The sequence below is a fragment of the Canis lupus genome, chromosome 6 (assembly GCF_048164855.1).
Source record: "Canis lupus baileyi chromosome 6, mCanLup2.hap1, whole genome shotgun sequence".
In the NCBI taxonomy this organism is placed as follows: Eukaryota; Metazoa; Chordata; class Mammalia; order Carnivora; family Canidae; genus Canis; species Canis lupus.
The window spans coordinates 70,594,358-70,803,510 of NC_132843.1; the positions used below are offsets into that span (position 1 = coordinate 70,594,358).

Consider the following 209,153-nt stretch of genomic DNA (forward strand, 5'->3'; position numbering starts at 1 on the left):
TGATGGGGCCGGCTGACAGTAACAGGACCAAGCAAGTGTCACAGAGCAAGTGACAGTGAATGCCAGAGGACTTGGATCTCAGCTGAAGGACAGTATTCCAGTTACTGAACTTTCAGCAAGTGGGCCTTTTGGGCAGTATGAACTTCTTCGCAAAGGTCTCCCTTGTGTGAAAAATGAACTTTTTCCCAGTCATCCTCTTGAACTATCAGAAAAAAATTTCCAGCTCAACCAAGATAAAATGAATTTTTCTACACTAAGAAACATCCAGGGTCTGTTTGCTCCACTAAAATTACAAATAGAATTCAAGGCAGTGCAGCAGGTCCAGCGTCTTCCATTTCTTCCAAACTCAAACATTTCACTGGATATTTTGAGGGGTAATGATGAGACTATTGGATTTGAAGATCTTCTTAATGACCCGTCACAAAGTGAGCTAATGAGGGATCCCTGGGTGGCTCAGCGGTTTAGCACCTGCCTTCAGCCCAGGGTGTGATCCTGGGGTCCTGGAATCGAGTCCCACATCCGGCTCCCTGCGTGGAGCCTGCTTCTCCCTCTGCCTGTGTCTCTGCCTCTCTCTTTCTCTCTCTGTCTGTATCTCATGAATAAATAAATAAAATCTTTAAAAAAAAGTGAACTAATGAGAGAACTACAGTTGATGGTGGAATATAAACTCCGTTTATTATAATCTGTTGTGCTGTTTGTGAAAATAGAGGGGCTGCATGTTGTTTATAGTCATCCTTTTACTATAATTTGATGTATACAACATTAAAAGTACTGACACATAAGAATTTTTGCCTAAATAGTATTTGTGATCATTTGAAATGATTTGGTCTTTGGTTTGTGGTCATGTGACAATTGAAACACTAAAGGGAGATGATTTTAAAAGTCCCAATTTATAGGAGAACAATAGCCTTCCAAATGTCTTTCAGAAATTTTTGTTAATGAATATTTTAAAAGTGTACAGGTTTCAATTCAGCCTGTTTTCTGGGTATTCCATAAATTTAATTTTGATTACCATTATCAGCATTTGAGTCTACAGCCTTCATAGTAGCATCTCAGAATAAACATCTGTAATTGATTTCAGTGGTAACACATCAAATTAAGTACAGAGTAGGGTATCTATATTTTACCTTGTTTCAGTATAGCCTGTTGATCCTTACAAGAAAAATACTGGATTTATTGATGCTATTTTAGAAAGGTAGCTATTTGATTCTTTCAGTTTGAAAAGCATAATTAAGTTCAAAGGTTTTGATTTTGGCTTTGTCTTTAAAATGAAAAAACAACCAGCACATGTTGATTACACTGTTGTACTGCATAGATTTATATATCACAAGATGATTACATTGAAAAAAAAATTAGAATATTCATGTACACACACTATGTATCCCTGTACAAATTCCATAATTATTTAAAAATAAATCTTCACTATAGTTAAAAAAAATAAAGTCCTATGTTATCAATAGTCATCACCAAGTAAAGAGATTATGGTTGGTAACATTAATTATTTATTTATTAAATACTAATAGTTTTAATTATCAATAATAATTATTATCACTGTTATTTTCTAATTTTCTATAATAAATGGGTTTCATTTTTATGGTAACACAAGAATTCCTTTTTTTTTTAAATTTAATTTATGATAGTCATAGAGAGAGAGAGAGGCAGAGACACAGGCAGAAGGAGAAGCAGGCTCCATGCACCGGGAGCCCGACGCGGGACTCGATGGGGTCTCCAGGATCGCGCCCTGGGCCAAAGGCAGGCACCAAACCGCTGCGCCACCCAGGGATCCCAACACAAGAATTCCTAAAACAATTTCTTCTGGTCTTCTGTGACTTAAAAAAATTATAGTTTGATTTTTTTTAAAGATCTATTTATTTATTCATGACAGACACAGAGAGAAAGAGGCAGAGACATAGGCAGAGGGAGAAGTAGGCTCCCCACAGGGAGCCCAAGGTGGGACTTGATCCTGGATCCTGGGATCATGCCCTGAGCTGAAGGCCGATGCTCAACTGCTGAACCACCTAGGTGTCCCTAGTGTGATTTTTGATAAAGACTGGAATTGTCTATGTATGAAAATGTGAGATATGAAATTTCACAGCTACTTTTATGTAGATAAGTTGTCTGAATTTCTTACCTTAAAAATAACATAGGGTATTATCTAGACTTTTTTTTTTTTTTTAAGTCCTGTCATATTAACAGTCTACTGAAACTATCACCTGGCTTAAAGAAACAAAAGTTCAAAACTCAGTCAAGTGTCATCCATAAGACAAATCAGATTTTTAAAAATACATTTTTCAGTTGTTTGGTAGTACATGTCCCACAGCTGGTGTATATATAGAAATCATTTCAGAGCATGAGTTTATCAGTATTCTAAATTATTTATTCTTCTATTCTGCTCAGCAAATTGGCAGTTTGCTTAATATACTACTTTTGGTGAATTTGGTCATTTTAGATAGAATTTTAACAATGTTCACCATGTGAGCTAGAATATTAATAAAGGAGAGGCACTTTGCCTGCAAGCCAAGAAAGAGATGTAAAGTAACAACAGCACAGTCCTGGTCTGAATCACGACATGAAGCCACCCAATGGTTTATCAGATATGTGCATTATGATACCGAGCTATACACCATCATAGGACACATGATATAGGGCAATGCAAAGGGCAATCACTTCCAGATGGAATGATAAAAAAAATCTCCATAGAGGGAGCATTTGAGCCACATTGAGAGCATAGGTGGGATTTTGGTTGACCAAGGACATCTTAGGCAGAGGGAAAGTCATGGGCAGAAGGGTGGAGGCAGAGGCCAACTTATTAGAGAACAGTGAGGCATTGATATAGTTGGATTAATTAAATCAGAAGTACATCATATGGGCTTTAGATGCCAGGTAAAGGTTTAGGACTGCATTTTTTTTTTTTTTTTTTTTTAGAAAATGAGAAGTCATTGGAGGTTTTTGACCTAAGTATGTATCTAATTGCTGTGGCACTGTGCCAGATGGAGATACACAAGAATTATCCAGAGATATATTCCTGACTTCTCTACTCAGACACATCACCAGGGTCACTACATATGTAAGAACAAAAACAGGAACACGAAACAAAAATAAGAGAAAAAAAAACAAGTTTGAATAATTGGTAAAGAGTCTCAACTACAAGTTTTAAAAAATGCAATTTGGGAGGAAGAAAAGTATTTAATTTGACCCTAAATTTTAATGGAACTCAGGGAAATGCAGTCAAGACCACAAAATAACAATTTCCACCTATTAGACAAGTAAAAATTAAGACATCTGACAATAATTAATAGAACAATTAGACAAAAATCATCAAGGATATAGAAGTCAACAGCACCATCAACCAACCCAACCAAATAGATATATGTAGAACACCCCCCCAACAATAGCAGAAACATATTTATTTAAGTGCTCATGAACTATACAGCAAGATGAGCCATGAAACCAACCTCAACAAATTAAAAAAGAATTCAAATCATACAGAATGTATTTTTTGACGACATAGAATCAAACTAGAAATCAATAACAGAGCAATAACAAGAAAATCTTGAAATAGGTGGACTAAATACGATTTTAAACAACCCATGGATCAAATAGGAAATTTCAAGGGAAATTTTAAAAAGTACCTGACCCAAATGAAATGCAAATAGGACATATCAAAATTTGCATGACACAGCTAAAGCAGTGCTAAGAGGGAAATTTATAGCATGAAATCTTTCAAACTTTCACCTTAAGAACCTAGAAGAAGAGAAAAATAAGCCAAAAGCAAGAAGATAGAAGGAAATAATAAAAATCAATGAAATTAAAAACAAAATTATAGAGAAAACCACTGAAACAAAGAACTGATTCTTTGAAAAAATCGATAAAATTGACAAACCTCTAGCAAGACTGACAAAGAAAAAAAAGAAGAGGTGCCTGGTGGCCCAGTGATTGAATGTCTGCCTTTGGCTCAGGTCATAATCCTGGGGTCCTGGAATCAAGTTCTGTGCCAGGCTCCCTGCCAGGAGCCTGCTTCTCCCTCTGCCTATGTCTCTGCCTCTCTCTCTGTATCTCTCATGAATAAATAAATAAATATACAGAGAGAGAGAGAGAGAGAGAGAGAGGCAGAGACATAGGCAGAGGGAGAAGCAGGCCCCATGCAGGAAGCCCAATGTGGGACTCCATCCTGGGACTCTGGGATCATACCCTGAGCCAAAGGCAGACGCTCAACTGCTGAGCCATCCAGGCGCCCCAATAAATAAAATCTTAAAAAAAAAAGGCACAGGTAAAAAAAAACAAAAAACAAAAAAAAAAAGGCACAGGTGACCAATATCAGGAATTAAACAGGGAATATCACTAGACAAACTCCAGACATCAAAAGAATAATAAAGGAATACCATGAGCAATTATACACACATAGACTTGACAACTGAGATGAAGTGGACCAATTTCTAGAAAAACATGAACTACAACAACTCATCCAATAAGAAACAGACTATTTTAATAGCCTTAGAACTACTAAAGAAGTTTACTATAATTTTAAATCCCCCACAAAGAAATCTCCAGATTCCAATGGTTTCACTGGAGAATTCTAAATGTTTAAAGCAGAATTAACACTACTTTTATACAATCTCTTCCAGGAAACAGAAGATGGGACATTTCTCATTTCATTTTGTGAAACTGGTATTATCCTGATACCAAAACCAGACGAAATCAGTACTTTGTGAACATAGGCTGAAAAAATTAACAAAATAGTAGCAAATAGAATTTAGCAATATATAAAAAAGCATTCTACACCATTACCAAATAGAGTTGATTCCAGAGGTACAAATCAGCTTCAATATTTGAAAATTAATCAATACAACCTACTTCACAGACTAAAAAGAAAAATCACACATATCAATTAATGTGGAAAAACTGTTTGACAAAATTCAACAATGATTCATGATAAAAACTCCCAGGAAAATAGGAATAACAGGGAATTTCCTCAATTTGATAAAAAACATCTATGAAAAAAACTACAGCTACCATTATACTTAGTGGTGAAAGACTGAATGCGTTCCCCTATAAGATCTGGAACAAGGTAAGAAAGTTTGCTCTTATTCAACATAGTGCTGAATATTTAATCAGTGTAGTAGGCAAGAAAGTAAAATAAAAAGTATACAGATCAAAAAGGAAGAAATGAAACTGTCCATATTTGCAGATGACATGATTGTTTACATAGAAAATCCCAAGGAATCTACAAGAAATTCCTAAAACTGATAGGTGAGTTCAGCAAGTTCACAGGACACAGAATAAACCTACAAAAATCAAATGAACACATGGGCACCAAAATTTAAAATACAATACCACTTATAATAACTCAAAAAGAGAAATATTTAGGGATTAATCTGACACATATAGGACTTGTATGCTAAGCTACAAAATGCTGATGAAAGAAATAAAAAAATCTAAATACATGGGGAGACATACTGTGCTTATGGATTAGAAGACTCAATCTAGTAAAGATGCCATTTCTTCCCAAATTTATAAATAAGCTTAAGGCAATTCCTATAAAAATTCCAGAAAGACTTTTTTTTTTGTAGATATACACAAGATTATCCTAAAATTTATAAGGAACAACAAACAACAAACAAACAAACAAGCTAGAATAGCTGAAACCATCTTGAAAAAGAGGAAGAAACTGCCAGGAATCAGTCTATCAAATGTTAAGATATTATATAGCTTTAGTAATCAAGACTGTGTAGTATTGGCAGATATACACATATATATTGTGATATATATATCACAATAAAGAACCCAGAAATAGATCCACACAAATATGCTCAGCTGATTTTTGACAGTGATACAAAAGGAATTCAGTGGAGGAAAGACAGCCTTTTCAATAAGTGGTGCTGGAGCAATCCGATATCCATGGACTTAAAAAAATAAAAGACCCTAACTAAGACTCACACCTTACAGAGGAATTAACATGGATCACATGCTTAAGTATAAAATGCAATGCAAAAACTATGAAACATTTAGAAAAAGAAATAAGAGAGAACTATAGGATCCAAGGCTAGTCAAAGAGTTCTTAGACTTAATATCAAAAGCATGATCAATAGAAAGAGAAATTGGTAAGTTGGACTTCACTAAAATTAAAATTTTATTCTGCAAAGACCATGTTAAAAGAATAGGAAGACAGATTACAAAGTAGGAGAAGATGTTTGCAAACCATGCATCTGATGAAGGACTAGTATCCAGAATATATAAAGAGCTCTTACGACTTAACAGCAAAACAACAAACAACAACCTAAGTACAAAATGAACAAAAGAGATAAAGAGCTATTTTACTGAAGGGCACATACAGATGGCAAACACATGAAAAGATATTCAACATCATTAGCCATTAGGAAAATGCATATTTAAGTCACAGTGAGCTATTACTACTCACCAACAAAATGGCTAAAATAAAAAATAATGACAACATGAAATGCTAGAGAGCATGCCAGAAAGGATATCACTCTTACATCACTGGTGGGAATTTAAAATGATTCAGCTCCTCTGGAAAGCACTTTGACAGTTTCTTGAAAAACTAAACATTCAACCACATGCAACATTCAATCGCATACCTAGGCATTTTCCCAGGGAAATGAAGACTTACGTTCACACAAATTCCTATACACAAATGTTTATAACGCCTTTATTCATAATAGCCCAAAACTGGAAACAACCCAGATGCCCTTCAATGGTGAACGATTAAATGAACTGTGGTACAGCCATACCATAGAATACTACTCACCAAAACAACAACAAAAATGAACTACTGATACAGGCAACAACCTGGATGAATCTCCAGAGAACTATGCTGAGTGCAGAAAAGTCAATCTCAAAAGATTATATATTGTATGATTACATTTATACAACATTCTTGAAATGACAAAATTCTAGAAATGCAGAACAGATTGGTGGTTGCCAGGGATTAAGAATGGAGTGAACCAAGTATGAGCCAGTGGTGGTTGTGACTACAGCTGGTATTGCCAGCACTCATGATCTTTGTGGTGATAGAAATGTTCTATATCTTGACTGCATCAGTATTAGTATCGGATATGGTACCGTATCATAAGATATTACCACTGGGGGGAACTGGGTAAAGGGTACATGGGATCTCACTGGAAGCAAATCTAAAATAACTCCAAATAAAACGCTTAATTAAAAAAAAAAACAGCAAAATGATAAACCCAAAATTTAGGATAGTGAAGGGGGAAGGGAGAGAAGAGGGAGAGACATAAAAGTGAATGAAAAAGATGGTCAGTGTATGGTTCTTGGATTAGGTGGTGGATTTTCAAAAAATTTATTTATTTATTTATTTATTTATTTATTTATTTATTTATTATTTATGAGAGAAAGACAGAGACAGAGAGCTTGAGTGGGAGCCAGGGGAGAGGCAGAGGGAGAAACAGACTCCCCACTGAGCAGGGAGCCCAATATGGGGCTCGATCCCAGGACCCTGAGATCATGACCTGAACTGAAGTCAGATGCTTGACTGACTGAGCCACCAGGCACCCCTAAGTCGTGGATTTAGAGATATTTGCTATATTATTGATAAGTTTAAAAAATAATAAATAATGAAAAGAGTCCATTGATGAATCAGTGATGACAGAGTAGAAGGAACCAAGAATAAAGGTTAATCCAGTTTTGTGTATTTGAGGTCCAGAAGGGAATTGACAAACTTCTTTTGAGAAACACACTTTGGGCTGCTTTCTTACACAAACCTAAGGCTCTTCGAACCCTAAACAAGCCAAGAGCATGGGTGATTGTTAAGAGAGAAATGAGATTTCTTGGAACAACCCTAGTCCTTCATCTTGAAGGTCTGGGGGATATCAATACTATTGTTCTAGTGAAATCTACCACATAGTCAGTGAGAGTCATTCATAGCTTATTCATTCAGCAGATATGGGACTAGCACTCTGAACCCAGCTCTGTGCTAGACACGACAAGAAGTTAGAGCTTCCCCCAAGGAAATTACAAATTAGTTGTAGATAGTGGTAGATTGTAAAGGGAATGAGTGAAATTATTTTGAAAAGTGAGTCACAAATGTCTCATTCGTTGCTTTAAAGAGAATAATGAGCAACCTCTTCAGATACTAGGCTATTATAATTCTCATGCTATGTTATAATTTAGGGCTGCTCTCGATACTAGCATTATACAACTGGTAAAACACTTTTATTGGATGACTTTCCACAGGAAACAAAATTGGAGGGGAAAAAAGAAAACGCAAACACTTAATTTTTGGTGAAGTGTGCTACCATGGTGCTTACGTAAGTCATTAAGCACACTCCCATCTACTTTGATGGTATGTAGTGGACCTTCTCTGAGGGCAACTCTTCTAACCCAAATGCAACTCACCCCAATGTGGGTATTCATTATATATTAACCAATTAAAATTTTAGTAGGTGCATGAACTACTTGAGTTTGAATGCCCATTCTGCCACTTTTATGAATGACTGGGGTCATTCAGTGATTACTCTCAATTTATCCATAATGTTTGAGTCTCCCCTTTTTTCAATGGGAGTGTATCCATGTGTTTGTTATGTAAATTTAAACATTTGAACTTCATAAGGGAGTTAAGGGGCTCCTGGGTAGCTCAGTGGTTGAGCATCTACCTTCTGCTCAGGTCATGATCCCTGAGTCCTGAGGTGAAGTCCTGCATCAGGCTCCCTGAGGGGAGCCTGCCTCTCTCTGTCTCTCATGAATAAATAAATAAAATCTTAAAAAAAAGAGAAGTAGAATAAAAAGATATTCGGTTAATTCTGGTTGTCAAAGGAAGTATTTATGGAGGGAGAGATGCTTAAATTATACCATGGACGAGGAGTAGATGTTCAGCCAACTGAGTTAGGAGTGGGAAGGGCTTACATTTGGAAAAAAGAAAATGAAAGCAGAAAGACAAAAGCCACAGAGAGTGGAGGGCACTTGGCAGGGTCTGGAAGATCCCAAGCTGTCCTACTGCATGAGCACAAGGGGTGATACGGCTTAAGAAACAAGAGAAGGTCAGAGAGATGGAGGGAGCCATGGAAGCCAAGAAGAGTAGTGCTGATGACAAGAAGGGTAGCGCTTCATCCTGATGACAAAGGACATCCTGGTGACAAGGAAAGGTTTTAGATATAAGAGTCATGTGGCAAACTTGCATTTTTAGGTGGGCTGGAGGCCCATGAGAGCAGGAGAAGGAAAGTCTATTACAGGGCTGTTCTATGGTCCAGGTGAAAGAGGATGTGTGGGAGGGGGAAATGAAAGGAGGGAGGAATTCCAGAGAAGTTTGGAGATAGAAGCAGAGATGGATTTACTCTGAAGCCCGTGAAGTGTGAGTCCATCACATAGACCTTTCCAAGGGATCGCAGCATTATGTTCACTCAGTCACATATTTTCATAAAATTAGTAAAAGAAAGATATTTTAACTGCAGTTAATTAAGACTGTGGTTTCTCTCCACCCCAACTTTCTCTCTGGCATAGTTCCTCTCCCATCAGATGGCCCTGGGACGACTGTGTACATTTTTTGAGAGACAGCGAAGGGGAACTGGGTTGGTATACATTTAGTTTCAGAGTAGAGTCATTATTGGTAGGAGACTGATGTAGGAATGGCTTCCAGGATACTCTTAATACCCACCATGCCAACTCACCTGCCATGCAAAGGTGCAGGGCAGCATTTGTTGTGATGTGAATGTGTCCTATGGTGCTGGCATCAGAAGTAAGCAGGCAGTGGATGGTTGAAATATACTCAGCCCAAGCTAGTTGGTGGCCAAGCCTTCTAATTATTAGCTCTATAACAATGGAAGATTCTGTGCTCATGGACCCTTAGTCAAAAAGTAAGTCGTTGGGGCACCTCAGTGGGTGGCTCAGTTGGTGAAGCACCTGCCTTAGGCTCAGGTCAGGATCTCAGGGTCCTGGATTGAGCTCCGGCTGGAACTCTCTGCTCAGTGGAGAGTCTGCTTCTCCCTCTCCCTCTGCCCTTCCCCCTGCTCATGTTCTCTCTCTCTCTCTCTCTCTGTCAAATAAATAAATTATTTTTTTAAAAAAGGAAGTCCTCATTGTTCAGGATATACCAGATGATGCAGCTGACACAATTATATATATATATAAACCTATTTTTTTTTTAGGGGAAGAGGGACAGAGGGAGAGAGAGAGAATCTTAAGCAGTGGAGCCTGACATGGGCTCAATCTCATAACTCTGAGATCATGACCTGAACTGAAATCAAGAATCGGATGCTTAGCCAACTGAGCCACCCAGGTGCCCCTATGCATAATAAACGTTTCGATGCAATAGAATTGACCAGATCTCCTGTATTTTGAGTATGTGAGCCGCAAATATACCACGCTGTAGAGTCACGTGATTTGTGTATCTCAGCTATCAATAACATAGTATCAAAGAAAAGATTGAATGATCTTTCTATTCTCTCTATGAAAATAACTTCCAAAAGCATTGTTATATATTGTTTTTTTAAAGACTTTATTTATTCATGACAGACACACAGAGAGAGAGGCAGAGACACAGGCAGAGGGAGAAGCAGGCTCCATGCAGGGAGCCTGATGTGGGACTTGATCCCAGGTCTCCAGGATCACACCCCACGTCAAAGACGGCACTAAATCGCTGGGCCACTGGGGCTGCCCTTGTTATATATTGTTATAAGAAGAGGTGGTCAAAGAGCACACAGCCAAAAAATATATATATAATAGAGTATATGGAGCGTGTAAGCCATCAATGAGAGACTCAGAATGGGAGAAACAGGGCCAAGGATGGAGGATGGAGCTCAGGGTAGCACTGGCTAGGAGGCCGGCAGAGCTGCAGAGATGAGAGAGAGAGAGAGAGAGAGAGAGAGAGAGAGAGGATGATGAACCAGTAACTTAAAATTCCCAGCCTCTATTCCAGAATCTTCTAGAGTCACTCACTGGCATCCCACATAAGTACCTCCTCCTTTTCCTCCCTTTTCCCTCCTTTTTCTTCTTTGGCTTTTTCCTTTACCCTCTCTCTTTTTTTTCAGTGCCAATTCTACACATAGGAGTAAGAGGGTAATAGCCTAACACAGTGTGATTTTTAAATCACATTCCCCAAATCTCTTCCCACTTATAGAGTTAGGGAGTCTACAATTTCACTAGTTGATATTTGTCCTTGGTGTGAACGCATCATCAATACTTTTTCCTTTTGAAATACCTTCAGTAGAGATAGTATGAACACCCAGGTTAGCTGGATGTCTTTGTCTTTCCTCTCTGAGAAGTGAGGGAGAGAAAAGCCTGAGGGGTGAGAATTTGCCTGGAGGAAATGTCCTGATGTGTTTTGGACTGGGCTGCAAAGTCCAGTGTCCTCTTCGGCTACATGCCTCTTGGGGGAATCTGAGGCCCCAGGGAACAGATAGCCCCTTCTAGAAGGGGCTATGGAAGGGAAGTTGCTAAAAATAACACTTGACATGTTCTTTGGGGCAGGTCCTCATCTTATATTTATCTGTTCCTGTTTTTCTTTTTCTTCTTTACCAGGAGTCCAACAAGTGACCTGAGAAACAAGTTCAGTCTTCTTGACCCTGAACCACAGTCCACTTAAAAATGTTCCCTAATTAGTAGGACTTTCATACACTGCGAGACTTTTAATGGTAAGGCCCTTTTGCAATACAAGTGGAATACCTTGAAAATAGGTATATTCCTTTGGTAGCAAGTCTAGGAATTAAACCTAAGGCCATAATGAGAGGTGCAAAACTATGTGAGTACAATGATTGATGTGGACTGTATCGTGTCCCTCCTCAAATTCATATGTTGAAGCCCTAACCCCAAATGTGACTATAGTTGGAGATTGGGTCTTCAAGAGGGTAGTTAAGGTTAAATGAGGTCATAAGGGTGGGTCCCCCATCTAATAAGACTGTGGCCTTATAAAAAGAGGAAAAGAGAGACTATCTCTCTTCTTCTCTCCCCTCTATGGGAGGACACAGTGAGAAACCAGCCATCCACAAGCCAGGAAGAGTCTTCACCAGAAACTCAAATGAGTACCTGTTCTTGGACTTTCCAGCCTCTAGAACTGTGAGAAATACATTTCTGTTGTTTAAATCACCCAGTCTGTGGTATTTTGTTGTGGCAGCCCTGGCTGACTAAGACAATGATATTTATAACAATGTTGTTTACCCATAAGGAAAAATTGAAAACAGCAAAGTAGTAGATATGTAGATCAGCTGTGGTATATCTCTACAATGGAGTGTTATGTCTGTTTAAAAGGATGATGTAGGGGATCCTTGGGTGGCTCAGCTGTTTAGTGCCTGCCTTTAGCCCAGGGCGTGATGCTGGAGTACCTGGATGGAGTCCCACATCGGGCTCCCTGCATGGAGCCTGCTTCTCCCTCTGCCAGTGTATCTGCCTCTCTCTCTGTGTGTGTCTCTCATGAATAAATAAATAAAATCTTTTTTTAAAAAAGGATGATGTAGATGCATATTTATTGTCATGGAAAGAGGTTTATGATGTTCTCGAGTGGAAAAGCAGGTTGGAGTATGGTTTTATGCATGTAAACACATATATGTGTATACTTACATTTAAAAATGTGGGAAAATAATATACATGTATTAGTGTTCTACAGAGAAAAGGAATAAGATATACACAGAGAGATACAGAAGAGGGGATTTATTATAGGAATTAGTTCAGATGTTTATGGAGTCTGAGAAGTCCTATAATCTGCCATCTTGAAGCTGGAGAATCAGGAAAGCTGGTGGTAAAATTCAGTCAGAGTCCAAAGGCCTGAGAATCAGGGTTTGAGGGTGGCATGGGGAGCTGCTGGTATAAGTAGTTCCAGAGGTGGAAGGACCGAAATTGAAGAGCTCAGGGGCTCAGAAGCTCAGATGCTCAGATGTCCAATGGCAGGAGAAGATGGGTGGATGTCTCAGCTCAAAGAGAGAATTCACCCTTTTGTTCCATTTGGGATTGTCTTCAATGGATTGGACAATCCTCATACTGGTGAAGCAGGATCTTCTTTACTCATTCTACTGAATCAAATGCTAATCTCTTCCAGAAACACCCCAAAATAATGTTTTACCAGCTACCTGGGTGTCCCTTTGCCCAGTAAGGTTGACATATAAAATTGACTATCACAATATGCCAAAATATTAATAGTCATCTCTGTATGGGTGCATGGATAATGGGAAGTCTTTCTTTTTTTATGCTTTTCAGTCAACTCCAGATTTTATTATCATGTATCATTATCAAGAATCATAAAAGTATCAAAGGTTATAAAGTCAGCTAGCTATTAGCCAGCTACATGCTAACCTTTACTACAATGTCACTGGCTGTTGCACAACAGGGCTGACATTAGGAAAGAAATTTTCTCATTCCCAAAAAATGTACAATAAATCATCAATTAAAAAAATGACAAACACCAAAACCAGCAGAAAAATGCCGTATTATTATCTGTCTTGCTGACATACCTCTACAATACTTTTTTTCTTACAATTTTAAGCTGTATACTCTTTGTTCTCCTCTTAAGACAATGCTTCTGTAACATAGTGTTTTTGTAACTGGAGTAGAAAGATAATTCAGTCTTTCCATGTGAATGAAAATTTGACTTAAAAATATTTAGATAACTTCCTTTACGAAGCATTATTAGTAATGTCATTTTTTAGAATTATCACATTTGGATGAACCTCTAAGTTTTGTAATGTGTAAGTTATAATATTTCAAAGGGCACTTCCTTTGTTTTCCACTGATTCATCCTAAATGTTCTTAGAACTGATGACACCCATCAAGCAATCATTACCGATGTCCTTACAGTAGGGATACATTATACTTGTCAATGTCAGTATTTCCCATAAGAACAGCAAGAATTGTGTTTTCCCATCATGGGCATGGTCCACTCTACTTAATTACTGCATTATCAGGTCATATAAGAGTCTGTTCATTGCTTCCATCTGACACTTATCTTTTCTTCTGATGTCTTTGCTTCTAGTATAATCTGACATTTGTTTTTACAGTTTGCTTTTTCATATCAGAAAATTTTCTATTGATTTTAATTGCTTATCTTTATCCTGTTTTCCACACTTCATTAATTTTATATATTTTTCTTTCAGTTCTTTAATATATAAATACATTCAGAAATGATAAAGGATGGTGCCCTGCACATATGGACAGATCAGGAGTCTGTATTTTCTTTTATTGAAAATACTCCAGAACACATTTCCAAATAGCAACTAAAATGGTATAATCAAGCTTTATAAAATATGCCACCTAGCAAAGAAAAAAACCCCTGAGGGTATATTTATAATTGTGTAGGCTGTATTGTGGATTTCATTCCTGGCAGGAGAGATACTATTTTGACTGGACATACACAAGAACTCGATTCCCTGCTTACAATTTTGCATGTATGATGATCTGAAGAATTTTCAGTTTTGCTTCTGGGGCTATATATTTCACACTTTTCTCCACCACCTTCCACATTGGTTTGGTGCTAGGCAGTGTGAAAATGTTCATTTCTCAGTACGAAGAACCTTCTCAGGTGAGTTAGCATGAGGGTCAGTAGGGATATTCCTGGCAGCCATACAGCTAGCAATAATATGATTCTACACAGAAGCTACTGCAAACCACGTACATTTGGTTTACATACATACATATTCTGTGTGTCCCAATATAGAAGTACAGCTCTGATGAACCCTCCTTGGCAAAGTCCCCCACATGACCACAGCGAGTTCAACACCACCAAACATGAAGGCAATGAGAGGAGGTTGGGGTGAAAAAAGACAGTGGTACTAACCATTTGTCGTTAAAATATCCTACTTTTGCAAATTTTACTATAGCCTATCACCATATGAACACTTTGCTGAGACCCCTTCTGGGTCTTGAAAGAGGCCTGCCCAAGTGAAGAATTTTAAAGCCTACACATATTGACTTCCTGGCAAATGCTCTCAGCATCTTCCAAGCTCTCATCCCTGCTCTCCTGGATTATGGCCATCGCTTCTTGCTTCTTCCTTACTCTTTTTGGACTGTCTAAAAACACCCTGCCCAAAGGGATCCCATAAAAAGTTAGATCATGTCGCACCTCTGCTCAAAAGCCCAATGTTTTTTCATCTCACTTCGAGGAAAAGCCTACCTCTTTGCCTTTCTGACCTCACCTCTTGGTACACAGCCCTTCCTCACTGCACTTCAGCCTCCTATCGTTTTTGGAATGGTCAGGCACACTCCCAAGGGGCTCTTGCATTCGCTGTGTGTGCCGCCTGGACCACCCCACCCAGATAGTCACATGGCCCCCTCTTTTACCTGCTTCAGAGAGCCTTGCTTGGCCTCCCTTCACTATTCCAGGTTTCTCATCCCTCCTTTATATTTCTCCATAGAACATACCACCGTCTAAATACTATATTTTCTCCCTGACTACTACATTTTGCTGATTGTTTGTCTCCCTTCTCTAGAATGTGAGCTCCCTAAGGTGTGGATCTTTGCTTTGTCCACTGCCTGACACAGGTGACTGACTTCTGGTAAACACAGGGGTCTCTGCCTTAACCTTTCCTTCCTCTAGCGTCACCCGAAGCCCACAGGACCCCTTCTGGAGAAAAAGCAGGGAAAACAGAGTTACTGGAAAGCCAGTTTCCCTAAAAGAAAGTAAGTAGTGACCTAGTTTTCTAGCATTTGAGCAATTTGGCTTCTTTCTTTTTTTTCTTAAATATTTATTTATTTATTTATTTATTTATTTATTTATTTATTTATTTATTTATTTATTCATGAGCTACCTAGAGGCAGAGACATAGGCAGAGGGCTCCTGCAAGGAGCCCAATGTGGGACTCCATCCTGGACCCCAGGATCATGCCCCAAGCCAAAAGCAGATGCTCAACCATAGAGCCATCTAGGCATCCTGAGCAACTCGTTTTTATAAAGAACTGTCATCGTGTGAAGTGAATCACCAGAGGATTTGATCACTGAGCTCTAGCTCTCTGGCACCCTCTCCTCTGTCCCGAAAGATGTAATTCGGGGTCACTGTGATAGTCATAGGAAATTGCCAAACCATGTAATTTCTTCTCCCAGTTCAAGGGAAAAACTATGAATAAAAAAGAAAGGCAAAAGAAGAAAAGGAGACACTCAAAATGTCTGTTCTTGTTTATCTTTCCTTCATTTTCATTGTTTTTTTTTCCTCTCTCTCTTTCTTGACCTAGAATAAAACGAACCAAAAAATATTCCAGAAAAGCAAGAAAATAGGCTGGTCAAAGAGGTGTTGGCATTCTGGTGTGGCAAATGAGCTTAGTCAGGGAAGGCAATAGTTAGTGCTTGTACATATAAAATCTTTTACGATGTTAATATAGCAAAATATTTTCCAAAAAGTTAAAAAGAAAAAAAAAAAGGAAAAGGAAAATTACTTAAAATCCCACCACCACAGCAGAAAAGCTAGCATTTTGGTATATTCTCTTCCAGTTTTTTCTCTTATGCACACACTCTGTTATTGTGGTTAAAAAAAAAAGAAGAAAAGAAAAAGAAAAAACCTACAGCATGGAATTTACTATTTTAGACATTTTTAAGTGTAAAGTACAGCATAGTGTTACACACACCTCTTTTTATACGTGTTATACTTGCACTTTTTGTAACCTGATTTTTTTCTCACTTTGCCTTATATCCAATAAATCTTCCAAATGGCAATTTTTTTGCGTGCCTGTCATTTTGAAGATGCATACTGTTCCACCCCATGACTAAAACATATTTTAGTCAGTCATTCCCCTATAATTGGACATTTATGTTGCTTACCATTTTTTACTCTTAAAAATAACTATTATGAGCTTTCAGTACATATAGTATTTTTCTCTTTTACTATTTACAATGAGCCTCCTGTGATGATTTTCTAGAACTTTTTTTTCAAAGATTTTATTTATTTATTCATGAGAGACACATACACACACACAGAGAAAGAGAGAGAGAGAGAGACAGGCAGAGGGAGAAGCAGGCTCCATGCAGGGAGCCCGACATGGGACTCGATCCCGGGTCTCCAGGATCACACCCTGGGCTGAAGGCAGTGCTAAACCACTGGGCCACCAGGGCTGCCTGATTTTCTAGAACTTTTCTAAGGAAAATGCAGTCAAAGGTGATGATTATTTCATGGTTCTTAAAAATGACAATAAATTTGCTTTCCAATAAATTTGTGCCAATTTACAATACCAATGAAATACGAAAGCAGCGATTTCATCATACTCTCACCAATATTTGATACTTTTTATTTTGCTAATTTAGTATTTTAACATATTTTTTATTCTAATATATGTTTTTTCCTATATCTATTTTCCCTGATATTTCCTCTGTTGGGAAATGCCAGGTCATGTCCCTTGTGCAATTTATACTTTTGAGACACAGAGAGAGCCAGAGACACAGGCAGCGGGAGAAGCAGGCTCCCAAAGGGGAGCCTGATGCAGGACTCAATCCCAGGACACCGGGATCAACTAAGCCAAAGGCAGACACTCAACCACTGAGCCACCCTTTCTTTTTCCTTTTTACGGACTATATATATGATAGAGATTTTAACCCTTTATCACAGTTATTGAGAATATTTTTTCCCATGTCTTTGTAATTTCTGGGCATGCTCTCATCTAAAGCACTTTAACATTCTTGTATAGTTCAGATTTTTCCAAGGGTTATCTCCTGTCATATGTTGTGGTAGAAAAGTCTCTCCATGATGTATTATCCCAGGGCTTTAATAAAGAATTTAATTCTGTTTTATCTCCCTGATTTTGTTTTCTGCATCTAATTATTTAATCTGTTCATTTTGATATGTGACAGTAGGTCAAACTGATTTGTTCCTTAAATGCTCACTAGTTAACCAAGCCTCCTCCTTTAGATATGTTTGAAGAGACCCCTGGATAACCTAAGAGAGAAGGCCTATGCCTATATGAAGAGTTCTGCTGGGTCCAGGCTCTGTGGGGAGTGAGAAGGTACAGCCCCAGGGGACTTAGGGTGTGGTGTGGCTCCGTGGGAACAGCCCAGCGGCAATACCCAGAAGGCACGATGGGACTGCACCTAAATGTCCGCTGTGCTTTCACCTCACCCTTTCCCTTCCTAAACAACACTGGGGTATGAAAGCACTTCTGAAAATTCAAGACCACTTGACCCAGAAGTTTTCCTATCTTGCTAGAGTTCTTATGTTTCCAGGAATTGAGGGCTCTCCGTCGACCTACTGCAATGATTGTACTGCGCACGTGTGTGTGTGTGTGTGTGTGTGTGTGTGTGCGCGCGCGCGCAGCGCTGTACTAGGACCATTGCGTGTACCTCTGTGGTTTGCAAAAGTAATCGCTCCGGGGCAACCGTGAGCGATGTAGCGTGATGCAAAGGATAAACAGGAGATGAGAAGAGAACTGTAGGCGGATAACCGAATGTAGAGGTGGCTCCGCTGTGTGGCTGGCCCTGATGCTATGCGGGTAAGCACTGTCCCCATAAGGGGTCGCGCCCATCTCAGTCCTCCCGCTGCCTTGCACTCAGCCCTGGGCTCCGTAGGTTGGGCAGCCCCTGATCGCACAGACAAGATCGTCCGCTTATTTTGCTGCTCCCGGCCAGGCGATCAAGTGCACCCAAAGCTGTCGCCAGGGTCCTGAATCCTGGCGGAGGGCCAAGTGCACTGGACTGAGACTCCGGAGCGCCCCCCGCCGCCGCCCCCCGCTGCCGCCCCAGCGCCTGAAGACGGGGGCGACCACAGTCGGAAGGCACGTCTGACCTCCTGGTGCTGGTTCCCACTCGCCCTTCTAGGTTCGCGGTTATCTTTCTTTCCCGGGGCTCACAGTGTGCAGACCACAAACCCGAAACCGCTGGTTTTTGTCTCTGCTGGGACCAAGTACTTCGTGTCTTGGCACCGTCAGGCAAGCTGGAGGGGGGCCCGCCAGTGCCTCTGCCCTGTCCCCAGGCTGACGTCAAGGCTCGCATCTCACCTTGTAGGCAGAGCACCTGCCACTTTAACCTTGAAAAGGCATCTGAGGTTCAGAGCCCCGAACCCGCTACTGGGACGTCCGCGGGGGCAGATTCGCTCTCAGGACAGCCTCCTCCTCCCCCCGCCCGCCCCCACGGAGGGAGTTCACCCCGGGGCCGCCCCGCCTCGCTTTCTCCCACCGCAGGCGCCCCCCGCCCCCCCGCCCCCCGGCCCCCCGGCCCCCCGGTGCCGCGGCTCTGGGGGGGGGTGCAGCGGCCCGGCCCTGGCCTGCCCCTCGCGGGCCGGGACGGACGGGGAGTGGAGCCTGCGTGACCGACCGCCGCGAAGACTGTCCCGGGAGACCGTGACCCCGGAGCCAGGGAGAGGCGGGGCGGGTGCGCAGGAAGACGTCGAGGTGGGTCCGGGAAACGCCGCCCCCTCCAGGCCGCCCACCTGGGTTTCTCAGCCCGAGTTCCCCGAGGGCTGCGACCCCCCGGCCGCCCGAGCGTCGTCTCCCGTGGCGGGGGCTTCGCGTTCCCTCCCGGGTTTCGGAGCCACCACGTGACTTCCACGAAGCGCGGGGGGCGGGGGGAGCCGCGGCCTGGGTGGGATCTGGGACCCCGAGGTGCGCGGGAGGGCGGGGAGCGGAGGAAACGGGGCGGGGGCGAGAGAGGGAGGGGCGGGCCGGCCGGGGTGGGGAAACCCGCGTGGCGCGGCGGCGGCGGCGGCGGCGGCGGCTGGGGGAGAGCGGGAAGCGCGCGGGCGGGGCGGGGCGGGGCGGGGCGCGGAGGCGGCAGGTGCGGGGGCGCGGGGATGCGGGCGCCCGGGGAGCGCCGGTAGGCAGCGCCCGCGTGCAGGGCGCGGCGGGCCCGCGGCCGCTCCTCCGCGAGGCTGCGCGGCGGGCGGGCGGGCCGGGCCGGAGGAGCGCCCGGCATGTCGCAAGTGCTCCCGGCGGCCGGCAGCGTCCTGCAGAGGAGCGTCGCGGCGCCCGGGAGCCAGCCGCAGCCGCAGCCGCAGCCGCAGGTAGTGGAGCCGGGGCTCGGGAGGCCCGCGGGGAGCGGGGAGCGGGGCGCGGGGCGCCGAGGGCACGCGGACGTGGGGCTGGGGTTCCGGGGTGCGGCGCGGCGGGGACCGGAGACCGCAGGGGGGGGCGCGGGGAGGGTCCCCAGCTCGCTCACGGGGCCCGCGGCGTCCGGACGGCGGCCCGGCTGCTGCGCCCCGGGAGGCGGGGAGGCGGGAGGGCGCAGACGGTCCACGCTTCCCCGCACGTGGGACCCGCGCTGCCCCGCCGTCGCCATCCCTGCGCGGCGCCCGCTGCCCCCGCCCCCCGCCGGCGCGCGTGGCCCTCCCTGGGCACCGGGGTGCGCGCAGGGGACGTTCGCGCCAAGGGGCAGCTCGTGTCCCTGCACTCCAGCATCTACCGTCCGAATGGGGAACCCGGGGCCCGTCGGCCTCAGGGTGCAGGGTGGGGGCCCTGAGTAGAGCGAAACCCCTCGGCCCACTTCAGCCCCGGTGGACCCTCGGCGGCACGTGCAGCTGCGTGCTCCGGAAACAGGCGAGCTGGCCCGCGGGGATGGCCAGCGGAGCACTTCCCATCCGGCTCATTATGCGCCCCCCCTTTCCATTTCGATGCCTGGCACATCGTGTCATCAGGTGACGCTAGAGAGTCACACATTTCTGAGTTTGGACCTCGGTTACTTTAGCACACACAGGCTGAGTGGCTCTGGGCATTTTGCTTGGCTTCTTTGAGTCTCAGTTTCCCCACCGGTTAAATGAATATAATAATAACCTCTCATGGTTTTTTTTTTTTTTTTTTATGGGGACTGATGAAGATATGCTTAATAATTTATGACTGTCTTAACACTTTGCTTCCCGCTTTTTGTTTTGCTTAAATGTTACTGCTGGGTTATCAGGTTGTGGCCACATGGATTGGTGGTAAATCCAGTTTTGAGTGTCCACTCTCAGAGGGCAGGATGTAGGTTGTTTTCTTGTGTCCTATGACTTTTTGATTGTGAACGAAGAGGCATGATTTGGTGACAAGCACTATGGGAGACTCAAAAACTAGCAACCTCTACAGAGGTTACTAAGGGCATACTCTGTCCTGGGAGCTTTAGGATAAAAATCTTATTTTATCCTATGCTAGTCCTAAGCATTAGGCCGTTAGAATGATTGCTGCAGAGATGACTGATCAGTTGTTCAGGGCATGCATCTCCAGTCCTAAACCAGTGCCTGGCACATGGCAGGTACTCAGCTAATACTTCTTGAAAGAATGAATGACTCGCATTTACAATAAATGAGAAAGTTGAGCATTCGGAAAAATTAACCCATTTCCCCCTGGCTATACTGACAGTAAGAGAAAAAACTGGGGGCTATGTATTTCTAAAGCTAAAGTTCTGTGCTGTACATCACATTTTATCCCTATGGTGTTCTGGTTATGTTAACCAAGACTTCTTTGCCTTTAAAAAACTACATTTTAACACCTTGTGCCAGTCCCTTAAGCATTACTTCCAGACCACATCCATTTGCTGTATTATTTTTATATATGTTATTTATTTGTCTCCTTCTATAGACTTACGTTCCTCCACATACTGAAAATTCCTTACCCATCAGAACTTGGGGAGAAGATATGTGCCTCTTCTATTTGGAATACAACACCAGGGATCCCTGGGTGGCGCAGCGCTTTGGCGCCTACCTTTGGCCCAGGGCGCGATCTTGGAGACCTGGGATCAAATCCCACGTCGAGCTCCCGGTGCATGGAGCCTGCTTCTCCCTCTGCCTGTCTCTGCCTCTCTCTCTCTCTCTCTCTGTGACTATTATAAGTAAATAAAAATTTAAAAAAAAGAATACAAGACCAGATAAAATAACTGAAATTACTCATTATTTCATATTATTAATATTTGCTTTCCATTAATATTAATACTTAAGTAGCTTTCCTGTATTTGTATCTTACTAACCTCTTGGTATTTATTTATTTATTTATTTATTTATTTATTTTTAAAGATTTTATTTATTTATTCATGAGAGAAGCAGAGATACAGGCAGAGGGAGAAGCAGGCTCCCCGCGGGAAGCCCGATGTCAGACTCGATCTCAGGACCCGGGATCACACCCTGAGCCAAAGGCAGACGTTCAACCACTGAGTCACCCAGGCATCCCGACCTCTTGCCTCTTAAACTATCTCTTTAAAACAGGATACCCCCTCCTCACCCCTTTGGTACCTTCTCACAGGATTCTGGAAAACAAATACTCTACTTCTCCATGTTTTTCTATGACTGAAATGTTTTTACCTTGGTAGGTACATTTTTTTTTTTAGCCTGCCTGTTTCAGAACACTTGAAAGATTCAACTAGGCTTGGTTAAATCTCATATAAAGCTGAGAGCTTTCAAGACACCTCATCAGTTTGCTTTCTGATTCACTCTGACCCGTGAAACAAAATGTCCATCATGCATTGTTCAAATGAGGTGGTGTTTAAGATCATTGGATGTGTTGGTAGAGTTGTGTGTTTGCAGTTAGTTATAAGCGTAATATTTGCACGCGGCATCAAAAGTACCTGTTTGTGTGTGGTGGCATAAGTCCTGGCACACAGCAAGTTCCAGATAGCACATGCCTTCTGCCTTCCTTGTTCTCAGATGGACGTTGACACCGCACCTCTTCCAGGCACACACCCTGTGGGGTAGAGGTTTATGAACGTTGGTTTGGAGTCCAACAGACCTGAGTTCCACTTCCCATTTACCCACTTACAAGCTGTGATACCTGGGCAAGTTCCTTACCCTCTCTGAGTTTCTTATCCTCATCTTTTAAATGGCAGTCACACCACACATTTCTGAGGGTGCTCATGGGTATTAACACGTAAGGCCAGCCCAACACGTGGGGAGTGCTCCTGAACTGCTGTCCCTCCCATGAAGAAACAAGCGCTGGCCCTGATTGCAAATAAAATAGTGAAGCCAAGCGATGCTGAGGAAAGAGGGCAGAAGAGGGTCAAGGAAGGGGCCAGACAATGCACCTAACCAGACGTTTCCCCCAGAGTCCCGAGGATGATGATCGGAAGGTCCGAAGGAGAGAAAAAAACAGAGTTGCTGCTCAGAGAAGTCGGAAGAAGCAGACCCAGAAGGCTGACAAACTCCACGAGGTGAGCCTGTGGTTGGGGCAGAGCCACATGAGGGCCCCCCCGGAGAGGAGCCATCCTCCGCTCTCGCACCGTGGTGGCGGCCCCAAGGTCATGTCCTGGTCGCCACCAATTTGGACACTCACATCTCATTTCACTGTGTCCTTCCAGCCCAGTGTTGGGATTCTTCACTCACTGACATCTTTCTCCCTCATCCAGTGGTTGTTTCTCACTCTCAAGTTCCTTTTGTAAGTCAAAACAGAATAAAACAAAACCTCCTCTCCATCTCAATTCTTTTTCAAGCTACTGCCCCATTGATTTTCTTTCCTTCCTCCCTTTCCAACTCCTTCAAGAGATCCTGCTGTTTCCACTGGCCTCAGTGCCGTTTACTCCCCGGTCCTCTCTGCTGGCCTCTCTGCTGCCCTTCCCCACCCATGCACGTATGCATGCACCCATACCCACGAACACACACGTGCACCCACGTACACACACACCTATGCATGCAACCCACATGTACATGTACATACCCCCCACATACACGTGTGTGCACATGGCACACAGCCATGCACACATCCACATGTACACTCACATACCCACACATGCACATGTGCACAGCCATGCACATACACCCACACACGTACACGTGCAGGCACACACATGCACACACACGTACATGACCATACGTGAGTACACATGTGCGCACACACACCCCCTTCCTATGGAAGCTGCTCCTGCAGAGGTCGCTAGTGCCCTGGCACTGTCTGGTCCAGGGGCTTCTTTCTAGGCTCATCAGCCATCACATCACTTTGCTGAAACATTCGACACCACTGACCCTCCCCTTCCTGAGACGTTCTTTCAAGGTCTTCAGCTTCTAAAAGACCACATTTCTCGCTTGTCCCTTTTAACCAACACACCAAACTTCTCAGTTTCTTTTGCTACCTTCTTCCTCTGTCAGTTTTCTGCAATGTTGGTGTTGACCAGGCATTCAGACTCTGCCCTTTAGCCTTTCCACCCTGGAAGATTTGATCTATGAACCTGTTCTCTCAGCATTAGCTCCCCACATTGATTACTCCATGCAAGACCTCCATTCCGGGGCCTTCACCCCATATCTCCAGCGTCTGCTTAGATGTTGCCAAATGGGTCTGCTGCAGGCTGCTTGGATGCAGCATGGTGGTGATATGTGTTTCTTCTGAGACTCTTTCTTCTGTCTTCACACTGAGTTAATGGAGCTCGCCCCCTTTCTCATCACCCACATCAGGAACCTGGGATTTATCCTAAACTCTTCCAATTTCTTCTACCCTTATGCATAATCCCACAAAATCTCAAAGCCAGGACATGGGAACTGCTTCATATCAGGAACTGGCCTCAGAGGCGCCCAAGGATCTGTGCCAAGAATGAGCGACAGTTCTGAACTCTCATCTTTACACAGGATGGGTGCAAGTAATTGAGGACTTAAGTTTAGCACTTCCCTGCTTGCTGTCTTGGCATAGCTTGTCTCAGCTTGTTCTGGGGGTGTTGACAGCATAGCAGGCACTGAGGTATTACAAGGGGGAACAACAATCTCTGAAAACCCTTTCCTAATAAACTGAGAACTGGTTTAGGATGCACATTGATCCACTGATAGAAATTCAACAGTGGGCATAATTCATAAACATCAGCCTCTTTCCTTGGAAGTAGGGAGACTGGGCCCTAAAAAAGAGATAAGTGATGCACTACACTTAATTTCAGTAATTCACACAAATACTGTGGTGATGGCCAGAGAAGGTCCTTCCCAGCCTGTATTGGTCCGGTAAACTTTCCCTAGAAGAGTTGGAATGTCCTTTGCTTCCTTTCTTCCTTCTCCTTGATCCTGAAGCAGTCCGGGTTTTAGCCTCATGTTACTAAAAAATCCCAGAGGGCACTTGTGGCTCAGTTAGCACTTGGCCCTGCGTTCAGACCCCGTCTGCCCTTCCCCTCAGGAAGCTTCTCATCGAAGCCAGGTGCATTAATATAAGAAAACACTAGGGGACACTCAGTTGTAAGTCCGAAGTGATTATGTGTGTAGTGGTGGCTAAATGACATAGATAACACACATGTGTTATCCATAACACACACGTGTTCCTTCCATGGAGTGAGGGCGAGTAGATTCATTCCACTAATATTTGTTAGCACCACTGTAGGCAGGGCCTTGCTGCTGGATCACAAAGAGAGGGAGTAAGCTCTCATTCCTATTATTGGAAGCATAAGAGTTTTTGAGGCAAGTATATGGTCTCCTATGAACTCTAATGAATTCTGACCAATTTGGTGGCTTAAAACAATGCAGGTTTATTATCTTACAATTTTGGAAGTCAGTTGTCTGGAATGGGTCTCATGGGGCTAAAATCAGGGTGTCAGGAGGGCTGCATTCCTTTCAGAGGCTCCGGAGAATAATCAGTTTCCTTGCCTTTTCTGGCTTCTAGAGGCTTCTGTGTTCCCTGGCGTGTGGTCCCCTTTCCATCTTCAAAGCCAGCACTGGCTAGTTAAGCCTTTGTCAAGCTGCACTACTCTGACATTGTTCCATTGTCACATCTCCTTTGACTCTTGACTTCTTCTTTCACTTTTTTTTTTAAAAAGATTTTATTTATTCATTCATGAGAGACACACAGAGAGAGGCAGAGGGAGAAGCAAGCTCCATACAGGGAGCCCTATGTGGGACTCTATCCCGGGACTCCGGGATCATGCCCTGAGCCCAAGCAGACCCCCAACCACTGGACCACCCAGCTGTCTTCTTTCACTTGTAAGGACCCTTGTGATTACATTGGGTTCATCCACATGATCCAGGATAATCTCCCCACGTTCAGATTCTTAACTTAATCACATCTGCAAGTTTTTTTGTTTGTTTGTTTTTGCCACATAAGGTAGCATATTCACAGGTTCCAGAGGTTGGATGTAGACATCTTTGGGAAGCCCTTACTCTGCCTACATAAGAAGGTAGCAGAAATACTACAGTGTCAAAAAAAGATGAGTTTCTCTCAGTATCTGTCATTGTTGGATTTGATACCCAAATGAGCCAGATGCCTGGGGAAGTTAGGGGTAGCACCACATTTACTCCTGCCTCATTCCTCTTAGAACTGTGGTAGGGGACCCTTCTGTAGGGTTCCTAGCTTCTCTTGGGGTCCATACACTGTGTCACATGACCAATTATGCCAGGTGCTCTTTTGGGAAATGGGGCTAATTGATCTGAAACCCAGTCCCTCCATGGGAGAACATTCCCTTCTCTGCCTCGATGGAGCCAGAAGAGTATATCAAGTTTACCCACCACTGACCGATCACCTTGTCAAGGCCAATCTTTTTTTTTTTTTTTTTTTTGTCAAGGCCAATCTTGAAGAAACACAGCTTCAAGGAGGCCAGGACAGTGACTCCATCCATATATAGACCCCAAAGCTGTAGTCCACACTTTTCCGGTCACTAGCTACATACTAGTGTTATTGGTCACATGGAGGTGTGGGGGCGCAGGTGGCTGGTTCAGGAAAATGGAAATGCAGCCCAGTCCTACTGTAGAAGGGGAATGTCCTCTCTGGACCCAAGGGTAGCACATGAATAATAGCTCTGCTGTTTTTTGTTTCATTTTGTTTTGTTTTAAATATTTTTTTATTTATTCATGAGAGACACAGAGAGAGGCAGAGGGAGAAGCAGTCTCCTCGCAGGGAGCCTGATGTGGGACTCGATCCCGGATCCTGGGATCACACCCTGAGTGGAAGGCAGATGCTCAACTGCTGAGCCACCCAGGCGTCCCAATAGCTCTGCTGTTAATTCCTCATCTCTTTCCAGGGAGGGCATCACAGTAATGGGGATCTATGTTCTGCAGGGTTAACGTAGGAAAAAAAGTAAATATAGTTTAAAAAAAAAAGTATTTTTTTTAAACTTTGAAAAAAAATCTACGTATTGAGGGTGGAGTGTCAGGTTTAAAAATGTGAATAGTTTTACTGTGCTCCAGTGAGTGACCCTAGCATGCTGCTCTGGGTCCTTGGAGAAAAGCCCTTCAGGCCCCCTCGGGTTCCAGGCCACATCAAGGATGGGGAAAGTGAGAGCCACACACAGGTCTCAGATACCTCCTCAAAGCTGGGTTCAGGCCCGCTCTCTAGGAGACACTAACAGGTGCAGAAAGCTTCCTCCCAGTAGCCATGGCTGCCTGCCAGTCCCTGGGGAGATTAGCCTATGAAAAGGGCTTTAGGGCTGCCTGGGTGGCTCAGCGGTTTAGCGCCCCCTTCAGCCCAGGGTGTGATCCTGGAGTCCCGGGATCGAGTCCCACGTCGGACTCCCTGTGTGGAGCCTGCTTCTCCCTCTGCCTATGTCTCTGCCTCTCTCTCTCTCTCTCTCTCTCTCTCATGAATAAATAAATAAAATCTTTTAAAAAAGAGAAAAAGCAAAGGGCTTTACTCAGCCCATGGTCTGTCCCATCCTGTGGAGCAGCTGTTGCTGCATATCTCAGAGTAACTCCAGGTCTCTATTTGTCTTTCTCGAGTACCACAGAGGGGACTATTTAGGGCTTGTTTAGAATTCCCACCATTCTGTCCTGCCCACCTCGTCCATTCACCTTGAGCCTCTCCTACCTCTCCCACCCTGAGAAACCTCCTCCAGTCCCAGCTCCTAGAAGCTTCTGGGCCACCCTCACCCTCCTCCCAATTCTCCATCTCGGTTGTTGGGGGCGGGGAGGGACAGTCCGGCACTGGGCAGGCCGTGCCCGAGAGGTTGGGGCCACTCTTCGGTGTGAGTTTTCCCCTCGGGGAGGTGATTGCTGGAAGCCCGACCGTGGTGCCGAGAAGCTGTTCCTAATGTGCGTCTGTGTACCTCAGCGCTCACTGTGGCTTTTCAAATCATCCTGTCAAGGCGCCTACACCTCTTATGGGGATTTCAGCCCCTATTCATCTCTGAACACTAGGCACACGCCTGAGTCCACATCCACAAATAGGGACCCGAGTGAACAGTCCAGCTTTCTACAAGAGGCTGAAAGGTGTCTCAGAAGTGGGTCAGACAGGTTCGAGCCGGGCACCCCAAGGTGTAAGACTGAGAAAGAACGTTGAGTCAGAAAAGGAAGGCAGCGATGCCATCCTCAGGAACCCTAAATGTCACCAACTGACGGATTTCTTGGGCAGTTTGGTTGTGGTCTGTGTTGTCACAGTTTCTTCAGATGTTACATATTCTAAGAGAACGCTTCATTCGTGTCGTCCTCCCTTGGTTCAGAAACTGATGATGACACCCAATTTCTAGAGCCCTCCCGGATGACACAATTTTTCTGCTGGGAAGGACAGCAGCTTCGGGCTTGGGAAGAGGCTTATTGTAAAATCCTGAGCGCCGACAGCCCTTTGCTGCTGGTAACCACCACGGGGAAATTTGGGGCCAGGCACTGCCAAGTGAAAGCAGAATTGCTTCCTTGGTCAGGGGTTGCCATTGACCTTGAAATCAGGTTCCAAGTCTGCATGACCTTGGAAAAGTCACCGCGCCGCTCAGAGTTTCACTTTCTTCTCTTGTGAAAGGGGTCTGTGTGTGGCTGTGCCCTCCTGATGGCCTTTCCCGCCCCCTCATTTCCTTTCTGCCTTTGCTTTCATCTCTGGTCCCTGGTACCCACATCAGCTTGTGTGCAGATGTGTCATCCTGGATCCTGGATACCCCCAGACAGCCCCTTATTCCCCAATCAGCCTCTTAGACACCCAAGCCAGGCTTTCTTAGCTTCGGCACTATTGACATTTGGGGCCAGATAATTCCTTGTTTGGGGAGAGGGCCGTCCTGTGCTGTGTAGGATGTTGAGCAGCCTCCCTGGCCTCTACCCACTCAATGCAGTAGGATCGACAGTTGTGACAACCTAGCTGTCCCTGGACAGTGCACATGTCCCCTGGGGACTGCCAGATTTGCTCCAGATGAGAATCGCCCAGACAGCTTAATTTCTGAGGCCAAACTGGGCTATGCAATGATTTTACCACCACCAGGTCTCTGCGGGTGACCATGTCCTGGCTAATGCCAGGGGAGGCAGCAAACCTCCAAACCTCATGGGGCCAAAGATGTGAAAATCAGCAAGATTTGAGCTAAACTGATCATATCTTTGGAAAAAAACAACAACAACAACAAAGGGCCTCATGTTCTTACTTATTTTTCTTGGGTGTCAAGCCCAGGTACCTGTGTCCCCTCAGCTCCATTCCATCTGCCCCAGCGCCTCCTTTTGTTTTTGTTGAGCTGTTCTCACCTGAAGATCTTGACTACTTCTCTGGTTTTTATTCCCTCAGCTCAATGAAAGTCCTTTAGCAGGTTTATGAGTAAAAGTCCAATCCCAGAAGAGAAAGTCCCTGCAGAGAAGGCAGATGAGGGGCCTGTTGGGCTGGGGCTCGGGGGAAGCAGTGGTCCCTCAGGAAGACTTTAAGCAGCGTGGCCCCTCATGGCTTCCAGAGATAAAGCTCCGAAGCTCACAGCATCCTGCCACAAAATTCAATAAATCCAGAAGGGCAGTTTGAAATATTTTGCCACAAAAAGAGACTTTCCTGTTTTTTTGGAATCTAGTTAAAATGTTAGCTCATTGGAACCATTGGTATCTATTCTCCATTTTATTTGGAGGTGAAGAACATTTCCAGCTGCGTGTATGTGTGCGTACACGCACATGCATGTGTGTACACGTGCCCCACAGAGCTGCAGCCTGTCACCCCCCTGCTGCATGCAGGCTTCCCGAGATGACTATCCGTGTCTTCCCATCTGCACTCTCCCTCGCCCACGGAGGGCTTGTTGCTGCGCCGTAGATGGAATTTGGCCTTCAGAACTAGAGCTTGTCTGAGACCAGAGGAGAGTGTGAGGAGTTGGGGCTGGCAGGAGAGCTGAAGGCAGAATGGGGCCTGTGCGCTAGTGAAGCCAGACTGACCCTGGACAGCCTGCAGGGAAAAGGGGTGCGGCTTGCTGCCTTGGAGAGTATTCCAGACCACCCTGAGGGCCCACCTGGGGAAGACTCAGATGGCCTCTGTGTGCAGTCCCTCTGGTGCCTAGAGCTGGGGAGGGAAGGAAGTGGGTGAGAGAAGGAGCCAGAGGAGTCACTGGGCAGTGGCCCAATAGGTAGCTACAGGAAAGGGTAGCAGAGGCTCCTAGCTGCTATACATTTCTGATCTTTGGGGCGTGCTCTTACTTAGTATGAGTAAGATTGAATATAATACATGATTGAATAGAACACATAATGAGGGATGCAGTTTCATTAGGTGCTGTGGCCAGGGAAGCCGTCCTGGAGGTGATGGGCTTGAGTTGGGCTCACACAGAAAAGGAGGAAGGTGTAGTCCAGTGGAGCAGGACAGCATTTGCAAAGAGGCAGAGTTGAGAATTTGTGTGTGCCATAGAGGCCTGTAAAAAAAATCAGACTTTTAAAAGTTATTTATTAAAATTTACTAGCAAGAGACAAGATGTGATGGATAATAGTAAGATTGGGTCCCCACCTCAGGAAATGCACGGTAAACAAAATTGCAGCAAGATTTAAATAAGATTGTCAGGCTTGAGATGATCTCTCTTGGCATGCCCTAGAGCTCTGCCATTGGTCAAGTGTTGTAGAACTTACCAGTGACTTGGAGGAACAAAAGGGAAGACCTACTTATCAAGTTAATGGGCAGCTTATAGCTGTGTAGTATCACGATCCATGAGCTGCGTAGTGTCATGATCCATGAGCTGACACATTAAGATTCAGAAAGATTTTGCTAGGCTGGAAGGGTGGACAGGGTGAAAGTCAAGAGAAATGGATGTAGAACCTACCCTTCATCTCTAGAACATCAGTCATCGTCCAAATTTAGACGAGAGAAGCAGCAGAAGCAGACAGAGCTTGCACTTCTCTGCAAGCTTAGGGAGAATCCCCAGAGTGTGGTGGCTGCAGACTGGGGTCCAACCCTGGAGCAGGCCACCTCCATGCATACCCCTGGCATGAACAAGCCGTCCCCAGAATCATGCACTGCATTCTGGGAATGACCCTTTTTCAGAGATCCTGGCAGACTAGAGTGTGGCTCAGGATGACCTCCAGGAGGGCAGGAGGGCCAAAAGTCCCAAAACCCAAGGAACTCAGGAGACCTGAGACAGTTGAGCTCAGAGCATACCTAAGGGGAAGTGGTATGTGGCTGTCTCCTAATATTTCAAGAACTAAGAACTACGATGTTGAAGAAGTATTGAATTTACTCTGTGTGGTTCCCTAAGGTGGAACCAAGCCCAATAGGTGGGTTTGAAGGAGAGAGAGAGAGATTTTGTATCAGTGCAAAGAGCAGCTTTCTAATAGAGCCGCCCAGAAATGGCAGGGACTGTCCTTTGAAGAAGAAAGTGCCCAGCACAGGTTGGATGTCTGGTTTCTGCATTGTGTGGGTTGGGCTGAGGGGGTCTCTCTGAGCCCCTCCAGGTCTACGCCTCTGCAGACTCTGATATAGTAGAGACTTCAAGGATGAGCGTTGGGGCGAAGCCAAGGCAAGGGATATTTTCATCCATTTACTCATGCAGTCGGCAAACCTGTATTAGGTTCTGGGCACTGTTCTGGGTGCTGAGGCCACAGCAGTGACCCCAACGGAGATCGGAGATCGTCAGAAAGCAGCTCAGCAGCTGGGGGAGGGGAGGGGAGTTGCGCAGGAACTTTCAGGAGTGACACAGTTCTCTTGACCAACGTTAACATTTGCCCAAACTCACTGAATTACACCCTTAAGACAGGTGTATTTTGCTTGCTGAAAATCATATCTTCATAAAGTCGATTCAAAAAGCAAAGCCTGCCCTCCCTCTCATCGTGGTGGGAGGAGAGAAATGATAAGCAAGGGAACAAACGAGCAGGGGTGGTGGCAGGGGGCGCAGTTGGCGGGAAGGCTGACCTGGGGAGGAGGTGGGCACGCCGGGAGGGAATGTGGTTGCAGAAGGCACCCCACTCCTTCTGTGTCCCTGTCCAGGAGTATGAGTGCCTGGAGCAAGAGAACACCGTGCTGCGGAGAGAGATTGGGAAGCTGACGGAGGAGCTGAAGCACCTGAGCGAGGCGCTGAAGGAGCACGAGAAGACGTGCCCACTGCTGCTGTGCCCCATGAACTTTATGCCGGTGCCACGGCCGGACCCTGTGGCCGGCTGCCTGCCCCGGTGAAGCCCAAGCACCGTCCTCCTCTGCCGAGGGAGGTAGCCTTGGTCTTTTTCACACCTGGGAGGAGGAGGGCTCCCTCCGTGGCTGGGTCCAGGGGGACCTGCGGCCGGGTCACCGCCTCGGAGCTCCTGGCTGTGTCCCCAGCAGACGCCTTGCAGGGCCCTGAGTGGATCCGGGCAGGGAGGCCACCCTCAGGAGTCACCTCCGCCCACTTTGGCAGCTAGTAGGTTCCAGTTGTGCAGAATTATCTCCTCTAGAATTTGGATAATAAAGATGGTTATGATCTCTCCTTTTGCCAAGTTCTTGGAATTTAAAAATACAATATATCTCCTGGTCCCAGAGGAGGGCACCTTCTATCTCTTAAGGCTGTTTGGTGGCCCTGGGTCTTGCTTTCCCTTCCTGGTCATCTTCCCCATGGCTGTAACTGTGCTCAGTGCAGGGGGCACCTTTGGGGGTGCCAAAGCCGGTGGGACTTCTTGACACCCCCGCTGGGTCAGCAAGGGATGGTCATGCTGGGCATGACTCGTGCTTGTCTTCTGCTTTGGGTAGCCTTCCATCTTGGTCAGCACCCCCACCCATGCTGGACCGTCATAGAAAATGTTCTATCCCAGGCTGGTTTTCCTGTCTGCTCTCCTGGATCACCTCCCCATTCCATTCCAAGTGGCACAGGATCAGAAGACAGTTTTACTTTAGATTAGTCTGAATCACAATGCAATGGGGGAAATCTGTCCCCTAGTTTAAAAAAACAAATATTTTGGCAGATGAGGAGAGCAATTTCCTTTCAAAAGTCCCGTCTAACTATTATTTCAGGAAAAGCAGAACCAAGACAAATTGAAGGTGGCCCCAGCGAGAAAAGCAAAATGGTAGAGGACTCCCCATCCTCTTCCAATTCTCTTTTTCCGTGGACCAAGGGACTTGTGGAGGGCGGAGCCATGTCATCATAAAGGGCACAAGAAATGGGAACAAAGGAAAATGCTTGGTTGTAAATGTAGATGGTTGAAAAAGAAGAAAGTGAGACAAGAAAGAGAACACAGCCCCTCCCAGGGGTGACCAACTTGCTGACTTCATACAAATATTCATATCGGCTACGCCTCATGGGCCTTCCTTTGCTAGGCGAGGAAGTATCTCTTTCCCCCCAGACCTCTTTTTACACAGGCTGAAGGCTGCAAGATTTCCCTGGTCAGAGGCATTGGAAGTCTGCCGTTAAAGACCTGGGCTGCTGCCCCCTGGCAAAACCAGGCTGAAGCTTCCTGAATACACCTATTTCAGGAATGATGGCATTTCTTAGTAAGAGAGACTTTAGAAATCATCCAGCCTGATCCATTCACTTTTGCAGGCGAGGGGCTCAGATGCAATGAGGGAAAGGCCTTGCCCAAGGTCCCCCCATGAGCAAGGAGCAGAACCAGGTTGGAACCCCAGATGGTCCTACATGACTCCTGATCCGCTGCAGAGGTGATGGAGTCAGGCTACAGTCAGGACCTGGGGTCTAAACGTGGCATGACCTTGCGTCAACACCTCACAGGGCTGGCCAGGACTGCCACGGTCCAGGCGATGAGCCTGTTCATGAGGGGCAGACTCAGAGCCAAGGTCCCAGGGGCCGAAGCGGCTGTGAGTTGGAACACACAGAGTGTGTGCCTTGTACCCGCAGACGGTTTGAAGCTGCCAGTCTTTCAACTCCAGCACTTTCTGTCCCTGCAGGGAACACCTGAGGTTCTGACAGGATCTGAGCCTGAGCCTACAACAGTACTTCGGTGCTCTCCCGGCTTGCACATTCCTTCAGCCCAGCGGTACTGACCCCCCGATCCACTCTGACCCCTTCTGGCACTGCTGTTTCGCTGGCTGCCCCCCACTCTCCTGCTAACCCTGGGGTGTCTATGCCTGCTGGCCTCCCTGGCCTGAATCCCCTGGCTCCCAATAACACAATATGATAATTCAGAGACCCGTCTCCTTCCATTGAGTTGCTCTGTGCTCCCAAGGCCTTGGGGTCCTCTACTCTGGTTGGGAGACTCAGGACAAGGGGCCCAGGGAGGACGGTGGGGAGCAGTTCTATCTCAGAAGTGACAGTGTCTCGTTTCCGCCCACAGTCTGTGGCCAGACCTCAGTCACACGGCCTCACTGAGCTATAAGGGACACTGGGGATTGAAATTGAGCCATGTCCTCAGAGAGCTGAAACTGTCCCCCCCCTCGCTGAAACTGCCCCCTTGCAGGTCACCAATAAGCTCTGGGTGCCAAATGTAGTGGACATATCTCAGGTCTTATCTTCCTTTCGTTCCCTAAATTAAGATGCTAGCTTCTGCATTCCTTTCTGTCTCTCTACCTGCTGCTTCACAGTATAAAGGGACTCCTCTTCTTGGGGCCTCCATCTCCATCTGTCCCTAAACTGGTAATTCCCTAAACCGATAATACGCAGAACGAGGGCAGGTATATCCAGCTGCCCTGCCCCATGTCTCGGAGAGAACATTGTACGAACATCTCCCACTCAACACGTTGTTCACAGCTGTACTCGTGATCTCGTCTTCCCTTCAAAGACGCTTCTCAATCTGTTTTTACCTGTTCAACAGAGGACTCTGTTACCCACCTGGCATGATAGTTGAAACCTCTGTGTCCCCAGGGCAATTCACCAAGCCCGCCATTTGTGCCTCCTAAATACCCCCAGATCCAGTCACTTTGCTCCGATGTGCTAATTGCTTTACCTGCTAACAAGGCCTGGATTCACACCAGCTGCTAAACACAGGGGGCTTCCTCCCTGAGTTGCGTATTCACTGAGGTGGAGCTGCCCCCACTTTTGATGTCAGAGCAGTAAGTTTGGAGTCAAGGAGCCCAAACTAGGGAACCCCAGGGTCATGAGCCATGGTGCTGGGGGGTCCCCTCCAGGATAACTGACTATTGTGACAAGAGTTCTGAAAACCAGACGTTCACTGAGCTTGGCTGCTAAGTATGTCCTTATCAACCTCCCTGTACCATCAGGGGTGTCTCAGCTCCCCAGCTCCTACCCTGAAGAAGCAAAATTTCTGTATGAACTTGAGCAACTATTGTATTATTCCAGGAGGGACAAGGGAAGTAGATAAGTTGCTGGGGATTAGATTTACTTGGTTGTCTTCCCCCTGCTGCTGTGTGCACGACCTAGCACCCCACGTCTGAATGGAGTCACCATTACCGAGTGACTCTTTGTTGGGCTGAGGGGGATGGGAGAGAGGCTGAGAAAGGCCCTTCAGCATAGAAAGTGTCAGAGGGAGGAAACCCTTCCTTCACACCCACGCGGCCACACCACTTCCTGTCCGCAATCCCTCCCTGTGTTGCACCAGCCCAGCCTGGGGTTTCCATCACTGAATCAGGCCCCAGTTTTGGCCCCAAACCTTGGTTGAAGTGATGACACTAACGGACAGGAAAGCAAGAGACCCAAAAGCCCCTCTCTTCTTTCCCATCAATGCTAGGGTTTCCACAGTCCGGGTGTACTTACCAGCGCTGTGAGTTCTGTCCCGGCAGAAGGGAGAAGAAAAGGGGAGGCCCTGCATCTCACTGACACATCTTCCCTCCTGCGATATCCAGGAAGTCCTGGCAGGGTCATCTGTGTCACAGCAAGAAGGCTCGTAAACAAAAGCCAGGGAACAGGAAGAAGGATGAATGGAGAAGAGGAAGGGGAGAGGCAGGAAGGGCAGGAGAAAAAGAGGGAGAGGGAAAGAAGGAAGGAGGAATGGGAGACGGGGTGGGGATCCTGAGCTCTGAACCTAAAGCATCCCTGCTGCTGAGTCCCTAGGGGGGACGTGCCTCTGGAAGCCCCCTCAGTAATGGCATGTAACCCGAAGGCTGAGAGTGGAGCTGGCCAAGGTCGAAGTATCTGCAAACTACCCCATACTTGGAGCCAAGGGAACTTTCCTGGATGATGCATTTGGAAAATGACCTTCCCGATGAGATTGCCCCCACTTATCTATCTTGGAACAAAGGAGATGGACGTGTTCACTTCTGCTGCCATGGGCGTCATCACCGTTAGCGTGACCCACACTGAAAGTCTGTATTTAGCAGGTGCCGATGCACTCGGTGTGGCACGCTTGAAGAACTCGTGTCCTAAATCTGGAGCTGTGTTCAGGGTACAGCCTGGCCCTGGAGGCAGCTCACCTGCTCTTTTGGGTGTTCTAGCGTGACCTTTTTGGGTCCAATATGTTCAAGAAGATCAGAAATGTCATCGTAGATCAGACCAAAAGCCGCTGGCCTAGAATTCCGACCACAATGCTGAGGAAAGTGCGAGGGACAGTCCAGTGTTTGCATTCTAAGACACCACCCTGAAAGGCCAGAGATGTAACTGGAACTTCCCTGATTTTCCTTAATAACCTACTACATATCTATCCATCCATTATCAAGACCCTTCTCGAACGGGTTTCTCAGTTGCCTTGTGCGGGGCATCGGCTTCTGTTCTGCCCTGAAACCACCCTCTGCTCTGTCTGAATCTGCTGTCCCTCATTCCTGGACAGAACAAGTGAGCTTGCCCAGGGCCTGGAAAGCAGCACTGTTTCCCGAGCATCTCGACATCCATGGAGCTTCCTTGGAGTCTTTCCTCCAGACCAACAGCAAGGCAAAAAAAAAAAAAAAAAAAAGTACCCTCCCAAATGTCACAAACCCACAGAAGGCTCAATTTGCCAGGCAGTACTTTCTGAAATTGAGAAAATAAGAGAGTTGGAGAAACACCAGTGGGGGCCTGCATCCTGAGGTAAGAGAATGGAAAGAACCAGTGAATGTACCTTGCAGTAGTTCTTGAACTATTGCAGTGAATTTGCTAATTATTAATGTTACCTTAACTTTACTAGTAATTAATTACTCACTCTAATAATCAATTTATTATACCAAACCAATACATTTATTTATAGAATTAATAAAATACTTATTCAAGAATAAAACTATTAATGATTAGTTGTTACTAATTTATGAATTAGCTATTGTTTAAACGATCAGTAGTTAAGTGTCCATTGTGTGTGCGCGCGTGGGGGGGTTGCTTTACCAGGACTAGCAAGGGACAGACACCTCCCAAGACACACACACACACACACACACACACACACACACCCCTTAGAGGACCGCCTTATCACATAACTTCTGAAGTCTCACCTTTAGACCTGTTTCAGTTTGAGGAGAGGAGACCTAGTAATTTTCTCCATCTGGTCTGAACAGGGAACACTCTTGCTTAAACCGTAAACAACCAAAGGACAGGGATCGTGTTATTTATCCATATATCCCTGGTTGCTTAACGCGGTGCCTAGCACATGGTAGGTACTAAAAATATCCGTCCGAGTGACTGATAGAATGAATGGCCAGTCCTTCTCTCTTGTCCTCATTCTATTTAAGCCCTCACCCCCACTCCACACCCCCATCATTTAGTATTACTTCATTTGTGATGTGAATTTCTCAGGGTTATTTCCCCATTTAAGGGCATGGACCTAACCTACTTCCTTTGTTCCTATAATTCTTCATCTGGTTCAGTTTGCCTGTTTTAAATTAGGGATTCCTGTAAGTCAGCAGTGAAGTTGCTTCATAAAGATCTTGTAACAATAATGTTGAAAGCACAATAGGTTGATGACGATAGAGGTGGAGGTGTGGGGCTGAAAACACAGGAAAACAAGCCTCTTGGTTAGTTTTTTCAATTTTATTTAAACACTGAAAATAGTTACTGTATTATTATTTGTTCTACAACACTATTATTTAAGTCTTTAATGTTTGCGTAGGCGTACTTGGCTTATCATGTATACACACAGAGGAGGTGGACGCACGAATCCCCACTGGCTCTGGCCCGGAGGGGGAAAAAGAAAGAACTTGAACTCATCGGTCATGTGGGGGAAAAGTTCAAGGGAAAACTATGTATTGTCTAGAGGACATTCCTCAGGTTATCTAATTCTAGTCTTCCACTGCCTGAGCCATTTTACAACTGTAAATTATAGCTAATTGGTAACAGTGCAAAATAATTCTCGTCTCTAGACATGCAAATTATGTCCTGTTCATAGAGGTCAATTTACTTTTCTCCCTCCCTCCTCCTTGAAAAACCAGTTTGCTTCCATTGGCACATTCACTTCAATATCCCAAATCGATAAATATGCCTGCTCTTTGGATTCTCTTTTGAACTGGTGATATAACTGCTCAGCCTCCCCATTGACTAATGACCTTTATGATCTTATTTAATCCTTAATAAGTAAACATTTTATCACCTGTTCATTTCATATCTGAACCAGAGCCATGACTTTGCCCTTTTTGAACTTTATTTTTAAACAGGGCCGAACGACCCTTAGTGTTGTTGCACGATGTTCACGCCATATGGACAGAGTCGGAGAAAGCCAGGCAGTGTATTGATCGACATGGAATGATATCTCCAAGGAGCAGAGCCTCTAGGGTCATGTCTCCTGTTTTTGCTGTCCTTGGCTCTATTATCCTGAATCAGGTTCTCCAATTTGCTGTTCTTCCTCCTTATTTTTAACTCTAACTCCCGAGCATCCTTTACATCACACGCTAAATGTCATTTTCTCCAGCAATCTTCTGTGATCTGACAAAGTTGATTAAGCACTCTTACTAAGGTGCTTTCCTGGACTCTGGATGTGAGTCACAGCACGCATCCCATTCCATGGTTATTGCTTGTTGAAATCAAAGAATACGCAAATGAATGGATCCTGATGTGAGAGATTCCACAGCATCTTGTTCTGTTCTGTTATCTAACTTCGGTGAGAAAGCTTCTGGGTCCCAAAGAGAATCTTTGTGGAAACATTTTCCTGTCTCCTCTTTCAGTGGACACATCCCCTTGTTCTCTTTACTGTGCATTTTCACACGCTTGAAGACCTTACAGACACCTTCCCCACCTTTTCTTTTTCATGTTGCCTTCTTTTCTTCCCCTCCTTTTCATTTATTTATTTATTTATTTATTTATTTATTTATTTATAATTTTTAAAAAAGATTTTATTAATTTATTCATGAGAGACAGAGAGAGCGAGAGGCACAGACACAGGCAGAGGGAGAAGCAGGCTCCATGCAGGGAGCCCGATGGGGGACTCGATCCCGGGACTCTGGGATCATGACCTGAGCCAAAGGTGGCGCTAAACCGCTGAGCCACCTGGGCTGCCCCCCTCTGTCCTCTTTAATAAACCACAGAGCCCACAAAACTACCCCCATAACTGAATGTGTATAAATGCTTAGAAGGCGACAAGACCTCAGTACATTGCACCTCGGGCTGTTCTCCAGCAAGCTGGGACATTTTGTGGCACAACAGAGGAGCAGGCTTCTCCTTGCGGCCACTCTTGGAGTGAACCTGAACCTGGGGCCCCGGGCTGCACAGATCTTCCCACCTCCAAAAGAAAATGATGAGTCATCTGCCCCCCCCCACCCCCCCGCCCCTAGGAACTAGGAAAGTAAAAGCTTTAGAAGCGCGCTAAGGGCCCCAGATGGAGGCTGAGCAAATCTGTGCACTCACCCAGACCTCTTCTTTATATTAATAAGGAGAAAGATGATGAGGCATTTCACTAACCTGCAGACCCCTTTCGCAGGCCGGCCGCAGGCTCTGCAGCGCACTTCCATCTCACCCCCCCCCCCCCAGCACACTGCCCCCCCCAGGGGCCTCGAACAAATGTGGTTGGTGGTCAGCGAACATTCTTGGCCTTCCAGCCTCTTGGGTGAGAAAATATGGAATCCTGTGTCTTTAAGAACTGAAACCATGTAGAAACAGGATTTGATACCCTGTAGGAGACAGGAGACTTCCCTTTTGCTGTTCAAGTTTCATCTTCAGTTATCAGGAACCGAGCGGGGGGCACAGGACCTGGAGCCTGGCGGCGCGGGTCCGCGGAGCTGCTGCTTTCTGGAGATGAATACACTCTTCTTTCTTTTTGAATGTACCTCATCACAGTGAAAAATACGTTTAAGAAAGTCCCTGGTTGACTCTGCACGTCCCAGGGCTTCGCTGGAAGAGAGGAGCACCCCTGGGGCCCAGCGGGTGCCAGATCCCCTGGCGCTGCCCGGGGTGGCACTCGGTGCCCAGCGGGCAGTGGGGACCCGGTGCCAGCCCCGGGTTGCAGGGCCCAGGGACCCGACTGGAAGGCTTCGAAAGCCCCCTGGTCCCACCTACCCCTTCTCTCAGGGCGAGGCAGCCCAGGCCAGGACGGCCGCGGTGTGGCCCTGAGGTGTGCCCCCCGGGACCTTCGGGGTGTGGCAGCAGGTGGCAGGTCCGGGCTGTCAGGGATCCCAGTCTCTTGTCTTGACTGCCTGTGGTGCGGTTTCTTTTCTGTTCTTCCACAGAGTTCCACAAGCTGCTGCCTCCCTCAGGCTCTGCTCGGGGGATGCGCTTATGCTGGTGCATCTCATGTGCCCCCTAAACCTATACACCTGATCCAGCCTCCACCCTCCTCTGCCCCTCGGTGTCTGCAGGCGGATCCCTCCTTCCTGCACCCCCCGCATGGCTTAGCTTCCAACTGGCTCACCCAGGGGAGGCACTGGTATGACACTGGGGTGTGAACGCAGGGAGAGGTTGGCAGGGCTGTTTCTTGCTCGTCCCTCCTGATTCGGAGCCTTGGTTCTGGCAGCGGCAGCTTCCTCTGTGACTCTAGCATCTTCTGCACAGCCCTGTCCCCCCCGGGCCTCAGTAGTGCCATCCTTTCCCTCTGCCTCCTCAGGCCTAGATGCAGTAACGGCTTGAAATCCTTTGGTGCCTCCACGTGTCTCGTTGCCCCCCCCCCCCCCAGCCTGAAATCCTCCCCACATCTCTGTCAATTGTCCCTTCATTAAAGTCTCTTCGGAAGAACCGTCAGGGTGGAATCCTGGAACCTGACGGATCTGCTGGTGCAATTTGTTCCAGCATCCTAAGCCAAGGCGCTAACGAAGTCCATGCTAACTAACGCTACCCCCTTCACAGCCCAACCAAGGAGAAAGTTGCTTTGTTCTTGCTCAGAGTCTAAGACTCGGCCTGTGGCGTGGAGGCAAAGCTAAAGGGCTGGCTGAAGTCGGCCCGTCTCTGGGCACTGCCTGCTGGTACTGTCAGTGTGACGGACTCCTGAGCTCTCTGTGGGACGTGCACCCACATTCTCTCCACCTCTCTCACCTCCAGTCCCATATATAAACCTAGTTTGCGTTTTGTTTCTCAAGGCCCGGAAAATGAAGCTATTATCTGCTCAGCTTCCTTTGCTAGAAACTACAGAGTCACCTGGACTCCTCCCACCAAGTCTGGTGGTCCCTAAATCCATCCCTCTGTTCTCACTCAGTCCCCATAGATGCCACTTCGTCTGGACTAGTCATTCTCAACCAAGATCAACTGGGGGGTTTTTGCAAAATGCAGATGCTTTAATTCTCCTTCCCTCTGTTTCTTAAGGAGATAGAGGAATTTTCAACCAGGGTAGGATGTATCTTGCTACTATCCAAATCCCATATTCACTGAGTTCCACTGCTTTTGAGCTTTATTATCTCCTACTGGGAATACTTCCTTCCTTGGTCTTCTGCCTCTAGTCTCTTTCACACACCAATGGAATTATCTGCCCCAAAGCCAAATCTGAGCAGTTGCTTCTCTTGTTTAAAAAGCTTCAGTGGCTACAATGATCAAAACCAACCTATCTGGCCAAACAAAGCCTTTGGCCATCTGGTTTTAACCTATCCTTCTAGCTTCATACCTGGAGGTATAGAGAGAATAAAGCAGATGGTAGGAGGAGCCACGAGAAGAGGGACACAGACAGGAGACCACAATAAAGATTTAGGGGCTGTGGCTGCTGACGCCAGGAGAGGAGCCTCAGATCCAGGACTACCCTCCAAGCTCAGAATCTACAAGGAGTCTCTAAGGATTTCTATGAGACTTTATCTTCTGGGCAAGTCTTTCATTTAACTAAATGTGATGCATTTCAATTCCTTATGATCAGGAAAACCTAAGTAGATCAATGCCTCCCATGAATGTCTCCAACTGATAAGTACTTAGTCACCTTTCAACTAGCTCCATTTATTCATGAGAGAGAAAGAGAGAGAGAGAGAGAATGAGGGGCAGAGACACAGGCAGAGAGGGAAGTAGGCTCCATGCAGGCAGCCCGATGTGGGACTTGATCCCGGGACTCCAAGGATCATGCTCTGAGCCGAAGGAGCCACCCAGGCGTCCTCAACTAGCATTTCAAATAGTGTCTCGCTCGAGGAGCTTCTGAGTTACCTGATAGGCACTATTCTTCCTCCCTCTCTGCTGTCTCTGTTACAGCATTGGCTTTGTTTTATTCTATTTTAGATTCATTGTATGATCTTAAAAATTCCATATAAATTTACAATCACCGGGATCCTTGGGTGGCTCAGCGGTTTAGCGCCGGCCTTCCGCCCAGGGCGTGATGCTGGAGTCCCACATCGGGCTCCCTGCATGGAGCCTGCTTCTCCCTCTGCTTCTGTCTCTCTCTCTCTCTCTCTCTGTGTCTCTCATGAATAAATAAATAAAATCTTTAAAAAAAATTTACAATCACCTCATCAATGTCTGAAAACCACAGCTGTGTTCAAATAGGATTACACTGCATCTATGGATCCAATTGGGGAGATTTAGCATCTTAGTAATATTGAGTATTCCAATCCATGAATATGATATATCTATTCATTTATTTAAGCATTCTTTAATTTCTCTCAGCTTATATATAATGTTTTAAAACATATTCTGTGTTTTATAATATTCAACATAGACGTTTTGCACATGGTTCATTAAATTTCCCCCTAAGTATTACATGCTTTCTGATGTTTTTATAAATAGGATTTATAAGATTATACTTTCCCAATCATCTGTTTTGCTGGTGTACTCGTTTTTGTATATTGATCTTGTATCCTTTTACCTTGCTAAATTCACTTATTAAGTCCAATTGGATTGGTTTTCTTGTTTGTTTTTAATATTCTTAGGGTTTTCTACATAGACAATCATGTTGCCTGTAAATAGAGAAAGTTTTACTTTTTCCTTTCCAAATTTTGTGCCTTTTAATTCTTCTTGTTTTATACATTGACTAAGGACTTCAGCACAATATTTAATAGTTGTGTTAAAAGCAGTCATCTCTTCACCGTTCCCTATGTTAAGGGAAAGCGTTCAGTCTTTCACCATTAAGTATGTTGCTAGCTATAGGGTTTTTTTGTTTTTATTTTTTGTTTCAGAATTACCCTTTATCAAGTTGAGAAGTTCACTTCTATTTTTAGTCTACTGAGAGTTTTTAGCCATGAGAGAATATTGAATTTTTTCAAATGATTTTTTCTGCATCTATTGAGACGATGGTTCGATTTTAAAAAATCTTTTATTCTGTTAATATGGTCAATTACATTGGTTTATTTTTGAATGTCGAATCAAACTTTCATTCCTGTGATACACCCCATTTGGTCATGGTACATTACTCTTTTGGTATATTGCTGGATTCAATTTGCCAACATTTTGTTAAAGATGTTTGCAACTATGTTCATGAGAAATAGTGGTCTGTGATGTTTTTCTTGAACTATTTTTGTCAGATTTTGGTAGAAAGATTTATTTTTAATATTAAAATTAAATTTTTAATCAAACATATGCATAATTTGTTTAAAAAATCAACTTGCGCTAGAAGGCTTAGGGCATAATTAGAGTTAGTTTCAAGTACATATTTAGCAGAAAAGCCCAAACATCTGTGCTTAAACAAGATACATATTTTTCCATGTAAAAGCTGTCTGAGGGGAAGGGAGTCAAGCTGGTATGGCCATTGTGTCATCAAAGACCCAGGCTCTTTTTCCTTTTCTGATTATCCTTAAGGTCACTTCATATTCCAGGATGGCTGCTGGAGTTCCATTCATCAGGTCCATATTCAAGGCCAACAACAAGAGAAAGGGGAAGAAAAGAAACTAGGTATCTGCCTCTCACTTTTACAGAGACTTTCCAAAATACCATTTTAATTATGTTTTGTTGACAATAATTTCATCATATGGTCATATCTAATCGCAAGGAGGGTTAGGAGGTATAGTCTTTTAGCTGGGTACATTGCTGAGGGTTTGGTTACTAAGGAAGAAGGGGAGGATGGATACAATCAATGTGCTGAGCAAAAGAAAAGCCAGGACACAAAAAGAGCACATACTATATGATTTCCTTAATGTGAAACTCTAGAAAAGCCAAATGTAATTCATAGTGACAGAAAAACACATCATTGATTGTGGAACTGATCCCAGGATTGAATGGGTTGGGGTTCAAGGAAACTTTTTGGGATGCTGGAAATGTTCCATAACTTGATTGTAGTGATGGTTATGTGGGTATATAAATTTGTCAAAATTCATCCAAATGTGCACTTATAAATTATATTTATTATATTATAACAAATTATAACTCCACTTTGTTGTTGATTTTTCTAAGTACGGAAAATCCCAGCACTATGATAAAACTGCTCTCAAATTTTGTTCATCTCCTTATCTTCATGTGATTGAAATCAGAATGCACATAATGACTTTGAATCTTGCCCTTTTCACTTAACATTATGTCATAAAATTTTCCATGTTAATCTTCATAATCACCGTTTTAAATGACTCTATAATTCTTTGGGAGTTGAAAGTGTAATATGTGCATATATATAATATAGATATTATATATACACAGAAAAATATATGTACACACACAGAGAAATTCAGGAATACCAAATGGTGTGCAGTAAAAACGAAGTCTTCTTTCTCCACTCTGACCTTCAGGCACCTAGAAACAGCCAACAATCCAGTTTCTAATATGTACATCCAGAAATACTCTATGCATAACGACATATCTGTGAGCATATGTCTCCTTTTAGATACAAATAAGACAATACTAGATACCTGCTTTTTCATGTAATACATCTTGGATACCATCTCACACACTGGGACAGACCTCATTCTTTTTAACCACTGCATAATATTCCAAGGATGGATGTCTATAATTTACTGAACCAATATTGATAAACCCTGAGGGTCTGCCTAGTCTTTTTTTTCTGTTACACATACCACAAGATGTAGTGTTAAGGTTTTGACTCAGCTACCGAGTTAGAGTAGAGAAGAGTTCCAAAGGAATTGATAGACTACATGTAAAATTTATCACAGAGGTACATAAAGCTGGTGAAAGGACCGTTGACGTCTCTCAACTGCGCCAAGGATTCAAGGGTGGAGAGACAGGAGACTGTGAAGGGCTTTGTGAGCGCTGCCACCATCCCCTACAGTTAAGAAAGAGAAATTCAACGGGGAGCTCAAAGTGCTCAGTACATGTCCCTGCAGTCTGGGGCACTCAGGAAGCCCGGCGCCTGCCTCTGGCTGGTTAACTGCTTCCTGTGCAGCAGTTGGCATGGGTGGTCTTAGGTCAGTGCCAGCCCTGATCTGCCCTTGTCTTTCTTTGCTCTGTCAGCTGGAAGCTCAGAAGCCCCGGGCTTATCTCCTCATCCATGGAACACGGCCTTTTCTCTCATATTCTCTCTTAGGGTGAGTCAGGAGCAGACACTCCAGGAGCTATGAATTGGGGCTTGGCCCAGCTCTCAGCCTGGCTTTGCCTTTGACTGATCCCTAGCTCCTAACCTCCCACCCTCACCCCCACTGCCAGCCCCTCCACCGCCCAAGGGCTGGGCTGAAATAGAGACCTTGTGGATCACTGTGCTCATCCCGAAGGAGCTTCTCTTTTCCATTCCTACTGCTTGTGCCAAAGACAAGTGCTTCCCCTCACAGGGGTGCACACCACCACCACCACCCCACCCCCGCAACCCCCTGCCCCCTAGGAGAATCTGCTTTCTGGGCTTCCTCCCCTCCCTGCACCTCCCCACCTACATGCCAAGGTCATGGTGTGCACTCCCTGCCAGGTGCTCTGTCCTTCCATGCCTCAGGTTGTTCTCTCTCTGCTCCCCTCATCCTCAACAGAGCCCAGAACTGGCTGCCTCCAGAACACGGCACGTGCTCAGAGATGACCGGCTTCTGGTAGCATTTGGAGCAAAGCGAAACTCCCCAAGGAAGGTCACTGCCCGTAAAGATAATACCCAACCTGGCTTCAGTGTGCCCTGGAAGAAACGGGATCCTGACCCAGGAGGGCCACAGAGTCTGTGTTTCTCACAAGTTCCCAGGTGATGCCAATGCTGCCGGTCTGTGGACAAAACTGAGTGGCAAGGGCTTAATACCTTCCAAAGCCCCTGTGGTTTTTTAAAAAATCGTTCTTTCGGGTCATCTCATTAATTCAGAATTGTTGAGGTAGGGAGCGTAGTCTGAGTTTTTAGAAGGTAAATTATTTAAGTATTGCAAAGTACAAGGGCTTTTGCTTCTTCCAAATGGATGTATTTTCACTGAGTGGAGCTACAGAGGGTTAACTAAGAGGATCCCGTGGATCTGCTCCACCGAAGAGGAAAACACTGAGAATCATGAGTGTGTTTTCCTGCTGGACCACAGGGCCTTTGAACAGCTTGGAAATGCCTGAGTCTCTCTCATGGGCGGACTGATTATATATTCCCCTGGTCCTCACTGGGTGTGCTCCCTATATGCATGGAATACGTGCACAAATAATTGAATTTGTTTGCTTAGGAATTCGTTTCCTCTGGGATGGTAGAAAAGGGAACTTTGGTGCTATATTGTCACAGTCTTCACCATCCAGATTCATGACGCCTGAGACTCATCCTCATCCTGAGACTGAAGCCAGACCCGGCACCCGTTTCCTTCTCGTGCCCCTGCATGCCCAGGGGATCACTCGCAGGGAGGGGAGTGTGTTTTCCTGAACCAGGCTGAGCAGTCATTTTGCTGCCCAGCAATGACAGCTGGTAACAGCCCATTTATTATCACCTCTCCCTGCCCACGCCAGGTGCAGGTGGGGGTGCAGGAGGGTTGGCAGGGTAGTGAAGAGGCCACTCTTAGAAGCTGCTGAGTAAATTGCTCCATGGTTTCTCCCTGAGTCATCAGGGCAGGGATGAGCTTGGAGGAGTGAGGTTGACCTGCCAGTATTTGAGTTCTCTCTGGGTGTGAGCACACAGAGACGCAGATGGCTCTGGCAGTCACCTCACCAGCCGCCCTCTCATTTGCATAATGGTTTACATGGCTGGGTCTTGGACACTCACCTGTAGGTATGTTTTGGGGGTGTTTGCATAAATACATGCTTTGTGCGTGTCTAGGCAAGCGAGGAGATTTGGGGAGGGATAAAGGATCAGAAAACTAGGTTTTTGACTGTTTCCTTAATTCTGCATTTCTACCAGAGATGCCAGCTGCTGATGCAAGCAGAGCCATGAAGTTGGAACATCTGACTAGAGCTCACCTTGCGAAGAACTTCATTGGGGGTCCTTGGCGTTGGAGAAGGGGTGCATAAAGAGAACTGGTGAATAGGACCCTGGCTTTGAGGAACTGAAGCAAAGGAAGATCCCAAGAATGCTCATGGAGGAACTTCTGTACACGTGGGTTTAGGTGGCACAACAGTGGTGACCACGTGGGGAGCAGAGGTACCATGGCCTGGTAGGAGGAAGGGGGGAGCTGGCTGTGCCCTCTGGGGAGTCTCTCAACCTGCCAAAGGTCTCAATGTCCCCTGTATAGTGAGACTAATAATACCTACCTGCTCGGCTGCTTTGAGGATGAAAGGAGATCGTGAATGCGAAAGTCTAGAACAGCACCTGGCTCTAAATGGCAATGTTCACGATCCTTATTAGTGTTAGTAAGATTGAACTAGTGATCAGCGATGATGCCGTCTCACATATTCAACCTGCCAGCTGCTTTTTCCACTGTGAGGAAGGCCTGCGCTGCGTTCCTGCAGCCCCTCAAACCTTGGGGTTTCCTTTGGGATCTACATTATCAATTAATGCTGGACAGAGCACAAGGTGCCACCTGCAGCTACCAAACAGATGGACCAGAATGAGGCCGAGAGACCTCCTTGAGGGTAAAACCTGGGATCTCAGCCTCAGTAACAGCCCCAGCCAGCAAGCTATAACATGTTGGCAGATCCAGAGGCCAGAGGGTGAGTGTGTAAAAACACAGGGCCAAACTGGATTCCAATCTTGTGCTATCCTCAGTTGTATGTCCGTGACAAGTTATTTGATCTCTCCGTGCCTCTGTTTCTTGATCTGCCAAATGGGGTTAATAGCAATATGCCCCACGTAGGGTTGTGAGAATCAGTGACCCAATGCACATGAGATGCTTGCAACAGTGCCTGGCACAGAGTACACATGGTGTAAATGGTAGCTATTAGTATTTAGTAGAGGTCCTTGGGTGTGAAAGCCTGGGTTTTGTCACTTACTGATAGTTTGTGAGGAGTGACTGGCGTGTGTAGGGTAGTATAGGGAGGGGGTTGTGGCTGGAGGACTACGGACAGCCAGGTGAGTGGGCAAGAGAGAGGACAAGCCTGTGAAAGGTCTGTGGGTCTCCGGGGAAGGGGAGGATAAGGATGGTGGGCAAGAGAGAGAAGGACAAGCCTAACCAAAGTCAATCATTTCCTCTCACTCATTTTCTACAAGCATCCATCGGGAGCTCAGGGCACTGCCCAGGGGGACATCTCCTTATTCTGCAGATAGAGAATGGCTGTGTCTACATGACCCTTTGGGGAACCATGTCTGCCAGGTGCAGCCTCTCCTTCCTAACCCCTCAGCCAGCCCCTCCACTTGGGCATTAGTGCCTGAACCTTACCATGGTGACGTCTGACTTTTCCTACCACGATTTCCCTTCTTTCCATTTCCTTCTTTACTTAAAAAAATCTTGCAGTGGGGCTCCTGGGTGGCTCAGTCTGTTAGGCATCCAACTCTTGATTTTGGCTTAGGTCATGATCTCGGGGTTGTGAGATCAAGCCTCCTGTTGGGCTCCTTGCTGGGCATGGAACCTGCTTAAGATTCTCTCTGTACCCCCCCCCTCTGCTCTGCCCCACTCCAATCCTGCTGTGTCGTATCCATTTTTGTAAGTCATCTTAAGTTGTTCTTGGAATAAATAAACCAGTTTCTAGAATTCTTACTTACGTTTCTTTAAGTTTTTATGGAATGTAAATCTATCTAGTTATCTACTATCTATCTATCTATTTATCTATCAATATTCAGGTTAAAGCAGGGAGAAAGACCTCAAGCCAGTTCTGGGCATCTTTACCAAGCACCAGCTTTGAGGAGCCTTGTTTGTAAACTACCAGTCTGCTCCATGGAAACCTGCAAAGCTTAATATGTCACTTTGATGCAAGAAGAAGGAAGTGAGATGGTTTCTTATGACCTTTAGGACAATTTGCTAATTACTAGTGGACACCAACTGCTAGAGAATGAATAGGAGTTAATAACCAACAGGAAAGAACTATGAACAAAAACAAAAGTCCTGTTTATCCTTCTGTCATTATATAAGATAATCATTTATGAGTTTAAGTAACAATTAGGACTTAAGTGCTATTTAAGTACTACTATGGAGTTTAATAATTAAATCTGAGTCCTGGATGTGAAATGTATAAGAGAGGGATGCCTGGTGGCTCAGTGGTTGAGCACCTGGCTTTGGCTCAGGTGGTGATCCCAGGGTACCAGGATCAGGTCCCGCATCAGGCTTCCTGCAGGGAGCCTCCTTCTCCCTGTATGTCTCTGCCTCTTTCTCTGTCTCTCATGAATAAATAAATAAAATCATTTTTTAAAAAAGAGAGAAATGTAGAAGAAAAACGTTCAAAGTGGTTTTGGAACTGAATTTTAACTGATGATCAACACAAGCTATCTCCTGCCTCAGTTTCCCCAAGTGAAATCCCTGTTCTCATAAATGCTTCCACTTCCCTATTTCTTCCTTTCACATTTACACACAAGTGGGGGTTGGGAGGGACAGAGGGAGAGGGAGAAACCCACTCCCCACTGAGCAGGGAGCCCGTTGTGGGGCTCAATCTCAGGACCCTGAGATCATGACCTGAGCCAAAGGCAGACGCTGGACTGACTGAGCCACCCAGATGCCCCAAGACAGACATATTAATATGACGTATTAAAACATTTTCTTCAGATCTAAAAATTCACATTTTTCTTCTGAGTTTAACAGAGATTAAAACATGTTTCTAAGTCCCCCTAAGGGGGGGCCCTTGGCACTGTGCTTCGAATATCAGGTTACCACTTCCTGGTTCTGTGGACTTGGGCAATTCACTTACCTCTTTTGGGTTTCGTTTTGTTATTTGTAGATTGGGGATGATAATAACGACCCAATCTGCAAGATTAAATGTTAGCTATCACTTATTTTGTACGGCACAGTCAAGAACAGAGAAACAAAAGGATAAAAATGTAAATTTCTTTTTTTGCTCTGATCCAACTTCAAATCTAGTTTTTCATTTTCTTCTTGGCAAAAACAGACTTCCTATTTCAAAGGAAAAGCGCTACAAAAACAAATGAAACCAAACCAAAAGCTCTTTCCGAAACATCCAAGGACTCTTACCAAACACCAACTTGATGAGTTCACAGTAATGAATCAGAGACACACGGTTTAGATTTCCCTCTCAAAGGCCCAAGAGGAAAACAGGAAGGCGAGGACCTCAGAGGGCAGCTGGCCGTGCCAGCCCCACTCTGCCAGCCGAGCCAGGGATCAGGACGTCCGGAGAGCCCCTCAGACACCCCCTTCCCCACTGGGCCTTAACTCACATTTTCCCCAGGGAGTAGGTGCCAGCAAGTGGCCCCGACCAGAAACCAGATTTCTATAACCGGGGTGCCCCGACCTCAGGATTTGGTTATTGCTTAATCCTTGACCTCCCATCCATTCATTCCTAGCTGCAGGTAGGATTTCTAAGAAAGATGTGGGGGTGAAGGTGGCAGATTGGCGCTGTGTGGGTGATGTTTTCTAGGAACCTCAGCTAGCTTCCTGAGAGATGTCATGCACTGGAACGTTCCCAGGGGCTGGCAGGGGAACTTTGGAATGAGTCAAGTGAGGACCTGAACCAGGAAAGGATGGGTTATGGCCCTAAAACCACACCCTTCTCTCATTTTGTCAAACTGCGTCCGTTTTAATTACAGCTTCAGCAGCACACACTCCTCCCCACCCCACACCAGAAAGCCTTCCTAGATGAACCAGAAACCCTTTCTCCCCTCAGATTACTAACCACCCCCCGCCCCACACCTCCAACACTTCATTTGCATATGTGGTTAGCCTTTTGTTGACAAGGAGTGATCTCTGAGCGGCTTCAGCTGGGCCCTGATGGAATCTAATGAGTCGGATGGTAGCTTCCTTAAAGATCTTGGTGGAGATCTCACAGCCAGTTTATCAGGCAGTCCGTCAACACACGTGGAGTGCTTCTGCATTGCTAGCAAAACCTTTTTTTTTTTTTTTTTCGGTCAAGGATTGGTTTGTGCAAGACAGAGAGATAGTGAGGGAACACCCAGCGCTTAGAAATGTAGAAGTCAGGAAAGACAGAAATAGAAACCCCAAAGAACTCCAGACACAAACGTCTGCAAACTGACCTGGTCACCTGTGTGACTGTGCGCGGCGAGGCGAGAGTTGCACACTTCCCCGGGCCAAGGCTCTGGAACCAGGGTCCTCCCTGGGCCCGTGCAGGGCTTTCTACGGGCCACATGGTCTCTCCAACCCTGAGTGGAAATCGAACAAGCTTTGGAGCTGCCCTGGCCCACTCTAGACATCCCTCCAGCCCTGGGGAGCAGGAAAGTAAAAGGCTGTAGCTTGTGTCACTCAAAACTGGGCACCACAGCACAGAAGGGGGGGCACTGAGCAATTGTGATGGCAGGTGTCTGCGAGCACCGGCCACCTGGAGAAGACAGGATGGAGGAAGAATCATAGCTGGAGGCTGTGGTCTGTGGTGACCAGGGCGACCCAATTTAGTTACTGTGTACCATGCAGGGGCCAGTGCTGGGTCTTCTGAGCTTAGAGGTCTATCAGCCAGCCCCCTGGGGGCCATAAGGCAGCCCAAATGAAGTCAGCCCCAAACACAAGGCTGCCTGGACTGAATGCCAAGTGTCTGGCCTACCCTGCTAACAACGACAAGCCAGTGAGTATTAGTGGAAAAGAAATAATGGTAACATTTATTGAGCACTTACTACATGTCAAAGCACTATGCTCCGTGGCTTACATGTATTTAATTTTCCCGACAATCCACTATATTATTCCCTACGAGAAAAGCTGGCCTCCGGAGATTAAAGAACTCTCTGGGTGGTACACAATTTTTAAGGGCAGATCCAGGATTCGAACTCAGAATTCTGGGGAAGCATGTGCACAAACCTACCTGTGCCTGTTTTTCTTAAGCGATGGAAAAAAGACTTTGGGCCCGAAGGGACAGCAGGCCAGGACTCCGACTCCCCTTGTAATTTATTTTTGATATAAAGGAAAAAACTGCCATGGCTAAGTTTTAAAGTTGGAGCGTGCTTTAGGGGGAGGGAGATCATTTATTCATGGCAAAAAAAAAGAAAAAAGAAAAAAGGTAAAAAAACCAAGCAACCCTTTCTTGGTATTAGAGTTGCCACCCGTGTTCTGTTAGCTTTGGGGTACAGCCCGGCCCCTCGCTCAGTTCGCACGGTCCCCAGGGCTCGCGGTGGCCAGTGCAAGGCCCCATCGGTCCCCATGCAACGCTAGTGCGGCGTTCCCGGCTTGCAAAGTGCTCATTCTTGAGGCCGAGTTGTGCAATATTTAAAATCCTCAAGTTGGCAAAGGGGCGGAGAGGGGAGGGCAGGGGCCGGCCGGGCGGGGCCCCCGAGTGCCCTGAACCACAGCGCCATCTCGTGGCCGCGGACCGGGCGCTCTTGGGCTCCTCCGGCTGGGGCGCCCGGGGCTCTGCACCCTCCCGCTGGCTTTCTCCTGGGCAGGGAGCCCGCGGGGAGGAGGGCCAGGGTGCCACGGCTAGGGGATTGCCTGTTTCTGAGGACTCCGAGAACTGCCTTCTCCCAATGAAAGCCTGATGGAAGGAATGATCCTTAGAGCCGGGCCCCTTGATGGTGAGCTTTTGTCCCTGGGCCTCTCTAGATCTCCATTCTCTCCTCCTTTAAAGGGCATGACATCGCTGGGTGGAGATCAAATTACAGATCTTCTAGGGCAAGCAGCAGGAGTTCCGTGCGTCATTGACGGTGTCATCAGCAACAAGTCTGCCGCTGAAACTCCTGATCTGGGATGGCAGAGCTCTGGGCACATTGCAAACTAGCAGTGGCGCCTTCTGAATGCCAGCTCAATAGGAGGACAGCCCTAGCACTAATCTTTGTCTGTTTTCATTAAAGGTGACAGTCTGGCTGGTCTTGCACACCATGTAAAAGCATCTGGTTATCCTATTCATCAGCCCCGGAGAACATTCCCTCTTCACCAGTTACTCCTGCCCCTCACACCTGCTCGTAGGACACCCTCTGGGAACAAAACTCTCCCGCTTCTGGGAGGCACTGTAGTAGTGAGAGCAAAGAGCAATAGTGTGGGCCTGGAGCAAGGCATTGACTTCACTAAAGCCCGCTTCTCATCTGTAAGTCAGAGATAGTAATTGCCACCTCCTAAGGCATTTTAGAATTAAATGAGATACTCATGTACAATATTTAGGACAGTGGATTTAGCATGCACTGGCATCAGCAGAGAACTTACCAAAATACTAGTTACTGGGCCCCACCCAGAGTTTCTGAATCAGTATGCCTGGGGTGAGCCTCGAAGAATTTGCATTTCTAAATTGCAAGGAGATGTTGGTACAATCTGCCCAGGGAACTAACTTTGAAAAGGACTAATTCAGCACACACTAGACTCGCAATTAATGCTCCTTGTCACTCCCCAATCACTCAAGTACAAATTAAAAGGCAGAATGAGAAAATATGGGGGAATATTAACCCAAATCCAACTAGGTAAAAGCTGCAAAGTCAACATCTAGTTGGAAATAAGAACAGTTCCATTTGACAAATGTTAATTGAATGTTTTCTCTCCGTTTCTTTTGTACACGTTGTTGGGCAGTGCTTCACTCACACCCCCCATCTCATTCGATGCCCACTGTAGTCTTCTGAAGTGTGTGATGATCACAGGGAAGGGGGTCTCACAGAGGTTGAGTGACTTGCTCAAGGCCACAGAGCTCTGGAGGCAAGCCACAGACTCGGCTGGAGTTAGCTGACCATGATTGGGGCCCTTTCAAGCTGCCTCTCAGACACCTGAGCATGCTTGGAGAGGCTGGGTTGGCCCATGTGCTCACCTTGTTTTGGGGTCAAGTGGTCTTCCCTTGCCAGGCTCTTTGGCTCTGCCTCTCCTTTCGCCCATGGGACACTGGGTCCTTCCAGAGCATGAGTATGGCCTGACCTCTGGCTGTTTGCTATGGGCCCCAGGCCCCAGCAAGAGGAGGAGACCCTCGGGGTTTCAGGTAGAAGCAGGAGGCCTATCCTTGGCATCCAGACCCTACCCAGGCCCTGTAGGTCTCAGAAGGAGCCTTCTCTTTCCCATCCTGGCATCTGAGAGGTCGCAGAGACCCAGTCTTAGCAACATGTCAGTGAGCCACCTTGAAGCCTAAAAGGAGCTGCTGCCCTTTACGACTCAGCCTGGGTGGGGAGAGGGGTGAGCACTAACTGCCTGGACTCTGGGACACCATGGTTCCCTCTTCTAGGCTCCAGATCCATTTGAGTTTTCATGGTTGAAAAAAAGAACATGGCCTTTGGAACAAAAGACTTGATTTGAACCAATCCTGGGTCTCTACCAAAATACCTGTGCAGGCTTCAAGAAGTCTGTTAACTTCTTTGCCCATGTTTATTTCCTCATCTTCCTCCCTGAGCTGCTGTGTGACCTGAATGACGGCTCTGTGTTCAGAATGCTGGCAGATCTAATGAGCTATTTTTTTCCCCCTTGACATCCACCCACCACCTATGGTGATCCTGCCCCTGAGGGTACACAGGTGGTGAGCCCAAGTGCCCACCTGCTGGGAGCTTCCACCCCACTGCCTTGCCCAAACAGGACAATAGCCAGAAGGTCTGAGCCTGGATCTGGCTAGGAGTGTTGGGTACCAGAAACGAGGCCACTGGTCCAAGGATGGGCATCCAGTGTATGACCTCCACAGCAGGCTGACTAAAATCTACTCCATGCCAGCTGGGCCGGAGTCCAAGCTAATGGTTTTCAGAGCTTTTCCTTGGAAGTGTGGAGAGCCATGTGACTCACCACGGTGCCAGCCAAGGAGACTGGAGGCTCCTCCATCCAGCAGTCTCTTCCCTTGACACCTTTCATTTCATGTTTGTTCATTCATTCATTTATCCCACAAACACTTGCCAGGAGCCCCAGGTGTGCTGGGAACACAGATCTGGGTGAGGAAGGCAGACTCAAAGCAGGAAGGACTGAGGTGGGTACTCCCATTCATCTCCATCTCTACTTGCAGGCCATGAACGAGACTGAAGATAGGTAGGAATTTTGTTCCAGGTTCCTAAGGTTCACGTCTTTTCACATGGGGTCACAGGGAAGGACTGATGAAGGAGAAGTTTCTGAAGGCGAATGGTTTGTTTTTGGCTCCTGCAGAGATGTGCATGAGGAAGGAGGAGGCATTGATGGCCGTACCCGGGGGGAAAAGAGCCATGGGGTCGGCTTCAAGGGAAAGGGGATCAATTTGGTTTCAGTTCAAGTGTTTTCTTGAGTATCTTTTCTTTTAGGAGATGAAAAGGGAGTCAAAAAGCCTAGCGTGGAGATGTGAGTGGATAAAAGCGAGACTTGAGAGAGGGCGAATGCTTCTGCGGCCCCAATGCCCTCAAGTCCTCCTTCCCTGTTTCTCTGTCTCCAACATCTCCCCTTCTTCACTGGCCATCCTCTCAGCTCTTTTGTCTCCATCCCAGACTATCACTGAAGTTCTCCAGGGAGTAACCAAAAACTATAGTGACCCCCAGACCTGCTCCCCTCACCTCTGCATCTGCTGTCCAGATTCACAACTAGAAAAGAACTCCCAGTTCGAAAAAAATAGAAATTGGGGACTTGAGGCGGAAAGTAGAAGGTATGAGGGGCCTCCTTCATGCTCAGGTAAGGGTGACTCCACGCCATGGTTAGTGAGCTGTTGGTGGCACATGGACACCAACTCTAGACCCCACTATGATCCTGCTGCTGAAGGGGGAAGTTGCTCTTAGGAGTCTGATTAAAGGCTAACTTACAGATAGTAATAGCTAAGTGACTAGTCTAAGGGTATTCAATAAAGATTAGTTCTCCCGTCCATTTCCTTCTCCAAATTTCCTTGGAGGTCCCAGATACTCCTCAGACCCTTCTTGTCATTCCCATGGCCATGGACCAGCTTCTGACCTCTTGCTCAAGTGCCAAAGCCTCGAGGTGGTTAGGAGCTTTGGAGTAAGAAAACTGGGTTCTTATTAACTGTGGAAACTTGGCAAGTACTTAGCTTCTCAGAGCCCTAATATTCTCATCTGTAAAATGGGGATAATAATAGCATCTGCCCATTGGGGGGCTGTGAGGAATAAATGAGATAATGCATGCAAAGGGCTTAACACGGTGCCTGGTAGAGGGTATGTTCTCAATGTGTTTTGGCCAATAATAATTGCAGTAATATCTCCACTTGGGTGACCAACCAGCACCTAATACTCACTGGTTCTTCCCCACATACCAGTTCCCTGGCCTCACTTTTTAGCTTCTTTTCATAGTGTTACATTCCCCCATCATATCCTTGGGGACCTGGCCACTTGGATTCTACTTTGTTCCTTTCTTTTTCTTTTTCTTTTTTTTCGCTTTGTTCTTTTCTCATGATTTTTCTACCATCCCTTCATGCCCACACTCAGCCTTTCGCTATGTCTTCCCTGGGGTCCCTGACATCAGTTCCCTCATTCTGTCCCTCCACACATGGCCACCAGATTTAGTGTTTGGATTATGCCACTCTCTGCCTCAAGAATCTCTAGTGACTCCTTCGTGGCTGCACTGTTGTAACTTCCACTCCTTACCCTGATGGCTCAGGTCCTCCGCTATGGCCTGACATACCTGCCATCCTCCTCCCAGCCCTCCCCCTCCCCCAATGTTTCCCCTAGGAAGGATGCAACTGTCCCCACTGCCCTCTTGCTCGCCTGTGTGTGCCCTGTCAGCAGGACAGTCTTACTTACAGAGACTATCCTGTATAACGAAAGGAGTCTTCTGATGCTACCCTCAACACTCCAATATATCTGGTATATACCACTTGTTTTAGGTCTCCCAAGGGATGGATTTAATAGAATGTGTATATATATATATATAATATACACGTATATATAATATACACGTACGTATATAATATATGCACGTGTTCCAGACCAAAGACCATCTGTGGTAGAACCAGGAAGAGCTGGTACTGCAGATGAAATCTGAAGGCAGTTGGCTGGAGAATTCTCTCTTGCTCAGAAGTTGGTCTTTTTATTCTCGTTAGGACTTCAGCTGGCCACCCACATTATGAAGGGCAATCTGCTCTACTCAATGTCCACCAATTTAAATGTCCTTCTCATCTAAAAACACCTAGAACAAGCCCAGTCAAGTTGACACATGGAACTAACCATCACATCCTTCCCATCCCTCTCGATGTCTACCCTCTTGATAGGATCATAAAAATTCACTCACCTTGAGGAGTATTATGGAGCATTTTGTCTCCTAGGAATATTTCCATTGTATCTCTAATGGTAGAATTTTAGCACCAATTTCCCAGGCAAAGGAAGCACGATTTGGGGTAGCAGTTGGGGGAGAGGGGTCTTTCTGAAGAAATCACAGCACACCGGCATCTCTGCCAGCTAGCTGCTTTCCTTGGCTGATATCCCCACTAGGTCCGGTTCACTCTTTTGCAGCTTTGCGGATGCGAAAGTTAATTTCTAGCTTCTCCTCAAGCTATCTTTGGCCCTAGCACAGTGGCAAGAAAAATTGTGAAGTAGAGCAAAATACAGGGCATGAAACCAACAAAAACTACAAAAAGCACTCATCTGTGAGAGGAAGAGGACTCTGATGCCAGGCGTAGGGAAACTGGAGATCTCAGGCTCAAGAGGCTGGGAAGTGGAGCTCAGGGTAAAAGTGTGTGTGCATGTTGGGGGGTGGTGTGGACAAGGGCAGGGTTGCCTGTGTGTATGTGTGAGTGAGCCCTGCCAGAAAGACCTGGAAACACATCTCATCCTTCTTCAGGCTCTGGTGTCTCAGGTGTTTCTGGCCACAGACCTGCCTAAGCCCAGCCCACTCTGCTCTTCTTTTTTGCCCCTTTGCCCAACAACACTTAGACACTAGGATTCAGGCTCTGTCCCTATAGTTGCCCACCAGTGCCCTGCTGTGGGTTCTCAGTCTTCAGGGTGTTGGGGAATCTGCCATGGGGTAAAACTAAAGAGGTCCAGGTTCTCCTTCTGGTTCTGCCTCTGCATCTGCTTCAGCTTCTTCTGTTACATAGTGATTCAAAGCTAACTGATCTCACAGATCTCATTTAGCCTCAATAACGTGTGATTAATTATTTGGGAAAACAGTGAAATTCAGTGAATCAGCGTATATGAATGTTTCAGCTGCAAATAATGCAACACTTGGAATAAAGAATTAAATGACAGGCTGATTCATTATAGCAAACCCACAAGACCAGACACGAAGGTAGTTCTGGGATTGGTGTGGTGCCTCTAGAAGGTCATGAAGGACTCTCACTCTTCTCTCTTCTCTGCCTTTTTCGTGACTGCTGTGGTGTCCCCTCATTGAGGCGAGATGGCTGCCGGGGCTCCAACCTTCCCTTCTCCTGTAGCAGCTTCTCAAGGAGGAAAAATGGGGGAGGGGCACAATCAGCTTCCATCTAGCAGCTTCCTTTTGGGTCTCTGGCCAGAACTGAGTTACAGGTCACTGGACAAGAGGATGGGACTGGACAATCATGATCCATTCACTTGGACCAGCTGGAAGTACAAACAAATGAAACGTATGGTTCCAATAGCAAGAAAGGGGTGGAGCAGCTGTTGGGTAGGATAATGCCTGCCACAACTGAGGGAGTGATTTCAGGAGCAAGATCCAGAAACAGTGTCTGGTTGTTGTAACCAGAAAGGGAATTTATTGGAAAGAGGTATGGGACGAGTCTGCAGGAAAGAAGCAGGAAGCACAACAAATGCTTTGTAGCCAGAATGGCCTGGTACAGACCCCTCCTCACTGTGAAAGAGTTCTCTTGCCTCTGCACGTTGTGTCACTTGTTCAACACTGAAGTCTTGGCACACATATTGTACTGAATCAGGCTGATACCTGGACACCTGGGTGCAAAGACAAGGAGTGCCTGGCCTTTTTAGTCTCTAAAGTAGCCACCTACCGAGACCTTACACGCTGGGAGATTCTCCTCCAGTAGGAAAGAAATGTCGGTTGGTGTCCCGCCAACACAAAACCAGACAATCCAGCTAATATCTAAGAATTTGAAAAGCCTCTATTAAGTCTGCAGCTTGAGAGGTACAGTACTCGGGAAGGCAGTGGTTGAGCTTATTTACGTCCACTAGAATTAATTACCAGGAAGCAAAGTAATGCTTATATGCCTCCTATCATTTTGCAAGTCTTATAACTGTTGGGTAAGTTTCACTTAATTACAACACTAATACCTATTTGTGTCAGCCAAGTTGGCAGTGTGGTTAGCTATTCACACCTTCAAGGAATTAGAAGAATATGGTTAAAAACAAATAACAAATAGTGGAAGGAACATTATCTGTGAGGAAGCTGGACTGGGGAGAGGGATCATACCTGCAGCTGCTTCTCCCTTGGGTCTTCTCTAATGGGCCACCCAGGGAGCATACCGATGGGAGCAAAGGTTCCATATGGGCACCAATTATACCTGGTTGAATCGCTTAGGCTGAGAAAAGCAAGTGGTCTTGGATTTAGCAAGTTCTATTATATTGAGGCACAACTTCTGGTCATCCACATGACCTCCAGTTAAAAGGAGTCAAACACAAGTTCATGCAGCATCAATCCCACCATCCCTGAACACAGGGATCCAGGTCTGGGATGGAAGGAAGGTTGGAACAAGAGAGCTCCCAGCCAGTGAGTGATGTGGATGTGTGTACTCACCTGTGGACACGTAGCACAAACACATACATGTGAACAATGCCCCCAACCAGGGCTGACTCCTGCCGTGTTCATTGATGTGAAATTGGATCCTGATGCTGCACAACTGAGCCTTGAAAGCTCTGGGCAGGCTGCTCCTGGCTCCAGAGACAGCAAAGCCACAGGGTATGTCAAAGTGATGGCCTGGATTTTAATTGGTACAAAGTGACCTCTTTGCTGGAGGCTTCAGGGTAGGATTCATCCTTACTCTTAGTAAAGAGGTTCATCAAGTTAAGGCATGTCAAACATCCTTTCCTACATTTAGGCAATTTAGACATTTTAAATACTTCAGCCCTTTCTCTTGGTTCACACTCAACATTGGCAAAGAAACTCAACAATGGTGGTTATCACATTATCTAAAATGAAACATTCTCTTATTGGTTGAACTTCCAACTTGAGAACTTGAGTATTCAAATACAATCACTGTACATTTTTAATCAATTTTTGTTTTTGTTGTTGGGTACAGTATACTTCATTGATGATACATGACAAGGTAGGGCTCCCCATGTCCCTCCCCTTCTTCAGGGGATCTGGGATGAGACCATAGAGGTTGGGAGAGTCTCAGTGTGTTGGAGGATGAATTGGAGCAAGGACTTCCCAGCAGCTGAGGGCCTTTCTCTTCCTCTTTCTCTCACTGGGGCTGCCTGTTGCTCCTTGGAGGCCATGTGGACCCAGTTGCTATAGCCAAATTCATTGTCATACCAGGAAATGAGCTTGACAAAATTGCCATTGAAGGCAATGCCAGACACAGTATCAAAGGTGGGAGGGTGGATATCACTGTTAAAGTCACAGGAGACAACCTGGTCTTCAGTGTAGATTAGAATACTCTTGAGGGGGTATGCCTACTTCATCACCTTCTTGATGTCATCATATTTGGCAGCTTTCTCCAGGTGGCAGGAGACTGACATGTTGGAGATGGAGACACAGAAGGCTGTGCCAGTGAGCTTCCCATTCAGCTCAGGGATGATTTTGCCTACAGCCTTGGTGGTGCCAGTAGAAGCAGGGATGATGTTCTGGGCAGCCCCTTGGCCATCACACCACAGCTCCCCAGAGGGGGGCCATCCATGGTCTTCTGGGTGGCAACGATCGCATGGACTTCTGGGTGGCAACGATCGCATGGACTTCTGGGTGGCAACGATCGCATGGATCATGATTCCCTCCATGATGCTGAAGTTGTCATGAATGACCTTGGCCAGAGGAGCCAAGCAGTTGGTGGTACAAGAGGTATTGCCAACAATCTTGAGGGAGTTGTCATATTTCTCATGGTTTACACGCATCACAAACAGGGAGGCATCAACAAAAGGGGCAGAGATGATGACCCCTGTGGCCCCACCCTTCAAGTGAGCCCCAGCTTTCTCCATAGTGAAGACCCCAGTGGACTCCACAACATACTCAGCATCAGCATCACCTCATTTTGGGATTTTGCTCCTAGGAGATGTAGAAGGGCTTTCCACATATGACAAGTTTCCTGTTCTCAATCTTGACCGTGCTGTTGAATTTGCTGTGGGTAGAATCATACTAGAACATGTAGACCATGTCACTGAGGTCAATGAAAGGTCATTGATGGTGACAATATCTACTTTGCCAGAGTTAAAAGCAGCCCTGATGACCAGGTGCCCAATATGGTCAAACCCATTTACTCTGACCTTCACCGTCGTGTCTCCAGGACATGGCTGGCACTGCACCAGAAAATGTCCAATGGGGAGGAGCAGAAAGCCAAACCATCTTTTTTTTTTTTTTTCAGATGTACCTTCCTTTTTTTTTAATTTGTTTTTTATCGGTGTTCAATTTGCCAACATATAGAATAGCACTCAGTGCTCATCAAGTGCCCCCCTCAGTACCCGTCACCCACTCACCCCCACCCCCCACCCACCTCCCTTTCTACCACCCCTTGTTCGCCAAACCATCTTTAAAACCACTTCTTCCCTCAGATTTTCAGGCCTCTAAATAGCCTCCTGAGGGACCATCCCCGAGTCTCCCACCAGGAGCTCTGGGAGAGGTGCTCAGACCTCCAGGCCTGAGGCAGCTCTGAACTTTGGGCACAACCAGAGAGTGAGAGAAAGGGAGCCCGCCCTCCTGCCATCTGGATTCCTCTGTGACACAGTCTCCAGCTGAAGCTCCCCGACTGCCCGCATACCTCACACTCAGCCAATTTGTCTGTGAGCGCAGGCTTACAAGCAATGAGCACTAAATCAAGGCAGTTTTCCTGAATCAGGAAAATGATGAGCACATTCTGAACCTTGACAGGCTTTTCTCCATTTCTGGAGATCTATTAAAAATAGATCTGGAGATGATTCTTTGCAGCTGAATTCCACAGGCACGATATTCCCTTTCCACAGTAGAGATGTAAGGAAAACAGCTGACTGGAAAGGCCTTTTCTTGATGTCATTAATTGTCCTCCAGGCCCAATGTCAGGATCTCAACTACTAAGTGACAGGCGCCAGTGTTTGGGCAGGGCCAGCCCTGGGCAACAGCACAGAAGGCCCCTTCCATTCTCTTCTCCGTTCATTCTCTCAGCGTCCCCACTCAACTTACCCTCTGGTCTTTCCCACTGCACGGCACAATGGGGCGTAGCCCCAGTTTGGCTCATCTTTATCTGCCCCCGGGCTGAGTGCAAACAAGGATTGCTGAGCCCTGCCCCTGGAGAGGGATTCAGAAGCCTGCGGTCAGGACTGGGAAACTGTATTCTTAACTATTCTCTTGGTGATTCTGAAGAGCAGCCCAGTTTAAGAAACACTGGCATAGTGCAACCAGCAAGGCCTTTGGAATCAGACAACGCTGGGTTCAAATCTAACTTTTGCCGCTGTGGTCAGGGACCATTACTAAGCTTCTCTGAATCTCTATTTGCCCATCTGTAAAATATGAAACTTGAGTAAAATAAAGTATTTTAGATGAAAATTGTCTCAGATTGAAAATTTATATTCTTCTTCTTCCCAAGTATAAAAATCAGACTTTCCCCAAACAGCTCATTAAGCGAGAGGGAGAATCAAGGATAAGAATCACATTGCTAAAAAGAATAGGATGGGGGCACCTGGGTGGCTCAGTTAGTTAAGAGTCTGACTCTTGATTTCGGTTCAGGTCACGATCTCAGGGTTGTGAAATTGAACCCTGTGTCAGGCTCTGTGCTCAGTTTGGAGACTGCTTATCCCTCTTCCTCCTCCAGCTTGCTCTCTCCTTCTCTCTTGAATAAATTAAAAAAAAAATCTTTTCTCAAAATAAAAAGAATAGGACCCTACCTGCCTCCCACCCTATCGTCCACCTCCACCCTATCTTATCTGGGAGATCAAAAGGCAGAGGCTGTGACTTCAAGGCTCTCAAGCCTGATGCTGGGACCCTATGTGAACTTGGAAAATCTTGGGTGGAAGCCCTGGCTGGATGGGCAGGCAGCAGGGTTCTGACATCTGGCAGTGCTTGTTGGTGGGACAAGGTTCACCGACTCCAAGTGTCCCAGGAGCATTGGTCCACGTGAGTGTTGGTGGCTAGCTGCTACTCTGCTAGAGAGGTTGATTGATTATATACATTTCTTCTTGCCGTGATCATAGTGTGGTTGGTCCTTGTTCACTGACTCAACTCTCATTGGCTGGGATAGGGATGACAGGATTCGGTGGTGAGCTGCAAATCATGATGATGGCTTTTGCATGCTTTCATAGGACCATGACTGTACTCCATGTCCTCCAAATCCATAACTCTACAACCATGAAATGAAGCCTCAGGGGTGGAGGAAGAACCTTTCTTGGCATGAATGATAAAAAAGGTTTCTCCAGACATATAGCAACAAAAGTAGTTTTGTGTATGCTCAGAAGATAGTATGTAGTCAACAAATATTTGTGGATTGCTTCCTTGATTTTATGTTTTTGTTTACTCAATTTCTTCTAAAATCTTTAGGATTCTAGTTTTTGGTTGTGGGAGAAGCACGGAGGGAGAGAGGGGAGCTGTGAGATCAGACAATATTTTGTAGCTCCACTTTTATACTTCCGCTGTATTGTGTAGCAATATAGCTTAACGAGAGAGGATGGTCTTTGGAGTTTGATGACTTGGTTTCAGATCTTGCCTTCACCATATGGTTAGTCTGGATAAGCTAAAATCTCAGTGGATTAAACAGTGAAGTTATGTGCATCCAAGTCAAAGTCCAGGGCAGGTGGCAAAGGGCAGGGTGAAGGGTGATCCGCTCCATGGAGTCATTCAGGGACCAAGTTCTTTCCATCTTAATCATGTGGCTTTGTGGTGCCCTGGGTTGTCCAGATAGTGATGGGAAAGCAGATGAAGGACCTTCTGCAAGATTTTGATGGGCCAGGCCTGGAAATGGCAAAAATAATCCCTGTCTCTATTTCATTGGCCAGAACTCAGTCACATGGCCAGTCTATAATAATAGGAATGCTGGGAAATGTAGGTGAACACCTGCCTAGAAAGAAAAGGAGAATATGGATACTAATGAGCAGTAGAAGGTTCTGTCAAGAGCTCTTGAACTGGAAAAAAGAACCAGAAGAAAATGACTGCCAGGACAACACCAGACATTTTTGTTAATATAGGAAAAAATACTCTGATGAAACTTAGTAGACTCTGGGAAATATTTTGGAAAAATCTTCCCTTTTCTTGAAATATTTAAGAAAAGGCCAGCTACTCCCTTTTGAGGTTAGTCAGAACATCTCAGTTTAGGGTCCGAAGAATGGGCTGTTGCTTCTGGGGCCACCTTCTTCTCTGTCCTTTCTCAGAGTGGTCCTTTCCTCTCTCCTCCGGGAAATGAGGTGCCTAAGGCTTCATGCCTGGATTGACCTCAGGAGCTATCCTCTGAGATGTTCTTTATATGAAATCCAGAGTTCCTAACTCTCCCTGGCCAGGTTCCAGAACATTCTGTTTACTTGACCAGCCATATCCAATGAGGAACAAGTAGAAGGTCAATATAGGAAATGCAAAGGGGGAGAAGAGAATAGTGTAGTGTTGTCATGGGAAGTGGGGTATAAATAAAACGCACATTTCCAAAAATGCCATAATGTCCTGGATGCTCTGCTCTCCAAGATGAACACCGTAGGGTGGTTTTGGCAGGGCATGGAGCTGAACCAGAGCTTAGCGCCAAGAGAGGAGAAAGGGGGAAGGCTTGGTGGCCAGATGCTTTCTCTTCCTCTGACTTTTGCTGGGTCACTTAGAAATGACACAGAAATCCAGACCGTGTTCCTTCCTCTGAATGACTTCCAGCTATGTCCCTCCCCAACCCCCAACTGGAGGCCACTCTATTTTTAAATTTCTCTTGGGAAGTAGATTCCAAAATTTCTGTGAGTCTTCCCGTCAGGGAAGCCTCTGATTTCCAGTAAACTCAGGGTCGCATAATTTTCTATATTCATTTGCATTCAGTTTACATAAAATTAGCATGCTTTGGAGTTTGGGACTCTGAGTCAAAGAAACCCAGAGCATTAATGCAAATGATCTTCAGCTTTTGTGCCCCACTGAGAGAAGCAAGAGTGGCAACCCTGACTTCTGGCAAGAGGTCCTGTCATCCACTTGACCTGCAGATCCTCATGCTGGGCTCACTGAGAACTCCGTCGGTGGGGTTGGGGGGGGCCTCTGTTTTCTGGACACTGAAGCTTCATTCTTAATGTGGTGGAGCCTGAGAGAGGGACTTTGAGTCATCATGACTCAGATGTGAGGGGTTAGATGGGACAGGAGCTAGTGAGGAGGGGCCCTCAGATCTAAGGAAAGGTCAGAAGGGAGCGGCGAAGCTGGGGGTAGAGATGGAAGGAAGGGAGATTTAGGGAGACTGAGAGAGACCACTGGGAGAAAGGGAGAGAGGGGAAATGTAAGAGGGAGCGAGAATGGGTGGGTAAACACTGTGTGGCTAGTTAGAAGGGAGAGTGGACAGTTGTTATCCAGGAGTGTTGTTTTTTTTTTTAAGATATTATTTATTCATTCATGAGAGATGCAGAAAGTGAGGCAGAGACACAGGCAGAGGGAGAAGCAGGCTCCCTGCGGAGAGCCTAACGTGGGACTCGATCCCAAGATCACAACCTGAGCCGAAGGCAGATGCTCAACCACTGAGCCACCCAGGCGACCCTTGCTATCTAGGAAGTTAATGGTCAAAGTCAGCGAGTGTGTGGCCCTGCAGATTCCCTGAGGGTCATTTCTTTCCTCTCTGTTAGACGAGGCCTTCTTGTTGGGCCCAGAAAGGTGGGTCTGCTCAGGGTCTGCCCAGGGATGGTCTGAGGTGTCACAGCATGAAAGCGCCAATGACAGATTTTATAGTGGTTCTGGGTAAGACAGATGTCAGCAGGTTGGAACTAGAAGACACAAACCACTTTGCCCACGTATGCAGCTCCTTCCTCCAGTGGCCAAGACACCCTGGGCCTGAATGAAAGGTGCTTCTGTCGCAGAGGAGTGGAGGGAAATGGAGGGACCCTCAGGGCCAGGGCCAGGGGGGTACCTGGCATGGTGGCCAGTGTTCTAAGCCACGGAGCTCACTGACTGACCCTGGCCGTGGGCTGGCCGCTCACCACGGTGCGGAGTCAGATACCTTCTGAGGCCACGACCTCCACCGAGTCAGCTCATGAGGGGGGCAGGAGGGCAGAGACCCCTTGGGATTTAATCCTGGCGCCACCCCTGCCGGCCTTGGGCAAGTGATTTGAACTCGTCCATGCCTCATAGCTCCTTCATCTGTAAAATGGGAATAGTTATGCTGACTTTGTAGAGCCGAACACAATAGCCCTTGTAGAGTTTTTAGAACTGTGGCTGCCAAGAGAGGAAGCCCTCAGCAGATACTACTGTCATTATACGTGGCAGCCCCAACCAAATAAGATGCAGGGAAGAGACTGCAGCCCACACGGGGTGGGCTCCCAGTTTCTTGGCCCTGTGCCCGGGGTGGCAGCTGCTTGTAGGCTTTGAGCTCCAGCTGATGCAGCCACAGCAGCAGGCCGCGTGGATGAGGGCCAGGCGCCGGCTCTGGCCAACCACAAGCTGGGAAATGACACTGGCAGTGATGTGGTTTCCCTTTTCGCCTCTCTCTCCAGGAGGGGCAAAGGAATGAGAATTGCTCATGAAGGAAGAGAAATTGCTCCTTTATTTGTCAGGAAGGTACAGACGAGCTGGAGAAAGAGACCCCAGCAAGAAGAAAGGCGTGAGACCTTGCGTGACTTGTTTGTACCGTACCACTGGCAGTCAGGGGCCTTGGGGAGGGTCTGCTGGTCTGGCCTCTGTGGGCAAGGCAGGCTGAGCATCATTAGCGGTGTCTCTCCTCATCCTGGGCCTCCTGTCAGTCAGCTAGGCTAAGGGCTGCAGGAAGGATGGGATGGAAGGCCATAGGGAAGGATGGAATCCTCTAGACATACTGTGCCTGGAGGCAAGAATGATTGGTGGACCCTTTCTTGTCAACACAGACACAGCCTGCCTCCAGGACTCTCACACTTGGTGCACGGTGACTTCCCTGACAGCACACCCATGTCACACTCTCAGCTTATCCCCCATTTGCACAGCTGCTATCCTGTGGCCGAAGCGCCAAGCTGGTGGATTACAAGGAGTTCTGAGAGTCTTCTTAACAGGCTACTCTCCATGTCCTTACTACCGAGATCCCAAAGCAACAGGCCAACCCCTTGTGTTTTCTTCTCCCTTGGAATCCAGCCTGATGCTATGGGATGTCTGGTAGCCCCACTTGATCTGCCCTCTGGGCCCTCACCTCCCCCCAAGTGAAGTTGACCTAACAACATTTCTGTCTCTCGGGCCTGGCCAGAGAGTTGTGTCTTCTTGCCTTATGTCATGTCAGATTTATCCTTAGCCTGCCTTTCATCATCATCAGCTTAAGTTAAAGTCACTACCCCTGGATGCCCAGAAAAGCTCCACACCGGTTGTTAGTTGTTAGTCAAGTTTAGAGGATTCTTGAATTTCCGCATCAGAAAGGAACAACCGTGTCCAGGTGCAGTCAGTTGGCTTTCAGGGTGACTGGTTGTGCTAATCCTGACATGTTATAACCACAAGACCCCCATCCATCTCTGAAGGCTGGGACCTGGGCCAGGCCTGGGCCAGGCCTCTCTGGCAACAGAGGCCTGCCAGCGTTAGTTTCGCTCCTTGACTTAGAGGCCAAAAGGACATTGTAATGGTGAGGCAATGCATGTGAAACAGAAACAAATGGCTTTAGTTCCAGGAAGTCAGAAATGGAAGGAAAAGTTGTTGATCTTCTTTGAGACTCACTGTTAGCTAGGTTTTGTGCTGCGCTAGCGAGAACTCTGCTGCTTACTTGAAGGAGGACCCTGGGAAAGCCCCCTCTCCTTGCTAGGCTTTAACTTCCTCATATGTAAAGCACATCTGGGATTAGTCAAGATCCTTTTGGGCCTGTCATACTGTGGTTCTAGGTGTCCCAATACTCTATTCCCTGGGGGTCAAAGAACTTGAAGATATGTGGGGAGGGATGGGGAAAAGAGGAGGAAGAAATGTCCAGTGGGAGTCCTTGTGTGTTTAGTGACCTGAAAGGCGGAGGGAAAGAAGGGAGTAAGAAAATAAAGTAAAAAGAGGGAGGAACACACGAGAGGGATTTAAGGAGAGGAAAAGTATGAAAGATGGAGTGGCCACAATTACTTCAGGGCTCCTCAGGTACGTCCTGGCCAGGCTGACTTTGTGAGCATGGGGTTGTTGAGGGGCACATTGCAGTTCCCGAAGAAGGCCACAATACTATTACCACCCCCATGCCCTTATACAATGTGGTCTTGTCATTTCCCTACTTAAGAAGCAGAGCTTAATTTTTCTCCCTTTAAATCTGGGCTGCCCCTATGACTCACTTATAACCAATAGAGTGTGGTAGCAGTTACGCTGGGTGCCTTCTGAGGTTCAGTCAGAAGCAGCTTCCACTAGGTTTAGGTTGAGATATTTGCTCTGAGGGAAGCCAGTCTGACTCCCTGTGACCATCATGCAGAAGGCCACATGGAGGCGTCCCACCTTATGGCCATTTCCCTCAAGGTACTACACGTATGAATGAAGATCTCTTTGACTCCCTGGACCAGACTACTGATCCACCTCATTCAATAACCAAGAGGAACAGAAGAAACTGCTCCCAGTCGAGCCCTGCCCAAATTCCTGATGTGGAAGAATCTATGAGATAATCATTTTTTAGGTCACAAAGTTTTGGGGTAGTTTGTTATAAAGCAAAAGGATGGCAGGAGAGGCTTATAAAAAGATAAGCTTCCTTAAAATGAGAAACCGTTAAAAAATGTATGAACAAGACTTTTAAGATCACAGAGATGTGTGAGATTTCAAAACTAATTTGGAAGGCAACTTCTAACTTTGCCCATTCGGGACACTATAACAAAATTACCATTTTCTATAGGTCACCATATTATGTTTTAAAAAAGTATATTTTTATGAGAAAGGGATAAAAGGCACTTCATCAACCAGATGGGTTAGAAGGAAAGAGATGAGCAACATCAAATATTGGCAAGGATGTGGGACAAGCAGAGCTCTCATGCATTCCTGGTGGGAGTGTGTAATGGCACAGTCACTGAGGGATATCATTTAAAACTGAACATATGCATATATTCAATTCCAATTCTAAGTATATGCCTGACAGAAATTTGTGTATATTTTTACCAAAAGATCTGCACATGGATGTTCATAGCAGCACTATTCTTATTAGCCAAAAAACTGGAAATAACCCAAACGCCCACCAACAGCTGAATGAATAAATAAATTGTGGTATATTTATGTCATGAAACACTATATAGCAGCGAGAATGAATGAATTATTGTCAGAAAAATCACAGACAAATCTCATGACTATTATGTGGAGGGAAAGAAATCAGAGTCAATACAATGTGATTCCACTTACCTAAAGTGGAAAAATAAGCAAAATTAATCTATGACGTCAGAAGTTAGGATAATGGTTACCCTGGGTGGCAGAGAACATGAGGGGGGGCTTTTCCAATGTTCTGATTCATCACTGGTGCTAGCTATGTGGGGGTTTTCTGTATGTATGTTATATTTCACACTAAAATGTTAAAAACAGGAGCTTCCTGACATGCTCTCAAAGCACAGGATGGGTCTTTAAAAAACTAATTTAGCTTTTTAAAAAGCGTATGAAAAACTTTCTAATTTCTCTTTCCTTAAACCATTGTGAATTGCATTATGGCAAGGTGCTGGGGCTATGACAATGTCCATGGGAGAAAGAAACAGGGGTGACATGGTCAGTAGCAACTGACCAGTAACAGGCCAGCCCTCCTAGGAAGGTGCTTCTCAGTGGCTCTTTGCTGCCAGCTGTATTGTGTGCACACATGGGCATATCTAGAAAGATCTTTCCCAATCTTTTGCAGCTCGTGGCACATGTAGAAAATAGCAACATTGGGACAGCATCCTGGGGTGTCAGATGGGGCTCCCGGAAGGCAAAGCAGACTGGCTGGGTCCTCGAGGCGCCCCCAGGATAAGTGGTATCACTACTTCAGCACACTTTATGGGAAACACCCACTTAGTGTGGGAAGACATGAACCTCCATAGCACATGTAAAGTTCTCTTGCTCTTCTGCTCCAGGAAAATCCAACTCTACATACCCCTCACCACTGGATTAAAGGTCCCATTTGCAGTAATGAAGATCATGGGGTTCAGGGATTTGTGCAGCATCCCCAGTCTCTCCTCTATGCCGTGGTGTCATCCCCCTTCCAGACTCATTTCCCATCACCTCCATCTGTCCCCCACCTTATCCCCTAAACACATGACATCCTGGGTACACTGTACTAGTCTGTCATCTAGAAATATCTCCCAACACCCCGAAACTCCCAAGTCCTTTTCTTTATCCATCTCCCTGCTTGTATCTTCCCTTCTCCATGATGTCTCTTTCTGTACACTGCCCAAGGCCACCACCACACTTTGATTTGTGTTACTGATGTGTGTGTGTGTGTGTGTGTGTGTGTACATGAATGTCTTCCTATCTCGCCTCGAGATTGTTCCTCGAATGACTTCTAGGCTGCAGAGGGACCCAGACGTTAACTCCCCCTACCCCTATTCTTGATGGTCACTCATTGTCCCCTTGAGTTGGAAGCCCCAACTTTCCAGGACACTGGTCTTGTGGCCTCTCCACAGTCTGCCACTCCCCTGCCAGAGGCTTGGAGCCAAGCTGCCTGGATGGGATACATTACTCAGGCCCTTCCCCCACCAGCTCACACCTCTGGGATTGGCATTAGGCTAATTGTGGTGTGACAAAGGGAAGGGGTGACTGCCACTCAGCCTCAGTCCTGGCTCCCATCCCTCAAGCGATAGCCTGCAGTACCAGGATGTGGCCACAAGGGGCTCTATCGGGCGAGTCATCTGCGCAGAGAAGGAGGGCTCCGTGGGAAAGGAGCCGCTCAGGGAGTCTCTCCTCTCCTCTCCTCTCCAGTTCCCTTTGGCTCCCTTATCCTGATGTTTTACCCCTTAGCCACCTAGAAGCTGTTTTATATCTTAACACACTCATCCCTGCTTTCCCATGAGCCTCTCTACTTGCCATCCCCTTTACTGACCACCAGTCCCCAAGGGGGCAGGACACTTCTCCTTTGGTCAGTTCCACCTCCTTTAGATGAGTGCTGAACCTACAAATGAGCTCCCTGTCTTTCAAGATGTGGGATGGAAAACTGTCCTGTTCCATCTTTTCAGCATCTCCTGGCTCTGCCCCCTTCTGTGGGGAACACTGCCGCTCAGGATCAGGTTTCCTCATGTCTGGCCAGGATTAATGCCATGGCTTGCTGGGGGATCCCCTGTCTCCAGACAGCCCCCTGCCCATCAGCTGCCCACCCTGGAGCCAGAGAGAACTTATTCCCATCAGGCGCTGGCTTTCAATGGCTCCCCAAGTCCAGGACATTCACACAGGGCCCCAGGTACCCGAAGATCCAGCTGCCTGATTCTGTGGCCTCATGGCCCTCTTCTCCCCTTGCGCTCCAACCAGCAATACTGAAATACCTGTAATTGCTCAACACATCGTGCTATTTCAAGTCTTTGTACTTTGCACACATTCTTTTCTGTTACCTGCACCTCCTCCACCCTTTACCCTTGGCTCCCATACTTCCTCCACCAGCAGAGCCCTGTTCATCCTTAAAACTGCCCATTCCTCTGTGAGCCCTTCCCTGACCCAAGATTCCTTCCCATGCCCCGGAACCCCTCCTCTGAACAGATCCCGTGCCCTGAACAGGCGTATCTCCTTGTATCTGTCCCTCAGAGTTGTGATAATTACCCAAGCCCTTCCAGTTTTTTTCCATCCACCCTGTAGCTCCCCGTGGGACACGGAGCTGGCACTCAGTAGGTGATACGTGAAAGGAGTCGCCCCATCCTTCCCCGCACCATCACCTCCACCTGGGCCAAGTCCCTTAAATGCTCTGAACTCCCATTTGCTGATCGGCAAAGTGGAGACCTGTGAGAATCAGAAGGGGCCACATACATTAAAGAACTTTAACCGGCTAAGTGCTATTAAGCAGAGAAATGCTATGCAGATGTCTTTATTTCCAGACTAGTGTTTACCTGCACTTGCCTGTGTGGAAATCAGAAGATCAAAGGAATGTGATGTGATCTTTTTCTAACTTCCCCACCTTGAGTCCAGGGAAAAGCTGGTTAAGAGTAAACCATTAATTTTGTCTCCCTGCAGCTCCTAGTCTTCTCTGAAACTCTGGGTTAATGATTCTGAACTTGTTTTCCTCCAAGGGCCAATCCGTATCGTATCTAATCTTTGGCATGTTCTATTCTTTAAGAATAACTTGACTCACTCCAATAGTTCTCCATCCTGGGGTTGCAAACTTTGTTTTGCCAGAAGTAGTCATGGATGTATATGGGTCTCTGTCTTCCTTCCTCACCAGTGCCCTATCCCATGGCCACCATTCCCTTTACCAATAGAAGCCACACACTGAAGGTCCAAGCAACACGGATGCTGTGACTTCATGTGAGGTTTAAGGATTTGTTTTCTGAACCCCAGAAACTTTTTTTACATGGTTTCTCCATACCAAAGTTTAATTAGTGTCTGTGGGAGGATTATAGGGAGATTCCAGACTGGTCCCTGGAATCCCAGGCAGGAGGTCTGTTTATGTCTGTAGTGCAGGTCACACAGAGGCTAGGGATAGAAGACTCTGAGCCAGATGCTGCTTAAGGGTGGTCTGGACACTCTCGAGATAAGGCCAGCTGAGGGCTGTGAGCTCACTGAATTCAAAAACCAGCTCACAGCGGCTCACTGTCAGGAGTTTCCCAGCTCCCATCCCTCCTTGCCTTTAATCCAGTACATTTGATGCAGAGTTTTGGAACATAGGGGTGGGAATGCTTTGCATAAAGAAGCAGATCACTGTTCTGCAAAGGTTCTACTGTGTGGGGCCAAGAACAAGTTAACTTTTCTGAGCCTCAGTGTTTGTATCTGTAAAATAGAGATATTAAACAAAGGAGTTAAATTCCATTTATTGTAGGTATAGATCCATTTATTGTAGGTAGGTATAGATCCATTTATTGTAGGTATAGATGATTAAGAACCCAGAACCCAATTTAAAGGAAAAGGCATTGGTTAAGGTGTGTCCAAAGCAGTAACTTCATCATAACTGCCACAGCAAGTCTAAGGGCCATTCTGCCGTAATGTGAAAGCACTATGACACACATCTCCTGTGTGTACCTTGTGACCCTGTCTTGCCTTTCCACCCTGGAGAAAACCATTGTCCCGAGTTTTGTGTTTACTATTCCTTTGTTTTTGTCACAGTTATTTGACAAAGTCATTTCAAGTGTTCTATAACATACATTATACATGTCAATATACATTGACATAGAGATTGACTATAGAATATTATAGAACAGTTCAAATAACTTTGTCAATGTATAGTCAATCTCTCTATTCACATTCTAGTGTATTATCAATTGTGCTGATGGTAGTTTGGACCACTTGCAGTGTTTTGAAACATTCTATAAGCGTCTTAAAACAGGCGTCTCTCCAAGGTATATATACCAAGGAAAGAACTTGCTAAGTCTGTTTGAGAATCCTCCCTGTTTTGATTGCCAAGAAATGCTGCTGTACCCCTCTTCAACGCAAGAAATGCTGCTCTATCCCTCTTCCCTCCATTGACTAACCTGCTCTTACTTGGTCTGCGGACCTCCCAGACCTGGGTTTATAAAAACAGAGAAATGGTGGAGGTAGAGCTTTCCAGGCCATTGATGGACTCTCAACCGTGGCCCTGAGGACCAAGCCACACAGGCCTTGGGGGCAAGATGAAGCACCCCTTTGGCTCTGAGCATGGGTGTGAGGTGGGGGCTGCCCTCGACTAGACCCTGGGGTCTCGGGTGGCAGCCCGGCTGACCTCACACAGAGCCCACTGTGAGGTCACTAACTGGACTGCAGGACCTCACAGAACCCGCTGTGAGGTCACTATTGGGCTGCAGGACTTCGAGATTCAGACAGAACGCAGCATGCCATTCTCAGATGCTATGTTGGTTTTGTTTTTTTTTTTTTAATTTTTTTAATTTCAACTGCAGGGAGGAAAGCTGGAATGGGGTCTCCGGGGTGGGGTATTCCCCCGAGCCCCGCTGCTCTGTGCAGCTGCCGAAAGCTCTGGGTCCTACGAATGGGCTCCGAAGGTCACTGTCTCCAGGATGCCGTGTGTCCCGCTCCCCGCGCCCGCCAGCTGGCCGCTCTCCGCGGCCTCGAGGATGGCCTCCATGCCGCCCCCCTCCGCGGTCTTGGCCAGCGCGTCCACGCCTCGGCGGCGCGCGGAGGCCACGGTGCGCGTCGCGAGGTTGGCCCTGACGTTCCTCAGGAACACGCCGATCCTGCTGAGCCTCTTGCGGGCGGAGCCCGAGCTGGCGGTGGACGCGCTGCGCCCCGACCTGTGCGAGGTCCGGGACTCCGTGGCCGCGGGGGCGTGGCCGCCCGAGGGCTGCGCGCGCCGGGCGTCCCCGGGGCTGCGGCGGCCCCGCTCCTGGTCCTCGCGCGCGGCCCTGCGGCCGGCGGAGGCCCGGCTGGAGGCTTTCCGGGGGCCCTTGTCCCCCGAGGCCTTGTGGCGGCTGTCGGCGGCCCTGCGGCGGCGCGACCCGCGGCGGGCCCGCTCCTTCTCGCGGCGCTCCCTCCGCTCCCTGCGGCGCCCGCGGCCCCTCCCCGCCGGCTCCGCCGCGCCGCCCGCCCTGCGCGCCTGGGTGAGCCGGGCCGCCGCCGCGTCCTGCGCCGCCTCTCCCGCCGCCCCGGCGAACGCCAGGGCCTTGCTGGGCTCCGGGGAGAGGCTGGTGGACGAGTCCGAAGGAAACCCCGGGGTCTTGGCGGCACCTGCCACGGCCGCTGCCGCGCTCTTGGGGGACGCGCTGGGGGCGCCCCCAGGCTTGGTGATGGCCACGCCCAGTGCACCTGCCGCGGTGCCGGCCGCGATCGCCGCCGCGAACCCCGCCGCTGTCCCCGCCGCCGCCGCCGCCGCCGTTGCACCTGCCGCCGACCCCAGGGCGAGCTCTGCAGCGTGCGTGCTCCGGGAGGGTTTGTGGGCGTCCCGAGGGGGCCCCTCCCCGCCAGCAAAAGCGGCAGAGGTGGCCCCGGCCACCTCGGAGACCACGTGGAGGCTCCGGATGCTGACCTGGTCCTGATCCCCTTTCCCTTGGAAATCGGCCCCTGCCGCGCTCCTCCCGTCCTCTTCCTCAAACTCGGGCATGCACAGCATGTCCCCCGCCGGGATGGCGTAGGTGCTGCTGTTACTGTCCACCGGTGGCCGCAGGAGGTAGATGAGCTTTTCCCAGTGGGCGAAGAGGTCTTCCCGCCCGTGCAGAGGCGGGCTCAGCTGCAGGTAGCACGAGCGGCCCGTGGCGAACTTGAGGCGCAGCTGCTGTTTCTCACGGTCGTGAATGGAGATCCTCACGAACTTCAGGGGAAGGAGCCTGGTGAGCTCCAAGGCCTTTGCAGCCTTGCGGCCTTTGCCCTTGGCGGCCTGGCCGCGCCCGTGCTCCTCGCAGCCCGCGGCCGGCCGGGCCAGCAGCATGACGTCCGGGAGCGGCAGGATCGGGCTGGTGGATGCGATGCCCACCGTCACCATTCTCACCCGGTTGTGCACGTCGATGACTTCTCCCCTCTTGGTAATCTGGATAAAGTCGCTTTCAAAAATAGGCGCATACTTGAATATGTCGTATTCTCCCTTGTGCAGTTGTCGCTGCAGCTTCCCCATGGTGGTGTTGAACATGCCCACTCCCGAGCCGCTCTGGGCCGTGTGGTAGGGGAGCAGGGACTCGGTGTTCATGACTGCCTCGTGTGACAAGCAGTGATGGCAAGGGCCGGGGGGCCCTGGATCTTCTGTTCCTCAGCCTCCTCGGCACAGGCTGCAGCAGCGCTCCTGTGCCCCACGCGTGGCCCTCCGGCAGGTGTCTCCACCCCACCCCACCCCACAGGCCCTCCCTTTGCCTCAGAGCCTCCCAGAGGGATGGCAGAGGTCGGGGTGGGGGCTCTGAGGACTGCAGAGGGGATGCTGTAGGGTGCCTGGACCTCAGACTGAATCTCTGCAAGGGTGTAGAGATGGATGGTGGGCTTTTCCACCTCACCTCTGCCCCGGATTTTTTATCTTCCTGAGAGACTGCAGTGACCACTCTCTTGGCCTAAACCCCAGCGCAGCCATATTTATCCTCTGCTGCCCTTTGTGACCTGTCACTGTCACATACCCCTTTGTTCCCATCCCCCAGACACCCCCTCGGGGCAGGGCCACCATTGTCCCCACAAACGCCCCACTACCCCCACAGAGGACAGGTCCACCCTGCCAGGGACTCAGGTGGGTATCAAAATAAAAACTTCAAAAACTTCAAATGGAAACATATTGTGTGGGGACCTTTTTTTTTCCTACCTCAAATTCAAAAGATTCAGCAACTGGACAAAATCGGTAGGAATGTAAGATGATGTGCTACATTTGAACCATGGTTTCATTTTATCCACAAACCTAGACTTGGCAGCCTTGGCCCTTTGCCTGCCCTTTCATAAAAGCACAGTAAACACTGTAAACACAGTAAACACAGCCATTGAGAATGACATTTAAAACTGCATCGCTGGGCGGCACGGGTGGTTCAGCAGTTGAGCGCCTGCCTTTGGCCCAGGGCGTGATCCTGGAGGCCCGGGATCGAGTCCTGCGTCGGTCTCCTGGCATGGAGCCTGCTTCTCCCTCTGCCTGTGTCTCTGCCTCTCTCTCTCTCTCTCTCTGTCTCTCATGAATAAAAAAATAAACTCTTAAAAAATAAAACTGCATCGCTTCAGTACCACGCTATGTTCCACACATGACCAACACACGACCATGAGAATCCATTGAGTTTGGTACTGTTGTTACCGCCCCGTTTCACAGGTGAAGACATGGAGGTGGTATCATTGGCCTGACTCCACAGAACAAATAGCCTGGGTGCTGAACTTCGTTATTCTCTCTCAAGACCCTCGGTTTTCTTCCCTTCTTCCCTAGTGAAATGAAGTAGGGGGCTGAGATGTCATCTTCAATTCCAAGAGCCTGGAAAACATCTTCCTGCAGCAACTTCCCTACCATGCGGAAGTGGTTTGGAAGCAATAACACCTATGGGGGGTGTGTACCATTAGACCTCCTGCTTATTGCCACTCCCACAGAGCTAGCCACAGAATGTGTGATTTCTAAATTGCTACTGGAAGCCCTGAGAAGGGGGTGCCTGGGTGGCTCAGTAGGTTAAACGCCTGCCTTCAGCTCAGGTGTCTGCCTTCAGCTCAAGTCATAATCTTGGGAGTCCTAGGATCGAGTCCCATGTCAGACTCCCTGCTCAGCGGGGGGAGGGAGGGGTGTCTGCTGCTTCCTCTGCCCCCCCCCACTTGTGCTCTCTCAATGTTTTTATTTTTTAAAGATTTTATTTTTATTTACTAGAGAGAGAGAGAGGCAGAGACACAGGCAGAGGGAGAAGTCGGCTCCATGCAGGGAGCCCGACGTGGGACTCGATCCCGGGTCTCCAGGATCACGCCCTGGGCCAAAGGCGAAGCTAAACCGCTAAGCCACCGGGGCTGCCCTATTTGTTTTGTTTTGTTTTGTAAATTTTTTTTATTTATTTATGATAGTCACAGAGAGAGGGAGAGAAAGAGAGACAGGCAGAGGGAGAAGCAGGCTCCATGCACCGGGAGCCCGATGTGGGACTCGATCCCGGGTCTCCAGAATCGCGCCCTGGGCCAAAGGCAGGCGCCAAACCGCTGCGCCACCCAGGGATCCCTGTCCCTATTTGTTTTTAAAAAGAAAGTTCTGAGAAAGATACCTGCTCCCAACTCCTATCTCCCAGTTTGATGTTATGCCTGACATCCTACATTAGAGATTTATTCCTTGAAAAGAAAGGCTATCTTTCTGTTAAAATACACATACCTGGTCATCAACACGTGAATGGATAAGGAAAATGTGGTCTGTCCATACAGTGGGATGTTTTTCAGCTGTGAAAAGGAAATGAGGTTACTGGTACCTGCTACAACATCGATGGATCCTGAGAACATGATGCTAAGTGAAAGAAGCCAAACACAAAAGGCCACATACCATATGATTCCAGGCATATGAAATATGCAGAGGAGGCAAATCCAAAGACAGATTAGTGGTTGCCTGGGGCTGGAGGGAGGGGACAGTAGGGAGTGATGCTTAATAGATACAGGATTTACTTTGTGGGGGATGAAGATTCTGGAGCTATATAGTGGGGATGGTCACAGCATTGTGAATGTGTTGAATTTTATACTCTCTAGAATGGGTATAACAGTAGATTTTATGGTGTGTTATTTCCTCTCTCTCTCACACACACAAATATCCACTCCTGCTCAGAATCCTTTAGAAAGGTCAGTGGTGTGTGACATAGAGCAAGCAACTCAGCTTTCCGTTTCCTCATCTGTAAAATGGGGATAACAGTTGCTGTGAGGATTCGATGAGATAATGCATGTGAAGTGTTGAGCATATTGTCTAACTCAATAAATAGTGGTCCTTATTAGCATTCATCCCCCACTGGCCCTTGAAGCCTCCGTGTGAATTCCTTCCTAAGAGCAGTTTTTGAGAGGACAAGTGGGGAAGCGTCTGGGGTTAGAGCCACTACGGGAACACAGAAGGGATGCTCAATGGGCAAAACTGGCCTCCTCTGAGGTTCTACCTCAGGCTGATCCATGACAACACAGAGAAACTGAACACAACCAGAGCATGGGATGGCTTACCATGGGTTTGGGGTTCTTCAAAGTCCATGGGGGAGAAATTAGGATCAAGATGGAAAATAGCATTTTAGCTCTTGGCAGAAAGTGAAAGTTTGAATTCCAAAGTCCCCCCCCCCCCCCCCCGGGGCCAGAACCCTTTAAAACTCTTTATTCTGAAGGAGGTGTCAGGCCAGATGTCAAGGAGAGGCAAGGGGACAAGGGTGAGGTGAGGACAAGAGACAGGGTGGGCTCCTCGTGCCAGGCCAGTGTGACATCACCACCCAGCAGGGGGCAGCCTGGTGGAAAGACACTGTCAAGCCAGGTGTCTGGCTCTGATGGAGGTCCCACCTGAGCTTAAACCCTCAGCCCCTCCCAACCTGCCCTCTTCATCCAATGTGAAACAAGAGGAACTAAACAGTTGGATGGTAAACATTCATCCTTTTAAATTTTTTTTATTTTTATTTTTTTTAAGATTTATTTATCCACTTATGATAGAGAGAGAGAGAGAGGCAGAGACACAGGCAGAGGAAAAAAACAGGCTCCATGCCGGGAGCCTGATGCGGGACTCGATCCCGGGACTCCAGGATCGCGCCCTGGGCCAAAGGCAGGCGCTAAACCGCTGAGCCACCCAGGGATCCCCCTCATCCTTTTTCAAATTAAAAGTATCAAAACATTAACTTGGCCCCAGAAGACAAAACTTTTTAAAGCACTCGGTAAACGGAGCTTTCAGTTCCACTAACCATATACAGTGTATTTTTGGGATCAAGTTTTTTGGCCATAGCCACCACCACTCTTGCCAATTCATTGTTGTCTGCGGCCACTCACAAACTGTCTTGAGTTTTCTAACAGCTGATTGGTGGCATCTACACCTACAACTAGAGGGTAAAATGCAAGGAATTTGCCCCCCTTCCCTTAAAAAAAAATAGATGAGCTCCTGAAAGCTGTGGCGAATGGCACTTCCACCAGATGGCTCTTTACAGATTGGGAAGTATCCCTAATGCGCAAATAAAGCCACAACACGAGGACACTTGTGTCACAGGTGATAGTTTAAAGGAAACATACTTGAGTTCGAGGGAGCAGGCTCCCCATTCAGGTACGTGAATCTTACCATTTAACGAAGCTAATATATCTCTGAAGAACGACATTAGTAGGAGAGTAGCCAGTTGTTATTTCCTGTGAGGGATACCTGTGTGCACGGGCGAAGAGTAAGGGGGCTTCGTTCCATTCTAGACCTAAGGAATCATATGCCCTCGAGATTCCAGAAAATCAGGTGGGATACCTTTCTTTGTATCGTCACACCTATCCCGTCTCTTCCTCCCTCTGTTCTTTCCTCATATTTGAAAGACATACCTGCAACAATCAGACACATGTGTGGACATAATTGATGTAATTGAGCAAATAAGAGGTGCTCCGTGGCAAAATGTACGGTGTCAAGGTGAACATCAGGTCTACGTTTTCAGCGTCTGTACATTCCGAGAAACACAGTCAAGGTATTTAGCAATTGGGATTTTATTTTATTTTTATTTTTTTTTAAGATTTTATTTATTCATGAGAGACACGGAGAGAGAGAGGTAGAGACACAGGCAGAAGGAGAAGCAGGCTCCATGCAGGGAGCCCCATGTGGGACTCGATCCCAGGACTCCAGGATTACGCCCTGGGCTAAAGGCGGCGCCAAACCACTGAGCCACCGGGCTGCCCTGCAATTGGGATTTTATATCAAACCTCTATCTTGACACCAAACGGCCTAAAGGTTATACTTGGTTGGCGCCGTGTTCCAGGGTTTGTCAATGAGAAACAGCATCATCCAATGCCACAGACTGAGGAACAGGGTTGAAAGTCAACGATCTCACCTGGTGGCCCCCCAAAGAGCAAAGGGATGACACTTGGGAGAATTTTTAAGCTAAACGCCCCTCCCCATCAATGGAGAGGGAGGGGATGGAGAATGACTAGATTTCAATGAGCAACTGATTTAAAAAGAACAGAAACCAGTACAACACTTAAGTTTACCATGTCTTGGTTCCAATATTTATTGTACTGACAGGTTAGGAATACTAGGATAAATAAGTAATATATTCTCTTACAGAAAATTGTAATGACACTATTAAGTAGGATTAAACACTCTGAGGATTTCACAGAAACATCAGAATTTAAACAGACAGTAGCCAGAGTCCTATGGCCAGTGTGAATGACCTCTCACAGCAATAAATGCTCTGGGCCAGATTTCTACAAACATCCGCCTGACAAACAATGCCATTAACATCCAATAATGCTAAAGCCTAGGCTTCACCTGGCTTCAAACTTGTCTCCACTGAATGTGGTTTGCAACTGCAAGAAAAGGAAAATGGAATATTCTTTGGCTCTGCTGGCCTAGAAATAACTCCTGACCTAAGTCACTGAGTGGAGAGTCCTAGACCTTTGGAAGTTGGACTTTCTGCTTTCTTCCTGTGACATTATAACTGAGTTTGTGACAGAGGACCTGCAGTCATGCCCATGAACTCTGCGTTAATGCCTGGGTGCCACGGGAAAGGCAGCTTTCTCTGTTGACACAAAACCGCACTGCTCGCCAGCAGAATTCTGTTCTCCCGGAGCTGATGAGCTCTTCTGGCCACCTCAACGTTTTGTAAGACACTGCATATGGTGATAGCCCCCTCAAACTCTCAGCAGCCAGATCTGAGGAAAATCACACCGGTGTTGTGCAAAACAAACATCAGAAGAGCACAATGCCTAGCTTTGACACAAATGCCTTGCACACAGTAATTCCTGTACATAACAGCATGTTTGCTAGAAAGCACAACCCTGGCCATTGTACAACTTCACTAAATGCCATTCTCACTCTGTGTCCCCGAGGAGTGACAGTGGTAGTGGCGGCGCAGGACGTGGCCCCACACCACCCACCCAAGGTACAGACACTTCTTGAGCATGAGTCCTAATGGTGAGAGTCCTGGTTTCTGTAGAATCCAGGCAAAAGATGGGCAAGACCCTAACCAGGGGCCACCTACAGCATCCAAGAATAGCCAGTAAGTTAAGGCCTAAATCTTGGCATTGAGACAAAAGATGCCCTTGCCCTGGTCCAAAGTCCACTCTGGTGCAGAGAGGAAAGGCCCAGCTGAGTCATCAAGGGCTCTCCCGCCTCGATGGTCCTTCACTGCCAGGATGCGAGAGGTGCACAGGAAGTCAGATCTCCAATGGCTTCAGGGTTTGGGATGTAGTAGGTTTCGATGAGGACTCCCCAGTTGCCCCCATACCACAACTGCTTAGCTTTGCAATGTTCCTTCTTTTATCTGTTGGATAAAAAGGTTTCTCTCATCTTCTGGAGTCCGCCCATTCTGAGCCCGGACAATACACGTGGGCCGATGAAGGTTGAGCATGTATATCAAATGCTGCTTCTCGTTCTTGAGCTCCTCGATTTGGGCCTTCAGTTCGGCGTTCACACTCTCCAGCTTCTCCGACTCCTGGGGGACAAGCAACAGAATTATTAGCCAAGAAGCCATGGTTCCAGTGAAGAGGGGCTGGCCTTGGGGCGGCGGTGGCCACACATCTTCGGGAGTTCATCAAGCTGGGGATGGCCTGCGGAGGGGAGTGCCGTGGGCTCGCTGGTCCAGCAACCCCGCAAAGCTGGGACAACAGCATGAGGTCTGGGAGAACCCAGACCCTGGAGAGAAGCTTTTGAACTTGGAGGCTTCTAGAGATGCCCTTGAGTTTCCACTGAAGGTTGAGGGTGGGTTGTGACTCTCATGGTAAGGAGGCTGCTGCAGAACCGACAGCTCACCGATCTCCTTTGTGTGAGTCCAACAGCCCCCGTGCAGCTCTCCCGAGCCCCCGAGAGCCTTGAGGGCTGGGGAGAAATGCAGACTCATGGTATTCAGGCTCTCGTGAGTCACCAACTTCAGTGAGAGGTTCACCTCCCCAGAAAAAATGTACATGGCAACACACACAAAAGGTCTCAATTTTCACCACCTCTCTTGAAGCAATCAACAGAATCCTTGGGGACCTGGAGGACCTGGGCAGAGACTCAGCGCTGGCTTGTCCACACCTGGGGGAAGGGGACACAGCCATAGGACTGTGCTACGGCCCGCCCCACCTGCCCAGAGATGCTGTGCCCATCTGTACCTCTCCCCTCAGAAGGGGAATTAGCTGAACACAGCCACGAGCTCAGACTATGGGAAGAGCCCAGGACAAGGGAGGCAGAGTTACCAACACACAAGAGGGCCAAGAAAAAGAGTATAACCACTGCTTGCAGTTTAAGGAAATAACTTGTTTGAAGAGATTAATTAAAGGCTTTTCATACTGAGCCAAGTGAGAACTGGCTGCTTCCTTTTCTCGGTAAAAACGGGTGAGTGAAGCTTCTTTAACTGGGCTGACATATCCTGCAGCCTGGAAGCTGCTGGACGTGTATGGACGAGCCAAGACTGCTGGGAATCTGGGCAGCAGACAATCTGTGGTTTTTAATTCACACACCTGCTGCTTCTACAACCAGAGTTCCCTTCGATGGTGCTAACAGCTTTGTTACCTCCTCATTCAGCAACTGGCCTTTCTGTTACCAGCTACACATCCTTCTTGGGAGACTTCTAGGCAGGGCGCTTTTGGACTCTCCTTGTGATGGGAACATGAGGTTGGCAGGGGCAGGCATGAGCAAGAGGAGGGGGCCAGAAGGGGAAGACTCTCTCTCTCCTTCCTTCCTTCCTTCCTTCCTTCCTTCCTTCCTTCCTTCCTTCCTTCCTTCCTTCCTTCCTTCCTTTCTTCTTTCCTTTTCTTTTTCTTTCTTCCTTCCTTTTCTTTCTTTAAAAGATGTACTTATTTATTTTAGAGAGCCAGAGAGAGTGAGTGGGGGCAGGGGCAGAGGGAGAGAATCCACAACCAGACTCCCCATTCAGCGTAGACCCCACTGCAGGGCTCGATCTCACGACCCAGGAGCTCATGATCTGAGCTGAAACCCAGTCAGCCGCTTCACCGACTGCAGCACCCAGGTGCCCCGGGCAGACTCACTTTCTGCAGGCACTCTGTCTTCTCCTTTTTCTTGTTGCGGCACTTGGCAGCTGCAATCTTATTTCTTTCCCGCCGCCTCTTTTTCCTTTCATCTTCTTCAGGGGCTACCTATAAAATTCAAGAGACCACACACTTAATGGGAGGCAAGAATTACAACCCGCCTTCAACGCACTGCCTTTCGTTGCAGCAAAAACTGGCAAACCAGGACAGCCCCCCTGCGAGGAGGGCTGAAGAAGTCAGGTCCCAGCCTCTTACCTTAATCCCCTCCACACAGCCACAGGAACGAATAAAAAAACAAAATCGAAGAACTACCAGTTAAAGTTACATTGGCAATATTAGTCAGTTAAAATTCAGTTTATTTAAAAAGTGCATTTAGATCTTGAAATGAGTTGTATATCCAAAATGATAATTGTCTATAACACTTGTCAATCGCTTAGGGCAGAAAATAGATTCTGTTTGGTAGATATGTCCTTTCTCCTGGATCCAGGAATGACCTCAGGAACATCACCTAGCCACCCCTTCCCTCCTGCCTCTTCTTTGATTTGAGACCCAAGGGCACCCCCATCCACCTCCACCTTCACCCAGAGCATAAAAGCACCTCTTTCATGAATTCAAAAGAAGCCCGTGGAGCCCTTGGAAAAGAAGAACCCAAGCGCATTCCCCAAACAAAGTGGCATTATCAGCCTATGGGCTTGGTGCCACCTGTGGGTGGTGAACATGAACCAACCATTGATTCATCCAGCAAACAAATACTGACCTTTCCTCTGTGCCCTACCCTGAGTCAGCCACGGGGGTCCTCAGAGAACAAAACCCTGTCCTGCTTTAGGATCTGGTCTTCTACAGAAGTTGGCTCTGATCCTGACTTTGTCTCATGACGGATGGGAAACCTATGAAGTTCAGCTGCTGGGCTTGGCTTCGAGGCCACAGGCATGGGCTTGAGTGGGTGTGGTGATGGTCTAGGCCGCTATTGTCACTCACTGCTCTGGATAGCAGGAAAGGACAGGGAGGCCACACCTCAAACCAAAGAAATCCTGGGACACAGTAATCCCCTCAGACCTGTCTTATTACTAGTACTTTGGATCAATGACAGTGACTTAGCTTGCAGTGAGATGAGAGGCCTCATAGTTTAGAGAAACAAAGTCCGAGGGGAAAGCAGGGCAAGGGGCAGTTCCACCTTTCACATCCTGGATCCCAGAACCCCACAGGCAGAGACATTTGAGTTAAACTAAACTGGCTCTGAATCCCAGCTTCACCACCTATTAGCTGAGGGAACTTAGGCAAGTTACCATACTCTTCTGAGCCTGTTTCCCTCACTTGTAAAATGGGATCAATAGTCTTATCTATCAATAAGGTTATAAGGAAGGTCAAATTAAGTCAGATATATGTAAGATTAAAATGCTCTGCAGTGTTTGGCTTATAGCCAGTGCTATATGTAAGCCTCAGTGACTATCATTATTAACCCCACCATCGATACCTTCATCAAGTACTCGGTAATTATAATACTTCCTGTGCAACCCTACAGATACTTTGGGATAGATGGGAGAGGATTCAGGGTTTTTCTCACATGAGGAAGTACTTGAAAGTAGAGCAAATCTCAGAATCATACACTGTCAGAGATGGAAAAGGCTTTCAAAAACCATTCAGTTTAATCCCCTCACCGTACGATGTAGAAAGAAGGCACAGAGTGGCCAGGAGCAGTGCATCAAGGGAGGCCCAAGAATCACTACCCCCTGGTCACCAGACCAGTAGGCTACAAAGTCTGGGTGTAAACCCAGGCCTTTGGCTCCTTGTCTTGTGTCTTCTCCGGGACATACTACCTCACTCCACCTGTTGCCTTCTTCCCAGAGGTGACAGGGACCCGGTGGAACAGACTCCAACTGCCCAAACGTACAGGATGCGTATGGGTTTCATAGGCTCAGAATTTTATTTTAAGATGAGAATTGCAGCAAACCAAGGGGACTTGAATAATTAAAAAGGTCAGTTGGTGCATTCTCTTCCCAATAGGAGAACTTATTTGTGAAAGTGACCTAAGATCAGAAGGTCACTTAGTAAACACGCAATCAGTGGATGAGTTGGGTGGCTCTAAAGAGTTTTTCCAAGGAGCAGGAAATATTTTGGATGTCCTCTGCCCTGGACATCTGCTTTTTCCTATGAAGAACCCTCCAAATACCCTTGCAAAATTCTTTTCTTTCTTCTGTGGGGATCCTACTACTTCTCATGACATGAGATTATCTTGAGATAACTCAAGATGTTTGAAGAATTAAAAAAAAAAATTCCTTGTGTGTCCCATGGCCCACCTAGCACTGTGCAGTATTAGAGAAGGCAATGATGACCTCCCAAGGTTAACTGGAGCTCAGGCAATGCCTCCAATGATGCCGTCTGGATACAGCGTCATATGGTAGTCCTGGCTACCAGTCATCAAATGTCGACCATCAGCTAGACCCCTAGCAAATGCCATCTTGTTTAACCCTTAGATCAGTCCCATGCAGGAGTCACTATTATCCCCACCCCCTTTTATAGAATCATAAAGATTCATAACCAACTTCCTTTTAAACTCAGTTCTTTTTTGGCCAGTTCCACTTACCCTTGACCAAAGACAGTGATCGTGGCAATTAAGTAAGCATGATACACTCTCATCTTTTATCCACGAGGGGAAGGCCCACAGAGTAGCCAAGACCTCCACTCTGAGGTCCTCCAGCCACCACTGCATCCCCAGCAGGCACCTCTCAAGACTGTCGCCACATATGTGACTCCAGGTGTCTCATAAAAGGTTGCTCGATGGGGAAGAATGCAAATGGCAGAGATAGAAGTGAACCTGGAGCAGAAGCTGCTACCAGGGTGGTGAGCATGGCTGGCTGGTCCCTGCTCCACAGTCTGGCGGCCCAGGTCCCAGCAGTGATGAACACAGTCACTACACTCTGTGCAGCCCCACGCCGGAGCATGCCTGGCATGGTGGGTAGATGATGAATAAGCCCTGGAAGAACGGGCACCTCGGAGAGGACCTACCTCAGTTTTCGTGACTGTCATCTCAAGGGGCCTGCCGCTGACGGTGACCGACTCCAGTGCAGAGGACATCCGGTGACAGAGGTGCTTGTTCTGGATGGCGAACCTCAGCTCTTCCTTGACAAAGGGTGTCAGGTTAGCAAAATCCTCAAACACCAGTGACCCAGGAGGGGACAGGCAGGGGACGATGGCCGACGCACTGACTTCCGAGGCAGAGACCTGGCCTGGGTGTTGAAGCATCATTTTGCTGAAAGAAATATCGAGACCCAAACTACTTCAGGGATTTAGGGGTACGGGATCAAGTCTCCCCACACCTGCGGCCTCCAACACCAGAGCTGTACCCCCAGAGGAAGGTCGTGAAAGCCTTCAGGCTTCTGTTTTATTTTCATTTCATGCCATCCTCATCTTGGGTAAAACAGGTTCTTAAGATACACAGCTCAGTGATGTAGATAAAATGCCTACTTGAGGGCAGCCCTGGTGGCGCAGCGGTTTAGTGCCGCCTGCAGCCCAGGGCGTGATCCTGGAGACCCTGGATCGAGTCCCACATCAGGCTCTCTGCATGGAGCCTGCTTCTCCCTCTGCCTGTGTCTCTGCCTCTCTCTCTCTGCATATCTATGAATGAATAAATAAAAATCTTTAAAAAAAATGCCTACTTGAAGTTTACCAGAGGTGGCATTTCAGGCTATTCTGAGTTCAAGAAGCTGTAAGTTTTGGCTGGTGTGCATATATGCAAATGCAGCCTCAAACAGTCCTGAAAGAGGAAGAGCTTTTAAAGGAAAAAAAAAAAAAAAAAAAAAAACCCAGTGAGACTCTTACGTAACCCCATTTTCAGTCTCTATTTTGCAAAGAAACTTGGAAGGTATCTGAAATCAGGTTGAATGTGTTATCAGCAAACAGAAGAAAAAGTGAGGACTTGGGGACCCTCGGAGTTGTGCAAGGAGTTGAGGAAGTAATGCATGAACGTGCCCTGGAAAACATAAGGCAACTGGGAAGCCTCCCAGGGATCCCTCCAACCCCGCTGGCTCTGTGGGGTCATGGTGGCAGGGTGGCTCATCACTCTCTGTGACCTTAAACACTTCTGAATAGAGCATCCTGGCCTCTTAACTGACTCCCCCTTAAGATCTGAAATACACCGAGGGAGGCAAGAATTCCAGGCCAACCAATACCACTACTGACTCTTCAAAGAAATCTGGGAAACGCATGTAATTCTCTTCCCAAAGCCCTGTGTTGTGAGCCAGAACTGGTGTCCCTCCAGCAATTTAATCGTATCATCTTAGGACGGAGGGAGGATACTTCTCGGCAGGTGATGAACTCTGGAGAAACCAGCCTTCTAAAGCCCGAGGCTTAAGATTCTCCCGTGCATTCATGTTTTCCCTCCCTTAACCAATTTGATTAAAAAACCCAGTAGTTCAGGGATGGAATTCAGAGCTACCACTGGGCTGGCCTTTGTTTGGGGGCCTGGATGGCTCTCCTGTAAAAGGGTAGTTTGAATTCCACTGCAGTGGAGTACAGTCCTGTTTCAGCCCCAGTTAAGTTTATTAATGAGCTCTCGGGGCTTGGGGTCTGCTGTTTGGGACTGGTTTCTTTCCTTCTTAAAGTCCGCAGTCCCGATGAAAGAAACTGAAGAATGTCAGTGGTATGGAATGTTTTTTATGAAAAGCATTGGGTGGGCTCACTTGGGGGATGGAAATGGGTGGTAAAAATGCTAAAAGCCTTTCGGAAAGGAGAGCAGCTGTATCTGTAGAGATTTGAGCTTTCTCTGCATTCTGCTAAAGCTTAATTTCTTCAGATACTTTCTAGTTACTCCTTTACTGATTCTCTTAAGGTCTGATTCAGCCCAGACTCAGGCTGTGTCCCTACAGGGAAAATGAAGTTAAATCTTCAGACAACTTTTCTGAAAGTCGAGAGCTGCCAACATTCCCCCTCACTGAAGAACAAAAAAATCTGTGTGGGGATTTTTCTGAGTTGGCTTTCCACATTGATCTTAAAATTGCCCAGACTTGCTACAAAGAACCTGCATTTTGCTTTTGCTTCATTATCTTCAATCAGAAACCATGTCATATCTTTGGCAGTTTCATCATTTTCAAGAAAGTGAAACTTTACTCATGTATTTCTTTAACTGGAAATTCAACTCCCAGATTTTATTTCCTAGTAGTTACAACAACGCTGTGTTTTCACTTTTAATTTTCAACTCTTCACACTAAGTGCTGCTCGTAAAACATCTCACGGTATAGGAAGCCAATACTGATCTTTCACTAACTTCCTATCTTGGTCTTTATCCCAGCCTACCTGAAAACTGTTGGTGTAAGGCTGGGGCTTCATGAACAGGCCTATGATCACTACCACTCACAAGCTGAGACCCCACTGACAAGCCACTCATACCTTCTGGGCCTCAGTCTCCTCATCTGTAAAATGAGACCAATATCACCCCGGCACCATCACAGAGCAGTCAAGAAGACCAAACAAGAGTCACGCAGGTGGATTTACACACCCACTGGATAGCCATTATTACTGTGATTCCACTTTCCCCATTTCAGGAAGAACTCCAAGTGTTGTTGTCAAAGCAAGTTAGCTTCATTAGTTAGTTCCAGGAATTAACTGGAACCCTAATGAAATTCAGGTCATAGTTTCCTTTGCACTTTGATTGACCCAGAGCTCCCAACACACCAGGTCAGTTCTACCCCACTATTTATTTGCTGGCAAAAGCTTGTTTCTACTGCTCTTATGTACTTAAGAAATAGCCAGTGCTCACACATGAAACCATTTCTGGTTTCTCTGTTGTCCTGGTTATGTACTTCCTCCTCTCCAGGCAGGGTAACACTTAGAATCATTGACCCTGTTCCATGCCCAGCCCACTGAAAAGAGAAGAAATCATGGGCTCTATGGAATGGGATATAATGCCTGATATTAGAGGCAACGGAGGTCAGATCTTCATCTTGCAATTGAGTAACATGAGATCCAGGAAGATAATGACTTGGCCATAAAGCAGGTGACTGGCTCAGCTCTCACCAAGCTGTTGACCACTCACCCACTGCTCATTCTGCTTCACCACCAACAGAGATCCAACACCAAGAGGACTAACCAATAAGGCAAATGGAGAATAGAGCCACTGGCCAGGTAGATGAAGGGTCAGTAGTCTTAGTAAACTGGTATCCACCACAGAGGAGGCGTTGACAGGACTGGCGCAGGGAGGGAACACAGAAGAAAGAGAACAATGGAGCAAACGGGCCAAGAGGGGTGAGGTTAGAACAGGAAGGATGGGAAGGTTCCAACAGTTGCCATGGGTTCTGGATGCTGTATCTTAACCACACTGTTAGCCTGGAGTGTTACCTGTCACTTTGTCTCTGAATTCATCCAAACGATAACAACCACAAACCCCTCTGCCACTCCAGTCTTTTCCAGGATATCCTCAAGGCAAGAGTCTCTATGCTGTAGAATTATTCTACACCCAATACTAAATACAAAACAAGAAAGGCAGTCATAGCAATCTCCCCTTCATTTAAAGATGAGGAGGCCTCCAACAGATGGGACTGTCACCCACACCGAAATAGATGCATTGGGAGACCTCCTGAACTCTCTAGCACATCCCCCCCTAAATTGCTAAATCAAGGGTTTAGCAATACCTTTAATTGTAAGGATGCATATGTGACCTCGGTAATAGAATCAGGGAAAAGTAAATGGTTCGGAGGAAAGAAGATAAGTAGATGAAATGAAAATGTGGTGTAAGGCAGCAGAGAAGGAGAACCATTGGAACCAATGTAAAGAAGTTTAGGAAGGGAAGACATGCTCCATTGAGAGGTCCCTCCCCCTCATCCCCTCCAAAACCGGTCAGGGTCATTAGAGACCCTCAGTCAAGTCATTCAAGTCTTCTCACCGGCCCCCTTTCTTTTGGTTACACCACCCTGGAATCTGAAAAACTTCTGCCAGAGAGGACCTTACGGGTTGTCTGTCCCAACCATGACTTGGGGCTTCCAAACAGGCAGAGAGGGAGCCAGCACTTCTCCCAGCTGGGGACACTGAGGCTCAAAGACACGAAGTGCAGTATCAGCTCTCAGGGTCCCGGCGCTAGACCACAAGGGCATTCTCTCAATTATCTGCGCTGGCTTCGCACCCTGGCTTCCTCCAGGTGGGTCTCCGTGGGCGAAACGCAGAGCGACCCGCGGGCCCGCCGGGGCAGAGCCACGGGCGCAAGGCGTGGAGAGCCCCGGGACAGGGAGCTCCCGCGCAGGGGCTGGACGCCAGCCGGGCCGGGAGATCTCCCCGCCTTCCGCCCCGGGACAGCGACGCGAGCGCTCGCCACCTCGGAACTTAATCCCAAGGAACTTTCGCTCCGGGCTCCGGCGCGGTCGCGCGGCCCGCGCTCCAGGGCGCGCAGGGCGACCCCCAGCGGCCGCGCCCGCGCCCCCGGCGGCTCGCCCGGCCCCCTTCCATTCATTCGGGCGGGCTCCCGGGGCGGCCGGCCTCGGTGCCCCTCCGCGGGCCCCGGCACCACGCGGAGGACGAGCGGGCCAGCGCGCCGGGGAGCCTCCGCCGCCCGGGCGCACCACCTCCCCGCGCCCGCCCGGCCCGGGGTAAGCAAGCGCCGAGCGCGGGGAGGAGCGGGAGCCCGACCTCTCGGGCACCGCGAACCTTTCGCGCCCCAAGTCAAAAGAGAAAGTTCTCTGCGAGAAACTTCCCGCGGCGCCGAGGAGCAGCAGCCTCGGCGGGGAGAAGCTCCGGCAGCCGGAGGCGGAGCGCGCGGGTCGGGCACGGGCGCCGGGGTCGCGGGCCCGGCGGTTAGAGGGGCGCAGGGGGGGTGAAAGCGGGCCCCCGTCGCGGCGCTCACCTCCCGTCTCCACTCGGGGCGGCCAGGGTCCGGAGGGCGGGCGGGGTCGGGGCGGGGTCGGGCTGTCTGTCTGCGGGGCGGGCCCCGGGGACTCACGGCCGGCGCGCGGGCAGGCGGGTCGGCTCGGGCTCGGGCTCGGGCTCGGGCTCGGGCGGCGGCGGCGGCGGCGGCGGCGCCAGGACAGCGCTGGGCACTGCGCGCCTCGCTGCGTGCGACTGTGGCTCCGAGGGCGTTGCATCACCCCTTTTATAGCCCTCGGCTGGCGGCGGGCCAGTTTACTCCGGGTTACGAGTCCGGCTGACGTAATGCTATTAATAGCTTCCCCCGGGAACCAGCCGAACTAGGCTGGGCCGGGGGGAGGGCGGGGGAGGGGCCACCGGGGGAAGGGAGGAGGGGACCCCGGTGATGCAAGCGCGGGGAGGAGCCGGCCGGGCCGCGCTCCCCCGGCGTCCTGCGCCGGGACACGCAGCCGCCCGCCCTCTCTCTCCATATCAGGCCCGGAGCCGGCCGGGCGGGCCGCCAGATGTGCGTACTCGCCGCTGCGTGTTCCAGGCATGAGCCAATGGTGCCCAAGCCAGCGGCATGACTGCACTGCGCTGGCATCTCTCCCTCCGCTAGGCTGGGGGATGGGGGCAGACGCGGGGCGGGGCCTGGCCGCGGCCCAGTCTAGGTGAGGCTGGGAAGCGGGCACGACCTTCCTCTAAAATGCGTGGTCATTTTCTGGAGCCTCAGGAAAATACCCCTTCCCCGGCCGCACGCCGCCTTCCCAAGTGGGGGGTGGGGGTGGGGGTGGGGGAACAGGGAGGGTCCGGAGCGCTGGTGCGCGCGGTGGGAGAGGTGCCCAGACGCCCCCTGCGTGAGCCCACGCGGTTACCCGCCGGGGGTGACCTGCGCGGCTCGGCCCGCTTGGAGTCGGCGGGTTGACCCGACCGCGCGGGGCAGCGCTCGCGGGCACCGGGCGCCCCCACCCGCAGCGCCTGCGCCCCCCGCACGGGCGCACACGCGGCACCGCCTCCGGGCCGGCGGGGAGCGGGCCTCCCGGGCCGGGGCCAGGGCCAGGACCGCGCCGATTAGGGTTTTTTTACAACCGCGAAGCATTTGAAATGGACGGGCACTTTCTCAGCGAAACGCACGCAGCGCGGAAAGACGAGAGAGCTGGAAACCCAGAGGCGACTTGGGCGCCACGAGTGGGGCCGGGGCCGCGGACGGACCAGAGGGGGCTTTGATCTGCGGGGGCGGGGGGTGTCTCCACCCTCTTAGGCTAAGTTAAGGAGGAAACCCATCTTCGCCTTTCACGTGTTTTTTGTTGTTGTTTGCTTGCTTTTGGGTTTTTTTTGTTTTTTTGTTTTTTTGGGTTTTTTTTGCGCCCAGAGCGGAATTGGCCGGGACGGGACGGCGGGGAGTGGGGGCGCACTGACCGCAGCCGAAATGAGGCCCAGTTTCAAAAATTCCTCCGACACTCAAGCCCGGCTGTCGGGAAAGGGGGGGTCCTGTGGCCCCAGATACTAGCTTGGAGCTTCAGCAGAACTGGATTTGAACCCTAAAACCGATTTCCGGGTTCCGATTCCTCGACCCCAGCTGTCTCGGCTTCGAAAGTGGCAAAACCAGGGATCTGCTCAGCTGCCCAAGGACGAACATAACGTGGACGGGGGAGGGTGGCTCGCGAAGTTTCGAACCTGCCGGGGAGGAGGAGGGACCGGCGCGCGCCCCTAGCGTGTTGGGGGCACGGTCGGGGGCAGAAACCTCTGCTTCCACCTGCCTCTTGCGAGAGGCGATCGAAGGTCATGGTTTGGTGATTGGAGGCAAGAGCTAGACGTGCCCGGGAGCCCGGGCCTCGCCGGCAGCCCCACACCCGCACCTGCACCCCCTAACCTGTTAGGGTCCGCGGTAATGGAGGGGTCGCCCCCTCCTCCCACACCGCCCCTACCCCCGCTTACACACAGAGCCCTGCACACCCGGGGGATATCTGTCCGCTTCCGCAGCCCCTCCGATGCCTGGGGCAGACAGCCTCAGAGCTGCAGGTGAAACTGCAGGTCCCCACGCCCGTGTTCGTGTCCCCCAACCCCGAACCTCATTCAGACCACCCCCTCGCCAAGCTTCGCACGTGACAACGTGGAAGGCAGCCTCGGAAGTCCCCCCACCCTCCGGCCCGCAGCCCCTCGGGGAGCCCAGGGGTTTCACCCGAGATCCTCCAGGAGGTAGCCCCGGACCTGACCGAGTTTCCAGCTGCGCCGCGCGGGAAGCGTGGGGAGGTTGTTTTTGCTTTACTTTTCGCCCAGGTAACGGCTCTCCGGGCCGCACCCTCCGGCCCCACGCCCACTCCGCCGCGCACCCAGCCCCACACTCCCGCAGCCCTCCCTCCTGCAGACGCGCGGGCAGGTAAGCCCCGGGCGTGTCGGCACAACCCCGAGGACGCTGCAGGACCGGGAGGAAGAACGTTCGTAAATTCAAATGAAAATTATTTGGCATCTACCGGATGCCTCTTTACATCTATCGCCTTGGAATAAATTGCACGATCCTAAAGTGAAACAAGGAGATGGAGGAGAACATGTGAAAAAAAAAAAACGACCCCCCCTTTTTTTCTTTCCGTGGAATGCTGGCAGAAATCTTAAACCGGTTTACATTTTAATACACCCAAGCCAGATTTGTGGTTTAGTCCTGTCCTTGCGGGGGAATTCAATTTAGGGCGTAGGGTAAACAAACAGCCAGACCAGCCTCCACGAAACAATGCAAGAGAAGGGTAATTACGACACAGGAGTCCACAGCCCCCAGCCGTTTCTTTTTATTACCATCGTGCCTCCCGTCCCTTTTCTAGTGGTCTTGTTTCATTCGAGTAAGTCTTGGTTTTCAATCTCCAAGTCACATCTGGATAGAAAATGCTGTTCACAGAAGTGTGAGCCTCGCACTCTCTGCCTCTCTGTCCCACTGAAACTCTAAAAGTGATAAGAATCTTGACAGAGAAGTAAGTCCGTCCCTGGTGAATGAAACTCTTATCCAAGGAAAACAAAACCCGCCGCTGCCTGCCTCCCTGCCCCCAGCCCCCAGGAGGGCTGTGAAATGCCTGCCCAGCTGGAGGGAGACTGGGAGAGATCCGTGCAAGAGAAGAGCCTCCGTGCAAGAGAAGAGCCTCGAGGTGTGTGCGGTGCTGGAGGAGTGATCAATATCTCAGTCCTGTGTGTCCTCATTTCACCCTGACTTGAGTTAATGCCACCAATGTCTAGCGTGCACCTTGTGTCCCATCGAGCAGAGGGGGCTAGAAAAGCTCCCCAGACCAAAATGCTCTTTTACCCAAAGGCAAAGCATACCTCCCCTCCCTGCTGAGAAAGGAAGCTGGGGCTGGGGTTTGGGGAAGGGATGGGGGTGGGAAGGGGTGTTTAATCCTCAGTGGAAGAGGGTTAAGCAGAAACTTGAATACTGCTGAGGTGCCACCCTGGAGACCCACCGAGGGAATCCACATTCGGACCAGCCGTAGTGTGTTTTGCTGAGATAAGAATTGGAAACTTCATGCCGGGGCATGTGCGAAAGGAAGGGGAAAAAGTTAAAAGGAGAGGGGACTGAACTAGGCAGCTAAAAACAGCCCACTCGTGGCAACGGAATCCAAACACCAAAACATTGCAGGGAGCCAAAAAAAAAAAAAAAAAGTTCAAGGGATATTTAAAGGTTTTAGCAGATTCTTAGTCCAGGGAACAGTCCCTTCCTATTCCACCCCCACCCCCCACCCCGCCCCAGCATTATTCTTCTTCAAACCCCAAGATTGCATTTGCTTACAGAGCTCAGGGCAGGTAAGTCAAACCCAAAATCAGGGAAGCAGCGGGGCGCTGGCCTGGCAGCCCTAATCTGGCTCCACCCACTTCCTCACCACGAAAGGGCGGATTTTTCTTCTCTGCTCTGCTTCCCAAAGTGCACACATTCCATAAAGTCAGTTAGAATGTGGGGATTACTCATTTAAGATCCTCCAAAATGGGCCTTTCAGAAAAACCGGGGAAGCATCACATACGGAACTCTGAAGTGGGGAAGGTGGTGTGTTGATGCTGGGTTGAGCACCAAGCAGCTGGGTTACCTTGGAGGAGTCATTGCTCTCTCTCTCTCTCTCTCTCTCTCTCTCTCTCTCTCTCTCTCTCTCTCGGCTCAGCTGGAAGATGGCATCAATAACGGCACCTAACACATGAACTTGTCGGGAGGATTCACTGAGCGTGGGGCACCCAGCCAGTCCTCAGTTGTGGTATCATTAATTATGAGTCAAGAAGAGCTTTCTAGGGTAAACCCCTGAATCTGTCCTGGAGCCCATCCTGTCCCTTTAGTCAGTAGCAACAGCCGTGGACGAAGTGGAGCTATATCCAGAAATGACCATTCTTCAAGGGAGCGAGGATAAGACTCTGTGCAGAAAACAGTGAGAGGGAATCCCCCTTCTCCACCCACACAGCTCTGGTACGCACCCGCCACTCTCCTCAGTGCAGGGTGCTGCTCCAAGCTCCCAGTGGTCCCGTGCAAAGTGCCCTGGGCTGGGAGCAGAGGGTTTGGGTTCTGGTCTGTTTCTGCCTTTAAGCAAGCTACTCCCTCTCTAAGGCCCCACCTTCTCTGAAGTGAGGCGCCCTGGGCTGATGAGCTCTGAGGGTCTCAAACAGACACCTGCTGTGAAGCCATCCTGCAAGCCCCTGGCGACCTCTCCTGAGAGCTGGAGGGAGAGAAGTGGGAGAGCTGGAGGGAGAGAAGTGGCGAGAGAAGACATTAAATAGCACAAGGACAGGCCCATTTTGGTAAACACTTTTCCTCTCCAAAAACTAGAGTTAAGAAATGTTGTCCAACTTGATTCTCAAACAGCCCTTGGTCCTGACAATGGATCTCTCTCTCACTCTCTCAGCCTTTCCAAGGAATTTTACCAATGGACTTTGGTGCCTTGCTAGAAAGGAGGGGGTGTGAGAGCACTTCAGGTGGGGATTACATCTTTGGGGACATCTTTGTACATAGTCCATCTTCTACTGCCATAGACACCCACCCTGGAATATGTGACCAAAGCCCAGGTAACAGCTATTGCCATTTAAGAGTGGGGAGCCTAGAGCCCTGGGTGTCCAAGATGAGGTTCCAGCTGCTATGTGACAGCAGGACTCAGGAGACCTGGGACCCATTCAGAGGTATCCTTCTAGCAAACTCAGTGACTTAGTGCAGGTCATAAACACTTCACCTGTGTTCCAGTCTGTAAAACAGAACTATTTTTTTTAAAAACAGAACTATTTAACATGGACTTCCCAAAGGGGTGTGTAAGAATCAATGAGATAACAGATATGAGAGTGACCTGAAAATAATTAAGTAGGAGAGCCTCCCTTCCTTCCTTCCTTCCTTCCTTCCTTCCTTCCTTCCTGCCTGCCTGCCTGCCTTCCTTCCTTCCTTCCTTCCTTCCTTCCTTCCTCCCTTCCTCCCTCCCTCCCTCCCTCCCTTCCTTCCTTTTTCTTTCTTTCCTTCTTTCTATCACCATTGTAAACCATTATATGTATAACCATCATAACATTTGAGAAATGAGCAAGAGAAGAAAAGTACCCATAGTCTCACACTATTAACATTTTGGTGTGTTTCCTTCAGTTATTTCTTCATGCATATGATTTTTAAGAGCATATGACTGAAATTGCATACAACTTTGAAATTTGCTCTTTTGCTTATTACTGTGAATTGTATGTGGTCTTTATTACCATAATTTTTTCTTAAAATTAAAAGTTGTTCATTTTATTGTGAAATGTAGTATACATACATATGATTATATAGAACATATATACCCTTTAAAAATTTTTTTTATTTATTCATGAGAGACACACAGAGAGAGGCAGAGACATAGGCAGAAGGAGAAGCAGGCTCCCTGCAGGGAGCCCAATGCTGGAGTCGATCCCAGGACCCCAGGATCACGACATGAGCCAAAGGCAGACACCCAACCACTGAGTCACCCAGGTGCCCCTAAACCTGTTTTAATAATAAAACTTCAAGAACTTACCACATGAAGATCCCCCATGTGACAACTCCGGATCATACCTACCTCTCTCTACCTCCCAGAGATAATGACTGTCCTCACTTTTATTACTGTAAATTTTCACAGTCATGGATGTAGTATGATTTACTTAGCCATTTCCCTACTTCTAGCAGTTAGGGTATTTTCAATATTTTGCTAGAGTGCTATTACAAATTTAAGTCTTTATTATGGGAGCAAGGGCATTGAATTCCATCATTTACCCCCACTGCTTACATGGAGTTCAGAAAGGGGTCTTGATTTCTTTTTTTTTTTAAGATTTTATTTATTCATTCATTAGAGAGAGAGAGAGAGAGAGGCAGAGACACAGGCAGAGGGAGAAGCAGGCTCCATGCAGGAGCCCGATGTGGGACTCGATCCGGGGACTCCAGGATCACACCCTGGGCCAAAGGCAGGTGCGCTAAACCACTGAGCCACCCAGGGATCTCTGGGGGTCTTGATTTCTATCTTCAAGGGCCACACAGGGCATAGTGGGAGCTGGAAGGATCCTCAGTAATTGTGACCACCTGTGGATTTTCCTGGCTTCCTAACATCCAAACAAACAAACGAGCCCTGCAGGTACTTTCCCCTGTGGAACATTTGCTTTCATCCTTCCGCTCTCTACCTACCCATTCCCCTTTATTTTCTATTTGTCCACCTTAGACCAGGAAATCCAGTGTGTGGCATGGGTGGATGAGTGGTAACAGAGGCAGAACAGCTGGAGCGATGCTTCTACCTTGCTTCCTGGGCAATTGGCTCACTGTGGCTTAACTAGCACGTCAGCTCTGGTATCTATCTCTGTGCCAGCTTAGTGGCAACGGTGGCATGGGTGATACTAGGGAGGTGGCCACAAGAGCAGGTTCCTGGAGTCGGGTGGTGCTAATTCTCCAAAGTAGAAGACATCAGAGCCAAAGAGACCCTGGAAGTCATCTACTTCCATCAAACTGGTCATGACCATGCACATGGGTGCACCATTGTGCACCAGAGCCAGGGGGTAAACAGAAGAGATCTTGCTGGAGTGTCTGTCTTAATAAGTGCTTTCTTATTTTGAGGCACCTGGATGGCTCAGTCAGTTAAGCATCAGACTCTTGCTTTCAGCTCAGGTGATGATCTCGGAGTCATGAGATCCAGCCCTGTATGGAGCTCCATGCTCAGCAGGGAGTCTGCTTGAGAGTCTCTCCCTCTCCCTCTGTCCCACCTCCACTTTCTCTCTCTCTCTCTCTCTCTCTCTCTCAAAAAAAAAAAAATCTTTAAAAAAATAAGTACTTCATTTTTTTATATTAAACAAATATGGATATGTAGAGTTTAAATATAAGTCACATAAGAATGTTTAAGGAAAGGGAGAAGATATCAAGTACATTTTGGGCATGGGATGGGCCATGGAAAGTTCCATTCCTAGGACCCAGCAGTGGGGGGTGGGATTATGGGATTAGTGAGCTCTCTTCTGCCTTTAAGTGTAATATAATATCAGCAAATGCGGTTATGTAGCACTCACTGTGTTCCGGACTGTGAGCTAAGCCCTTTAGGTGTACTTACTGCTATTAATCCTCAGAACAACCCTATGATGTAAGTACTGCGAACGTCTCCATTTTAGAGATGAGGGCACTGAGGCACAGAAAGGGTAAGTCATTGCCCCCGTGGGTGCTTACCCATGACAACTACCGCCTCTCAGCCACCGTTCATGGGAAATCTTGGGAAGCTCAGTGTCCTCACTTGATATTGGGGAGATGATGCTAAGAGAGGAAGAGCAGCTCTACATGGTCTCAGGATCATCAATTCTTACACTGAAACTTAGCAGCCAGGTTTCTGAGCCCCCTTTCTGCCCTCCGTCCTGGGAGATGCCCTCCTTGCCAAGACTGGAGCCAAGGTGAAGGAAGCTGATTGTGGAAGCCACACACAACATTTCGGGGGGCATCCATGCACAGCATCCCTGGAGCTGAAAAGGTGAGCAGCAGAGGGGTAGGAGCCAGAGATGGCTGGAAAGAACCTTGGGCAGGCCCTCAGAACTAGGTTCAAATCTCCACGCCACCACCTCCTACTTGGCTTTGGGTGGGTCCTGAAACCTCAGTTTGCCCTGTAAAAGGAGGACAATATTGATTGTACAGAGTAATACCCAAGGATTAAAGAACCGCCTCAAGGCTTCCACATAGGAGGGATTCAATAAATGTCACCTTCTTCCTTTCTCCCACTTAAACCCCGGAAGTTAACAAGTCACAAAGAACTCAGATGCATAAGAAATGTCTAGACTCCAAAGGGAAGTTCTAGCTCTCAGACTGATTTTAAAACAGATTAAAGGGGCACCTTTAATGGCTCAGTGGTTGAGCGTCTGACTTCGTCTCGGGTCGTGATCCCGGGGTCCTGGGATCGAGTCACGCACTGGGCTCCTTGCTCAGCAAGGGAACTTATTTCTCCCACTATATTTAGTAATTACTATTTACTGAGCACATACTACATGCCAGACAATGGTAAGCACTTTTTAAAATACCAAGTATCTTATTTCATCCTTATAATAACCCTGTGAGGTAGGTATCATGATTTCAGTTTTACAGATGAGGAAACCAAAGCTCAGAAATGTTAAGAAAATTGCTCATAGGCACTTGATTCAAACACTGGCTTCCTTGAAAACTTCTCTTAAGCTATATCATCCTCCAAATCTTCGAGAGCTTATTTTTCTCTACCCTTGCTTCCCATGTTGAAAACGGCCACCGTTCCTTTACCAAAGTCTTGTCGAACGCATGGAACTTTCTAGAGTTGACCTTACTCAAAGTCCCAGAAGATTCTCACTTGACAAATGCCACATCCCTGTGCCCTCTGTGATACTATCCCATCTGCCAAATTTGCAATTATTCCATAATTTGCTTTAACCACAAACATAAGCCCTGCTATTGACTGAGTAAACTGAGTAGGGCTTTTTGGACTTTTATTCTGTTTCCCAAAATATGATGAACTGAAATCATCTGATGATGAACTCGTACTTGAAACTGGAGTGGCTGAGGGCATAGTGAGTCACTCCGGTGAGTTTATACCCATCTGTCAATTCTTCAAATGTGTCCTCTTGCCAGATCCTGCTCTCAGCAATATGTGTAGACACCTTGGGGTTGCAAGGGTAAGAGCATTCCTTACCCTTGAGGAGTTTTAAATCTTGTTTAGGTGGCCAATTAACCTGCATGAAACAGTATCCGGCAATAGCAGGTGCCGTTTATATGTTATATGAAAATATATGAATATATGTATATTCATATATTCATATATATGTTATTCTGCAAGCATTTAATGAGCACCTAGTGTGCGCTAGGTACTGGGTTGGGAGCTACAGATACACGGTGAAGCTTCCCTGCCCCGCAAGTGCTCAGAGCTCATGGGGAGACAGACTTTGACAACAGGTAGTTACAGGCTGATATAAGTGGGGCAGGACGGCTCTGCCCCGGGGAGCTGGCAAAGGCTGATGGGTGAAGTGACTTTTGAGTTGGATGCCGAAGACTGAGCATTTTCTGGGCAGAGGAGGAGGGAAGGCGTTCCAGGCATAAAGAGAAGCATATGCAGAAGCTCTGGGTGCCAGGAAGTTGGGGGCTGTGCCCTGCTCGCCTCTAGGCTTATTCCTAGCTCCATGCACCGGTCTGGCACATGCTGGCCCCACCATAACTATGCATGCAATGAGTGCAAATAGAGAATTGTGAAAACCTGTAGCATGTTTGAAGAAGGGTGAGGCAGCTGCTGAGCAGGGGTGTGTGGGAGGAGAGGGCAAGTTGGGGGAGAGGCAAGAGAGGACAACTATAATAGGTCTTGAAGATTGTAATAATCATTTTGGATTGTGTCCTAGGGACACAATCATTTTGGATTGTGTCCTAGAGGAGTCCCCTGTCTCAGGTGTTATAGAGCAGAGAGCTGGGTGCAGGTAGGGAGGGGGCTGATTGGTATTATAGGTACTAGGGGCAGGGAAAAGGCTAGTGGGTTCATCTGGGGACAGGTTTTAGCAGTAGGATGTCTAAGAAGAGAGGCCCCAGCATCAGCATGTTGGAGACATCAAAATGACAAAAAGACTTGAGGGAGAGAAGGACAAAGGGTGGCCAAGCTGGGCTCTAGGGCTCAATGTGGGGGTTAATGTAACCTCTTCTGGATTATTGGCAACTTACTGTTAATTACCAAGTGCCATGAAATCTGCCCCCACTGGTTCCACAGCTTTCATCTGTGTTTTCCCTCAGGCTTTTGCCAGTGATACTGACATCAATTCAACAATAGGAAAACGAAGGACCCAATTTAAAAAAATGGGAGAAAGACCTTAGCAGCCACCTCACCAGAGAAGCTCTACAGATAGCAAATAAGTATATGAGAAGATGTTCCATGTCATATGTTATCGGGGAAATGCAAATTAAACCAATGAGGTACAATTATATAGGTATTAGAATGGCCAAAACCCGGAACACTGACAACACCAAATACTGGTGAAGATGTGGGTCAAGAGGATTTCTCATTCATTGTTGGTAGGGAAGCAAAATGTTACAGCCACTTGGGAAGATGGTTTGGTGGTTTCTAATAAAACTAAACGTACTCTTACCATACAATCCAGCAATCCCACTCCTTGGTGTTTACCCAAAGAAGTTGAAAACCTGTCTACACAAAAACCTGCCTATGGATAGCCACCCCCCACCCTTAAAGCATATTCATAGTTGCCAAAACTTGAAAGTGACCAAGCTGTCCTTTGGTAGGTGAATGGATAAAAACTGTGATACATCCGACAATGGAATATTATTCAGCACTGAAAAGAAATGAGCTATCAAGCCATTAGAAACCATTGGGGACCTTAAACACATATTACGGAGGGACGCCTGGATGGCTCAGTGGTTGAGCCACTGCCTTTGGCTCAGATCGTGATCCCAGCGTCTGGGGATCAAGTCCCGCATCAGGTTCCCTGTGGGGAGCCTGCTTCTCCCTCTGCCCATGTTTCTGCCTCTCTCTGTGTCTCTCAAGAATAAATAAATAAAATTAAAAATAAATAAACACATATTACTAAGAGAAAGAAGCCAATCTGAAAAGACCGCATACTATATGACTCTAACTATATGACACTCTGGAAAAGGCAAAACTATGGAGGCAGTAAAAAGATCAGTAGTGGCTAGGGGTTGAGTGTGTGTGTGTGTGTGTAGGAAGTTGGGGGAATGGATAGGCAGAGGATTTTTAGGGCAGTGAAATACCGTATGTGATACTGTGGTGAAGGATACATGTCATTATACAATTGTCCAAATCCATAAACTGTACGACACCAAGAGTGAACCCTAGTGTAAACTGTGGACATTGGGTGATTATGATGTGTCAGTGTGAGTTCCTCAATTATAACAAATGTACCACTCTGATAGGGAATGTTGGCAATGAGAGAGGCCGTGCATGTGTGGGCCAAGGGGCCTATGGGACATCTGTGTATCTTCCTCTCAACTTTGTTGTGAATCTAAAATTGCTTTAAAAAATTAAGTCTTAATACTACAAAAATAATAATGTTGAGACCAGCTAGCTTTCTGATAAAGTGGTTAATTAGCAGTGGAGTCAGGAACCAGGAGAAGTCAGTGAACCCTAGCCAGCCATAATTGAGAATTGACAAAATAGATGCTGATTTAAGTAAGAGCCTACTTTTTTGAATGCTATGTCCCTGTTTAAAAAGATGCTTACAAAGAGCTTATAACCTAGGGAATGCTGGGGATAATATAAGCTTAACAAGGCCAGACACATGTATTGTAAAATATATGCCAGTCACAACTTAATAAAAACTATAAACAATAAAATACATGAATAGAGAAAAAATAGATTGCCATAAAATAATGGAAGTGCTTTATTCGGGTTGGAAATACGAATAGGTAATTTTCCCCCCTTTATATATATATCTGAATTATTTAACTTTCTGATAATGGAGTATGTTAATTCTTAAAAGATAAAAGCATACATTTTATATTATAATGAAGGTAACAACTAGTGTCATCCCATGTCTTTCAAAGGGTATAGTTTCCTACTTTTTCCTAGTCCTGCCACTGAAAGACAAGGACTGAGATTCCATCCACATCAAATCCTGGCTTAATTAAGTGTATCAAGCACTTACTGAATACCTATCATGTGCCAGGGACTGAGATGGGTTACAGGAAAAAATAAAGTAGTAGGTGGGAAACGGAATGACTTATTACTTATCACTTCCCAATAAACTCAAATTGTTTTTGTCCTGCTACCCCTAGTATTCACTGACATCAACAAAACAAAAGGAAATCCAAAGGGTTTTCATCTCAAATTGGAACGTTGGGTAAGTGGAAACGGCATCAATTTTAGATTCAGGTCCTGGTTCTGTACTAACTGAATAACCTTGGGTCCTCTTCTGACGGTCAGATTCTTTCTGTGTTAAACAAGGAATTGTGCTAATAGGATGGCTCTGGGAGGTGACAAGAGTCCCAGCTCTGATATTTGCTGACCTGGGACATTGAAAATGGAGATAGTAAGACTTATCTTGGAGGTCTGATAAGGAGATGTGGTAGTCATTTCTTTCTTTCTTTCTTTCTTTCTTTCTTTCTTTCTTTCTTTCTTTCTTTCTTCTTTTTTTCTCTATAAATGGGAGTTTCTAATATGATAAATTCTGAAACCTTCTTACAGTTCTTCAATCTATAATTTTAAGCTGTGCCTATAGTCAATAATGATGATAAAGATGATAATCATGATAGGGATGTTACACTTGAAGAGCCTCTTTGCTCCTGTTGTCATTCTCTATTGACCAAGGGTTCTACAGAAGAGAAACACACTTAGTCACAAAGATGTGAGTCACCAAGGAAGCCACACGTTGTCTCTGCCTGTCTTACACGTACCCGCCTGGACATACCATCCCCTTCCCTCAATTTCCAGCACATAGTCTTAGTATCTGCATTCTGATCTGGAAAGTGGTCACAGCCATCCAGGATTGCTGAGAGGAATAAATTTATTCACTTGTTCGTCAACTATTCATTGAGTGCCTGCCACATGCCAGGTGTTGTTCAAGTGCTAGGGATACAAGAATGAACAAGGCAGACAAAGTCTCCGTACTCAGCACTGAGCAAACACCTGAACATTACTTTCACCTCTTATGTTTCTTTTAAATTGAAATAAGTCTCAAAAAGATTTTCAATTCAGAAGAGCCAGTGTTACCTCGTTAGCATTTTTTCAAGTAATCCGGGAGCAAAATATTGGCCATTACCAGCTCATCAGCCATGTGCTGGAGGGAAGCCCCCCCTCCCTTTCATGCAGGCCTTGGAAAGGGGACGCTGTTCTTTCCTGCTCACATGTAAAGCCTTAGTGTTAACGTTCACATTCCCCACAGCACACTTCTGCATGGGTTCTGTAACATGTCCTGACATGTAGAACCAAAGGAAACACAAAATGAAAATGAAACAGTGTTCCACCTGAGTCACCGTCTGTGTTTCTCTTTTATCACCAAAGCAATGAACTCCCACACAATTGAGGCTTGTTCTATTTAGGTTTGAAAACGTCATCTTTGTAATTACAGCACACTATGATTGTTATAAACAGTCAGAAAACACGTTCTTAGAAACATCTCTCTGATTCATAAATATTTGGGTGGTGAAGTCACAGAGGTGGAATGCAAACCTTGTTAACATGCTGATGATAAAGATCAGTAGATGCTAATACTACATGGTGAAAAGTTAGCTTTTCTCTGCGGTAGAAAAACAAGCAGGAAAGTGGGGCCAGTTCCTTTATAATGATCGCTTGCAATAATGTAAGGTTTTACAACTGAATACCTTTTCTAGTGTAATTCACTTGAAATGAGCACTGGGTGTTATACCATATGCTGGTAAATTGAATTTAGATAAAAGAAAGCATTGGGGAAAAGTATTTATTAATTTGTTAAAGAAATAGTTATTGAGTGCCAGCCTTGGGGCTTGACACCCACTTATCCTTCTCTGTCCTGGTCTCTTCAGCTCAACTGGGGCCACTCCCCAGCTGCCCGTTAAGCCCCAACCACCTGAGACCCTACTGGTTTCAAGTTCCCCATCCGCCTGGTGGTTGCCTATACTTATCCTTCTTCCTGGAACCTCCTTCTGCACCTTTCTATCCGTTAGCCCTTCCCACTGGGAAAATTCCTATTTTAGCTTTAAAAATTCAGTTCCAAAGTCACTTCTTCGTGTGTATAATGTAACATCAGTCACATCCAGGATATGTATGGAATTTGTCATTTAAATGAAAATGTAGGGACACCTGGGTGGCTCAGTGGTTGAACATCTGCCTTTGGCTCAGGTCATGGTCCTGGGACCTGGGACCGAGTCCTGTATCGGGCTCCCCTCCAGGAGCCTGCTTCTCCCTCTGCCGATGTCTCTGCCTCTCTGTCTCTCATGAATGAATAAATTATTTAAAAAAAATGTGGATCCCCTTGTTCCCAAATTATTAAACATTTCACACTGCTGACAGCAGAACAGTAAACCAAGTGTGGGACCTTTAAAGAGCAGGACCTCATAGACCAAAGGCTCATGAAGCTAGCCCTGGTCTCACCTTTTCTATGTTCCCATAATTTTTAGTTAGCATTGTTTCTTCTTAGCCGGTTAACATCTCTCCACCCAACTTAAGAACCTGTTGACCAGTTTTCCTTTGTGAAAGCCATTCCACTCATGCTCCTGGTCCAGGAGCACACCATGTTGGGGGGGCCCACCGTGACTGAGGATTTAATCAGGGCCCATGAGCCTCCAGGAGCTTTTTTGGTTGGGGCTGCTGGAGACAGGCTCACTGGTTTTCCTGCTGGACTGTGAGCCAGGGGCTGCTGGGCTTGCCACATGGAGCCAGAGATACAGGACAGAGCCGAGAGGCAAGGGGCATCAAGGTGGGCCTGCAGCCACTTTTACCATGCAGCCTTCAGTTACTGGAGCCAGTAAATTTCCCCCTTTTAGCTTATGCCATTTTGAACTGGGTTTTTTGATGCTTGCAAATAAGAGCCATAGGGGATACATTATATACAAATTTTTTGTCTACATGTTCCCCCACTAGTTTATGACCTTATCAGGAGCAAGCAGCTTATTTTTCTTATCTTACCACCCCTAGTGCTTGGGATAGTATTAAAATGCCCTTTCATTTTCTAAATACACAGAATGGTTGTGATAGTAGATGGTAAAATAACACTTGACAACCTCACCTCCGTTATTCTGATTTTTTTGTTGGAAAATTTAACGGGTCTGTAACATGGAGATGTCTGCGAGGCCCTGCTACACTTCTATTTGGTTCTATCCATGCTAAGTCTGAAAGACCAGGCAATAGATTAACAGGCTGCTTTTGGCAACACTCTCTTCTTTCTCCCGAGGTAGGGGCCTGTGAGGGACCCAATAGCTTTGGCCAACAAAGCACATTTGCACCTATTAGTCTCATGCATCTCACACAGCCCTATAAAGGGATCAGGACAGGGTGAGTTTTCCCCATTTTACAGGCTAGAAGTTGAGAGAACAGTCTGAGCAGTTTCGTCAGGATCTAGGGCAATGCTGTCCAGTATGAGAGCCAGCCCACCACATGTGGCCATTGAGCACTTGAATGTGGCTAATCCGAAGTAAGATGTGTGGTGAGTATAACATACCAACTGGATTTCACAGACTTGGTACACACACAAAAAAAGTAAAATTGCACATTAATAATTTTTACATTATTTACATGTTAAAATGCTATTTTGAATACATTGGATTAAATAAAATAAATTATTAAAATGAATGTCACTTGCTTAATTTTACTTTTATTAATGTGGCTACTAGAAAACTGAAAATTGTATGCACTGCTCGCGTTTGTGGCTCGTATTTTATTTCTATTGGATAACTGATCCAGCATCCAGCATCCTGGCTCGTGCTCTGTTTCTATCTATAGACTCAAGCTCTCCTCTTCCCTCCTGCCACCCTCACCTCAGGCACTCCTGCCCCACTGTCTCTGCTCTGTCTTTTCCCTCCTTGTTGCTCCATCTTTCCTCCCTAATAAAGCACACACAGACACAGACTGACTTTTTAAGTCTGGCACTTGTTGGCCTCTGCTAATTTATAAGGATGCAAAATAAGCACAACGTCAACTCTGAACTTTGGGAAATGGTCAGGGCCTTTCTAGTTCCTATTCTCTAAATACGTACTTTTTAAACACAACTTATCTGTATTTCATTTTAAAAGAAAAATAACAAACCCAAGCTGGGAAGTTACAATAAAACATACTCTAGTCCTTGTTTTGTTAAACTCATGAAGCTTGTAGGCCGCCTAGGATGTGTCTTAGCCTCGTGTGTCATGTCCCCAGGCCCCATCTGCAAAGTCTGCTCTTCAGCCTCACCAAGCTCCAAACTTAGAGGAAACAGAATTCAGCTCCTACACTTACTCTTACTCTCTGAGAAAGCTTTGCTTTTAGGACAAGCATTCAAGGCAGGCGGGAGAGGGTCCTGTTAGGTAGATCTGTGTGGCTCTGGGAGGGTTCCCATTTGCAAGCAAGTCAAGGACTAACTGGAAATAGAGAGCTGTCTTGGATGAAACCTGAGAGCTCAAGAATCCTAAGAGTGGCTATTCAGCATCAGAGATTGAGCAGGGACGGTGGGGAGTTTTGAAGATCTACAGAACAAAGAGAGGACAGATGTAGGGCTGAGCATGGCAACTGGTATAGATACATACACAGAGCTATACAGACACATGTGTGCTTAAGATCACTTACAAAGACTTAAGGACACTTATCTTAAAATGCCACATTATCAACAGGTGGATCTGGCTGACAGCCCTTGAACCCATCGATCCATCTTAATATCCCCAGAAGTGGGACCACCAGACACCAGGGTCCTCTCTTGCTGTGGTGTAGTGGGATTATTGCTGTGATGATTACTTACAAAGTCCTTATGAGTCTTAAAAAGGAAGGAACTTCTGATACATGTGACAATGTGTGGATGAACCTTACAGACGTTATGCGAAGTGCAACAAGCCAGACACAAAAGGACAAGTGTTAGACAATTCTGTTAGACAATTCCACTTGTACCAGGTATTTAAAATAGGTAAATTCATTTATTTATTTATTTAAATTTATTTATTTATTTATGATAGTCACACACACACAGAGAGAGAGAGAGAGGCAGAGACATAGGCAGAGGGAGAAGCAGGCTCCATGCACCGGGAGCCCGACGTGGGATTCAATCCCGTGTCTCCAGGATCGCGCCCTGGGCCAAAGGCAGGTGCTAAACCGCTGCGCCACCCAGGGATCCCAGAATAGGTAAATTTATAGGGACAAACAGTACAATAGAAGTTACCAGGGGTCATGGTGAGGGGAGAATGAGGATTTAGTGTTTAATGGGTATAGAGTTTCACTTTACGATGCTGATAATGTTCTGGAGAGGGATTGTGGCGACAATTGCGCAATAATGTGAATGTACATTATGCCACTGAATTATATACTTAAAATGAGAAAATGGTTAATTTTAGGTTATGTGTACTTTACCACAATTTTTAAAAAGTACTTCTCTGTTAGAGACATAACCTGAGATAGATGCCTGTGCTTTGCTTTAAAATACTTCTACCTCCTTCTCCTGTAAAAAGGGGTGTGGAAGGCTAGATAAGATTGGCAAAATATCCATCATTGTTAAAACTGGGGGATGGGTATATGAGAATTGATATGTGCATGTTTGAAAATTTCCATAAGTAGAAGGTTTTAAATGACAGCAAAATGTTTGACTCTCAAGGGTAAATGAATTCAGTAGAAATCTATTGGCAAACATAATGAAGTCCAGCCGATTGGAAGGGCACATGCAATGGACTGCATGCCAGGCTACGAAGAGCCTCTTCTACATTCCACCCGAGTAATCCATACACCATTAGAGTGTAAAGACTGCTTGCTTTTTCAAAACTCAGTTACAACATTTTCCTGACCTCTGCCCTTACTGCAACACCTGTCTTTCTCAACCAGTTTGATGAGTTTTTGAATTATATTTTTCCTGCAAGTATAAGCCAAGATAACACTTTAGATTTTCCTTGCAGTAGGGTCCTGGGGACAATAATTGACTGCTGAGCAATAGGATGGCTCTTTATTGAGTTCCAGGCTGCTGGAAATACTTGCAAGGAGTCCTGTCTGCTAAGGAGAGTGAGGAAGCTGCAGTGGGGGAGGCTCCTTCAGAGAAGGCAGGTCTTGAATTCATTGCCTTAAGACAGTGGAAGAAAGCATCCCAGGCAGAGGAATCGGTTATGCAAAGGCACTGGAGCACAAAGGAGTGTCTCCTGCTGCAGGGACATGGAAGGGAAGAGGAGGCTGGAAAAGCTAGCTGGGCTCAAATTGTGCTTTTATATGTCTTGCTATGAATTTCATTCTTTTAACAAATTAAGAACCTACTAAGAGGCACATTCTTTGCAAAGATGGACACTGCCCCTTTCCCTCCAGACTTTCTAAAAAGTTTGACCAAGAGGAGAAATGATGAAGGGAAATGCATTATCCATGCACAATGTGGGACATGTAGCTGTAGGACCCAAAGTTATTTGAATCAAATCCTCCTTTAAACCCAGCTTTGCAGAAATGGGTGGGACTAGGGCAAGTAAGAGAGACCTGCTTAGGTAATAAAAGAAGATTCCAGATGATAAATTGGGCTTGATACAAGAAACCAGGTCCATCACAAAGAGATATTTCCCACTTCTGTGCAGACTGTCCTCATTATCTGAGTGGTTGGCTCACTTACGTCGTAGCCAACATTAAGAGCAATGAAAATACATTATCTACTCCTCTCATGTTGCCCGTATCCAATGCTAACTTTGTAAGTATCTCAACAGGACAGCCATTAAGCTTATGTTACCATTTAAAGAAGTGCCTGGAAAATGTGCAGTTTTTGAAGAAATAATCATACGGATTGCCATTGCAAAATGGACGTCTGTATTCCGGCTCCTGTATTCACATTGAATTCAACTTTTAAAAATGTGTGCATTTCCTTCTTTTCCACTTGAAAAATTGAAGTAATATATAACAAAACTTTTAAAACTTCAGTTGTTTGGGAGAAATCCCACAGTGCTCACTCCACACTGACGCCACTTTCTAGAGACCACTGCTTTTGCCCACCTCTTTAAAAAATTGTTTTAAACAATATACATATTATATTTATTTATTGGTTTTATTTATTTATTTGTTTGAGAGAGAGAGAGAGAGAGAGCACAGAAGGGGGGAGGGGCAGAGGGAGAAGCTGACTCCCCACTGAGCGAGGAGCTCTACTGGGGGCTCGATCCCAGGACCCCGGGACCACGAACCAAGCCAAAAGGTTGGGTGCTCAACTGCCTTTGGCTTGGACTGTGGTCCTGGGGTCCTGGGATTGAGCCCTCCTCAGGCTCCCCACAGGGAGCCTGCTTCTCCCTCTGCCTGTGTCTCTGCCTCTCTCTGTCTCTCATGAATAAATAAAATCTTAAATAAAATTTGAAAACAATTTCTTGGTCAGCTTAGGACACTGTCTCTTGACTCACTTCCATTAAATATGAGGATTTAGCTTCCTACTTCCTTGCTCCCAGCTCTGATTTATGTTAGTTATTCTTTTGGTTCCCTCTGTACACATATATGACATACTTAATCCACCTTTTCTTCTTTTATCAATGCAGCACATTTCAACTCCCCACTGTTAGCTGAGGATATTAGCATCATTCCCTTCCATCTGCCTCTCTCCTTACTTCCCATTATCTGCTATTGTACTCTTACTTTTACATCAAGAAACCTCTATACCAGCTCTCTCACCAAAGTTAAGTCTTCCTTGCTTTGTGGGTGGTTTGATTTTAAGAATGAAAAGTGAACAGACAGGGTCTGTATTATTATGACCATGTAAATTTGGATTACTGTGATGCCCAGGAGCATGCTAGGACCATATTTCCTTCTCTGCCAGATCAAGTCATCACCTCTCTGTCACTTACAGAACAGGCCTAGTAAAGCCAATCACACAGATTCCCTCTTGGGCTCAAAGTGATGCTATATCTTAGTTGGCTTTCAACTGGGGCAATAATTTTCTTTTTCAAAATGTAACGGTGTCTACATAGTCACAGAAAAAAAAAATCACATACCCGTATTACCTATATTTTTGAAAAGGAAATTATTGACCAAATATGAAGACAACTAAATTGTGGCATTATTTTGAGCAGTTGAGGGAAGGGATTACGAAGATGGGGGAGGAAGAGAGCTAAATCCAAAATGTCCAAAGTGAGAAGTCAGTAGATAATATCCAAAAATGGAAAAATCAGGAAATTAACAAGTATAACCATATTATTTATAAATATAGAAGCAAAAGCAGCTCAAAGAATGGAAAGCAATTGCCTTTGGCAAATGGAAATCAAGGATGGGGTGGCCTTGGCTGGGAGACAGTTGTATATTTCATTACAGAGTCCCGCAGAATAGTTGGACTTTGTGCATGTATTGCTTTGATACAAATAAAAATTAAATTTAAAAATATAGTAACTGCTCTCTCATCCCACTCCTCAAATGATTGCTGCCCACCCAATCTAATAGCTGAAAGCAAGGCACCAAAAAGAGAGGGGATTGGGGCTGTTTGTGTGAGGCGAGCCTTGTGCCTGGTGGTGATGCCTGAGGGGCATGAGATGTGGTTCTTCATTGGAGGACCATGAGGGTAGCAAGCCTAAGTCCTTTCTCTGATTTCCCTCTGGTCGGGGCTGGCTGTAGCACACCTGGTTGGGGACTGTCTGTGAGCAGAGTGGGAAGTGTGCTGAGCACCCCAAAATTCAGAACGTGCAACCTCACTTAACCCCCCCCATTAACATCCAAGTCCACATCCTTCCTATAGTCTTCACATCCTGAGCCTCTCCAGTTTTAATTTCTCCTTAGAAGAAGCTTCTCAACGTGGGAGGAGTAGTCAGTCACCTGGCTACAGGTGGTAGGGGCAGTCGCGGGTCACCCTCTTGATAAAGATTTGTAAGTCTCCCTGATTTCAGCCTCGTCCCTCACCCTCACCTCTTGCAGTTACTGCTGCCTTCAGATGCTAAGCCTGGCAGGGGTCTGTAGAGAGACCCCCATCCCTTCTGGCTGGCACTTCACTTGGACTCTTCCGTTTTCCTAAAGTAATCACATGTGCCCCATCCCATCCCTGCACCCCATCTTCCAGAATTCTGTTGACATCTCTTGTCTACTGTTCTCAATCCCCCTGTCCTTTCAAGTTAACTCGCGTTTTTATCCCTTTGGTGTTATTTTCAGGAGGCTTATGGGGAGAAAGAGTGGGACTATACACGTATTTTTAATGAGTGAGTGAATGAATAAATGAATGAATGGTTAATTCTCCATTTTAACTGAAGTGGCAACTGACTTTAAAACAGAAAGTCTGGATTTTATTTACCATTTCCTGCCCTTTCTTGTGGGTTCATATCCTGAGGTATTTCCCTGTTAGTGAGACTTTGTCCCTTTGGCCAATACTGCTTCCCTGAGCCCCCAGCCTGTGGGCTTCTAAACATGTGGGTTGATCACAAGAGGCCGAGGCGAGTGACTGTGGTATGTGTCACGTAACCCACCCCCGTGGCAGTGACCCCATTTTCTACAAAGTCCCACTGCAAGTCAGTTGTTTGGAATGCAAAACATATTTTCCTACAGAAACAATATAAGAAAGGACTATTTTAGTTCCTAGGCCAGCTTTTAAGGGTCTATTTAAAGCCTATATATATATATATATATATATATATATATATATATATATATGATATATTCTTTATTTACTAATATACTCATCCTTTATATTTATTGAATACCAATTGAGCATTATATTATCATGAGTCTATCAAAAAATTTTTAAAAATACATCATTTGGCTCAATTTTTAGCTTCTATTGTTTTTAACTTCCAAATGGTCATCTCTTTTCCAAACATAACCCCCTTCTTCCCTCCTTCCCCCAACTCACCAGCCTCACCTTAGAGACAAGCAAAACTTATGTCAGAGTCAGTGAAAATGTTCCTTTGTCAGAGACAGAAAGTTCCTGATGATGCTAGAAGGGAGAAGCACCCAGAGGACTCCTCTGCCCAGTGACGGGATCTGCCTAGGAAGCCACTCAGTGCGTTCTCCAGGACACTGTGAGAATTGGAAATTAGCTCCTTATCAATATCTTTGGGATTACTAAGGCTGCAGCACTGACTTGAACAAAAAAGCACTCTTTAAGACTTAACACCAATAACCATTGGCTCTCTTTGGCCTTCCCACTGCAGCACTTCATGTGTTTATTTTCTTGTACGCTGGGCTGCTTCTGGCTCCCAGAGAACAATGCTCTCACTATGAGGAGAGGGGACAACTGCCTTGCAGCGGACATTTGAAACTCTTACCAAATTAAGTTCCTTGGCACTTTCTCCAAGGTTATTCTGGGCAAGAGTCTCATCCAAGATGGCAAACACATACTGATAACAATCATTTGTTCATTCATTCTTTCATTCATCGAGTCTTACTGAAGGCTAACTATGTGCCCGACACCATGCTTAGGGCTGGGGGTGCCTTCCTGAAGTTACCTTCATACCATCAACCCTGCACTTGGTTGATGAGGAAGTAGAGAGGAAGAAAGTACCATGGCCCAAGAGCAGTGTTCCTTCCCTCTGACCTTCCCCTTGCCCCAAATAAAATTCCAGCTTGGTAGAGAAGGGAGAAGCAGGAGAGGTAGCAATAGGGGAGCTGGCTGTGTGCATCTCCTCTCTGCCATCAAAAAGCCCTGGGGTCAAAGATAAAAGAAGTTCCATGGAAAACTGGAGAAGCTCAGAGCAGAGGAGACTTATGCCCTGCTTCCACAGGAAACTCCCAGAGAACCCTGTGCTGTGAGAGTAGAAGAGGTGTGGGTGAGGGAGGCATCCAGGTCCTTGGCCTGGGGGCAGCCTCACAGCGTGGTGCAGAAAGAGTAGCTGAGACTCTCTGTCCACAGGTGGGACCCAGGAGAGGTGAAGGAGGCCAGACACCCCATCAGGTTTGGGAAAAGGAGGATGCAGAGGGCTTTGGAGGCCCCAGCAGGACCCGGGTCATGGTCAACATGAAAGCCAGGAGGATAGATTTCAATGATCAAAGGCTAAGGGGACTTGAGAAAGAGATTAAAGCGCAGAATGCTAAACCTAAATTGACAATCTGAGATGACTCCAGAGTCATTAATCTGGCTGAGTTTATCAGAAGAAGGTAAGATTATGTTTCCTCTGACAAAGCAATGAAAAATTACAAAATATAATTTATTACATTTTACCCATATGTGACTTATGAATTTGTTTTCCCTTCACAAACAAATAAATTTTAAAATGACACACTTCATAAAATCTCTGGAGAAAAAAACAGGTGATGACATAGAGGCTGAGAGGGAGGATTCACGTGGGAAGAGGTGGTTTGAGGAGGGCCCTTTGAACAGGTCTATCCTCAGGGCACCTGGGTGGTTCAGTGGTGGAGCGTCTGCCTTTGGCTCAGGTTGTGATCCAGGGGTCCTGGGATCAAGTCCCACATCGGGCTCCCTGAGGGGAGCCTGCTTCTCCCTCTGCCTATGTCTCTGCCTCTCTCTGTCTCTCATGAATAAATAAATAAATAAAATCTTAAAAAAAAATAAACAGGTCTATCTTCCAGCTGAAGCCTGTAGGATGAGAAGGAGCCAGACATGCCAACGGGGCTCTAGGCAGAGGGAATAGCATGAGCCAAGGTCCTGAGGCTGGAGAGAGCTGGGCTCTCCGAGGAACTGCAGGAATTTCAGTGTGACAGAGCATAGTGAGCAAGGGAGGACACCAAAGTGAGCTTGCAGAGGTAGATGGACAAGCAGATCCAGCAGGGCCTTTGGGTCCTTCAGGAGTTAACAGCCCTAAAGCTGCTATAATGCAGAAGTCCTTCTTCCACCCCTGGCCCCCTGACTTCATAATAAACCCTCCTCTTCTTCACACTGTGCTTGTGGTTCTGACTCACTATACAAGGCCTATCTCCCTTGTGCCTTTGGAAGCCTCAGTGGTCCTCAGAACAGACCTTCCCTCGTAGGGTTTCTCCTCACTTCCTCCTCTTGGTATTGGCAGGTTGGAAGGGGGCATATTAGACGATTAAGGGCTTAACAAAGAGTAGATCTTTGGTTCTCCTTCCTGGGCGCTCTCATGCAGGAGGTTCGGGTGGGGCCTGCATTCTGCATGACTAACAAGCTCCCACAGGAGTGATACAGGTGGTCTGAGGGCACAGTCTGAGAGACTCCAGGTGAAAGAGGGAGGCCATATTTAGGCAGGAGGGAGAAAGAGTGGGGCAACTTAGTGACGAATTTTGAGACCAGTGTGGTGTGACAGTTAATTTTCTATCAAGCGAACTGCATCATCAGGTGACCAGATATTTGGTCAACCATTATTCTAGGTGTTTGTAGATGAGTTTAGCTTTTAAATCAGTAGACTGAATAAAGCAGATTACTCTCCATAATATGGGCGTTATCTAATCAGTTGAAGGCTTGAAGAAAACAAAAGGGCTGACCTTCTGTCCAGTAAGAGGGAACTTGTTTTTGAGCTGGGACACAATTTTCTTCCTGCCCTCAGACTTGAACTGAAGCATTGGCCCTTCCTGGGTCTCAAGCCTGCCAGTCTTTTGACTGGAACTCCACTGCCAGTTCTCCTGGGTCTCTGGCTTGCTGACTGCAGATCTTAGGACTTGCCAGCCTCCATACTCATGGAGGCAATTCTATTATCTATCAATCTATCCATCTAATCTCCTATTGGTTCTGTTTCTCTGGAGAAGCCTGACTAATATAGGTAATAATAACTGCTTTTTTTTTTTTTCTTTTCAGGATGCTCAGAACTTTTTAGTATGGTGGGGAATACTGTCTGATGGTGAAAGTTGTTTATAGACATTGGTATATGAAATGAGAAAGTGCCATGTGACGTGGGCCTTTTGGGGAGACTTTAAAAAATAATTGTAGCTCCTATTTATGAGTGCTCTCGGGTGACATTTTATCTCTTCCCCCTTGTAAATATTTATGTGATGTTCGCTTTCCTGTACGTATACTCTCCATGAGGGCAGAAATACTCTGTTTTGATCACCACTGTACCTGTGAGAGAGAGCCTGGCACACAGTAGGTGCTTGGTAAACACTTGTGGAAGAGTCGGTAGATTCATAGCTATTCCTCACCACAAGACCACATGGTAGGTACTGCAATTCCCATCTTTAAAAAAGCAAACTGAAGCTCAGCTTGAAAGCTATTGTTCTCTGATTACAATGCCTCACTCCCTTCCTTCCGTGTCTGCCTTGCTCTGGGCCCCAGGAGGCTGAGCTCCACAGACACATAAACTTGGAGTCTTGGCCAGGGAAAGAGAGGTCAAGGTTAGGACCTCTGTTCCAGGAGTCGTGCTGAGTCAGTGCCTGTGTTCCTCCAGGGCCATGGCTCCTATCAGCCCGCCTCCCTTTCATGGCTCCAGCTTTCAGCAGGATCCAATAAAATATTCCTCCCCTTGCCCTTCAGGCCTGGCGCGGTAATGACTTCCTGCTCTCACCAGTTTCTCCATACTTCACCATCCCTTCTCGCCAAATCTCTTAATGCTGCCCAAGGCTCAGTTAATATCTCTTTATTAAACACTCCTCCAGGGGGATCCCTGGGTGGCTCAGTGGTTTGGCGCCTGCCTTTGGCCCAAGGCATGATCCTGGAGTCCTAGGTTCGAGTCCCACATCGGGCTCCTTGCATGGAGCCTGCTTCTCCCTCTGCCTGTGTCCCTGCCTCTCTCTCTCTTTCTGTGAGTCTCATGAATAAATGAATAAAATCTTTAAAAAAAATAAAAAATAAACTCTTCTCCGTTAAATCACTTGTGTATACCATCTTTTTCCTGCTGGGATCCTGACTGACAAAGAGAAATTAGGTAACAAAATCATGCAGCTAAAAGGTGGTAGAGGCAGAGTTCAAACCCCGGTATGTCTATCTCTGAAGCCCATTTTCGTTTTGTTATACATCATAACCTCTACTCTTCTCTTGCAAATTGGTTAGGAATCAAGCTACCCCGTTACATCCTATAATTTCTTTTAGAACATTCTATAACCCTAGCTTTCTTTCTTTTTTTTTTTAAAGATTTTATTTATTTACTCATGAGAGACACAGAGAGAGAGAGAGAGGCAGGGATCCAGGCAGAGGGAGAAGCAGGCTCCATGCAGGGAGCCTGATGCGGGACTCGATCCTGGGACTCCAGGATCACACCCTGGGCCGAAGGCAGGCACTAAACCACTGAGCCACCAGGGATCCCCAACCCTAGCTTTCTTTAGCATCTCCTTCCTCCTAGAGAAGAAGGTTGGTAGCATGGAAATAGGGCTTGGCCCTCTGTAGCCCCAGACACCTAAATTTAAATCCAGGCTCTGTACTAGTTATGTGTCTCTGCACTAGTTATGTGTCTCTGGCTTGACTTCTCTGAGCTTCTGTCTTCTGGTTGTAAAATGGAGCCACGCTCCAGCAGAGGAGTAAATAAATCAAGGTTATTTGTATCATGAGCTCGGTAAAGTTGGTGTTTCCTCCTGGTTCTCCTAAGTTCTTAAGTCTCATAGCTATGCCTGAATGAATATCTGATCACTCAGTCTCTTTTTTAGTTAAAAAAGTGTTGCTCAACTCTGTGCCAGGAAAGATGTCAGAAGTTTTGACTAAAAACATGTGGGCATGTTGCAGAAGAAGGCTTCCAGAGTCTTCGGTTCAAAAGACAGATCTTTTCTCCTACACTTTCTTTCAGGCATTTGGTTTTACTGACTCTCTTGTGACATGGTAGAAGGTGAATCTCATGACCAGCGTGTTTTTTCTCCAGCGCTGACTGTGACTAAAATAGGCATTATGGGGAGAGCCCACATAACCCTCCCCTTGCAGAAGTTCTAGAGGCCATGCTGTTTTAGGACGGTGCAATGGGTTTGAGGGACCTTGGCTGGTGAACCTAGTTTCTTCATAAGCCTCACAATATGTAAGTGAAAATGCATTAAGGAAAGCTCACTAATACAGAAATTATGGAGTATGAGGCAGAGGCTGACCAGGTTCTTCTAGAGGATGGTGCAAAATGAGGGTTTAAGGAAGTGAGGTATCTAAGGCTGCCAGATGAAGTACAGGATGCCTGGATAAATTTGAATTTTAGATAAACAATGAATAAATTTTTTAGTATAAGTATGTCCCATGCAACATCCGGGATATACTTATACTAAAAATTCTTTGTTTTTGTCTCGAGTTCCCATTTCCTTGAGCATTGTATATTTTTATTTGCTAAATCTGGAAGTCACATAGGTGGTGGGCAGAGAGATGTTTCACTAGGCTCAAAAAATTGTTTTCAGGCTCTCCTAACATATTTTAGAAGCTCTCTTTTACTCGGAAACTAATGACCAATGGGCTTTTTATAAATTGATTTTTTTTTATATCCATTAAAAGAAGACTCTAACATTCTATTAGTTGAGTTCTAATGTCTATGTTCTTTACAAGAATAAAATTGCATTTCCAAGAATATGTAGCTATATCTTTTATCCAGAGACCATGTATTTAGCAATGTCAAATTTTAAATCACTCCTAAGCTTTTATTGTGTACATGTGTGAGATATTTCACATGTATGTATCAAATATTCCTCAGGATACCGAGTAATTGTTTTATGCTTCTAATTTATATGGTGTGCTTTTTTATACCATTGGCCATATTTTGTTTATGCTGTTTATTTCTCTTAAACCAATAATAATTAAACCATAAAGTGTAATATTTATAGCACAGCAAATGTCTGTGAAACCACAAATACTTTTTGCATTTAAAATTCCATAAAGCATGCTTCCAAGGGTTAAAAAACAGCAATGCAAAACTCCATGACCCCCATCAGAGATTGCATTGGCTTCTGTTGGCATCACTGTTACTCAGGCATGTAATAATCCAAAAGTTAAATTATGTTCAGGTCAAAAGTTTTGTCTTCCCATCTCCAGGAAAAGTAGTGACACTTTTTAAAGTATTACTATAGTTCTAAGTGTTCTAGACAATCTCATAATTCTCTCAGAAAATTGGAATAGTGCAAATATAAGATAATTACTGGCTTGTAATATGTTTGTCCCTATTAGTGAAAGTAAAGAACAATGATCATATATATGTACATACTAAACTGGAAATTGGGCAAGAGTAGTGAAAAAAGAGGATCCTCCTTCCAACAGAACTCAAAATCTGTAGAGGGGAGGGATGCAGGTAACTGTATCCATCAGGATAGCTTAAGTTATGCTATTGTAACAAACAATTCTAAAAATCTCAGTGCCTTTAAAACCATGAATTTGTTTCTCATTCATGCCATATATGCATCACCAGCCAGCCAGGGATCTCTGTTAGTCTCACTACAGAACCCGGTCTGGTAGAGCAGTCACCATTTAACCAAGGCATGTTCATTCATAGAAGAGAAATTCTAGGTTTAGGATGATTTGGTGACTTAGCTAGGTAAGAGGCAGAACCATTCCGAAGTCTTGGCCTTTGAACTCTTACACCTGTATCTCTTCCCTCTTACAGACGCAAGTTATCATCTCGATTAGGCTGACCATCTTGGGGGGGAACTGTGAGTCAACAAAGCTGTAGGTTCAACGTCAAAGATGTATTTCTTCCACTTGTGACATGTTAGCCATCCTCTATTCATTCAGTTTACTATGTGTTAGCACTATTTTATGCACTGGTTATACAGTGATGACCAAAATATATAGAATCCCTCTCCTTATGGAGCCTATGATTTTATGCTGAGGGAGGTACATGGAATTGAGATTCCCAAACTTGGGAAGAGAGGCTGAGAAACTGCTCTGCAGAGTTGTATTGCCTGGGCTCCAGCTGCTAGAAGTCGCAGGCCTAGGGGAGTAGGAGACTCAGTCTGCTGTTCGGGAATGAGTCAATGACTGGATCTGCTGTGTCCCTGTCATCACTGGGCAGCAGTAACCCTGAAATGACACCAGAAACACTGGTTTGGGGTTGGAAGTTGGAAGGCTGGCTGGGACAACTTTAGAAGAACAGTGGGAGAAAAGAAAGGAGTGAGCACAGAGTGAGAAAGAGAAAGAAAACAAAACCCAAACCAACATGACTTCCATCGTGTTGAGTCTGAAGGGACACCTGCGTGGCTCAGTGGTTGTGTCTTCCTTTGGCTCAAGTCATGATCTTCGGGTCCTGGGATTGAGTTCCACATTGGGCTCCCCACAGGGAGCCTGCTTCTCTCTCTGCCTATGTCTCTGCCTCTCTCTCTGTGTCTCTCATGAATAAATAAATAAAATCTTCTAAAAAAATGAAACGAGCATGCAAACCCTAATTCTAAAATGCATGAAAAAATCGAATACTAGGGATCCCTGGGTGGCACAGCGGTTTGGCTCCTGCCTTTGGCCCGGGGCACAATCCTGGAGACACGGGATCAAGTCCCGCGTCGGGCTCCCTGCATGGGGCCTGCTTCTCCCTCTGCCTGTGTCTCTGCCTCTCTCTCTCTCTCTCTCTCTCTCTCTCTGTGACTATCATGAATAAATAAATAAAATCTTAAAAAAAATAAATAAAAATAAAAAAATTTAAAAAAAAAGAAATCTAATACTAAGAAAGAAAGCCAACAGAGTCAATAATGAGGACAGGATTTCATTCCACATGAAAACTAATTTTATATATCAGCCTAACAAAGACTTTAGCATAAGTACATTTGAGGTGTCAAAAGAGATGGATATAAGAAATTATTAGAGGGCAACCTGGCTGGCTCAGTGGTTTGGCACTGCCTTCAGCCCAGGGTGTGATCCTGGAGTCCCCTGCATGTGTCCCATGTCAGGCTCCCTGCATGAGCCTGCTTCTCCCTCTGCCCATGTTTCTGCCTCTCTCTCTGTGTCTCTCATGAATAAATAAAATCTTTCTTTTTAAAGAAATTATTAGAAATTTGAAAACAGACTTGGTAAAAATAATACCAGATTAATTTTCTTTAAAAGAGTTAACTAAAAATCTCAGGAATAAATAATAAAATCATTGAAACTTAAAATATCCTGAATAGGATTTTTTCTGGACTGAAAGAAGTTGAAGAGACAGTAGTGAAGGGGAAATGGCTGTGGGGAGCACAACTGGCATCTAGGCAGTGAAGAGAAAGCATTAAGGCACATAGAGGATTGACTGAGAAATTCTGACTGTCATCTAATGAACGTTCTGAAAGAAAAGAAAGGAGGGAATGACAGTTAAGCAATATTTAAAGAGATTATGACTCAGAATTTTTCAGAATCAAAGACTTCAAATCAAAAGTACATTTGAGTATCAAACATAAAAACACAAATAAATCCATCATTAAACACATGGTACCAAAACAACAGCACATTAAGGATAAGGATGATTAAAAAGTTAGCAGAGATAAAAGGTGGATTACCCACAGAGGAATGAAAAGCAGTGTGATGGCAGCCTTCTCACAGACAATAGATTCCAGAAGACAATATGGGAGATGTACTCAACAAGCAGAGGGAGAATCATGATCAATCTAGAATTCTATACCCGGACAAATACAGACATTTCAGATATACAAAGACCAAGATAGTTTCCCAACCACAGACTGTCACTAAAACAACTACTGAAAGACATTATATTTTGGTAAACATAATTAACTATGGAACTGTAAAAAATATTATTTTTTAAATATTTAAAACAGTGAAACTAAACTCTGGAACAAAAATAAGAGAGAGAGGAAGCTTCAACAAGTAACTAAAAAGTCCTAGGGCTCTTGCTGAGGCTAAGAGAATTATGAATATTTAATACCTTGAAAAATATATTCTATAAAAACAAAGTGAAAAAAAACAGACAAGAATGAGACAATGAATAAATAAGTGATCAACTTAAGAAACTAAGAACACCAGAGAAAACTAAACTAGAAATAATCATTGATATAAGAGAAAAAATTAAAGACATAGTATTTGGGAAAGATGAATAAAACCAAAAGTTGGGTTTTTGAAACAGCTTACAGAAATAGATAAACCTTGAGCAAAGTGATTAAGAAAAAGGAAAAAAAAAAAAAACCTCACACAAACAGAAAATAGGGATAAAAAGGAGCTAGAAATAGATATAATGGAGATATAGAAATACTTAAAAGAATACTATTAACAACTTCATGGTGATAAATATGGAAACTTAGAAGAAAAGGATAATTTTTAAGGAAAAATAAAATTTCGATAATGTATTTAGATGAAACCAGAATAAAGCCTTAGTCATTAAAGAAATTAAACTGGTAAGACACCAGGTCCTAATAGTCTTGTCAGATCTTCAAAAAACATAAATGTTTTAAAAATCTGTTTGAAAGAATAGAGGGGAAAGGGAAGGAACTACATAATTTATGTTCTAAGATACGAAAGCCAGACAACTATAGGTAAAGTATAACTTAATCTCACTTTTAATGTAGATACAAAATCTCAAAGAAAATACTATGACAAGACAGGATTTAATCTCAATTTGAAAGCATAATTTAGGACTAGGAAACCTATTAAAGTTAACAGACTAAAAGAGAAAAGCTTTAAAAAAAATTTTTAGTATCATCTTGATAAATGCAGAAAAGACATCTTATAGAATGAGGTATTTTTTCATAGTTCTAGAAAAAACCTTTGCAAACTAGTATAGAAAGCAATTTCTTTACCTAAGGTCATATATCAAAATTCTACAAGCAAATATTACACTAACTCATGATGTGTTAGAGACAGCTCTAATAAAGTCAGAAATAACGTAAGGATACCAGTTATAAGTTTTTATTCAGCATTGTAATAAGCATCTTTACTGATGCAACAGAAAGGAGAGGGGCAGGGAGGGACAGGGAGGGACAGAGAGGAATTGGAGAAAAAAATCTCGTTTGCAGAAAAGGTGACTGTCTGCATAAAGAGTTACACAAAATTCACAGAGAAACTTTTAGAGCTAAAAAGTGTTCAGCAAGGATGCTAGATATAAAAGTCACACAAAAATCAACAGCATTCCTATATAAAACAGCTAATTAGAAAATGTAACAGAAAAAAATCCTATTCTTCTAGTAGCAGAAATTATGTGGCATCTTAGGATACATTTGTTAAAAGACGTGTGAGACCTTTATGGAGAAAACTAGGAAGTTATTATTGAACAATCTAAAGACTTAAATACAAGGAAAGAAATATGATGTTTGTTGATTAGAGTACTCAATAATGTAAAAATGTCAATTTTCTTCATATTGGTCAATAGACTTGATGCAATTTTAATGTAAGAAAATCCCCAAAATGTATGTATGTGTGAGTTAATATGTGTGTGTATGATTCTTAATAAGCTAATTCTGAAATGCATGTGAAAGGGACAAGAAGAGTCAAGACAAGTTTGAAGAAGGAGATAATAGTAAGACTGGGGTGGTACTGGCACAGGAAATAGATATACAGATGAGTAGATCAGAATAAAAGCCCAGAAATAACTTATATACACATGGAAACTCTACACTTAAGGCTAAGATGGCATCACAACACAACGAAGAAGAAAAACTAGAGTCCTATTCACGTCAGCCACAAAGACTAAAGACCTAAATGTGAAAAGCAAATGTTTGCAACTCTTAGAAGAAACCATAGGAAAATACATTTTACTATTATCAGGTAGGGGAAGATTTCTCCTATAAGACACAAACATACAAACAATAAAATCAGAAGGACATATTCGATTACGTTAAGACCAAAAAACCTTATGCACAAGAAAAGACACAGTAAACAAAATGGGAAGAAATTACAGAATGGGAGAAAGTATTTGCAATGCATATAACCAAAAAAAGGGGAAATATTTTAACGAGGAGAAATGATACAAGCTTAATTCTTTGATTTCAGGGCAATAAAACAAGCTATTAATACTAGAAATTAATATTAAAATAACAAAGTATAAGGATGAAACAAAAATTAAAACAATTGAAGTATGGAAACATGGTGGTTAGGAGAATATATAAAAATATATCAAAAGTTATGAAATGTTATCAAAGTATATTGAAAGGTGAAATTATAATCCCTATGTTTTCATTATTTTCAAGGAAAGGAAAAATGAGAGTATTCAATCTAAGGATTTGTAAAAATGATAATAAAATTCAAGAGAAAGAAGAATAGAGGCAAAACCAAAATTAAATGAAATAGAACATAGGAAAATTTATAGACTTAATTTAAGAACTTCTTAAAATAAAATAGACAAACCTTTAGAGAAAGTAAAGAAGGAAAAAAAAAAAACCCTGTGGGTAATAAAATTAGAATAAAAAGAGGGATCCAACATTATATAAGGAGATATTTTATTTTATTTTTTAAGGAGGTATTTTAAATATAAGACAAGATTTTGTAAAATTTTAAGTTAAAGTTGAAAACTTTATTTCTTTGGGAAATGTATGTATTATCAAAATTAGGAGTATAAAACCTAAATATATTAATCATAGCTGAAGAAACTAGAAGAGAAAAGAAGGCGAGAACTCTGTCCAGAAAAAAAAAAATTGACTAGGCCTAGAAACCTTTAAAGGGAATAATCTTTCAACTCTTAAGGAACAGGTATTATACTTCAATAATTACTTACAAACATTGAAAAACAGAAAAAGTGTACCTAATTTACAGAGATAACTCTGATGTCAAAACCTGGAAAAGACAGCTTAACAAAAACAAAAACAAAAATCAAGAAAGCGAAAGAAAAAAAGGAAGGAAGAAAGAAAGAAGAAGGAAGAAAGATCTATCTAAATTATGAACATAGAGAAGAAAAACTAAACCCAGATAAAGAGTATCAAAATAATAACCCCACTAGTGTTTAACCTAGAGTGAAAAGGTTTTATGTTCTATGTGAAAAATCCAAGAGTATAATATATCACATCTTCCAGTCAAAAAAGAAAATCCAGATGAGATTCTCAATAGATACAGAAAAAGCATTAAAATCTAGCAGCCAGTCCTTATTAACAATTACAAATTTAAGAACTTCTTGACATACTAAATAGCATTTATTTCAAACAGTCAACACTATCCTTAAGAATACTAAGGCAATATTATTAAAATCAGGAACAAAATAGGGATGTAAAGCTATTGCCATTTTTATTTAATTTTGATCTGGAAGTTCTGACAAACTAAAGACTACACATATAAAAATAAGATACGTAAGTGTTACAAGGGAGAAAACAGATTTATAATTTTTTGTAGATGATATACTTCTGCAAACTAAAAAAAATAATTTAAAAAGCTTTAGGAGTGGTTTGAGAGCTCAAGAAAACTGCTAAATATACAAACGTGACACAAAAGCCAGGAGCTTTTCTACACAGAAATTTTCTATAAGGCCTTTCTACATGGAAATATTACTCAGAAAGTACAATGGAAAAAAATCAAATTATAATAGCAAAAATCAATAATGATGACATTGAAAATCTCTACTAAATGCCTTGGAATAGCTTTCACAAGAAAGTGAAAGATTCATATAATTAAAAAAGATTCAAATAATAAAAACTACAAAATGTTACTGAGAAATGTAGAAGAAAATAAAAAAAATAAGTTCTTTGGCCACATGCAGGGTTCTTCAAATTCATTTGCGTGCTCAATATGCTTTCAATAAAAAAATCTCAGTAAGATTCACTTTAGAATTTGACATTAACATTCAAATACTTACTGAAAGAATAATTCGGTACAAACAGCAAAGAAAATATTGAGCATGAAAAGTTATAACAAAGAGGCTCTGTCAGGTATGAAACCTTTTAAAAAAGAAGTATTAATAAAAGTGTGTAATTGATAAAAGAATAAACATACAAATGTACAAATTAATTTTTCATTATATTATCTAACAGAGTAGATATTTTGAGACCACATTGTACATAACAACTTCATCTATGATGAAGAAAGCATGCTAAATCAGTAGGAATAAAATTATTATTTAATAAACTGTGCTGGGTTCATTGATTATTTAGAAAAGAAATAAATTTAGAGATTTATTCCAGGTAAATAACTTTAGATGGATAAACAGATGTAATTAGATATAAAATACAAAACTATTAACATAAAACTAAAAGAAAATTAGAAGCGCATTAAAAAAATGTTCAAAAACTTTAGTCATCGAGGAGATACAAATTAAAACTACAATAAGCCAACACTGTACGCTCAACAGAACGGCTAAAATTTGAAAAGACTGACAGTATCAGATGCTGGCAAAGATAAGGAGCAGCTGGAACTCTCGGCGTTGTTGCTGGAGACCTAAAACAGTACATTCTCTTTGGGAAAAAGTCACAGTTTCTTATAAATCTAAACATACATCTCTTCTATGACCTAGCAATTCCATCCAAAGGTATTTCACCCAAAGAAGTAAAAGTATATGTTCACAAGAGGATATGTACAAGAATGTTCATAATGGCCCAAACTGGACATAGCCCAGGCAGGTGTCTATCGATAGAGAAATGGATAAACAAGGTGTGACGTAGATACGTAATGAAATATTACTCTTAGCAACAACAACAACAAAACTCCCGGGACGCCTGGGTGGCTCAGCAGTTGAGCGTCTGCCTTTGGCTCAGGGAGTGATCCTGGCGTCCGGGGTTCGAGTCCCGCATCAGACTCCCTGCGAGGAGCCTGCTTCTCCCTCTGCTTATGTCTCTGCCTCTCTGTCTCATGAATAAATAAAATCTTAAAAAACAAAACAAAGCAAAAACAAAACTCCTGATACAAACCAACACGGATGAATTTTTAAAACATGCTGAGTGAAAGAGACAAGAGACTTTACCCAAAAGAGTTCATCCTGTTTTATTTATTTAAAGTTTATATTTATATAAATTATATAGAATTTATGTAAAAATTTTTAATATAAAATTCTAAAACAGGCAAATATAACCTACAATGAAAAAATTAAAACCTGTGGCTGCCTCTGAGTTAGAGTGGGAGTGAGGGGCTCCTGGGAAGGGATGCCATGGAGTGTCTCGCATGATGTTAATTTCTCTATATATATATTTTAACAGCTTTATTTAGATATAATTCGTATACCATACAATTCTCCCATTTAAAGTGTATAATCCAATGGTTTCTAGTATATTCATATATGTCTGTGCAACCATCAGCTTAAAAAAAACACAGCCCATACCCTTTGAACTTCTAAATCTTTAGAGGCTTATGAATTTGTCATTTGTTGGAATTCAGTGAATGATCCACTTAAGATTTGTGCATTTTACTCTAAATATATAAAATATATAAACTTTATGGCTACCAGAGGGGAGGGGGAGGTGGGTGGCAGGATGAATGGAATAGGTTAAGGGGATTAGGAGAGCTCTCATTAATGTACGGAACTGTTGGATCACTATCCTGTATACCAGAAACTAACATAGTGCTGTAGGTTAACTTCATTGGAATTAAAATTTTTTAAAAATTTAAGACCTTTTTAATTAGAAGAAAATGGGAAATAATTTTCAAAGTTCTATATGGAAAAGCTGTTTCTTCAGAAAGGAAAATATTGATAGTTTTGGTTACTTTAAATCTAAGCATCTTTGTAGGTCAAAAAATATATAATCAACATAAAAGTGCAAATATCAAGCCAGAGGATGATTATTATTTAAAAATATTAGACAAGGGGGTCTTTGTCTGTATATTTTATATATGTGGAAACATTCTAAGTCATTGCAAGTATACCAATCAATATGTGGGCAAGAGTTCTAAATAGGAAATTCATAAATAAGAAATAAAACTTGTTAACAGACATGGGGGAAATTTCTTTATGTTTACAGAAACTTAAAATTACTTCAGGAGCAATATATACCAAAGGTTCTAGGATTTGTCTACTCTGATGCATTTTCCTTTGAGAAATATATTTCTTCTTGAGAAAACATAAAGTAAAAAGGAATAGCTATGCACAGAGGTTTAAGTACAAGCATGTTTATTATAGCACTAGTTAAAATAATGACAAATCAGTTATTACTCAAATGTTTAACATAGACTATTTATTAAATATAGTACAGATATAATAAATTAATTTAGGACTCTTGTATAATCTTTATGAAAAATATTATAGAAAAATACTTAATGATGTTGAAGATATTTACATTTTGAGTTAAAAAAAAAAAAAAAGAAAAAACACTCCAGATTTCCTTGATCCTCTTGGGCTACTCATTCTCCTATATCCCTGCTGTGGACACAGAGACATTTAGCTTCTGTTAGCTCTCTTCCTTAGCTTCTTCCCCATTTCCCTTTGGAAGCTGTTTCTGTCTTTCACTTCTGGCTCAGAGGAAATAGACTGGCATTAAAATTGGGAAAGAAGATAAAACACTTAAAAATGGGAAAGGTATGGGGGCCCCTGGGTGGCTCAGTGGTTGAGCATCTGCCTTTGGCTCAGGTTGTGATCCTGGGGTCCTGGGATCGAGTCCTACATGGGGCTCCCCACAGGAACTTGCTTCTCCCTCTGCCCATGTCTCTGCCTCTCTGTGCCTCTCATGAACAGAGATATAAAATCTTAAAAAAAAAAAGGAAGGGTATGAAATACTGCTTCACTAACTAGTTTTTTAATTGTGAAAAAGCATAGGTGCACATGATGAAAAATTGAAACAGTAAAAAAAAAAAATGCATATGATGCGAAGTCTCTATCAGTCCTAGGCACCTTAATCAGTTGTTCTCAGCTCCTAGATACATTTTTTAGAAAGAAATTTACCACAAGCACCAAGCAAACAAAACATAAGAAAACAAAGAAAGGGGAACGAAGGAAGGAAGAAAGGAAGGAGGGAAGGAAGGATGGAAGCTAGAGGAAAGGAAGGGAGGAAGAGGGGGAAGAAGTCAAGAAAGGGACAATAAAGGGGGAAATTAGAATTAGCTTTTTCTTACAAGGGGTTTAAAAAGCCAAAATTTATTTTAGAACATTGGTTAAACATTTGGGTCTCAAATGTTCCGCAACCTGCCACCAACTTAATAATACTGTTAAATGAATATTAAACTATTTATAAATATTTATAAAATACATAAATGAGGATCAAAAGCTTTTTCTACTTGAGGTGTCTTAGAGGGAACAGTGACCATGTCATTCAAACCCAAATTGGAGTTCCCGGCTTGACAAGCATCAATTTACCTGTAGGGATGATAGAGTAGGGGCTGTGAAATCAGAGCTGCCCTGGACATGCAGCCCTGATATGAAGAGACTAGTGGAGGTTCAGAACCTTAGAAATGCCCCCAGCCTGCACTTACCCCACTGGAGCGGGTGTCTAGGGTAGCAACACTAGTTGCTGTATGACAGCCACTGGGGCACACACATTTTCTCTCCAGGCAGATGTCTGAGATGAAACCACAGATCCCAATTCTTTTTAGCAACCACTTTGGGCTGATTAGCCGTGAATGGACTGGCTTATATTTACTGCTTGAAGTAAGACTGACAATATTATATTAATGAGTGAGGAGAGGACAGATCAGTCGATCCAGGTCATCTACAAAAACACACCTGGGCTTCTCAGTTAAGAGCAGTCTCATGGGGGCCCCTGGGTAGCTCAGTGGTTGAGCTCAGGTCATGATCCTGGGGTCCTGGGATCAAGTCCCGCATCAAGCTCCCTGCGAGGAGCCTGCTTCTCCCTCTGCCTGTGTCTCTGCTTCTCTCTCTGTATCTTTCATGAATAAATAAAATATTAAAAAAAAAAAAAAGGAGCAGGCTCAGGGTCCTCAGTGTGTGTCTTTCTCTGGGAGTCCTCCCTTTTTTCCACAGTGCAAATGTAGAACGTTCAAAAGGATGTATGCTCAAGGGATGAGATTTAATTACTTTTTTACTGCTTCATCAAAGACATTCCTAAGTGAACAGGAATATTTTTGTGTGTGATTAAGCTTGGTAGCTTAAAAATAAACAACTTATTTATGAGCAGTTCATTTATAAGTGACCTTATAATTAGTTCAGGGCTTTTTCTTTATATATATATATATATATATTTTAAATGTTATTGACCACTCACCACGTGAATGACTCCTTGCGGAAAGCTTTAAGAAAGTTTACACTATGAGAAGGAATGCTGGGGGAGGAAAGCAAAATTGGAACAAGAAGGGAAAGAAGGAGTTAATGTAGGGACAGAAGGGAGAGGAAAAAGAAGACAAAGGCAGAGAAGCCAAAGCAGGAATGGAAAGAACAAGAGAACAGAGTCATCTGATGCAGATGTCATAAAAAGCTATAGCCACACTTGTAAGCCCATATCAAAATTTAGAAATCTGTCCTCACATATAAAATCAAGCGGATGTTTTTCTCATGGGAAAAAAATGGCACAGTAAATTTTTCATAATTTCTCCTTTTCTTTTACACCTTTAAAAACATGCATGAGAGTGGAACTGTTGTTTTTAAGGGCTTTTCCAGCTCAAATATTTATCTTTCACCTGCCATCACAATGCTCAGACACTGAGTCGACTTTATGGTTATTGCACCTGTACTGATGATTGCAGTTCAAGAATCAGCAGGTGACATTAAGCCTGACAGTCTCCTGATCTACCTCCAAAGTATAAGCAAATTAAATTACTGCCATGCTTTTAAGTAAGCCTTCTCTAAAGAGTTTCTGGGTTGAGTGTTCTACTTTCATCTGATTTTAGCAGTGAGTCCCTAAGGAGATGAGTAGTTATTTTTCCTTATTAGCGTTAATGCCATGGGTCTCCAAGCGTGGCCCCACCTGTTGAGCACCCCTGGCTTTGGGCAGGGAGAACTAAAGGAAAGAAGACTAAATAAACAGAAGAGTAGAGTTCTGGTCTTCAAAGCTCTTACCTCATTCATTAATTCTGCAGGTATTTACAAGTACTTACTATGTGCATGGTCCAAGTTAGATGGAGGACTATGGTGATGGAGAGACCCTATCTTTGCCTTCCCAGAGCCCAAGACTCTTTCTCTGAGGTGGGCAAAACAAGTGTCTTTAATATTCCCATTAAGAGTCTGGGAAACAGGGACACCTGGGGGCTCAGTGGTTGATCATCTGCTTTTGGCTCAGGGCATGATCCCGGGGTCCTGGGATCGAGTCCCGCATCAGGCTCCCTGCAGTAAGCCTGCTTCTCCCTCTGCCTGTGTCTCTGCCTCTTTCTGTGTCTCTCATGAATAAATAAATAAAATCTCCAAAAAAAAAAAAAAAATCAGGGATCCCTGGGTGGCGCAGCGGTTTGGCGCCTGCCTTTGGCCCAGGGCGTGATCCTGGAGACCCGGGATCGAATCCCACGTCGGGCTCCCGGTGCATGGAGCCTGCTTCTCTCTCTGCCTGTGTCTCTGCCCTCCCCCTCTCTCTGTGTGTGTGTGTGTGACTATCATAAATAAATAAAAATTTAAAAAAAATCAGAGACTCAAAGGCAAGGAACAGACACAGTTCTGGAACAGGACTGAATAGGGGAGCCCTATTCTTCTCTCCTGAGGTCAAAATACTTGGCTAACTGTATTCAATGGCTCTCAAAATTTTCTCTTTAGAGTTTGACAATAGAGGGCATTTGCTGACCCCAGCCTTGGCCCCCATGGGCTTTCACTCCATATCCTTAAAATTGGGGAAATAAGTTGTCTTCCCGCTCCTGCCTTAGAAGCAGTACATTTCTTCACACAACTTTAGACTATAATTATAATACTGGCAATAAATTGGCCTTAAGAAATCATTTGCTGAAGTCTTTATTGTTCTCTAGAGTTGGGTATATAAAAATTAAGACCATAAGATTATTTTTTTCATAAAAAAATGATCAGACGTCTGGGTGTTCAGACAGCGATGCTAGAGCTGGATCCCTCCTAAAAGGGGACCTCTGAATTCACCTGCTTTTCATATCTGAATCCTTCCCAAAAACAAGGAACCCAGAGAGAAAGGTAGTTTTTCCCAAGAGCATTTTCTTATTCCTTCGCTCATTTCAGCTGTTAGCAGCAGCTGGTTTTTTCAGTGTGCCGAAACGCCCGCTGCCCTGTAAACATACTCTCTAATACCGTGCATTACTCATAGTTTGAAAATCACTTTGACTCCTGAAACATAATTATGTTAATGTCAGATGAGTCAGCAGGAGGGTGGCATGCTTCTCCTATGGCAGCTGCACCTCCTGCCAGCCTCTCAACCCCAGTGCCTGGGGCTTCAAAAAAAAATAAAAAAAAGAGAAACCCCCTTTTGATGGAAGGGAAGCCAATTTATACTTCTGGCTCCAGAAATGGCTTCAAAGGAGTGGTCAATTTCATTTTTGCTGCAATGTGAAAGGGAAACTCAAAGTAAAATCGCTAACCCTAGGTTAATCGGTTTACGTGAAGAATAAACAGGAATTTGGAGAGTTTCTCTAGAAGATCTGTGATTTTCCCGAAGAGATAAGTTGAGCCAGGTCACTCTAGTCCATATACAGTCGTGTGTTTTTTGTTTTTTGTTTTTTGTTTTTTATTTCCAGGCTCCTCTCGGACGTGTTTTCACACCCGTGGGAGGTGATGCTGAGCCGGGAGGTACTGGGCTATTACCCTCACACATCCATAGGAAACAAGAGGCTGCTCCTTTGCTTGGGGATTCCAGGCCCTTGCTGGGCCCCCCGTGACCCTATGCTTTGGCGCTGTGCCCACTTGGACAGCACGGCTCCTTGGACAAGAATTTGTAGCTATTTTCTTGGACTGTCTTCAGCATCATTTACAACTCTCCATGGTTTCCCCTACCCCAGCTGCTAGGAAATCAAGAGGAACTGAGAAGGACAGGGCTGGAAGTTTCTATGGCTGACCACAACCCCTATCTCTTCACGCTCCTAGTCCTCATCCAGCCTGCTAGTAACCCAGCTGTGCCCTTCTCAGCTGGCCTTACGCCCCCTTCTTCCCCTTCCGAATTCAGGGCATCACCTGAAAAGGCTTCCAGGGTCATTTTTGCATCCACGTCTCGTAATAACCCATGTTTTATAGGTGGGAAAAGTGAGGTTCAGAGAAGGGGTGTCTTTGTGCAAGATTGCACAGTGAGTGGCAGAGCCAGACATACTCAGACCCTAGGCCCTTTGTACTCTGCCAACAACAGAACAGTGAATCCACACTCAGAGGATGACAGTGTGTCACTTAGGGTTGGCAGGACCCCAAGAGCCCATGTTTTTTGCAGACGACACAAGTAACCAAAATCTAAAGAGAGGCAATGATTTGCCCAAGGTCACACAGCTCAGAAAGTGGCAGAACCAGCTACCAAACAAAGTCTCTTAACCTTTGGTCCAAGGGCTTTTCCTCTCTGACCTCCTCATGTCCTCATTCTGGATTTATTCCAGTTTAGACATAGCGGGGGCGGTGTGGTCTGCTCTCCCCAGATAACGTATGCATCTTATACAGCGGACGCAAAGCATTCTGTTGCCAAAGCACAAGACCCTACAAGAGCTAGAGACGTCAAGGGGGAGGACACACGGTAAGGAAGGGGTTAACCACGTCCCGCAGCTTCCCATTATGATATGACTAATCAATATCCCAGATTGACTACAGCACTGATTCAGTGATATCTTCAAACCATGGCTTCATCCAGGCTCATTTCAAAGGCTGGGAGGACACTGTTGCTCAACGGGGTGCTGACAGGTACTCCCTGTTATGTAACCTGAGAGAGGAACAAATGCCTAATCCAATCTGGAGACTCTGCAGCACCCCAACTCCAGGCCTTTTCAATCCCCCTCCCTGGGGCAGCTACTCCCGGTGCCACATGGCCATCTTGTACCTGGTGCACAGAACTTCTTGCTTTCCCACCTTGCCACAGGGCAGCGCCCACTCTGGCCACGGTGGGTATTCCCCCCCCACCACTGAAGGCTTCCTGACCACACATCTTTCTCCTATGACACTTTCCCTGCTTGGCCCTAAAGACAAAGAAACGTCAAAACTCACGTTTTGGGATGAGGTGCCGAAAATCCCAAGGAAACTGTGGAGCACCCTATTTAGAGAAGGATTTCTCCTCTTGTCATGTCTTTCTGGCTGGTTCCATCCAATTTATCCTGGAGGTACGGTTGGTTGACAAAAGCTGACCCCGCCCCTGCCCCCCAAAGCAATCAACAGCTGTTACTATATTGAGTGGCAATATGATGTCATGTCATAGGTGACTAACTCACCGAGGCTTCCCTGCGAGCCATCATCTAAATATGACAGCCTTCCATCACCCTGACCTTTTCAAGGGAGAAAGCTGAGTGAGGGGCTTGACACTGCCTCCCAGGGCTCAAGTTCATGGCTGACCTTCTGTGGCCAGCATTTCTGACTGAGCATGTGATTACACACACATGCCCACCCCCACACACAGATTCCCTTCCTAGGAGAAGGTCACTTTCATCCAAGATAGCTTTCTCCCACTGGCCTGACTTTGAAATTGGTGCATTGAATAATCACAGATATTATAGAGGAATCGGGGCGGGGGGGGGTGCTGTATCTATTTACCCTCGTGTTTATCCAAGGTACTGGGTTAGAAACCTTACATAAAGTTTTTTAATGCAGTACTCAAGATGTTCTGAGGAAGGCGTGATAGTCCTGTGGAGTTAGACAAACTGAGATCAGAGGGGTTAGGGAACTTTCCCAAAGTTAAAGAGCTGGTGGTGGTAGGGTCAAGATTTCAGTACAAGTCTCTGACTCCACAGTGGAGTGAACTCTACATACAGAAAGGTGTGGTCACCTCGTCTGGATTAAAAAAAAAAAAAAAACAAAAAAACAAAAAAACAAAAAAAACTTCATTTTATAAAGCAGTTAGAGGTTCACAGAAAAGTTGAGCAGAAACTACAGAGATTTCCCATTGACCCCCTGCCCTCACTATCAACATCCCCTCTTGCCCACCCCTGCCAGGGTGGTGTGTTTGTTGTCATTGATAAACAAATCCACGACACATCATCATCATGCAAAGTCCCTAGTTTACAATATGGTTCACTCTTGGTATTGAGCATCCTGTGGGTATGGATAAATGCATAATGACAAGGATCCATCGTTATAATACCATGCAGACTATTTTCACTGCCCTAAAAATCTCTGTGTTCCATTCATCCCTCCCCCCAATCCCTGCTAATCATTGATCTTTTAACCGTCTCCATAGTTCTGCCTTTTCCAGAACATCATATAGTCGAAATCATACAGTATGTAGCCTTTTCTGATTGGTTGGCTTCACGTAGTAATACGCGGTTCGGTTTCCCCCACATCTTGTCATAGCTTGAGGGCTCAATTCTTTTTAGCACCGAATAATACTCTGTTGTCTCCGTGTACCACAGTTTATTTGTTCATTCACCTACTGAATCCCCTTGGCTTTGAAAACTATTCTAGTGTGGTTCACTAGGTCTTCCTCTTTGGGACCCCATCCCCACCTCCTCACTCTTGCCCCCCACACGGCCCGTGCAGGGGGAGATGTGCAGGGAGCTGGATATGCTTTGGCATCTCTCATCTACGAAATCATTTCAGCAGCCTGGGAAGCAGCTATTCCTCCAGGACAAGCTCTAGGGCCAATCTGAGGAGAGTGCTCACATGCACATGTACCATAAAATCAGAACATCCCCTGTCCCCTCCATTCCAGGTATACTCATGTTTGCGCTCTAGCCCCCAATACATCCTTCTTAACATGTCACCAGTTACCACATGGGTTTTTTTTGTTTTTGTTTTTGTTTTTATTCCATCCATTCAACAAGTGTTTACTGAGTACCTACTAAATGTTGGTCCTAGATGGCAAGTCCACAGAGGACGTTGTATTTGCATAAGTTTGCATACAGAGTTACACCCACAGCAGGGCTCCATTCCACTGAGAAATCCTATTTGATGGGGTGGGGGTGTGTGTGCATGGAGATAAAGACAAACATAGTGACTGAAAATAGGCCTGTGAGACCATCTGATTTAATCATTATCATCTTATGATAATATAATTATATTTATTATTTATAAAATTATAATTATTAAATTATTGTTGGTTTTAAAAAAAAAACTCATATAGCACTTTCTGGTTTTTAGGTCCTAGGTGCATGCACAATATACTTGTTGCCTGAAAAGAGTGTACAGACTGAAAGAGAAGTAAAGAAAATTTCAAATAAATTCCTGGAGGGCAGATCTATAACAAGTTATTAAAGTGGAGTTAGGAATAACCAGGGTGCATTCCTAACCAGTGAGAATGAGGTCATGAAGGGTAAGTGCCATAATCCAGTCCAAGCCATTTTAGTGGCTCCATCCAGAGGCGCGTGCTCAAGTGGGGCAGAGTTCTGGGCTGACCCGGCGGGCCACTGCTAAGCAGTTACCATGGAACTGGATTTACCCAGGGACTTCTGAGCTTCCACTATGCTGGGAGCAGGCTGACCGGCTTCTCCCTCCACTCTGGCTTCTCCCTCTGCTCTGTCAGGGGAGCAGCCGTGTGTAATGTCCCACATGTCTCCCCCAACAAAAGCAACACTTTGCTGTGTGTCATCCAGTGAGTCACCAGCACGGGTGGGAACAGACCCAGGATTCCTGCTCCTTTCTTTGCTGGGACTGTTTGTTGGAGATGACAATCCTTCCACATTAGTGGCCAGTTACATTTGTGGTTCTTAATGACATTTAATGGGGCTTATGGGATAGGAAAATGATGGGAAGCAAAGGCTGAGAGATAAAAAATCAGAACCTGAAACGACACACCAGATCCTGGTTACCAAAAGTTTAAAAATGGCAATCCAATTCACCACGTCTTCCACTGAGAAATGGTTCCTAAGTCTGAGGAGGAATAGCCCCCACACCTCGACTCCAGATTGGGTGGGAGAAGAGAAGGAAAGGGGAGGAGGGAACAGCCAGGGGTCCTCAGGAACTGCCTTCTTCAATTCGCCCCTCTGATTTCACCTCTGTATCTGTTTCACGTCACCATTTGTTTTCCCTCTCATCGCGTATGTGACATGTCACAGTTTATCATGCACATTGAATGCCCATTGTCCCCCTTGAATGCCAATGCCCAAGAGACTTGTCAGAGAGGTCTGATCCATGGAAAAAGCAGTGGGTAAGGTCAGCTGGCCGGGATGCTCTACCTAACAGGCCATGAGAGCCCGAGTAGGCCACCCCACCCGGATCCTTGTTCCCTCAGTTACAGAACAAGGGCTAGCTACGCTGGGGAGGCCTACTGCTCTAAGCTGCCACGTCTGTGTGTCCAGCCCCACAGAGGAAGACGCTGCTTCCCCCATCACCCATCACCCATCACCAGTCCCCACTAGCCGAGGCCGCCGGTGGGTTTCCCCATCTCCTCCTCAAGCTGCAGTGGAAGCACACAGGACGTGTTCGGTCAAAGGGAGAATAGAAAGAGCAGTGGACCGTCAGTACGACACAGAGGACGGGAGCAGGGGAAAGAGGAGTGATTGGTCCATCAGTACGACACAGAGGACAGGAGCAGGGGACACAGGGAGGACAGGACAGCTTTGCAGTGGCCAGAGACTGGGTACGAGGGAAGTTTTCAAAGTCTCTGAGGGGTGAGCTGCAGGGAGGAGGGTGCTTCTGCTAGACCTGGCCCATGTCCTCGGAGGATGTGGGATTGACACTCAGCCAAGGACGGTCAGAAGATAGGAGTGACAGCGGCCCACCCACACAGGCACCATCATTTTTGCTCAAAACTTTGAGAAGCCGTCGTTGTCTCTAGTTTGTTTTTGGCACAAACATGCCGTTCCCACAGGAACCTTTCTGTTGTTTTTTGGGGAAGGGGTTATGGGAGGAGAAACAAGATATTTCTTCCGCACTTGGGTAGAGCTGGCTGCGGGTGGGGCAGGTGGGGACGTTTTAAGCAGGACGGCCTCTCCAGTTTCAGGAGAGGGATCACAGGGTCGAGGGCGGGCCTGGCAGGGCTGGGACCGAGCCATGGGGGTGAGATGCCTTGGGCCCTAACCTCCAGGAGGCACCTGCTCTCGGGGTGGTGCAGTGCAGGATGGGCACCTCCTCCCTCGCCTCAGCCCATGTGCAGGCCCTGGGGCCTGGCAGCTTCCGGGCATCTTCTGGCAAGCAGGGGTCACTTGTTCAGAGGACTGGGCTTGCGTTATAAGAGAAGCACTGGGTCTAGGGGACTCAACCTACAAAACAAGACATATTTCACAGCCCACCTATATCCCCAACAACGTGGACTGGGGAGTCCAACCGACCTGGGAATGGTTCACGGTTTGCAATTCTTTGGCTGCGTGGCCGAGGAAAACATACTAATGTTTCCCCATCAATATTAAAACGGGGACGACTCCACCTCCCCCAGAGGGGAGGGATGAGGCTGAAAGGGTGAGGAAGGTAAAGGAAACACCTGCCTCTCGGCAAACCTCAGCGCAGCAAACCTCCCCGCGAGGCTGCGACGGTGCTGATGACCAAGTGCGGGACAGGGAGGCCTCTTGTCCTGAAGCTTCCTCAGGCGACACGGGCATCAGAGGAGGGCTTGGACACCACATCACCAGGGCCGCACCCAGGGCTAATAACTCGTTACAGGATGCACGACGAGTAACAGTTTGGGCACAGTCAAAACCCTGATAAATGGGCCGAGCTGCCCAACTTGATGGATTACATAAACATTCAAACCCCCGCTTCTCCCAGCAGCAGACATACCAGCATACGAGGGGGGATTGTAAAGGAAGGGACAGGGAGGCAAGGGCCATGAAAAACTCTGGCTTTTGGGTCAAGATCAGATTCTGGCGAATCAGGGAGGGCTCCTTGGAGGAGGAGGTTCTGGGGCTTCCAGCAGCCTCCAAGGAGGCTCAGTCGCTCCCTTTTTTTGCTTTCACCACCATCGCAACAGTCAGCACATCGCGGTACAGAGGACGGAAGGCGGACTCCGAGCCCACGGTTCGGCGGACCCGGGTCAGCTCCCCCGATCTTTCCCCCCCGCCCCCCGACGTCGGGTCCCTTTAAGGCATCGAAACTCAGTGAACGTTCTACGGGGCGGCCTCGCGGCCTCCGCGAGGCGCGCTGACGTCACCCTTCGGGGAAACGGCTGACGTCAGCGCGTCCTCGGCGAGCGGGGGCGGGGCCGTGAGTCATCCGGACCGCGCCCCCCGCCCGCGGCCGAGCGCACGTGAGCGCGCGCCGCGCTGGTTTCTAAGTTTAGCTCGGCGGCCTGTGTGGGGTCGGGAGAGGTAAAGGCGGCCGCGGGGACCCGGCGGGCTGGGGGCGGCTGTCCCGGCCCCTGCTCGCCCCGCCGGCGGGGCTCCGGGAGGACGAGGCCCGGTCCGCAGGGTGGAGCGCGGGTGCCTCCCGGCGCGGCGCCCCGTAAACGAGCCAGAGTTCCCTTCTGCTCGGCGACCCGGGACTTCCCGGACGCTCCGGGGTTCTGGAAAGTTCTCGGTGGATGGGGTGCGGCGGTGTGGGCTGGAGGCGGACTAGGCGCGGGCCCGAGCCGTCGGGGTTCAGCCGTCGGGGGCCACGTGGGGCCGGAGCTCGGCGTTTCCGGGCTGGCTGCGGGGCCTCCCGGGACGCCCCCTCCCCCCATTCCCCTCCGGGCGGTGACCCGGCCTGTGCCCTTGGAGGCGGGAGGGCCGCTGGTGGCTGTAGGCTCAGCCCAGGTGCGGGGCCCTGAAGGATGGGGAGCCCAGGCCGGCCCCCGCCCCCAGCCCTCCCGGGGGTTGTTCCAAGGTGACCTCCTAGGAAACAGATTAAGACCTCCGTTTTTTTGTTTTGTTTTTTTTAAAGCAGCGTCAGACCCCTCGAAAAACCGACACTCTCCCCCCCCCCCAAGTTCTTCTGGGGTGGGGGAGAGTTCTGGAAAGAAGCTGGGTCGGCCTAAGGTGAACGGAGGTTGTGACCCCGCAGAGGGGTCGGCGACCCCGTGACCCGCATCCTGTCGTTGCCTTGCGTCCTCGGGTTTCACAGGCTCGGTCCCCACCGGCAGCTTCTAAGGCCACGTGCGTGTGAAGCTTCTGACCTTGTTGGAGGACTGTTGGGTATTGCAGAAGAGTATTAAATTTGATAAACTGGTTAAAAAAAAAAAAACGGTAATAAAGGAACATTTTCTACCCGTAGGCCCGTTAGAAATTTATATTCCAGATTTTCGAAGGCCGTTACCTTGAGTTATTTTTTCATGTGTTTTCTCAGAAGCGGTGGGAAGTTAGTGGTGGAATAAAGGTAGCTCTGCGGAAGATGACCTGAATGAAGGACAGAAACCCTGAAGTCCAAATGTATGGTTTTCATTTTTTGGTTTTGTTTTCCCAAAAATAACGACCTGGGCCCTTGCAAATTGGAGATTTTCAGGTATAAAGATGGAAACTGCAAGTGTTGAGGGCTTTATTCCCCATTCAGGATCCATCTCCACACAGTTTAAAAAAGGAACGGAGAGTTTAGGATCTAGGTCCAGACTGTGCATACCATTTTATATTGTTCTGTAGCAACAGAAATCGCACGTTCTTAGTATTGTACCATTGCTACCACATTTTCCCCCATGTGATGCCTATTTTGGGAGGGCCTGAAACGGAGCAGGTGTCAATGATGATGAATCACGTTCTCAAACTGAGCTAATTTCCCTTTGTGTAGGTTATTGTTCTGTGTGTATATAATGTATAAGAACCTTAACATAAACGTTCTTAACGTTCAGAGATTAAGGTTTTTTTAGTCCGGAAATTGAGTTTTTTGTTTATAAAAATACTTATCCTTGCAGTGGGCCACCTGCATCCTGTAGGCAGCCTGGTAGCGTTTCTGTAAAGTCCTCCCTGCCCCCAAGTTGTACCTGTTCTCTTCGAGCTACATCTGTCACTCGTCTATTGTGCACTGTGTTTTGATTGTTTGCTTACATACAGGTTTGTTTCTCCCACTACACTAAGCTCTTGGGACCATGGACTAGTGCGTCTTTGTATCTTTGGCATCTAGAATAGCACAAGCATATAATAAGGGCTTTATATTTTTCATAGTGTTTTGTTCCATTGAATAAATGAGGGGTTTCCCAAAGCAGATTTTGGGAAGGGAAAGGGTTTTTTTTTTTTTTTTTCTATAGTTGAGGGGATTGAGCTGCAAACCTATCTCATTGCTGTAGGGGACATAGTTTCCTTCTTTTGCAAGCCCACCTTCCCCCACTCCCATCACCACCACCACTCATGAGAAAAGAACCAAAGAAAATAAAACAATCAAACCCTAAATTATTTTGGAATCTTAAGTCGTATGGTGTACCTTTAGGTTTGAGATAGTAGAACGTTGTCCTGCTTTCCAGGCCATAACTGTAATCCACACACTGGCATTAATTAGGTCCTTGTCTCAGGGAAGTTAACTAGTCTTTATTAAAAAAAAAAAAAAAAAAAAAAAAAATTGGAACACCTGGGTGGCTCAGCAGTTGAACGTCTGCTTTCGGCTCAGGGCATGATCCTGGTGTCCGAGGTTTGAGTCCCACGTCCGGCTCCCTGCAGGGAGCCTGCTTCTCCCTCTGCCTGTGTCTCTGCCTCTCTCTGTGTCTCTCATGAATAAATAAAATGTTTTAAAAAAACAACAAAAAAAGGAAAACCTGGGTGGCTTGGTCCTACTCGTGATTGGGGGCTCAGGTCGTTATCTCAGGGTTGTGGGCTTGAGCCCGGGCTCGAGCCTGCTTAAGAGTCTCCCTCTCCTCTTGCTCCTCCTGCCTCCACGCCCCCCCCCCCCCCCCCAATTAGGAATTTCAGAAATGCTGCTGCTTTTCTAGGCCTTAAAGACTGGTTGCTAAATGGAATGTTTACATTGAGATAGATTTGGTTTCTGCACAGTACTTCATACCTACCCTGAGAGAAGACTTAAGGATATGAGATGAAGAGATCTAATTTATTCTCTCCCTTAGAAGTTACCATGGTGTGATTTTTACCATCAAACTTTACTCGCTAGAACTCACCAAGCTGCATTGATACCACACTCAGTTTTACAAAAGGCTGATGAAAAAATAAGTTACTATCAGATTTAATTTTGAAAAAACATACATAGTTTGTTATAGAGGCTACTGATATTTTCAGTAATAACCTATACCTCTGCAAAATCCTAAATTGGAAGGTCCACATTTTAATAACTACTATGTTTAGTCAATGAAGAGTGGTATGTATTTGGAAGATTTTAATTAGGATTTTAGAAAGTGGTTCAGCTAAATTTTCTCACACAAAGAGTTTCATGACTATGATGAAAGACAGCAACTTCATGGAAACAGAAGAAACCTGGAAGGGAAGACCCAAGGGATGCCTTGGTATTAGCTAGGTTCAGCTTTGACAATTCCTACTCCCTTTCATACCACCCTCACTATTTTTAAGCACTGTTTAATGTGGATTTTTTCCTCAAAATAGAGCCTTCTGTCATAATAAAAATAACTACCATTTGTTGAGCATGTGCCAGGCCCTGTGGTCAATAATTTATGAAATTATTTCAGTTAATATATATATGTATGTGCATAAGAGATTTATTATAAAGAATTGGCACTCACGTGTATGGAGGTTGGCAAGTCCTAAGATCGGTAGCGTGAGTCAGCAAGCCAGAGACCCAGGAGAGCCAATGCAATGGTTCCACTCCAAGTCCAAAGGCAGGAAGAATTCACTCTCACTGGGAGAGGGTTAGTCTTTTTGTTTTTGCAGGCCTTCAACTGACTGGATGAGGCCCACCAGCATTATGGAGGAGCTACTTAATCTACCAATGTAAATAATTAATCTCATACAGGAACACCCAGAATAATGTTTGACCAAACATCTGACCACCCTGTGGCCCAGTCAGGTTAATAAATTTGTTAACAATCACAGGCTGACTTGATTTCCAAAGCTCATGGGATGTGAACCCACTTTCCCCACTTACCTGGAATGTTGTCAAAACGCATTGCACTCACACCTGATGGACACACCTAATTAGGGCAGGTTTTTAAATACCAGTAACCATTTCAGAATCCCCTCCCCTAGTAGCCTATATACAACATAGCCAGTTCCTTCCTTAGTCTAACTCTCCAGCTTTCTAATTCTATTCCAAGCTCTCTGGTTTTCTCTTCACCTAACCCTTTAATTCCCTCCACACTAGCACATCTTACCTGACTCCTTGGTCAGTCCCCTTCATGTCCTCTTCAAAGGGCACCAAGACAGTGAGCCCATAGCCTTCCCTTCTCTCAGTTGCTTCTTTAGGACCAACCTTTGCTATTGCTTACTCTTGACTCACTCCTCCCATCATTGTCACTGTCCTTTTAGAGCTCTGACCTCTCCAACCCCCCTTCTCCGAACACAAGCAACTGTCACTGCAGGGACTTCACTTCGTTGAGTTTCAGACTTGTGAACCCACATCCCAGAGATAGCTTATATAAAAATAATTCCATGATCTATGTACTTTTAATAAATACTGTTTATTTACTTGATCACCGTTTTGGAAAGAATAAGAATTCTTAGAGTATTTTTTTTTTAACCTAGTTGGCACTTTTTCTGTTAAATGCTAGGATACCTTATGTAGATATGGATGCCCTGATACCACTTCTTCAGCATTTTTTTCCCACAAACAGCCTGAGAGCATTTGTTCTCAGCAAGTTAGTTGTCCTTTAATATCCAGAACGGAGTCATTCCCAGTGAAATAATGCTTTGAATGCTTTCTCAGATTTTTATGGAGTTTTTCATTGTTATATATTATTAAAGTTAAAAACGTTAGAGAGCACTTAAACACATGGGCAAAATCAGATTTTACTGGTATTCAAAAGATACAGTTGAGCCTGTGTAGCTTTTAAAACTGAAAATGTTGGAATCTGGGTGGCTCCGTTGGTTAAGCGTCCAACTCTTGATTTCGTTTCAGGTCATGATCTCAGGGTTGTGAGATCAAGCCCTGCGTTGGGCTCCACCCTGGGTGTGATGCCTGTTTAAGATTCTCCCTCCTTTCCCCCCTCTCCCTCTCCAAAACAAAACAAAAAAACTGAAAATGTTAAGATGGATATTGAGAGATGGCAATTGTTGCAGATGTTATAGATATTTGCACTTGAGGGATTTTTATTCTTCGCAAAGTTAATTTACCAAACAACACACTTAAAGGACATTTTTAGTACGGTCACAAATAAAAAATCTACTTCTGTATTAGGAAATAATCATGTATTAATTGATTGATAAATGATATCTTCCACAATTCATTTAATCAAAATGAAAAGTTCTTTCTACTACACAATACCTTTGTTACAGGGTTTCCAGGGCTTGGAATTACATAAACCCTCTTAATTTAAATTGACTTGGTTGGCTTTGGTATGTCTGATAAAAACAGAGGGTATTCAAGTAGAGATCTTAAAAATCTAAGTTGAGAAGTTTGATTTGGTACTGTTTTTACCAGCCAGATACAGGGACTTTGGTCTAACAATTATGACACTGGGTCTTTTGTAAATGGTTTCTTGGATGCATTTTCATCTATTGAAACCTTAATAAAGAGGAGACATCACTTAATTACCCCTTCCTGTGTGTTTTTTTTTTTTCTTTTTCCTTCCTGTGTTCTTAATATTGTTATCTTTTTAAATCCAGGTTTGTTGAAAACAATCCTGTCTTTTCCTATGCCTCTTTAAATTTTTTTTTTTTTTTTTTAAGATTTTACTTATTTATTCATGAGAGACACAGAGAGGCAGAGACACAGGCAGAGGGAGAAGCAGGCTCCTTGCAGGGAGCCTGATGTGAGTTCGATCCCAGGACTCCAGGATCATGCCCTGAGCCAAAGGCAGACTTTCAACTACTGAGCCACCCAAGCATCCCAACCTTTGCCTTTTTAAGAAGCAGAGCTACAAATGTTTTAGAACACAATGGAATCTATCAAGTAAAAAAGCTAGCTGGCAATACTTTGTCTTTAATGATTAAATGTAGAATTTCAAAAAAAAAAAAAAAAAAAAAGGGATCCCTGGGTGGTGCAGCGGTTTAGCGCCTGCCTTTGGCCCAGGGCGCGATCCTGGGGACCCGGGATCGAGTCCCACGTTGGGCTCCCGGTGCATGGAGCCTGCTTCTCCCTCTGCCTGTGTCTCTGCCTCTCTCTCTCTCTCTCTCTGTGACTATCATAAAATTAATTAATTAATTAATTAATTAATGTAGAATTTCCAGCATATTATGTAAGCAGCATTTATGGTGATCTTCTGAAAGTTTAAGTCATTGAAATTTTTAACAGACTTAGATTATCTTGAGATTTAAAAAAATATAGAGAGCATTGCCTTAGCGACATTAAGATTATAATAAAGATTTTGCAGTCCAAATTCCTTAAAAGAAAACTCAAAACATTTTTCTTATATCCTATTTTAAAATGTTGATATTATATTGAAGTATATAAAGTCAAATTGGATTATCAGTGTTATAAATAGAAAAAATTACTAGATCTGCTTCACTCTTGTAAATAAGGTTTGTTTTACATCTAAATTGTAAACTATTTTTAGCTGGGTAGTTAAGATCTCAGGCTTTTTTTTTTTTTTTTTTTTTTATTTTATTTATTTATGATAGTCACACAGAGAGAGAGAGAGAGACAGAGACACAGGCAGAGGGAGAAGCAGGCTTCCATGCACCGGGAGCCCGACGTGGGATTCGATCCCGGGTCTCCAGGATCGTGCCCTGGGCCAAAGGCAGGCGCCAAACCACTGCGCCACCCAGGGATCCCTCAGGCTTTTTTTTTTTAAGTCAAGTTTACTGAGGTGGTTTACATGCAGTAAAATTTATTCTTCTAGGTGTAAAGTTCTATGAATTCTGAAAAACACAGCCATATAAGCATTACCACAATCAAGAGAGAAAATTTCTACCACCCCAGAAAGTTCACTTGTGCCCCTTTTAGTTAATCCCTTATCCTGAAAATAAAATTTTATTTATTTAAATATTTTATTTATTTATTTATGAGACACAGGCAGAGGGAGAAGCAGGCTCAATGCAGGGAGCCTGACGTGGGACTCGATCCCGTGTCTCCAGGATCACGCCCTGGGTCAAAGGTGGTGCTAAACAGCTGAGCCACCCGTGCTGCCCTGAAAATAAAATTTTAAATAAAATTAATGAAATAAGACTTTTAAAAGCATGCCTGGTACACTGGCCTTGGACCAGTGTTATTGTAAACCAGATTATAACTCACTTTAGTGGGAAGGCAAATGTAATTGAAACAAACTTAAGTTTTTAAAAATATATTATTCTAAAATGATTGGATAGAAGTGTTAAAAACAAAGTGAAGGATCAATTTTATTCTCTTATTCTATTTCCCTGATGTATGTTTACTTTTCTTTGACCTACGTCCATCTCCTATATCTTGATATAACTAAATCCTTAAGGTATTTTCTTTTGCCTGCTTGTATTTTAGTCTTTTCAGTGAATATTAAAAGTGGAATAGTTTTTCTGTCCTTCTGAAATAAATAAGGGCAAGGACTACGTCTTCATTGTTTATTGCCGTCTTTTCCATACAAAAAACCCCCAATATTTGTTAAATGAATGAAATTTTCTTTGTTTCAAGCCAAGCAGAGAGGGATGTAAGAATGACTTGGATTTTTTCAAGTAAACATTGAGAGTGTTGGTAGTGCTAGGTTAAAACTTAAAACTCAGTTAAAAACCTAGGGTTTAGGGACGCCTAGGTGGCTCAGCGTTGAGTGCCTGCCTTTGGCCCAGGGCGAGATCCTGGAGCCCTGGGATCAAATCCCACATCAGGCTCCTTGCATGGAGCCTGCTTCTCCCTCTGTCTCTCATGAACAAATAAATAAAATCTTAAAAAAAAAAAAAGCCTAGGGTTTAGAGTTGCATCTAAGTTTCTTTCATTCTTTTTTTAATTGAAGTATAGTTGATGTATAACGTTATGTTTCAGCTCTACAACTCACTAGTGATTTGACAATTCTATACACTGTGCTATCCTTACCACAAATATAATTACCATCTGTCACCATATAACATTATTATAATATTATTAACTATATTCCCTATGCTGTACTTTTAATCCCCTCGACTTACTTATTTTATAACTGGAAATTTTTATCTCTTAATCTCCTTCACCTATTTTGTCCATCCCAACCCCTTCCACTCTGGCCAGTGTGTTCTCTGTGTTTATGAGTCTGTTTCTGGTTTTTTCTTTGCTTGTTTACTTGTTTTTTAGATTCTACATATAAATGCAATCATATGATTTTTGTATTTCCATGTCTTATTTCACTTAGTGTAATTCCCTCTAGCTCCATAAATATTGTAAATGTCAATATCTCATTCTTTTTTATACCTGAGTGATATTCTTGTGTGTGTATACATACCACATCTTCTTAATCCATTCATCTATCAGTGGACATTTAGGCTGCTTCCATAACTTGGCTATTGTAAGTAATGCTGCAATAAACAGGGGTGCATTTATCTTTTCAAATTAGTTTTGTTTTCTTTGGTTAAAAATCCAGTGGAATTATTAGATCATTGGTATTTCTATTTTTAATTTTTTAAGGACCTTCCATACTGTTTTCCATAGTGGTTGTACCAATTTACATTCCTACCAGCAGTGCCTAAGGGTTCCCTTTTCTCCACATCCTCACCAACAATTATTTCTTGTCCTTTTGATGCCAGCCATTCTGACAAACATAAGGTGGTAGTTCATTGAATTTGCATTTCCCTGATAATTAGTGATGCTGAGCATCTTTTCACGTGAACCCACATTTAAATACTTTATCATTTATTTAGCTGAAACTTTAGGCAAATTCATTTCTATGAGCATCAGTTTTCCTATCTATAAAATGATAATAAAACAATCCTATTAGAATTGCTATGAAGAGGAATTTGAGATTAAAGCCTTTGCAGATCTTGCTGATAACTCAATTCTTTCAACTTGAAATCTTAAGGCATTTTAAATCAGATAACACAGCTGTCTGTTGTGGAGGAGAGAATTAGCTTTTTTTTAATTTTTTTTATTATTATTTATCTATGATAGTTATACAGAGAGAGAGAGAGAGGCAGAGACACAGGCAGAGGAAGAAGCAGGCTCCATGCACCGGGAGCCTGATGTGGGATTCGATCCCGGGTCTCCAGGATCCCGCCCTGTGCCAAAGGCAGGCGCCAAACCGCTGCGCCACCCAGGGATCCCGAGAATTAGCTTTTAGAATGCAGATGTAGGTGGCTGGATCTGACCTGTGGGCTCAAGTGGTATAATTGCTCGCCCAATTTGTGTTTTGGTTAATTACAGATTTTCATTTAGGGGATTTTCTCAGAGGAAAGAAAGAAGAGTGGCAATGGTGAAGAGAAAGGAAGAGAGATATTGACTAAATGAATGATGAATGAATGAACAGAGCAAGGTACCAAGAAGAGTTGGTAATATTATCCCACATAAGCCAGTTTACCATATGGCTTCTATAATAAAAAAGAGAAAGGAGTAAAGGAAGTTATACAAACAACATGGAAAAAAATAGGTACCTAAATATTTTGAAAAATATACAGTGAGAACCTCAAAGTTTTCCTTTATACAGTGTTACGTTGTATATATTATACAGGATTGAGGTTCAGAAAACTGGTTCAGTTTTTTGCTTTGATTTCCTAAAGTTGTTAAATAATTTGATCAGTACAATGGTATTAGAGCAGCTAAATCATTAACCAATATAATGAAACAAAGAATGCTACTTTTCTATGCCCAATGAGCACAGAAAAAAAGACTTTTCTTTGCCCGGCCAAACTATCAAGGGTGAGGGTAGAATAAAGACAATTTCAAATGAGCGAGATCTCAAAAAAATTATTTCTCATTTGCCCTTGTCTCAGGAAACTGCTAGAGGGGGTGCTCTGTCAAAATGAGGGGAAAATCCAAGAGGAAATTGTCAGATCCTGGAACCAGGGGCCCCAAGTAGTGTTGCAAAGGACTAAAGGTAACTTTCAAAAATATTACTAACATACATGATTGAAATAAAAAATCGAAAGAGTACAGGGAAAAGAAAAATTTAGTTAAGAAAATAGAAGCTAAGTTTAAGAGGAAAGAGAAACACTTTGAACCTGTACTGTTTCAAGAATGAGATGGCAAAATGGCCCTTAAGTTTTCTAGCATCCAAAGCAAAAGGGAAAGTATGTTTACTTGTAAGTTGTATAAAAATCCTTAAGATTAAAACAAAATGGTTGTTTCCCAAAAGACCTGTTGCGGATCTTATAAAAAGGATCCCTTGCTCTTAATTTTATCCCCACAACAGAATATTGTGTTTCACGTGACTTTCTTAGAGTGTACCTTATGGCCCTAAAGGATTATTAAGTAAAGACAATTCTAAAGAACTAAGTAGTACTGTCCAAGGTGAACCAAGAGCATGTGAATGGCTGGTCAGGATATTATTAATTGACATCCCATTAAACTTCACGGGAGGCTAGAAGGAGGTTGGTAGGTTAGTCTGTTATCCTGAATCATTTAGCTCTTTCCCCACAGTAGCCCCCTTAAAGCAAAACAAGTTCTCTTAACTTCACTTGTCCTCAGTAAAAGGTAGTTTAGTGACTCTGGATGTTGAAGTATGTTCATTTGGGGGTCTCACGCCCTACTCCAAATGGCTTATCAGAATATGCTATCCGATCTCAATTTCTGAGAGACATTTTGGTAAATGCGACTTTCTCTAATGCATTACATTTCCATTATTGTTTTAGTACCTTTAGACTATATTTTTTTGGCTCTCCCATTAATCTAACTCTGAATACAATCTAGACAGAAAACTTTCTGAGAGCCCTGTTCCTTTAACAGGTAACATTCAGGACATCATAGATATCAAGCAATCTTTCATAAGTACTTATTTCATATAACCAGACATATTAATAATTAAGATTGCATTTAGTTAGAAGCTGTAGTTTGGACAACTAACTAGAACTTTCAGTTACCTATCGCATATCATCCCCTAACCACTGATGAGAATTTACAGCACCATCTGTACAGTTATCAGTTTTGAAAAATTCAACTCCTTATGCTTTCATGTGATATATTTTCCATTAATAATAATTCTTAATGGAAAATGAAGTGTAATTTTTGTAACTTACTGTTTGCCATTATTTAACCTATAGTTCACTGGTTATTGAATAAACCTTAGAAAGAAGTATATTTTTTAAATAGCTTTTAAACTAAACTTCAGAAAGAAAAGTTTTTGCTATTAATCTCTTCTGTGCCTAGCAGAATATTTATTTACACATAAATAACTAAATCTCTCTGACACTCTAAAATTTGAAACCTTAAAAGTCAACTTCTCTTTGTACAGTATTATTATTTGTTTTTTTACAGGAAAGTTATTAATTGAATTATACTTCAAAATAATAAACTGCCTCCCTCCTACTTATAGGTCAGTTATTACTGTGGTAGCATTTTGTTGTCTTTAATAGAGTTTAGATATGGTCGAAACTTAAAGACTAGAAGATGCTGTGGTAACCCAGTTAGAATCCATGTGACATTTTTATTCTGACCTGAAGTAAATTTCCATATTTTAAATAAAGGTTCAGTAAAACAATATTTCTCCTCTATTAAGTCAACATTTGTCATTGCTGCAAAAATTATCTAACCAGTTCTTTTATTTTTTATGACTGTTGTTAATTTTTGGCTCTTTTTAAAAATAGAAAAATGTTTTTCTCAAACTTGATATGATTTATAAACAATGATCTCTGAAATCCTGAATGATGTATTTTTATAAATAAAACTGTCATAAATTTAGAAATCAAGTTTTGTAAGTGAGAAAATATCACAGATGTTGAAGAGGGATTTTTTTGTAAAAAAATTTTTTTCCAAATTTAGGCAAACTATTTTGAGTTGAAAAATATATACAATAAGAATTTTCAGAAGTGATGTTAGCAAGATGGCAAAGTAGGAAGCCCCGGATCCTGCTTCCCTCACACTAATTCATCAGCAATTCATGAACAAATTCATTTTATGTAAAATCTAGAAACTAATTGAAAGGCTCTCACACCGTAGGTGAATACAAAACCAGGCTCACCAAAGCCAGTAGGGAGATTCAGGACCCCTTTTTACCAGAGTCCCTACTCCGAGCACAGAGCCATGTAGTCAGGAAGATAACTTTATTTTTTATTTTATTTTATTTTTTTTTTATGATAGAGAGGCAGAGACACAGGCAGAGGGATAAGCAGGCCCCATGCCGAGAGCCTGATGCAGGACTCGATCTTGGGACTCCAGGATCGCACCCTGGGCCAAAGGCAGGTGCCAAACCGCTGAGCCACCCTGGGATCCCCAGGAAGAGAACTTCTAACTCCCAACTACTCCTAGGGGAGGGAGAGTTTGGTTGATGCATCCAACTCCCTGGAGTTACGTAGGGGGCTCCCAGAGGACTGGTTTCTATCTTTTAAGTCTTAGAACTCTGGTGGGTCCAGCATAATCCAGCCATCTGAGGGGGAACAACAGACACAGTAGCTTCGGCTAGTAGTTGTCATAGATCCTCCCTCTTGCTAAACAAAAAGTGAACAGATGTCAGTCTTGGACCTCTTGGTGCTGTCCAGCCACCTCAGGGAGACTGGGGACTGTGGTTTGGACTGGTAGATACAATAACTTCCCCAGCCCTGGCTTAGCACAGAACAAGCAGATAAAGACCACAGCTTCCTGCTTCTCCCTATGGACAGAAAGAGTTGACAGAGGCCCTCCACATCCCTGGCAGGGCTGACAGGTGGGAATCTTTTCTTATATGGGGTCAGTCCATGAAGAATGAAGACTGGTTCAGGTACCTGCTTTGTCCAATATACAGACACCAACACAGAGAAAGTGAATCAGGCTAAGGGATTCTGAACAAAGGACAAAAATAAATTTCTAGAAACTGACCCTAATGAAATGGAGTTACAGGATTTTACCTGACAGAGAATTCAAAATAACTGTCATAGAGATGCTTTCTGAGGTCAAGAGAAAAATGCATGGACACAGTGGAAATTTGAACAAAAACATAGGCGATATTAAAAAGTACCAGACAGAAATCATGGAGCTGAAGAACACAACAACTGAACTGAAAAATCCACTAGAGGGGTTTAACAGCAGACTAGATGAAACAGAAGAAAGAATCTGTGAGCTTGAAATCAAGTCATTGGAAATAATTCACTCAGAAGAGCAAAAGAAAAAGAATGAGCGAGAATGAAGAAAACTTAAGGGACTTCTGGGACATCATCACACAGAATAATATATACATTATGAAGAGAAGGAGAGAGAAAGGATCAGAAAGTTTATTCAAAGAAATAAAATCTGAACAAATCTGGGGAAGGAAATGGACATCCAGATCCAAGAAGCCCCCAAAACATTAAGATGAGTGCAAAGAAATCCACACTGAGATGCACAAATTGTCAAATATCAAAGACAGAATTTTGAAAACAAGAAAAAAGCAACTTGGTACATACAAGAGAACCCTCATAAGACTATCAGTGGGTTTTTCAGCAGAAGCCTTGCAGGCCAGAAGAGAGTAGAATGATATATTCAGAATCCTGAAAGAAAAAAAATGTCAGCAAAACTGTCCATCATAAAGGATGGAGAAATAGACTTTTCCAGGCAAACAGAAGTTCAGGGAGTTCATCATCAATAGACCTGCCTTACAAGAAATATTACAGAGAATTCTTCAAGTTGAAATGAAAGGATGCCAAATAACAACATAGTAGCATAAGAAAGTGTGAAACTTTGGTAAAGGTAAATACATAGACAAATACAGAACATTCTATTACTGTAATGGTAATGGGGTAAATCAACTTAATTCTAGTACAAAAGTTAAAAAGTAAAAGTATTAAAACTAAATATACCTAAAAATATGTTAAAAGATGCACAATATGAATGCATGTAAATTGTAACAACAGTAGTAAAATTTTGGGGAAGAAGTTGAAGTGTAGAGTTTTTATATGCAATTAAATTTAAGTTGTTAAAATAGACTATTACAGGGGTGTCTGGTTGGCATAGTTGGAAGAGCATGTGACTCTTGATCTCAAGGTTGCAAGTTCAAGCCCCACATTAGGTGTAGAGATAACTTAAAATTTCTTTTTAAAAACATAGACTGTTATAACTATAAAATATTTTATGTAAGATCCAAGGCAACCCCCGACATACACATAAAATTCCTATAGCATTTACACAAAAGAAGAGAAAGGAATTAAAGCATAGCAATGCAATACATAGAGACATATGTGTGTATATATATGTGTGTGTATATATATATGTATATATATATGTGTGTGTGTGTGTGTGTGTATATATATATATAGGCATATATATCCATGAGTGTGAATCCATTTATCTATATATATGTACAACCATACACAAAGGAAGACGAGAGGAAAAAAACAAACAAAAGAAGTACAAGACTTCTAGAAAACAACAAAATGGTAATAATAATTTTTCCCTATCAATAATTAAATGTAAATGGAATGAATTCCCTATCAAAAGGCACAGAGTGGCTGAATGGATTAAAAAAATAAGACCCAACAATATACTGTCTACAAGAAACTCATAGTTTTAAGGACACACATAGGCTAAAAATGAAGGGAAGAAAAAATGTTCCATGTAAATGATAACCAAAAGAGTACAGAGGTGGCTATACATATATTAGAAAAAATAGACTTTAAGTCAAAAAATGTCACAAGACAAAACACATATATAATGATTGAAGTGCAATCCACCAGGAAGATATAACAATTATATATGCACCTAACATCAAAGCACCTAAATACATAAAACAAACATTGACAGAAATGAAGGGAGAAATACATAGCCATCCAGTAATAATAAGAGTTGTCAATATTCTACTTTGAATAATGGATAGAAAATCTGGATAGAAAATCAATAAGGAAACAGGACTTTAACAACACTGTTGACTGAATGGACCTCATAGATGTGTATGGAACATTCCACCCAAAGCAGCATGTACCTTCTCAAGTGCACACAGAAATTTCTTCAGGTTAGATCATGTGTCAGGTCACAAAACAAATCTTAGCAAATTTAAGAAGATTGAATCATATCAAGTATCTTTTCTAACTACAGTGGATTGAAACTAGAAGTCAATGGCAAAAGGAAAACTGGAAGAAAATTCACAGATATGTGCAAATTAAACCACACACCTTTGAACAACTATTGGGCCACAGGAGAAATCAAAAATGAAATTAGAAATACCTCAGGACAAACAAAAATGAAATCATATCATACCAAAACCTATGGGATGCAGCAAAAGCAGGGACGTTCATAGTGATAAACATTAAAAAAGAAGAAAGATGTCAAACAGTCTAACCTTATACTTCAGGGAACTAGAAAAAGAAGCCCAAAGTTAGCATAAAGGAAATATCAAAGATTTGAATACAGATAAAGGTAAAAGCAGAAGTAAAATAGAAAAAGATAAAAAAGATTTTTTTTAAAAAAAGGAGCTAAGAGTTGATTTTTGAAAGGACAAACAAAATGGGTGAATTAGACCAAGGAAAAAAGGGAAGCCTTGCGTAAAATCAGAAATGGAAGAAAAGACACTATAACTGATGCCACAGAAATAAAAAGGATAAGAGACTACTGTGAACAGTTATAGACCAACAAACTGGATAACCTAGAGGACATGGATAAATGCATAGAAACATACAGCCTATCAAGCTACATCATGAAGAAGTAGTCTGAATAGACTTCTAACTAGTATGGAGATTGAATCAGTATAACTTCCTAACAAAAGCCCTGGACAAGATGGTTTCACTGGTGAATTCTACAACATATAAAGTAGAATTAATACCAATCTTTCTCAAACTCTTCCAAAAATCTGAAGGCTAGAGAATACTTCCAAACTCATTTTATGAAGGCAGCGTCACCCTGATACTAAAGCCGGATGAAGATACTACAAGAAAAGGAAACTACATGCCAAGACTCCTGATGAATATAGATGCAAAAACCATCAACAAAACACTTGCAAGCCAGTCCAGCAGTATGGAAATAAATCCACATGTGTACCATGAACTGGTCTTTGACAATGGTGTCAACAATACACAGTGGGGAAAGGATAGTGTCTCTAACAAATGGTGCTGAAAAAACTGGATATCCATATGCAAACAAATGAAATTGGACCCTTTTCTTAGACCATACACAAAAATCCACACAAAATGGATTAAATACTTAAACACAAAACCTAAAACTATAAACGCCTAGAAGAAAGAAGGGAAACATTTCATCACATTGACCTTGGCAATAATTTCATGAATATGACACAAAAACACTGGCATCAAAAACAAAAATAAATAGGACTACATTGAACTAAAAAGTTTCTGCACAACAAAGGAAACAACAGTGCAAAGGCAACTTATGGAATGGGAGAAAATATTTGCAAACCATGTATCTGATAAAAGGTTAATCACTGGAATATATGAGATGGTTAGTTTATGTGTCAGCGTGACTGAGCTCAAAGGTGCCCAGATATCTGGTAAAATATCATTTCTGGATATATTTGTGAAGGTGTTTCTGGAAGAGCTAAGCATTTGAATCAATAAACTGAGGAAAGAAGATCCACCTTCACCAAAGTGGACAGGCATCATCCAATCCATGGAGGGCCTAAACAGAGCAAAAATGTGGAGGAATGGTGAATTCTTTCTTCTGGAGCTGGGACATCAATTTTCTCCTGCACTTGGATGTCAGAGTTCATGGTTCTTGGGCCTTGAGATTCTAAGCCTTCCACCATAGGTTCCCCTGGTTCTCAGGCCTTTGAACTCCTACCGAGTTATACCACTGGCTTTACTGGTTCTCCAGATTGCAGATGGCTGGTTGTAGGACTTCTCAACCTCTGTAACCATATGAGTCAATTCCTATAATGACTTTATTCTTGTATAAATAGATATATTGATACTGTTTCTCTGGAGAATCCTGACTTACATAATATATAAGGAACTCCTACAACTCAATAGTAAAAAAAATAAACCAACAACAACAACCTAATAATCTGATTAGAAAATACATTAAGGACTTGAATAGACATTTCTCCAAAGAAGACATAAAAATAGCCAGCAGGTATATGAAACAATGTCCAATGTCACTAATCATTAGGGAAAAACAAATTAAAATCGCAATGAGATACCACTTCACGCCTTTCAGAGTGGCTATTACCACAAAACAAATGACAGGTGTTGGTGAGAATGTGGAGAAATTGGAACCTTGCATCCTTTTGGTGGGAATGCCAAATGGTGCAGCTGCTTTGGAAAGCAGAATGGAAGTTCCTCAAAAATTTTTCAGTAAACGTACCATATGATCCAGCAACCCCATCTCTGAATATTCAAAAGAATTGAAATCAAGATCTCAGATATTAGCTCTGCTATGTTCATTGCAGCACTATTCACAATAGCCAGGATACAGAAAGAGCCTAAAATTGCCCATCAACCGATGAATGAGTAAAGAAAATGTGATATATACATGCAGTGGGATACTATTCAGCCTGAAAGAAGGGGAACTCTGCAACATGCGGTAACATGGAGGAATCTGAAGAACATTATGCTAAGTGAAGTCAGTCAGTTACAGAAAGACAATTATTGCATGATTCTACTAATAGGATGTATCTAAAATAGTCAAGTTAATAGAATCAAAGAATGGAATGGTGGTTGTCAGGGATTGGGGAGAAGGGGAAATGGGGATTTACTAATCAACCAGCATAAAGTTTACTAAGCAAGATAAATAAGCTCTAGAGATCTACTGTACAATGTTGTACCTATAGTCAACAATAATGTACATTTAAATTTTTGTTGAAAACATAGATCTTACCAGTATTCTGGAATGACTCAAAAACTAAGGTTCTCTTATTCTTTGTTCTGAAATCTCCCATTTCATACCCTTGAATGGGCATGGTCTGTTTTTGTCTATATTCTCGGTGTGCTTGGTATACTTGGTTTGTGTGTGTGTGTGTATGTGTGTGTAATAGGAATGTTTCGACAAGGTACCTGCCTCTCCACACCTACCTTTTCTTCCATTTTTGTACCATAGGATCAGAAGAATTTGAGGGATAGTCCTTATTTTCCCACACCTTTCATAAAGGAGGTATCTTTACATAGCCTAGGTGTCCACCAAACATTTTCCTCAACTAAAGATATATGATCCCCTTGTAATAGATTTACAAATCCATACAATTCATAGAGGGAAAAGAGAAACATAAAATCATTTTTAGAAGAGGGGTAGGCATAGGATGGGCAAACATCAAGCCACTGGAAATGAATATTCTATGGGAGGAGGGGGCCAATAGGAAACTGGAACGCTGACTTGGGGTATGTGGATTCCACTACTGGTGCCTCTCTCTCTCTCTGTGAGACCTAGACTAGTCCCTGGGTCCCGGTTTGTTTCCTTGTCTGGAAAATGAGGGGGCTCAGTGACCTTTAAGATTCCTTTCACTTCTATGTTTCTGTGCCTTAAGTGACTTTTAAAAGAGTACTTGAGTTGCCAGAATTTAGGCCTTTGCCTTTTTTTGCTTTGCTTTGTTGTGCCTTCACTACACTGTTGTGATGTAAACATGAGTCCTTCAGAGTTTCCATTTTTCAGATGGGAGTCTGAGCTGGGTGACTTTGGGTCATGTGATAGATTGCCTAACCTCATGTTAGGCAGCTTCCTCAGATCATCGTATGTTTAGGGGAAAAACAAGCTAGTCTCTTCAGAACAAAAGAGCTTATTCTACATCGCTAGGATGTTGGCCCAATCAGTTATTCCTTAAACTTTTCAGCTAGATTAAATGGAGTAATTTCATTTTTTTTTTTTTGTAATTTCACTTTTTATATTTTTCCCCAGCTTCCCTCTCATTCTCAAACCTATATTTTTTAGAACAACTGCAAAGTGAATTCACTGGCCAAGTTTCGTGGTATAAGCTCCTATCACAATTCCCTTTAGCCTCTGCGAGGAACTCATAAGGATTATTCCCTTTCCAATATTAAGAGCACTTTCCTGGAGTCTTGATGTTAACCCATCTCTTCTCCACCCCTAACACCAGATCTCTACTCCTTTCATTAGCATTTTAAAAACTTTGAGGGATGGATCCTCAGGCAAAACATAAGGATGCCAAACATTGCCCAACTATCCACACATACTCTAGTTTTTCAGGCAGCAAAATGAATGTATATGCAAACAAATTCAGTTTGCATATCAGACAGTGGAAGAAGTAACTTTTTTTCAGACTCCAGACCCTGAGTCCTTCTTCCCAAAAATAGTACTTTTGAGTTTTCTGCCACAATTAATACTTTTTTCAAATAAACTATATATTATATGAATTACCTTCTCTAAATGAAAATTACTGACTTGTTGCTTTTATGCTGCATACACAAATTGATTTGGTATCATTGTTAAACACCTTTACATGCTCTACTTTAAGATGAAAAATAGACGAAATCAAAATTATATTGGAAATGAAAAAGGATTAAAGGAATACCAAACTGAAAGCAAAGTCTTGGTTTGGATACCGGCTCTACCATGTGAATCAAGTTATCGGTAAGAGCTGTCCACTCTAAATTCTGTAGTTCTGTAACTTACTTACTACACTTACATCTATAGTTACATGACAGTCCTCCATGATCACAATCACAAATTCATGTGATTCCTCTGTTAATGAAGGGAAGAAGGAAACATTTTTTGAGAGCCTAATATACCCCAGATCTGGTGTTAGTGATAGATAACTACCTCATTTTGTTTATGAAGAGCTTTAGGAAATAAGTTTGTTCTTCTTTCTTTCTTTTTTTTTTTTTTTTGAAATAAGCTTGTTCTATGTGTAATCTTCAGGATAGATTGTAATTTTTTTTTTAAAAAAGGTAAAATACAGATGAGCATGTGTAGCATGATCCCATTAATTTTTTTTTTTTTTTAATTAGGTCCTGTATATGCCTAGAAGAATTCTGGAAAGCTCCAGAAGAGAATGTTAACAGTGATTAAGTCTGGTAAAAGTTAAAAAAAAAAAAAAAAAAGTCTGGTAAAAGTTACTGGAGGTTGAGAGTAAAGAGAAAGATTTTTGCTTTCATTTCATATCCTTTCGTGCTTTTTTTAAAAAACCAGGAGCCGGTATTAATCTACCTCTTATATCCCCTTTAGGAGAAAGGAAATAAGAGTAGACTTTGAACAGCCAAGAGAATCGGTATTTGTAGTACTGCTTATTTTATTGTTTTCTTCATGTGAAGAAAATGATATTAAAGTAAAAGAAAAGATAATTACTTAAGTGTAGATAAACCCATGAGATTATTTTGTTTTTGTTTTTTGTGGGGGTTTTTGGAGAGTTAGAGGGGAGATCCTAAGTTGTCTTTGTTCTGCTTTTAGAATCTAACTTCCAGCTTTTTAGCAAATGAGGCTCAGAGATAGATGGATGTGGGGTGAGAAAGACTTCCATGTGTAGTATGATATAATCACAGGATTAGTTCTGGTTGTTCAATGTAAGACTTACTCATTTCTTTATTCTTCTTTGCTTTGGTGTATAAAGGTGTTTTGTATTTGAATAAAATGCCCTCAGGTATAGGAAAAAATTCTGAAACTCTACATGGTACTCCTATCCTAAGACCACTCCACAACTCAGAGATACTCATCCAAATATAGAGTCGGCTGAAGATGTGGTATGTTATGTTTACAGGTTTGGGTTTAAATAAAATGGCATCCCACCCTTAGTCCCAGGCAGGAGAGACTTCTTCCGTGGATGCTGGGCTTCAGAGGACCCTATAAATACACAGACACACACTGTGCTAAAGAACACATGGGTACCTCTATCTTAGAATCTGGTGCTTAGCACTGACATGGCACAGCCTACAGCCCTAAACATCTGCTTCAGCGACTAACACAATGCAAGTCCAAAAGAACAAATTATGCGGAAATCTTGATTATAACCACATACCAATTGATTTTACTAAAATGAAAGCAATTATATAGCAATTATGAATTATGCATGTCTTTTTTTTATTATTCATCTAATACAGCTCATCAGCAGAACACCCAGACATATGAAATAATAAGGAAATTCTGTTGTCTTTAATATTTTGCTCATGTAAAAAACCACAACTTTCACTGATTTTTCAGCTTTGGTGTTTTATTAGTCAGCTTGGGCTGCCATAACAAGATGCCACAGACTGGATGGCTTAAACAACAGATATTTATTTTCTCACAGTTCTGGAGGCTGACAGTCCAAGGTCCAGGTGCCATAGGTTGTTTTCTGATGAGTCCTCCGTTCCTGACTTGCATATATCTTCCTCATCTCTATTTTCTCACATGGCCTTTCTTCCACGTGCCTGCAGAAAGGGAGAGATCTCTGGTGTCTCTTCCTCTTATAAAGATACCAGTCCTATCAGATTAGGGCCCCATCATTTTGACTTTATTTAACTTTAATTACCTCCTTAAGGGCTCTATCTCCAAATATAGTCTCACTGGGGGTTAGGGCTTCAATGCATGAATATGAGGCGAGATGACGCATTTCAGTTCATAACAGGAACTGTTAGGAAGATGTTTTTGTCAAGGTAGATATAAGGAATAAGCTTTACTCAATAGTTTGCTAGCTTGATTTATGACTTTTACACATTTAGACATATGACATGTGGTCCTCCATTTGTGGTCTTGACCCAGACCCCACAAATATGATGGGCAGACCTATAACAAAGAATAAGTATATGCTACAGTTTGTGGCTAAGAGTGGCTTCCATCAAACCTAGCTCACGGGGTATTTACGAAAGAGTTTGTCAATGAGTAAGGGTGTCTTTCAGTGGAATGATCTATAGGATGAGGTAGTAAGCTCTCTGTCCCAGGACATGTGAAAGCAGAGGATGGTTGACCAAATGGCAGGAATGTTGAGAGGTATGCCTATGCTGAGTAGAAGGCTAAATGAGATGATCAATAAGACCCTTCCTAATTTTAAAATCCTATGAAATCTCCATTATCTCGAAATATAGGCTGTCAGGTCTTTTCCTTAGTTATATCTTTTAAAACAATACTAGCTTTCTAAATACTGGAGTCAGAGAAATTTTCCTAGGGTACTTAATGTCTCCTGAATGTTTTGCTTAATATCTATATGATCTTTTGAGCCACAAAAGCTGTTTCTGAGTTGTATGTGCTTTCAAAGACAAGAAGACTTTTGGCATATTTCAGGTTAAGCAGTAAAACTGCTATTGAATGAGAAAACAGTGCTCGCTTCGGCAGCACATACACTAAAATTGGAACGATACAGTGGAGAAAACAAAATCCCAAACCAAAAATGCATTGCTTTCTATAAGTGTAGTTCAGATAATCTCTAGACAAGTTATTTGCTTCATATTTAATCACAGTCATAAGGGGATATTACAACAGATTTTATGTTCTCTAGAAAATAGATGATATACAGCTATATGGAGAATATGAAAGTTTTGTTTGCTAAGATCTAACTGTGAAAAAGCTGTTATTGATGGTCTTCCTTACCCCAGAGAGGTTTTTTTTTTTTGACTAATGAGAACTGTCTTTGTTTTTATAGGAAAGGAGACAAATGTACTGGGAATAATAAAGTAGGGAAAGACCTTAGTGATAGGTCATCTAATCCTTTCAACTCATTGTACTAGTAGGAAAATAGAGGAGATGGACAACTTGCCTAAAGTTACACAGCTAGTTACTAGTAAAACCAGGATAAGACCAAAGTCTCTCCTGCTTCCAATACAGTATTTGTTTCCATATACTTTGTTGCTATACATATAGTATAACACCCAGTGCTCATCCCATCAAGTGCCCTCCTCAGTGCCCATCACCCAGTCACCCTTTCCCCCCACCCGCCTCCCCTTCCACTACACTACCCTTTGTTCATTTCCCAGAGTTAGGAGTCTCTCATGTTTTGTCACCCTCTCTAATTTTTCCCACTCATTTTCCCTCCTTTCCCCTATAGTCCCTTTCACTATTTTTTATATTCCCCGTGTGAGTGAAACCATATGACAATTGTCCTTCTCTGATTGACTTACTTCACTCAGCATAATACCCTCAGTTCCATCCACATCGAAGCAAATGGTGCTAGTAATATTCCATTGCTATGACCAGTTTCATTAAACCACTTAGAACCTGGATTCCCAATAATAAGGATCAAAAGCACACTAGTTAGGATCATGTTCTTGTTTACAAACAAAACAAAATTTACCTAACAAAATATCTAATGTTGTGATGATAATTTCTATGAGTTCTATTATTCTAGGTATTGAAATCATACAAATAGTCCAGAATTTCCAAACTAGAAGGCCATCAGTGGAGGTATCACATTCTCTCTCTCTCTCTCTCTGCATCTCAGCAAATGACATTGAAATCCCATACTTCCTTCTGTCACTGTTTACCCTTTCTTTATAAAAACTAACACAAAATTTGTAGGCATTTATAGTCCTTTCCAATATAATATTTTAATACACGGCAGAACATGAACCAGAAAGTTCTTTTTGAAGTTTAGAGGGCTCCAGAGGAAACCCCCATAAGGCACTTGTGTGTATGGCAAAAGGATATAGGAAAACTAGAAAATCTTCAATGAAGAAAGAGATGGAAACCATAAAAGGTAACTTCACTTGCTAAATGCAGACTGTGCAAGGAACTGAAACACGAAGGAAAAGGCACTCAAAGTGGAACTTAGATCACATCCCCTGAGAAGGGGAGTGAGACAGGGCAACACTAAGGCTCGTGGTGCTCACAGCAGAAAACCCCAAACAGGAAATGAAAGTCAAATGACAAAAGGCAAAGGGAAATTAAAATTCTTTATAGAAGGAACTAGAGGAATAAAAAGGAAAATATTACCTTATTAGGTGTTGGGGAGGGAAGTACATACCCACTAGCCCAGTCAGCACACATGGATTCTGAGGGAGTCAGTGCTCTTCTTGTCTCCCAAGAGGCTTCACATGTGTTACTCATGGGGATTTATCTCCAAAAGCCCCAATTTCCTGAACTGTAAGTTGGTAGTAACAGTACCTTCCTAAAAGGGTAAATCAGACAATGTGGGTGAAGCATTTAGCATAATGCTTGGTACCTAATAAATGCTGGATACTTGGTAGCTGTTATTAATGTCATTATGAACTAATTAAACCAAATTTCTATTCTTTCCTTATGCTAATAATTATCACAGATATAGTATGGCAGTTACATGACCTTCAAATACACGGGTAACTACGCTTCCAGAAGATGAGGCCATTGTTTGTAATCATCCGTTTTTGTCAACATCCTTGATGATGGGTCATCAGTTACAAATTTTACTGCCTCAAATTAAAAAAAAAAAAAAAAAGAGTCAGCTTAAGCAGTTTTCCCAACGTGATACAACAAGTCAGTGACTTAGCTGAATATAAGACCTGCATTTCAGAGTCCTGTACTCTAGCTAGGATGTCCTGCTAGGATAAAAATAACCAATTAGTTATTTTACATTCTTATTTATAAGCTGCATCATGAAGCATAATCTAAGCCATGATTTAGACTGATTTAATTATAGAAAATCTGCATTTTCCATATGGTATTAAATATTTCTTGAAAGGAATACCTAAAGCACCATTTATATTTGCAAACTAGGGACAGCAAACAAGGGATGGAAGGGACAGATGCATTTAATATTTAAGGCATGTTCATATTATTGCAAAACAAATCATTGACAGTTTGATGTACTGATTAGAAAACCTCCTGATCTTACATTCTTATCACATGAAAAATTTGTATTTCATTTATTTGGCCTTATTTTCTATCCCTCTGCAATACTAATATAAATACAAGTGATACTGCTATTAATACTGATATTAATAATCAGTATTTTTTCCTGAATTTTTACCATACCCTTCCCTACCTCTCAGGTCTCCAGCTTTTAGTTATAAGACATTAACATAGAAGAAGGATGTAAATTGATAAGGAAGCCACAGAATGAGCATTTATTCATCTTGAATACTCTAGTAGGACCAAAAAGGTCATAGAGGCTATAAACATCTAAACAAGGGGTTTCAGATTTAAGGTTTAGAGCTCAGTGAATTCCCAAAAAATTGGGGAGATTGGCATTTTAATTTTTACCAAGTAAAGACATGTAAAACAACAACTAGTACCATATACTAACAACATTCCTTACTGAAAGAAAGACCATGTGAACTTTAAAAAAAAACCTGCTAGGGGGACTTCTGGCTCAGTCAGCTGAGCACCGATTCCTGATTTTGCCTTAGGTCATGATCTCAGGGTCATGAGATTGAGCCCTAAATTGTACTCCACAATAGGCATGGAGCCTGCTTTTAATTCTCTCTCCCTCTCCCTCTGCCCCTCTGCACCACCCCCACTCACCCTCTCTCTTTCTCTCTCTCTAAAAAAAAGAAAAACCTACTAGGAAAGACCAAAATATCAGTGTAAACTCAATTAACAAGAAGTGATAATAAACTGTCTCTTATGCATGTGTGTGTATTTTCTAAATTTTTAAGTTTTTTTCTCATTTTTCTGGAGACCAGTGAAAGACTGGCTTAATTCATGGACTGATGTTTGAGAGCTGCTCCAGAGACTTCCAAAGAATCCTTTTGGGGGCCAGATAAGTAATAAAATAAGTAATACAATTCTGTAACAAAATACAGAAATAACTTGGTGACTCTTATTGGGGGGTTACTCTGTTCCAGGCCTTGTGCTAAGCATGTGGCTTGCCTGCAGGGTAATACTTGGTGATGCTTGAATAGAGGAACCAGTCTCTGCTTCTTTCTGATTGTCATCACCATGAAGGCCACTAGGACCCCACTTGGACCCCAGAGATCTCATTGGTGAGCTGCTCTTTCCAAAAACATGATCATTATATGACAATTTAAAAGTATAACATAACAATGGCTTGACTAGCGCTTTGGAGGCAGCAGGATCTAGCCACAACTGGGATACAGTGTTCTTTCACAAAGGGACAAAAAGTTGCCAGGTTTTTTGCCACAAGCTTCTGTGCTGTGACAAAGCACTGCTTTGACCAGTGTACTCGGCCTGGTCTGAGACTACAACAGCCAGCCAGTGATGACAAATCAAAAATAGCCCCAGAGTCTAAATCAAGACACATGGTGAGTGACCACCCTGAGTCACCGCAGACCCATTTGTTACATACTTTATTTTTGGATAATTTTAGTAGGGACCGAAAGTATTTCATTTGCTCTTTCTTCTCTCCAAATAAGAGTACAAAGAAAGGAACTAAGTCATGTGGTTTTGTTTAACTTATCATAAAGGTTGCAGCTGGTAGAGATGATGTGATTCCTCAGCTTTGTAAAGCCCATGGTTAATTGGTTGGGATGATTCGTCCCTCTGAATCGCCTAAACTGCCACCAAGATAGTGGCTCACAGTCTATTGCATAAGAAAATTTTGCTCCCAGGAATGCCTGTTATCGTCCTAAGATCTTTGTTGCCATTCAAGGTGACAAAACAAGTGAATGAGAATGTTGATATGAGACATTTCCTACATGTAGGAAAAAGTTAGTTTGCCTTATTTAAGCCTATTTCCTATTTAAGATTTGAGTTAATTCTATACATGTTTATAATTTGCATTGTAAATATTCTAAGTATAAATATTTCATCTTAGCAAATGTATTATCCTTGTCTTTAAAAATGATTCCCATGAGTACATGTAACCTAGATTTTTCACCATATCTGGTCCTCCTACCACTCCAAAACTATATCCTATTGTTTTCCTTCTATGCGCTGCTCCTCAGCCTTCTCTTTGTTCTTGTAAACTGCCAAGATCATTCTCACCCTAAGGCTTTGCATTTGCTGTTTCTTCTGCTTGAAGTGATCACTCTAACATCTTCACATAACTGGCTGCTTCTTGTCACTTAGGTCTCTGTTCGAACATCGTTTCTTGGAGAAACCTTCTCCAAGAAACCTTGGCTGGAGTAATCCATCTTTTCAGTCCCTCTCTAATACTTTATCTTATTTTATTATCTTTATAGCACTTGCAAATATTAGAAATATCTTATGCTCACTTATTTATTAATTTATCATTTGCCTTCTCTAGCATGAAAGCCCTAAGAAAACAGGGACTTTGTCTTGTTTGTTCCTACAGCCCAACTAGAATAATGTCTGCCACACAGCAGTGCTCAATAAATGTTTGTTGAATAGATGAATGAAAAGATGGAAGAATTCACTAGCATTTTCATATTTTGTCATTTTTATCCCATAAAGTTCATGTCTAAATGGTACAAAGGCTAATGCATTCCATTAATTCTGTTGATCATTTTATCAGTAAAGGTAGGCCAATTGACTCATTATGTAAGTTATCTGGGCTTCACTGTCTCTAACTGATGATATCACTGAGCAGTTGCCAAAACTCCCCTTACATTATATAGCTCAGTCTAAAAGAACAATCAGATAAGAGCACAAATAAAATTTTAATATAAAAAGTAAAGGTTGGATATAATGATTTTAGGGTACACAAATAGTTCTTTAAACAAATATCTGGGGCAGCCCGGGTGGCTCAGTTGTTTAGTGCCGCCTTCAGCCCAGGGAGTGATCCTAGAGACCTGGGATTGAGTCCCATGTCAGGCTCCCTGCATGGAGCCTGCTTCTCCCTCTGCCTGTGTCTCTGCCTCTCTCTCTCTCTCTCTCTCTCTCTCTCTCTCTCTCTCTCTGTCTGTCTCTCATGAATAAATAAGTAAATAAAATCTTTAAAAAAAATCTAAACCAACAACTAACATGATCATTTTTTGTAGGAAAAAAAGTCATTAAAAGCAAGAGACCTATTCTTTCCATTTAAAAAATATTGGTATTGAAATTCTAACTAATGCAATAAGATAAGAAAAATAAAATGATAGAACTGACTTAAAGACAAAACTATCTTTACAAATAATGATTATCTACCAAGAAAACTTAAGATAATATTTTTAAAGGACTAATAGTGAAGTTCAGTGAAGTAGAGTTACAAAATAAGCGCATAAGAAATGATTTTATTATAGAGAAGCCATAGTTCCTTAGGAAACATAAATAGCTAGCGGTGCCTGGGTGGCTCAGTCAGTTAAACATCCAGCTCTTGATTTCAGCTCAGGTCATGATCTCAGGGTCATCATCAAGCTTGAAATTGTCCCTCTCCCTCCCTTCTGCTCCTCTCATCACTTGTATGTGCACATGCATGCCCTTGCTGTCTCTCTCTCTCTCTCAAATAAATAAATCTTGGGGCGCCTGAGTGACTCACTTGATCTCTGGGTCATAAGATTGAGTCCTGCGCCAGGCTCTGGTCCTCAGTGAGGAGTCTGCTTGGGCTTCTCTCTCCCTCTGCTCCTACCCCTGCCTGTATGTGCACATGCTCTCTCTTACTTGTTCTCACTCTCTCAAAAAATAAAATAAAATCTTTTTAAAAAGATAAAGAATGTTATGGATGTTAATATACCAGCTACAGTTTTTATTTTCTTTTCCTAGTGTCCAAACATGGTATTAATCTTAGACTGTAGAACAGGACTATGGATTTTAACATTAATACTGTGTTTTTCTATAAAAATGCATAACTTATCACTTGTTCATTCTTCTAACACTTATACTTGTCCTGTATGTGTAGTTTTGTAAAAGAACTACATAGAAAATGAAGGGAAAAGAGGAAACGTAGTCCCTACTCTTAAGGGATTTATAATCACGATGGAAAGAAATAATGCATGAATGTGAAACCATTAGAAAATTGTTTCTGGTAACCTCTATTTAATAAATACTTATTCAGCACTCATAATGAGAAAACCCTTTTGCAAGTTATATGTGGGGCAATGGGTAGACTTGTCACAAATGTGATTAGAACTCAGTCCTCAACGTCTTTGCAAGCTGTTAGGGAGAACAAGGCACACATCTTTGAGTGAGCTCTAACTTGAAACAGAAGAGAATTTGAGGAGTGCCTGGGTGGCTCAGTCAGGTAAGCCTCCAGCTCTTGGTTTCAGCTCAGGTCATGATCCCAGGGTCATGAAATTGAGCCCTGCATTGGGCTCCATGCTTAGTGCAGAGTCTGCTTAAGATACTCTCTCCCTCTCCCCCCACCCCCCACCACACTCACTCGTACATTCTGTCTGTCTCTCTCTCTGGCTCAGTCAGTCAAAATCTGACTCTTGATTTTCGCTTAGGTCATGATCTCAGGGTTGTGAGATCGAGCCTTGTGCCAGGCTCCCTGCTCAGCATGGAGTCGGCTTGAGATTCTCTCCCCCTCTCCCTCTGCCCTTCCCCCCACTTATGCTCTCTCCTCTCTCTCTAAAATAAAATACAAAAAAAAAAAATCTTTAAAAAAGGAATTTGAGAGAATAGAGGTGGACCAAATGGCATTCCACTTGGAGGGCACAACTTTGCATAAGACAAGAAAGTGTGGGATATGTTTGTGAACCCTGAGGAACCCTATCTGGTTGGAAGACAGGTGTACATGAAAGGGAACAGGGTAGTAAGACCAGAAGGAAAGATGAGAGCAAGCTCAGGTCACAGGATGGGAGTCTTGAATTTCTGACTGCAGAATTGAGATTATATTTGCTGAGCTTTCAACATTTCAAAGCAAGGAAGCAACTTTAGAGGTCTGGTGCAGGAATATTTGATGGTGGCATCTGGGCTGAGTTGAAGCACAGAAGAGAGGGAAGATGGAGGGTCTGTTAGTAAACTTTGGAAGATAAAGAAACAAAATTTTAATAGAAAAAGAAAAAGGAAAAGTTAGACCTAACGATTTAGGATAGACAAATAGTTCTTAAAAGTATCTATCTTAAACCAACAGCTAACATGATAATTGCTAGTAGAAGAGATAAAATACTAAAGGCAACAAGCCCATTCTTCCCATTTAAAAAAACATTGATCTGGAAGTTCCAATCAGACTTAAACTCAACTAGAGTAGACTTGAGAGACACTGCAGAGGTGGGATTGAAGGACTTTGTACCCAAAATTGTGCCTGGCTTTTAGTAGTTATTCATGAAACATTCATTAAATGAAGGAATAATTTTCTGTTCTTCCCTTATAATAAGTTCTCTGGGATAAGATCTCTCTCTCCCTCCCCCACTCCCCTTTGGTTTTTCCACACTACATCCCCAGAGTCTGGCATTTGTAGGCATTCAATTAATGCCACCTTATTATATATGTCACCTCACTAGATATGGGATTGAGAGAAATGAAGGAGTGGATGATTATTCAGTTTGGGATGTATTTCAAAGTCAGTGACATGTTTTCTTTCACAAGTATTAAAAAGGGAAGTTAGGAGGGGCTGGTTTGAAGGGAATGTGATTCGCTCACTTTTAAATGGCTTCATTCGAAAGACTAGGATTATTTACACAATGTGGTCCAGCAGAAAGCTGAAAATATGAAAATAGAACTCTGTAGATAACAGTAAGGGATAAAGATCTGAGAGCATCTGCACAGAGGTGTTAATTGAAAGAGTAGGAGTAGTTGAGATCCCCAGGAAGGAGGTATAGACAAGAGACATTCAGTTGAGGACACATCTTAGGATACACCATGTTTTAAGTGAGGCACAAGAGGAGCCAACAAAGGAACAGAGATGAAGTTAGAGGTGGGAGGCAAACTGTATTCTAATCACTCCGAAGATGAGGGAAGGAGATTTATCAAGAGGATAGTTAATAGCTACATCAAATTCATTGGGAAGATTAGTGAGGGTAGACTTTAAGAAAAGCTTTTTATCTGGATGTTAGCGGGAGCATTTCAGAATATGTGCATCTGTGTGGAGAGAGTGGAAAATAAAATCAGAATTTTTAAAAAAAGATTTTATTTATTCATGGGAGACACACACACACACACACACACACACACACACACAGAGGCAGAGACACAGGCAGAGGGAGAAGCTGGCTCCATGCAGGGAGCCTGACGTGGGACTCGATCCTGGGTCTACCAGGATCAGGCCCTGGACTGAAGGTGGCGCTAAACCGCTGCACCACCTGGGCTGCCCTAAAATCAGACTTAAATGGACAATGCATGAGATAAAAGGAGTAGATACATATTCCTCAGTTAAGAAATTTGCTGGGAAGATGCCTGGGTGGCTCAGTGGTTGAGCGTCTGCCTTTGGCTTGGGTCATGATCTCTGGGTCCTGGGATCGAGTCCCACAGCGGGCTCCATGCAGAGAGCCTGCTTTTCCCTCTGCCTGTGTCTCTGCCTCTCTCTCTCTCTGTGTCTCTCATGAATAAATAAAATCTTAAAAAAGTAATTTGCTGGGAACAGGAGGGAAGACAGAGGAAAGATTAGAGGTGTTTGACTAGTTTCTTATAGATGCTCCACCATTAAGTGGTTAACTTGCCCCAAATTTTCAAACCATGGCCCAGTCCAGTTTGGAACTATCTGTTACATAGCATCCCATCATATATTCCATTGCCAATGGCCAAGCAACAGATAGTTGCAGATGATCTCCATGTAGCAGCATGGACTGGATTCTGTGGAAGAAGATGTGTAAGTACAGGGGAAAGCAAGAGACAGCATGTCAGAAGAAACTACATATGAGCCAGCAAGGAACCACACAACGAGTGATTAACTTGGATCACTGACATCACAGACCCCTGTTCTGAACTAGGCCCTGGGATCTGGTTAAAGGATGATCCTAGGGTTGACTATGATCTCTGCTTAATGGTGGGATGAGTCTAATGATGTCTTCAAAGCTGGAATAATGAGGGACTGAAATAGCAGGAGGGGTGTTCCTAAGTTGAATGTGAAGGTTGGTTTTAATTAGAGTGGGGAAGAGAAGCAATTTCCAGCCTGTGGGACACACCTGAAGATAACACACGTATGAGGACTGCCTTCCTGTGGGCCAGTGAAATGTCCTTCTGACCACGTGGATGTGGAGGTCTTAGAGGTGACTGAGATTTACAAAGGTGATCCTGAAAGCTATTCACTGACATAGAGGTACCAACACCTCCTTAAAGCTTGAATGAAAGGATTTTTTCTGTTTGTTTTTTTTTCTCTCCCACTATTTCTCTGAGCTGGAAGCGGAAACATTCTTCTGTGTCACGATCACCACACTAGTTAGAAAAACATCTTCCACCAAAATAGAAAATAAATAAATGCTCACAATCTATGATATTTATGGGAAGATCCATCTCAAGACCAGGGAATGCTTTACCATTCACCTTTTTGGAAAAAGAGAAAGGAAGAGCTCATGATAGTCATCAGAATCAACCCACTCTTTCACCCATAAACTGCAAGGCAGATGCAAACATCTTCCCCAGATGCCCTGTCATCTTGTGTCATCTTTGTCATGAGACCAGGACTGTGCCCCTTAAAGACTCATGTGACTCCAAGATCCTCTCCTGCTATTTAGCATCCATCATTTCAAAGAATTTGGTTCAACTTTATCCTTCTTAATACCACTCGGTTTAACTGGTCAACTCTCTTGAGGTCGGGAGATCTCTTTACTCCAGTAAGAAACATCTAAAATATGAGGAAATAAGAACTTCCAAAGCTTTAGGAGAGCGCGGTTGTAAGGAAGTGACTTTATGATGTTCTACCAAGGGCTGTTTCCTCAGGATAAAACAACAGGAAGCAGAGATATCCACTGGGAGTGAGGACTGCAAATCCAGGCAGTAATTTAGAGGACAGGTGGGAGTTTCTTTCACCTATGATATTCCAGAATGGCTATCCTTGAGTTAAATGCAATACGTTGTACATCTTCCATGATTCAAAAATTTACCAAGAAATGTAAATTTCAGGTAAGTCCTGAGGGCTTGGGAACTGCAGAATTGGTATGAGATACTCAGTGAAGAATAGCAATCCTATCTTACAAGTATTTAATATCCATGAAGTAGATGTGCTAACAGTCGCTGTCTAGAAAATCATGATCATCCCAACAAAAGTTCCAGTTCAATGAGTTTTGAAGAATCCACAACCTAACTTTTCTGTTCAGTCTGGCTCATGTAACTAACTTTTGGAATTCCTTGGGGGTCATTTGGGACTTTTAGTGTTTAAAATCAAGGGGTAGGTCTAGGAAAAGGCCTAATGTCCAGGAGCAAAAACAACATAGTCTTAGGCATCTCAATGTACTCATCTCAGCTGGCCTCTAGAGAAGGGACCTGTTAGGCATGTGTTGGTGGCTATGCTTCAATCTTACCTAACAATTTATAACAAAGAATTAAGAACAGGTGGCACAGTTGTGCTATGTTAATAAGCACACAGAGATGGATACAAAGATTTCTTTGGACATCATTGTTTTGGCTGTTAGAGGCTCATGGCTCAGGTATGCAGGTTGCTGTGAATGAGAGGAATGATACACTTTGTTAAAATTTGCCACGGTTCCTGAGTACAGTCTAGATTCCCTTAGTAAGAGGCTGAAACCAGGAGGAATTCTGGCTTTCATTTACAACAGGACAGTTCTGATTCCCTTCTTTTTTTCCTTCCTTTATGTGTACAAAAAATATTTGGCAATAGTCAACTGTAGTATAGGGACTCAGAGCTCTCATTCACTGCATGTTAAAGGTTTCTTAAAGGGTCTCCATGTTTTTACAAAGGAAGGGACCAGGGAGAGGACCCCACATGAGAGAAGGCTCATCTACACTCACAGTTAGTCCTTCAACCCTCTACCCTACTCCAACCACTGCTAACCCTACTGACCTTGTGGTATCTATCTCCTCCCCTAAATTGGTGCTTGAAGTTTACTTTAACTCAATTTCACCTGGATACAGATGTTAATAGGAACAAACTATTTCTAGACATGAGCACTTGAATTTTTCATACAGTCCTGATCTAGAATGTAAGAGCCCACGGGAGTATAGCAGGACACAGGTTTTCTCTGAGTGAAGCTTTCTTTGTTCTCTCAAAAGAAGATGACTCTTGGATTAGCTCTGGCCACTTGATCAAGTCTGGAGTCTTGGGAGTTTCATCCTATTACTTAATTCAGTGTGAGCTCGATAAATCCACAATATGAATTCTGAGAGACCACTGACTTTCTCAGACACTCACTTTCTACCAGCATAAAAGAGAGAATAATGTTCCTCCTCTCTTAGGGTTGTTAGAATTGTGAGCTAAGGTATTTTTGAAAGTGCCTGACACAGTGCTTCTCAAGAGTTTGCCTCTTTGTCAGCTTTTACTTGAGCTGCTGGAAGCACTCTTTCTCCTGAAGAGTGCTCGAGAATGCAACTGCAAAGTGACACATAGTCTTAGTATCATGGGGAATACAGTTAATGGGAAATGACTTCAGTTTACTGCATCTGCTAGTAATCCTGTGATGCCATCGCAAAACAAAAGGCACATGACTACTCGTAAGCCCGCTGCACCTGAAAAAGAAATTGGATTCGACTCAGAAAATCAGACTGTAAAGCTAATCGCTCTGATCCAATAACGTGGCCCTGCAGAGTGGCATCATCAGCCCTGAGACACAGAGAGGAGGAGGGAGGGCAAGGAAGGAGAGTGAGCACTCCGGGAGGCAGCTGCCCAGCTCTCCAGACACTCAAACCAATGAAAAATTCATAAGGAGATGCTTTATAGCCAATGTCTAATACCACGCTGGGTCACAAGCCCATCTGAGCCAATCAATAGTATTCATCATCCTGAAAGGAACTAGTGATTGCATGTTTACAAGAACTGGGAGGTTTTCCAAGCCAAGGCCAGTTTCTGGTTACTTGGCATGTGTCACCCCTAAAAATATAGAACTTAGTTTGAAAAATGGAACCCAGGACTTAAAAAAAATATTACACAGGGTGGAAGAGGAAAGGAACTTTTCAAATCTAGGTATGGGCGGGGGGATTTTGAGTTATTTTTTAAGTCAACTTAAGGCCTAGTTTTTAAACCAAAGCTACTTTTTTGTTTCAGTCTTTAGTGGCTATTCTTTGTATCTGATTTCTTTTTATTTAGCTCCAGAGTTTTTGTTTAAGATTTTATTTATTCATGAGAGATACACACAGAGAGAGAGAAAGGGAGAAGCAGAGACACAGGCAGAGGGAGAAGCAGGCTCCATGCAGGGAGCCTGACGTGGGACTCGATCCCAGGTCTCCAGGATCACGCCCTGGGCTGAAGGCGGCACTAAACCGCTGAGCCACCCGAGCTGCCCTGTAATCATTTTTGAGTGTCAAAATATTCCAACTATGGGGTTTTTTTTTTTTTTTATTGTCTAGTTAGAAGTCTGTTAAAAGAAGTTGCCATTATGTGCCATTCCTCTGTTGACAGATGGGCCATGCGTTTTTAAGCCCCAAGCTTTTGTTCATCACAGGCATGTAGCCCTGCTGTCTCCATCCGTTGAACAAACCATACCTGACCAGTGCCACCTATGCTAAGCCTGCCCATCTCCTCAGGTACAATGAACGGCACTTAGGGAGTGTACTGGTAGATGCGGGGGGAGGTGGTCTTTGGGGGCTGACAAGCCTGGGCTGTGATTGGGGCAGCTTTACCAGCCGTGCGACCTTGGGAAGCTTCTTCACCAAGACTCAGTTTCTTGCCTATAAAATGGGAATAATTCTCCCCTCCTTGGACAGTTAATATAATGATGTGTTGTTTCCTGCCCTCTGCCATTTTAGCTTTTTGGCTTCTCCCAAGAACAGCTGTAGAGTGGGAGTTAGGAGCTTGAGTGAGCTTGAACAAGCAACCTAGCTTTTGTGCCTTAATTTCTTCCTCTCAACCATGGGGATGATGATACATATTATCCCATCTCTGCATTCATAAGTTTGTAGGGAAGATTAAATCAGATGATCAACATAAGGTACTTGGTGTCTGGCACAAGTAGGAGCTCAGTAAATGTTGGTTCTTCTGTAATCTCCCAGGACCTCTCATGATGTGATTGTTGTTTTCACCAGAGCTCCTTTATGGCTTCGCAGTGGTTGGTACATTCCCCACTGTTGGCTGCCTCTTGGAGTCACTCTCTGGTGAGGCTTCAAGACCCGGGGAAGGACCCTTCCTTACCTGTGGCCATATCCTGTGAAGGGTCACCCAGATTTCCCCAGCAAGCCCTGCTTGATGGGTATCTGGACCAGAGGAGCCCTTTGGGGCGACTGGTCTGAGACAGAGAAATGCTACTTAACCCTGCTCAGCAATCAGATGTCAGGCCAAAGGAAAGAAAGTTAAACTGTGAGAGAACCACCTGAGCACGGACTGAGTCACTTCTCAGAAAAAGGCCTTAGTGACCTCAACCCCCTCTTGAGCCTAATCCTCTTGGCAGGGAGTTCTTTTCCTGACAGAAGGTGGTACCATCCTGGCTTTGGTGCCATGAGGCAAGATCAAAGTGAAAGAGTGGGATTCCCTCAGAAACCAGGGCGTGGTAGCAGCCTTGGAGGGTGTCTGCCCTACACCAACAGCCATGTTATACTCTAGCATTGGTTCTCAAAGCATGGGCCTTGGGCCAGCAGTGTCAGCATCACCTGGGAATGTATTAGGAATGCAGATCCTTGGTCTTGCCTTGGATGTGCTCAGTCACAAACTTGGGGATGGGCTTCCCAGAAGTTGGTGTTTTAATGAGCCTGTTGGTGATTCTGGTGCATTCTCAAGTTGGAAACTTACCGGTCCATGAGAAGCGATGAGGAGAAGAAGTGTGCTAGTCCTCTTTCCCAGGCTCTCTCTGAGGACTGGCTAGGTTCCTACCTGACATTCTTATGTCTGCTTGAGCTGGTTTCAGCAGACTTCTAAGCTAAAGCATTCTGAGTAATAAACCAAGGAAGGTCCCTTCCAAGAAAACTTGTAAGAAAAATGAAGCATTGGGGTGTCCCCTGCTTTGGCATTTCCCCCTTTGGGTATCCCTAAAGTTCATGCTCAGAAAGTCTGGTGGTGATGAGTGCCACCCCATCCTTCCTTCTGGGCAGAGACAGACCATGCCAAAGTGGTTTGTCACGCTGTCACTCAGAGTTCAGCCCAAGGGAAAAGTCAGATTTGTGCACAAATATTTAGGTACAAAGATGCTTATCACAGTATTACCTATTTAGGACAAAATGGGGGTGGAGAAGAAACAACCCAAATAAATTATGGCACACCCATATGGAATTCTATGAAGCCGCTGAAAATAATGTTTTCATAAAACATTTGGTCAAGAGGCAAGTCAAGTGATACAATATTGATACAAAATAGTATGTACAGAATAAATCCGCATATGTGCATAGAGAAAAATCTAGAGGTAAACACACAAAATGTTAACTGTAGTTATCCTTTCTGGGCAATGGTATCATACAGTGTTTTATTTTTTTCTTTATACTTTTGGTAATTATAATTTTTTACCTTCTTTTTTTCTTTATGCTTTTTAGTATTTTCCAATTTTCTGCAATGACTATGTATTACAAATAGGAAAATAGGGGAAAAAATCAATAGCATTGAATAAACTTGGCTTTTACCCCTTTTACCCCTCGCCCCCAAGTTTGTTTCTTGTGCCTCCATGGAGCCCCTCTGGGACCTTCCATCCAGTGAAGAGAGAGTGACTATTGGCAGCTCATCCCCCCAAAAATGTGTCCTCTTATAATCTCCACTTTCACCATGTTGTTTATTAAGAGTCAGATAGATCTGGTGGCTGTTTCAAGTCTTTCCCATCCTCTGAACACCTTACTTTCATGACAGCAGTGTGTTTCCTTTACTGGAACAGACTTGGAGGTAACCATGCCAGGCTGAGGTCTGGCAGGAAAGGGCAAGAAACCAAGCCAGAGTGGGCTGTTAATGCATAGGGGAGATGGAAAGGGGTCCAGCTGTGCCACTGGGGCTGGCTGGAGCTGGCCACAGCAGCTATGCCAGGGTGCCCCAAGGACAGAGCAAGCTCTGGCAACTGATGATCCTTGGGTCAGTGGCCCAGCTTTGGGCAAATTCAGGCAGCCAGAAAAAAACACAGTAGCCCAGCACCTGACAAATAGGGGATACTCAGTAAATATTTGTTGGGTGCAGCTATAAATGAAGCTTCACCACAGGCTCTGGTGATCAAGGCCCTCCACCAGAGGAGGCCAACAGGGCCAGGGGTCTGGGCAAAGACTAGCTTGCAGACAAGGGAACTACGAAGAAAGCGCTCAGCTGTGTATAGAGAAATGGTGCGGAACGGCGGGAAAAGCAGAGGCCTTAGAATCCAATCCAGGTTGAAGTCCCACCTCTTCCACTAAACACTGGGTCATTTGGGGTGGTTTTCCTAACTTCCCTGGACCTCATTTCTTCCTGAACTACCTGGGAATACCTCTCCCCACCTTGTGGGTTTTTTTGCTATATCCGTGAGATAATGTAAGGCTTGTGAAGGACAGTTACAGATCTGCTCCAGTGGCTCAGCAGCGGCCTGAGAGCAGATGAAGGCAGGAGCGGTACTGTGGTCCGGGCCAGCACCCTACCCAGGCGAGGTCGGACGTGCTGCCGCTCGCCCAGAAACCTGGGCAGGTCGCTGGCATCAGGTACCGACCCTGCTCAGCAACTGGGGCCACTGCCTCTGAACTGCCCAGTGCAGGGGCTGGCCAGGCCGGCCTGGAGCTGGGTGGAAAAACTGGGCTGGGGAAGCAGAGAGCTTGAAGGAGAGGAGGGGCATGGCTCAGAAGCCAAAAGGATAAGGAGACAAAGGTAAGGTGAAGGCTTGGGTGCCAACAGGATCCTCAGATCGACGATATAGGTTTGGCTTTCTCTTTCTCAGGGGTGATTTTGGAATCTCGTTTACTTGAAGTGACTTGGGAGTTCTAACAGCTTTGATGTGTGTGTGTCAAGGTCACTCAGACCTCCTGTGCACACCCTGTTTTCAAAATAGCTCCCTAAAACCGTAGCAACAACCAAAGGCCCCCAAAGCCAGGTCATTTTCAGAAATGAGAGGAATTTCCCCAACACACACATTCCTTCTTCTCACACCCGCTGGCTCTTCTTCCCGGAACTTTCTTGGTGCCAAGTGCTACCTTCACATCTTTGGGCTTATCCTTACCTGGAAAATGCATCATGTTCATTGTTGCCTGGCTAATCCACCAACCCTGTCATTCCTGTCTGCATCTTGGGGCAAGATTTGCCAGCACACTTCCCACTCTCTAGAGGCTGCCTTCTGACATAATCACCTCTGCCTTATGTCAGATTGTACCAGACCATGAGCGTACTTGGCGTGAGGGTTGTACAGTATTCATCTTTCTGCCTTTTGCAGATCCTAGCACAATACCGGTCACACAGCAGGTGCGCTCAGCATTGGCTGGGTGTAATAAAGACGGAGGGGGGTTAGCAGACACTGTGGATTGACCACCCAGAGCCTTTCATGACTTTGTCTCCTGGTCTCCTCTGTTGTGTGGTTGGAAACAGAATACAGTTGATCCTTGAACAACATGGCTTTGAACTGCATGGCTCTACTTCTGCATGGATTTTTTTTACAGCACACTATTCTAAGTGTACTTTCTCTTCCTTCTGATTTTCTTAATAACATTTTCTTTTTCTCTAGCTTTATTGTAAGAATACAGTATGTAATACATATATAAAATATGTCTTTGTTGACTGTTTATGTTAATGTTAAGCCTTCTGGTCAACAGTAGGTTAATAGTTGGTAAGTTTTTAGGTTGTCAGAAGCTATACATGGATTTCCCACTGCACAGAGACTTGGTGCTCCTGATCCCCGTATTGTTCAAAGGTCAACTGTCCTCAGTTTTAGCTACTCTTATAGCTGGAGGTGGCCATGTGAAACAGTTCTAACCAGTGAAATATAAGTGCAAATCTTCAAGAAAAAAGCTTTCTTTCCTGAGTCAGAGGCAAACCTCTCTAAGAAAAAGCCTTTGATCCTCTTGCCATTCCCTTTCCTTCCTACCTGGAATGCAGACATGATGGCTGGAAGTGCAATAGCCTTCTTGCAACCGTAACACAATAAGCAACAGTCAGAAGGGCCAAGTTAAAGAAAGAAAAGAAACAAAAACAAAAGAAAAGGAGAAAAGAAAAGAAACAAACGAACTTGATTCTTTTTTTTTTTTTTTTTAAATATTTTTTATTTATTTATTTATGATAGTCACACACAGAGAGAGAGAGAGAGAGAGGCAGAGGGAGAAGCAGGCTCCATGCACCGGGAGCCTGACGTGGGATTCGATCCCAGGTCTCCAGGATCGCGCCCTGGGCCAAAGGCAGGCGCCAAACCGCTGCGCCACCCAGGGATCCCCACGAACTTGATTCTTGATGGCATCATTGGTGACCATTATTGCTAGGTTGACCAACCTCTTGGTTTGCTTGCGACTGAGGGATTTTCTGAGATGCAGGATTTTTGATACTAAAACAGGAACAGGTGTGGGCACATCTGATCCCTAGCCCAAAGTTGGTCACCCCATCCTAGCCCTGGGTGCTTATTTCCAGAGATGACTTACTATATAATAATAATAAAAAAGAATTGCAGAAAGTTGGTATTTCTAAGATTCGATGAACAGACATGGATAGAGTTGCAGATCACTGGTGCTAGCGGCCTTCACAGACATTCTCCCAGTTGAGTCTCATAATGATTCTTCATGGTAGGTTTTGCTAAACTCATTCTACAGGTGAAAAAACTGAGGCACCAAGAAGGTAAATCCAACTGGAATTTAAGTCCTGTATATTAATGCCATGTCCTTTTCCCCTAAAGCCATTCTGGCTCATTTTCTCTTAACTCAATATGTGATCATTCAATGTTATTCTAGGAATGGGCATCATGCTTTTCAAATGAATAGAACCACTGTGAGATGCAGTCATTCCCTTTCTTTTTATGATTTCTTTCTGGACAAGAAAAAAAAAAAAAAAAAACAGTGATCTGACTTGTTTCCCCATCACTACAATCAGTGAACAACAGAGAATTGGTTTGCATAGATTGTTTTTTAAAAATTACAAATGAATGATTCAAAAGTTGCAAAGGGGCATGTAGCAAAAAGTATTTCTACCCCTATTGCTTTATAGATGAATATTAGGAAAACATCTATCAGTTTTGAATTAATGGTTTTGAATGTGGGTAATAATGATAGTATTTGTCTTCAATTTTTGAGATTACAAAATACTCTCAAAGACACAGTCTCATTTTCTCCTCCTGGCTCATTGGGGACTTTTTCTTCAGACCCTCCTCCGTACTCACAGATCCTCTCCCCCTAGTCCACCCCACCCCCATCTGCTGAGGCCAAGACTGCTCTGTGGTCCCTCACACCTTTCACAGGCTATGTGCCTGTGACCAAGACCCCACTGCGGCTGGTGTGGACTGTCCCAGGGCCTCCTGAGTTGTTTTTTTGTTTTGTTTTTTAAGAGTTTATTCATGAGAGGCAGAGAGAGAGAGAGGCAGAGACACAGAGACACAGGCAGAGGGACAAGCAGGCTCCATGCAGGGAGCCCGACGTGGGACTCGATCCGGGGTCTCCAGGATCATGCCCTGGACTGAAGGCAGCGCTAAACCGCTGAGCCACCGGGGCTGCCCCCTCCTGAGTTTTAAGTGAAGGCCCTCCATGTGTTCCTTGTATCACTCACCATGGTGAGAACATGCCCTCCTGGGAGACCTGTTGATGGACTGGCTGGCCTGCTTTTGTACTTGTGCCACATGGGAACCCCCCTCAATCAGCACATCTGACTCACATTCGCTGACAGTTTGCTTATTTATTCACAGTTTGCCCATTATTCAAAATAATGTTTATGAAACATCTGTAATAATGTGAGAAAGTATTATGTTAATTGAGAAAGCATAATATATCAATAGCTACGTAAAGGTACATCACTGGGTATCATATAATTTAGACTTAGCACAAACCCTACATGTCGAAGAATTCTGGAAATAACTCATTCTTTCTTCCCTGTCAGCCCAGTTGTACTTCTTCCTCCCAATTTTCTCATCTTCACTGGGCTCCACCTAGCTTCCTGAGCCAGGTTCCTTAGCATTCTCATTCTTGGCTCCTTTTCCTATACCCGCATCCCCAGCACTCTTGGCCCCCTGCCAGGCCAGGCTGTCACTAGTCCTGCTCCTGCTAGCTCCTGCCCGCTCACAAACCCCTCTGCTGCTCTCTGTCTCTGCAACTAACTCCCTAGGGCATCCTCTGTCAGCTCACACCCAAACTTCTGTAACATCCTTGAGACGGGTCTTCTGAGTCCTAAGTCTTGCTCTGCCTTGGTGCATTCGCTCTATTTCAGTTAGGGGCCTCTGTCTTTAAAAGAAGGGAAAAAAAATCATCCTATAACACACCTGCTTCAAGGTCTACTTGTGCCCCATTGTCCTCAGGAAAGAGTTGAATTCCCTGGCTCCTGCTCACTTCTCCAGCCCCTCCCTTGCCTTTCCAGACTCTGCCCATCGCCTCCTGCTGTTGCTAAGCCCTCAGCTCAGGCCCTAGGTCTCACTTCCCTCTGGACATACTCAGCTGCTCTGCATGTTTTGACTTGTCCCTGGTTTAAGCCTCACCAGCTTTAAGGAAATAAGGTAAAAACTAAAACATCAATTAAGTTTTAGCTGAATAGTGATGATACATTCATCATGATGTATATATAATTCAGTCAATCCATCAACCATTCATTCGCCAAAGAATCATTAATTCAGATTTATTAGGCATCATACATACAATGAATAGCTCAGGGCCACACTGGCTTCTAGGTGTCAGCCCATATGGTCCTGTAGCAGGATTCTTGCAGATTTGTTCATTCAATCTGCATTTCTACCTTTCATTTGTATTTATTCAACAAATGGCCCTGCAAAAATCAACAGAATGGAATCCCTGTTCTTAAGGGTCACAGACTCATGAACACATCATCGTGCCACCTGGTCAAAGGCATGCAAAGGAAGGCAAAGCACTGCAGGAGGGAAGAGGTGGTCTCATAACTGACCAATGTTGACAGTTAGATGGGACATGAGACATAGGGGGACTAGGAAGCAAGGGAGAGAGGTTCTTTCCAGAAGAGGAAATAGGTAACAAAGGCTGGAAGATAAAAACTTGGCTCTCTTGGGACTTGGGTAATGTGTGCACTGCGGCCAGAGTGCTAGGAGCCATGCATCCCACCATACAGTCCACCTGCTGTTGGCACTTCATCCTCCACCAGAATAGAAAACCTTCCCTTCTAAGTCCTATCCATTCTCAAGACCCACTCAAGACTTACTCAAGACCTACTTCCTTCATAAACTCTTTTTGGACTATGTATCAAATAGATGGGCACTTAATTCTATTCTGTTTTGTACAATGCCATTCAAAATTTCATAACAAATTTCACCTGCCTACCCAACTGTAAACTCTTTGAAGATGGGGACTATGATACACACTTTTTCTCAAATTTGTGAGTATCCAGCAAGAAACCAAGCACTACTCTGTGAATGCATATTGAAGCAACACTCACCAGGCCTAGAACCTCTAAAGGCAGAGTCCCAGGCAGTGCCCATGCACCTAACCTCAAGCAATGACTGGTGAGTCCCTTCGTATATGCCTTTTGTCCTCCTACAACACCTGCTAAGATATTGGATCATGGGTCTATGATGAGGGTAGATTAGATGTCATTAGCCTGATTTTATGATTCCTAGAGAAGAGATAAGTAACAATGTTATAAGGAATTTAAAGGGATCCCCATTAGAAGTGCCTAGCTCTAGTCAGCCTTTGCACTGTTAATAAACTTGACGGCCATGGAAAGTTAAAAAAAAAAAAATGTTATCTGTGAAAATCCCTGTACTTATAGATAGAAGGACCAGATCTTTTGTCCATCTCTACCATGTATCAGCTTTGTGACTGGAAAAATCATCTATGCCTTTTAAACCTCAATGTCCCCAGTCTTTAAGATGGGAATTATAATACCTCATAGGGTTGCAGCTACTCTCACAGGGCTATTGTAAGGATTAGATGTGGTAATGATGTGAACGTGATTGGTAATATGTGAAGTGTGTCACTTAAAAGTCAGAGAACACATTAATTTTTAGTATAAACTAGAGTTCTCTTCCCTCTGTTTTATTCTCAGCATTCAAAATCCAGAGACAAGCTCTCCACAGGGAAGTACATGAACTGTGCTTATTTTTCTTTAAGGAGAGAGAGAGTCCATCATCTTGCACCTAGGAGATCTACCCTAACTACCTTCTCAGAGACTGTATATGTTGGAACAGTTGTGTCTGCAGTCCCCAGGGCAGTGTGGAGCCCGTGAGGTAAGGTGCCCTGTCATGCTCAATACCTCCATGGAATTGCACCTGCTTAGAAAAATTGCCCAGGCTCCACTTTTCCCAGGGAGAATTCTGTGTTCCAGGCCATCTCCTTCCAAAAGAGGGTTCTGCATAGATTTGTCAGGGAAGGTGGTTAAGCAATCAACAAAAGTGGGCCACAAACCAAGACCCTAAAAAAGAAGAAGAGGACACTCTGGAAGGAAAGACAGTTATGTCTACACAGTGGGCACCAATCTAACCTGTAATGAGTAGCCTGGACTCAAAGCTTGTCTCTGATGCAAACTGACTGTGTGGCTTTGGGAAACACACCCACCTCTCTGATCCTTTAAAATTATGTTTCGTAAAATAAGCATAATAATGCTAATCTTCTGGTGTTAATTAAGGGTTACACTTATATGAGTTTTACAAAATGGAAAATGCCATGTAATTATGAGTTGATTATAAATTTCTCTGCCTAAAGTAATCGGTTGTTCAGAATAACCCAAATGAACTGTGTGTCTGTGGGCATCCATAAGGTTGTCCACCAGGGAGCCTTAAGTGGGATTCTAAGAACCAGCCCAAGATCTGAAAAGGCATCTCCTGCGGATGAAGGACTAAAGGCCTCCCTCAAGTGGTTGGCCTTGGTTTCCTGCACACCTCCCCTGCCCTGGGACAGGGATGGGGGACCCGGCTGCATCTCCCACGTCTTCCTGCACCCCAGGCTTTATGGTTCCCAAGGCTCTTCCTTTTGCCCCATCTTTTTAATTTTCCCAGTTAACCTGTCAGGCTAGCAGAGCAGATAAACCCTCTCTTCACCCACATACACCTGTTCTGGATGACTTGCCCAAGGCCACAGAGCTCAAAACGACAGTGTCAGGTCTTTGGCCTCTGTGGTCTGGAACCCCAGCTTGGAGGGTTAGCTGGGATTTGAGCCCAGGTTTCTAAAATCTTTGCCTATAGACCACACCGTGAGCCCATGAGCCCAAGCTTAACCAAAGCCCTATGCCCCACAGCCTTGGAGGTAAACGGCCCCACATTGACACAGAATTAATTCCCTGGCAACCCTGGCTAGGACCTGAACATCTTCTACCTGTGGCTTTTTTTTTTTCTTGCATGTGTTTCCAAGGGGACCAGTAGGCACTTGCCCTCCCCACTTTGGTCCTCGCTCCCTGTGTGTAATTGGGGTGCACCCTGTTGGCCCCGCACCGTGATGAATGGGCTTTTTCAGGCAAGCCGGCAGTGACTGAAGCCCTGCCAGCCCTGTGGGCTGCTCCTGTGCAGCATCGTGCACTCAGATGCGATTAGCCCTGTGTGTCACAATACTTGGCAGCAGTTCCAGGAGGCCGGGAGGTCTTTGTTCATGCCATTGTCCTGTCAACTGGCTATAACTTCATTTGGCCGTCAGCTTGCTTGGCCTTATGCATCATCCTGGCCCGCTGTCTGCTCCCTTGGCTCATGGTTAGTCTAATATTCCAGATATTTTTCAGGGAATATCCAGGGTATGTGTTTGAAGTTCCTGCATCTTCCCCCCGAAGCCGCTTTGGAATGAACACTGTAGACAATGAACAAATTCTGCGTGGTTTGGGAAGTAGGCTTTCTGGGACTTGCCCCATTCCCACTAGTGCAGGGGAGGAGCAAGTGCATGTGGTAGACTGGCTCCAGCACCCAGGCACTCTAAGCTGTATAGCAGGGGCGTGTTCAGATATTCTGTGCTTCCACACAGTTTAGTTGAGCACATACTATGTGCCAGGCACTGATCTAGACCCTGGGAATAAAGCAGTGAACAATTAAGACAAAAGAGCCACATTCTGAGGTGGGGAAGTGAGTGAGGAGAGACAGGCAAATAAACTGAAAAATGGGTTAAAAGATGCTATGGAGAAAAATAAAACTGTGAAGAAAAAGCTGGCCATATGGGGATGCTCATCCAAGACACACACACACTTTCCCCCAGTGCCTAGTGCAGCGTAGGTCCCTGAATCTGATCTGGCCGGCTCCTGGGCTGGGGTCTGATTCCCACACCCCTAGCTACAGTTGGTTAGAGCTGCCAAAATGGAAAGAGCCCCTAGAATTACCCACCAACCCTGCCAGCAGGGGTATCCCCCATGAGCCAGACTCCACCCGATGCAGCCCCCTCCACCAAACTCTGCCAAAACATCCTCTTCTCCCATATTTTCCTTCTCCCGCCCCCAAATACTGGCTTTGCAGCCATCCAGACCTGTATAGTCCAGTGGGGAGACCGGCTAGCCAACAGAGTATGACAATGCAGAGACAAATGATTTGGTGGGCCGGTGCATGGGTTGTAGAAGCCCTGAGGTGGGGATGGGAGTGGGTGGAGGGCAGAGGTTTTTGTAGGGGGCTGTCCTGGGCAGTGTAGGGTGATGAGTGGCATTCCAGGCCTCGACCCACCAGATAACCAGAACCACTGGTTTAACTCCACATCATTCAACTTATTTGACCCAGAAGCACCTTTTTTTTTGGGGGGGGGGGGTTGTCTATCAATACCGCATGTACCGTGTGCCATTCTAAACACTGTGGGTTGTGCTGCTTCTGGACAAAGCCAATTCCCTACCACAGGATCCGGGGCCTTGAGCTCTGGGCCCTGCCTGATGCTCTGGCCCTGGCTCGGACCACATCTGTCTCTACTTTTTGCTTCAGCAAAGCCCGACCATTTGTCATTGCCTATATACACCCTGCATTTTATGTCATGGGCCTTTGCTTAGGTGCTCCTGCTGCCTGCAATGCCCTTCCCACCTTGCCTCCCGTGGTTCACTGTTTGATTCTTCAGGATTCCACTTGGGCGTCACCCCCGGCAGGAAACTGCCCCTGAAGCCCAGACAGTGCTGAGTGGCCCACTTTGCTCCTGAGCTCCATGGCACCTGGCCTGGTCCTTCCTACCTCTGAGGCCTCAGACAGGCCCTATTGTCCTATAATCCTCCCATACTGTAGTATGGGTAGTTGGTGTCCCCTGGTATAGGCAGTAGGGGTCCATTTCTCCCAGTCTTTTCATCTCCAGAACCTGACAAATTGCCTGGCACAGAGTAGGTGCTCAGTAAAATGTCAAAATGAATTGACAAGTAAATAGAACACAAAGATGGGTGTGATAAAGGGAGTGAGGATGAGAGAACATAGGCTTGAGGACGGAAAGAACCAAGGAGAAATATTCTTTTTACAACCAGGAAGGGATGGTTAAGCTGCCTGCCTCTCATTTCTTTCTCCTTTGGGCTAACCTTTAATCTCACATCCATCTCATCTCCCAACCCTCTGATTGATCATCTTTGTCATTCACATCCCTCTGTGCCTCCTCCACATTTTCCATTTTCCAGTGGCTGCTTTGGTGTTTAGTGTGATATGTTCAGAGCAGCAGGAGCACAGAGCCTGTCTCCCTAGAGCAAGAGCATCACTTCCTCTTAATTAGCTTGAGATTCCATAATTCCCTGAGCCTCACCATCTCCCTGGCCTCGTGGCTGCGAGAGGAGCAAATTATTTTCACAGAGAAGAGAGTTGGAGAGAATTGAATTGGTGATTATGCTAATTATTTCCTTTTCTGTGTCAGGGCCTGCTCCACAGGGAAGCCCACTCCTGGAACCAGGAGGGTGGGCAGGGAAGAGGTGGGGGATTCGGAGGAAGAAGCCCGGGGCTCTGAGCTGGGGTATGGGAAGTCTGCACTTAGGAGACACCTGAGGGATGTGGCTTCTCCGTGGAGTTAGGGTCTTTGGCTGTGAAGGGGTGGGTGGAGGTGCAGGGTCTGTACAAGTTTCTGGGCTCTTTCATCCACAGCGTGACCTGTGAGGGAGACACAGCTCTGTCTTGCTTTGTTTAGCCTTTATTTATTTGGAAGAGAAAGTGCGGGCAGTGGGGAGGGGCAGAGAGAGAGGGAGAAGCAGGCTCCCCACTGAGCAGGGAGCCCAGGACCCTGGGATCAGACCTGAGCTGAAGGCAGACGCTTCCCCCACTGAGCCACCCGGGCGCCCCAACACATCTCTGCTTTACAGATGGAAGGTGTGAAGAAGCAATCACAGATGGACGGACCCAGCCAGGGGGGAAGGTGCAGTGAGCAGAGAGGGGGTCCGTCCACCCCCTCGTGTTAGGTCTTGTGACTCCCAGTCCAGATGGTTTCCCTTACCTCCCGGCCCCTACTCCGGGCAGACTGTCGGGGTCTGCGACGGCAGCAGCCGTGGGGCCGGGAGCCTTTAGCAGGCCTGGCGTTGTTAGACACGGGCCCAGGCCCGGCTGGCCAGCCTGCTGCTCTCTGGTTGGCAGCTGCCCTCCACCCGCTTGAAGCAGAGCTGTCGGTTCTGTCCCACGTCCCTCCCGTCCCTCCCGCGGCCTGCCCGTCCGCCCCGCCTCAGCTCTGTCTGGGGAGCCATCCGGGCCCCCTACCCTTTGACAGCCCAGCAAAGTCCTGCCACACCGGGTTCTGTTTGTCCCCGGGGCTGGCCGGTGTTGGTCAGTCTGTCAAGCAGTCAACAGATGTCTGTCGAGGGCCTGGCACGGTTCTGGGTGATGGAGGTACAGAGCTCCTTCCCTCGGGGAGGTGGGGTGGGGCGGCTGTAGGGGGGAGGGACAGAGGACCCTGTGGGCCCTGGGCCTGCCTTGCCGTTGAATGAGGTCTGGCCCCATGGCGGACGCTCAGAGGTGGCTGTGAGGCAGAGAATCCTGTGGAGGCTGCTGCGGGGCTGCGGCATGGAAGCAGCAGGAGATGCCCCCTCCAAGCCCCTCCTCCTCCAGCACACAGAGGCTCCTGAAGGGACGCAGCGTCGGCCGCTCCTGCCCGTGGTAGTGGGTGGCAGTCCCTTAGCCTGGATGTGGTTTCCAAAACTGAGTGCTGTGGCCCAACTTTATGCCACCCCGATGAGAGGCAGTAGGTGCAGAGATTTAACACCACAGGGGGACACGCAGGTGGAGCCTGGGGCCAGTGACCTGAGTGACTCTCCGTGCCTCATTTTCCCCCGTACGGTAGGAACTGCACTAGGTTCACAGGAGTATGTGGATTGACAGAGACACAGCTGATGGCGTGGAGGGCACAAGGCAAGGGCTCAGTAAAGGACAGCTCGGAACTGCACCCTCCAAAGGAGGTCCTCTTTCGGCCTGCTCATTCACACCTCCTTGGCAACCGTCCAGAGTCCAGAGAGTGAACTGCCTGGGAAGAATGCAGTGACAAAAATACTCGGCCACATCCGGAACTTCCCTGGTACAGCTGGTCCTTGATCGTGGGCTTCCCCTGGGAGCTGCTCTATGGGAGAATGATCGCAGATCCTGGCTCTGTCACGCCCCTAGCGGTGGCCTTGGGGAAGTCACCCAAACTCGTCCAGCCTCAGTTTCTACCCTTGTCAACTGTGGGTGAACTGTCAACTCCCTCAAATACTAGTTGAGATCATTAAGTAATCCAATGTAGGAGTGGCCACCTTTCTTTTACTCGCAACAGAGCATGAGAGGATGGAGAGCCAAAGGAGAGGACAACGGGAAGCCAAGTGAGGGGTCATGAGCCAGAGGGAGGCACGTGGCCCTCGACTGGAGTCCGTGATACCAACAGCTGCGCTTAGGAGCACTCGCTGCGGGCTGGCACCATGCTGAAGGTTCTCTACCTGACGTACCTCACTGAATCTTTACAAAATCCTCGCAGATTAAGGATTATCTCTTTCACAGATGAAGAAAGGGAAGGCTAGAAGGATCAAGGAACCTGCCAAAGGTAGGCTGGCTTAGAAGTGGCAGGATTCAAACCCAAGCCCCCTGCCACCACAGCCCCTCCACAGTGCGGCCTGCTGGGCGTGGGGTACAGGGTCTGGCCTGCGGGGCCTGGGCCTCAGGGGCCGAGTCTCTGCATCCCTCACCTGTAAAGTGGGCATCCTCATTCCAGCTCCACAGGGCATGTGTGACATAGACTTGGTGGTCCTCGACCCCTCTCCAGCCCTCGGCAGGAAACAGTTTATAAACAGAGGATGACTTACCCGCCCTGCTGCCTGGAGCCAGATCTCTTGCCATGCCAAATTGTTGGAATGGTTCAGTGACAAGTGTGTTATTAGGAAGAAATTTACGATGCCTTATTCAGAGTGAGTCACCGAATCCCTGTGGTGAGAGGCATGGGGAAGGGGCCCTCTGCTGAGACAAGCTGACTTGGGGACCCGAGCCCCAGCTGCCCTGGGCCTGGCTACCTCCCCAGGCCCCCACTAGAGGGTGGGCACTGACCAATGATGAGGGTGGGTGAGGTGTGGGGTAGGGGGACAGCCTTCCACCTTAGGGAAAGGTGGTGCCCTGTGGTGGGTTTGCATGGACCTCACAGTTGGCGTGCTGGGCCCCAGAAATCTCTTTCTGCTTGCCACCAAATTTCTAAGCCTGTGTGAGTCAGGCTCCAGTCACTCTCTGACCACTCCCCCCCCCCCCCCCAGGAATGGGTCTGCCAGCAAATATGGCACAAAATGTAGGCGAACCCTCTTCTCTGCCTTTGAATCACAAAAGAGGAAGTTGGTCTAGAATTAAACTTCAGGGAGAAAGAATTAGCTGAGATATTGCAATTCTGCTGGGACTCGCTTTCTTCCCTTAAAAACTGCAACACTGTGTTCATGAGAAAAGCCCAAGACTTAAAAGTTGACTCTTGTAGGCATTAATGTGATGGTAGAAGAACTGGAACAGGGAAGTATCTGTCAAGGAATAGCAGGTGACCTCCTTGGAGAGATGTCGCTGCAAGTAGCCAGATAAGGCTGACCCTTCTCTGTCTGCTCCTGGACTCAGCACGAGATTTCTTTTTTTTTTTAAGATTTTATTTATTTATTCATGAGAGACAGACAGAGAGAGAGAGAGAGAGGCAGAGACGGAGGCAGAGGGAGAAGTCCATGCAGGGAGCCGGATACAGGACTGGGATCAAGCCCTGAGCCGAAGGCAGACGCTCTACCACTGAGCCACCCAGGCGTCCCAGCATGAAGGATTTTTTTGATGCACCCAAACCCTGAGGGTAGGCTGGAACATTCATGCAGGGCTCAGGACACGTAGACCTCCTGCCAGCACTGGCAATGTCTATAGCATGGACAAGGTGAAAACCAGCTCACTTCGCTGCTGGCTGCTTACCTAGCCACCCATACTTCACAAATCACTGAAGAGCAGCCAGGAGGAAAGAGCAGACCACTGGGCAGCAAAAACAAAGTCTACAGTGTTATTAACATGATAATTTCATTTTTCAACCCAGACCCCATGAGAAGCATATACGTTGGAAGGATGAGAGAGTCTCTAGAGCTCAGATGTTCAATATGTGGGGGATTCCCAGAGAGTGATCTCTCGGGAAATCTAACCCAAACTGTGGACTTTAGCTCCAGAAAAATGCATACACTCCCAGTCTGTGTCTCTGCCTCTCTCCGTCTCTGTCTGTCTCGTGAATAAATAAAGAAAATCTTGGGACACCTGGTGGCTCAGCGGTTGAGCGCATCTGCCTTCGGCTCAGGACATGATCCTGGAGACCAGGGATCGAGTCCCACATCGGGCTCCCTGAGAGGAGCCTGCTTCTACCTCTGCCTATGTCTCTGCCTCTCTCATGAATAAATAAATAAAATCTCTAAAAAAAGATTATATATAAAAAAGAAAATCTTTAAAAAAAAAAAAAAAAGAACGAGAGCTGTAGAGATACGCACACGTGTGAGCTGGCTGCCCAAACCCTAACCCTGAGTGAGCACACACAGTGACTTTTAGCCCTGTCCCCACTGTATCAAGCCATCTCCCCCAGACCTGACTGGTAGTGGCATTATCACAATGGCCCTGCCAGGGCCGGGCTATGCTTAGTACCTCCAACCTGAGAAAGCAAGGATGTACACAAAACAATTACTGAACATGTGTGAAGTGTCAGGCATTCTTCTAGATGCTTTCTCCATTTGAATTTACTGGATCCTCGCCGTGGCCCTGTAAGATATTTCTGTAAAGAGCCCGGACTTAGATTAGTCTTGATTTCTCAAATTCCATTTCCAGTGGTTACATTATTAGAGATGTGATGTTTTTCCAGAAAAATCCGTTACTATCGCTATTAAACACTTGCTTTGTGCTAAGGATGGATTTTACACATCTTGATTCATTTATTATACACAAAGCCACGTTTTACAAAGAAGGAAATTAAGGCCTTTTACCTTTTGGAACAATGCTCTGAGATCACCCATTAAGGAAGCTAGTCTGGGTTACTGGAGGATGGGGGACCAGTGAGAAGAACTGAGGCTCCCCAACCGGTAGCCAGCACCAACCACCAGACATAGGAACAAGGCCAACTTTTATTTCCCAGTCCAGGCAACCAACTGAATACAGCTGCATGGGTGAGGCCAGGTAAAACCAGGTGAGGAAACACCCAATCAATCCTCAGACTCATGAAAAATGGTAAATGATTGTTGTAAGCCCCTACATTTTGGGGGGATTTGTTATTCAACAATCGATAACAAATACGGCCTCCTAAATCCCATTTCACTCACCTCTTTCCCCAAATAACCACTAACAATGGAATTACAAAGACAGTAAGCCAGAATGAAGAGAAGAGGGAAGATCACTGAGGAGGGAAGACCTCTAAACATTTTTAAGATGGGCAGGTGAGGGGATCCCTGGGTGGCTCAGTGGTTTAGCACCTGCCTCTGGCCCAGGGCGCAATCCTGGAATCCCGGGATCGAGTCCCACGTCGGGCTCCCGGCATGGAGCCTGCTTCTCCCTCCTCCTGTGTCTCTGCCTCTCTCTCTCTATGTCTATCATAAATAAATAAATCTTAAAAAAAAAAAAAAGATGGGCAGGTGAGTAGAGGAGCAGTCTCTGACGGAGTAGAGCTGAGAAGCTCACAATCCACATGCGTGCAAGAGAGGCAAATGATGACACCTGGACCAAGGAACACCAGGAGCGCTCCAAAGTTTGGGCACTTAAAGTTACCAGGTACCACATAAAAACAGAATTCCATGATAAAGGAACAGTCAGAGGAAAGAGTTCTTGAAAGTTTAAAATATAATAGGGTTAAAAATACAGTAGAAGGTGCCCAGCATGATGCATAAAAAACAGTCCACACCAGTGCCCATCGGTATGAAATTTTAGAACACAAAAGCATAAAGCAAATACCTGGAAAGCCCCAGAAAGAGAAAAACACTTAACCGACAAAGAAAGAGAGATGACAAGGGCATTAGACTTCTCTCTAGAAACACTGACTAGGAAATAATGGAGAGATATCTTCAAAATTCTGAAGGAAAATGATTTTCAACCTAGAATCTTGTGCCCAGCCAAATCAATCCAACGTGAAGGGAAAACGAAAAACCTTTTCAGACATACAGGACTCAGAAACTGTGCTGGTTGGGAAAGAGGAAGCCATGGCACTCAGGAACAGGGGCTTCCATGAAGGAAAGTCAGAGGGAAGTCCAGGGCCAAGAGCGAAAAGCCAGCCTGGGGAGGGGAGGTCACCAGGACCCCAGAGCCAGGAGGAGGATTGACACATGATCTGGATGAGTGGTGGGAAGATGATCACTGGGACTCTGATGGATCCACTAAAGGAGTTGGGGGAAATTGCTTTAAATAGAGGAAACTAAGAAATGAGAAAGAGGTGGGAGGATGACTTATTCTCAAAAATAATATATTGGGGGAAATTGCTTTAAATAGAAGAAAACTAAGAAATGGAAAAGATAGACTCATTTGCAAAAATAATATGCAAGGAATAGAATTTAGATGACTTTTTGAAATCCAGAGTTAAGAGCGGGGGGAAGAAGCTGCTGCTGAGTTGGAAGTGGTTGCCTCTGGGGAGCAGAGGAGGTTGGAGCTCGCTTCTGGGACTTCTTCTTTTAATGCTGTGATTTTTCACTGTGGGCATACATCGTGTGAATAAAATCAACATTTTTACATGGAGGGCATCTGGGTGGCTCAGTGGTTGAGCATCTGCCTTTGGCTCAGGGTGTGATCCCGGGGTCCTGGGATCGAGTCCCACATCTCCCTCTGCCTGTGTCTCTGCCTCTCTCTGTCTCTTGTGAGTTAATAAATGAAATCTTAAAAAAAAATTATATGGAAATCAAGAACATGGGCTTGAGAGTTGGATCACTGGGTTCAAATCTCTCTGCTCTCTTACTGGTGGCAGGGCCTGGGTCAAGCCTCAGCCTCCATGTCCTTAGCTACCTAGCAAAACTGAGGTGAGGATTCAACCTAAGTTCTGCAAAAGGCCCAGCACAGAGGATGTGCCCAGTAAGTGATAACCATTATGGTTTTTAAGGCTTCTGAGAAATCCCATGGGAGACAGTGAAAGCAAACCCCACTCGACGAGGTTTAGGAGGAGTCGAGAAAGCCTGGAGAAATGTCACCCTTGCATCTGGCAGGAAGCTGTCCAGCTGTTGTTGAGCGGCAGGCCTTCCGCAGGCTCCCGCCCCGTCCACTCGGTATCTCGGTTATTAGCGATGGCACGGTCAGCTTCCAGAGCGGGTTAGAAGGAGCTGGGGTGTGCCGGGAGCAGCTTTTCACATAAAGGCCCGATTCATCCCCAGGGGACTGCTGGCTGGCGGGATTTCCTGCTGACACAATTGTCCCACACAAAAAGCTGCCACCATGGAAGATGGGGCATTCGGGGCAGGGCTGGGAGAAGGCGGCTCCAGGCTCATCTGGGGGCGGGCACACTGGCAGCAGGCAGAGGGGTCCTGCCCCCATCCTCTGGGGCCTGGGCTGGAGCCACCAACAGGGCCCTGGTGTCCCACCCAACGACGGCGGTCTCAAAGGACGGCCTGAGGCAGAGTATGCTGACCCCCTGGCCTAACAGTAGACACATATTTATTAAACAAGTATAGTTAATGGGGAAAAGTCTGGAGAAAGAGAGAGAGAGAGACCCTAAGATGTTAACGACAGTTCCATCTGACTGGTGGGATTTGAAGTGGTTTTCATTTCTTCTCACTTATCCATATATCTCGATTTTTCTACAATAATCGCACATTATCTTTGGTTTTTCAATTAATAACAATCCTAAAGGACAAGATGACGACTCCCTGAAAGGGGAGTGAGTGCAGTAGATGCTCTTTGGCCTCAGAGATTCGCGAACAGCTGGGCACATGTCAGTCCGCTGCCTGCCAGGATTTCTAGAATTCAGAGAACCCGCTTCGGGGGGCGCAGGAGGATTGGGGAGCGGAAGGATGATAACCTGATGACGGCCTGGGGCTTCCCCACCCCTAGGCCTGCCCTGTGCCGCTCCAGCCTCCAACCCACTCAGTCCTCACCGTGACCTCGGGACATGCGGTCAGTTATCATCTGCACGGGACAGAGGACAGCCTGAGACCCAGGGGAGTCAAGCCCTCGTCCAAGGTGTCAGCTGGAACTGGGGGTCCAGCATCGGGCTGCGGGGCCTGGGCCGGCATCCACCGCAGTGGCGCAGCTGCAGGCGCTGGGCGGGGAGGGTGTCTGGGCAATGCTTGAGGGCCGGGGAGTCTCATCTTTCCCTGAAGAAAAGCCCCTTTTTTTTTTTATTTCCCAGGGGGCTTCCAGTGGGGGCACAAGGTTGCAGCCGTGGACTTAGAAATCCACCACTTCCAGGGGCTCCTGGGTGGCTCAGTAGGGTAAGTGTCGCACTCTTGATATTGGCTCATGTCATGATCTCAGGGTCATTAGATTGAGCCCCACGTTGGGCTCTGCGCTGAGCATGGAGTCTGCTTAAGATTCTCCTCCTCTCTCTGCTCCTCCCCCTGCTCTCACACATGTGCCCTCTCTCTCATGGAAGGGGAGGGGAGGGGAGGGAAGGAGAGGGACGGGAGGGGAGGGGAGGGGAGGGGAGGGAAGGGAAGGGAAGGGAAGGGAAGGGAAGGGAAGGGAAGGGAAGGGAAGGGAAGGGAAGGGAAGGAGGGAGGGAGAAGAGAAGAAATCCACCACTTCCAGCTTGGAACTGAGGCTCCACTAGTATCTAGCGAGCATTTCCTCCACAGTCGTCAGTTGATTCCACCTCTCACTGAGTCTGTCAGCGTTTCCTTCCCATCATACCAAGAACTCCCGAGGCCAGGGATGCCAGGCACCTGGCTAGGTTACTTGGTATCATCTGTGTCTAGACCTGTGTCCCGCACATCAGCGATTGTTCTGTACTGATGATGTGGTCAGTAAGGAAACTGAGACTCCGAGAAGTTGAGGAAAGCACTCAAGGTCCCACAGCGAATAAATATTGGGGCTGGAGTTGGAGACTGGATTCTGACCCCAGGAACCGTGGCTCACACTCACCCTGATGGTGAGTCCTGTTTCAAGGCAGAGTGTGTCACAAGAGACACACCTGTGGCCGCCTGGGAACAGCAGTGGCCAGCCATCCCAGTGGGCGGTAGTCTAGGGGCAGGGGTGAGGGCCGCTGGGCCACAGGAGGACTGAGTACGTGGTGAAGCCAAGAAACAGAGTCACGGACAGGAGACAGCGTGGAGTGGTCGTCAAAGGCCTGGACTTGGGGCCAGATGTCCAAACCTGGTCCTACTTAGTGACCCTATGACCCTAGGCAGGTTGATCACTCCGAGCTTTATTTTTTTTTTAAGATTATTTATTTATCTATTTATTCATAGAGACACAGAGAGAGAATGAGAGGCAGAGACACAGGCAGAGGGAGAAGCAGGCTCCATGCCGGGAACCTGATGTGGGACTGGATCCAGGGTCTCCAGGATCACGCTCTGGGCTGCAGGCGGCATAAACCGCTGCACCACTGGGGCTGCCCCACACCAAGCTTTAGCTGCTGTGTTGTCAAATGGAGGCAATATCACACAGAGTTGTTATAAAGATTAATTAAATTAATATGTACAGAATTCTGAGTACAGCAGCTAGCCCATGACAGGGATGTGTTTGTGTGTGGGGTGGTGGTGGGGGGTGTAATAAACAGCACCAAACTGGGTAAATATCCACACATGAGGATCCAGACACTTCTGTGTTCCATGTCACGTAGAGAATATGTGCAAATACACAGCAAGGGACCGCCATTCACCAAGTGTCCTGTATCGACCTTTGCTGCATAAAAATTTACCCCCCCTAATTTTTTTTTTTTTTAGATTTTATTTATTCATGAGAGACACACAGAGAGAGAGAGAGAGGAGAGGCAGAGGGAGAAGCAGGCTCCATGCAGGGAGCCCGATGTGGGACTCGATCCCGAGACTCCAGGATGACACCCTGGGCCAAAGGCAGGCGCTAAACCGCTGAGCCACCCAGGGATCCCCTGAAGCCTTCTCTTACATCACATTTGCTGATATTCCATTGACCAAAGCGGATCATATGGTCAAGCCCAGAGCCAGGGTGAGCAGGGACTACACAAGGGTGTGGGAACAGAGGCGTACTGGTCTGGAGCCGTCACTTATAACCATGACCACAGTTACTTGTCCACCTCGACAATGGTGAGTGTTGCCGGTACGCACACAGCACCAGGGGGAGGGGCATGTGACCTTGGGCAGGTCTCTCTCTCTCTGTGACCTCATCTGCACAATGAGGGAGGGGCTTTTTCTGAGTGGTCCCTAGCCTCAGCAGCTCAGATGTGCTAAGAGAGAGAGTTGATTTCCTAACAGGCGCATGCTTCACGTCGGCAGAACATTCCTTGGTCCTAGTGCAACCCAAACCCTCACCAGCTGGCCCTGCTGGCCTTTCCAGATGGTTTTTCCCAGGCTAGAAAACCTGGGATTTTAAAATACAAACAGGACAAAATGCTTTCCAATCCAACAACATCTTGCGGTTCTCAAAAAAACATCTCCATGCTCTATTAGGTAAGATAATGCTCAGATTTTCAGTGTCCTACCCCAATAAAATCTTAGCTAACTGTCCAGTGCAGGTGGTCCTGACTCAGTGGGGGAAGGCACCCTGTCCATTCAGGAGTCCGGGCTGAGAAGATGCTCCCTTCTTGATAACAGAGCTTCCATGTTACCCGAGGCAGGGACATCCTACTGGCAGAGGAAAGGAAAGGTGAAGAATCACATGGGAAGCAATCATGAGCCAGACCCAGGCATGGCCACCTCCCTCTGCCCATGATCCATGACCCAGAACTCAGTGGACATGAGAAGGGACAAGAGCTGGAAATGAAGGTAGCTGTGAGCCCAGGAGGAAAGGCAGACAGACTCCTTGAAGTCAGAGTAATTTCTGCCACTAAAACACACTTCCTCTTGTCTCCACAAGGTCCCTGGTAGGATGGGGATGTTCCTGTGTGTTTTCCGCTGGGCCTCTGTGTGCTGAGACAGTAGGGACATGGGCTCACCTTTGACTGATCCAAAAGTCAGAGCCAGAGCTTCTTTCTTTTGCCATTTCATCCAATATACAATTTATAATATGATATATGATATATGTAATATAATATAATGTAATATAATATAATGTAATGGCAGGCCCTGTGGGGCATCTTCGATTTCTGTGACCCGGTTACTGGTATGCCCACCCCAACTTCTTCTGTCCTCTGCATCAGGGCTTGGGTTGACTCAGGAAGTGCGGCACAGCTAGAACAGGGAATCCAGCCTTCCCCTTCTCCCCTGCTCAGGCTCAAGGTGTCAGCCCTGTCTCAGCCCCTCCTTCTGCTCCCTGGTCCATTGAATTTGTTGCTGAGCTCTAGAGCACATCTCCTGGGTACACCTCCCCCGCTCCCACCCTGCAGTGCCAACACTGCTCTGGGGTCACACCCCCATTACCAATTCAATACCCCTCCCCCCCTCCCAGCCTTGGGCACAAGCCCAGCTTTGAAGCTGATCATTAGCATTGTGACTTTGAACAAGTGACTTCAAGCCTGTTTCTCCATCCATAAAATGAGGATGATAATAATGTCCAAAAGACACAGAGTAAAAATTGTGTGAGCCAAAAATTCGGTAAAATGCCCTTTGGAAACTACAAAGCACCAAACAATGCCCCTTGCTCCCACTGCTCCCCATCTGGGGAGGGGACCCTTGTCCACACCCCCAGGTCCCCTGCTGCCCACAGGGACCGTCCATCCTTACCCTGTCAGTCTATATCTTCCACGGTCCAGATCCAACTTAGTTTGCTCATTTTCCCTTTCTGGATCCAGCCAGAAAGAAGACTTGCTATCTCCCATGCGTGCTCCTTGTTGTCCCCTTCCTCAGAATTTGTCTCCATGCCTTTGTCTGACTCCATTCCTCCTCCTAAAATAAATGCCTCTTGGGTTTTCACGTGCATCATCTCTCCCTGTGTTGCAAAGCATAGCAGGATACCAGCTCTTTCCTCGGGGAGCCTCCACCTCTTCGGAATTCTTGTCATTCCCACTTGGAATCACTGTTCTGCTCATACTTAATGCTGCAAGTTAAATCACTGCACATCAGCCTGGGTGCCCGGGGCGGGCACGCAGAACAAGACACGGCCAGACCCGTGCAGGGAAAGATCTGATCCTGGCTCTCGAGGGGCTTCCTGACTGCCCAGGGGAATGGACACCAGTACAGTCCAGTACCCAGCAGCAGAGAAAGGCCCGAAGATTCAGTGCTGAGGGGACGAAGCAGGTCTGGATTCTGCAGAGAGGCTTCCCAGCGGAGGTCAAGTGAACCAGGCCTGGCTTTGAAAGGTGCCTAGGATGCCAGCAGGTGGAGAGGGAGAGGGAGGGCCCCCAGCAGGGGAGGCAGGAGGTACAATGCTACCTGTGGTTCAGGGATGTGGTTCACACTCCTTAAGGGTGGGATTCCTGCTGGAGTATATTTGCCTCCCCCAGCAGTTTCCAGCCACAGGACAGTTTCTGCTCCCCCGTGATGAGTGCCATGGGGCCACTGAGCATCAGGGGCACCAGGCTGGGGGTGCTCTGCGCCAGGAAGAGCCACCCTGCTGTGTCCCCAGAATGCCCATGGTGTATACTCAGAATATCTATTAAAAGTGATAGCAGCCTCCGAAAGAACCCCTGGGCGTAGGCTCAACTGTGCTGGAGCCCTCTGTGACCTGAAGGAAGGCATTCTCCCCTCCAGGTCTCAGTGACCCCACCTGTCAAGTGATTTGATGGCAAAGGCCCAAGGGAGCCCTACGGCAAGGAGATGAAGCCCATGAGCTGCAGAGTCAGGATACCGGGGTACAAATCTCCAGCTTCCTGAGTGATTTAAAGTAAGTAAATTCATCTTTCTAAGCTTCAGTGTTCTCCTGCATAAAAGGGAACAGTAATACTGCAAAACCTAATCAGAACACCCCAAGGGGCATCCCAAGAATTCAGTTGCACAAAACTTGGGAGTCTTGTTATGGTGAGGATAAAGAGAAGATGCGGAGATTGGAACGTGTAGTGTTGTGTCTGAATTCAGTTATGACGAGGTGTTAGCAGTAGGATTCTTGTGGATTAAATGTATTTATATACGTATGCACACACATAAATGTTAATATATATAAAATGCTAGCCCCGTAAGTGTGCAATGGATGTGACTAATTGGTAGTAGTAAAACAAGAGCCCCCTAGCTGGGCTGAAGTGTGAGCTCACTGAAGACTGCTTGGTGGGTGGGCTGGGAGCATTCAGGGAGGGATTCTGGCGGCCAAAGTACTGCCTGAGGCCTGGAATCCTGCTCGCCTCATACTACAGATGCTTCCAGGGCTGGTTCTGCTCTGTCCAAGGTTGGATCTAGAAATTGGGTGGGCAGGGGGGAGACCTGATTTGGGCATTACCTGCAGGTGAGCAAAAGAAAGAACTATTTTTCAAGTTCCCAAGAGGATAGCAGGAAGACATGTCAGAGACCGCCCTCTTCCTTTTATATAAAAATGCCCCAAATCATGTGCAAGATTAATATCCCAATCACTCACTCCCCTGTTGGCCTCTATCACAGGAGAATGTTAAGCTGGTTTTTGCCCACAGGGGGAAAGCAGTGTCTGAATAAAGCCAGATCCTGGGGAGCTTGGGGGGCTTGGTCAGTTAAGCATCTGACTTCAGTTCAGGTCATGATGTTCAAGGGCCCCGGGATGGAGCCCCACGTAGGGGCTCAGCGGAGATTCTGCTGCTTTTTCTCCCACTCCCTCTGCCCCTTCTCTCTCTCTCTCTCTCTCTCTCTCTCCCTCTCGTGCGTGCGCACGCACACACATATTCTCTCTCTCTCTCAAATAAATGAATAAAATCTTAAAAAAAAAAAAAAAAAAAAAAAAAGCTCTTACCACTCCAGCCCAGGTAAGAACCCCTTGGCACTGGCCTTCTCCCCTCCCCAGACGGGGCCTGCAGACGGCTTGCTGGGGCAGGGCTGCCAGCCTCCTCACTCCTTACCCCTCCTGGTGACCAGCAGCGTGAGGCCATCTGCAGATGCTCCAACACCAGGGAGCTCAGTCAGGAGCCTGGGTCCCCACGTGCCTAGAAACGGACGAGGCCTAGAAAGGGCCTTCTGCTGTGATCTGGGCACACCTCCATTCTGCATCCTATAAGCGCAGGCATTAGAGTGGGAGGGGAGGCCAGAGAGCACCCCTTTTACGGATAAAGAACTGAAGTTAAGCCAGGCCGACCTGGCTGATTCTTCTCTCTCACTTCGTGCTTCCTTCTCACCTCTTGATTGTTAAATATTGGCGTGCCCCAGAGCTCAGCATGTGGGCCCCAGATGCTGTCTCAGGGGTCTCACCCAGGCCTGCGGCTTTATATACTATACATGTGTACCTGGGAACCACTCAACTGCGGATCTGCAGCCCAGGCTCTGTGCAGAACTCCAGACTCCTACATCCAGCTGCCCACTGGGCGCCCCCTCTGGGAAGGCTCATAGGCATCACCCTCCGCGTGGGTCCAAACTGAGCTCCTGATCTTTCCTCCTCCCACACTCTGCTCCATGTGAGTTTATGGCAATTCCATCATTGCTCAAGCCAATAACCTTGGAGTCACTCTTGGCTCCTGTTGCTAAGAGACTCATGCCTAAACCATCAGCAGACCCACATACATACGGATTCTGGCCATTCTTCCCATCTCCACTCCCACCAGCTTGCTCTGAGGCACCACCAGCCCTTATGTGCTTTGCCATAGTCTCCTCCATGGTCTTCCTGCCTCTACTCACGCGCCCTGCAGTCTGTTACAAACTAACTCAGCAACCGGGCAATCCTGGGAAGGTGAAAGTCAGCTGAGGTCCCTCCTCAGCTCAGAGCCCTCCAATGGCACCTCCTCCCATCCATAGGTGGTCCATGTTACCTCTCCATCTGAGGCGGGTCGTAGCCCTCACTCCCTCCCTGCTCCCTGCACCCCCGCCACAGTGGCCCCCAATGCACCAGGTGCACTCCCAACCTTGGGGCCTCGGTGGCGTTTGCATCTTTGCTTGGACACTTTCCCCCCACGCCCACCCCAGGTGTCTGCATGCCTGCTCCCCCTCCTCCTGGGCACAGCTTTACTCTGTGTCCTTATGCAAACCCCATCTCTTCAGTGAGGTCTTCCCTGACCTCCTTCATTTAAATTGTACCCCCCTCCCATTTTCTCTCACCTCTTTTGGCCTTATTTTGCTCCATGACACTCCCCACCAAATATACTATGTATTTATTTTGTTCATTATTTGTCTCCCCTAACTGGAATGTAAGTTCCCCAAGGGTAGAGGTTTTTATCAGACACACAGTAAGTGCTCAATAAATATTTGTTAAATACACGAAAGAACAGGAGTCAGCGGTTCCGGTGTGTCTGTGTCAGCTGTCCCCCTGAGTACCGTTGCCCTTAGCCAATGAATGGATGAGCAAGAAAACACCTCAGATCAGGTTCAGTTCCTCCTTCAGTTGAGAGACCCTGAGGCCCAGTGAGGGGGAAGGTATCCTGGATAATCACAACACCCTGACTTTAGAGCTGGGGCTGGGCCTGGATACCCTCCTGCCCCCACCCCCGCATCTCCCAAACAGAGCCCGTGCTCTCACCTCCCTGCCACCCACAGCTAGAGGTCACTCCATTTTGACAGCAATTTCCAATCTCGTGAGCTTAAAATAAGAACCAGGAACTACAGAAAATGGAGAAATAAGGTATAGGGAGGGGGTATTTTTAGCTTTGCTGGTTTCTAAGTGTATACATATATAGACCTCTGTCTATAAGTGTGGCTATATATAGGTATTAAATCAGGAAGCCAGTTGAGTGGTGGGTCAGCTTTTCCGGGGGCGGCTGTGAGCCTGTTGCAACAGGACCAGTTTCAAACCAGAGTGGCTGATTCCAAGGAAACTGGCCTGCTGAGTCAACGGGAAGCTGCACACCTCACATGAGATGTTCAGAAAGAGCTGAGAAGTTAGATCCTCCTTTTCCTTCTCCTCAATCAGCCAAAGCACCAGTGAAATTCCAAGGCCCCCCCAACCCAGTAACTGGCCAAGGCTTTTGCAGTCAAAATCTGCCCAAGGTAGATGGGGATTCTGAAGAGGGACACTGAGCGGAAGCCTAGAGTTTTTGCAGCACCCAGTTGACCAGAGACACCTCCCTGGGCTCCAGCCCCTTTGGCTACCAGGAATTTTCTCAGGCCTCAGATCAGGCCTAAAAGCTGAGGCTGCGGTCAGTCAGCACGGAGCATTTCTGTTAGCCAGACACTGTTCGCCACCTATGATCTCATTTCATACAATGTAGCAGGGAAGTACATTTATCATTTTCTCCATTTTACAGCTGGAGAAACTGAGGCAAAGAGTGGGTAAGTAATGTGCCCAGGTTTCAGTTTAAGGGGCAGATCCAAGCAGTCTAGCTGCACAGTCCATGTGCACAGTCCCTGGCTGGAAGGCAGGGAGCCTGAGTCAAAGCCCAAACTATGTGGCCTTCATTCATTCAACAAGTATTTACTATTTACTATGTGTGGAGTATTTCTGGGCTCTGAGATGCACGGCTGGATCCAGGGCTGGATGCCACAAATCTTTGGCTGGACATGGAGCTAAATGATGAGTGTTGGAGCAAGCGCATTGGTTGGTTGTGGATAGTGAATGAGGGCAGGTCTTTCTTCTCACCTGTGGCACCTGATGGAAGTATCCTGATTCATGCTGTGGAAATAGGGGCTAGTATCTCTCTGCAGGGCAGGAGAAGGACCAAACACTGGATTTGGAGCCGATCCCTATCCTCACGTAGATTATGTTACAGTTGGGGAGACACAGAGATGTTGGGGAGACCACAAATAAATGAGATAATTAAGATGATTATAAGGGTCCTAAATAAACCGGGGTGATGGGGCTGTTATAGGTTGAACTGTGTTCCCCAAATGTTACGTGTTGAGGTCCTGTTCTCTAGAATGTGGCCTTATTTGGAGATAGGGTCCTTACTAGGGTGATCGAGTTAAAATGAGATTAGGGTGGGCTCCAAAGCAATATGATTGGTGTCCATATAAAAAGGGGAAGTTTGGAGACAGGTACATGGGGAGAATGCCACGTGAAGATGAAGAAAGAGATCAGAGTGATCTGTCTACAAGCCGAAGAACACGAGAGAGCGCCACAGAGCGCCAGAAGCTAGGGGAAAGGCCTGGAACAGCTCCTCCTCCCTGCCCTCCAAAGGAACCAACATCTCTGACATCTCTATCTTGGCTTTCTAGCCTCAGGGACTGTGAGAAACTAAATCTCTGCTGCTGAAGCCACCCAGTCGGTGGTGCTTGGTCACACAAGCCCTAACCAACTGACACAGAGACAAAGAGGGTCTGGGGAAGGAGAGGATTACTTTGGCCAGTACACGGGATGAGGCCCATCTGAGGAGCAGATGCACAGGCTGAGTCCTGAACATCGAGAAGACTGTCCTGGGAAGAGCTGCAGCAGATCCGCAGCCCCAGGGATGAGCACAGACTTGGCATTTCTGCAGGAGACATGGCAGGGCCAGGTGGCTGGAGCGGGGGGGGTGAGGGCAGAGAAGTTCAAGGTGAGGTCAGATGGAAGGCAGAGGCCCAGGTAGGCAGGGCCTCGTGGGGACATGCTGGGTATGTGGATCTCACACTGATTGCACTAATTCACAGTGGAGGGAGTGACAGGAGACCTGACTTTCCCCTTTGAAAGGTCCCCCTGGCTGCAAGTGGAGATGGCACTTGAAGGTCAGGTAGGCAGAGGCCAGTTAGCAAGTGAGGCTCATGTTCCACAGAGAAATGAGTGCCCTGAGCTGAGGGCACTGGAGAGGAGAGGGAGGAATGGTTGGGTGGCAGTAAACTCTGGAGAACCCCAACAGGACCTGTCAGGCCTGAGATGAGCGGAAGAGAGACATCGAGGATGAGCCCTGGGATTTTGGTCAGAGCGACGAGAGAACAGCAGTGCTTTTTACAGTGAGAGAAGGAAGAGGGTGGAATAGGGGCTCCTCGAAGAGATAAATGAGAGCCAGCTTCCATCCCAATAAGATTTCTAAGATGAGGCCAAAAGGCAAATTGAGAGACTCATAGTCCCCGTGCTAGGACTCCCAGCCAGAGAGAGTCAGACATGGAAGCAAATACTAGAAATACCACGTGCCGAGTAGCTGACTGCACACAGCTGAGGGCATTACTGTGGGGCAGTCGGGAAAAAGAGGAAAGGTTTTTGTTTTGTTTTGTTCAAAATAATTTCAGACTTACATAAATGTTACAAAAATAGTACAAAGAACTACCGAGTATTGTTCAACTAGTTTCCCCAAACGTTGACAGCCTACAGATTTACAGCTCCATCCTCAAAACGGGAGTCAACATTAGCTAGAAAGCTCTTTCGGATTTCGGCAGTGGCCTCACTGATGTCCTTGGTCGGGTCCAGGAGCCACCAGGCCCACGCGCGGCCCTTAGCTGTCGCCGTTTCCTTAGGCTCCTCTAGTCCGGGCCAGCGGGGAGGGCCGGTGATGCTGTCGAATGTCCTTCGGTTTGGCTTTGGCTGGTGTTTCCTCAAGCTGTGTGTGTTTTTTGTTTGTTTGTTTTTTAAAGATTTTATTTATTTATTCATGAGAAACACCGAGAGAGAGAGGCAGAGACACAGGCAGAGGGAGAAGCAGGCTCCATGCAGGGAGCCCCATGCGGGACTCGATCCAGGGACCCCAGGATCACGCCCTGGGCTGAAGGCAGGCGCTAAACCACTGAGCCACCCAGGGATCCCCCAAGCTGTGTGTTTTGACAAGAACACCACAGAGGCGATGCTGTGCCCCCTCGGCGCATTGCATTGGGCCACCCAAGGCCTACGTGTCGCGGGCCCTGTTACGTTGACTCCGATCAGCTGGGTAAGGCCGTGCTGCGAGGCCTTTGCACCGTCCAGACACCGTTCTCCCCTTTGCCATTAACAAGCACCTTGTGGGGAAATACTTGGAGGCTGTATAAACATCCTGTTTCTCATTCATTTTCACCCACGAATGTTTGTTCCCACTGACGATTCCTGCTTAAAACAGGAGGTGTTTGCCAAATGGTGGCTTTCTATTTCTGTTGTGCCTTCGGAACATCTATTAATTGGAGTTTTGCTGTAAAAACTCAAATACCTGTCTAGGCCGCCTGGGTGGCTCCGTGGGTTAAGCGTCTGCCTTCAGCTCGGGTCGTGGACTCGGGGTCCCGGCTCCCTGCTCAGCGGGGAGTCCGCTTCTCCGCCTCCCACCACCACCCACCCTCACACGCTCATGCTCTCTGTTGCATGATCTCTCCCTTTCAAATAAGTAAATAAAATCTTAAAAAAAAATACCCATCTATATCTGTATAGACCCATATTCTTTATTTTGCCTTTAGTTTATGTTATAGTCTATTTGATTATCATTTATTTTGTTGCTGAAATTACCTCAAATGTGGCCATCGTGAGCCCCTTCAAGTTGGCTCCTCTGTTGAAAAGGAAAGTTTTGAGCTGGGTCATAAAGGAGGCCTAGGGACTTGTAGGGAGGAAGGAGGGCTGAGGCTTCGAGGCCCCAGGTGACCCTAAGGGCAACCATGGGCCATATATGCCCAGGGCTCTCTGGGGATGCTGGGCGGCCTCTGGGCTCACCGTCCCTGACCGTGAGAGCCAGCAGGAGGCAGCCACATGCCTTGCTCAGGTGGAGACGCCTCCACTGATGACACCTCCCTCCCCACCCTGCACACAGGACTTCCCTAGGGACCAACCCTTTAGGGATGCAGCTGCTACAGCTCCTTCCAGCATTTGGGCTCTTGGCACACCTGCCGGGATTTGCTCAGGAGAGGCCTTCCACCAAGCCCACCGGCCCCTGCAGCCACTTCCTGCCTGCCTCTGCTCTGCTGGATAGGCCATCACTCAGCCTGTGCTGTTCCCACCGCTTGGCCAGTGACCAAGCTATTCCCTGGACTCCTCTGCTGAAGGGCTTGATTTGTGGAGGTGGTGAGGCTCGCGGAGAACCACACGTCCCAGGGGCCATCTAGGTGAGACTGGCTCTTGTTCTGACTGGTTTGTTGCCTTTTTTTTTTTTCTCTTTCAACCTAGGGCCTCTGTGAAGTCTTCAGGGATGCCCAGTAGTTTACCTACCGGGCATAGGGGGCAGGACAGTGACAGCTGGATGACTCTCAGTCTGGTCCATCATGGCCCTGCTGAAAGGCAGAATGACTTATCTTAGGTCACAGTGGCAGCTGGTGGCAAGGGAAGCCTAGGACCCAGTGTTCGGACTCCTCGTGTCCTCCTCACCATTCCAGACTCCCAGTCTGTTCTCCTCCTCGTTTCTCAACTACTGACGAGGCCACAGTCTGGGTGACTTGTCCATGTCCCTCGTGCCCCCAGCAGGCGGAGAGACAGAGGCCAGTCTTCCGGCCCCTTTCTGGGGCAGAGCCTCTAGGCACATGAGCAGCATGGACTCCTCACCCATAGGGAAGGAGAGCTCTGGGTCCTGGGTCGTTTTGCAAGTGCAAGGCTGAGGTCAAGTGCGGGCTCACCTGGCGACCTCTCAGGGCTGGAGGCCTGTGACCTCCCCCAGACCCAGCCCTGAAGGGCTAGAGGCTGGCCACCCTTTCTGCCTTCGCTCATTCCTCTTCCTTCAGTTCAGGATTAGAAACGGGGTCCACTCTTTTTCTCTTTTAAATTTCAAATTAAACTTAAAGATAAGTTAAATAGTCACGATTCAAAATTTAAGAAGTACACAATTTCCACTGTCGGAAATCTCCCTTCCAATCCGTCCTTTGCATACCCCCTCCCCAGAGGCAACTGCCGAGGGTCATTTCTTATGCAGCTTTCCAGAGAGAGTCTATGTAGGATCAGCAAACTTTTTCTGTACAGGACCAGAAAATAAATCTTTCTGGCTTTGCAGGCCCTGGGTCCTCTTTCCCATTGCCCGACTGCCATCGTAATGGGAAAGCAGGCGCGTTGGTACATAAATAAACGTGCCTGTGTCCCAATAAAATTTGATTTATGAACACTGAAATTTGGATTTCCTGTAATATTCATATACCATAAAATATTTTTCTTTATGTTTTTCCAAACATTAGAAAATGCGAAAACCATGCTTACCTCCCAAGCTGTACGAAAACATAGTATTTCAAGGTACAGATAAATCATAATGTATTTAAACAGTGTCCCATTGATGGTCTTTCGTGCTGGGTCTGGTCCTTTGTGGTCACATAAAACAGTGCAGGGAATATGCTTGCTCATATGTTATGTCATGTGCAGACGATCTATCTACAGGATATATTTTGGGACAAGTCTGATCAAATCTGAACAGCCTTGGGGCTCCTGGGTGGCTCATTTGGTTAAGCATCGGATTCTTGATTTCAGCTCAGGTCATGATCTCAGACTCATGAGATCGAGCCTGGTGTTGGGCTATGGGCTGAGCATGGAGCTTGCTTAAGATTCTCTGCCTCTCCCCACCCCCACTTGCACCCATGCCCTCGCTCTCTCTCTAAAACAAACAAAAAGTCTGAACAGCCTTTCTTCTCCTCCCAGGCTCCTCTTACCTCTCTTGACATCTCTTTAAAGTCTTCATCTTGGGGGCCCCTGGGTGGCTCAGTCGGTGAAGCGACTGCCTTCGGCTCAGGTCATGATCTCAGGGTCCTGGGATCGAGCCCTGTGTCAGGCTCCCTGCTCAGCAGGGACCTGCTTCTCCCTCTCCCTCTGCCTACTGCTCTGCCTCCTTGTGCTCTCTCTCTCTTTTAAATAATAAATAAATAAAATCTGGGATGCCTGGGTGGCTCAGTGCTTTAGCGCCTGCCTTCAGCCCAGGGCGTGATCCTGGAGTTCCAGGATCGAGTCCCACGTCGGGCTCCCTACATGGAGCCTACTTCTTTCTCTGCCTGTGTCTCTGCCTCTCTCTCTCTCTCTCTCTCTCTCTCTCTGTGTCTCTCGTGAATAAATAAATAAAATCTTTAAAAAATAATAAAATCTTCATCTTGTTCCCTCAGTAATGCACAGAGAGCTTCACAAGCCGGGCTCTGCTCCAGGACAGCTCCTCAAGTATTTCTTGGACTCCAGCCTCCTAATGGGCCCTGTGCCTTGACTCTCTCCCTCCACCTGCCCTTCCTCATGGAGCTCCCAGGGGATGCCTCAAAGTCACAAGTGTAATTCTGAAGGTCTTGTGTGTATTTCACAGATCCAAGCAGGGAAAACCACACCCCTTAGGGTGGTTTAAGACCCCCACCCCACCATGGTCTGACCCCTTCCGACTATAGCTTCATCACTACGGGGAGACCCTTGAGCCAAACTGCACTGAATCTGGGCTTTCCTCAGGGCTTTGACATTGGTGAGAGCTTAGTGTCATGACCTGTAAAATGGGCAGAACAGCAGCCCTCGCCTTCTAGGGTTATTGTGAGTTAATTCACAGAAAGCGCTTAGAAGGGTCGGCTGGCACCTCTTACAGGCCCAGGGCCTGCTGACCACCATTAGTTTTATTTTCAAACTCAATCATAGCTTTATCTCCCACACTCAGCACCCAAGGTTCACTGCCTCTGGCTCCCAACACTTGTAGCCTTGCTAGGCTGTGACCATTTTGGAATCACTCCATGCGGGTGACCTCGCTGTGTCCTGTTCCCTCTGCTCCTTCAGTCTGGGCCAGCCCTCCCCACCCTGCCCCCTGTTGAAACAGCACTCCTGGGGATCCCCGGGTGGCTCAGTGGTTTGGTGCCTGCCTTTGGCCCAGGGCGCAATCCTGGAGTCCTGGGATCGAGTCCCGCGTCAGGCTCCCTGCATGGAGCCTGCTTCTCCTTCCTCCTGTGTCTCTGCCTCTCTCTCTTTCTCTCTCTCTCTCTGTGTCTATCATAAATAAATAAATAAATCTTTAAAAAAAAAAAAAAAGAAAAAAGAAAAAAAGAAACAGCACTCCTTTTCCAGAGCCCAGCTCAGATGCAGCTCACCTCTGAGGCCTCAGACCTCCCCTCCTCTCTGTTTCCTCCTCCCTCTCTACCTCTATGATTGCCTCTCCACATCCCCTACTCTCAGGGGGAATCGTCTGTGCTTATG

At 45.5% G+C, this 209,153-nt stretch overlaps 3 protein-coding genes, 5 long non-coding RNA genes and 1 pseudogene across 14 annotated transcripts; 4 read left to right on the forward strand and 5 right to left on the reverse strand.

Annotated features, from left to right (window-relative positions):
- The first annotated feature begins 19,708 nt into the window (after positions 1-19,708).
- On the forward strand, positions 19,709-32,310 carry BATF3 (basic leucine zipper ATF-like transcription factor 3). Its single transcript, XM_072831127.1, has 3 exons — positions 19,709-19,867; positions 22,867-22,971; positions 31,839-32,310. The coding sequence occupies exons 1-3, from the start codon at positions 19,778-19,780 to the stop codon at positions 32,022-32,024; spliced, it is 381 nt and encodes a 126-aa protein (XP_072687228.1). The 5' UTR covers positions 19,709-19,777; the 3' UTR covers positions 32,025-32,310.
- Positions 32,311-43,171: 10,861 nt separating this feature from the next.
- Positions 43,172-48,893, forward strand: LOC140635861 (uncharacterized). Of its 2 annotated transcripts, none has more exons than XR_012033170.1 (3): positions 43,172-43,839; positions 45,849-46,048; positions 47,162-48,893. It is a non-coding gene; the product is annotated as an uncharacterized lncRNA (long non-coding RNA). The 2 variants fall into 2 exon arrangements; XR_012033171.1 differs by lacking the exon at positions 43,172-43,839 and adding an exon at positions 44,558-45,419.
- An 11,371-nt stretch (positions 48,894-60,264) lies between these two features.
- LOC140635859 (glyceraldehyde-3-phosphate dehydrogenase-like) lies at positions 60,265-61,400 on the reverse strand (annotated as a pseudogene).
- A 12,831-nt stretch (positions 61,401-74,231) lies between these two features.
- Positions 74,232-76,375, reverse strand: GARIN4 (golgi associated RAB2 interactor family member 4). The gene has a single exon (XM_072831128.1). The coding sequence runs from the start codon at positions 76,006-76,008 to the stop codon at positions 74,356-74,358; it is 1,653 nt and encodes a 550-aa protein (XP_072687229.1). The 5' UTR covers positions 76,009-76,375; the 3' UTR covers positions 74,232-74,355.
- A 675-nt stretch (positions 76,376-77,050) lies between these two features.
- On the reverse strand, positions 77,051-79,124 carry LOC140635860 (uncharacterized). Of its 2 annotated transcripts, none has more exons than XR_012033168.1 (3): positions 78,933-79,124; positions 78,112-78,176; positions 77,051-77,310 (listed from the first exon to the last, which is right to left on the reverse strand). It is a non-coding gene; the product is annotated as an uncharacterized lncRNA (long non-coding RNA). The 2 variants fall into 2 exon arrangements; XR_012033169.1 differs by having other exon boundaries at positions 77,051-77,198; positions 78,933-79,122.
- Positions 79,125-79,203: 79 nt separating this feature from the next.
- Positions 79,204-105,954, forward strand: LOC140635862 (uncharacterized). 2 transcript variants are annotated; one of them, XR_012033172.1, is made up of 3 exons: positions 79,204-79,333; positions 80,253-80,398; positions 103,930-105,954. It is a non-coding gene; the product is annotated as an uncharacterized lncRNA (long non-coding RNA). The 2 variants fall into 2 exon arrangements; XR_012033173.1 differs by lacking the exon at positions 103,930-105,954 and adding an exon at positions 95,855-96,261.
- ATF3 (activating transcription factor 3) lies at positions 80,906-91,874 on the reverse strand. 3 transcript variants are annotated; one of them, XM_072831130.1, is made up of 4 exons: positions 91,723-91,874; positions 86,897-87,144; positions 83,895-83,998; positions 80,906-82,360 (listed from the first exon to the last, which is right to left on the reverse strand). In XM_072831130.1, exons 2-4 carry the CDS (start codon positions 87,138-87,140, stop codon positions 82,163-82,165), a joined length of 546 nt encoding a protein of 181 aa, XP_072687231.1. In that variant the 5' UTR covers positions 87,141-87,144; positions 91,723-91,874; the 3' UTR covers positions 80,906-82,162. The 3 variants fall into 3 exon arrangements, with proteins under 3 accessions (XP_072687231.1, XP_072687233.1, XP_072687230.1); XM_072831132.1 differs by lacking the exon at positions 91,723-91,874 and adding an exon at positions 89,980-90,683; XM_072831129.1 differs by lacking the exon at positions 91,723-91,874 and adding an exon at positions 89,926-90,683.
- Positions 105,955-139,393: 33,439 nt separating the features above from the next.
- Positions 139,394-208,925, forward strand: LOC140635863 (uncharacterized). 2 transcript variants are annotated; one of them, XR_012033175.1, is made up of 13 exons: positions 139,394-139,517; positions 140,071-140,555; positions 148,468-148,576; positions 149,034-149,137; positions 159,048-159,776; positions 164,599-164,903; positions 182,926-183,041; positions 194,175-194,303; positions 194,473-194,554; positions 195,038-195,210; positions 195,530-198,495; positions 198,887-199,019; positions 205,846-208,925. It is a non-coding gene; the product is annotated as an uncharacterized lncRNA (long non-coding RNA). The 2 variants fall into 2 exon arrangements; XR_012033174.1 differs by lacking the exons at positions 194,175-194,303; positions 195,038-195,210 and having other exon boundaries at positions 139,408-139,517; positions 140,473-140,555.
- Positions 139,924-142,993, reverse strand: LOC140635864 (uncharacterized). The gene is made up of 4 exons (XR_012033176.1): positions 142,799-142,993; positions 141,538-141,639; positions 140,443-140,522; positions 139,924-140,314 (listed from the first exon to the last, which is right to left on the reverse strand). It is a non-coding gene; the product is annotated as an uncharacterized lncRNA (long non-coding RNA).
- Positions 208,926-209,153: the final 228 nt, after the last annotated feature.

Coding starts and splice junctions, on each gene's coding strand:
- BATF3 (XM_072831127.1), top strand. CDS start 19,778: ATGTCGCAAGTGCTCCCGGCGGCCGGCAGCGTCCTGCAGAGGAGCGTC. Junction 19,868..22,866: donor AGCCGCAGCCGCAGCCGCAG/GTAGTGGAGCCG, acceptor CGTTTCCCCCAG/AGTCCCGAGGATGATGATCG. Junction 22,972..31,838: donor AGGCTGACAAACTCCACGAG/GTGAGCCTGTGG, acceptor GTCCCTGTCCAG/GAGTATGAGTGCCTGGAGCA.
- ATF3 (XM_072831129.1), bottom strand. Junction 83,999..86,896: donor AGTCACGAAAACTGAGGTAG/GTCCTCTCCGAG, acceptor TTTTATAGGTAG/CCCCTGAAGAAGATGAAAGG. Junction 82,361..83,894: donor AGACAGAGTGCCTGCAGAAA/GTGAGTCTGCCC, acceptor CTTGTCCCCCAG/GAGTCGGAGAAGCTGGAGAG.
- GARIN4 (XM_072831128.1), bottom strand. CDS start 76,008: ATGAACACCGAGTCCCTGCTCCCCTACCACACGGCCCAGAGCGGCTCG.